At 54.1% G+C, this 230,366-nt stretch overlaps 74 protein-coding genes across 74 annotated transcripts; 36 read left to right on the top strand and 38 right to left on the bottom strand.

Annotated features, from left to right (window-relative positions):
• Positions 1–1,844: 1,844 nt before the first annotated feature.
• On the bottom strand, positions 1,845–3,350 carry PG997_004382 (uncharacterized protein; the record flags this gene model as incomplete). Its single annotated transcript, XM_066808697.1, has 3 exons — positions 1,845–2,579; positions 2,639–3,149; positions 3,340–3,350. 3 exons carry the CDS (start codon positions 3,348–3,350, stop codon positions 1,845–1,847), a joined length of 1,257 nt encoding a protein of 418 aa, XP_066672315.1.
• Positions 3,351–4,362: 1,012 nt separating this feature from the next.
• PG997_004381 (uncharacterized protein) lies at positions 4,363–5,519 on the top strand (the record flags this gene model as incomplete). Its single annotated transcript, XM_066808696.1, has 4 exons — positions 4,363–4,752; positions 4,791–4,989; positions 5,048–5,062; positions 5,179–5,519. The coding sequence occupies 4 exons, from the start codon at positions 4,363–4,365 to the stop codon at positions 5,517–5,519; spliced, it is 945 nt and encodes a 314-aa protein (XP_066672314.1).
• Positions 5,520–5,531: 12 nt separating this feature from the next.
• PG997_004380 (uncharacterized protein) lies at positions 5,532–6,614 on the bottom strand (the record flags this gene model as incomplete). Its single annotated transcript, XM_066808695.1, has 2 exons — positions 5,532–6,120; positions 6,424–6,614. 2 exons carry the CDS (start codon positions 6,612–6,614, stop codon positions 5,532–5,534), a joined length of 780 nt encoding a protein of 259 aa, XP_066672313.1.
• Positions 6,615–7,047: 433 nt separating this feature from the next.
• On the bottom strand, positions 7,048–9,183 carry PG997_004379 (uncharacterized protein; the record flags this gene model as incomplete). Its single annotated transcript, XM_066808694.1, has 1 exon — positions 7,048–9,183. One exon carries the CDS (start codon positions 9,181–9,183, stop codon positions 7,048–7,050), a length of 2,136 nt encoding a protein of 711 aa, XP_066672312.1.
• Positions 9,184–13,305: 4,122 nt separating this feature from the next.
• Positions 13,306–15,371, top strand: PG997_004378 (glutamine synthetase; the record flags this gene model as incomplete). The annotated part of the gene is made up of 6 exons (XM_066808693.1): positions 13,306–13,308; positions 13,413–13,538; positions 13,600–13,692; positions 14,264–14,842; positions 14,916–15,194; positions 15,255–15,371. 6 exons carry the CDS (start codon positions 13,306–13,308, stop codon positions 15,282–15,284), a joined length of 1,110 nt encoding a protein of 369 aa, XP_066672311.1. The 3' UTR covers positions 15,285–15,371.
• A 472-nt stretch (positions 15,372–15,843) lies between these two features.
• On the bottom strand, positions 15,844–18,869 carry PG997_004377 (uncharacterized protein; the record flags this gene model as incomplete). Its single annotated transcript, XM_066808692.1, has 5 exons — positions 15,844–17,301; positions 17,365–17,505; positions 18,272–18,393; positions 18,461–18,618; positions 18,685–18,869. The coding sequence occupies 5 exons, from the start codon at positions 18,867–18,869 to the stop codon at positions 15,844–15,846; spliced, it is 2,064 nt and encodes a 687-aa protein (XP_066672310.1).
• Positions 18,870–19,910: 1,041 nt separating this feature from the next.
• On the top strand, positions 19,911–21,069 carry PG997_004376 (uncharacterized protein; the record flags this gene model as incomplete). Its single annotated transcript, XM_066808691.1, has 3 exons — positions 19,911–20,176; positions 20,341–20,748; positions 20,772–21,069. The coding sequence occupies 3 exons, from the start codon at positions 19,911–19,913 to the stop codon at positions 21,067–21,069; spliced, it is 972 nt and encodes a 323-aa protein (XP_066672309.1).
• A 390-nt stretch (positions 21,070–21,459) lies between these two features.
• PG997_004375 (mitochondrial outer membrane protein porin) lies at positions 21,460–22,984 on the bottom strand (the record flags this gene model as incomplete). The annotated part of the gene is made up of 6 exons (XM_066808690.1): positions 21,460–21,609; positions 21,666–22,168; positions 22,403–22,433; positions 22,572–22,669; positions 22,730–22,754; positions 22,940–22,984. 6 exons carry the CDS (start codon positions 22,982–22,984, stop codon positions 21,460–21,462), a joined length of 852 nt encoding a protein of 283 aa, XP_066672308.1.
• Positions 22,985–23,895: 911 nt separating this feature from the next.
• Positions 23,896–25,879, bottom strand: PG997_004374 (ribosome biogenesis protein Kri1; the record flags this gene model as incomplete). Its single annotated transcript, XM_066808689.1, has 2 exons — positions 23,896–25,688; positions 25,741–25,879. The coding sequence occupies 2 exons, from the start codon at positions 25,877–25,879 to the stop codon at positions 23,896–23,898; spliced, it is 1,932 nt and encodes a 643-aa protein (XP_066672307.1).
• A 902-nt stretch (positions 25,880–26,781) lies between these two features.
• On the top strand, positions 26,782–27,765 carry PG997_004373 (ras family-domain-containing protein; the record flags this gene model as incomplete). Its single annotated transcript, XM_066808688.1, has 3 exons — positions 26,782–26,859; positions 26,946–27,009; positions 27,167–27,765. The coding sequence occupies 3 exons, from the start codon at positions 26,782–26,784 to the stop codon at positions 27,763–27,765; spliced, it is 741 nt and encodes a 246-aa protein (XP_066672306.1).
• Positions 27,766–28,473: 708 nt separating this feature from the next.
• On the bottom strand, positions 28,474–31,456 carry PG997_004372 (uncharacterized protein; the record flags this gene model as incomplete). Its single annotated transcript, XM_066808687.1, has 5 exons — positions 28,474–30,413; positions 30,465–30,762; positions 30,820–31,184; positions 31,241–31,350; positions 31,419–31,456. The coding sequence occupies 5 exons, from the start codon at positions 31,454–31,456 to the stop codon at positions 28,474–28,476; spliced, it is 2,751 nt and encodes a 916-aa protein (XP_066672305.1).
• Positions 31,457–32,383: 927 nt separating this feature from the next.
• Positions 32,384–33,951, top strand: PG997_004371 (uncharacterized protein; the record flags this gene model as incomplete). Its single annotated transcript, XM_066808686.1, has 2 exons — positions 32,384–32,746; positions 32,809–33,951. The coding sequence occupies 2 exons, from the start codon at positions 32,384–32,386 to the stop codon at positions 33,949–33,951; spliced, it is 1,506 nt and encodes a 501-aa protein (XP_066672304.1).
• A 284-nt stretch (positions 33,952–34,235) lies between these two features.
• Positions 34,236–35,429, top strand: PG997_004370 (uncharacterized protein; the record flags this gene model as incomplete). The annotated part of the gene is made up of 2 exons (XM_066808685.1): positions 34,236–34,507; positions 34,781–35,429. 2 exons carry the CDS (start codon positions 34,236–34,238, stop codon positions 35,427–35,429), a joined length of 921 nt encoding a protein of 306 aa, XP_066672303.1.
• A 2,174-nt stretch (positions 35,430–37,603) lies between these two features.
• PG997_004369 (uncharacterized protein) lies at positions 37,604–39,253 on the top strand (the record flags this gene model as incomplete). Its single annotated transcript, XM_066808684.1, has 3 exons — positions 37,604–37,915; positions 38,358–39,035; positions 39,116–39,253. The coding sequence occupies 3 exons, from the start codon at positions 37,604–37,606 to the stop codon at positions 39,251–39,253; spliced, it is 1,128 nt and encodes a 375-aa protein (XP_066672302.1).
• Positions 39,254–39,461: 208 nt separating this feature from the next.
• Positions 39,462–40,408, bottom strand: PG997_004368 (mitochondrial 54S ribosomal protein mL67; the record flags this gene model as incomplete). The annotated part of the gene is made up of 2 exons (XM_066808683.1): positions 39,462–40,052; positions 40,169–40,408. The coding sequence occupies 2 exons, from the start codon at positions 40,406–40,408 to the stop codon at positions 39,462–39,464; spliced, it is 831 nt and encodes a 276-aa protein (XP_066672301.1).
• Positions 40,409–41,468: 1,060 nt separating this feature from the next.
• PG997_004367 (uncharacterized protein) lies at positions 41,469–44,245 on the top strand (the record flags this gene model as incomplete). The annotated part of the gene is made up of 2 exons (XM_066808682.1): positions 41,469–43,272; positions 43,320–44,245. 2 exons carry the CDS (start codon positions 41,469–41,471, stop codon positions 44,243–44,245), a joined length of 2,730 nt encoding a protein of 909 aa, XP_066672300.1.
• A 698-nt stretch (positions 44,246–44,943) lies between these two features.
• On the top strand, positions 44,944–46,587 carry PG997_004366 (uncharacterized protein; the record flags this gene model as incomplete). Its single annotated transcript, XM_066808681.1, has 1 exon — positions 44,944–46,587. One exon carries the CDS (start codon positions 44,944–44,946, stop codon positions 46,585–46,587), a length of 1,644 nt encoding a protein of 547 aa, XP_066672299.1.
• Positions 46,588–47,029: 442 nt separating this feature from the next.
• Positions 47,030–48,217, top strand: PG997_004365 (uncharacterized protein; the record flags this gene model as incomplete). The annotated part of the gene is made up of 4 exons (XM_066808680.1): positions 47,030–47,248; positions 47,299–47,411; positions 47,468–48,081; positions 48,159–48,217. 4 exons carry the CDS (start codon positions 47,030–47,032, stop codon positions 48,215–48,217), a joined length of 1,005 nt encoding a protein of 334 aa, XP_066672298.1.
• Positions 48,218–50,569: 2,352 nt separating this feature from the next.
• Positions 50,570–51,931, top strand: PG997_004364 (uncharacterized protein; the record flags this gene model as incomplete). The annotated part of the gene is made up of 5 exons (XM_066808679.1): positions 50,570–50,719; positions 50,813–50,917; positions 50,979–51,370; positions 51,506–51,641; positions 51,716–51,931. 5 exons carry the CDS (start codon positions 50,570–50,572, stop codon positions 51,929–51,931), a joined length of 999 nt encoding a protein of 332 aa, XP_066672297.1.
• Positions 51,932–52,926: 995 nt separating this feature from the next.
• Positions 52,927–54,019, bottom strand: PG997_004363 (uncharacterized protein; the record flags this gene model as incomplete). Its single annotated transcript, XM_066808678.1, has 6 exons — positions 52,927–53,003; positions 53,079–53,175; positions 53,295–53,459; positions 53,495–53,602; positions 53,665–53,762; positions 53,968–54,019. The coding sequence occupies 6 exons, from the start codon at positions 54,017–54,019 to the stop codon at positions 52,927–52,929; spliced, it is 597 nt and encodes a 198-aa protein (XP_066672296.1).
• A 759-nt stretch (positions 54,020–54,778) lies between these two features.
• Positions 54,779–57,130, bottom strand: PG997_004362 (uncharacterized protein; the record flags this gene model as incomplete). The annotated part of the gene is made up of 7 exons (XM_066808677.1): positions 54,779–54,938; positions 55,018–55,906; positions 55,962–56,228; positions 56,280–56,422; positions 56,502–56,667; positions 56,728–56,828; positions 56,874–57,130. The coding sequence occupies 7 exons, from the start codon at positions 57,128–57,130 to the stop codon at positions 54,779–54,781; spliced, it is 1,983 nt and encodes a 660-aa protein (XP_066672295.1).
• A 1,472-nt stretch (positions 57,131–58,602) lies between these two features.
• PG997_004361 (uncharacterized protein) lies at positions 58,603–60,234 on the bottom strand (the record flags this gene model as incomplete). The annotated part of the gene is made up of 2 exons (XM_066808676.1): positions 58,603–59,154; positions 59,461–60,234. The coding sequence occupies 2 exons, from the start codon at positions 60,232–60,234 to the stop codon at positions 58,603–58,605; spliced, it is 1,326 nt and encodes a 441-aa protein (XP_066672294.1).
• A 314-nt stretch (positions 60,235–60,548) lies between these two features.
• Positions 60,549–60,790, bottom strand: PG997_004360 (uncharacterized protein; the record flags this gene model as incomplete). Its single annotated transcript, XM_066808675.1, has 2 exons — positions 60,549–60,611; positions 60,662–60,790. The coding sequence occupies 2 exons, from the start codon at positions 60,788–60,790 to the stop codon at positions 60,549–60,551; spliced, it is 192 nt and encodes a 63-aa protein (XP_066672293.1).
• Positions 60,791–61,271: 481 nt separating this feature from the next.
• PG997_004359 (uncharacterized protein) lies at positions 61,272–61,712 on the bottom strand (the record flags this gene model as incomplete). Its single annotated transcript, XM_066808674.1, has 1 exon — positions 61,272–61,712. The coding sequence occupies one exon, from the start codon at positions 61,710–61,712 to the stop codon at positions 61,272–61,274; it is 441 nt and encodes a 146-aa protein (XP_066672292.1).
• An 883-nt stretch (positions 61,713–62,595) lies between these two features.
• Positions 62,596–63,351, bottom strand: PG997_004358 (uncharacterized protein; the record flags this gene model as incomplete). Its single annotated transcript, XM_066808673.1, has 4 exons — positions 62,596–62,652; positions 62,709–62,962; positions 63,040–63,148; positions 63,220–63,351. 4 exons carry the CDS (start codon positions 63,349–63,351, stop codon positions 62,596–62,598), a joined length of 552 nt encoding a protein of 183 aa, XP_066672291.1.
• A 735-nt stretch (positions 63,352–64,086) lies between these two features.
• PG997_004357 (tRNA methylation protein) lies at positions 64,087–69,168 on the top strand (the record flags this gene model as incomplete). The annotated part of the gene is made up of 13 exons (XM_066808672.1): positions 64,087–64,202; positions 64,266–64,529; positions 64,601–65,103; positions 65,160–65,356; positions 65,425–66,065; positions 66,118–66,348; positions 66,408–66,552; positions 66,708–67,012; positions 67,157–67,569; positions 67,623–68,065; positions 68,142–68,360; positions 68,424–68,607; positions 68,672–69,168. The coding sequence occupies 13 exons, from the start codon at positions 64,087–64,089 to the stop codon at positions 69,166–69,168; spliced, it is 4,158 nt and encodes a 1,385-aa protein (XP_066672290.1).
• A 429-nt stretch (positions 69,169–69,597) lies between these two features.
• On the top strand, positions 69,598–70,639 carry PG997_004356 (uncharacterized protein; the record flags this gene model as incomplete). The annotated part of the gene is made up of 2 exons (XM_066808671.1): positions 69,598–69,923; positions 70,027–70,639. 2 exons carry the CDS (start codon positions 69,598–69,600, stop codon positions 70,637–70,639), a joined length of 939 nt encoding a protein of 312 aa, XP_066672289.1.
• An 821-nt stretch (positions 70,640–71,460) lies between these two features.
• Positions 71,461–73,441, bottom strand: PG997_004355 (Transcriptional repressor tup12; the record flags this gene model as incomplete). The annotated part of the gene is made up of 5 exons (XM_066808670.1): positions 71,461–71,691; positions 71,754–72,952; positions 73,032–73,108; positions 73,168–73,249; positions 73,318–73,441. 5 exons carry the CDS (start codon positions 73,439–73,441, stop codon positions 71,461–71,463), a joined length of 1,713 nt encoding a protein of 570 aa, XP_066672288.1.
• Positions 73,442–77,629: 4,188 nt separating this feature from the next.
• Positions 77,630–78,852, top strand: PG997_004354 (uncharacterized protein; the record flags this gene model as incomplete). Its single annotated transcript, XM_066808669.1, has 2 exons — positions 77,630–78,158; positions 78,236–78,852. The coding sequence occupies 2 exons, from the start codon at positions 77,630–77,632 to the stop codon at positions 78,850–78,852; spliced, it is 1,146 nt and encodes a 381-aa protein (XP_066672287.1).
• Positions 78,853–79,814: 962 nt separating this feature from the next.
• PG997_004353 (uncharacterized protein) lies at positions 79,815–81,199 on the bottom strand (the record flags this gene model as incomplete). Its single annotated transcript, XM_066808668.1, has 7 exons — positions 79,815–79,853; positions 79,912–80,043; positions 80,111–80,362; positions 80,431–80,568; positions 80,637–80,723; positions 80,822–80,861; positions 80,994–81,199. The coding sequence occupies 7 exons, from the start codon at positions 81,197–81,199 to the stop codon at positions 79,815–79,817; spliced, it is 894 nt and encodes a 297-aa protein (XP_066672286.1).
• A 2,332-nt stretch (positions 81,200–83,531) lies between these two features.
• PG997_004352 (uncharacterized protein) lies at positions 83,532–84,477 on the top strand (the record flags this gene model as incomplete). Its single annotated transcript, XM_066808667.1, has 3 exons — positions 83,532–83,793; positions 83,864–83,986; positions 84,050–84,477. The coding sequence occupies 3 exons, from the start codon at positions 83,532–83,534 to the stop codon at positions 84,475–84,477; spliced, it is 813 nt and encodes a 270-aa protein (XP_066672285.1).
• Positions 84,478–85,773: 1,296 nt separating this feature from the next.
• Positions 85,774–86,528, top strand: PG997_004351 (C-5 sterol desaturase desaturase; the record flags this gene model as incomplete). Its single annotated transcript, XM_066808666.1, has 2 exons — positions 85,774–85,932; positions 85,959–86,528. 2 exons carry the CDS (start codon positions 85,774–85,776, stop codon positions 86,526–86,528), a joined length of 729 nt encoding a protein of 242 aa, XP_066672284.1.
• A 1,379-nt stretch (positions 86,529–87,907) lies between these two features.
• Positions 87,908–88,294, bottom strand: PG997_004350 (uncharacterized protein; the record flags this gene model as incomplete). Its single annotated transcript, XM_066808665.1, has 1 exon — positions 87,908–88,294. The coding sequence occupies one exon, from the start codon at positions 88,292–88,294 to the stop codon at positions 87,908–87,910; it is 387 nt and encodes a 128-aa protein (XP_066672283.1).
• Positions 88,295–89,122: 828 nt separating this feature from the next.
• PG997_004349 (ribosomal protein l28e protein) lies at positions 89,123–89,855 on the top strand (the record flags this gene model as incomplete). Its single annotated transcript, XM_066808664.1, has 4 exons — positions 89,123–89,174; positions 89,271–89,365; positions 89,445–89,593; positions 89,672–89,855. The coding sequence occupies 4 exons, from the start codon at positions 89,123–89,125 to the stop codon at positions 89,853–89,855; spliced, it is 480 nt and encodes a 159-aa protein (XP_066672282.1).
• Positions 89,856–92,194: 2,339 nt separating this feature from the next.
• Positions 92,195–93,609, top strand: PG997_004348 (malate dehydrogenase; the record flags this gene model as incomplete). The annotated part of the gene is made up of 7 exons (XM_066808663.1): positions 92,195–92,207; positions 92,267–92,298; positions 92,419–92,529; positions 92,604–92,691; positions 92,756–93,221; positions 93,271–93,415; positions 93,469–93,609. 7 exons carry the CDS (start codon positions 92,195–92,197, stop codon positions 93,607–93,609), a joined length of 996 nt encoding a protein of 331 aa, XP_066672281.1.
• A 642-nt stretch (positions 93,610–94,251) lies between these two features.
• On the bottom strand, positions 94,252–95,127 carry PG997_004347 (transporter particle component; the record flags this gene model as incomplete). Its single annotated transcript, XM_066808662.1, has 2 exons — positions 94,252–94,621; positions 94,766–95,127. The coding sequence occupies 2 exons, from the start codon at positions 95,125–95,127 to the stop codon at positions 94,252–94,254; spliced, it is 732 nt and encodes a 243-aa protein (XP_066672280.1).
• Positions 95,128–96,202: 1,075 nt separating this feature from the next.
• Positions 96,203–98,411, bottom strand: PG997_004346 (uncharacterized protein; the record flags this gene model as incomplete). The annotated part of the gene is made up of 5 exons (XM_066808661.1): positions 96,203–96,949; positions 96,994–97,424; positions 97,597–97,665; positions 97,721–97,993; positions 98,264–98,411. The coding sequence occupies 5 exons, from the start codon at positions 98,409–98,411 to the stop codon at positions 96,203–96,205; spliced, it is 1,668 nt and encodes a 555-aa protein (XP_066672279.1).
• Positions 98,412–99,560: 1,149 nt separating this feature from the next.
• PG997_004345 (uncharacterized protein) lies at positions 99,561–99,968 on the top strand (the record flags this gene model as incomplete). The annotated part of the gene is made up of 2 exons (XM_066808660.1): positions 99,561–99,783; positions 99,838–99,968. 2 exons carry the CDS (start codon positions 99,561–99,563, stop codon positions 99,966–99,968), a joined length of 354 nt encoding a protein of 117 aa, XP_066672278.1.
• Positions 99,969–100,154: 186 nt separating this feature from the next.
• PG997_004344 (uncharacterized protein) lies at positions 100,155–102,970 on the bottom strand (the record flags this gene model as incomplete). Its single annotated transcript, XM_066808659.1, has 5 exons — positions 100,155–100,510; positions 100,563–100,955; positions 101,013–101,390; positions 101,447–102,392; positions 102,536–102,970. 5 exons carry the CDS (start codon positions 102,968–102,970, stop codon positions 100,155–100,157), a joined length of 2,508 nt encoding a protein of 835 aa, XP_066672277.1.
• Positions 102,971–103,703: 733 nt separating this feature from the next.
• PG997_004343 (Vacuolar amino acid transporter 1) lies at positions 103,704–106,041 on the bottom strand (the record flags this gene model as incomplete). The annotated part of the gene is made up of 6 exons (XM_066808658.1): positions 103,704–103,878; positions 103,939–104,399; positions 104,460–104,620; positions 104,673–105,085; positions 105,145–105,810; positions 105,866–106,041. The coding sequence occupies 6 exons, from the start codon at positions 106,039–106,041 to the stop codon at positions 103,704–103,706; spliced, it is 2,052 nt and encodes a 683-aa protein (XP_066672276.1).
• Positions 106,042–108,408: 2,367 nt separating this feature from the next.
• PG997_004342 (putative transitional endoplasmic reticulum ATPase) lies at positions 108,409–111,178 on the top strand (the record flags this gene model as incomplete). The annotated part of the gene is made up of 6 exons (XM_066808657.1): positions 108,409–108,449; positions 108,503–108,530; positions 108,604–108,659; positions 108,731–108,980; positions 109,040–110,531; positions 110,589–111,178. The coding sequence occupies 6 exons, from the start codon at positions 108,409–108,411 to the stop codon at positions 111,176–111,178; spliced, it is 2,457 nt and encodes an 818-aa protein (XP_066672275.1).
• Positions 111,179–112,502: 1,324 nt separating this feature from the next.
• On the bottom strand, positions 112,503–113,106 carry PG997_004341 (uncharacterized protein; the record flags this gene model as incomplete). The annotated part of the gene is made up of 2 exons (XM_066808656.1): positions 112,503–112,860; positions 112,979–113,106. The coding sequence occupies 2 exons, from the start codon at positions 113,104–113,106 to the stop codon at positions 112,503–112,505; spliced, it is 486 nt and encodes a 161-aa protein (XP_066672274.1).
• Positions 113,107–114,341: 1,235 nt separating this feature from the next.
• Positions 114,342–115,841, top strand: PG997_004340 (O-methyltransferase; the record flags this gene model as incomplete). Its single annotated transcript, XM_066808655.1, has 4 exons — positions 114,342–114,599; positions 114,667–115,200; positions 115,274–115,481; positions 115,543–115,841. The coding sequence occupies 4 exons, from the start codon at positions 114,342–114,344 to the stop codon at positions 115,839–115,841; spliced, it is 1,299 nt and encodes a 432-aa protein (XP_066672273.1).
• A 6,779-nt stretch (positions 115,842–122,620) lies between these two features.
• On the top strand, positions 122,621–125,607 carry PG997_004339 (heavy metal tolerance protein; the record flags this gene model as incomplete). Its single annotated transcript, XM_066808654.1, has 3 exons — positions 122,621–123,016; positions 123,096–125,254; positions 125,319–125,607. 3 exons carry the CDS (start codon positions 122,621–122,623, stop codon positions 125,605–125,607), a joined length of 2,844 nt encoding a protein of 947 aa, XP_066672272.1.
• A 992-nt stretch (positions 125,608–126,599) lies between these two features.
• Positions 126,600–127,989, top strand: PG997_004338 (uncharacterized protein; the record flags this gene model as incomplete). The annotated part of the gene is made up of 3 exons (XM_066808653.1): positions 126,600–126,660; positions 126,794–127,302; positions 127,975–127,989. 3 exons carry the CDS (start codon positions 126,600–126,602, stop codon positions 127,987–127,989), a joined length of 585 nt encoding a protein of 194 aa, XP_066672271.1.
• Positions 127,990–128,724: 735 nt separating this feature from the next.
• PG997_004337 (carbohydrate-binding module family 18 protein) lies at positions 128,725–130,266 on the top strand (the record flags this gene model as incomplete). Its single annotated transcript, XM_066808652.1, has 5 exons — positions 128,725–128,825; positions 128,954–129,249; positions 129,314–129,813; positions 129,855–129,922; positions 129,972–130,266. 5 exons carry the CDS (start codon positions 128,725–128,727, stop codon positions 130,264–130,266), a joined length of 1,260 nt encoding a protein of 419 aa, XP_066672270.1.
• An 845-nt stretch (positions 130,267–131,111) lies between these two features.
• On the bottom strand, positions 131,112–132,632 carry PG997_004336 (longevity assurance proteins LAG1/LAC1; the record flags this gene model as incomplete). The annotated part of the gene is given in 3 exon segments (XM_066808651.1): positions 131,112–131,585; positions 131,678–132,089; positions 132,103–132,632. The coding sequence occupies 3 exon segments, from the start codon at positions 132,630–132,632 to the stop codon at positions 131,112–131,114; spliced, it is 1,416 nt and encodes a 471-aa protein (XP_066672269.1).
• A 1,417-nt stretch (positions 132,633–134,049) lies between these two features.
• PG997_004335 (uncharacterized protein) lies at positions 134,050–136,187 on the bottom strand (the record flags this gene model as incomplete). Its single annotated transcript, XM_066808650.1, has 3 exons — positions 134,050–134,090; positions 134,140–135,445; positions 135,519–136,187. 3 exons carry the CDS (start codon positions 136,185–136,187, stop codon positions 134,050–134,052), a joined length of 2,016 nt encoding a protein of 671 aa, XP_066672268.1.
• Positions 136,188–140,536: 4,349 nt separating this feature from the next.
• Positions 140,537–141,318, bottom strand: PG997_004334 (uncharacterized protein; the record flags this gene model as incomplete). The annotated part of the gene is made up of 2 exons (XM_066808649.1): positions 140,537–141,076; positions 141,226–141,318. 2 exons carry the CDS (start codon positions 141,316–141,318, stop codon positions 140,537–140,539), a joined length of 633 nt encoding a protein of 210 aa, XP_066672267.1.
• Positions 141,319–141,822: 504 nt separating this feature from the next.
• Positions 141,823–145,333, bottom strand: PG997_004333 (uncharacterized protein; the record flags this gene model as incomplete). The annotated part of the gene is made up of 4 exons (XM_066808648.1): positions 141,823–143,096; positions 143,227–144,487; positions 144,650–145,063; positions 145,139–145,333. The coding sequence occupies 4 exons, from the start codon at positions 145,331–145,333 to the stop codon at positions 141,823–141,825; spliced, it is 3,144 nt and encodes a 1,047-aa protein (XP_066672266.1).
• Positions 145,334–145,697: 364 nt separating this feature from the next.
• PG997_004332 (ATP synthase subunit delta) lies at positions 145,698–146,496 on the bottom strand (the record flags this gene model as incomplete). The annotated part of the gene is made up of 5 exons (XM_066808647.1): positions 145,698–145,730; positions 145,783–145,961; positions 146,027–146,180; positions 146,248–146,334; positions 146,395–146,496. The coding sequence occupies 5 exons, from the start codon at positions 146,494–146,496 to the stop codon at positions 145,698–145,700; spliced, it is 555 nt and encodes a 184-aa protein (XP_066672265.1).
• A 5,374-nt stretch (positions 146,497–151,870) lies between these two features.
• On the top strand, positions 151,871–154,140 carry PG997_004331 (uncharacterized protein; the record flags this gene model as incomplete). Its single annotated transcript, XM_066808646.1, has 2 exons — positions 151,871–152,247; positions 152,298–154,140. The coding sequence occupies 2 exons, from the start codon at positions 151,871–151,873 to the stop codon at positions 154,138–154,140; spliced, it is 2,220 nt and encodes a 739-aa protein (XP_066672264.1).
• A 1,164-nt stretch (positions 154,141–155,304) lies between these two features.
• On the top strand, positions 155,305–156,275 carry PG997_004330 (putative GTP-binding protein SAR1; the record flags this gene model as incomplete). Its single annotated transcript, XM_066808645.1, has 6 exons — positions 155,305–155,323; positions 155,456–155,559; positions 155,652–155,691; positions 155,760–155,825; positions 155,884–156,183; positions 156,235–156,275. 6 exons carry the CDS (start codon positions 155,305–155,307, stop codon positions 156,273–156,275), a joined length of 570 nt encoding a protein of 189 aa, XP_066672263.1.
• Positions 156,276–157,911: 1,636 nt separating this feature from the next.
• PG997_004329 (uncharacterized protein) lies at positions 157,912–160,251 on the top strand (the record flags this gene model as incomplete). The annotated part of the gene is made up of 3 exons (XM_066808644.1): positions 157,912–157,983; positions 158,031–159,677; positions 159,805–160,251. 3 exons carry the CDS (start codon positions 157,912–157,914, stop codon positions 160,249–160,251), a joined length of 2,166 nt encoding a protein of 721 aa, XP_066672262.1.
• Positions 160,252–161,793: 1,542 nt separating this feature from the next.
• PG997_004328 (catechol 1-2-dioxygenase 1) lies at positions 161,794–162,891 on the top strand (the record flags this gene model as incomplete). The annotated part of the gene is made up of 2 exons (XM_066808643.1): positions 161,794–162,030; positions 162,115–162,891. 2 exons carry the CDS (start codon positions 161,794–161,796, stop codon positions 162,889–162,891), a joined length of 1,014 nt encoding a protein of 337 aa, XP_066672261.1.
• Positions 162,892–163,885: 994 nt separating this feature from the next.
• On the bottom strand, positions 163,886–166,693 carry PG997_004327 (Fungal specific transcription factor; the record flags this gene model as incomplete). The annotated part of the gene is made up of 6 exons (XM_066808642.1): positions 163,886–164,585; positions 164,641–165,328; positions 165,382–165,736; positions 165,790–165,998; positions 166,154–166,604; positions 166,655–166,693. 6 exons carry the CDS (start codon positions 166,691–166,693, stop codon positions 163,886–163,888), a joined length of 2,442 nt encoding a protein of 813 aa, XP_066672260.1.
• A 3,467-nt stretch (positions 166,694–170,160) lies between these two features.
• On the bottom strand, positions 170,161–170,407 carry PG997_004326 (uncharacterized protein; the record flags this gene model as incomplete). The annotated part of the gene is made up of 2 exons (XM_066808641.1): positions 170,161–170,204; positions 170,227–170,407. The coding sequence occupies 2 exons, from the start codon at positions 170,405–170,407 to the stop codon at positions 170,161–170,163; spliced, it is 225 nt and encodes a 74-aa protein (XP_066672259.1).
• Positions 170,408–170,734: 327 nt separating this feature from the next.
• Positions 170,735–172,583, top strand: PG997_004325 (uncharacterized protein; the record flags this gene model as incomplete). Its single annotated transcript, XM_066808640.1, has 3 exons — positions 170,735–171,134; positions 171,287–172,063; positions 172,084–172,583. 3 exons carry the CDS (start codon positions 170,735–170,737, stop codon positions 172,581–172,583), a joined length of 1,677 nt encoding a protein of 558 aa, XP_066672258.1.
• A 490-nt stretch (positions 172,584–173,073) lies between these two features.
• Positions 173,074–174,440, bottom strand: PG997_004324 (uncharacterized protein; the record flags this gene model as incomplete). The annotated part of the gene is made up of 3 exons (XM_066808639.1): positions 173,074–173,377; positions 173,449–174,277; positions 174,362–174,440. The coding sequence occupies 3 exons, from the start codon at positions 174,438–174,440 to the stop codon at positions 173,074–173,076; spliced, it is 1,212 nt and encodes a 403-aa protein (XP_066672257.1).
• Positions 174,441–175,319: 879 nt separating this feature from the next.
• PG997_004323 (uncharacterized protein) lies at positions 175,320–176,384 on the top strand (the record flags this gene model as incomplete). The annotated part of the gene is made up of 1 exon (XM_066808638.1): positions 175,320–176,384. One exon carries the CDS (start codon positions 175,320–175,322, stop codon positions 176,382–176,384), a length of 1,065 nt encoding a protein of 354 aa, XP_066672256.1.
• Positions 176,385–187,733: 11,349 nt separating this feature from the next.
• PG997_004322 (uncharacterized protein) lies at positions 187,734–190,271 on the top strand (the record flags this gene model as incomplete). Its single annotated transcript, XM_066808637.1, has 1 exon — positions 187,734–190,271. The coding sequence occupies one exon, from the start codon at positions 187,734–187,736 to the stop codon at positions 190,269–190,271; it is 2,538 nt and encodes an 845-aa protein (XP_066672255.1).
• Positions 190,272–191,139: 868 nt separating this feature from the next.
• On the top strand, positions 191,140–192,475 carry PG997_004321 (uncharacterized protein; the record flags this gene model as incomplete). The annotated part of the gene is made up of 5 exons (XM_066808636.1): positions 191,140–191,202; positions 191,289–191,486; positions 191,512–191,643; positions 191,685–191,771; positions 191,864–192,475. The coding sequence occupies 5 exons, from the start codon at positions 191,140–191,142 to the stop codon at positions 192,473–192,475; spliced, it is 1,092 nt and encodes a 363-aa protein (XP_066672254.1).
• A 2,552-nt stretch (positions 192,476–195,027) lies between these two features.
• PG997_004320 (NuA3 HAT complex component NTO1) lies at positions 195,028–198,771 on the top strand (the record flags this gene model as incomplete). Its single annotated transcript, XM_066808635.1, has 5 exons — positions 195,028–196,485; positions 196,563–197,252; positions 197,329–197,594; positions 197,650–198,408; positions 198,453–198,771. The coding sequence occupies 5 exons, from the start codon at positions 195,028–195,030 to the stop codon at positions 198,769–198,771; spliced, it is 3,492 nt and encodes a 1,163-aa protein (XP_066672253.1).
• A 1,558-nt stretch (positions 198,772–200,329) lies between these two features.
• PG997_004319 (uncharacterized protein) lies at positions 200,330–200,970 on the bottom strand (the record flags this gene model as incomplete). The annotated part of the gene is made up of 2 exons (XM_066808634.1): positions 200,330–200,510; positions 200,576–200,970. 2 exons carry the CDS (start codon positions 200,968–200,970, stop codon positions 200,330–200,332), a joined length of 576 nt encoding a protein of 191 aa, XP_066672252.1.
• Positions 200,971–200,981: 11 nt separating this feature from the next.
• On the bottom strand, positions 200,982–203,194 carry PG997_004318 (copper radical oxidase; the record flags this gene model as incomplete). The annotated part of the gene is made up of 5 exons (XM_066808633.1): positions 200,982–201,425; positions 201,735–202,145; positions 202,237–202,457; positions 202,525–202,878; positions 202,978–203,194. The coding sequence occupies 5 exons, from the start codon at positions 203,192–203,194 to the stop codon at positions 200,982–200,984; spliced, it is 1,647 nt and encodes a 548-aa protein (XP_066672251.1).
• A 1,415-nt stretch (positions 203,195–204,609) lies between these two features.
• On the bottom strand, positions 204,610–207,755 carry PG997_004317 (eukaryotic translation initiation factor 3 subunit A; the record flags this gene model as incomplete). Its single annotated transcript, XM_066808632.1, has 2 exons — positions 204,610–204,816; positions 204,861–207,755. 2 exons carry the CDS (start codon positions 207,753–207,755, stop codon positions 204,610–204,612), a joined length of 3,102 nt encoding a protein of 1,033 aa, XP_066672250.1.
• A 3,077-nt stretch (positions 207,756–210,832) lies between these two features.
• PG997_004316 (uncharacterized protein) lies at positions 210,833–211,178 on the top strand (the record flags this gene model as incomplete). Its single annotated transcript, XM_066808631.1, has 2 exons — positions 210,833–210,993; positions 211,058–211,178. The coding sequence occupies 2 exons, from the start codon at positions 210,833–210,835 to the stop codon at positions 211,176–211,178; spliced, it is 282 nt and encodes a 93-aa protein (XP_066672249.1).
• A 1,429-nt stretch (positions 211,179–212,607) lies between these two features.
• On the top strand, positions 212,608–213,608 carry PG997_004315 (uncharacterized protein; the record flags this gene model as incomplete). Its single annotated transcript, XM_066808630.1, has 2 exons — positions 212,608–212,906; positions 213,059–213,608. Coding segments are annotated over 2 exons (849 nt in total), but the record flags the coding sequence as incomplete, so codon positions are not given.
• A 1,531-nt stretch (positions 213,609–215,139) lies between these two features.
• Positions 215,140–216,302, bottom strand: PG997_004314 (uncharacterized protein; the record flags this gene model as incomplete). Its single annotated transcript, XM_066808629.1, has 5 exons — positions 215,140–215,229; positions 215,290–215,589; positions 215,665–215,993; positions 216,026–216,065; positions 216,123–216,302. 5 exons carry the CDS (start codon positions 216,300–216,302, stop codon positions 215,140–215,142), a joined length of 939 nt encoding a protein of 312 aa, XP_066672247.1.
• A 2,657-nt stretch (positions 216,303–218,959) lies between these two features.
• Positions 218,960–219,196, bottom strand: PG997_004313 (uncharacterized protein; the record flags this gene model as incomplete). The annotated part of the gene is made up of 1 exon (XM_066808628.1): positions 218,960–219,196. One exon carries the CDS (start codon positions 219,194–219,196, stop codon positions 218,960–218,962), a length of 237 nt encoding a protein of 78 aa, XP_066672246.1.
• A 3,029-nt stretch (positions 219,197–222,225) lies between these two features.
• Positions 222,226–222,966, bottom strand: PG997_004312 (uncharacterized protein; the record flags this gene model as incomplete). The annotated part of the gene is made up of 1 exon (XM_066808627.1): positions 222,226–222,966. One exon carries the CDS (start codon positions 222,964–222,966, stop codon positions 222,226–222,228), a length of 741 nt encoding a protein of 246 aa, XP_066672245.1.
• Positions 222,967–223,136: 170 nt separating this feature from the next.
• On the top strand, positions 223,137–223,421 carry PG997_004311 (uncharacterized protein; the record flags this gene model as incomplete). The annotated part of the gene is made up of 1 exon (XM_066808626.1): positions 223,137–223,421. The coding sequence occupies one exon, from the start codon at positions 223,137–223,139 to the stop codon at positions 223,419–223,421; it is 285 nt and encodes a 94-aa protein (XP_066672244.1).
• Positions 223,422–224,970: 1,549 nt separating this feature from the next.
• PG997_004310 (nasopharyngeal carcinoma susceptibility LZ16) lies at positions 224,971–227,460 on the bottom strand (the record flags this gene model as incomplete). The annotated part of the gene is made up of 4 exons (XM_066808625.1): positions 224,971–225,537; positions 225,599–225,822; positions 225,880–226,702; positions 226,753–227,460. The coding sequence occupies 4 exons, from the start codon at positions 227,458–227,460 to the stop codon at positions 224,971–224,973; spliced, it is 2,322 nt and encodes a 773-aa protein (XP_066672243.1).
• Positions 227,461–227,530: 70 nt separating this feature from the next.
• PG997_004309 (uncharacterized protein) lies at positions 227,531–229,654 on the bottom strand (the record flags this gene model as incomplete). Its single annotated transcript, XM_066808624.1, has 1 exon — positions 227,531–229,654. One exon carries the CDS (start codon positions 229,652–229,654, stop codon positions 227,531–227,533), a length of 2,124 nt encoding a protein of 707 aa, XP_066672242.1.
• Between the last annotated feature and the right edge of the window lie 712 nt (positions 229,655–230,366).

Below are 230,366 nucleotides of genomic sequence, written 5' to 3'. Positions count from 1 at the left end.
AGGCTGCAAGTGGGAGAAGCTTGTGGTGCGTTGGACAAAAGCGCTATCTTACCACTCACGGGCGTTGCTTGCGTTGCGTTGCTTGCTCAGGCACCAATCACTTCATCACCAAGTCCCGATCGTAGATGAAAGTGCGGGACGGGCTTCCCTGTGCCTGCGCCCTGGACCAGAAGAACAGAGGAAGCGAGTGAGGCACTGCTGATGAGTCTTGTGCAGATGCAAGGAAACGCGCCGGTTTCTAAGTGAGTGGGAAATGTGGGGGAGGAGACGGGCGGGAGATCAGCTCACTCCCAAGTGCAGTAGGTAGGGTAAGGCAGGGTAGGCAGGGTAGGCAGGGTACCTAGGTTGGCAGGGTACCTATCAATGTAAGCAAGCAGGCGGGCGAGAGAGAGACTTGAGGGGGAAAGAGAGAGAGTGTGTGTGTGAGTGAGAGAGGTACCGAAATACCAAATGCGACATGGAGCGGCGGCGTGCTTCAAGCTCCATGCTCCATGCTTCATTCTTCACGCTTCATGCTCCTTCTCAATCTCCCCCGCGGTTCAAGTGCCTTATGGATGTATGTAGGAGGTGGGCAGGCAAGCAAGTATATACTCGTATAAGGTACGTACGTGCAAGATGGGTTCAATGTTCAATTGCACTTGATATGTGTGCCTGGCTGGCATTGGATCCCACTTCCTACCAATCAATGCTGCATTGGTGATTGGATGTATATTGGTGTCTTAAGTACCAAGGGTAGTAGGCAGACAATTGTGCTTGTGTAGAGGGAGTTGTAACCCTCGTAGCCAGGGAATCGAGATATGCCGGGCATATTTGGTCACTTCGAAGCTACTGCACGCAAGTGCACCAGGGAAAAACAAGCTGCTTCAATATTGGTTAGTCCCCAAAATCGGCGAGGCCGGCTGCGGTTGGTGTTGATCTGTTATTGTTTCAACTCCCAGGGCCGGTGGTTTTAGTAGCCAGATTCGGCGTATGTTCCTCTATGGCATTACCGGCCCACTAGCGGGGTTCCAATGCTTATCGGCTGGCGTGGTCCCAGTCCCCATAACACACACGATTTGCCTCTTTGGGCTTCAGTGTCGTCTGCTGAACATAGTCCGATGCGACCGACCGGACAGACAGCACCAGCAGTGTGGGAAGAAGAAGAAGAAGAAGAAGAGAAAAACAAAAAACCTAGCGCATACGTCATTCAGACGAGGAGCCCAAGGTTACGCCACTACTTTCTGACAATACGACAGACAGTCGTATCAGTGCGGTACAACTAGCGCCTGGAATGACCTGGTCAGAAATGTACTTAGGTATGCTGCTTGCTGTTGCGTGCTCACTCACAGCTACATAAGGCTGGACATAACAGAAGACGACCTTTGGTTTCAACATTAGATTCAATTCCCCCCTGTATTCGCTCTACGGACGACTTCTACTGGAGACGATGAAAGTTCGTAGGAGAGTGGAAGACAACTTGGCGGCTTCTCAGGGGCTGGACTAGCTGATAGGTTGGCGATTGGGCATTAAAGGCACCTTTTCATTAGGCTACCTAACAGTAATGAAGCATACCAGGGGCATATCACTCCTTTGCAGACTCCCCTTTCGGCCGCGACTCCAACGCTCCCATCAAATAACCATAAATCACCAAGGCCAACTCCTAAAAGGCTTTTGTCTCCAGATGCACCACGGACGCCGACACCAAAGTTGGTGTAATGTTTCCTCCAAAATATACACGTTTGTACAGCCCAACGTAGCAAAGTACTGGGCATTCAGCTCTCCTGGTTTTGGAGCTCCTGCCTGTACCTAAAGCAGATCATGTCTTCCGTCAACGGATTGACATTTTAATACGGAAAAGCAACACTTCAAATCGAGTCATCGCCCATGACGAACGAGCGGCTGAGTCCGGCAGCTGCCCACCATTGATCCGGTATGTCTTGCCGGGAAGCTAGACCCTGCACAATGCGCTGCATGTCAGAGAGCCACTCAAGTCGTTCAGGCCCGCCGCGGGCCGGTGGCAGAGCTACCACGTCCGCATAGGATCGACTACTTAGCGCTATTGTACGCCTTGAGGGTCCAGTGCGATGTTCCTCATCCTCCCCATCGGATTCCGAATGATCAGCCACAGGTTCGCAAGGGAGCTCGGCTGTCTCATCCGGGTGGGTTACAGAGGTGTTCGCTGAACTAGCTGTTGTCTGGGAAGTGCCCACCGAAGCCGTCGTAGAGGCAAAAGACGACCCCACGCTCGGGGGCTGGGGGTCAGGAGTTAACGTTGACTGCAAAGTATCCCAAACGTTGCTGTCTTCTGGGCTGAGACTTCGATCGCGGTCGCCTAAGCCATCGACATATCGAACTGAGCGCCATGCGCGAGGCCGCGAGGAAACTCTCGGCGCATCTGATTGAGCATCACGGCGGCGCCGGCGGTATTCGTCAAGATATTCGCCGGGATCAGGCACCTGAGACCGACTTGCGCGGGTGCCGGCTCCCGAAGAATTGCTCTCTCGTAAGCGCTGAGTGAGACGCGAAGCGGAGGGAGGATAATCATGTGGTTGAACCGTGTACAGCGCAGGGGAATTCGCAGAGGAAGCATTAGCTTCTCGCTAAAGAATTTGTTAACACGACGGCCCAGATACAAATTCAGCGTTCCAGTATTACTTACGAGGCGTGATCTGTACAGGAGTGAACCTCCATTTGAAAGATTCACTACCTGCCCCCAGTTCGTGCTTGCGAGATCGGGGGTAGACTCGTTGCTCCATGTAACGTAACGTGGCTCGGGCCCATCGGCTCTCAAGAAACTCTCCTCATGCTGAATGTTTGTGTCCGGATGCGGAGGTCTCGAGCGCAGCGCTTCGCGCCGGTCACGTCTGTCGCGATGGTCTCGCACTAGACCGAGGATGTCATCATAGGCAGATGGAGAATGTCGCGAAGAACGCAGAGCATCTGTACTGGGTGACGCGGTCCCTGACGCACGACCAGTAGACTCTGGCTGGGTCAGGCTATCGTCGTTTGCCTGCAGCGCCGCGAGTAATCGAAGGCGATGCTCGCGAGTCTCGTGCAGCTGGCGGCGACGCTCCGAACGGCGGATGGGGGATCGCGCATGGGCTGGATCCGCGGAACTCTTAGTCGAAGGCTTCGACGTAATGTCGGATTCGACAGGGGCGATAAACAACCTGGGTATGTCACATTAGCAGGTGGCGCGCAATAGCTGTGGTGAAACGCCGTTGGCTTTGGACTAGAAGCGACGCGGTTTCCATGGCTGAATCGTGGTAAACACAGATCTGCTCCCGGATCAACCAAATGACGCGAGTTCTAGAAATACACAAAAGGGAGCGCAATCGAGTCGCGCGTTCGCGAACTTACGGTAGACCCATATTTGGGGGAAGTGGTGGCAGATGACGGGTTGGGTAAGTAGAAAAAGAAGATGGCTGGTGCGCGTCTGCGTATGCGTGGCAACGGGGATTGGACAAGGCCCAATGGAATGGCAAAACAAGAAGATGGATGATGGAATTGCCTGGGTCGGGAGTACCGAGGAGACGAGCCGGATGGCGCGAGTGATGCGAATTAGATGGGTCGGGGAAACAAAGAGAGGATCGAGATGAATGCGCGCGACGGGATGCGACAACAACCGAATGATGGGATTTGGGGTATATCGCGTGTGCCGAGTCAAGTTGGGAGGACAATTGACGACGATGGGGGCCCGGCCGGATGCTAACGAGGAATTGGGAAGAATGACGGGCTGGGGGGGAGGGGGCCTGTCAGCCTTTCTGGTGGATGGATGTCGGTTGTTGGAGGGACACTTAAGGACGGCTCTCGACTCAAGGCGAAAAGGCAAAAAGGTACTTCGGGACTATTGCTGTAAGGTTTCGGTAGTCAGGAGAGACAATCAAGTAAGTGCCAGGCAACAAACGCGTGTGTCTCGGTGAAAGTGAATCGAGAGAGACATCAATGAGCAGTCAGTGGCTTCCATAGGTCGACGGCATAAGGTAATATACCTCGTAACCTATCATTCCAATCCTGAGGCCCGGCGCACACTGACAAGATAGCAAGCCCGCCTGTCCTGTTGTTCGTTGGCATCGACATCCTTCAAAACATCGAATCGTTCAGTGAATTGAATGGCGGACAAGTACCTACCGGAGGTGCAATGGCCCGTGCGGCCTCGTGCTAGGCAAGGGGCAAGCCGCAAATGTAGCAGGCAAGCTCGCCAACTAACAGACGACTGGCTGAGGTTTGTCCCGGGACCCACGATGGGGTCCGACAACTCGGGAATGCGTGTGCACACGCAAGAGTGCGTACAAAGGAGTGATATCCCCATTTGAAGGGCAGGTACTCCGTGGAATCACCACTATATATGTATTTGATCCATTGTGCGAGAACGCTGCCGACATGTCTACCGCTAGCCCAATGGTTGTCCCGTCCCTACAGCCTCCACATGTCTCCAAGACCACCATTCCCGTCGCCGGCCTCTTGGTCGATGTGTATGGCCTAGACCAACTTCCCACGGCGGCCACGGCCGTATCCTGCCTTTGGCTACACCATGGGCGCTTGGGTAACAAGAACGACATGGCAACCTTCGCGGCTCTGGCCCTCTCGGCTTGGCACGCCCGCACCAACGACAACAACAGCACCGGCTCATCGTCGCCATCAAGAGGCTTGATTGCCGTCGCGTTTGACGAGCGAAACCATGGCACGAGATTGGCCCACAAAGCATCCAACGATGCGTGGCGGGATGGCAACAAGACCCATGCCCAAGACATGTTTGGCGTCGTCACCGGGGTGTCGTCGATATGGCCCACTTGATGGATGCGCTGGAGGGCTACCTCTTCGGCAACGGAGCCAGCAGCCCGGGCAGTCTCCAGGCGGCTACGCTCGGTCCCCGGAGGCAGGCCGGTCTCATCGACCAGCACCTGGCTCTCGGCGTCAGCCAAGGCGGTCACACCGTATGGCAGGCCATGTTCGCAGAGCCACGGCTCTCGGCTGGGGTTGTGGTCATCGGTTGCCCTGATTACATGGGTAAGTCCTACGTAGGGCACTCGCACTCAGACGGGTATTGACTGATTATTCGTTGTAGCGATCATGACGGACCGTGCGCGCCTAACTAGGCTACCTACCTATTCGGCGGCAGACAACGGCGCATCTTTTCTAGGGAGCGAGGACTTCCCGCACGCTCTAGTGGAAGCATGTAAAAATATGACCCGAAAGGCATCCTATTTGGGACTCGCGAGATATCAGCTTCGCCGTCTGATGTAGAAAAGGAAAGACTCGGGTCTATCTTGGACGCGCGGCTAGCCAAGAAGAAATTCCAGGTTCTCTCGGGTGGCGTTGACAAGCTGGTTCCATACGCTCTAGCCAAGCCGTTTCTTGACTTCTTCAAGTCGGCAGTCGAGACCTGGGGCAAACAGGCGAATATATCGGTTGAGGACATCGTCTACCCCGGCGTGGGCCATAAGTTCGACGATGCCATGATGAAGGACGCGGTGCACTTTATTGTAGATACAGTTTCTGGGGCCGATGCCACACAGGCTTCGACTGCAAAGATATAATCGGCTGCTATCCTAGTTCAGTTCTACAGGAAATACAGACCAAGGCTGAGTTGCGCTCGGATCCAGCACTTCTTCCCCATCATCTGCCACAATTGTCTTGACACCGCTTTGCGACCGTAGCTGAGTCGAGTAGAACAAGGCCTGAGAAACGCCCCACGGGTTCCTCTTCCGCCTCTTCTCGGCCAGGGTGCCCCCTATACCGTGGGGGTTCTCCTTCCACTCGGCGATGGCCTGCGAGACGCCCTTCATAGCCGCCTCGTTGGTTCCGTCTACCATGCCGGGCGGGTCGATCCCGACGAAGTCGACGCGGCTCAGGGGATATCCCAGGGCGCCACAGTGGCAGTCGACCAGGCGCTCCCGCTTGAAGGCGTGGCTCACGATGGTCACTTTCGCGGGCCAAGCAGTAGCGTTGCCGCCGTAGGTCTGCCAGAACAGGATCAGGGAGAACAGGACGTTGTAGTACGAGTCTAGCGCCCGGGGCTCGCACAGTATCCTGTCGGCTGCCTCCTTGGCGTCGGTAATGCCGAAATAGTCGTTCGCTGCGGCGATGTCTGCATAGCTTTGGGCTTCGGATATTTTCGTCTCTTTGCGCGTTGGTCCCCTACAATAGTTGTCAGTTTAAAAGCATCCAGTTTGAAGGCACCATGCTCTGATGGTTTGACTGGTACTCTGCTATGGTGGATGCTGTGTGTATCAGCAGAGCAATTTGGTCATCTCAGCACACTTCATGCAGGGTCCCACCCACGTCCTCTGCTTTATATCCATGACCACTACTCAAACAGGCCCATGGGAGCGCTTCCCAGCCCATATGTTCCTGCCGGGTAGGCGGCTAAGATCTTCCTCCCAGCCTAGAAACAAGAGCAAATCATTGCAAATTACCCGTACCCAATTAACTTCCACTCACCCTGAAAGCACAAGCACCGAGTCCGGATCATCCCGCAATATCAGCAACCCCGCCTTGATGTGCTCGATGAACGTGGGTGTCTCGCCGGCCTGGAACCCGGCAATCAGCCACTCGGACTCGTCGAAGCCCCGCTCCGGTCCGCCGCGCCAGATGCCGTGGCAACACACTATCACGAGATGGGTCGGCGGCATAACTTCCTCCTTCGACGTCGACGGATTCAAGGCGGTACCCACGGCTGCCAGAGAGAATGAGAGAATGACATAAAAGATTGTCGTGGTTGGGAATCCGGCAATGCGCTCTCTGGAATGGAAATTATGTGGGTAGTAAATCTAGATCATGTGATCTACATAACCTACAAGCCCAAGTATATGGGACATGTGTTTATCTCCCGAAGTCCAATAAATCACCTTGGCCTTGGGCAATTTCAAGATGTTGATCGTAGACTGGAGTACGGATGCATCGTGGTAGATCGAGTTTCTCATTTGAAGGGCAACATTGGATCGCGCAATAATCCAGCTAGCGATGACTAGATAGTTATGTACAGGCAATGTTTCCAACGAAGCCAATTTTCGTTCTTCAACAAGGGCAGATGAATGGGAGAGATTCCTAGGTCGCGCCGACTGTTCAATCTTCCTCAATATCCTCGATAGGATCCCCATCGAAATTTGCAAGTTCTCTAATACTCGTTCTCCCATCCAAGGCCTTCTTCTTTCGACGACCCTTGCGCTTACTGCTTTTTGTGATATCCGGAAGACCCGGAGGTGGCATTTGCATATATCTGGATTTGTCTGGCTGTGCATGTCTACCTACGAATGCTTGGGGTGCTGTAAATCGATGGCGCTGTTGGGTATCTCTGCTTGTTTCGGAGGCTTCAGAGGTCGCCATCGTTGCTTTGGCGGTTTCCGCGTCTGAAACCGTTGCGCTCTTTGCCGAGGCATTGCAGTCTGGTGATGGAAAACCACCACGAGTCAAATCATCGAAGTTGTTGCACGTGGTGCTCGTTTCGGATCGTTCGTTGGTTGCAGAAGGTGATGAATATACAGACCCGTGAGTAGCCATGCGGCTTGCGCCCGTGACTGCCGTAGATGCTACGTCGTCACTACTCCCCAAAGACACATCGAGAGGCACGTGTGGTGAATCTGCTCTGTGTCGAATGCTTTGGAAGTATTCGGAAGAGGCTTCACTGCTGTTTATCTCTGGGCTTTTTGATGGGCGTATTTCGCGAGCAGCTAGTCGTGCAGCTTCTTGCATCGCACATCGTTCAAACTCATCGTCATCACTGTCGAAAACAAACTTCATCCATGCCATGTTCTCGTCTATGTCGTTCCGGACCTTTGAATCTCTAGGCTTGTTCCTAACCAGGGATGCAGCTGGTGTTCTAGGGAGTTGTGCCGTAGGCGTGCCGCTGTCACGGTCATTTGTCACCGCTCTGGCTGCCATGACAGGATGAGATTTGCGAGATGGCCTTCCTTCGTCGTCTTGTATATGTCCACCGCTAGTGAGTCCTGTGCTCGCTTCATCACTTTCTGCCACCATCTCGCTGATGATTGGGATTGGAGCCGGATTCATATGTGGGCTGTTGAAGAGAGAAGAGCCACGAGTCAATGGAATCAGGTGATCAGAAGAATCCACGAGCGTTCTCCATTTCTCATTCTCGGCAATGTCCATGGCATCTGGCCTAGACGTTGGCTGTCCAACTTCGACTTCCAAGCTCTCCGAGTTCAATGACACTGAAGGTGACCAACGCAAAACCTGGAAATTGCCGGCTCGTAATGGAGCAGGTTGCTCGAGGGTCAAAGATGCGTATGCAACGCGCGTTGCATTGGATCCGGATGAGCTGTGTTCTAGATCCCACCCAAGTTCGCTTGCACTGCGGCGACTATTGTTTCTCTGTTCCATGCGATTTTCGTCCGTAGAGCGTGAGGACGGTTTCCTACAATGACGGACCCAATCGTCGCGGCAGCTTGATCTATAGCTTGATTCGGAGATCCCCGTAGAGATCTCAGTTGAATTTCCACGGTCAGAACCAGCAAGTCGTCTCCGAATGCTCAGGGGACTAGAGCCGTTGCCAATGTACGTATCTTGACTCCCAACCTGGACATTAATACGCTGGGCAGCCGGTTGCAATCTCCTATCACCATCTTTGTAGCGAAGGGGTTTCTCACGGTGAACAGGTCGCCCGCGTACACAATTCCGAGACTTTCCTATTGTACTCCGTTCTGCGTGATCGGGTTTACTCCAAATTCGTCCCGCGCGCATTTGTCCCGGGAATATGAGCTCCAGAGGTTGTTGTATACTCAAGCCTGCCCAGTCCGCTCTATCAAGAAGCTTCCGCCGCTTCTCGCTAGAAGCACGTTCCAGAGTAGTTTCTGCTTTGCGCGTTGTTGCTCGTCTCGTGCTGGGCTCGTTCCTTGTGATTTCGGGCTTCGCAACAAAAGGGTCATGGCGGTGATGCTTCTCAAATTCATTGCGAAACGGCGGTAGGCCATGAATGATACCCGAACCTACGCGCTTTGACGGAGAATGGCGCTGGTCCTCAGGCGATGAGGGCTCACCATGACCTGGAGAGCTGATATGTATTGGCGGCTGCCTGGCGATGGGCGATTTCAGGAAAGAAATAGTGACGGGGCTGCGTCTGGACCTGCCATTCAGCAATCGACTGCGTGCTTTGGCGAAATGTTCCTTTTGCCGCTTGAGCACTTCATTTTTCGCGGTTTTCCCTCGTGAGTGGCGGGCGAGGTTGCCTTCTGTCCAGTTCATGCTGCCACGGGGAGTCTCGTAGGGCCTTGTCCGCACTCCGATTAGGATCTGTGCATCGCCAGACCTATGCAGATGAATGGGTGAGGTTTGGTGCCTAGAGGTAAGGCTCGGTAGCCGGTCGAAAGTGTTGTTTGATTAAGTATAAACCATCTGGACGCATAAGAATACACTTGGAAGTAGTACACATTGAATGTCATCAGATGTATATTCAAGCTGGTTGCGATATTTTGTTAAATTCGACAGTATGCGTCTCTCCATTCCAGTATATTGATGGTGTCAACATTCAATTCGTGTTGGAGCGAGGATTAGGTACTTTGCCTAGGGTTAGGGGTTAGACGTCCTTCACTGGCAGTTTGCTTTGCAGGAAGGCGCAATCAAGGTCGCTCATTCCCTTTAATCGCACCTTCCTTTGGCAGCTTCCATCAGTCACCAACTCGATGTCGGGTTCGGCATTAAGGAAGTTACGACCCATCAATTTTTCAATGATGCGGATCTCGTCTCGACTTTCCTCTCAAGCCACACATGAGCTCTCATCTTCGACCTCCTTCTGCTAAATTTCGCTCTCCTTTTGCTCGCCATAAGTCCTCCTGAATTGCCGGAGAACGACAAGGTTCATGTTTGGAATCGTGGCATACAATAGAGGGCTGGCCTGCAACTCACCTGAGCACTCCAAACCAGAGCTGGCAATTCGTATACTGCCATGTTTGTACCGTGCTATTATGAAGCGAGGATACTCTCACATCGCTGCCTACCCCTTTCTTTCCCGAAGCGTTGATTGCTAAAGGCTGGAGGGATAAGTTGTCAGGGAAATGGACAGGATGCAACACAACATTTCTTTCATCTACCTTCGACATGCTGAAATCAGGCAACAACCCGCTCTGTGGCGTCCGATTTCGCACTCAAGCCGCTACGTGAGTCAAATTTAACACAGGCTGTGACTCTGAGGCCAGGACGGAAAGCATCATGGCGGCTAAAACCAAATCGAGACGAGTAGACAACACAATTATGAAAGAAGTCAAATTGGCCAATGGGAATTCCACGATAAGACAGGGCTTATGTGCCAGATTCGACCTCGTTTCCCGCTGTGGGTGGCCGCAGTAGCGCGATGCATGAGGCAGGTCTGGCTCCATATCTCCCTCAACATTGAAGACATGAGGCATAGGTCGGATTTTTTGCGTCGTGGTGTGGTGGCCGGGCAGGCTGGGAGATTGGACAGGAGCGCGATGCACTACGACGTAGCCGAAAGATAGTAGTCATGCCCATCACCAAACGATTTGCTAACAATCGCCCAGGTAGTGTGGAAAAAGTTGGGGTAAGCGTTGGGGGTCCCGGCGATATGGAATTTCCTACTAATGAGGAGGGATCTGTCTGTTTGGATGAAAGAATGAGGAGAAGAGCCCATAGGACCGACGCTACTGTCGCGTGCGCGGAAGGCCTTTTGACTCGTCGTCACTCCATTATGTACCTCCTCGTACATAGATGTGACATACATGCGAGCTGGGCACCAACATACAACAACCATTGAAGTTCGGGTAGCCGTCGATGTAACGAGTCTGAGCCTGTGCCTGTGCCGGTGCCGCATGTCTGGGGAAAATGCAGGGTCTCATCCCACGAGATCTTCCACCCCCACACGTCATTATTCTGGCGTACTACTGGATTGCACCGCGCTGGCCAACTGGCATCGCAGACTCTTCCTCCCAAAGCCGACAATCCCCGTTCCCATCAAACTGCCAATACTCAATATTTTTCTAATTGGGGACTATCGTCATTATCGTTAATGACTCGGATCGCGGCTTGTCACTTCTCACGCACCAAAGGACCCCCCTATCCTAGCTGCCTAGGCCCTAGAGTGCTGCCACCCGGCTTAATCCGGAAAGCTGGGGAACGTCAATACATATCGCCATGATTCTCTTTCCTAAGGGATCCTAATGATGCCAAGAAAACACAATAACTATCGTGAATTGATGAGTTAGAGCGGTGAAGTTGAAAACGCGCCAAGTTGGCGCAGCTCTTGCGTTGGACAGGCTATGTCATACGAGTCGACGCAAGGAGATCATACTGGTTGATGCAGGGCGAGTCTCACTCAAGAGAGCCGCCGGAGGAGATTAATTTGGCTTCATAACACGAAGTTGCGGTGTTGAGCGCCACCCCCGAGGGCCATCGTCGGCTTTATCGCTACTACGACTAGTGCAACACGACAAAAAGCAGTGGGCGCTGGACCATGTAACCTAGGTAGGATTACTCGGGCTAGCATAGTATACGGAAGGATCTAGAGGCTTATAGCCCTGCAACTCAACAGCGACGAGCAGGCCATCGCTCACGATGTTTTCATCTCCCCTGGGATTGAGCCCGAAGGAAATGCACATGCTGTTTACCTGCATTCATATGCCGGCCCAGGAAAGATTGTTCACGAAACACACTATGGCGCCAAACCTGGCGTAGCGGGAAATGAAACTCGAGTTCATGGGTCACCGCCGATGGTAGAGGCGCAAGGCGCTGGATACGACCGTACTTCTTCCACCTAATGGCTTTGACCGGCGGTGCCCCTCTCTCGTGTTTCCTCTAGCTTCGCTATGCAAAACGAGAACGGCCTCCCGCTCGTGGCTTGGTCGGTATGGACAACATGGGCGAATGCAAGGATAGGGGTTCCGCTTGTGGAAAACAGGGAGAGTTACGAATGAATCTAGACGTGGTAATGGGAGCCCCGGCATTGGTTGCTAGGTGGCTAGGTGCTGCTACTGTATGCTACCATGTGTACAGTGCCTTTATTTAGAAATAACGGGCTGCTTTACTTGAGAGTTTTACTCAATCTGGCTCTGAATCCAGGAGAAGCACGGAGCCATTGGGCACGAATTAGTCAACGGATGGACCTTGGCCCACGACAGATTTCTAGACCATGCCTCATCCCATCAGTCCGGCGGAAACTGGTGACTGGATCTGCACTCCCGGATCTTCTCCTACGGGATACATACAGTAAATCATACTCAGCAAAGATGCTTAGCATACCTACTGATTACATACATGCTTCTGCTCCGCATGGAGCCTGTGGGTGAGAGCAGGCCTAAGATCAAACGAGGGAGATTTGGCGTAGGCAAATTCTCCGAGCTGGGCGACGGGCCCTCCGATTGATCACATATGAGCATGGCAGCATCATCTACATGTATGCCGACGTTATGTCTTGGTGACGAACATGGGCAGTACCTATACCAGCCGATAGCCATGCAGTAGGAAGTAGCATGGCGCAGTCCTGACCGTATGTACTGTGTGTGCTTCCTTCCACCCCACCATTCCCCACCGAAAAGAAGCGATGGCCCTTGCATGTACACACACAAAGACAGCCCGGCCGAATCCAGCCCATCCCACATCAAAGCCTCGCTCGTGATTGGCCCGCTACGGTATGGGTACCCCTCCACACCTCGCGCCCGCGCTGCGACTTCCAGGACTGCCCATCTGAGCTGGAACGCAATCGACGGCCAGCACGGGGGCTTGACGTGGTTGGACATGGCGGTTTCTTTTTTGCTCCCGTTGGCTGAACAAATCTGACAGAGGGTGAAAGGGGGTGGACAAAGAGACGAAGAGGCCAAGCACAGACAAAACCGCCCATGTTCGCCGAGTGTGCCAGAGGCGATAGGAGGTAGATGTACGTAGGGGCTACCACCGTTGGCAGCATTTTGATACGAGGGAAGCTGCAAAGCAAGTCGGTACGTGTGTACGTATACATACACATACGTACTTTGCGTATATTCAATTGATAGTAGCAGTCGGAGGACCAGGTTACCTACCTTGCCGCTTGCCCAGAATCAATGCAATGACCCTAGTCCAGGACCCCGTCGTTTCTGCGTGTTCCTTATCTCTCTTGTGCCACCTATCTGGGTCCCAGTCGTAGGTGAAAGGCAGTTTCTTGTAATAGCCCCGACAACGGCCGATTCTATTTTAAAAGCCTCAGAGTCCCCCCCCGCAGTCAATCGGCAACAACTCCTGCTCTCCTCTCCTCAAATAACTTTCTCTCGCCGCCAAATCTGCATTTTCGGTTCATCGCAAGAACTTCCATTCATTCTCCCGGACTCTCTCATCAGATCCCAATTCTCAGCCGATTCCCTTGCCCCAAACAAAACCGCAAACATGGTAAGTTGACGTCGCAGACCTGCCATCAACCCCACCTCGGGCCAGTGGCCAGCCAATGGCCTGTTGCCATAACGAGATGATTTGCTAACGACTTGCTCCCACAGGCCGAGAACCAGCATGTCTCGTACACCGAGAACGTGAGCACGCGATCTCCCTTTTCACCTGCCATCGACGCAAAGCAGCCGCTTCTTGGGCCATTCATGGCACCGGCCCATCACGCCTGCTTTGCCGTCCTCTCGGCACCAACAACGTCGCCAGCATGATCAATAACTAACGTGTGTGCCTCCACAGCTCATGAAGTACATGAAGCTCGACCAGAAGGGAAACGCCATGGCGGAGTACATCTGGATCGACTCGACCGGCGGTGTCCGCTCCAAGAGCAGAGTACGTAATTTCTTTGCCTTCCTTATCTCGGCGCCAAATTGCCTTGGTTTCTGTTACTTGATACCCTCGTGTCATCCCCAAAATGCTCGGCTCAAGACTACCTGGGTCCGCTTCCACCAGCACATGTTCAAGCCTCTCTCTCGCTATCTACCCCACGCGAAAGTGGCCCAGTGTTGTGTGTGTGGCAAGCCATGTTTTGGCTTTTCGTCATGGTATATCCCTGCCTACCTAGAATGGAGGCTAGGGGTTTCCGTACGGACAACCCCCGAGCATATCCACAGCACCAAGTCTTTCCGACCTCGCATCCTTGGCGTCGGCTCTTCGCGATGCCACTCCCCGATGCCTGGCCTGTTCAGTCAGCAGGCGCTTGGTGATGTCGTCAGCCAGCAGGATGTTCCCTACATCTGTTTTAGTGGCAATGGCGTGCATTACTCGCTCCACGCTGCACATAGCGTGTGACAGGGTCGCTGGATCTGCATCGCGACAGCCTCATGCCTTGCGATATCTGATTGTTCCGGATGTTTTTCTCGCCAAGCAATGTCTCAGGCTTAGCTGACATCATGCGCTACAGACAATGACCTCTGTTCCTGAGGGCGGCTTCAAGCCCGAGGATCTCCCCACCTGGAACTTTGACGGCTCTTCCACCTCTCAGGCTCCTGGCGACAACTCCGATGTCTACCTGAAGCCCTGTGCCGTCTTCCCCGACCCTTTCCGAGGTGTTCCTAACATCCTTGTCCTCGCCGAGTGCTGGAACGCTGATGGCACCCCCAACAAGTACAACCACCGTCATGAGTGCGAGAAGCTGATGTCAACACATGCTTCTCACAAGCCCTGGTTCGGTCTTGAGCAGGAGTATACTCTTTTCGACATGGAGGACCGGCCCTACGGCTGGCCCAAGGCCGGTTTCCCTGCTCCCCAGGGTCCTTACTACTGCGGTGTTGGCGCTGGCAAGGTTGTTTGCCGTGATATCGTCGAGGCCCACTACAAGGCCTGCTTGTACACTGGTGTCAAGATCTCCGGCACCAACGCCGAGGTTATGCCTGCCCAGTGGGAGTTCCAGGTTGGCCCGTGCGAGGGTATTGAGATGGGTGACCATCTCTGGATGGCTCGCTTCCTTCTTCACCGTGTGGCCGAGGAATTCGGCGCCAAGGTTTCCTTCCAGCCCAAGCCCATCCCCCGGTGACTGGAACGGTGCCGGTCTGCACTCCAACTTCTCCACCGAGGAGATGCGTGTTGAGGGTGGCATGAAGCACATCGAGTCTGCCATCAAGAAGTTGGAGGGACGCCACAAGGAGCACATTGCCGTCTACGGTGAGGGCAACGAGATGCGCCTGACTGGCCGCCATGAGACCGGTTCCATCGATACCTTCAGCTATGGCGTCGCTAACCGCGGTGCGTCGATTCGTATTCCCCGGGAAACCGCCTCCAAAGGCTACGGTTACTTCGAGGACCGCCGACCCGCCTCCAACGCAGACCCGTACCAGATCAGTGGTATCACTATGGTAAGTCGGACATTATTCACGACCTCGCCTATTTTATCCAGCTGCTAACAACCATTGTAGGAGACGCTCTTCGGCGCTGCCAAGGAGTAAGATGTTGATACCCTTTGATTTCTCGGTGTTTACGTGTTTGCTTTGAGTAATGGGAAATGGTACATAGAACGAACGGCTTCGCATGGGCAAGCCAAATGAGAATTGACACGAACTCTGATGACAAATAGTCTCTCCCTTCTTACCAGCCTTGAATAGTGGCACTATAAAATGTGAAAGTCTCGTTGTATCCCCTTAATGGCGACAACGCTGCCCTCGGTATAATATATTCTTGAAGTATTCTCACTTAAAATTAGGAATATGAAATTTATACGACTATTTATTAGACACATATTTTTACAAGACTGAAATTCGGTTGCCGCCGATCACTGGCTGTCCAGATTTCATTGCCAAGTCATGTTCATTCGCTAGCTATTATACAAACAGAATCGCAAATCGCGTGGGAGCTTCCCCAAGAACCTAGCCTCTCTCGATACAACTAATACGATGATGTGCCGCTAGGTTCGGACGTCTCGATCGAATAAACGCTTTCCGTTCCCCTTCGTGGCTTTGGTCCATCTCCTTTGGGGACATGCCGCGCCCAACCATTCATTTCTTTCCTTCAATGGCCGTGTGTGGCAGGTTTCGCGGCCTGCTTCGTCTTCTCTTTCTCCTCTTGCTCTTGCTCTCGGGCCTCGTTCTTGTTGGCCTTGGGCGCCCACTTCTTCACTCGAGCCTCGAACTTCTTCTGGAGCGCCGCCCACTTGTTCTGGTAAGCCCGTCTCAGTGTGGCAGGTCTGTGTACTGGGCCTTCTACGTAGGCATCCGCGATACATTTGACATCCTGCGGGGCGGGCAGGCTCTGCATCACTTGGCGATCTTTAACAGCATCCCTCAGCTTTATGCCGTTTAGAGCTTGCAGTTGTCTGATGCCGTCTTCTGTAAGGACTGCATGAATCGGTTCCAAGGTCGCCTCCACCTTCCCGAAGAGGGGATCCTCGTACGAGACTGTAATCCGGCACTCGATATCAAGATCGACCGATCTGATATCCAGGATCGAAAAAAGCTCCATCAACAACCCCTCGGAATCGTATTTTCCAATCGGTCTTTCGATTCGGCCACGGAAAGCGTTGAAGTTGGTCGTGTCGCAACGGTTACGGGTGCGGGAGGAGACGGCGCCAATATCGCTGTCCAGACGATTTAGGTGAAGCCGGTCTTCGCCGGGAAAGTGGATGCCGGCTGCCGCGATGCTTTCCATCAGCTGTTCGTCCGTGACCTTCAACTTGTGCTCGTTCTGGCTTATGAGCGTCTTCCTCAAAGCTAGAGCCTTCTTAATGTTGGTGATCTTAGCTCCCAAAGCTCGACGGACATCCTCGGCGAGGCTGCCGCGTATCGCACTGACATCCCAATATGGACCAATGGTTATATCATTGGACCATCGATCACGGGGTAGATGGCCTCTCCAGAAGTGACGATCATACACAATCTGGAGGCTTGGTAGGTCCATAAGAGAATGAGTATCGGTAGTGTATGGCGACTCGCTCAGCCACTGCGAGAAAGCATTCAGCTCGTATCTTACAATCTCGACCGGCTCGGTATTGTGGTAGCGCCAAGGGTGTGTATAAACTGGCACCAGGCGTAAGGTAAGCTGCCGTAGGTCGTTGCACTGGAGCAACAGTGGCATCACACGACCGTAGCTACCATCTCTAGCCAACCATGTTTCCCTGCCAGAATAGTTGGGATCTTTATCTTCGATGGTAATCCGGCGAATGCTGCCTCTTCTTGCTGGTGTGATGGCAGCTAGAAAGGCGTGCAATACCTCCACGCCCCCGAATTGGAAGCTGTTGGTGCGGTAGAAGACAGGCTTGGCCTCTAGATCATGGTAGACCTTCCTACAGCTTCGGGCTAGCTCGTTAACAGTCAGATTCTCTATCGGACTCTGACCTGGAACGTTGGCTAGGCCGTTCCGAGCCTGTATGGCTTTACCGACCCAAAAGAACTTGTTGGAGCCTGCTGCCATTTGCCAGGGCTGGATAGGGTCGTCAACATGGGTAGCGAGCTCATAGATCATGATGCGGATCTGCATACACAGTCACAGTCAGCATTTGATTCGAAGCCGAGTGGCCACAGCGTGACGGCTCACCTCGAGGGGGAGCTTGAGGAGGGGCGACGACCCAGCATTGCGCTGTGTGACAGCCTGGTTGGGGTGAGGCGCATCGAGGGCGGCGATGGTAGGTATGGTGAGAGATGCTACAGAAAGCGCCTGATTTCCGATTTCCGACTTCTGATGATTGTATGCAAATAATCGGCGGTGAGAGGGCAGACGGCCACCAGTCGACGAGAAATCGCCGAGAAGATGTTGGGATGTTGGTGAAGAGGAAGGTGGTGGAAAAATGACTGAGGTGAAGTGGAAAGGGCGAGAAATAAATAAATAGACTAGGTAGTGGCCAAGGCCATTGAATGCAAGCACACAGAGACTTATTCTTATTTTTATATTATAAAGACAGTGTGAGCGAAGTGTGAATATTGCGTGAAGGAATGGATGTTTTATAGGTAGCGATGGAAGGCAGACAGGCAGGCAACCTCTTATCCCCCTCCCAACTGCAACAGCACTGAGCAACCGATTGTGGCCATAATAAATTCCCATGCACTATGGTTTCTGCCATATGTCTAGGCACTTGCGTAACTATCGCCAGTTATCCTACGGTAAAGATTATACGAGAAACAATATACTACTATAAAGATAGGGGCATGATTCCACAGGTGATTACTACACATGCATGTCAAGCCATTGGATTATCCCATGCTTACAAGGGAGCTATCCAGGGGAAATGGAGTAATATCATAAACATCTTTTTTATAAGGAAGGAAGTCGAGAATCAGTCTTTATAGCGCCCTATCTTGTTTCAGAAAGCACCCGACTGATCTAGAAATGCCCAGGCATACACACCCTCAGGGGCCTGGCACTGGACTGCTTGCTTACACACTCGCCCGGTGCCTTTTATCGCAGGATACAACCACCCATGACGTTGCGCTCATGACAAGTAGACATGCGACGTTTCCTGGGACATGCCACCGCTCTGAGAGAGGGTTGACGAAGCCCTGCGAGTGCAGTTGGCTCCCTGGAAGTTGAAACAACCAAGGTAGCCATCGTGGTTGTGTATGTTCTCGTCTGTAGCACGACAGGTGTTAGCATTTGCGGGCAAGTAATCTTTGGCACGCAAGAGCTGCTAGCTTACTCAAGTCCTTCACAGAGTTGACGCTGCTCTTGCCGTCGCTCGACAGGCAAGTGCACTGGATGCTGGCGTAGCCTGTCGACTTGCAGGAGCTACATCCGTTGCTGAACGCCTTGCCCGAGGCAGCCCAGCTGAGAGCGCCGTCCTTGTTCTCGAGGCACCTGCCGCCGCTCCTGTCAGTAGACCTTCTACGAGTACTGCGCTGGTTGATGTTTGATATCACTCACTTGTTGAGATCGAGTTGGCTGCAGGTAGGCATCCAGTTGTCATTGTTGCACTTGGCAGTCAGCACGTTTCCAGAGTCCGAGAGATACCAGTAGGGGCAGTTGGAGGTGAAGTTGCCACTGCTGGAGTCGGCCACCACCGACATGATGCCGAGGCACAGGGCGAGCAGGATCTGGAAAGTCTGCATCTTGATGCGATGGGCAAGGTTGCTGTTTTGAGTGATGGCGAGCACAGGGGATAGGATAGGAAGAGTTGCTCGGGTTGTTGTTCCTGGGATGTGTGCGCGAGTGACTGGAGGACGAGGTTGCTTCTGAAGTAGAATAAGTAGTCGGTGACCCGAGGTAGGATGGATTGAATACAAAGAACAACATCAATAGATAAGAACAGTGTGAGTAAATGTGAATACTACCCATGGACCGTTGTAAGAGCCCCCGCACCCCCAAATCAGATAATCGCCGAATTGACTTTTGCTTTACCAGTCTCGCACCATTCTGATGCAGAGCCAGCCAGCCTCTGAGATGTAAACACCGGGATGCTCGCCTGCCCGCCTTCAGTAACCATGGACCACCGGCCACCAAATGCCCCCCCATTCTGGGGCTATCGTCCCATGCTTTCAATATTTGAGCCTTTGCCGGTCCATACATCTGACTCAAAGAGGCTTAGAGCGGATGATCTCGCCCGTAAAAATGCCACACCAAAAAGCTTTGTCACGATCAAGGAGACCGACCGACTTTCCAACCCCGTAAGGTGCAGTGAGAGGCCTGACCTTGTTAGATTTCGTATGACGCGATTCGTATCTAGCATCGTCTTGGACCTTGATCGAAAGCAAAGGCAAACCCATTACTCTTTTCCATTCTTCCCTCTTTCTGCAGCGGTAGCTTTCGCCCGTGTGTGTGCAAGCCCCTGAAATCAACCGACCCCTGACGACGGACGTTGCAAGCGGGCATTAGTCATCTGCAAGTCCCCCACCACCGTCAAAGTCAAGCCACCCCGTTTCAAGCCACACCCAGTAGATCGGAAATTGAGACGCCCCCTGCATGGAAGCTTGAGCCAGCGACGGCACCAAGCCCAAGCCAGTTCCATGTCGTCACTGTCAAGCCGCCAAATCAAATCCCATCCTCGCCTCCAACCAAAAGTTCAGACAGACAGACAGACAGCCTTTCTCCCTTGCCATTGGTTTCCGCCAATTCCCATGACTGTTTTACCAGCAACGCACCCGGGATGAGGCATGCCACTCCGGTACATCGCAGCCCTCCCAACACCGGCACTATGCCCGGCGCCGCTCATCGTCTTCGGGGCCCGTCCCACTCCCACTCCCAATCGGCTCTTGACGCCGTCATCGTCGTCGTCGCAAGCGCGTCCCAAGCCCCGGCAGCAGAGGCAGCGCCCTTTCCACGCCACGACATGTCTCCTCGATGAGGAGATTGACCGGGCCACCAACCATTACGAAGCTCTGAAACTGCCGACCAATGCCACTCCCGCCGACATCAAGCGGTATGTGCCCCAGATTTCACTCTATTTTCTTCCCCACGACTGCCTCGCGAAACCCTGCGTCAACCCCCCCTCCTTCCTGTGTGCGACCAACCTGTCGGACTGCCTTTTACCCAAAACCCCCTTGGTTTGACCGACCAATTGACTAACACACACTCTCCCTGAAGCTCCTTCTACAGCCTCTCCAAATCCAACCACCCCGACCACAACCACAGCGACCCCGCCGCCTCGAAGCGCTTCATGCGCATCAGCGAGGCCTACACGACGCTCTCGTCGCCCGAGAAGCGCACCCGCTACGACCGCGACGTGCTGAACCTGCACCACCCCGCGCGCCGGGCCGGTTCGTACAGCAGCACCGCCACCACGAACCCCGCCGGCGGCCGCCCGGCCTCGGGGTTGAGCAAGCGCCGGAGCGCCTTCCGGGGCCCGCCGCCCAGTTTTTACCGCAGTGGGGGCTGGGGCGCACACAGCGCCAAGCGGTCCGCGGCGCATGAGAGTTCTACTGGGGGAGCCGGAGCTGGCGCCGGCGCGTCGTCCTCTTCATCACAGCAAGGCGACCACCACAACAATGGAACGTGGGCGACTGGCGGCGGTCCAGGGCAACGGCCGGGGGGATGGGCCCAGGCCAGGACCCCTTCAAGGGTTCCCAGGATGACGTATCCCACTTCGACCGCGAGGGCCATGAGCGGACCGGCCGCCGGACCGAGGAAGCGAGGACGTCAAGGCGGCGCATGCGCACTGATGGGCTCGATGCCATCGAGGCCGAGCGAGGAGCTATGGGCATGTTCTTCGTCATCGGCGGCATTTTGCTCACCAGCTTTCTGGTGCCCCTGGGCATTTACCGCGTTTTCTGGGGTTCCAAGACCAAAGACCAGAAGAGGAAGACCAAGACCTGAGGCGCGGCCGGCCTTTACCTTTATAGACAGCAGCCGCTTTCACTAGAAGCTAGAATTCCGCATAGCTCTGCTAAATGGTCAAGAACAACGTAATTACCCAATATGTAATGCAACCGTTCTAGAACAACACCCAAGGGAAACTGCACATGATTCATATTTCTCATTCACGTGTATGCAAAGCCGTTAGCAAAAATGTATCCGAATCCTCTATTTTACACACGAGACACACCCCAGCACTAGGAGATCTATCTGTCGTCTGCTCTGGTTGGTACGGAGTACAATACGGAAGAGGAAATTGGTGGCAACTAGCCCTGGTATCTCGTAACCTAAGTCAATTTACACCCCAAAACGCTCCCCCAAAAGTACATTCAATTACGTGGTTACGTAAACTTAACCCTCGAAGGTGAAGCTGACGCCAACCTTGTGGGTGGCCTGGTCAAGCTTCTGGGTATCGAAAGAGCCACCGAGACCCAGGTTGACACCAGGGCGGAGGAGGGTGTTGTAAGAGATGGCAGCGACACCACGGTCGTTGATCTTGGCCTGCTTGGGGTCAGTAGTTGTCTCCTGGCGGGGGACTTGTAAGGATAGAAGCTCACCTTGGCGAAGGAGAGGGGATCCAGGCGGTACTTGCTGGCAACCTCAAGACCGACGTTGTTTCCGGACTTGGAGTTCCAGGTAGCCTTGGCACCGGCCTCGACCTGGCCGTTGACCTTGTGGTAGTAGCTGGCAGCGAAGACGCTCAGGTTGTCAGTAGCGGTGATGGCAGCGCTGTAAGAGGGGGCAGCGTAGCCGACAGCGGCGCTGTAGCCAGTCAGGGCAGCCTTCTGGACGTCGTAGCCGGCGGAGGCACCAGCGAGGAAACCATCGTGACCAACAACGGCATCAATGTTGGCGGTGGGGCCCTTCAGCAGGTCGAAGAAGGCGCGGCCGTGGAAAGCGCTCTGCTTGAAGTGCAGGTTGAGCTTGGCGCTGCGAGAAGAGGTGGTGGGCAGGAAGCCGTGAACGAGCTCAGCCTTGACGCCCTTGGCGAGCACATCAGCGGCCTCGACCTTGGACTCGAGGGCGTTGGCAGTGTTCCAGGTCTGGGTCAGAGTAAGGCCTGGACGGCGGATCATAGTCAGCAATTGTGTTGGGTATGTATCACTGAGAAGGACGGCGAAACTGATGGGCCAGGCACGAGGTCCTGGAACCGCAATGCTTGAGACCGAGGCTGACAGTGTAGTTCCTGGCTGCTGCCGAGGTCTCTTGCGGCGCCCATTGAGTTGTTGCTTGTCTTGAGTGACATCGAGGTCTGTTGACTCTGCAGAAGATGAAGAAGATGTGGTGGAATTACCGCGAGCCTTGTCCGCCCATTTGGCCTCCATCTGTCACGACACATCGGGATTAGCTTTGATTCTTGTGATAGCTGGTGTCCCGTTGGGCAGGATCGCAAAGCCTCCTCCACAGAGCCATTGAGCCCAACACCTTGGCGGATGGGATTGTTGCAGTAGGCTGTCACTTACGTTGCCACTGGTAGCCTTCTCATGGCTGCTCTTGCCGGTCACCTTGAAAGCGACATTGTTGGGCGTGTTGCTCTTGATCTCGACGGTACCGGAAGACACTGGTCACACATGTTAGAGGCTCCGAATCGAGAGGAGGAAAGATCAAGAGGCGTCAATACGGTGGTAGAAATCCTTGTTCAGGAGCTATAGAAACATCATGTTAGCCTTGTCCAAGCCAATTGGGCAAATGGGGAGTCGTCGAATTGGGCGACCTGGTTGACCGACTCCAAATTTTTTTTGGGCGGTCGAACTGTGCTGTGGCTGGATAACAATAATAGCTCACCAGAGCAGAGCAGAGCTGCAGATGCAGATGCCGGGGCCTAACTTACATCGTTGGCCGACTTGGCGATGTCAGAGAAAGCCGGGACAGACATGATTGCGATTGGGAGGGAATTCCGGGGGTGGAATTTGAGTATGTGAATGGGGTATCAAGAAGACGGATGAGAGGTTCAGGTGGGAAAGTGGTGAGAATGGCAATGGGGACGACCAGATCTGGTTTATTGAAATTTGTTTTCTTCCCCCAGCCGAGCAGCGACGGGACATTCAGGAACCATGCACGAATAGCAGGCGGTCTTTAGAGCATGAGCTAGCTGGCTCGCACGCCTGGCAGGGACTGACAGGCACTACTGGTAGCACTGGGGGACTAGGGGACTAGGAAGTGGTTTAGCTGGGCCTAGCTCAGGCCGGCGCTAGGTCGGTCCGGGTCAGTGGTTACATATTTATTCAATACCTACCTACCTCCTACCTCTAGCCAATTCAATGCAGTACCTACCCTCAATGCTCTGCATGGCATGGCATGGCATCGCGATCATCTGTAACGACGGAAACTTCCAATGGCAATCTGTGTAAGTAGGCACGCAAGGACCCTACACTAAGTACTTAAGCAAGTACCTGCCATTATGCGCGCATGCTTTATTATGTATGTGCCTAGATATAATTGAATACGTGCCCTTCTTCATTTAATTGAATCCCATTGGCTATTCCCTGTATATATGTATGAGTCTGGGGCGTTGTATAGGCAAAGCAGGCAATTACGAGGTAGGTACTTGCCTCCCTGATGTGGACGTCGAAAGAAAGTCATCAAGCAACAGAAACACGATGCATGGCAAGGCAAGATACACGGCGCCTTCATGTGTGTGGTTTTGTGGTGTGCGGCTGAAAGCAATCGATTCGGTTCATCCCTATAGTAAATATACAAGCTACAGAACTCCTAGCGGTTGACAGACCACTGCCTAACTGTGCTAAACGCAACCCATGAGCAACATGCACCTAAGTCATCCGTCTCTTATGCTTCGGCATCGTCCACAGTAGTTCCCTTCTTCTTCTTCGACCGCTTGCGCTTTTTGGACCCGCCTTCCACGACGTTGTCAGTTGGCTGAGACGCCTCCTTAGCCCCCTCTCCATCTTGCGGACCATCGCCGAGCGAGAAAGCTGGCCCGTCGTGCTCAGCCTCAGCGCCAAAGGTTTCGCGACGCCATTGTCGAAGGCGGGCTTTCTTGCCGAGCCTCTTCTTATCCTTGGCCTTCTTATCGTCCGGTCGGAAGTGGGCGAGCTTCTTCAAGCCAACAAACTCATTAAGAGCAGCATCATCAGCCATCAAAATATCTCGCGCCGTCAAGCCATATGTTTCGGCCCAGGTTTGTCGATAAGAGAATTTGGGCATATCTGCTTGGGACTTCGAAGGACCAGCCAGGACCTCATGGTCCACATCCATCTTAGAGTCAACAAGAGCCTCGAGCTTGGCACGCTCTTGTCGCGCCTCCTTCTGGCTAGCCAACTTCTCCTTCTTGCGATCTTTCGTAGTCTTCCGGCGCTTAGAAGCTGGGCCATCCTCATTGTCGTCTCCCTCATCGGCCATTGCATCCTGGTCGACTGCCTTGCCTTCGTCCTCATTCAGGTCGATTTTCGGGAGCTCCTCTTCTTCAAAGTCGGGAACCAGGTCTTTGATGTCGATGTCATCATCCCACTTTGGTTTCTTGATCTTCTTCTTCTTAGAGTCACCCTCTTCCCCGTCGGCACCCTCTCCTTCGGCGTAGTACTGATCACCAAAGGTTCTTTGCATCTCTTCCTCCCATTTGTCGTTATCCCAGGCATCGTTCAAGAACTTGACCCAGTCTTCCTCCTGCAACGTCTTTCCGGAGAGGCCGGCGGCCTTCTTGATCTGTTTGAGCCTCTTCTCGGCCTCCTCAACCTTGAGCTTTCGTAATCTTGCCTTTTCCTCCCGGCGTTCGCGCTTCTCGGCTTCCTTCTTCTCCCGCTCCAGATCTCGTTGACGTTGTCTGGCCGTCTTCTCTTCTCGGCGGACCGACTTGGCGGCAGCGACATCTCGGGCATACGAGCGCAAGACCTCGTTACTCTTGTTGGGGTCCTCGAATCGTAGGTTGTAAGCAACTTCCCACTCGTCGGCCTTGCCATCGTCTTCCTCATCATCCGAGTCGAAAGCCTTCCAGTTGTTACCCGGTTGCATCCAAGCGCGTGCGGCCATGAAATTAGACAGGTAGAGCTCGGGGTTCTTATCGGCCTCCTCGACATCGATAGTCATTGGTTTCACCTTTGCAGCTCTGGAGTGGTGAATGCCGTTCTGGTTTACTTCGGCCTTGACCCTCTCTGCTTCGCCTGCCTTGGCCTTGAGGAAGTCGGCGTCTTCCTCATCGTCTTCCTCGGATCCGTGAAGCTGTGCCTGGATCTCATCCCGGATAGACTTCTTAAGATCGGCCTGCTCCTGGACATAGGTTTTGGGCGCTGCTTCCTCCTCCTCATCTGCACCAACGTCTCCCGCCAGGATTCGTTGCCGGTGGTAGTCTTTCAAAGTCACAGGCTTCTCCTTTGTACTGGCAGCAGCCGCGGCCTCCTCGGGGGTCTCTTCGATTGGTTTGTAGAATGTGGACTTTCCGTCGTATATCCTGGGATCCTTGTTGCGAATGGCCTGGAGAGTGGCAGAAATCTGAGCATCGAGATCTTCAGTGGCGAGAAAGCCGTCCTCGTCCTCGTCCTCGCTCGACGAAGAGTCGGATTCGTCGTCTTCGCCGTCGTTTATTGCCCCTCCATTCGTCTGCTTGGCCTTGAACTTCTCTTCCACTGCGACTTCGGTTAGCCATGGGTCAAGCTTTGTAGCATGGGGGCCTCGTACATCTCTGTCGCTCTTCGCGCTTCTTGTTATGCTCAAACCGTGCGGCATACTCTTTGTTGACCTGAAGCTTAACTCCTCCGTCGGATTCATCGTCGCTCTCGTCGAACAACTGCTTTCGGGAGGGATGGGGCGTCGCCATGTTGCCGAGCCGTCCAGTCGAAAGCCGGATGCAGTAGTGATTGCAGTTAGTCGAATGGGTGCTGGACTGCGAGCAAACAACTTTGCAGGCCAAGATTTGCGCTTTCACAAGCTTCACAAATTACTAGGCGCGTTGACTGGCTACCTGCTGTGAACTTTTTTTTTTCTGCCGTACTCTGTAGATTGGTTTCGTAGCGGGGCCCTTTTCCCCCAAGAGAAATTTTGGCGGTGAAAGACGGCCATTTATTTGTCCCGCCGATCAAGCCCATAAGCCTGGGCATGGACTTTTAGATAAGCCAATTAGGTACATCAATACCTACGTGTATGTAAGTATGTATGTACCCAAAAAGGTGAGCGAGCAACTGCATGATTTCAAGGTACCTGCCTGGATCCCCTCCCTGTACAAGCTGACGCACACCTAGGCAGCGCATAAGCGCCTAGAGTCGGGATGCGAAGAGGTACCTCGAGGGCACAGGGTCAGGTCACTTTGGCAGGGAGCATTAGGCCGGTTCGGAAAGGTTAGCAGCGCATTCATCAGCCAGCAGCCAGCAGCCAGCAGGCCACAGTCAACAGTCAGTAGTCAGCAGTCGGACGTCTGGCGCAAGGACGTCGTCATGTTACATGAAGCCAATTCCCAAACTCACCTGCCTTATCCACTCCAACTGCCTGCCTGAAAGCCTCCATGCAACCGCCGCCAGCGCTCCCCGTCTTCTCACCATCCATCTGGCCCCGGCACACACCTTGTCAACACCATCCATACTACATCTAACCCTGTGGTTGCCCACGCTATTGTTATTACGGCTGTTGCATGCAAACACTTACACCGCGATCCCTCACCGACCACGCAACATCAACCGCCAACCAAAAACCACCCGACCCGAATTGACACCGAGACAGTAAAACATGGCTGATTCGGCCGGCGCCCCGAGACCCAGCAGCAGCGTCAAGCTAGTGCTGCTGGGAGAGGCTGCAGTTGGAAAGGTTCGCCATTCATCTCGATATATACATCTACCAACGCCGACCGGGCGTCGTTTCTATTCGTCATTCGCTAACCCAACTCGTAACAGTCCTCGCTCGTCCTGCGTTTCGTCAACAATGACTTCCAAGAGAACAAGGAGCCCACAATCGGAGGTGAGATATACCTATCCTCCTTCCCCGTCTTGCATCAGAGCAGCCCCTCCATCTACCCCCTACCATGCCGATATATCTCGCAATGATGCGCAACCCTGAACCATCTCGGACCCCAAGGAAATGCAAGAAACGCTGACCGATACTTTCCGTGATGCAGCTGCCTTCTTAACACAAAAGTGCAATCTCCCGACCCGGACCATCAAGTTCGAGATCTGGGACACAGCAGGCCAGGAGCGCTTCGCCAGCTTGGCCCCCATGTACTACCGTAATGCGCAAGCGGCGCTCGTCGTCTACGACCTGACGAAGCCGACGTCCCTTATCAAGGCGAAACACTGGGTCGCCGAGCTGCAGCGCCAAGCCTCTCCCGGCATCGTCATCGCCCTCGTGGGCAACAAGCTGGATCTGACCAACGCGTCGGCGGCGGCCGGTGGCAACAGCGAAGACGAGGATGAGGAGAGCAGTGGCGCCGCGGGCGGGGACGGCGGTGACGAGTCAGGCGATGCACGCAAGATCAGCACCGAGGAGGCCAAGACGTACGCTGAGGAGGAGAGTCTGCTGTTCTTCGAGACCAGTGCCAAGACCGGCCACAACGTCTCGGAGGTGTTCACTGCTATTGCCAACGCCATCCCCGAGACCAGCCTGAAGAGCACGAGAGGACCCGGCGCATCCAACGCGGTGAGCCGGGGCGGGGACGAACAACGAGTGAACCTGACCGGACCTCGGGGAGATGCTGCCAAGGACAGCTGTGCCTGTTAGTTGTGGATGTACGAAATTGCTGTGGTTAATGGCAAGTTCTGTGCGGTATTCTATCGGTTACTGCTTGCAGCTTTCGCCAGGTCTGCAAGGATATAAAGAGTGTCTGACATTTGCATTGGGCTGTTTGTCTTCGGACGTTCTTTTTTTATGCCAACGGAGTGACGGGGGATTATGGTTCATTGGGATTGTCTCTGTGTAAGTGTCATTACAAGCAGTACATCATGTCCTATAGCCAGCAAATTTATGATGGGTTTCTCAACAATACTCGGGCGACCTCGCAGTAGTAATATGCCACTTTGATTTGGGGTCATGAGATTATATTAAGGAGTCGAGTAGCAAAACGATCTGGCCAATCCTCGCAAGGGTAAAGCGTTATGAACTCCTTTCACTCCTCCATCGCATCACGCACATTTGAGTTGTGCATAGTCAGTGACTGACATTGAATATTTGACATGAAGTGGGAGCTTTTTTGTTCTGACGCTGAGTTATATGCAATGCAAATAAAGCAACTGGTCATCCCCTTGCCCTCTCGCTTCAAGAAGTTCCTTTCCACCCCTCCCCTTCCCACCTGAAATGAGGCCAGAAAATCTGCGCTATGAGACAATATTGGTATGTATGCACATTTGGCAGGGCTCCAGTCCAATATGTACAAATCAAACACAAGCCCAAAACCCCAAGAGCTGTTTGTGTCTGTTATCTTCGTCTTAGCTAATCCCAGCGGTCGCCTTCCCTCTCTGCCTCGAGCCTTCGCATCCGCTCTTCCTCATCATCGTATACAGCCTCACTGCGGCGGCTCTTGCGGCGACGGTCGCTTCCTCGGTCATCGCCCGCGTCTCGGGTACGCTTCAAGCTCGCAAGACTGGTCAGGCCAGCCATGCGTTGAGCCTCCTTGAGCAGACGCTCTCGATCCCTCGCCTCGCGCTCCAACGTATGGGGGTCCTTTCCGGAGCTGCTGCTGGATGCTGCCGCCCCTTTCGAACCACTAGCCGAGGCTTTAGAAGGTCTACGAGAGGAAGACTCGCTCTCGCGTATATGCGATCTCGATGACTTGCTGCCAGAGGAGCCCTTGGACTCGACCGCGCCGGATTTGGAACTGACGCCCTTGATCGACATGCCGCTGCGGGGACCACTCGGTGGGTTGAAGTCCTTGTCTGTACCTTCCACGGGTGTCGGAGGCTCGGCGGATGTTTTGCGGCTCCGATGACGGTATTCTCGGTCCCGGTCTCGTTCCCGGTCCCGATCACGGTGCCTTTCTTTGCGATCCTTGTCGCCGCGGTCCCGGTCCCGGTCTCTGTCCCGCGATCGATCCCGATCGTGATCATGACGAGATCGGTGGCTGGATTTCTTATGGCGATCGTGCCGGTCATAGTCGCTATCTCTTTCCCTGTCTCTATCACGGTCTCTGTGGCTGCGGTGACTTGAGCGTTTATGATCACGTTCACGCTCACGCTCAGGCGAGACAGATCGCGACCGATCCGGTTTCTCATCCTTTGATCGACTCTTGTGGTCATCATCGTCACGTGTAGGCCGTCTACTCTTGTGTTTACGGCGTCGGTGATCCCCTTCACGTTCATCCCCAGTGGCGGATTCAGAGCGGTGACGGCGGTGTCTACGAGATTCCTTACGATCTCGACTCCGGCTACGACTTCGGGAACGTGTTCGGTCTCCTCCATAGTCTCTGCTCTTGTCTTCATTGTGATCGTGGTCTCTACCACCGCGTTCAGGATGACGGCGGTCTGAGTCCTTTTCATGCCGAGAGCTACTTCGCGATGGGGGGACCTCTTCCAGTGGGCTTTGCACAACTGAGCCATTGGGTCCTGATATTGGGCTCTGTTGGTCAGTCATGAACCCTCGCGCCCGAAGATGCAGTGCGCTGGTATTAGGCAGCCCTTGGCGCATCGCTTTTGGCCCTGTAGGTGCATTCAGTGGTACATCCGGAGCCGCTGTAGGCGGTAGTGAGCCGGTTCCTTGACTGCGTGCCCTGGGATACGGGTCCGTGGAAGAGGGGTCGCCATTCTGCATGTTGTCGTCGGTGCCTGCTTCCGTCGGTGCGACGCCTCCATTTTGCACGTCACCTTGGGAATCAACTCCTGTTAGCTCCACGGCGTGTCCTAGTTGTTCTGAATCGGGACGGACTGTCCTACCAAATTCATCGGTGTTGGATGCATTCTGTGTCTCCACTGCCGAGTTGTTGCCGGTCGTGTTGAGGCCCATGCCACCACCGTTCTCTTGGGAGATCTGCTGAGCCCACATCTCCTGGCCATAGTGTCGCGGGTTGAATCCCTGGTGGTAACCACGGCCAAAGCCTCGATTATAAAAGCCTCTGCCCCGGCCCTGGCCTCGAAACCCGTAGCCGCCGCGGCCAAAGTCATTGTACTGGTTGTGGCCAAAATTACCTGAATTGTAGCCGTTACGGAAGCCAGAGTTAAAGTTGCCAAAGTCACCATTTCCCATGCCAGCAGCATTTGGATTGAAATTATCTTGGCCGACATTCCACGATTGCTGTCCGTTCCAGTCATTGTTGCCACCATTGAAGCCATTCATGCCCATGTTCATGTTCATGCCGTTCATGCCCATGCCTTGCGTTCCAAAGCCTCCGTTCATAAACATGTTCTGCATTGCCATCGGATCCATTCCCATACCCATTCCTGATGAGTTCTTAGTATGTTGGCTTGGCAGCAAGGAGTTGGGGCGCTTACCCATCATGGGGAACGAGCCAAAGGCTGCTGGGTTCATGCCGTTCTGCATGGCCATCATCATTTGCATTTGGTTCATGTCACCGAAATTGTTCATTCCCTCGGGAGACTCGTTTGCGTCATCTTGACCGGCTTCCATATCCGCATCTCCAGGCTCGGCATCTTCATGGCTAGCTTCGATAGCCTCCTCCGTCTCCTCTGTCGGCTGTCCCTCGAAATCGGTTTGATCATGTGGTCCATCTTCAGGCGCTTGGCCATCGTCGTTGTCTTTGTCGGTAACGTCCTCCTTTACAGCAACTTCCTAAACACAAAGTTAGTCGCCTAGCGAACAACAGTATTAGAATAGGCTCAGGCTTACTTGATCGTGATCCAAGGAGCTCTCTTGCTCCGGGAGTGTAGATACATCTGCAACATCTTGACCAGATGTGTGTCTAGATGTTTCGTTTTGATGAACTACAGACTGCTCTCTGATAGGGATAGCAGCTGTCGTATCGGCAGGAGGCGCCTCCGGGAATGGCTCTGCATTAACCGAGGCCGGTGCAGGGTCGGAAGGTGGCGCGGGAGTGGGCGTGTTCGTTTTGGGGCGAGAGGCTTCGCGTTTCTTCTCTTCGGTCTTGAGAAACACCCGAATAGTAGTCCGGAGAGACTTATAGATGGTGCAATCGGTACCAGAGACAGGAGAGTGTTCGCAGACGGGGCACGAAGATGGTAGTGTGGATTGGCCTGGTTCATATCAGTTACGCTGTTTCATATGATGGATGACGATTGAAGGCACGAACATGATTCGCAAATGGCAGTCTCGCAGCAGGGAAGGCGAAAGGCGTTCACAGCAAGTTTGCTGCAGATGGCGCATCGAAGCTTGGTGGGCAACTCGTCTTGGGTGAGTGAGCTGTTCAAATTCAAAGATTAGCATCGTGGGCTTGACGCGAAGCGCAGAATGGACCAGCAACAACTTACTTGGCCAGCTCAATCTGGACTGGTGTCAGGGACGCCATGGTGAGCTGCTCGTCGATGCCGTGCAGATAGACGACCTTTTGCAGGTCTGAGAGAAAGAGTTTTGGGGGCGAGGAGCCGAAGCGAGACTCGAGATGCCTCTTGCCTTGTGTCCTCAGATCATGTCATCTCCTCAATGCGTGTCAATGTGTGCGTCACGAGGGATGTGGAACAGTCGAGAAGGGAGATGTGAATGGCATCCAGTCAATTCGCAAGACCTGAAGCGTCAACGTTGGGAGTTTGACGATGCTGAGCGTGACTAATGACAGCACCAGAGTCGAGCTTTGAAGAACGATATGCGCTGCGCAAAACTTCAAAAGCGCGCCGCTCGAAAAGTATGGGTCTGGGCCAACGCCTTTTTCTTACAGCGGTGAACTGTGCTGCTGGCTGGCTGCTGGCTGCTGGCGGTCCCCTAGAAAGAAGCAACAAGGGCCGTAGTAGCCGGAAGCCTGCCACCTAGCACCTAGTACACAAACACAGTGGGCCTAGCTATAGGTAGCACCTAGCATTCAATGCTGGAGTTCGATGGATCCACGGGCGGTCATTGTTGCTTACTTGGTGAAGGCATCTCCAGCATTCAAATTGATGTTCTTGTTGGATCGCACTTCGTGACTACGCAATATCAATCGATATCGCTTGGCTGGGGAATCACATATCGGAAGGATGCACGTGTCCGGGCATGCTGCCTGTTCGATAATGTAGAGTTCAAATACGTAAGGTGCCAGACGTTTGATGCAATTGATCTACCGAATGAGGAGCTTAGCGCCAATGCCACTTGGCAGTGCTATTCGTATCAACCACCCCAGCCTCCATCAACAACAGCTACATCATCATATATTATAAACCTGGAGAAGCTAGCACAGTCAAACGCACACCACCTCCAACTGCTTCTGTATAGAAGTGCATCTAACCGTTTGACTCGGCCTGCAATGCGTCAACGAACCACTTTCTTCCACCGCAATGAGGACGCAATCGACCCGGCGTCTTTGCAGGTCTCGGGGCGCACCCTTTCTGGCCCAAGTATCAAAGCAGTCCGCGAGGATCGCTTCACCCTCGGCCTAGACGAGCTACCGGCCGAGCTCCAGGAGCTTCTGCGTTTATCACAGGAGCTGTACATTCGATGGGCCAGCCCAGTGCCCTATCAAGCAATAGGACCCTGGAGCTCGCGTCTCTCCCCCGGGCTTCATGTATTCTACACCCCGCAGGCCGATGCAAAGGCCAATGTTGCTTCCGACCACGAACTTTGCCTGCTTCTGCGCAGACTTGGATCTGTAGAATGTTCCACGCCCCATGTACGTAACCTATCGCAATGGCCATCGTTTGTCTGTCCAATGCTCACATATTCTGTCCATAGAAATCGTTCTCGAGATTACCTAACGATCGATTCTCCCATTCAACCGCATTAGAGTATTACCAGCCAGTATATGACCTGTCCAACTTTGTCGAATACGTTGTGCAGTATGCGTGTGCACCTTCCGATGCCGAGTGTAAGACTCGCTTCGATGCGGTAAAGCAAGCGTCCTCGCTGGACTTCTCCTACGACACCATCTCCCATGTCGTGAAAGTCACGTCTCTATGGGGCCGTCAACACCAGCCGCTCTCCATTTCTGCACCCGCCTCTCATAGAGTCGAAGTTGGGTTGTTAACGCCGAACGAGCCTCCTCACCTGGAGCAGCACGAGATAGGCGTGACTGGTCTACTGACTGTCCTCGGGGAAGATTCCAAGCCAGCGCCGACGATGTTTACGTTCCCGTCCCGGCATAAGCAGGCGAACACAGGGTTCTCCTCCACGTTCTTAACCCCGACAGGGCTACACCCAACCATGCAGCTCCATATCGACTCCAACCAACCCCCTATGGAAGAAGATTCGTATTGCGCTCTGCATGCACTTCTCACGTTGCCCAGGACTATATTTGCCGACAAGTACCAACTGGAGGATACCCTATTCCTTGCCTCCAAGAACTTGACAGCTCTACAGTACATCAGTCAACCCGTAGACCTGGAAGCGCCAGATTATGTCATGGACATATGGGGGTCGAGCGTCCTGCTTGAACTAAGCACCCCAGTCACCGAGTCAAAAGAGGGCTTCACAGCGGAGATTCCCCTTCATCTTCGTTACCAGTCTCCCCAACATGGTAGTGAGAGTACGTTTGAGGTGCCTTATCCCGCCGTCTTCTGGGCTTGCGCAGCCGAAGAAGGCACTAAGTTTCCAAGTAGCCCCTTTGATCGTATAAACTTGGGATATGACGGTCTTTTCGGTCCGCGTACTCTGTTTTGGCACCTGGACCCGGTCGCGAAGTCCGGAAGCGACCAGTTGGTAATTGGAGGGAAAGTACCTGTCCTGGACCTCGATAAGTCACGGTCGATCAATACCGTGACATCCATTGTGGTAGTGGTTGGGTTTGCCTGGGTTGTGTACAGACTCCTGATGGTTTACCTGAGGACTGGCTATGGCGTAGCACAACCTGTCAAGGCGGCTGAGAAGAAGCAGCAATAATCAGCAGGCCATTGCGTTGGCTGATCTGACTTTCATAATCCTAATAACCAGGCGTGGACTGATATTCATCTCTATCTGCGGCCATTACGTACGCCATGTTGCAGCTTCAATTTTGTTTGCGTGTCTGCTTCTGCATCGGGTTCTAGCGCTATGCACTAACTCCGATGGCTGAAGTAATCCTTTCAAGGCAACAACCGCCGGCATCAATTATCAATTATCAAAAGGGTGTGGCCTCCCGCCTGCTCCTGTGTGCCAGACTGTGAAGCACCAGCGATGATTTAACAATGTTTTCTTATGTCGTGGCCGGCGTTGCGCTACTGCTTGTCTTCTACAACCCGCTACTGGAGTACTTCTCCGCGGGCGGGCCCCGACCACATGCGTATTTGCCCCGCCCTGCGATCAACGAATCCCTTCTCGCAATAGACGCGCCTCACGATGGAGTGCCTGATTGCGCACCACACTCTTACTCGATTCATATTCTATCGAAAGCCCCTTTGGTAATCTACATAGAGAACCTCCTGTCTACGGCGGAGCGGGAACTACTCCTGAATATCAGGTACGCTTGACGCTTGCTTTTCTTCAAGCGCTACTCCAGCGCCCAGCGTAGCCCCCATTTTGATCCATAGAACGAGCGCATCCCGGCCCAGTGTACATCAGGCTCCGTCCTGAGATTGGACTATCATGCCTCTAGACTCAATTAGAAGCCAGTTTCGTGAATTGATCCAACTCGGGACCCTGTTGGGCCTCTTGAGGAGCTCTTCATCACAAACACCACTGCATACTTATGCACCTAACATACATCTGTGCTGACGACAATATCTACGTATAGCGGCCCACTCTTTGAGCCCTCAACCATCACCAACAACGGGGCGGAGACCCACCACGATGCCACCATCCGCGACTCGGAGGTAGCCCTCCTTCCTCGCAGCGGCGGTGGCGCCGGCGCCGACACGGTCCGCTGCATCGAGCGCCGGGCCCTCGCGCTCCAAGGCTGGCGCGACGACCTCTGGCTTGAGCGCCTGCGCACGCAGCGTTACGGACCGTCCCAGCACTACGCCCATCACTTTGACTGGGGTTCCAGCGCGCTGGGCTGGGGGCGTGTGAGCTCCTTCATGGTGTGGGTCGACGCCGCTCGGGACCTCGAGGGCGGCGGCACCGAGTTTCCCTTTCTTCGGCGGCGTGGGCTCAAGAAGGAGTGGTGCAGCTGGGTTGAGTGCGCGACCACGGATGGTGAGTCTAAGGGGAAAGGGGAGCAGGCCAAAGCGCAGGGCGGAGGGGCGGACAACGGGGAGGACGAGGAGATGGGTCTGGTGTTCAAGCCGGCGCCGGGCAATGCCGTGTTCTGGGAGAACTTCCGTCCCGATGGGACGGGACGGGGATGGGAGGAGACTTGGCACGCCGGTCTGCCGGTCCGCAAGGGCTTCAAGGTCGGGCTGAACATATGGAGTTGGGGGCGGCTCGACTACCAGATGGCGTGATCGGGGCTATTTTGCACGTCTTCTTCAGCCTCACCTATCATCGCCGGCACTTTTACTTCGCTCCATCTAATAAGCTACAATAGATATGGTATACTCGGGTTGCTCCCGTGCACCTGTTCACCTAGGGCTTCGGGTGCCCTTCCCCGTAACCCAGCCCAGAGGTTCGATCTCTGTCCAAAATGCAGTTCCTGTAAGACATGTTCATGCACATGCCTTTCTTCCCGTTGACAGCAACGGCCCCACAGCGGTTGGACTTGTCCCACGACTGAGCCAATCTCGAGTATCCTTTTGCAATCGAGCTGAGTGGAAGGATTGCACAGATCAATATGGCGATGTCTATTTTTGAGATTGCATGACTGGACTGACTTCGGAGGTCAGCTCCGAGATGCAAAACGACAATTTTGGTCAATTTTGGACAAAAACTACGCCAACTTTGGGGAGGTATTACCTCGGTACCGTACATACATACATACATCAAATACTTCCAATTACTGTAGACAACCAAGGTCGGAGCACAACCTTGCGTCAAGCGCAAAAGTCTGGCCGCGTTGAGCGGCATATTTAGGTGCAACCCAAGACCTTGTACTTATGGGGTTCCGGTAGCGGGCAAGCGGGCAGACATGACATACGATTCAAGTTTCAAGGCCAAGAGGACCAACCGAAAAAAATCGGATGAGCAGTTGCCCCAGTCGCCTCACTCCCACATGCCGGGCGGATGTCGGTGTTGCTATTTCGGCAGCCCGTTCGCATGGGGGCCTGACAGGTGGGATCATGAACGTTTGGGTGTTGCTTGTGTTGCTTGTGTTGTTTGTGCTGTGTTGCGTTGTTTGGTAATGAGATGGATACTTATCTAGGTCACTGCTAGGTACCTGTCTACTTACTTTACAATGATGTCATTCAATTGGACCGCCCCCTTGCTATCCATTTTCGTACTTGTTGAGAGGTTCTTGCCAGGCCGCCAACCCCACCATCGTGGCAGCCAATAGAAGCTGTAGAAGCTCTTTGCGTGGGGTCGAGAATACTCCTTCTGCAAATACTGTGGTTGCACCAGCGAATAGAACCTCTAGAAGCTCTTCCAACCTCAAAGCGGCGTCGCATCGATAATTCCAGATCTGATCAAAGGAGAGCGGGGGGCTTGAACTATCCAGCTGGGCTCAGGTAGGTGTATCTGCAAATAGGATGTACAGTATCGAGTTGGTACACATCTCTCTCTATCAATGTAGCACGCCCCCCAAACCAAACTCGCATCATGATACTTCCAATGTCCAACCACATACGACATGAGCTAGTTCGCGCTGGGTGAACAGCAATCAATCGATAGCAAAGCCATAAGCAAGCAAGCGTTAAGTTTTCGTTTCACATGAGCCACTAGGTTACTGTCTGTCCTTGCTCAGCACCCATCCTGTATCCCCGCAGTATATACCAATTAGACAGCAACTTCGGACAACACCAGGTTTGGTTTTTGGGCCCCCAACCAACGCCGCGCCAAGCCCAGTCAGCCCAGTACATAGGTATCTTCGCGGTTTTCCGGCAACCTCTCTCCTCACTATCCCTGACTATATTCTATCCAATCTGCTGTCTCACACCCTCCAACACGTACTCATGACGTGGAGTCATTCGCTATCCGCATTGTGACCAAGTGCAATTGGGCGCAAAAGTGGCTCGGAAATGGTCGATTACTTGGAGTGGCCATTACACCGGGCGGGGGAGATATGGGTCGGAATACTGCACTCCCCTAAGCATTTGATGTATTCCTCTAAGCCCATCCCTGTAAGCGGACTAAAAGTTAGGTACATGGACGAAGACTCTTCAAAACATGAACAACACGACGCAGACTCTGACGGTTAGGTAGGTACAACCTAGGTAGGCAGGAGGATCTCGCCCCCTTCTCTGCATTCTACATCTGTATGCGGCTTTTCATACCAGGGAGGCCTACTTACATGTATGTATTCTTGTTACGTTTGGGGGTACTCGCTTAAGTTTGACGAGCCACGGATCAGAACAGACTTGTCTAAGTAAACAGCAACCGCATCCAGGTTGGCTGAATCCCATAAATAAAACTGCTTTCCCATCCTCCCAGTTCCCGACAGAATTGCATCTAGACTTCCAATCCTTTACTCCTTACTCCCCTCCATATACTTCAGACCAACTGAGATCACCAGACTGCCATCGACATGTCTAATAACAAGCCCATCTTCGTGCTTACGCACCCCCGTGCGTGCTCTACTGCCTTTGAGCGGGTATGTATTCCCATCTTATACCATGCCTGCCACCACGGGCCCAAAGCTGATTATGTGGAAAAGGTCTTTATGACTCGGAGGGACAGCCTAGTGTGTGCCCACGAGCCGTTTGGTGACAGCTTCTACTATGGCCCGGAGAGGCTGGGTGAGAGATACGACAAAGATGAAGAGGCTCGCGAGGCCAGCGGCTTCGCCAAAACCACATACCAGGATGTTCTGAACCGACTTGAACGGGACGGCAGCGAGGTTCGCCACTCCCTTATTTCCCGCCTCTCATTTCCCCCTCCCATCTAAGGCCCGGGATGGCGGTTTCTTGCATCTACCTGCATGCATTGCTCCTTCTCCTGATTGCAAGTGCGATCCGGGCTCTTCCTCCGAGGAATATTGGTCCATCACCATACATCGAGACCCTTTCTCTCAGCGTACTCTGCATGAAATCACCGATATTTGAACATCAACCAACCTTATGGCGGCGATTGGACAACTCAAAACACATATCGCAGCCATGATTTATTGCTTGAAAGACTACGTTGGGCGAACATTGTCACTGGTATCCCCTTCATATCGGCAATATTACATGGCCTTGATGATTTCCCATATATGGCATGGTTTGCTCTCATGCATCCCCGAAACCATTTTTGCACTTTCTCCTAGTTGTGCGGATGGCGTTACTCACCTGTTTCAACAGGGCAAGCGTGTCTTCATCAAAGACATGGCCTACTATCTGATGCCGCCGAACGGAGGCCAAGCCAGCATTGCTCCTTCGATTGCCTCTCACGGCAAGACCAACGGCGCTGCCACAAACGGCGACAGCCACACCAATGGTGCTACCACCAACGGCCACTCCGAGCCGGAAAACCCTTCGGTGCTGCCCCTGGAGATCCTGAAGCAATACCACTGGACATTCCTGATCCGCCACCCCAGACGCGGTATCCCGTCCTACTACCGCTGCACGATCCCGCCTCTGGACGAGGCCACCGGCTTCAAGAACTTCTTGCCCAGCGAGGCCGGCTACGTCGAGCTGGTGAAGCTGTTCGACTACCTGCGGTCGCAAGGCATCGTCGGCCCCCAACTGGCCGGCCAGGAGAACGAGACCAATGGCACGAACGGCACCACCAACGGCGCCAACGGACACAAGGACAGCGGCGTCAAGATCACCATGCTCGACGCCGACGACCTGCTCGACCACCCCTATGAGGTCGTCGAGGCTTTCTGCAAGGAGACCGACATCGACTACAGCCCCGACATGCTCGTCTGGGACAACCCGGAGGACCAGCAGCACGTCAAGGACGCCTTTGAGAAGTGGTTCGGTTTCCACAACGACGCCATCCACAGCACCTCCCTGGCCCCACGAACAAAAGCCCATGTAAGGAATACCTTCGGCTCCCTCACCCGGTACCAACCAGCCGTAGTGGCAGTAGCAGCTTTGCTAACAACTCCCCACAGAAAACCGTTACTGAGGAGTCAGAGAATAACGAATGGCGCGAGAAGTATGGTGAGGAGGGAATGAAGATTATCCGGGAGAGTGTGAACGAGAACATTCCTCACTACGAATACTTGAAACAGTTTGCGATGAAATTCTAAGTTGGTTCTGGCGGGAATAATGGTTTTTTATATGCATCAAACGGCGTATGGTACAGATCTGTATGTACATTATAAGTACAGAGCCTCTTGGTAGTCCTTCCTAGCAAGGACGTGGGATGAGATATACTTCGCTCTATATGCGAAGAATGACTGATGTTTCTTTCTGTTTTTACATCTGCTGCGCAACATATCCAGTCTTGCTAGCTTCTTAGACAACCACCGGTGCACGATCCGCCTGGGCAACCTCTGGCTCCTGGCTAGCCACCACATCCTGTTCGCTCAGAGACTCAACAGGCTGGAATGAACCCTCCTTAAAGGCGTAGTGAGACACATTCGGGCTCCATGACTGCGCGTAGTTCTTGTCCAACGGGTCCACCCACCAGACCTGCGTCTTGAGCAGGCTTGCCACCTCTCCGGTCTTCTCGTCCGTCCTCGACGGCCCCGCGACGGTCTCGACCCCTTCCGCTGCCGGCTGCCACATCTTGTTGCCCTTGCCCAGCCCGCTCAGGGCGGCCGCGATGTCGGCAATGGCATTGGGCTTCTGCATGCCGTTGAGCTTCTGGCCGCGCTCGTGGCGGGTCAGCATCCGGCCGCTCGCCTGATCGTGGATCATGCTGTCCTCCCAGCCCAGGTCGTGCCGCATGCGGAACTCGCGCATGATGTGGTAGACGCTGCGGCCGATGTGGCCCTGCCCCTCGGGGAACTGGATCATGGCCATGGGCCTCCAGTAGTCTTTCCGTAACTTGGAGGGCTTCAGCTTCTTGCCGTTGAAGGGGATCTGCCGTAACGCTCGGTTGGCCTGTAACAAATTGGGGGCACCCGAATTAGCTACTATATCCCCGCCTATTTCAAATCGCTGTCAACCAGACAAACGATAGCGCAGCTTCCTCATCAACCACCGATGATCAATCGTACCTTAAGCACTGGGTTGTGGGAGTAGACGGTCAATCCACTAATAAAATTGGTGAAGATCCAGATCTTCTCGCCATGGCCCGGCTCGAACTTCGTAGGGATCACATCCTTCCGCTTTTTCGTCGTCGCCGTCGTCGCCGTCGCCGTTGATGTGGACGCTTGCCGAGCGCTGGCCGCCCGGGAAATGCTGACCGACAGCCGGCCGAGCTGCTCCGTGATCGACCGCAACGGATTGATATTCATGGTTGCTGGACCTGACGTGGTGGTTGTGTCGGTGCCAAGCTTTGTCGTCGTTGGTCGTCGGTCGTCTGGCTCTCAAAAAAACGACCGTCGGAGCTCTCTCGCTCTCTCTGTGCACACGGCGTTCGGGTTGCAATTGCGAAGCTAGGGAAAAGTTTCTGATCACGTGCATTGAATTGAATTGAGCCGGAGACTGCCAGGCAAAGCCATCGATCTCTTATCGTTATCTACATGTAAGTTTGGTTCAGCGATCTTCCGACCGGCCGGAGACAACAGCGGCACCCCACCACCCCATTGGAAGCTTGATTGTCAGCTGCAGGACATAATCATTGCGTCACAAGATAGAGAAACACTGACAGTACTGAGGGCAGAATGCAAACCGGAGACGAGGCTGGGATCAATGCGACGCTGCGCCTGAAATACAAGCAATCAATATCCCGTAATACCTGATTGAGGCTGAGATGTGTGACCTGTATGGAGATGCCCGGCGCATAGCGGTTGGGCTGGGTTTCGAGTTGGGTCGCAGCCAGGTAGGCGGCAGGCGCCCCGCCAAATGCGTGCCAACTATTCCCGTAGCTTCTAGAGGGAGCTTGCAGGTGCTAGAACAGCCCAGACGGGAGGTTGCATCATCGTAGCAACCAGTTATAGCGGGAATCGTCGCCCGACTCCTGGAAGCTACAAGCAGGCTCTCAGTCAGACCACCAGCTACCAGAACCGTCAGAAACCTTGGAATCCGGCCTGGCCGCATCAAATTCCCTCCTTCTCTCCTCGCTTCTAGGCTCCACTGCCCAAGGTGAATAAATCTATGGCCAAGTCGTCTGTTTGCTGCACTCTTCCCTCCGCAATACACCATACATTGATCAGACAAGAACTCACAAACGAGTCTACGTTTGCAGCCAAGAAAGCGGTTTCAGAAATACCCACGCCTACAAACAAACATCGCAAGAAGGCACAACAAGCGCACTTCTGCCCTACTGCATCCCACCCACACTACACGCATTGTACCTGATCCTACTTCTCACCCGACTATACATTTGTCACACAACCACACCCACATCCAGTCATGACGTCCCGTATGGAATTTACGGACCGGGGCAAGAAGGCCCTGGAGGATGCCATGTCGCTGGCCGAGCAGTATGCTCACTCCCAGCTGCTCCCAGTCCATCTCGCAGTCTCGCTACTGGACCCTCCGCCGGACCTGTCCAAAGACCAGCAGAACCCGGCACCTGGCCAAAACAACAGTCTATTCCGACAAGTCATCGAGAGAGCTCATGGCGACCCCCAGGCCTTTGACCGAGCCCTCAAGAAGATGCTGGTGCGCCTGCCCAGCCAAGACCCTCCGCCAGAGAATGTCTCGATGGCACCTACCTTCCACAGCGTCCTGCGCAAAGCCCAAGACCTGCAAAAGACACAGAAAGACACATATGTCGCAGTCGACCACCTAATCAGTGCTTTGTCGGAGGATTCCTCAATATCGACCGCCTTGAAGGAGTCCAGCGTACCAAAGCCCAAGTTGATCCAGGATGCGATCCAGCAAATACGAGGCACGAAGCGGGTGGACTCAAAGACTGCCGATACCGAGGAAGAGAACGAGAACCTTGCCAAGTTTACCATCGACATGACTGCCATGGCAAGGGAGGGCAAGATCGACCCGGTCATTGGCCGAGAAGAAGAGATCCGGCGTGTTGTTCGGATCTTGTCCAGACGAACTAAGAACAACCCTGTCCTGATCGGAGAACCCGGTGTCGGTAAGACTACTGTTGTGGAGGGCCTGTCCCAACGAATAGTCAATGCCGATGTGCCTGATAACCTTGCTGCTTGTAAGCTCCTGTCACTCGATGTCGGCGCCCTTGTTGCGGGCAGCAAGTACAGGGGAGAGTTTGAGGAGAGAATGAAGGGCGTCCTGAAGGAGATTTCGGAATCCAAGGAGATGATTGTCCTCTTCGTTGACGAGATCCATTTGCTCATGGGCGCTGGTTCGTCGGGTGAGGGCGGTATGGATGCGGCAAACTTACTGAAGCCCATGTTGGCTCGTGGTCAGCTGCACTGTATCGGCGCCACCACCCTTGCAGAGTACCGAAAATACATCGAGAAGGACGCTGCCTTTGAGCGACGATTCCAACAGGTCATCGTCAAGGAACCCTCGATTCCCGAGACCATTTCTATTCTCCGAGGTTTGAAGGAGAAGTACGAAGTCCACCATGGTGTTACTATTGCCGATAGCGCCATCGTAGCCTCAGCGAACCTGGCGGCGCGCTATCTCACATCCCGCCGCCTTCCCGATTCAGCCGTCGACTTGGTCGATGAAGCTGCCGCTGCCGTCAGAGTAGCGCGCGAATCGCAGCCTGAGGTCATCGATTCGCTGGAGCGTAAGTTGCGCCAGCTGAAGATCGAAATCCACGCCCTGGGCCGAGAAAAGGACGAGGCATCGAAAACACGGTTGGCTCAGGCCAAGCAGGATGCCGAAAATGTCGAAGAGGAGCTTCGACCTCTCAGAGAGAAGTACGAGAGTGAACGAAGGCGAGGCAAGGACATCCAGGAGGCCAAAGTCAAGCTGGACCAGCTCAAGGTCAAGGCCGAAGATGCGGCGAGAATGGGTGACCACGCTCGAGCTGCCGATCTTCAGTACTACGCGATTCCTGAACAGGAGTCCGTCATTAAGAGGCTGGAGAAGGAGAAAGCGGCCGCTGATGCTGCCCTCAACACCGACGCTGAACCTGGCAGCTCCATGATCACTGATGTTGTCGGCCCGGATCAAATCAACGAGATTGTCGCGCGATGGTCGGGTATCCCTGTTACTCGACTCAAGACATCGGAGAAGGAGAAGCTCATCAAGATGGAGAAGAACCTTGGCCACATCGTGGTCGGTCAGAAGGAAGCGGTTACTGCCGTCTCGAACGCAATCCGACTGCAGCGTTCCGGCCTCAGCAACCCCAACCAGCCCCCAGCTTCTTGTTCTGCGGTCCCTCTGGTACGGGTAAGACGCTTCTGACCAAGGCACTTGCCGAGTTTCTGTTTGATGACCCGAAGGCCATGATTCGATTCGACATGTCTGAATACCAGGAGCGGCACGCGCTCAGTAGGATGATCGGTGCCCCTCCCGGTTATGTCGGCCATGACTCTGGCGGTCAGCTCACAGAGGCTCTGCGCCGCAAGCCTTTCTCCATCCTGCTCTTTGACGAGGTGGAGAAGGCCGCGAAGGAGGTGCTTACCGTTCTCCTGCAGCTTATGGACGACGGTCGCATCACCGACGGACAGGGCCGTGTGATCGATGCCAAGAACTGCATCGTGGTAATGACATCGAACCTGGGTGCCGAATATCTAGCCCGTCCGGCTGGCAAGGATGGACGGATTGATGGAACTACGCGACAACTGGTGATGAACGCGCTGCAGGGCTACTTCTTGCCCGAGTTCCTGAACCGTATTAGCTCCATCGTGATTTTCAACCGTCTCACGCGCAAGGAGATTCGCAAGATTGTCGACCTCCGCATTAGTGAGATCCAGAAGCGCCTGGCGGACAATAACAGGAACGTGTTCATCGATGTTACGGATGAAGCAAAGGATTATCTCGGCAACGCGGGCTACTCACCAGCTTATGGTGCTAGACCGCTCGCCAGACTGATTGAGAAGGAAGTGCTCAACCGCATGGCAGTGCTCATCCTGCGTGGCAGTATCAAAGACGGCGAGACGGCGAGAGTTGTCTTGATTGGCAACAAACTGCAGGTCCTGGCCAATCACACAGACAGCGAGCTGAGCAGTGATGACGATATGCTCATCGACGAGGAGGATGCGATTGAAGATGTGGCACCGGAAGATATGGATGAAGATATCTATGATTAAGGGAGAGATGGGTTGGTTGATTGATGTACGGTGACGCGGCTTTTACGAATTACGAGAGGATTTGAGACAACCGGCGTTGGCGGATTCGGGTTTGACATGCAAAAAAAGAGCTACAGGCGTTCTTGACGGCCTTGGAGACGGCCTTGGAGAGTTAGTAATATCCATACATAGCTGCCAAAAGGGCAGGTTCGACAATTGATTGTATACAAACAATGCCAGTCTGCATTCTCCGGTGAACTTGATGGTATATCCTCTGCCTGCATTGTATGTTCGTAGCACGGGCACACGTGCTGAGGCTGGGACTGGGGGTGACATGATCAGCGGGACTCATTCCCGATGGTTGGGCAATTGAGATTGGCGAAGGAACGGTGTTAGGTAATTGGCACGATCCGGGATAAGCTTAAGGTAATCTCCAAAAGCACTGCCAGCACGACATCGTCTACATGATAGTAGCAAGTAGTATATTCGTTTTTCCCCCTAATGAATATCCATGACGTAGGAGGCACAAGCTTCGAATGTAGTAATAGAAAAAAATATGTACAACTGTCTAATACATTAATTGCTGATCACCAAGCCAATGATGCTCGCAAAGGAAACCAGAACGAAATCGAGCTGTCCCGAAAAGATTCCTACCTATGTTTTCTGTTCTTCGAAAGTTGTCAAGGACTACTCATACTACATATATCAAACAGTACAGGATGGCCAAACACGAGCGTTCGCTCTCGCAAGACAATGTGCTCAAACATCCTTCCACCAAGCGGGCCAAGGAGATTGACGGGCCGGACAACCCCTGGGACGAACTCCTGGAGCGCCTGGAGAAGGGAGGGGACGGGTCAGCCACCAAATCGCGGAACGTCCTGCACTGGTTCCGGAGTAAAGACCTCCGCGCCGAAGACAACCGCGCTCTGCACGCAGCGTCGCTCAAGGCCAAAGAAGGCAGCGGCACACTGCTGACCTGTTTCCTGTTCTCGCCCCAGGACATTGAGTGGCACGGGACCAGCACGGCCCGGACTAACTTCATGCTCGAGGGCCTGCGCGTTCTGCAGGCGCAGCTTGAGGGGCTGAACATTCCGCTCATCCCGCTCGTGGCCGAGGAGAGGAAGGACAAGGGGCCCACGATCTTGGAGACACTCAAAAAGCATGATGTCTCACATCTCTACGCCAACATCGAGCTCGAGGTGGACGAGCTGCGGCGGGACCTCGACTTGTTTGACAGGCTGGAGGAGGCAAAGGAGGACGTGGATGTGCAGTTCATCCTGCATCACGACCAGACGGTGATCCTGCCGCGGACGCTGAAGACTGGCGCTGGAGGTCCGATGAAAGTATTCACCCCTTACCACAAAGCATGGCTCGCCGAGGTCGCAGGCGACCCTTCGCTGATCGATACGTTGCCCCCGCCCCAGGCGAACGACAAGTCGGTCAAGTCGTCAAAATACAAGGACCTCTTCGGCCAATCGCTGCCCGAGGCGCCCGAGTCCAGACACTTCGCATCCGACGAGGAGCGAGACCGGATCCAGAAGCTGTGGCCCGCCGGCCACGCGGCGGGCATCCAGCGCCTTGGGGAGTTCTTTAACGAGAAGATCAGCACCTACGCGACCAACCGCTCCACCCCGGCGGCCGACAACTCCAGCCGGCTGTCGGCGTACTTCTCGTCGGGCATGGTCTCGGTGCGGGAGGTGCTGAGGGCCGGGCAGAAGAAGCCGAACGGCGGCAGCGCCGACTTCTCGCAGTCCGGCTGCGACGCGGGGCTCGCGTCGTGGGTGCGCGAGCTCGTGTTCCGCGAGTTCTACCGGCACATGATGACGGTGACGCCGCACAACGGCCTGAACCTGCCGCAGAACCTGAAGTACGACTTCATCGAGTGGGAGGACGACGAGGACGGGTGGCGCAAGTGGTGCGAGGGCCGGACGGGCGTGCCCTTTGTCGACGCGGGCATGCGGCAGCTCAACAGCGAGGCCTACATGCACAACCGGCTGCGCATGAACACGGCCAGCTACCTGCGCACGAACCTGCTGCTCGACTACCGCCGGGGCGAGCGGTACTTTGCCGAGCACCTCGTCGACTGGGACCTCTGCAACAACACGCAGGGGTGGGAGCCCAGCTACACCGTCTTCAACCCCGTCGTCCAGGCCGAGAAGTGCGACCCCGAGGGCGACTACATCCGCCGCTACGTGCCCGAGCTCCGTGGCGTCGAGGGCAAGGCCGTGTTCGACCCCTACCATCGGCTAAGCGAGGAAGAGTTCGAGAAGCTGGGCTACCCCAAGCCCCACGTCGACTTTCAGGAGAGCAAGGCGAGGTGCATCGAGCGGTATAAGCAGGACATGGCGGATGCTGAACCTTAAGGAGAATCAAGGGTTATCTGTATATATATATATATATATATATAAGAGAGGAAAAACGGGTGATTTGTTTATACGGTCGCAAATCTAATGTCGAATGTTCTAGCTTGAGAACGGCAATTGAGTCAACCTAATTGGCAATACCCTGGTGCATTTGTTTTATATCTTGGGGAATGCACGGAATATCCGGCATTCGCATATAGTGAGTACCTGATCCGTGTACAACCCTGTGATGTCACCATGTCGAATGGTGTCGAACGGTTGGAGTTGTAAGTTACTTCCCCGCCCGCTTGGCTCGTATACTCCAACAACCGGTCATCGATCATGTGCCTTCCATTCATACCCGATGTACTTACACCAGAAATAAAGACGAAAGAAGTGACGATTCAGTCACAACCCAAACTATCCCACCTCATCTAAGAACATGCAAGGTTGTTGAGAAAGCATGGCGTCCCAAGCTGCACCGCTGCAACGCTTCAAGGCGGCCATGGGGAGGGTCTATGGCAGTTTCGAGAGCTTCGCGAACTGGCGTGTCCCGCCTCTGCCCGGTAACGCAGGCCACCGCGGTCGATACCTGTGGGCGGACGCGTTCGGGGTAGTCAACTTTGTGACCCTGCGCTACGCGACGGGCGAAGAGCGGTATCTGGACGCGGCCAAGCGACTGGTGCAAACCGTCCACGATACACTGGGAAGGACGCGGGACGGGTCTTCGAGGCTGCCGGGCGCGTCGGACGCCGAACCTCTGAAGGGGGTCTCCGTATCGGCAAAGTCGACGAGGCTGGCCCCGACGGAGACGGGCAATACCACCACTACTTGACTCTGTGGATGTACGCCCTGAGTTGTCTGGCAGTAGCGTCAGAGGAAGTTCGGTATAACGATCTAGCCATCCAGCTGGCACAGGCCATACACCCGCGCTTCATTGCAGAAAGAAATGGCATTGGGGGCTGTCGATGGTCTGGAAGATCTCGACCGACATGAGCCGTCCCCTTTCCCGTTCCAAGGGCCACCTGGATGATGTAACGGGGTACGTGGTCTTCGAACATTTGGATAGCGTGGCCCGTCGGTTCGGACAGGGAGACGATCAACCACTTCTGGCGGAGAAAAACCAGTACTGGAACATGATGACGCGGTCCCGGCCTCTCCAGTCTTCGACTGACATGTTGGACTTGGGTATGAGTCTCTGGGTAGCCCAGTTCCGCAGCAGGCGGGGCGATGAGCCGCTGCGAGAACTGGGCACGCATGGGATAAATACCGCCCGGGAGATCTTAGTAGAGCGGAAAGGGCCGTATTCTATCCTAACGAAGAGCGCCGGTAGACGACTGGCGTTCCGCGAGCTGGGGGCCTGCCTGGGTATCAAGTGTTACAGTAACGATGCAGATCTGGTGAACAGTGCCGATCTGCTCGTCGAGTTTTGGGGAAGCCATACCGAAGAGTCGACGCCAGATGACCTGATGGCAATTACACAGGTCATGTTGGCAGCAGCTCTCATACCCGGAGGTGAGATCGTCGACCCTATTATAGCGTTGCCACATAAAAATCGTCGAGAATGTGTGCTCAGACTGACCATGCCCCAGCTTTCGATCCGTCCTACCCTGCTGGGCGACGATTGGAAGATCTTGAGGATATTCCATGACTCTCGGCCGAGGGAGATGTCCGTTATACACGCAATTGAGTTTGAAGTTGGTTACGCGAGGCAGCATTCATTATGGGGTAACAATGGCATTGTTGAGGTCTTGACGGAGTCTTGAGGCGCCGAGGATGGCGGTTCGAAACGCAAGCCACATTGTACGAGTCAGCAGCAGCATACAGCATCATGTCCGAGAACTCGATGACCTGGACGGCGAACTTCCTCCGCGGTACCAAAAAAGCAATAGCTGACCTGTCATCGGAGAGAGCACCATGTACTCAAGACGTGAGTTAGCATCGATTCACAGACACTATGACCGCCATCTAGCTGGCCTAGGCTGGGCTGGGCTGGACTTGGCATGACATGGACTACAAGACATTGAAACGAGCGGACTTTGCCGCCGGGGGATGACGGCTTCAGCAGATAGGGCCCGAACTCTATCGGGAGCCCGTGGTATGGCCGACCCGTCATTGCGACAAGCTGCAGTATGAGCAAGAGGAGGGCCGAGGGAAAAATTCTTCCTTGACGATGCTCGTTCATTCAGGGTTCACGAACAAACGATTGCCGTGCGTGGTTTGTTTTATCAAGGAACAAATGGGTCATTGTCCGGCATGCCACGTTGAAGCTGCTCGAAAGGGGGGAACTCGTCTGCATTCGATATCAGAAGTCACTTTTCTTCGTTGCTGTCAGGCGGCACCGAAAAAGGAAATACGACCTGTCAATAGATAAGGAACAAGTTGTATCCCGAATGACCAACAAATAGACAAAAGGGAATACGATATGTCAAAAAGAGGAAATGAAGAGAAACAGAGAGACCCAGCGAATCCACTGCTCTTGCAGCTGGGAAGTAGGTACATAAGGTAAGCTTTGGAGCCATCTCGCCATCTGGCCTGGTAGGTGAGGTGATAGGATAGCGTAGGTGTACTACAAGTAGGTGTCTCTTCCGTATCGACGGGGCAAATCATCCAGTCATCAATAGCCAGGATGTTGCGCGTCAGCCAGTCAGCAGTCTATATGCACTAGAGGGGGCGGGCTAGGTGAGACTGCCGGGGTTGTAGACAACGTGATAGGATATGCAAGATCGGATTTCGATTGCCAGGAACAGAGCAGAACAGGCCCAGGCCGCCCAGGCACAGGCTGACAGGGACTGTTGGCGCAAGACAGGCCCAGGCACAGGCAGGTTGGGCAGGGGCGAGGCGGCAACCCCACCTACCAAAAAGCCCCAAGCCACCGAACCCCGCCGGGCCCAAGATCTCGACTCCATCTCGACTCCATCTTTTCCTCCGAGGCCTACTTTATCAACCGCCCTGAAGAAGAGAACAAAGATTCGTACCGTCCCCGGGTGGGACCCTCTTCGCCGAGTCGCTTTGCTTCTTTCGCAGCACTCTCCCCAACGGCCTTCTAGTTTGTGGAATCCCCTGCTCTCCATCTTGACTTGTTCCCTCAACCGCTGGCACAGGCTGCCAATCTGGCCGGAGGCCTATTAGATGCCGGCAATACCAACGAGGGATATGGAGCCAAACCCACTGGTGATAGTCCTGTCGACCTACATACCATCCCCTGCCTCGTCTGTCAACCTGTTCAACGCTGTCAACCAATCATGTCTTTGCAACCTTGCGTGAATATGCGATCGGAGTGCTCCTGTGGATGTGACGCTGCACTGTCTGTATACCCCCCCTGCTACCCAGCCGTGTGGGTTTGCAGTTTGTTTTCCTCCCAACTGACGCTCCTCCTTCGTACTCTCCCCTAGCTTCGTGATGCTCTGGGGTCTATCTACTGATTGAGCCATATGGCTGCGGGTGGCGTCCTTGTCAACCTCGACTGGGCCGGGGCCGTCTCTGCTTAGAGCTTATGCGCCAACGCCCATTGGCCGACTCGGTTCAGGAAAGTCGTGGTGATGGCGCTGTCGATCCCATGGTATTGGAGCGTGTTGGGAAGAAGAGCCGAAGCTAGCAGCCGTGCAATGTACTATCCATCGCTTGCCATATGTGTGGTAAGCCACTGATATCTTACGAATGCATCGCGCCTGGTTTACCCCAGAGGACGCTCTTTCCTCCCCCTTTCCTTCAAGGTTCCATGCCTCGGTGGGCCACCCACCTACCTCCTACGGACGCCTATACCTGGGTAGCATGTATATCACAAACGCACCCTCCCGCCGTATCCTCTTCGCCTTGCCGTGCTGGAGCCCTGTGGACCCTATGCGACTCGACCTTGCCTGCCACCCCAACACCCTGGCCTTCGGGCACATTGCATCGCCTCACGTCCAAGTAGAAAGGAAACGGTCTCCCTCCTCCTCGTGCCCGTTTCATGGCTCCTCGAAGTGCAACGTCACTTACACGCTAGCAAGTCGAAGCTATCATGGCGCCCGAAGACCGAAGTACTGAATTGTTTGCCTCGACGATATTCGGTCTGACCATCGCCACCGTCACCGTGGCTCTTCGCTGCTATGTCCGCATATTCATGTTGAAGATCTTCTCCTGGGAGGATTATCTGGCAGTCATTACCACGGTGCGTGCGAACCCCCAACCTACCTACCTCAGGTGCCTACCTACCTACACAAGGCCCTTGCTCGCTGGGACGACGGCAAGCTGACCAATCCAGATTTTATTCGGAGGCTACGGCGCCTGCGTCTTCCTGGCTATACAGTACGGCGCCGGCAAGCATCTTCAAAACGTTCCGGTCGAGGACTTGCCAGATGCTTTGATGGTACGTCCAATACATCCATGGATCTGCGCCCAAGAGATCTCCGGACTGACTGAATGAACAGATGCGTTGGCTCGGCGAATGGATCTATGTCCCAACGTCCATCTTCGTTAAGGTTACAGTTTCGATTCTGCTTCTGCGTATATGCTCCAAACCTTGGCATAAAACTGTCATCTATGTTACTATATCCGTGGTCGTTGTTTGGAACACGATATACGCCTTCCTGGCGGCCTTTCAGTGTGTCCCGGTGCAACACTTTTGGCAACGAATCAGTGACCCAGATGGAGGCCAATGTCTGAGCGAGGAGATCATCACGGGGACAACTTACGCAGCTGCCGGTATCAACTGTTTGGCCGATTGGATATTGGGGTTGCTTCCCATCGCTCTGGTATGGAACCTGGAGCTAAACCGACGGACCAAAGCCTCCATTGCTGGCATCCTCGCGCTTGGCATCATGTAAGTCCAGCAGATCCAACTCCGCCAAGACCCGCTCTGTCCTTGTCGAGGCATATGCTAACCGTCCCGCCGCTACAGCGCCTCGGTAGCGACCTGTGTCCGCATCCCCTTTGTTTGGCAACTCACCCATGACAGCGACTTCCTGTACGTCTTTGTCGATTTCACCATTTGGAGCACCATCGAACTCGCCATGGGCCTCGCGGCATCCTCCATTGCCACGCTTCGGCCACTCTTCAAGAAAGTCCTTGGGGCTCATCAGGTGGCACTTCCCGTAAGAGCCCGGGGCGGAACCGGTTCTCCGGAGCAACGCCCAATCGCTCCTCGAACCGGTTCTCCGGGATCAAGGGCTTGGTCATCCACCGTCGCGACGAGATCTCGATGGGGACGCCCATGCCCATCACGCCGACCACGGCGGCATATACTACGCGCAGGGACTCGGTGTCGTCGGCCATTGTCGACGTGGAGAGATATGCTATCGCGCCCTGGGAAAGGAGCTGCACGAACGAGGAATGGAAGATACGATCAGGCGGAAGCCCCGTCTCGGTCCGAGGAGCGTTATGAACATCTTGGCGGGGTTACTGGTGACGAGATTGCGATTCATTCGGGGCTGCCCTGGGCCAATCTTGAGGGGTTTTGTGCAAATGTAAATAACCTCGATGAACACTTGATTCCTAACCAACTCAAAACCGCCTTCCACGATTTCTTCTCTCCCTACAGCTGTTTCGTCGACACGCATCGTAAAATAAGCTGCTAATTTTGTTTATATTTTTCCTACAAACTATACCGATCTTGTTTCCCTTTCGATACAAGCCGTATATACATATACCATGAATGAGACCAAAGAGCTATCGTGATGGTTCAAGTTCCCTCCTGAAGTTAGAAATACAATATTAAGTGCACAAGACGATATCTGCGCATACGTGTGATGATCTATCCTCTTCGAAAACCTGTATCCTGGCACTGCTGAATCCATTCCCTTTCTTATAGTATCGGGGGCTGCTGGACCCACGGACTCGGAATTCCTCTTATGGCCAACACACGGCGCCCCCCACGAGGCGCCTCTTTGGGGACAAGACCCCTTTGCGTTTCCATCCTGCGCACCAGTAAGCGTGTCCATGCCGAGGTGGCCAGTATCATGTACCGCAATGGCGGGGAGGCAAGCCGGCTGGCCTGATTTTTAGGACGGACGGGCATGAACGGTGTATGCGAGCATCCACAGGGTGTCACTCGACGTGGAAAATCCAGTCCAGGATATTCGATGTGCAAGCATCACTGGCGGTCGAATCTATGTGCTGCGGATTAGGGAAAATTTGATGGCAGCGGACCTTGAAAGGAATGGCAGTAGTAAAGATGCACACACACGTAATTGGTTTGATATTCAGACCATGACTATCTATATACTCGTGATCTGTGCCAGGCGCTCACGGGATGCATGTTGGTGCCAATGTGCGTCACAAAGCAGAACTTTCCACGACCGACCCAGATCCCATCCTGACCCCTCGAAGGAATGGCACGCGGGCAAACCAGGTCTTACACCGGATACTTGGCGTGTGCGACTAGCAGGTCATGGGACGAGGGCCAGGATTGGTGTAGCTGGTAGGAACCGGCCAGTATAGCTGGAAGAGGATGCCGGCTAGAGATAGGCAGTACAATACAGTGTCAGAAGGTTGTCGACGTAGTACGTCAAGAGCAGAGGAAAGAAACTTACGGTCGGTTGCCTTGTATGCGCCCGGGAATGAGACGCCGGAGGGGGTCACCGTGCCGGTGCCGCCCGTGACGTGGAGTTGGGCACATCCGATGTAGAACTATGCGTTGCGTAGACGAGAGGCGTCAGCAAACACCTCGTTGGTTTGCCTGTGCACATCCTTCCTCGCCGCTCAGGGGAAAGAGGTTTCTTGATATGGCTAGTAAGCCAACGACATACCTGTGCTCCGCCCACCGACCCGGCGCTGTGCAGCGCAATATGCTCGACGCGCAGGAGGTAGTACCCGTCGGGCAGGCACTTGGGGATCTGGACGCTGACCTCCTTCTTGCCGGCCGAGGGCCAAGTGACCTGGCCGCCGGCGAAGCTGGGCCCGTCCTGGTAGATCTTGAACCAGACGTTGCCGGAGCCGTCAAAGCGACTCGGCCGTGGCGCCCGAGGGGGGCCTTGGCCATGTAGAACTGGAGGGGGCCCGGGTGGCCCAGGTCCGAGTCGACGCGGAAGCCGACCGTGTCGCCCGCCTTGACGGCCTTGGTGCCGGCCCCTGCGAGCCGGACCCGGCCGTGTAGCAGCGCATCTGGGCGTCGTTGACGTCCTGCACGGGGCCGTGCGAGTACTTGTTGGTCGTCTCGCGCACGAAGGACCAGTCGGCCTCGGTCTTGCCGTTGTAGATGAGGCCCGGGAAGGTGTCTGGTACAGTAAAACGAGATTAGAAGTTTCGCTGGGGATAAATATCCAAGCCAACCCGTCCAGTCCAGTTTCCCAGATCGTGAACTTCTTTTTCCCTCCTACTCTTCGTGGGCCGCCTTCGTGGTCATTCATTACACGATAACGTGCGCGAGCATCTCGTCAAGAGCGTTTAAAGGAGCACAGTGTCTTGAAGATGGATACGTACAGTGGGCGTTGGCCGCGGCGACGAGTAAGCCGAGAGCTGTGATGACCTTCATGTTGTCCAAGTGATGCGTCCACAGGCCAGTCTCTTAACGATATGCGGCAACGTTAACCTGATCGAACGATTTGAGATAAGTGATGGGTATAGTAATAAAAAACAATTTTCATGGGGTGAAGATCTTCACGCCCCGGACATCCTTATATGTACTTTTCTTTTACTCGAGAGTATGGTCTAGGCTAGATATCCCTGGTCGGCAACAGCCGCATCTACTCATGTGGGATAGGAGGGGACGCCCAAGTGGACGAAAATAGAAGAAAGTGTGTTGTTGGAAAATCCCCCCAATCAGAACCTCTATTTGATGCAAGTATGGCAACTTGGCGCCCTTCCTGGGAGGCTTGGCTCGGTAGTGGTTGCAGAACGCCGGAATCATGGCTTGGGGAACCCCAAATGAAAACTACACGTTTACGATGCTTGTTCACGGGGCAGTGTATACTCACTCTACCGCGCCATAACACCGGTGGAGAGTATTGCAGCGGTTTCTCCATGCAGGAGAGGTAGGATGCCTGTCTTGGCCAGGTGCCATCCCGCTTGGGAACGGAGCCAAGACCGAATAGCACGGAACGGGAAGGGATTGGAAAATGCACCTATCAGCACGAAACGCCCCATCCGAGAAGATATAATAGGGCATGGTGCATTTTCAGAATTGGGAGGGTCATTTGGCCTTGAAGCTTGGGAGTCTCGTTCAATCTTCTGGTGGGATTGTCTGATTATTATATAGTGTCATCCCTTCTCCTCTCGTGAAAAGCCAACTACTTTAGGCAATGGTGCAGTTGGGCAGACCGGCCTGGAACATATCCGACTGCTTGACGAACTGCGGCAAGTAGTCTTGCGTCGTGTAGTTGGAGCTGATGTAGTAGGTGACATCGCTGCTGCTATAGTCCGAGCCGAGGATGGCCAACACGTCCTTTTCGATGCTGCGACTCTTTGTTAGCGTTGCATGTCCTGCTTAGGAAGGGAGTAAACGGCCTAAAAATTATAGGACGGGTTGCTCACAAGTCGACAAACACCACATCGGCGGTTCCGGTGCAGCCTTCGGCCCCGAAGCCCGCCGCCCCCTGGAAGTAGTCAGGGATGCTATAGCTGGGGATTCGACTGTGCGTGGTATCGTCGCCGTCGGTCCCGAAATCGTCCGACGTGGTGTATCCGGGTACCAGGTCGGCTACCTGGCGCCTTGTGACGGCGCCAAAAGCGTGGTCGTGGCCGGGCTCGTCCCTGGCCATGATAGGCGCGACGATGGGGTCGACGCAGATGTCGCGCTCCACGCGCATGGATCCGACATTGCGCTTCTGGCTGGCGCCGGCCTTGTTCAGCTTGTCGAGGAGTGCAGCCGCCTTGCTGCAGGGCACTTCGGGGATGTAGAGCAGGGCGTCACGGAACGGCGATACGATGAAGAAGTCATCGTATGTGAAGGGACCTTTGTGCATATCGAACCGAATCCCGCCAGTGTTTGAGATGAGATAGCGCGGGATGTCCTTTCTCGTCTCGTTGATGACGACTTCGGCCAGTGCTTGCGACAGCAAGGGGAAGATGCTGTCGGGGCTATCAAACGGCGCGCATGTCATACAATAATCCTTGGGCGTGCAGCCATATACCTCGGCCAGGTTCAGCTGGCTGCGGTATTTCGTGATTTCGGCCGTGGTTGTCAGACCACTGTTGTAGTCGAATTCCTTGTCGTCTTGTTTGCCCACCGCATGGAACTCGAAGGTGCCACGATTCCAGTCCAGGTATCTCCGCGAGTACACGAACGGAGACGTAGAGTTGGCAGTGGCTTTGCGGGTAGGATTTGGCACGCCCCGAGGGTTGGGGGAGATGCCGGCCCAGGCACTGTTGGACTTGCTAAACCCGCTCATCGATACCCAGCCCAGAGTCTCACAGTACCGGCCTGTGAATATTGTCAGAACACACATCGGGAAAACCGAGGCAAAAGGACGGCAAACCTGACTCGAGAGCAGTGCTACTCTCATCCAGCACCGCAAAATCACGAATGTGAGTGTGCCCGCCAAAGACCTGGATAGGGGTACGTGGGTGAGCTTGGCGGATTGCGTCATGAATGATGCCGAAAGTGCCGCCCATCGACGACCTCACTGCGTTGTGACCGAGCAACAAGAACATGTCGACTGGCTCTGTGGAGTTGAGGGCCTGCTTGAACCAACCCTGGGTAACCATCTCCTTTGCTTTGGTGACCATGGTGACGTTTGTGTTTCCTGCCACCTTTAGCCTCCGGATACAGCGGCTGTGATATGAGGAGCACTAACCTGTGAAGTCGAAGAGGATGCCAAACGCCATGATCCGAAGGCCATGTTGCGTGGTGAAGTACTTGTACTGCTTGCCAATGTACTCGAATTTGTTGGTGCTGGGGTTGAGGATCTGCACGTTGGAAGTCAAGTATTTGTCACCCCTATTCGCACATTAGCATTGGCGTCCGTGATCCAACAATACCTATCAACCAATGGTTTCCAGCTGGGTTCATCGCTCACCATAGCTTGGCGATCCCATCGAAGGTCTGGTAGGCCACTTCGGCAAGGTATAGTTCATGGTTGCCGATGGTCAAGAGGTCGTAGGTGAGCCTCTCGAATATCTTCATGGAGATCTCGGCGTCCGGGGTGGTGGCGTCGGACAATCCGTTTCCGTCGTGGAGGTCGCCTGTCTAGAATTAGGTTTCGCTGGCTTCTTGCTTTTGCAAATTTGGCCAGGTTGACTAACCGGTATCGACTAAAAGCAAGTCGACGCCCATGTTACCGGCCTGGTGCTTCAGATGGTTCGTGAAGGAGACGACGTCGCCCCAGTCGGCGCCATAGTTTCCCCTCTTTCAGGTGGCCTTCCAGCCAACCGTGTGTATCGGTCTGTACCACTCGTCAGCATATCCTTCTCTTGTCCTTCCTCGCTCCAGGACCTTGGGGGCAGACCATACCGTGTGAAGAAAGTTCACTTGGCCCCATTCTAAAGCCCTGGTAGGGCCGTACGTCGCGTTGGGTGCGCCGGGCTGGATTCTCTTGACGTGGCGAACGTGCTCGACGTGGCTGGTCGGGCCGTAACAACCGCCACAAGCAAGACAGCTGGGAGCGCCGACCGCCAAGCCCAAGAGAAGACTGCCGAAGTGCCTCATACTGGTCTTACGGCGGTACGCTAGTAACACGGGTCACTTTGGTATTCACGAGGGAACCGGACGAACAAGAAGAACCGGATTGGAGGGGCCAAGCATTTGCCAGGAAAGTTTTTTATTTAAGGCAACGTAAAGAAAAGATCACCGCCCCCCTCTTCTCCCGTCCCAGCTGAGCGTCACTCCCGCCTTACCCTGTATCCTTGGTAAACACTGTATGTACACATTACGTCTAAACAGTGTTATATGCAGGCTGTTCCTGAAAGCAACCTCTCGAAGATAAGCAATGCAGCACGTGTTGGAGACGGGATTGGTCGGCGCTTTCCAGAAAGAGCAGGTCATTGCAACCCCGCAGAGGCCACTTCAGGGGGGGCCCTTGTTGGTGTTATCGCTATATCCGCTATAGCCGGAGGAACTTCATCTAACAACCTGAGGTTACCGACATATAACCTAACGCTCGTTTTGACAAGGCCTATGTCTTTGGTCCAGCGTCTCAACTTCTCCAACACTAAAAGTGCAGTTTCACATTCACGCGGAAAGAATACAGGAATGATGTCATTGTTCTCCTATTCGACAAGGAAGAAGGAGACTATGTAAGCTAGGAAAGAAAGTGTGAGTGCACATCATGTTTGTCCGAGAGGCAAATAAGGGTTATTGCGAAATGTACCCTCACCCCTATTATGGGGCAGACTGCACGAAGGTGTAAGGAAAAGGGAAAGAAAATGCAAGGCATGATTCTGATGTGTCCATATCGCCAAGTGACATGTTACGGTACGTCTACCCTTAGCCATCAACAGGCCAAGGGCCATCACTATTCCCGTGCTGGGAATATAGCAGTGAGATGTCCCACTGCTAATGTGATTGACGACCTTGTCACTTCGGCATGGAGACAGAGAAACGCCATAAAGGGAAATCAAATGAAACGCAACGCAAAGGAGGAGGGTTCATCATGTGTCGCCACCGAAGTATAACCATTCCAACCAATCTTTCCATCGTCCTCCGATTGCTCGCATGCCTTCTGTTGAGTCGAAGTTCAGGGATCCATATGTAGGCGTATGGAATGCCCCTGCTATACACGCATGTTAGTTGCTTCCGTCCAACACTCTTTGTTGTGTATGCATTTCACTTACAAATGACAAACGTCATGAATGAATGGTCGGTGGTTATCTTCGGGCCATGGTAATGACCAGAACCCTCCTCGGGGTATCTGTGGTTGTTAGCATGGCCTTGTCGTCGGGGCATAATGTCAATATTCACTCACCATGTACAGAAGAAGGAATAGGAAAATGTCGCAATGCCGAATAGAAATCGCCGAGGCAGATATCGCAGGAGTCACCGAGGTCTTGACGTCGGGACAAAATCAGGGAACCGAAACCAGAGGCTAGCGAGAACCAGAATATCGAGAGTGTCTGTTCACCTAGCGTCAGAAGTGCAGTTTCCTTTTGATTGTCAAATCACTTACCGAAGGACAAAGGCCTTTAGTCCTCAAGGCGGACTGCATAGAAGACCCCATTGGTGGTGACATACCAGCGAATCGGGATGTTGTCCAGAGTGTACCGGTTTCGCAGAATCCAGTTTCCATCAAGCTCACGACAGAAGTACATGCGAGACGGATCGTCGTCGGCAGGCTTGAAATCCTGGGGCTCCAAGGCACCCTGATCATGGCCGGACTGCAACGTCTCAGCCTGGGTCTCGGCGACAGTCTTGCCAACCCCCATGATATCAGGTAGAGCGCCAGGGGGATAAAACCAGGAACGCCAGGGGGCACCATTACCTATAAAGACTGGGCCCTGGCCGCTGACAGGAACAGCCATTCCCGGACCGCCAGCTGGCATGCCTCCAGGCATCATGGCAGGCTGGGCCAGAACGGGCTGGCCAGAAGGACCGGCCGCACCATGGGCGAAGAAGGGCGGACCTCCAGCACCGCCGATAGGCTGAACGGCATGACCTGCCTGGACAATGGTTGGCTGGGACGGGTAGCCCATGCCAGCGCCGACAGCGAAAGGGGCAGTGGAAACGCCAGGAGCGACCTATTCAATCAAGTATCAGGTTAGCATATGTTTGATCTTGAAATGGTGGGCATGAGCATGACCAAAGCGTTAGACACTGCGGCAACAAGAAAATAACCTGCAGTCATCAGATGAACAAATGAGAAGCAGGTGCGAGGTGCGTGAGAAGCAGATGGGGCTGATATGAGATGGCGAGAATGTGGGGGATGGAAGGAATCGAGTGAGCCACCGACACCAGCTCATTCGATCCCAACTTTTCATGTAACAATGTGTGGTGATGCAAGGGTGAATGCGACGATTTGAGGATGAGCAATGACTTGCATGAACCGGAACAAAGTGGTTGTGTGGATAGCCAGCAACCTGGTGCACAACCTGGGGCATGGCACCCATCTGGACATGGCAAGCACAGGTGGCAGAGTGATTGAAACCAGGCATGGCAGTACCGACCGTGACGACGCGATGACTGTTGTCGGAGCGCGGGTGGTAAACATGGGGAATTGGACCGTAGGTGGTGTCAGGGACAGGAGGCTGGAAATGCTGACCCGTGTTGGGCATGCTACCAGTACCATAGTCGGCGGCCATGTTGGCGATGATGAATGAAGAAGGGTTTCTTACAAAGGGTGAGAGATAACGAGTGTTGGTGAAGAAAGGCAGACCACTGACGCCGAAGTTGTTGTTGTGGTGGTGCAGGTTGTGGTTCTGGAGGAAGGTTGCGTTGGAGAAGGAAGGATCGCCGATGTTGGGGAGGCCTGGGAGCTTATTATAAGAAAAGGGAAAAGCCAAAGTGGGGCCATAGTGAGGGTGAATACAATTATGGCGTCCTGGAATCTGGTGAATGCTTGCCTGCTGTCCGAATGAGGGGTTGATGCCGTTGACCCGGAGGCCCTCGGGAGTGTTGGTCACCCGGTGGTTGAAACCCGGACCGGCGCTCTGGAGGCCGGAGCTGCTGCTCTCTCCGGGCTGCTGCTGGGCCGACTGGGCCGGCCATTGTCCGGCCTGCTGGCTCTCTCGGGGCTTCGGGGCCGGCTGGCGTACCGGGATCTCATCCTCGACCGTGGCCTTCATCGCCTTCTTCTCGGAGGGTTGCGATCCGGCACCCATTGCAAACGAACAAGATTGTTGAATTTGGGGGGATGAGATTTGGTGTCGAGAAGATTATGGTGTTTTCGTCTGGAGATCGTCTGCGATCAGGAACAAGGAAAGGAACGAGGACGAGACCCGACAAATTTGTTGGATGTGCAAGGTAAGATGTAGAGGCAAGGGGCAGGTGAGGGAGAGGATCAAAATACAGAAGGGGGCCCACTGTGCTTCCACTGGGTTCTTCAGCTGCAACAACGCGATAGGAAGCAATATTGGTCTGTTGGGCCCTTTGAGATGACATATCCCACTGTTACCTGCCGCCTTCTGGGGGTCATCTACGAGGCATCCACAAGCGAGTCACACACGTCTTCGCTCCACAAGCTGCATCTGCCCACGGCCTGGGCTTATGTATGATGAGGTGAAGTTGAGAAAACTTCATATAACTTACACGATGGCCAAAGGTAGGCACCCATTCCCGCTTGTCAGCATCCCACACATATTGAAAGAGTCTCTGCCGCCGGGCTGGAGGATCGTCCTCGAGAGTGATGTCCTTGACGGGCCAGCAGGGAAGACACATCGTAACCGAGTGACTTGAGGTTTCTTTTTTTTTTTATAGCTTTTCTTCTTTCTCGTCGTCGAGTTTGGTGCCGTCAGGATTGCGATTCTTGTCAACGATAATTGGTGAAGTTGAGGTTGAGAAATGCCAAGTAGCGATATGTTGGTTGTGGATTTTAGTAGGTCAAGGAAGCAACAATCAAGGTCGCAGTTGCCATGCGGTGGAACACAAGATATATTGATAGGTATGTACCTAAGCAGTGCACTTAAGGCAACAATCTCCTCGATTCAGTGATCTACCAACTTATAAGGCAAGGCAATCTGCTGAATGCAAACCATCGTCGTCAAGCCAACCCCATCCATTGCGATTAAGAGCCGTTGTTTCCATCCTTCTACGACCAAGTAGGCGTAGGAAACTTATCCTCATGGTTTCCGACAGTCAACTCGTATTCGGCAAGAAGACGAATCTATTGAAGCCATCGGTCAGCAAGCCGAGGAAGGCATCACATCCATCGCAAATAATCAGTACAACCAACCTTCTCTGTGCGGCCCAGCCCAGCCAGTAGTTCCAAGTCCCAGAGCCCGCAAATGCTCAACTCCTCGATACCTTCGTCCAAGAGGATATCGAGTGCCACGACAAGCTCAGTATCCTGTTGAATCGTGTTGCTAAAGCTGTGACGGGTGTCTTCAAGTTGTTGTTTTGTCAAGGAGTCAAGGGCCTCATCGTTCTGGAGCTCATCGTACAGGGTCACTCGTAGATACCAGTCGGGGTTGTTGGTGGAAATAAACATAACCTTAGGGTCTTGACTTGATTGCTGTCCAATGTGATCGAATGAGAATGCCGCCAATGGTGAGTCCTTGGTGTACGTCGCATTTGCCAACCAGCATCGAATGCGGTAGTCGATGAGATCTCTCTTCAGCTGGGAAGCTGTAAGCGATGCCATGGTGTTCGTTCAGCGATATTGTGAAAAGGTGAAACTGTTACTTCGGCACACTGCGAAAAACAAACGATTCAGGCCATATATAGTCCGGTAACTACCTGCCTGGAACTTGCTAGAAACAAACCCGCTGCTTGCTTGATGAAGCACATACGGATTACCTGAGGCAGGGTAACCGAGCAACCACCCACCTTGATTCCATCTTCAGGCAATGGCTATGCCGTTGCTAGCTATTTCTTGTTCCTGCTATATGTACTTGCCCCGTTGATACCTACTTCCTCAAGTATCCCCTTGTCGCTAGTAACACTGTGCCGACTCATGTTGCCAAATACTGAGGTCACATTGATAGGAGCACATTTTGGGGGCCTATTCTAGCAGGTAGTAGGTGCTACGTACTTCGCAGATTGTTATTTAAGTACACGGCTATTCTACCGGTAGTTCTTGCGTTAAGAATACCTACTCAGGCGTGCTTTCTACGCGAAGCCAGTGGACGAACTGTAAGCACGACCAGGGGTGCAACAGGGTCATCAGAAAGCAGAATCGGTTCAAATCGTAGTAAAATCGATTGCCATCCATCCACCCCGTATGCTGACTAGAACGCCTACCACTCCGCAACCCACTGCCGTGGATTGTAATCTATGCGTTTTGCCCATCTAATATACAACAACGTTCAGCCAGAGGGGAGAAATACTTAATCCATCGCTATGCGACCAACATGAAATGACACCGAGGAGGATGATCCTATACCATCGATGTCGTGCTGATTATATCGTAGGGGCAGGTCTTGGTGTACCAGCCCTTGTATCGTACATACATTATTTTAGCATTCGGGACGCCGCAGAAAATGCGGCAGATCCTAGTCTAGAAGCAGCCAATGCTAAGGATGAACCTATAGATGGCGTTCGTGCTGTTCGTCGACTCCAGCAAAGAAAACTCGTGTTGCCACCTAGGAAAGCGTTAGAATTGAGAGGGTATAGGTCTTTTGAAAGGGGGAGGACTCACAGCCCAGGCGCCAGCTACGGAACCGACGACTGCGCCCGAAATCATCATGGGTCGCAGTCCTTTTGTGCTCTTGAAGAGCATACCACTCAATGCGCCAGCTGCCACAGTGTTTGCGGAGTCGTGTTTGCCCCGGAAGTAGCCAATGCCGGAGTTGAAGCAGTTGTATGTGATGGCGACGACACCAGCCGAGTTACCCAAGAAGGGACCCCGGCGCGTGACGGCGTTGAGAACCGAGTTGAGGCGCAACTTGGGGGCTGGCCGGCTGATCGGCGCAGACCCTCCTGCAAGCCCCAAGCTCCTCCTAATGACAGTGCAGCCAGGTATGTGATACCGGTTCCGTAGCAGAGGTCGTCGCTAAAGCCGCGGGAGGGAATGGCCGTCTGGGCACCGGGCAGATCCGTCAAGGCCGAGTCCTCCAAGGTCAGGTACTCTAAGCTTTCCTTGTTAAGGCCGGCGAGGGGTGCAGTAGGGAGGGGTCGGCGAAGGCGGAGCTCTTCAGGAAGGAGTCGACGCCATCTGCTTCTGTCGGGTTGAAGGGCGGTGGCGTGAAGGTAGTTGTGGGCGCTGTGTCGGTGGATGTGGGTGAGGGTGGCTGCTGTTCGGACGAGGACTTGCGTCCGGTCAAGAGGTCCCAGATAGACATTGCGGGTGAGTAACAAAGAGAAAGGAGAAAGTACAGAATAGAGAATAGATTATGAGACTGCCAGTTAGGAGTTTGGTTGGTTGGGGTCGGCCAAGTGGGTTGTGGTTCAGGATCGTGTGATGACGATGATGTCGCATCTACTATCAGCCCGGGCACCGAGAGAGGTTTGAAGTAATTGCCCACTGACTGAACAAAAAAATTGCTAACCTTCCCTTACCTCGAGCGCCGACGCCGCGACTGGACAGACGCTTGGGTGGCTCGTGCGCTGCAGGGGGCCACCCACCACCACCGGTACGTACCTCAAGTGCTTGATTCAATGCCTCCAAAGTCCAAAGTGCCCCACTTGCCACTTTGGCAGCAGCCGATCTGATTTGATGGGCGCTTGCCCTCCAGGGCTCCAGGTCTGCCAAGACCGTTTATTGTGAGGGATACTACAAATAAATTTACTTTTATGTATACCCAATCCGAGTTTTCCTACGCCCTCACTTGAGTCGGGAACCATTGGAAATCGTGTATTCCCCTCTGCAACTGAGCGGAAACGGGCAGTCGGAATCTTGGCTCTGATTCATCCGCCCATTTGCTCAGACTACGGGGACGGACGTCTTTGGATCTACCTATCGTGCACACCCCTAGTAGGATGGGGAGGCTCATCGTAACCACCCACACATAACGAGACAAACTTATATAAGTGACTGGGGCTGATTTCATATCGACCTTCCTTCAACCACGGCCAATATGGCAGCCATTGACGAAGCAACTGCAAATTGCTTCCCGGACTTGGGGCAGCCGTCTTTCAACCCTAAGCATGCGGCTACATTCATTGAAGGGCAACCTCTTGACGTTCATGCTGCGTAGGTTCTTCACCCCCCGCTGCCCATGTAGTTTGCGCGGCTTTTGCTCATACAAAGTGGTAGGTTGGCCCGGCATGTCTTTCGCGGACTCCTCGACATCGCATCCAAGCCCAAGCAGTCTTCGGGCAATGCCTGCGCCAAACTCTGCGGCTTTGTCGAGCAGTGCTCCAAGTCCGGCTCCAGTGAACTGAACCATTTCGCCTTTGCCGAAAAGACTTCGATCGACCTGTTCGACTTCTTCGTCGAATGGAACGAGCAAGACCAGCATCGCGCCATGCGCATGGTTTTGGATGTCCTGAACATCGCCATCACAAAAACCCCGACCCCGTCCTCGGAGGCGCTATCAAATCCAGAATACTAACCGACACGGTTGAAATGATGACTTTGCAATCCACAAGGCCGGCGGTGAAGTCCGCCATGACAGCCTTGGACCATTTTCTGCAGAAGAAGCTCCTTTACCTGCCTGCTGTCCTAGACATATACCGAGATGTGCACCGGAACGATCGCAGTTTGACTGTCAACTGGGAGAGTTTCATCGCCAAGATTTTCGACTGGATGGAGTTGCAATATGTCTGGCCCATAGCTGGAAAACTCCTCGTAACTATATTCACGTGTCCATGGGATGAGGCAGGTGAACGGAGATTTCACCCGGATGCCTGGCACAGGTTCCTGCGTCAGGGGCTAGCTGCAAACGTCGAATATTTTGAGGTCGTTAAGCTATATGTGCTCATGCCAATCTTCAAATCAGACCATGACCAGGCCATGAAATATTTGGACCTCCTATTCTCCTTGCAGAATCTTACGTCAGAGGATCGCAGTGATCTCGGCCTGGACTCGATCCTCTGGCTTGCGACACTAGAGGCAGGGAAGAAAGTCGGTGCCGTCGGTGAGCCCAGTGATGGTATGAAGCCCTGATATCTTGTCCTTTACTCGAATTTTGCTTGCTGACAGCTTCAGACTCCGACTCCCAACTCGCGGCCAATGTTCTAGAAGACATCCTCTGTCACTCATCGCACGAAGCGCGTTCTTCTGCAGTATCAATTCTCATTGCGTCGCCTTCTACCTCCAGGCCGCACGCAGTATCGTCACTTGATCTGCTCCGTAAACATTTGCCAGCTTTCCATGCCGATACTGACGCAAAGTTTCGATACGATGTACTCGGCCATTCACGGAATATGATAAAGCGAATCATGGGAGCTATTGCATCTCTCCAAAAGAAAAGGAGCGGGCCATGAAGAAGACTTCCAAAAAGGGCATGTCGGCAGCTGAAATTGCTGCATTGACAAAAGAGCACGTGGATTTCGTGAATTGGTATATTGGCTTCCTCAAAGACGAACTGGTGCCTACCTCATCCTACCAACGTCACATTACGTCCTTGAAAGCAATGGAGTTCGTCTTGAACTCGGGGGTACTTCAGGGAGACCTACCAAAAGGGGACCAGACAGAGTCGGCTTTTCCTCTCCTAGATACAACGTGGCTACGAGCTGTACTGGACCTGATTATGGATCCTTTCGACGATGTTAGAGAAACGGCATCGTCCTTTGTAGCAACGCTATCGCTTATCAGCAAGGACTCGTCGGCGGATACTCCCATTCGCGGTCTTCCTCAGTCCTTCGTTTCAGAGCTTGACGAGTTCTGTCGGCAAGCCAATGCACTCGCCAGTAGGACGTCGAGAGCTGATCACTCGGATGGTGTTGCCCGGCTTTACAAACTGTCGTGCCAATGGGCCACGACAGTGGAAGATAAGCTGCTTATCCCGGCTAAGGTGGTCGATGACCTGGAAACAAGACTTTCGTCGGCCGAAAAGGACCTGGCTGCAGCGGTACTTCAGACACCGGTCCATGGAGGGTTTGCTGCATTGCGGTCAGTAGAGAAAGCTGCCCAATGTCTGAGGTCACTGCTAAAACGAATACAGGTATATCTGGGAGGCACTGTCCAAGACGAAGTACACACAGGAAGATCTTCAGGCTCTGGAAACGTTACAAACTCGCTGTTTGAAATGTTGTGACCGAGTCTGGCAGCTTGTCAGGCACGTATTGTGCGATGATTCGCCAGAAGGTCATCTTCCAGAAGAGCTCGAGGAAGTGGATGGCCTGGACACCAAAGACTTGCTCAGTTACAGTTTCCGTGCTGTCCACGAATCGAGGTTGGTCTTGCGCATTGATAGGATTGCATGTCGTGCCATCGCTAACCGAATGGTCTTAGTAACTTACTCCGGGCCATTGCCAACAATGCACCATTTCAGGGCAAACCTGGCTTGCTCGCCCCGGATAGCAAGACTTTTGATGCTATAGGCAACCTGACCTTTGACGAACTATCGAATCTGCGGCATCGGGGTGCATTTTCCACCGTAACTCACACTTTCACCAGCTGTTGCCAGCAAGTGAGGCACTACTCCGCATCTGAAAAGGGGGCGAGACTCTCCTGGATGAATGGTATAAGGTAAGCATGCTCGTCTCCTGGGCGCTTCATGTATGTACTGAATGTAAGTACTGATACGTATAGGGCGCCATCCATTGCATATATTCGCAAGCGTCTACGACAAGGAGATCAGCAGGTATACCGGCTCTCATTGTGGGCATTCTTTCAGCCAATGCAGAAAACCCTTCATTCACCGCCGTCATGGAGAAATTGCGCAGCATTGCCAAGGAACCTGCGTTGATTTCTCAGACAGATGGCTCGAATCTGCCACAGGTCCATGCACTGAATTGTATCAAGGACATCTTTAAGAGCTCCTACCTCAGCAAGCGAGCAGAGCCGTATCTAACAGAATCGTTGCAGCTGGCAGCGACCAGTCTGAGATCCGAAGTGTACGTTTTGACCGCTTTTGTTCCTGCCAATACACCCAGCTAACAAGAGCAGATGGGCCATCCGGAACTGCGGCCTCATTCTTCTGCGAAGTCTCATCGATTGCTTGTTCGGCACCAACGAGAGCAAATCCTCCATGGAAGCAGGTTGGGATGGACGCACAACGAGAATCGCGTGGCACAAGTACAAGGACCTCCCGGCAGTGATAGTGAACCTCCTCGAGTTGGGCCAACCATCCACCACAACGCCGCAGGGCGTCGTCGTTACAGCCGAGTCGGTGTTCCCCGCGCTGGACATAATTCGACGAGCTGGCCCCCGGAAGAGTTCAAGGACACCCTTTTCGGTCTCGTAGCATCCTATCTTGATAGCCGCTTTTGGCATGTTAGGGAGATCGCCGCTCGCACACTCTGCTCGTTCTTGCTTAAGCCGGACTGGATTCAACATATTCGGGATTTGCTGAGCGAGTCACACTTTTCTGCTAATCGACTGCATGGCACACTCCTTACCTTCAAGTTCCTACTCGAGCGGCTGCGGGATGTCATGCCTGAGCAACTACAACGTAAGTTCTCCCTTATGCATACTCCAACCCAGAAACTAACCGACAGTTGGTAGTACATCTCAAAGTATTGCCGGAAGTCTTGGAAGAAGTAGGACATGCGAACAACAGCCTTCATGTCTGTGCAGAGGCTCGCGCGGTTTATTTCGAAACCGTTACCATAGTTAACTCTCTGGATATTCCAGCGCAGCCTGGGGAGACCGAACTTTCAGGGCTCATCCGGCCAACTGTACTTTCAGGATTCAACAATAATTCCAGAGCAAGAATCGGCTCTGCTCTATTAGGGTCGAAACATGCGCAGTGTGTCGCCGACTTCGACATACGCCAAGTGGCAAGCGGTGCGGAGAGCCCCAAAGCGCTGAGGCTAGACGGGCTGGTGGCTGGCGACGTCAACGTCGCCTGTGACACTGGAGACGCTACTCGCATACGAGGCGCCTCTGATGGGCAATGTGGAGATTTCTGCACGCCTTGTGACACTGTGCATTTCGGCATGCATGGAGTCAGCTGAATCGGAGCTTCGTACACTTGCTCTGGGGGTCGTCACAAAACATCTGGATGTGCTACTCTCATCCCAGCAAGGGGACTTGGTGCCTTCCAAGGCGGACATATCGGCACTTTGGGCTGACTTGCAAGCCAAACCAATGAACCCGGGCCTGGCAGATGCCATTGTGGAAGGCAGCGGGCCTATACTGGCCGCTGTCGTTGTCAGTTCTGGAGAGGCTGTAGGGGAAGACACGCAGCAATGGATGAGGTCTTGGGGTGAAATGATGAGCCGTGCTGGACTTGCTGACAACGTGAGTATTCAGCAACCAAACCCTCCTCGATATGATATTGTCCTAATGCTCACTACCTCTTAGACATTCGATAATCGCATGGCCGCGGCTCTTTCACTCGGGGCCTTTTCCAGACATGTCAAGTTCGATAGCAAGCACGATGCTCACCTACCGTGGCTACTGGCTCTGTACGACGCCCTCAACGACGATGACGAGGAGATCCGCGAAGTTGCGGCCGCGGCAACGGAGCCCATTCCTGGGGAGATCGGTCGTCGCCATGGAAGGAAACCGGCGCCTGCTGGCGTGGCTCGTGGAGCACTACGGCGCTACAGACGAGTTCCGAACTCAAGTAGCCTGTCGTATGATGGGCCACTACCCCCTGTGCAGCCGACTCAGCGACACGGTGCTCGGGAAGTGGCAGCCGGCCGAGCAGCAGCTTGCTTCGGCCATGCGGTTCGACGACTCGCTCTTTGTGATCGAGGAGCAGAACCTCTACATCGACGAAGTCCGCGAGGCGAGGCGGTGGAGAGAGGCGTTCAGGGGCGTTTCATACAAGGAGGATAGCGCCGTGCTCGCGGCGTTGGTAGAGTGGGCGAGGTCGGGACTGCAGACCTTGACCCGGCTTGCGGAACGCGACGATGGCGTTCTGGGGTGGGCGTCCAAGCCAGAGGTGTATGCTATATGTGCTCGTGTCGTCATTCTGGGGGCGGCGCTTGCTGGGTCGCACCCGGCCGTAAAGGAGGAGCTGCAGAGGTTCTTCGATGTCGGACACAAGACAAGAGTGCATGGACTGCTACTGTCCATGTGCGAGCTGGATTCCGCAGCTTGATTGAGACATATGGGGAAATCTATATTAGAAATCTATAGAACTATACATCTGTCTGTCTGTCTGCAGATAGACAAGAATATATTTTAGTAGACCTGGAATTGAAGATGTCTAGTCTAGGTGATATCTAGGCTTACCTACAACAGTACGAGTAAGTATTCATTTCCCGGTCCTTGGACGTTCTCCACTTAAAACGGCCTTTAGCGACGGCTTTGCCGCATCCGAAAATCTCAGAATTCAAAGTCGGTTTACCTACCTGTTAGAATTCTATTTCGATTTGGCCAATATCCACTAACACCAGGGACGGACCTCATCTTCGATCCCGCGGACCCACCATCGTCAATCTACGACTTCCATCTATACCCTGTTTTGTGTTGTCGTCGATCGACCATGATGTGAAAAAAGCCAGGAACATCTAAACCGCACATCATCATGTCCACATCCAAACCCCAGCCGGCCGCAGAGAGCAACAGCATCTACCATGACACACTGCTGCTCATCCGGCCCCTGCAGACGCTGCTCGCCGGCTTCAACCACCGCAACAAGAACCAGCACCGCGTCGCGACGTGGTGGGCCTCCTTCAACATGCTGCGGCGCCACGTGACCAAATGGGCCGACGACCTGGACCAGCAGGCCAAGGCACGCCCCAAGAAACGGAAACGGACCACCACGACGAACCAAGGCGGTGATGGCAGCAGCGGTCCAGCGGAAGTGCGGGCGCTTTGGCTCCGGGATGTGTTGATGCCCAAGTGCTATCTGTAAGTAAACAGCAGATCGTTCGGGACGTCGTCCTCGTCCTCGTCCCCGTCCCCGTCCCGGCCATGAACAAAAAGAAACTCCAGCTGACTGGAAACACAAAAGAACATTCTCGCAACTCGCGGCAGATAACCAGTTCGCGCCGCTGGGTCTCGTGCTCACGGGGGCCCTGGCCCAGCTCTACAGCGCCTGCGTACGTTTCGTAGGGGAGGCGCCGACAGAGACCGAAGAGGTCGCCGCGAGGCCGGAAGCGGCCGCTGCTATTCCAGAAGCAACTTCTACTTCTTCTCCTGCTACCACGACGGGGAAGGGAAACAAGGCGACGAGAGACACCACGGTGCCGCCTCTCGCTTCTTCTTCTTCTTCTTCTGCCGCTGTGCCCATACGCCAGGTCCCTCCCAGGATTGATGACGACGACGTAGGCCAAGTCATCTCCCGCGACTCGGTCCACGCCGGCGACGCGCCCACTAAAGAGGAGAGGGCGGACAAAGTCAAACGGAGGAAAAAGGTTGCTGTCTTGACGATAGAGGAGGACGCGGACGATGTCGGCGGCGACGTGATGGCGGCCAGTACTGAGAAGAAGAGGCGGAAGGGGGCGGCGACAGTGCAACCAAAAGCCAAAGACGGAGAGAGACTACCGGGAGAAAAGGAAAAGAAGAAAAAGAAAAAGTCCAAGAAAGGCGACGAGTTCGATAGCCTGTTCAGCTCTCTGTTCTGAGGCTAGGGTCGGATGATTGAGAATGGGCAAGTAGGATACACTGCCTACCTAATGAATCTCTCATCACGTACAAATCCTTCCTTGTCTTATGGTACTGTGCTGCACGATGTCACTGGCGCATTTCCATTTAACGATGGGAGGACGGTTTAACTATGTGTATATTAAGAGAATTTTGGGGATACGTGCAGGGGATAAAACAGACTAAGCTAACATGTGTTTTGTGTTGTTTTGTTTTGTTTTGCAAAGAAAAGGGGTGTCTTTCTGCGGGCCGCAACCAGCGCGCAAGAGTAAACTCCTTTGGTTGGCATCGCAATGGTAGCTTCCTCTTCCATACGCCTGCCTACGAAGGACACACACTCTCTCTTTATATTGTAGTACTCCCACCTGCACAAATAAACAAGACACGAGTTGTCACAAACCCATCCGTCGCCCCCTCAAGCTCCGCCGCCCCTTCCAACAGTCAAACGCCACCTTATTGGTACCAAGTAGACCAGACAGGCCTCTCGGACGGCAGCGGGCTAGTCAGAGGCGTATGGCGCTATTTGTATCAAATCCAGTCCGGTGTACACTGAATACCCCTGTACATCGTATGGCCGTCCGTCAGTATGGTATAATCGTTGTGAATCCAATAAGCACTTGCTCAGTAAAGCTCCTCCTCTTTCACCCTCACGCCTTCCTCTGCCATATATTCTGTCACCTCTTCCCACGTCATGGCTTCATCTTTCGGTGTCGTCTGCTGTCCTGCCATCTCTTCCCGCTCCACATAGTCCTACTCAATGCCCTGCAATACCCAACCTTGGTCGTATCTCTAGGTCGTATCTCTAGGCAACCAGGGATCGGTACGACCAGATGCGAGCCCTCATGTCACCAGAGCCGGTTGCGAAGTAGCCGCCAACTGGGCTCGGCGCGACAGAGATGACCGAGTTCTTGTGTCCTTGGAGCATGAGCTGGGTGAACCCAGTACGGGGATCCCAGAACTGGACGCCTCGGTCCTTGGAGCCAGACAGTACCCAGTTGTTGTCAGGAGTAAGAGCAACAGAGAGAACAAAGTCCTGCACGATATTAGTATCACTCCACTCAGCCGTTCGGGGTGGCAGATAGGTTGGAGACTTACCCTATGACCCTCAAAGGTCTTGACACATTTACCGCCCTTGACTGGCGCGTTCGCAGGGTTCCTGGGCGCTGAGAGCTCCCACATCTTGATGGTCTTGTCCAGACTACCACTGACCAGGTCCCTTCCGTTGGGCGAGAAGGCCACGGAGTAGACACTGTCCTTGTGGCCATCAGGCCCTTCAAGGCGCTCCAGCAGGTATCCAGCGTGAATGTCCCAAACACGTACACTCTTGTCCAGAGAACCGGCCGCAACATACTTGGTATCGGGGGAAATGGCGACCGTGGTGACGCCGTCTTCAATACTGAGAGTCATCAAGGAACCACCCGTCTCGATATCCCACAGGCGTACTGTTCGATCGCCACTGCCAGACGCGATAATACGGCCATCTCGCGAGAAATCGAGCGAGTAGATATCTTGTTCATGGCCTGAGAAAGTATTCCTGATGGTCCTCTGCTGGATGTCCCAGACACGAATAAGCTTGTCCTCGGCACCGGTGGCAAGGTACTTGCCGTCAGGGCTGAAGCAGACACTTCGAATATACAGATCGCCTGAAACGTCGGCGTTCTCATCCTGCAGCACGCACACCTTCTCGCCGGTGGTGACATCGTAGATTTGCGCAGATCTGTTGCATCCGGTTGCCACGTATTTACCGTCATGGCTGAAACGAACACAGCACACGACGCTCTGGTGGTCGAGAGTGTGCACAAGGTCGACATCCAGCATGCGCGGAACCTGCTGGTTGAAGATAACGAACCAGTCGTCACGGGTCTTCTTCACATGCGCCGGGAGACGGTCAGGGTCGAGGTCCCCCAAGGCATTGTTTACGACAGGGCCTGGGTGGGGAGGCATCGGGCCGCCCCTATGATCAGGTGTCGGGTGGTTTTGGACCTGAGGAGAGGCACCAGGGCCGGGATACGGCATAGGGGTGTTGATCTGCGGGGTCGCGGGACCAGTAGGTGGTCTACCGATCGCGCGCTTGGCGCCCGGTCCGGGACTAGCGGTGCTCTGAGGAGGCTGGCCGGGGAAGCCATTGGGGGCCGGTCCCTGCTGGTAAGGCTGTGCGAAAGGGGGCTGCTGGGATGGTGGCGGCGGTGGGGGGAGGCGGGCCCTGAAGACTCGGAGGAGGCTGCATCTGATGAGGGGGTCCTGGTGGTGCTTGTTGCTCCTGGGGAGGCGGCTGAGGCGGGAGGCCAGTCTGGCTACCTCCAGTCATGACACTCGAAAAGAGGTTGTTGCTTGCCCCGATGGAGGGTGGAGGCGGGCCATGCTGAGGCGGACCGGGCATGCCTTGTTGCGGCGCGCCTCCTCGGGCCTGGTCCAGCTGGCGGCGCAGATGCACGAGCTCCTCTTCGTATCTTTCGTACGTACATTAGCGCTGAAGCGTAAGGGTCCATGCCAAGTTTGTGTTACTCACTTCTGTTTTATGGTCATGTGCTGTTGCTCAAGCTGGTAGACCTTTTCACGGACCAGCTGGGCCTCTTGAACCTGTTGCTGGACTAGATAACTCGTCAGTGCGGTGCCCATAGAGCATGGCAATGCGCCTTCATCACGGCAAGGGACTCACTCTGTTGCTCGTAACCTTCGTTGAGCCGAACCTGGGCATCAAACTCGGACCGGATCTGGTCCAGGAGCTCGTTCAGACGAGGAGCGGCATTCTGCGGAAGCCCGCGGTGGGGATACATAGACATCTTGATCGAAGGCGCTGTCGCGCAGGTCCTGTTTCAATGAAGTTCGGCGGCAAGGCGGGCGGGTCTATGGCGCGTTTTCGGTGCACGAGCATGCGTCTCCGCGGATAAGCGAGGGTGCCGTCGCGGGTCGATTTGGGCTGGCCGGTCGCCGCAAGGTGGACGAGGACAGACTTTTGTACTGTTGGTTTGTCAATGGCCGTCTTGGTGGTTTGCGACGAGATCAGCAAGGCACTCTTTTGCTTGTTTACCTTGGGGTAGAGTCCGTACTCTCGGTCGGTCGACCACTTCCGACGAATTGAACAAGAATGGATGGTGCAAAGGCCGAGGTCGGTTGCTGGATGCTAGTGCAGAGACAAGACGGAAGCAGGGCCGGGATGTCGTGACGCGACGGACAAGTGGCAGAAGGCAAGGCGGATGTGGATGCGACACGTAGAGACCCCAGAGTCCCCTCCGATGACAGTGAGATAGGCCACTGGCGATGGGAGGGCGTTGAGCGACGGAGATAAAACGGGCCGGCGTTTGGGGGGATGGGGTGGTTGGGTGAAGGGATTGGAATGGACGATGATGGAATTGAAGCCTTTTTACCGGGCGGTGATGTTTTGAGAAAAGGATCGAGAGAAAACGGGACATCAGAGAAGTGAGAAGTTTACCCAGATTTGTTCTGGGTCCGGCCAGTGCTTGCTGCAGGCCGACTAGGCTCCTTGGCTCTAGCAGCGGCCCACAGCAGGTACAGTACCCAGAGTATCAGTACCGCCCCTTCTCCAATGGGCCTAGGAGGGTTAGAAAAAGCGGGCGCTCTGGGGCTGCCTGCTGGGTTAGCTGCTGGGTAGCTGCTGGCTGGGCACTGGCTAGGGCAGCTGGGCCGAGAAGCGATTTGAAGGTTGATGATGGGACGCGAGGTCTGTGCTCGGCCGTCTAATAAGACCGTGGATCTACCTTAGGTACATAGGTTAGGTAGTGCCCTCCATCAATCCAATCCATCCCATCAATGCCGCATGTAGATACTACCAGACCTGTCTGCCTTGCCTTGGGGCCTTGGCCAGTCCAAACCCGATACTGCTGCTGGTGCTGGCCTGCGTGCGTAGGGAATCAGGCCTCAAATGGATGGGGAGTGCCAGTGCTTTAGGTAGTAGCTCGCGCGATATAGCGACACTTGGAGCACTCGAACAGCGTACCTACCTAGGCTAGACTCGGTCGGTACTGATGTACCTACAGCCCCCGAGGTGAGCTCAATATGCACAAGTGCTTTCTTATTCTCTCTATCCATCCTTCTTTCTTTTTGCCTCTTCCTCTCGGCATGGTGGGAATGGATCGAGTGAATGATCGGGGGCCAAAGTCAAACCTTCCCCCCGGAAAACTGCCCCCGACAGATACCTTCCCAGTTCCATGCAGCAAGCTGTGGCTGGTAGATACGACATACCCCCCCCATGCGCCTGCAGCGAGCGTGCATCTCGCGAGATGTAGGCACCCTTGTTTGAGCGAACCAAATGCCTGAGTACTTTATCTTCCCGTCCAGGTTGCTTGTTTTGGTCAGACCTAACCCATCCCTACAACAGTTTGCATGCTATAGGTACTCCGCGTTAGGTACTCTCTGCACGGAAGCCGTTCCTTGTGTAGAACAAGGGGGGTGGCGGGTAACGTAATGCAACCTTTTCGCGAGACATCTTGCCATCTACACCATAACTGCGCGTACACTTGGGCGTGGATTGATCCAGTTAAGAGAGAAAGGGGTTAGATTAGAGTGAGAGAATGGAGGTTTGAAATCCGCAAAGGTCTTTGGTTTCAATGGACACCAAACAACCAGTACTGAAAGGCACAAGATGATCGGTGTCTCCTACAAACATTTAGCAATTTCTCCTTCTTTGCGACTTTGACTTTGACCGACGTAGCTTCCAGCATTCGAGGAGAGAAAACTAGAAGGAGAGGGCAGACGTGATTTATTAACAACGCAACAAATCAGACTTTACCTTGCCGGTAGGTACCTAAGGTATGCAAAAATGCGCAGGGTGTCCAGTTCCAACCTACGTGTAGAGGGAAGCAAGCTCATCAACCCTTTGGGAATATATAAGTACATGTATGTAGGTATCCTGACAACTTATTAGAGCCCGCACAAGCCCGCGGCCGATCGGGAGTGGCATCTGTGCCAGCCCTGGGCTGTTTGCCTGTAGCCGGGCACATGTCTGTCTGACTGGGCTGGGCAAATGGCCTGGAATAGGAACCACGCCGATGTGGAACCCCTCCCTTGGTCTTAGGTGCTCTCGCTCTCTCGTACTAGCCCATCTACATCGGGCCATTGGAATCATTTATTCCCACATGCACCCGTCAAAAGTGGCCGGCTTACTTGTCAACTGCGAAAATGAGTGCTAGAAGATGCAGTGTACCGCATCAGTACCTAAGAAAGAAAGGAGGGATGCGGTCGGTGTCTGTCTGGTGGATCTGGCACGATAATATTATATTTGATCCTGCTCGGTGTCGGGTACTATCACATACACATGCAGGTATACTCAGGCGCGAATACAATCGAAGAATACGTGGAGGAGTGGAGTGGCAGTGCTCTTACTTGTTGTAGTAGGTGATTTGTTCACCTGTCAAGCGGGACAAGGTACACCTACGCGCTCATGCCCCAAGCCAGAAACTTAAGCCATATACGCACAGAATACGCCCACGGGATCATCAAGTAGGTACCGGAGAGAATCACTTGCAAGGCTGTCAGGCTATCATACTTGTAGCTAGCTAGCTGAAGCCACTGCTGCGTTAGTCCAGGATAGTGGCAGTGTAGTGGTAGGGCAGTTGTCTCCCACCCCACATCGTCGTAGAGCCAGACACCAGAGCCTGCTGTCGTATCACAGATCTGCAGTGTTCCATCCATTTCGTTCCCATGATGCGCCGTTTGCGAGCCGGATAGGCACGCGCTTGGTACATGCGTTGCGCGTCTGTTTTTTACCTTCTCTCCCCGGGTATTCAAGCCAGAGAGGTAGCCGGGTTGACTCTGAAGCACAGTCGTGAGAACTAACCCCGTAAAAGAATGGGCCAACCTAGCCAGCTGCCAGCCTGCCAGTTACATGTGTGCTCGGTGAGACTGCCATCAATCATGCTGCTTGGAGTTGGGTGTTTGTGCACTTGGTCATCGGTGTGCAGAGGCGCATGTGTAAATCAACGTAGTCACATACATGACATGGCATGACATGTATGCAGGTCTGTACCGACAAGCAGAGTGGATGGGGGCGTCTGCTACACCGAAATGAATGATCAGAGATCAAATTGATCAATTGATCAATAAAAGGCGGCAGGCGGCAGGCGGCAGGCGGCTTGCCTAAGCAGGTCTAGGTAAGCAGGCAGGGCAAACAAAGACAGGTCTCTCTTCAATTCGATTTCCGCCCGATTCCCCTCTTCGGGCCACTCGGCCTCAACCGGCTGCAGCTCAGATTTGGACGGACATATCGGAGATATCTGGTCCGGAGTTAAGCGGCCAGATCCTTCAGAGTTCAGGGGCACGAGGGGGTCCATTTAGTAGTCCGTGTGGTCTGACTCGTCCCAAAAGCTGTGCTGTGTTCACTGTGCGGCGTTGCCCAAGCAAAAAAAAGCAATGCAATTAAGCACAGCCCCGGAAGCCAGCCAGTGAGCCAGCCAGCCAGGAAACGTCCGAGGAAAGATAATAACATGAGGTGACATGAAGCACGCAGACGGCGGCTCTCGAGACTCTCGAGTTTCCCTTTTGCCTGACCTCTACCTCGAGCCGTGCTTCTGCAACGCTTACAGTAACGATGCAGGTTACGATGAAAAGAAAAAGAAAAAGAAAAAGAAAAGAAAAAGAAAAGAGAAGAAAAAGAACACGGTTGGATGTTCTCGGTAGGTGATGGGTCTGACCCGCCAACTGTATGTGGCCTTTGGTACCTGAAGATGAGTGTAAGTACGGAATACTCCGTTGGTAGTACGTTTTTCTTCTGCGCCGACCACCGACCAATTGATTGGAGTAGGATAGGTATGTATGCAACAAAACTCCATATTATTATCTTCCAGCCCATCCGAACGGACACTTTATCGGCCCAAGCTGCCCAGCAACGACCTGCCCCCAGTTCCCCTATTTCGTATTTCGATTTCGCACGTAGCCTTCCGCCACAACACGTCCAGTCATAGTGTTGTGTGTCCTGGCAGCCTGCTTATCCTATCAAGAAAAGGCCGCCAATCATGATCGAGCTGGGGTTGGCGCGCATCCAGACTCTGCTTCAAAAGACGCCGCAGACATGGAAGGCCATCCACGTTGCCGGCACCAATGGCAAGGGTTCGATCTGTGCCTATCTGACCGCCATGCTGCGAGCAAATAACATCTCCTGCGGCAGGTTTACCTCGCCTCACCTGATAGACCGCTGGGACTGCATCTCCATCAATGACCACCCCGTCCTGGAGGCCAAGTTTCGCCATTATGAGAATCTCGTGAAAGTAAGAAATGACCAGCTCCAAGCCGGCGCCACCGAGTTCGAGCTTCTGGCGGCCACGGCCTTCGAGATCTTCGAGGCCGAGCAGGTCCAAGTCGGCGTCATCGAGGTCGGCCTCGGCGGCCGGCTGGACGCCACCAACGTGCTGAGGAACAAGGCCGTAACCATCATATCCAAGATTGGCCTGGATCACCAAGCCATGCTCGGGAATACCCTGGAGGAGATCGCTTTGCAGAAAGCGGGTATAATGCGCGCGACCGTGCCGTGTGTGGTGGATGCCAGTAACCCCCAAATGTGCTGGACGTTTTCGAATCACACGGCAAAGAAACGGGGGCTCCTCTCATACACGCCTCGCCAGAGTCCTCGGACTTTGCGCAGCTGTTCCAAGGCACCTTCGAACCACACCAAGTACAGAACCTAACAGCAGCGCACGAGGCCTTCAAGCTTGCATATCCCCAGTATGCACAGTCCGCGGATATCCTTATGCCCGCCATCATGAACATGAAGTGGCAGGGTAGGCTGGAGTTACTGGATATCACTTCCCTGGTCAAAAGGCCGCGCGAGGTCCTTCTCGACGGGGCTCACAATCCGCAGTCTGCCAAGGTCCTCGCCGAGTATGTGGATAAGCATTATCGAGTTGACCATCCGCCTAGATCAGTGACCTGGGTTCTCGCAGCGTCCGATGGCAAAGACTTTGCTGAAGTGTCAAAGCATTTGATACGCCCCGGCGATGCCGTCGCCGCAGTCGAGTTCGGGCCAGTGGACGGCATGCCTTGGGTGAGAGCGATGAAGACGGATGCGCTTCTCGAGATGATGCCTCACGAAAGCCTTTCTTCACAGCATAACGCTCGCCAAGATGTTCTCGGCTCTATCGAATGGGCAGTAGCAACGGCTGGTGGGGGGCCGCTAGTTATTGCAGGCAGTCTATATCTCGTCTCGGATGTCTTGAGGCTGCTGAGAGATAAGAACACCTGACCTAGTCGTATCAGGAAGCTTATAGTGCTTATACGGCTGGGTGAGCATTCACTCCGCTTCAACAACCTCAACGTAACAATGCTCCTCCTTCCAGCCTGGCTGCTGCTGTGTAATGCAAACCCACCTCCTTCTGTACTCGAGTTATACTGCCGCCTCGGCTCGACCATGAGGACTTGGATCTCCACTATGAATATCCCCACGAGTCCCGGCACCATTTGCATCGGGACTTGAGATTTCGCCCGAAATACTGCCTACCTATGCGGATGCGGAAGTTGTGATGAATTGCCGCAACTCTGAAAAATCTCACCGCCCTGCTGGCTTGTTGCGTTTAAGGTAGCATAGCTGATAGCAAGCAGAAGCATGCATACTTCACACGGGAGCAGATGATTGTTGCCCCCACGCTGTTCCTCATGCGACTGCCGAGCATGTTTAGACTGCCACGTAAAGCAGGCAGGTGTTCTTGTATGACAGCAGTCTTACTATACCCCCGTGCTTAATCGGTCTTGGTTAAGAGAAGTGTCAGACACTTTCCAAGGGGTCGGTGTCGTGATCAACACCCACCGACTTGGTAAGACTTGGGGAACGTAATGGGCCCACCGTTGAAACAGTTCCAACATGCGATTTGACAGCTCAGGCTCACCCCCAGCTCAGCTTCAAAACCACAAAACATCGCCAACACTTGTTCCTCCTCATCTTCAGTGTGTGCATATCATCATCATCACAAATAGCAGGTATTGATCACACATTAATAATTCACTTCTAAACCATTGATTCTATTTGCACAATCCTCAGTAGATTTACACCATCTTCAACCATGGGGCATGTCGAAAGTATGCCCCGCCGAACAACAAAAGGAAAAGGAAAACGCGATGTTAGATGAGGCTTCTGCACCCCCTGCGAGCTACAAGAGCCACGAGATCGTAACTGCGCGGCAGCGGAAGGGTGCTGTCAACCAAAGCAGCTTAGTTGTTCTTCTTGCCGCCCCTTGGCCTATAGCGAGCCTTGATTAGCTAAGGGTTCCGTGGAGTGCTTAGATGAGGATCAAATTGCTGAACTTACGCCCTTGTGGTGAGGCTCACGCTTGTCGACTGACTGGGCGGCAGCGTCCTCCTCCTCTTGGGTAGTGTGGGCGTCCCCAGCTTCGGCTTCATCGTCGGCGTCGCGCTTGTTGTTCTTCTTGCCGCCCTTGGCCTATGAGCTCTTGTCAGCTAAGGGTCCCCTGAAGAGTCCAAGATAAGGATCAAATTGTTGAACTTACACCCTTGTGGTGAGGCTCACGCTTGTCGACTGACTGGGCGGCAGCGTCCTCCTCCTCTTGGGTAGTGTGGGCATCCTCGGCCTCAGCCTCGTCGTCGTCACGCTTGCCGTTTTTCTTACCCTTGGCGCCCTTATGGTGCGGCTCGCGCTTATCGACTGACTGGGCGGCAGCATCCTCCTCCTCTTGGGTGGTGTGCGCATCCTCAGCCTCAGCCTCGTCGTCACGCTTGTTGTTCTTCTTGCCGCCCTTGGCCTATAATGGGCTTATGTTAGCTAAGACCCCCTGAAAAGTCCAGATAAGGATCAAATGGCTAAACTTACGCCCTTGTGGTGAGGCTCACGCTTATCGACCGACTGAGCCATGGCATCTTCCTCAGCTTGGGTAGTGTGAGCATCCTCAGCCTCGGCATCGTCATCGGCAGCGTCATCACGCTTGTTGTTCTTCTTGCCGCCCTTGGCCTATAATGGGCTTCTGTTAGCTAATGGTCCCCTGAAGAGCTAGACAAGGATCAAATCGCTAAACTTACGCCCTTGTGATGGGGCTCCCTTGTCTCAAGCTCGGCAGCATGCTCATCGTCTTCGTGGTCCTCCTCTTCGACGTCACGCTTGTTGTTCTATTCGACACAATGCATCAGTATCATTCTCTGGAAATAAGTCGAATGTCTCAATTCAACTCCCAAGACACACTCGAATAAGGAATGAAGTCGCTTACCTTTTTTCCTTTGGCGCCCTTGTGGTGTCTCTTGTTGTTCCTATTTGGTTCTCGGCATTAGTATGGGTCTCTTACAGAACAAAGCAGGTGTATAGCAAAAGAGGTCTTGGACAGCTCTGCAATGAGTCGCAGCCTTGACCCCCTGAGATCCACTGAAGTGAAATTCACTCACTTCTTGCCTCCCTTGGCTCCTTTGTGATGCGGCTCGCGCGCGTCAATGTTGGCCACAGGGGCAGCCATGGCAGGGATGGCAAAGGCTACAAGAGCACCGGCGCCACGGGCAACCAGGTCTCTGTGGCCGGGCAGCTCGAAGCTGTTGACGGCCGAAGCCGCCAAGAGGCCGGAAACGGCAATCTGGACGAGAGAAAGAGTGTACATTGTGAGTGACTTGAAATGAGTTGAAAATAGTAAGGCTGATCCGGCAGCTGAAAGAATGACTAATATGAATCAAGGTAGAAGGAGAACTGAAAAAGATGGTATCAAACCGGTGGAACGAGAATGTGATGATGATGACAAGAGCCAAGAATGGAGAAACAGGTGAGCGAGTTTGAGAGATTTATACCTCTTCTGCATGGCCGCATCCAGGATTCCATGTTGGCACTAGAAAGAGCCCGGCCGGGGTTCACATCAGACGGGGGCGACGACTGGGTGATAGTGTCGGATCGTCTTGTCTCGTCGGGAGTCTCACGAAGGGGGGACAGTCACCGGCCTCGCTTGCCCTGATTTGGGCGGGTAGGCATTGTGATGCTGGCATTTCAACGGGCTAGGGGAGCCTGGTAGTAGCCGCCGCGCACGTCTCGAGGCTATTGCGGTCTGAGAACGTGTGGAGAGGCCAGCTGCGACTAGGCCAGCTGCGGGAATAGATGCAGCTGGATAGGCCCTCCTATACCAGGCCGGGTCCAATCGCGGCGCTCAGGCTGCAGCAACGGAGTGGATGCCACCCAAGCATTGCCGTCCCCTGACCAAGATGCGGCTGCGGGCGTCCAAACAGTATAGAGACGTTTCCCATATGGGAAGGACTAGGGTGTACAGCTATGGGCAGGGACAAGGGGCCGACGGGCGACAAGCTTCTGAGCCGCCACGAGTTGCCCAACGGCCGTCGGTACATAGTGCCAGCTTACCAGAATCCGCGTCCGCTGGCTAGAGCTGAGCGTTAAGGGGCGACATCTAAGATCTCATGCGGAGTCCTGTCAGTGCGAGTCGATCCCATCTAATCTTTGGCTTTTCGCTTCGTGGGGAAGTTTCGACCCTTGTCGTCTTTGGTGACATCACCCCCTGTGAAACGTTTCGCGACATGGGTGTTTGCCAAGGCCTCCTCGCTACGGTGCACCCAAAAACCTTTGTAGAAGTCTGAGATGAAACTACATATAATAAAAAAAGCAGCGGCGGCGCCGACAACACGGTTGATCGAGGCTCGGCAGATCAGGAGCCTTGGCGAACCGGTTGATTCACAGGCTCGAGTTGCTTGAAGATGAGGAACCAAGTGAGCCAAGCTGTCACTCATTCAATGTCGCAGATCCTCGACTTCCATCCCGCAGCCTGTGGGATTGGCCAGGCGCAGGGAACGGTGGTGGTCACTAAAACAATTTGGACTGGGCCCTAGAGCCAATAGGACGTGAAGAAATCGTAATGTGTGTCGAAATTTCCGTCCGGGGATTTTTGGGTATGCATATCATGTCTGCTTTAGATGCGTCTCACTGGCGGTTACATGGGAATTGAAAATCCCCCAGAAACCCCAACCTGGAGAGAAAGAAAAAAGACTGGAGAGCCAGTTGCAGCTACACCACGTGAAAAGCACCTGAGCTTTGGAGCTTCTAAGCCTCTGAGCCTCCAGCTAAGCCTCCAGTTTTAGTGGCCTAAGGCCCTAAGCAAGGGAATAAGGTATGTACCTACATACCTAGACAGTAGACTTCCGGGTAGGCATTAGCACCCAAACAATTTAGACCGGGACTCGCTCACTAGCTGTAAGCTTATCGAGCCTCATCTTGTTCAGCTTTGGCCCACTACCGTATCCCATCCGTTCTCCAAGTAGACAGTAGCACCGCAACTGGGGAGAAACAGGAAGGGTTCTCTCCCTTCCACGACTTCTGAGAGGCTCCAGGGGCTGTCCGTCCGTACCTGGCGTAGAGAACTGTTCGGATTCAGGACCAGCCGTTCGGCAACCCCTGTCGGTCTTGGCAGTATGAGACGTCGCGACAATGTTTGAAGCCAAGCGTCGATCCCCCTGGATATTCGTTTGACCTCGACAATTCCTTCCGCGCCTTTCCCCATTCTCTCGCTTTGCCCGTGTTCCATTCAGTCGGTTGCTGGCCCCTGCTCGCATTGTACCGGCTGCCGTCGATCCCTCAAGCGGCGCCATTTCATTTGTTCTGCGCCGTAATGGGTGTTGGTGATTGAGGCATCTTATTTGGTTTCATCGCAGCGTAGCGGTGGGTGCAAGCAGTGGTATTTGGTGAATGGGGACTGCGTATGCCATGGGTCGGACTCAACTCCGATGCACTCCCTCTCTCCCCCTCTCTTTCCCTCTCGGAGTCTCTTGCCCATTTCCTTTCTTTCCCTCTTCCTTTTCCTCTTCCTCTCCCTCTCCCTCTCCTTCTACACGTTCTAGACGAGCGCTCTAATCTTCAGTTTCCTTTCGTTGCACCTGGCGTGCCGTTCTTATCGTCCAATATACCTTGTTGTTCGTCCTAATCAGATTTGTTTCGTTTCAATGTCCAAGTACTATCGCTCGCTCCAACCCGTGCAGGAGGAGGAGCCATTGACCGGTGGCGACGATGATATAAGTGAAAAGCGAACCTGGACGTCAGGCACAGAGTCGTCTCTCTCCAAACGGCTGTCCAAAATAACGCCGTACTGGCAATGGATAGCCCACGTCCTCCTTTTGTCCCTGTCGTTGACGATCCTCGCCCTGTCGTTCTGTGTCAAATCCTCCAGGCACTGCCCTGTGAGTGAGCGACCACCGGAGACATATTGTAAGCTTGACCAGGACGCTCGTCATACCTAGACCAGATGTGCCGGCAGACTAACATGATGGACACTTAGCACCGGCGCTACCGGCCATCAAATATGAGATCCAACATTTCGATCTCCCGCCCGTCCCCGAGGGGCCCTTTATTGGAAAAGGCCCGGAAGTCGACAAGATGTGGGACTACATCACAGACGACGGTGAAGTTGGCTCCGTGCCCAAAGATTCCTAGGCGCCATGACTAATGTATACTCACCACTTAGTCCCCGACACCATGGTCTCCCGCGAGGAGATGATCAAGATGGGTCTGGACCCGGAAGGTGCGCTCGAGATCACCAACCCGGCGACGGGGGAGAAGGGGTACCGGGTGGCGGTCGAGGTGTTCCACCAGCTGCACTGCCTGAACCTGATGCGGCAGGCCAACCACAAGACGCACTACGCGCCCCTGGGCGGCGACACGGCGGCGCCCAAGCACGACCTGCACAACCACATCGACCACTGCATCGACGCGCTGCGGCAGTTCGTCATGTGCCAGGGCGACGTCAACGTCTTCGCCTTCCGCTTTCCCTTCAACGACGGCGATCCCTGGCCCGACTACACCACACCCCACGTATGCCGCAACTACGAGGGCATTCGGCAGTGGGCCGTCGACCACGGCGTTCCCCAAGTGCCGGGAGAGCCTGATCATTAGCGGCGAAAAATATGAGAGATATAGTTAGGAAAACTTTGTAAACAGCCGTTTGCGCTATGCTTCTGACATACAGACTTATTTCCACACTGGCTCGGTTCCCCTGGAGTGCATAGTGAGTTGCTGCATGTGGAATCAACACATAAATGATTCTTTGAGGTGATGTGCCTGCTCATGTAGTTGGGTATAGTAGCGTAATGCTCTATGATAGTTTGGGTAGACAGACTGGAGAGTACTCCCGACTATCTAAGCATCGGAACTTGGCAAGACAGCGTTGATGTCGTTGAATTTGCAAGTAGGCGTGTACTCTGTACGACTATAGACTACTGCGGGCCGAGTACCACTGGATGACTTTGGTGTAACTGCTTGTCTAAGACATGCATTTTCGGGACCCTTTTGTTGAGTTGAGGGGTTGTGTGTAGTGTAAAGCTATGGGACGTTCTGGAATATTTCCAGCCAAGTCCAGATCTACAGCCAAGTCCGATCTACCCGCCGTCTCTTTCGTGAACCATGGCCATAGTGGCGTAGGCTGTGTGCATAGTGCTGTTTCTGTGTCGGCGATCATAGGCAAGTCGATCCGAGTTGCATGCCTGTCATGTTGCTGTTTGACGGTAGATCGGAACGGAACGGAACAGAACGACATCGGGCCCCCGGCACCCAACGGCCGAGAAGATGTCACAAAGAGTCAAGGAACTCTTGTCGAATGGAGGAGTTCTGGAGCCAGCCATCCTCGCCATGCAACAGGGCAATTGTGGCCCTCCTTCTTGTTATGCCCCCAGTGACAGATCAATGCAACAGTATGTTACCCAAGTTGAGTATATGCAGTATATATCCACGTAATCTTCGAATCGCCGTCTTCGTCTCATGTATACGCGCACATGCCTGGTCTATTATGCATGCATGTTCCAGTAAGCATTCCATTTCCGTCATTACATGAGATGGAAAGTGTTGATTCGACAGCCACTTGGCCAATCAGCTAGTCCCGCCTGGTCGACTGCATATTTCGTAGCCATCGAAGACAGCCAGCACTTGAATCAACGACAGCGGCTGTCTGTCTCTGCCTAGTAATAGAAGCTCGAGACAGATCCCTTGCATGACTACCAAAAACACCAATCGTCTTAACTAACCCTGGGGTTAAATCAAACTGGCTGCGAAAAGGCGAGAAGGCGAAAAGCCACGCCGGCCCTACAGAAGTAGGCAAGCAAGTACGCAAGCACAGAGAGCAGGCGGATGTGTGAGGGTGCATGGCATAGCTAGGTCTATCCGTAAATTAACAAGACAGCTTGCACCTTTCTCGCCATGGATATCGTGGATGTGGTGTTTGATACCTTCGTAGGCGACTATGCCTGGGCTAAGCTGCTCCCAGCACGACCGGCTACCTATAAAGTCCCTTCTGCCACCAATGCTTCGGCAGCCCAGGCCTTCTCCATCGAGCCCAGCCCGGCTGCTCATATGAGCGTGTGTGCCCGAGACAACATCTGTAGGCAGGGCCGGGGCTCTGGCACAACATCATCCAGTTCCCCTTCTTCCTGCTCTTCACGGACTTCTTCGTCTACATGATACACCGCGGCCTGCACCACCAGCTCGTCTACAAGACGCTGCACAAGCCGCACCACAAGTGGATCATGCCGACCCCCTACGCCTCGCATGCTTTCCACCCGCTCGACGGCTTCGAGCAGTCCATCCCGTACCACGTGTTCCCCTTCCTGCTTCCGCTACAGAAGGTGTCGTATGTGGCCCTCTTCGTCTTGGTTAACCTCTGGACCATCCTCATCCACGACGGCGAATACGTCGCCAACAACCCCTCATTTAACGGCGCCGCCTGCCACACCTTGCACCACTACTTCAACTACAACCACGGCCAGTACACCACGCTGTGGGACCGCCTCGGCGGCAGCTACCGCAGGCCCAACGCCGAGCTCTTCCGGGAGGACCAGAAGATGAGCGGCCGGGAGTGGAACAAGCAGGTCCAGGAGATGGGGCAGATGATCGTGGAAGTGGAGGGCAAGGACGATCGGACGTACGACCCAGCAGGTGCCAAGAAGAACGCCTGAAGGCATCAATTACCGCCGTTCCAAGTGAATACCGAGGTAAATTGATTACGAAGGCTCTGTTGGTGGTGTTCGACCACCTCAGACGCAGTCTTTCTACGCAACCCGCAAGGCTCAACCCGGAGCGCGTGCGTGCGTGCGACTGCGTCAAGGCTGTCTGCAGCAGCAGGAGTAACGCCGAGACGCTGCCATGACTGGATCAGCGTAGCCGTGTGCTGTGCCCGGTAGCTCCCACACTCGTCAAGTCCCGTTGGGCGATGGGCGCCAGGAAGATTAATTCGGGCGGACACACTCATGCTTCCCTAAGGGCGGACATTAGCCTCCTGCACGTGCAACGGCTGACAAGGGACTCAACTTCCTAACATAGACCAAAGCACGCCCCGGCAGGACCAGAGAACCTGCCGACCTACCTGCACGTTCGAGTTTCTAAAGCTGGGCCAGAAAGAATATAGTATGGGCCCCAGGAGCCAATGACTAGATCTAAATACGTGTTATATACACACCACTAGCAGCAACCATCATATACTAACAGAGAATATGTGAGATTGCCCATTAGGAAGTACAGGGGATTCTGGTTACTTGGCATCCTCCTAATGGCGAAAGCGCTGCTCCCACCAACTACGCTGTAATGTACGGATCATGGAGATGTTGGTACCAGTAGAATGACATTTATTCGCTGGATCTGACGCCTAGCCGAATGAACTGGTCTGGACGCCACTCAGGGGGCGAATCAACATTATTATACGAAAAAGCAGCACTTTCGCCATCAAGGGGATACACCAATAGTTCACATTTGGATATCACGGTGAACATACCGGCAAAATATCACGGGATTCACAGTTCGCGTTTTCAAGTAAAAGTATGTCGTCTCTCTTAAGGTGACGTACCAAAGAAGCTATGCAAGGAAATCGCTTTCGCTCGATGCGAATGTAGAAGTTTGGGACCGCAATGTTAATATTGCAAATGCCCAAGTGAATCTCAGGGTAGTAGTACAAATGGTTTGGACACATCGAGCCCTCTTGCGATGCTGTAGTCGAAGTAAGCAAGCAAGAGAGCAGTGTAGACGGCTGCGGATTCGATGAGCCCAGCGCATATAGAGAACAAGCTGACGCCACCACAGCTGGATGCTTATACGCCCCAACCTTGGAATCGGCCCACGCTTTCAAGGATATTAGAACCGCGTACGAAGACGCCCGAACGCCAAACAAACAAAAGAGCATCACAAAAACAAGGCATCGAGGAAGTTCCAACTTTAGAGGGCTCGTTCCCAACACCTGCCACTTTCCCCATTCCCCGCCAGGCTTTGCTTCTTTCCTACCTACTGGCCAGTCGGCGCACTCCTTAGTTGAACCAAATCCAACTTGTCCAGGTCCAACAATCCTTTACGAGAAGCTGACAAACTTGGGGTCCTTGGGCCGCCCGTCCGCGCCGATGCCGTTGGCGCTGAAGCGCTGCTCCATGTAGACGCGGCGGGCCTCGTCGAATCGCATGCGCCGCTTCTTCATGATCTTGAGGATCTCGCCCTTGGCCGCGTCGTCAAGCCCCGCGCGCCCGTCGCCGCCCTCCACGTTGCCCGAGAGGTCGAAGGTGCTGCTCGAGAGGCCCGCCTCCATGTCGGCCGCGAAGCTCGACGGCAGCCGCGAGTACAAGAACGACCCGGGGCCGTTCGAAAGGTCGGGCAGCAGGTGCTCCCACCGGCTGCGCGTGAGGTAGAGGATGGTGCCCGTGATGAGGACGAAGAGGGTGACGGAATAGATGAGGTACGTCATCTTGAATGCCGATAGTAACAGTAGTAGTAGTAGCAGTAGTAGCAGTAGTAGTAGGTTCGCGGCCTATGTATGACCGAAATTCTCCAACTGCTGGCGGGTGTATTAAGTGTCGGTAGCTTCGATGTGGATGTCCGACCGATGGACCCGGGGATGATCGATCAGATCCACTACGAGCTGCGCTGTCAGGTGGAAGAAACGAAACGGAAAGTGAACAAATGGAAAAGGAACGTAGGTGTAGAAGAAGATATATGTGTGACAGTCAGTGCAGAAGCAACGACAAACACGGTTTCAATCAGGCCATTGATGGCTGCCAGTGTGTATGTCAGGGAACCTGATGGAGGGAAGTGAAGGAGGGAAAAGAAGTCATTTAGAAATGCTAATCAATAGTCGCGAGAGGGCGGGCGATGCGCTCGCTGCCAAATTGCTTACGACAGCCTTTGAGGCCAAGCGGGTTTGGGGCTCAATGCGTCAATGCGTTGCGCTGAACATGCGCTGTAACTCCAACTCTCAATACGGGCTGACTGGACGGGCTCCTGTCAAAGCCGTCAAGCCGTCAATCCGCTGGCCATAAGGGTACAACGCGTTTGTACTTTACGCGCAGAATTGAGCCACGCACGCCACAATCCGAGCGGGACTTATCGCCAGAACACTAACCCTGATCAGGCATGATAGGGTAACGCCACTCCCACAGTCTGCTCGAAATCCAGCCATCAGTCGGAATCCGGGTTGTGTAGCATTACAGCGACGATATTCTCGAAATCCCGGAACCGAAACAGCACGTCGAACGAATACCCGAAATCTTGCAAAATCTCAAGTCAAATCTTCACAATGGCCACCGTCAGCAACCAGATTTCGTCGGATCTGATCTGGGAGATCGTCCGTGAGTTTTCTCCCCCGTCGCGCGGCTCCCGTGTCGTGTGGTGGGAATTTCGTCGAACCCGAAGAATCTCGAAATATTAATGGTGGTTGGGAACAGGTAACAACAACGCCTACGTTGTCACCCGCAAGACCGGTGGTGGTGTCCGTTTCTCTCGCGACCCTCTCAACCTGAAGAACCTGCACACCCGCAAGGTAAGCAACTGCGACCTCCCCTCGCCCTTCTGCTGGCGATGGATGCATCGAGGAAGCTTTGGCTGACGGTGGAATGTAGTATGCTGGTTTCGTCAACGAGAAGGCCGTCGGTGTCGTCCCCAACGAGAACGGTGGTGTCAAGATCCTGAGCAAGAAGACCTCTGCCAGCCAGAAGCCCGCCTCTAACCTGACCTCCACCACATACCACGGTGGCAAGTCCGCTCGCAAGTAAGTTGGGAATGGCTTCTCGCAGTTGGTACTGTACTCGTTCACGGCCAAAAAATACTAACGCATCGCCCCCTGCAGCTCCTACAAGGCTGTTGCCAACCAGACCGCTAAGAACAGCTACCGCGCCGATCTCCGTGAGGTCGCCGTTCAGCGCGTCTCTGCCATCCGCCGCTCCCAGCGCCCCGTCAAGCCCGAGCCCGAGCAGAAGCTCCGTGGCAACAAGGCCAAGAAGGCCGCTGCCGCTACCGAGGAGTCGTCGTAAATCTTTCTTCTGTAGGAGTACGGATTGATATATAGCATGACGGACTGATGGAACATGGCTTTCTTAAAAGGGGTCAGGTTGGCGAACAAGCCGGTTGCATATTCTACTAGCAGCTACGACACCTGGCATGGGTCGGTATAGATGCAAACCCAAAATGAGAATCCTTTGACACCACGAGGCATTAATGCCGATGATACTTGTTCTAGTCGTTTTCCTGATTGTGTGATTCATTCTTGGCAAATGAAGCTATTCGCTGTGGAGAATGCCTCTTACCTCCAGAATCGAAGATAATGAAAGAAAGATAGATGAAAGAGGAGAAGAAAACTAAAAGTCAATGGCTGTTGCTATCCCATGCATCATCCATTCATCAATTGGACCAACACGGAGGTGGCATTCAAGTAAGGTTAATTGGTCGCATCGTAGTGGGTATTGCTATTTTCGGCGTGGGAGTTGTTTCGTGCCGTATCCCTGAGAAGGAGCGGCGATCTGATATGCCGTGGGGGTCTCGTAGGTCTTCTTCTGCGGCATATCCGGGAGGCAGGCTGGTAGGGGACAAAGAAACGTCACCTGGAGCATCATGGTTTCCTGTAATAGCAGCCAAGCCAGCTCCTCCTTGGGATTGTGTTGAAGCCCGGCCCCAGAGGATGTTTCTCCCGTTTGGATAATAGCCTTGGCAGTGGGCCGGTGAAACTGTTGAGCTTCACTTTGCACCATGACGCATTTCCCTGGTCGAGGAGCGAATCGTCACAAGCCTCTACGCATGCGGGAGTGCAAAAAGCAATGCCCAGATTAGCCCGTGACAAATTGTTGCGAGACCTCTTCTTATGTGTAAGCCTAGCCCGAGTTCCTATAACATCCGTCTATAATGGCCATCACTCATTGGCCAACGGTGGCCGGTTCCGAAGCTGCAGTAGCTAGCTAAGCTGGAGAACCTCGGTTTCTTTGGTTTCGCCCAGAGGAGCTCTCTCTTTCTCTCTCGTATTGATAGCGTTTGACTCGTGATTGCACTCTCCAACGCCTCGGGCACTGCCACTGAAGAGAACCATTTCCGACGGTTCGGCTAATAGTAATAATCGTATGGAATATGGATCAGATGCCGTAAATGGCCAGCAAATAGTTAGCAAATCGGTTAGTAAGTTCTGGTGCAGTCGGGTCCGGTTTTTCTGGATCACGCTGGGAAGGCAAAAAGAGCATTTCGGTATTAGTGGTTTTGTTGTGAAGCTGTTTCACGCCGCAAATAGCATTTCTGGGCGTTTTCTCAAGTCTCCATGGGGTGTAACGAGAGGTAGGAGCATGGCAAACAAATCAAACAAATGGCTGGCGGAGGATGAAGCACGTTCCGTCCGCTGGACACTGAACCCCGTCTTCTGACGCGGGAGGTTCCCGATGGCCTAGGTAGCATCCAGTCGATCCGTCTGGTCTGTTTGATGCGCCATGTCATGCTTGCCTGGCTGCCTGCTGCTTGGTGATATCGACAAGACCAACCGCCAGCGTACTGTATCAGTCAAGCGCCTATCAATGAATGGCCGCATGCATACTTACTGCCTTGGGTATTTCCCGTGCACCTTGACGGCGGGGTAGAGGCAACGCCCTTGCAAGCCTTCTTGCTTATTTCCCCCGCTTGACCCGAAACTTCTTTGGGGGCGGCAATGCCCCCCTAATGCCATCCCATGGGTTTCTCATAGGCCGGAGAGAGGGGAGGGGACGTGAGGTGTTGGGTGCTGGGTAGGTAGTTGGTAGCGTGGTAGGCCCTGAAGAGGGTAGACTGGCTTGACTGGGAAGGTGTTGGAGGAGCTTGGAGCTTCCCTTGTCCTTACCTACTTTAGGTACATACTTTAGGTAGTACCCGACTGTAGTAGCAATTCCGCACATCAATTAGTACTGAGGTGTGCCTGCTATGCCCCGACTGGTGCCCAGGCGCCCCCTTCTGGCCCCCTTCCTCCCCCAGCCCGTTTCCAGAGTGTTGGTGTTTCCTCCTCTCCATAAAAGTGCCCCGCCATTCTGACCATCCCCCCCTTCCTCACTCTCCAGTCCCTCTTTTTGTCCAGAACCGAATCCCCCCGGAGATCTGAGCAGAGGGCAAAAAAATACACAGATATAAAATTAGGTAGGTGCGTGTCTTCTGACAGGCCTGCTTCAGGAGTCCGGTATAAAGTTTGCCCAACCACCCGTCTGTCCTGGCCTCTGATTCTATTCCATCCTCATTCTCTTCAATTCCTCTTCAAGATACCCGCCAGAAAACAGTGACGTTGACCTGTCTGCACCCCGCCTTAGATCGCATCCTATTCCCCACTTCCACTCGAACCAGAACCTCGATTCAACCAACACCAACCGCAAACATGGTTAAAGCCGGTATGGATATCGACCGACAGCTCTCACATCATGCCACCGGCCTGCTAATCATTATATAGTCATTGCTGGAGCCTCGGGCGGTATTGGCCAGGTACTGCCACCCACCTCTTGCGTGCTCTGCTCTGCTCGGCCTTGCTACGACAAACAAGGCAGGCCAGGGCAGGCCAGGGCGGGACAGGACTTGAACTAAGCTGACACCTACCTCTGCTAGCCTCTTTCCCTGCTTATGAAGCTGTGCCCCCTCGTCGACGAGCTCTCTCTCTACGATGTCGTGAACACTCCCGGCGTTGCCGCCGATCTCTCTCACATTTCCTCCACAGCCGTAAGTTCAATGTTGCTACCGAAGGAGCTCACAGGTCAACCTGGACCCGTCTAACCATGTTTTTTGACGTATAGAAAATCACCGGCTACCTCCCCAAGGATGATGGTGGCAAGGCCGCCATGAAGGATGCCGACATCATCATCATCCCCGCTGGTATTCCTCGTATGTACTGCCTGCTCCTCATACTATCCAAGAAGCTTAAGCTAAACATGTTGTTCTTCTACAGGCAAGCCCGGTATGACCCGAGATGATCTGTTCAAGATCAACGCTGGAATCGTCAAGGGCTTGATCGAGATCGCTGCCGATGTTGCCCCCAAGGCCTTCATCCTCGTGATTTCCAACCCTGTCAACTCGACAGTCCCCATTGCCGCAGAGGTCCTGAAGGCCAAGGGCGTCTTCAACCCCCAGAAGCTCTTCGGTGTCACTACTCTTGACATCGTTCGTGCCGAGACTTTTGTTGCCGAGATTGCCGGCAAGAAGACTGGCTCGGAGCTGACCGTCCCCGTCATTGGTGGACACTCTGGAGAGACCATTGTGCCCCTCTTCAGCCAAATCTCCCCCAGCGGTATCAGCATCCCTGACGACAAGTACGATGCTCTTGTCAACCGTGTTCAGTTCGGAGGTGACGAGGTTGTCAAGGCCAAGGACGGTGCTGGCTCCGCTACCCTGTCCATGGCTTACGCCGGTTACCGGTAAGTAGTATGATCGACCGTGTTTTCCAGATTGCTAACACCAGAACAGCTTTGCGGAGAAGGTTCTCAAGGCCGCCAAGGGCGAGAAGGGCCTTGTCGAGCCCAGCTTTGTCTACCTTCCCGGCGTGCCCGGCGGTAAGGAGATTGCCGAGAAGACCGGCTGTGACTTCTTCTCGGTTCCCATCGAGCTTGGCGTAAGTGCATTCGCTGTCTTTTGTTGTTGCTACGCTAACAACCATGAAAACAGCCCAACGGCGCCGAGAAGGCCACCAATGTCTTGGGCAACATCACCGAGAAGGAAAAGAAGCTGTTGGATGCTTGCACTACGGGCCTGAAGGACAACATCACCAAGGGCGTCACCTTTGCCCACAACCCCCCTCAGAAGTAAATAATTCCCCCAATTACCCTTAATACGCTTTGGGCGTAACTTGTGCGCGAACTATTGATGATTTACGAATTGGCTTTGGGACACACGGAAAGCTGCCATTGAGCGGCTGAGGGTGTGTATAGAAGGAAACAAAAAACAGCAAATACAGCTCGCGCGCTATTGAGAACCAGTGACTGATTGTTCAATCCCTTGCGACAGGCTGTAAAGTGTTTCTTTTCTGATTTAGGCCTCGGTCAACTCGAGTAATGACACCATTCCCGTGAACGCACTCGTCGCCATGACCCCAATACCGAGCAAGGACAGACTGTACCGTAACCGTCGGAGTCGAAGGTGGTGGTAGTGGAGGTTAACGAAGGGAGACAGACAGGCTGCATGATCATTGGAAACCGCACATAAAATGATCGTGTTGGCGGGAAGTACATTATTTTATAGGCCTTCTTGTAGATATCATCAATATCAACGCCGTAAAACGCCCCGGACTCCTTTTGTAAATGCTTCCGTTGCCGCCGCCCGCTTAATCACCAAGCATGCATGTACCTGGATCTAACCCATGCCTCTATTTTTTAAACCATTACAAGATGCCCAAAAGCCCCTCAAGCCTTGTTCGGCAATGTCTTTATTTGGAACACTGCTCCCGGTAACTCACTCGTTTCTGCTTGCACCGTCGCATTGATTCCTAAAGCAGCCAGAGCACCCCGTACTATACCACATGGAAACCAGAGGAACTGATTTTGGCAACACATCGGGATTAGTATCCGTAGAGAGAAAATAGGGGCGCCCTTGCGGGGGAGAGGAGAGACCTACCGGCTGCGCCCGAAGGACGGCCTGGCCGCCCGTCTCGGTGCTCATGCGGGCAAGCGGCCGGAAGGCGTTGTCGGTCAGCACGTAGACGCCGCGGTGGTTGGTCTTGAGATTGTCGATCTGCTTCTTGAAGACGAGGGTCCAGAGGTCTTTGCAGAGAAACTTGATGACGTCGAGGGTATCGTTGAAGCGAGGGCGGTCGCGGGAGAAGCTGGTAAAAGCAAAGTCAGCCAAAGAAAGCAATGGATCGTCATGTCGGCTTATAGACACAACAACAGCACATATATATGTATATCAGACTCCCCTAGGGGAATCTACAAGGATCCGCTGCGTGCGTAGCAGAGGAAGGACATACCGTTCCACCAGACCCAGCCCGACTCTGTACCCCAGCGTCTCGAGCCGGTAAAAGACGGCATCGCGCTCCTCCTCCTCGTCCAGCCTCCCGCTTGTCCGGTGCCCGTCTGTGGCCGCACCGCCGCCGCCAGCAGCGCCCGTCGTCGTCGTCGTCGTGCCCGCGGCCGCTGTGGCCGCCGTCTCCGCGGCGCTCTTCTCCGAGTGCGGTATTGATTCCGAGGAGGCGGCGTCTACCTCGTTGGCGACCCGGTAGGCCATGGGCACGATCTCTATGAGCAGGAAGTCGAGGCACGAGGAGCTGAGGAAGGAGGCGGTGGGGTCCGAGGCGTTGAACGGAGGGAGCGGCTGGTCGAAATTGGACATGGTGTCGTCGTCGTCGTCGTCGTCGTGGTGTTCGTAGTACGAGTGCTGGCGATTGTGGGCGTGTAGTAGTAGAAAGGCATGCGAGACAGAGATATGCGCATCGAGGGGTGGCGCGTGGGAGAGCGCCCGGCCGGTTGTTGGATGTAAAGTCAGTCACGGCTGGGTCGGTACAGGTCTCGGTGAGCTATCTTGGTGGGATCGTGGGATCGTGGGATCAAGAGATCAAGCGTATCTATTATTTGCCTGCATGTAGGTCTATAATGATGGCATCAGAAGGTCAAGGCTGAGGAACTGAAATATTATGCCAGGCGGGCTGTACAGTTGGGATCAAATCAATCAATCCATCAATCAATTGCGCCTGCTATACCTACGGTAGTGGGGCGTCGGAGGAACAGCCAGCTTGCCTGTGCTAGGAGCACTCGGTACGGTACCTACCACCTAAGCAAGGTCCCCGGGTAGGTCATTGGCAGCTGCACAGGTCCCTCGGTCTTTAGGGAGGTAGGTAGGTAGGGACCTTCAATAGGTCCCTAGGTCCCTAGGTCCCCTACATGTAGGTCCCTCAAGTTGAAGGTACCTACCTAACCTCCAGCTTAGCTCCAGTTGTCGGATCAATTTGATTCATCGATCTGGTCTGGCCAGCTTCGACTCAAGCTCAAATAGGGGTCCCTGCTTGCCGATCGGCACTTATTATTATGATTGAAGATCAACCCTTCAATGGTCTATGCGCCTATCTACGCCAAACGTCTCTTGCAATTCGGTTGCGCATCGTCGTTGCTTCGTAACTCGCGGGTTACGGCTAGGTACATGTCGTTGCAATAACATCATATTCTTGTCCACCAGCATGGCCCGAATACCCCAGCCACACCCTTGTTCTGGACGGGAGCAAGACTTTTCGTACGTCCATTTCGGTTTCGGTCTCCCTCAAGAAGAGCGGAATAATAACGTCGCGATATAAACTCCGATGCCATTTTCCCCCTGCGAAATATACATGCTTGCCCTGTTATGCCATGCCAGAAACGCCGATTCCATGCAAAATGACTTCATCCTTTTTACTCCCTCGCTCCTCCCGACACTCTCACGAGTACGGAAACTTGGGGATGTTGGGGCCTAAACTCGGCGTCTGGCCCGCATTCTGACGTTTAGGGGCTCGCACTGGCTCGTCATCCTCGTCGTCGCTCAGCGTCAAGTCAATAACTTCCGCTGGTCTCTTCCGGCTTGCTGATGACACTGACCCATTGCCCTGTGCCGGACCTGGCGTCCCAAACAGCGACTGGTTCGGGGTTTGCGTGTTGCGTGCGCTCGGGAGGCTGAAGCTATCCAGTGGCACTACGTCGTCGTCATCGTCATCTATCACGCTGGCGTTGGCTCCGCTCGAGTATCTGGGCCTCTTGGGCTCGGGTTCGCTGCTGGCTTGCGCTCTCCATTGGCCGTCGGGTTCAATCGTGACCTGCTCTGTAGATTCCGAAGTATGATCCAGGATGTCCTTCACGTATTGATCGATGGCTAGGTTCTCAAACGTCGCAGACTTGTTACATATGGGACAAATCCATTGGGGACCTTGCTCCTGCAGCTGGAGATATGATGTGGCGTCAAAGCACTGTACGTGGTTGCACGAAGTCGACCGACAGGGCGCCCTTAGCCTGGTGTAGCTTAGTGGACACTTGAGAGAGAGGACTTGCGAGGTCGCAACCACGTCCGGGTCGTTGGCGGCCTTGGTGAGCTCTTGAATCACCGAGTCTTTGTGGATCCGTCGCCCCTGGATCTTGGTGACAAGCTCCTCGACGGGAACGGCCCGACAGAGGTATACTGCGAGGAAGAACTTCTAGAAACAACAAGGTTAGCATACTCATCCTCTCAAGTAAGAACCATTCGAAAATCCAAAGAGCGTCGCTTTCCGCACAGAATTGCCAGGCATGGCACGTGCTCGTCGCCCTTTGGATGATGGGAGTTTGAATGGCTCACTGGTGTCTGTGGATTCGTCTTCACCTTCTGAGTCAGCGCATAAGTGAACTCAATGTTGTTCACGTAGGAATGCTTGTCCAGGCGCAGTGAACTGGTGATATCAACCGGTCGTGTCGAACCTGGCTTTCCCTTTAGACCCCGCAGATTTGCCTTGATTTCTCCGCCGTTGACCTTGAGCTCCGATTGATGCGGGAACGCGACTTCCTGGATTCCTTGGTCTTCGGCAGCACAGAATACCATGACCCTTGTCGTTTTGTCGTGTGCGCACTGCAGGAGGGATGGGTGCTCGCTCGTCTTCAGCGCGAAGTGGATAGAATTGCGATGCTGGGCCATAGCTGCGTCCAATGTTAGTACTTGTGATTCTAACACCGAAGACGGATTGAAACTTCGTTGGTCCAGAGAGGTCGCTGCCAGCTTGCAGTCCGAAGCACCAGTAGCGGAACACATATCATAAGACAGGGCATACGTGTTCCCAACGGCGCAACCATTGGTTTCCAAAAGACTTACCATCGCAGGTGCGGATATTCCCAATCTGGGACTGTATCGTGTAGAATGGGCTTGGTTTGAACTGGAGCACTGATTTTTTAAAGTTAGAATGGGCACAGGAGCACAACTGCCATGTTCGACTTACTCGCTTTTGACGCGCCCTGGGCAGATGCCCCTCCAAAGCCTCGGTTCTGGCCATATCCTCCGTATTGGGCGTATCCATTGCCGTAATTCGGCACAACGTGCGACGGGATACCAGGGCTCGTACCGTAGGCGCTTCCTCTAGAAGAGCCTGTCGCGGATGCGCCATTGTTTTGGTGGGCTTGGTGAGCACCGCGCCCGCCTGAAGACATGCTTTGTATCGTGCTTCTAAGTTGTGCGTATAATGCTGGGTCTGCGTGGAGATTCTCCTGGAGAGCTGGATGGAGAGAGGCAAGGAAGTCAGCTTAGCTGGTCAACTCGGGAAAAATGGGTATACGTTGGACGTGCGACCAAGTGAAAGCAGCGTAAACGGCATGTGCAATGATGTGAAGATGGAATGGGTTCCTGATTAGGAAGAAGCCGCAACAAATGGGGATTTGTTTTGGGGTGCTGCTTTTTCTCCCTACAAGTGCTCGTTCGCGATCATGCTCAGGCGCAAAATCGCTTGGGGGGGGACGGCGGGACTGTCCTGTCGACGCCTGCCTACCTTCTATTATTCGCTTCTGTAAATCGGCCTTGATGCCACTCGTCTTGAGTCCGTTGAGCTGGCATATGGACTGTAGTTGCTTGTTCAACATGTGACCAAGCTGTGCGGACAACGATTGGATTTCTCGGGCGGAGGTTGAGGATGCCATTTTCGCTTTCGCTGCTGGTGCTACCTTGTACCTAGGCAGGCTATTATCTGGGTTGGGTGCCTCATTAGGAAGGCTCGGCGTAGGTGTATTTCCGCGGTTTCCCTCAGGTCAGGTCGGATGCTCACTTGGCCCAGGACGGTCGGCAACAGAAAGGGTTGTTGGGAGGGTTTCTGCGGCCGCCGATTTGACGATTGCACCATCCAACTCTTGTCAGGCCGGCCTTTTCAAGCAGTGTCGCACCGAGTTAGCTTGGAGGACCTCAAATGCCGGGACTCGCCGTCCAAAACTAAGGGCACTACACGTGGAAATGAATGGATACCTAGTCTAGCAGCAGGAGGCAGGCGCGATGGGTGTTGGGAACGCGATTGCCGTTGTCGATGTCGTTGTCGTCTTTAGCAGGCATGACAGCCTGGCTGGCTGGCTGGCTGGCTGGCTGGCTGGCTGGCTGGCTGGCTGACTGGCGTCACGTCGGATCGGTCGTGGTTATTACTGCTCAAGTGGGAGCTGGGCCTTGGGTTCAAAGCTGGGCAGGTTACTGGGGTTAGATACCTCTTATGTGTTACACATCAACTTGGGCCGCTTAGTTAGGTCGCCAATGTTACCTCAGAAGTAACAATCAGGTAGGAATGGGATGGCTGTATGTATCCAATGGCCTGTTCCTCCGGAACTGAACGTGGGCAGGGAGGTAATTCCGCTCTTCTTTTAGAAATCCATGTTTGCCTGGCACGCTGGCTGGCTGGCTGGCTACATGTGTGTCTGTAGGTACTTTACATAGCCTACCTACCTACTGTGCCTACACTGTAGCTGCCCTGTCTGGTTAGAGTCATGGGAACGGTTAGGCGCATTGATCTCGTTCGTCTTTTTTCTTCTTCAGCTTTTCCAAGGTTCCAAGGCCCTTTTAGGGGACTGCCGCCCTCTAATCCCAAAAGAAAACTGCCCCACCATGCATACCGCCTGCCGCTAGAGTTTTGTTCAATCGCTTAGCGCTTCTTTTTTCGCAAGTTGCGATTAGAAAGTTTTAAGTTGCCCAGGCCATTTCTTCGCCCGCCCTCCCAGAATTCCGAGCCCTGCGATTGTTTTGTCTGCTATTCGAGAAAGCGATTCTTCTTGATTTAGAATACAAATCACCCCCTCCCTCAAACCGCAGCAATGGCGAAAAGCTCCAGAGCCAGTACGATCAAGGCCAACAACCAGCGCCTCAAGCGCAATGTCTTCGGCCCCGTCGAGGCTGCCCGCCTCCAGCGCCTCTCGGCCAAGATGCGCGAGATCGCAGCCCAGCCCAAGCCTACCCCCGAGGTCGAGATGAAGCCTGTCGAGGAGACCGAAGAGGCCACCGCGACCGAGCAGGCGTCCGAGACTGCCCCTGAAGCTGGTAAGTTTTGCCCCTGGCCTTTCTGATTAGGACTCTGTGCTAACTGTTATCAAGCCACCATGGAGGTCGACTCCGCCAAGCCCTTGAGCAAGCGCAGCGAAAGGAAGCGGATCGAGAAGCGCAAGAAGCCCTCCAAGATCGTGTTTCAAAAGTACAGTGATCGCGTCAACAAGAAGAAGAGGTAGTAGACCTGTGTGTTGCAGCAAGAACGATCCTCGATTTTCACGATGGCAACGGCAACGGCAATGGAAATGGCATTCATGGGACGGAGTCATGGGAGTTTTCGGCGTTGGTACAGAAAATGTCTTCGCTATCGAAGTGGGTATCAAGCTAGGCATATAATAATACATCCGTAAATGATGTCTCAACCTTCATGGCTGAACCGCAGTAGTCGTCTGTGCAGTCGACTTTGATGAAAGTGCCTCTCCCTCCTGGGTAGTCTCTCGTGCAGATGTTGACACAGGCACTGGTGTGCTCGTGGGCGAGGTTTTGAAAGCATCTGATGTTGCTGCGCCGACCGGAGATGCCACGGAGTGAACCAAACCGGGTCCTACAGGCGCATTCGCACTCGACGAAACACTCACTACTTCGGAGTTTGCATCTTTTGTGGCCGAGTGCTCTGCCACCGGTATAATTTTCTCCGTAACAGGAGCAGGTGGTGCAGGGTGGTTGCTTGACTCAGCCTGAGCTTGCGTTTTAGTGGCTGGCTGTGTGGCAGGCGAGCTGGCTGGTCCGGTCGGTTTACTCTGAGCTACGTCTGCTGGTTTGCTCAAGCTGACTGTAGCTGTACTGCCCGGAACCGCCCCAGAAGGGGTTGCTTGGAGTTGCCCCAGTCGGCGTCACTGGTGTAACGGGTGTAACGGGTGCGGTTTCCCCTGGTTTTCCTCGAGACGCTTCTTCCGGTTTCTTTCCCCCAGAGACTGCGGGCTGTTCGGCCTCAACCTTAGGGGGTGCTGGAGCAGTTGGGTCAAGAAATCTGGCTGGAACTCCTGTGGCTGCAAGAGAACCGCTTCCTACCCAGGCGCCTACCAACTGACTCCACTTGTAGTCGCCGTGCTTCAACTTTTGAATTTGTTTATAGGCGTAACTGTTGTAGTACGGCAGCCCCGTCTCAGGGTCCCTATAACGAGCCAGGTGGTTCGTAATAACGCAGCGAGGTGCAGGTCCAGGCTCTGGGTTTTTTGTTAGATATAACCTTATTTTCAGCATGACATGCAGGGGTAACTTACTAGCTAGTTTTTGCATCTCCTTCCCAAACAGAATACGTGTCTGCACAGCCTTTTGGCTGATAGCATTTTCGTTAAAGTTCTGAAGGAGGATGCAATTCCTGGTGGCTTTGCCGTTGGGAGGGGGCGTAGGGGGCCGCGGTGGGGGTGATGCCTTCTCCTTTTGCGCATGCCCCTTTGACCTGCCGGTATGTGATGGCACAGGTTTAGAGCTGCTTGGAGTTTTCGTGGGTGGTGGTGGTGCATGTGGAGTCGGAGCTTTGAGGGCAGATGGCTTTTGGGCTGCTTGGGGTTGAGGTGGTGTCGGCGCTGAGGCTGCCGGGGGTGCTAGAGAAGGGCGGGTATCAGGCTGAGGAGCTGCTAAAGGTGATTGTCTTGGTGCTGACATTGGCGGTGCCAGTACATTTGAAGAATTGGACCCCATGGGAGAGGGTGACGAATAGCCCAGCACTGGCATAGATAGCCCACTTTGTGTGGCCCCTGGGGTGGCGCCAGGAAACTATTCGTCGGCGGCTTCATCTCAGGGGGCTTCATGACTGGCAGCTGCGAAGGCGGCGCAAACATGCTGGTGGTATATACACCCGGCTCCTGAGATTTCATATCCGGGGGTTTGATATCAGGGGCCTTGAGCTCTGCAGGCTTAGACTGCATTGGTTTCTCTGATGAGGGCCGTGCCTGATCTCGATGTTCTATCTCATCGGCTGTGACTTTAGGGTCAGGAGAGTCCGGATTCTGCAGTGGTTGTGGTTCTTGTGGATGCTGCGGTAGATCCTTCGGCCGGAAGGGTTGTTCATCTTTTGGCTGAGAGGGCAGACGCGCAATGGGAAGATCGAATATCTCTTTCTCAGCTGGCGCCGGTTTCTCTTTGGGTTCTGCTGATTCCGGACCAGTTTCCGCGACTGGTACTTGGTCGGTCTCAGTCGTCTGTACAGGTACTTCTGGTTCGGCTTTCTGGCCCGCCTCTTTGCCTTCTTCATCCTTGCTGGGTGGTTCTGCTGGGAGGTCCACGCCTGCTGTGGATGTACGTTTCTTCTTGGCTGGCTTCTCCTCGATCGTGACAATCTTGCCGACGTATTTCAGCTTGCCATCTACCCATTCCCCAACACCACTCCAGAATGTGACTACCGGACCACTAAGCTGTCGGTTGTTCAGGGCGGCAAGCTTTGCTCGACGCTCGGCCTCCCTCTGCTTTTCAGCTTCTTCCCACCTGTTCAGGCTCTTGGCGTTCCTCTTCTCCACGAGGGCAGCCTCTGCGAGACGCTCGGCCTGGGTCATGGGTGGCTTTTGAGGGCCTCCATCCTCTTGGCCTTGCGCTCCATTGCGTCGACCTGCTTGAGACGTTTCGCCTCTCGCTCCAACATCTGCTGATGCAGCTGTTCCTTGCTGAGCATGGTGGTTTCACGCTTGGACGCTCGGGTCGGCATGTCTGAGGTGGATGGCAGCCAGCTTGCACGCTCTGATTTTCTCTTGGGCCGTGGCGCTGGCGTGGTGGCTACCGAGCTCGTCGTGTCTGTATTGATCTTTACCTTCTTGCGAAACTTCAACGGTATTGCCTCCTGCGCCTTGCGCTTCCGCGCCGCCTGCTTGCTCTCACGGGCTTGTCGTGCCAACTCCTTTTCTCCTTCGTCTTCGTCGGCATTCTCGTGGGCATCGTCATCGTCGGATGACGAGTCCATTTGCACGTCGGATGCATCCTCATCGACGTCGGTAAAGCCGCCGTCCTCTCCATCTTCGGCAAACAAGAGTTCGAGTTCGTCGTCGGGTTCTTCGACGGCCAACATAGATTGCATGCGGTTTCCGGCAGTTGATCGTTTCGCTCGACTGGTGGCTAGCCACTCCACCGGCTGTTCCTCAGTCTCGGTTGCTTCGGGAGCATCTCCATCCTCGCTGCTCGAGTCCAAACTGTCTGCATCTTCATTCTGATCCAACGACATGCGCTGGTTCCCTTCTTCGGTCGCCATGAGGTTCAGCAGGTAGTTTCACTGGGTGATGCTTCATAACATGCTGGATTCGAGACAAATGTGAAAAACGCACCAAGCCGATGCACAATCCGAGGGGAAGGAGAAAGACGGCCGTACGCACGCTGTCAGCGACGATTGGTATCTAAAATGCGTACGCCACTCTTTTAGAGAGTTTCGCGCTGATTAGCGAGACGCGGTGGCCTGTAGGTACTGAAAAGTAGCCTGTCAGCCCGCTTTGCAGCCCGTTAGGGACTTTTTTCTTTTCTATTCTGTCCCTGCACGGACATATGATGTAGTGTAAAGTACAAAGTACATAGGAGGTAGCAACTTTAGCCACAGTAACCAACCGCTCCACACTGCCCACATACTCCTCTCTTGCGGGCCCATCTCGCCCTAGAGGCTGGAGCCCCAAGAATCCATTGATAAAGAGGTATACGATACATCCTATAGACCAATCATGTGGCGAGCCTGTTAACTACATGTGTACGTATGTAGATAGTCAGTCACCATATAAGCTATCACAACTCGTACACCTGAACTCGGATATGCTGAACTTTTGAAAGTCAATTCTACATATTCCTGCTTTGACTAAAGATGCCCGCTATGTTGAAAACAGATATGCTTGAAATGTCCAGCAAAACTAATGCAGATGCTAAAACGGCATAGAAACACATCATGTCCTCTCATCCTCTCATGGTCACATAACTCAAAGCCAACGTCACAACAAGACAACTCAGTGAAAAGACTCCACGTTAGCATCTGCGCCGATCAAATGCTTGGGCAGGAATGCCCAGACGGTGCCAACGATTGAAAGCACCAACGAGGTGATCATGGTGGTCCATGTCAAAACGCGCTCCCTGTTGCTCAGCTCGTGGCCAAACAGTTTGAGGTAAAAGGCCAATGGCAAGCTAGATAGGTGAAGCTGTCAGTCCCTTTCTCTCGGAGCATGAAGGCCAGTGGCAACTTACGTAACACAGATGGTGTAACAAAGCGCGCTACCCATAAAGGCCATGATGGTATCAAACGCCGGGAAAGCAATGGAAATGACCAGGAAGACGATCAACGTGAATATGCGTATGAAGATCTTCATGAACCCCCTGAACACGCTGGACCTCCCAACCAGCATAGAGTCGTCGGCCACTACTTGTGTTCGCAGGCCGGCCAACAGCTCCAATGTGGTAACAATAGGCTGTGCATTGAGCGGAATCTTGGTCAATGGAATGATGGCGATGAATATGACCAACAGTACATTGAGCGCCTGGGGGTAACCGGTGGTTCTAAGTAGATTAGATGTGATTGCGTCGCGTACGCCGTCACCGAACATGATGTACCCGACGACTGCGACTGCGGCATCAATGAGGTAGGTGAAGGTGAAAGTGATGGAAACAGCCTCCTTGTAACGATAAGGGTGGCGCATGTCACGGTAGATCTAGGGAACGTCAGTCTCGAGACCCATTGCATCCTTGTGTCCGAGGAAAAGCTGGCCTACATTTGGGAAGACACTGTGACCGCCCCAAGGCGACATGAGCAGGCCAAAAGACAGTGGCAGAGTCAACCAATTCTCTGGGAATACATAAGTCATTGCAGGTTGGATGAGAGAGCCAGGAGTGGTCGGTTTAAGCAATCCGTCCACCATTACGATAATGGCAACTGCTGTATGTTAGTGAGAAGATTCGCAAAGGGGCTCCGTGGGCAAACTCACTGCTAAAGACGCAAACAATGCCGACAAAACTCGTGAAACTGAGAACGCGGAGGGGTGCGAATTGCATGGGTGCCAGGATAATCGTACAGACGATCTTCCACTGAGTAACAGTGAGGGTCCCAGGGAATAGAAGATCCAATGAGTCAGAAAACAAAACTATCAGTGCAACACATGCGGCAAGAAGTTCGAGCGTGAACAGCACACTGGTTATGATGCGAGCCTTCCTGCCAAAGGATATATAAGCGATGTCGGAAAACGTGATGACGGTGGGATCCAGGTCCATGCATCGTGAGAGGATCCGCGCCGTCCAGCTCGTGACAGCAGCACAGAGAGCCAGGGCGATCATGCCACATAGCCATCCTGCATATTTGAGGCCGATGGGTAAGCTAAGCAGGCCTACCCCAATAAGAACACTACCAAGGAAGGTCAGACGATTTCAGGCAGCTGGGTGGCTGAGGGCAGAGAGGCTTACTTTGTGGAATTGACAACGGTCTGAGGCAAAGTGGACTGCCCAGATACGGCCAGCACAATTTTACCGTCTTCTTGCTCTACCTCCTTTACTAAGATAGCAGGGCGGCCCCCCTCCGGGACATCGGCACCAACTTCTTGTTGCTGCCGCCAAAGCTCGCCGGCCTGGGCCATAGACTGGCGGCTGACATTGGAATCGACGGTGCCATACGACCTGTACGAGGAGAAACTCCCCACAATAGGGGGTGAGGCTAGGTGAGGCTGGATCTCAAATATCGATCCCCGGCTTCGCACCGAATTCGAGGGCGAAATAACACGAGACAGTTCATTGCCAAGCCCTTTTCGTTCGCTGCTCCGGCGATGCGGGAGTAGAGGAGGGGTAGTGGCTGAAGGCCCTGTCTCTTCGTCCTCAATGGCATTCTCATAACCCGTGGTCTCGAGGTGCTGCCTAAGTAGAGACGTCTGAGGGGCCACATTCTCGACATCGCCTCTGCCGTATGTAATAGGGTCTGCTTGGACGGGCTCTTGGTCGGGGGCGAACACGAACGCGGGTCGCTGCGGGATGACTTCCGGAAAGACAGCCGCACGCTGCCAGCTTCGGGTGAAGGATCTCAAGCTGTTGACTCCGCCGATTTCGGTGATCGCAGCTAACCTGTTGGTGACGGACGACCTAGCGAAAGCGTTAGCCAGTGAGTAAGAACCAATTGCGCCACAGCATAGCATACCGTCGGCGAGCACGGTGCGGCCAATTCTCCCCTTGGGCGCGATTTTCGCCATGAAGAAGGCTCTGCTCTTCAAACTGGACGCTACTGCTCTGCCCAAGGGAGGAAGTGCTGCCAGATCTGCCGGGAGAAGCTCCGCGGTCATAGTCATCCCAGTTGGAAGGATGTCGGGTGGCCATTACTGCAGTACTCTCGCGACACAGTAGCCGCACCTTTTCAACCGATAGGACCCAGGTTCGGATAATCGACTGCTGCAGTTAGGGTAATGCCGGTGGGCAGGCCAAGGAGGTTTATAAAGGTTGAGTCAGTGGCAACAATGCATGAAGATGTAGAATTTTCCAAGGTCACACCATATGGTCCAGGGAATGAGAAAAGCCAACCAAGACGCCGACAAAGGTAAAATATATATATCAGCTCGACAGGCTTGCGATACACACGCGAGCAGAGAATGCGCCTACTTTAGTAATGGCAACAAATAATACGAAAAATCAACACAGCTACATCTGTACTCCAGTCCGATTGTATGCACATTGGGATCACCTCTGGCTAGCTCCAAGGGTGGGCAGAGGCTATGGAAAGCCGGCTCCGTCCGCGATATTTGGTGGAGACCCTGGAGAAGGGCGAGATCTCGAGGCAGGGCATTGCATCTGTTAGGGAGTGACCTTCCGCAGGGCGATCTCTCAATGCGAAACTGCTCGATTCCAAGCAATTGAGTCAGGTAACTTTTCACCTCTTTGCAAGTAACCCACGCCATGCTGCTCATCTGCTCATGACCCCCCAGTAAGTTGCTTATCACCAACCCCACCGTTTGTGGATATTTGTTGCAATGGGACTCTCCTCTGCGGGGTCTCTCGGTCCAGAGCCTGCAGGTCTGAGGGCAGAAGCCTCCAAAAGCTACGACATGTCAACAATAATAGATTTCTCTCATTGGGCACGAGAGGCGCTGTCAGATGCCTGGGAGCTTCTTTACTAATGGCATTGGATGCCGTGAGGTTTCTCAGGTTGCTAATATCTCCATCAAGATGAAGCCGGAGTTGCACCTAGCTTTAAAGGTAAAAAAAGTGAAGCCATCAATTGCGGTCCATGCGGGACAACCCTCTGATGTCATTTCAACTATGGATTCACTTCGACTGCAGGGCGGCTGCAGAAAATGGTCACGCATGCTATATCCGTCCTCCGCCCCGCCAGTAAGAACGGAGGAGCCTCTTGGACATACTACTTGTACATCTGGACCTGCCTGTGCCAGTAGGCTGTAGAAACCCAACGGACAAATGCGGAGATGATGCTGGCGAGAATCACTCTTCTGATAAGGATAAGGACATTCCTACCTATAATATGGGTCCGACTGCCATAACCAACTTCTCGCTAACACGGCCGTGATACCAAACTCAGCACACTGCACCTGGCAGAGACCAATGTTTGTTGCCCAGGTCCGAGGTGACTGGACTAAAGCAGATATCAGGCGCAAAATCCAGATTCGGTAGGGGAGCTGGGATGAGAATGGAACTATTGGTAGGTCTTGTAAAGCCGTGGGGGTTTCATGGAGCAGCAGCCAGATGCCATTTTCCTCGAATAACAGAACCTAAAGGTGTACTGCCAGTCAAGTATTAGTGAAGTTGATTGTCTAGTGTTATTGGGCAACGGTGAGAAGTGGTTTGTTGCATTGAATGGACTCCAATGATAGAAAGCGAATCAGACAGAGCTTCGTGGTGAATACAAGCCTAATCCGTAAGACATCCCATGTTGACTCGAAGCCTTTTAATAAACACGTCTCGCTTCAGATCGGGGCATACTAATAAAAAAATCTTTCTCATCCAGTTCTGATCAATTTATAAGGTTGGCATCAGTTTGCTTCATGGTCTGTCCTGTCGGCAACACACCAAAAGCTGGTTCGGTAAGTGAGTGAGTTCCGGCCGACAGATTCGGGCCCATGGATCATAGAAAGCAAAAGAACATTCGCTAACATCTCGCGGGCTCCAGCGTTGTGAAGACCGTGGCCTCAGTGGGTGCAGCTACCTAATTGTTCAGGAACCTTAGGTAAGTACATACCTAAACCGACTGGAGGTGGCGGAGAAACCCATAGATCCGACTGGAGCACCAACTGAACTGCCTACAGCAGGACCTCAGCATTACCTAACACAGGCTCCCAGGCTCCCAGACAAGGCAAGGTCCAAGCTTTATTCGCAATCGTCACCGACTGGGTACCTGGAGCACGCCTGAGCTTCCAAACGCTGGGCCATACATACTACCTACTTTACTTCACTTCACTTCACTACAACTCGAGGTGATTGTATTCAAAAACCTTGACTTGCCATTCCACCATCCTCCATCCTCCATCCTCAACCACCCATTTTCACCTTCCCCCCATCTGTCCAGAGGATCAGATTCAACCCACCCATCCCATCCCCTCCATCCTCTGCGTGTGTGGCTCGCTCGACTGCGACAGCACCACTACATCATCCGTCATCTTCCCCACGGCTTCCGAGGCCAGTCCTTCTCCGTCCGCACCTAATCAACAACGCCTTTCCTCTGACCAAACAGACATCATGGCGTCTGAACCGGAGCACAAGCACAAGGTCAACTTGGTGTGAGTAGACCACAAACGAGGATTTGAGGATCCATTTGCTGACTCGTTTGCAGTGACCCCTCTGGCGCCGAGATTAAGAAGGTACGGATAATCAATCGCCTGACCTGAGTATCTCGATACGAACTTGGAGCATCCCACTGACATGATTTTGCAGGAGAACGATGTCTCCACGGCTATTCTCAAGAAGAAGAAGAAGCCCAACCAGCTAGTGTACGTTTTATCTGGTGTTTGTTTCCATGCATATTCGGTCCCAGCTGACATATTCCCTTGCTTTTATCTAGGGTCACCGATGCCACGAACGATGACAACTCGATCATCGCCCTCTCCAATAACACCATGGAGCAGCTTCAACTGTTCCGCGGTGACACAGTCCTCGTTCGCGGAAAGAAGAGAAAGGACACCGTTCTTATCGTTTTGGCCGATGACGATCTCGATGATGGAAGTGCTCGCATCAACCGAGTCGTTCGACACAACTTGCGTGTGAAGCACGGCGACATCATCACAATTCATCCCTGCCCTGATATCAAATATGTAAGCAGTCGTGTCATACCTCCCTCGCCGCCAAACTGTTTGTTAACCGCCAAATTTAGGCTAAGCGCATTGCCGTCCTGCCCATTGCCGATACCGTTGAGGGACTGACGGGCTCGCTCTTCGACGTTTTCCTTGCACCTTACTTCCGTGAAGCCTACCGACCCGTTCGACAGGGCGACCTTTTCATCGTACGCGGTGGTATGCGGCAAGTGGAGTTCAAGGTGGTAGAAGTCGATCCTCCGGAGTATGGTATCGTCGCTCAGGACACTGTTATTCACTGTGAGGGAGAGCCCATTCAACGTGAAGAAGAGGAGAACAACCTCAACGAGGTTGGCTATGATGATATTGGTGGTTGCCGCAAGCAGATGGCCCAGATTCGTGAGATGGTTGAGCTGCCGCTGCGCCATCCCCAACTCTTCAAGTCGATCGGTATCAAGCCCCCTCGTGGTGTCCTTCTTTATGGACCCCCTGGTACTGGTAAGACGTTGATGGCTCGCGCTGTCGCTAACGAGACCGGTGCTTTCTTCTTCCTCATCAACGGTCCCGAGATCATGTCGAAGATGGCTGGTGAATCGGAATCGAACCTGCGCAAGGCTTTCGAAGAGGCTGAGAAGAACTCCCCCGCCATTATCTTCATCGACGAAATCGATTCTATCGCCCCGAAGCGAGAGAAGACAAATGGTGAGGTCGAGCGACGAGTCGTCTCTCAACTGCTCACCCTCATGGACGGTATGAAGTCTCGATCCAACGTGGTCGTCATGGCCGCAACCAACCGTCCCAACTCTATCGACCCGGCTCTCCGACGATTTGGCCGATTCGACCGTGAAGTCGATATCGGTATCCCCGACCCTACCGGCCGACTGGAGATCCTCCAAATCCACACCAAGAACATGAAGCTTGGTGATGACGTCGATCTGGAGCAGATTGCCGCCGAGACTCATGGTTATGTCGGTGCTGATATGGCGGCCCTCTGCTCTGAGGCTGCTATGCAACAGATTCGTGAGAAGATGGATCTTATTGATCTCGATGAAGACACCATTGATGCAGAGGTACTTGACTCGCTTGGTGTCACTATGGAGAACTTCCGCTTCGCTCTCGGAGTCTCCAACCCCTCGGCACTTCGCGAAGTTGCAGTTGTGGAGGTTCCCAACGTTCGCTGGGAGGATATCGGTGGCCTGGAGACCGTCAAGCAGGAGCTCCGGGAGTCCGTCATGTACCCCGTCGATCACCCCGAAAAGTTCCTCAAGTTTGGTCTCTCTCCCTCTCGAGGTGTCTTGTTCTACGGTCCTCCCGGTACGGGTAAGACAATGTTGGCCAAGGCTGTTGCCAATGAGTGTGCCGCCAACTTCATCTCTATCAAGGGTCCGGAGTTGCTCAGCATGTGGTTCGGCGAGTCTGAAAGCAACATTCGTGACATCTTTGACAAGGCTCGCGCAGCTGCCCCTTGCGTTGTCTTCCTCGATGAGTTGGACTCCATTGCCAAGGCCCGTGGTGGATCCGTTGGTGATGCTGGCGGCGCTTCCGACCGTGTTGTCAACCAGCTTCTGACTGGTAAGTCTCGCAACCTTTATATTTGCGTTTCAAAGCATTGAAACTAACCGATCGCAGAAATGGATGGTATGACCTCCAAGAAGAACGTTTTCGTCATTGCCGCAACCAACAGACCCGAGCAGCTGGACCCCGCACTTTGCCGGCCTGGTCGTCTCGATACCCTGGTTTACGTGCCTCTGCCCGATGAGGAGGGTCGTCTCAGCATCCTCTCCGCTCAGCTCCGCAAGACACCTGTTGCTGGTGATGTCGACCTCAAGTTCATTGCCTCGAAGACGCATGGCTTCTCTGGTGCCGATCTTGGTTTCATCACCCAGCGTGCTGTCAAGATTGCTATCAAGGAGGCCATCACAGCTGATATCAACCGCACCAAGGAGCGGGAGGCGGCTGGCGACGATATGGATGTTGATGAGGAGGGTGAGGATCCCGTTCCCGAACTCACCAAGCGCCATTTCGAGGAGGCCATGCAAATGGCTCGTCGGTCCGTGGGTGACGTTGAGATTCGTCGGTACGAAGCCTTCGCCCAGCAGATGAAGAACGCCGGCCCCGGTGCATTCTTCAAGTTCCCCACTGGCGGTGCTGATGGCGCGCCGGCTGCTGGCAACAATGACTTTGGCACTGGCGGCGATGACGATGGTCTGTACGACTAAATCTAGTCTCTTCCCGCACGACCACATCTGGTCAACTGTATTCTAGTTCCCTCCAGGTGCCTTCTATCCGCAGGACAGAAACGTGTAGCCCATAGCTGGTTCCTCACGGTGGCTCACTTAAGGAGGTCATGGGAGCAATACCCCGGTAGACTTTGCCCAGTACAGGGCAATAAAGCGATATGCGGACGAGGAAGCTGGCTAGCAGCACCGGTAGACGACAACGGCCTAGCCTAAGACGTTTGACCATGCATCCAGTGGCATGTCGCAAATGATGAAGACGTTTACGATAGATTTCATACCATCGATTGCCTTATCCAAATTGCATGCTGCACTAGTGTACCGATTCCTGTATTGTTTCGTAGGTGTCGGCTTATAATCATGACTGAAGTATAGGATAGAGCCATTTGATGTGATAACCCGAGGGAGGATTCGTTCTACAGATGATGCAGTGACAGGTCTAGTTTAGGTCTATTCTATCTAAGTAGTTGTTGAGTTGCATTTTCTTGCCGTATTGATATACATTGGTCGTTTTAGCTTATTATGTAGTTCTCCTGAAAAGTATAGCATTACCATCCTCTGGGAGGGAGCCAGTAGCTACCTGGGTCGTATATAGACCGAGATCACCGATCACCAGGCACGACATTGAAGAGATTGGCCTGAAGAGGGCCGATGGCAGAGTGGTGCTCTCCAGGCTATGTAATCTGGGATGGATGTTAAGTCTCCTTTGAACAGAATCCATATTGTCAATGGTTTGCACAGCCGGTGCAGTAGAGGATTGTTCTAGGTGCCCAGACCTGGTGCCAGTGGAGTGCTGGTAGCTATCCTTCTAGATACCTATGCATGCTACATCATACACCGGACATGATACACCGAATCAAGATGACAAACCGAGCATGCCCAAGGGATATTTCGAAGGTAATTTTATTTCGTTTTGCCTCTCTAAAGGACTCTGGCCGATCTCGGCACGCGGTATCATCAAACAGGTTGCGTTCTGCTGCAGCAATGAGGCCGCGGATAAAAATGACTTCTACGCCTCAACTCCAATCCATGCTTTGAACAAAACCCCCGTACCCCCAGCCAACTGGACGGTATGTGGTACGCCCTGCGGGGGTCTGAGAACACTTCCTCCCTTCCCTCTTTCCTCCTCTAGTTCGGCTCAAAAAGCCCCCTTCTTCTTAGAAGAAGGCTTAGCTTTACCCGACCCTCCTGCCCTCCATTTCTGCTGTGGAGGTTCTGCTTTCTTTGGTGCTTTCCTCTTCGGTGCTTCTTTCTTTAAGGACCCTTCCACTTTCGAAGGTTCTTCCCCATGTGAGGATTCTACTGCCTAAGTAGTATCCTCTTCGACCTCGCACACGGCCTCTAGCCGTTCCCGCGCGACGCGAAGAACGTCGTCTACGACGGTGGCGGGTATCGCGAGGTTGTTGGCGTCGCCCGCCGCGCCGTTAACGGCCTTCTTGTTGTTTCCATTCGTCGCGGTGCCGTTGACTCCCCCATTCTTGCCATCCTCGGCAGCGGCGGCCTTAGCCTGTGTGTCGTGCCGTACGTCGTCCATGACGCGGCGGATCAGCGCGGGGAACGTAGTCGCCTCCCCCGAGCGCAGCAGCGAGATCGCATGTGCCTGTATCGTCGAAGGCCAGTTGGAGGGGTGGGCGTGCAGGCTGTGGAGGAGCTCTTCCTGGATCCTGGAAGCAGGGTAAGATAGTCAGTATTGTGCCATGCACTCTACTCCTCCTTCTTTCTCTTCTTCTTCCGGTTGTTCGGTGCGTCGCGTATGTTGAGAGAGTAGATGAATCGACTTACTTCTCGACGTGTCCCTCTCTTAGCAACAGCGCGTTGATCTGGGATCGCAGGTCCGGGTCTAGTGTGGCCGGTGTGTAAGTGGCTGCCGATGCTGGCACCTTGACGGGGGTGGTTGGTGGGGGCGACATGATTTATTCAATGGGCCGACAAGAAGGGCGTCTCCGAGTCCGACTCGTTTCTCTCTGTAGAAGCCCTGCCAATCGGAGTTCCTTGTGGTCAGACGGAATGGAAGAGACCCGTGTGGTGGTAGTGGCGGTGCCTTTCGCCCGTTTGCATGTCAAGGATGAGACGAGGCGACAGAAGGCCAGCTCTTGGGGGGGCAGGCAAGAGCGTGCGCAGTGGGCGTTATGGGCGACGAATTGGACTTGGACTTAGATTACGGGAGTTTTCGTGAGCACATTGGTCATTATGGGAACCTCATGTCAACAGAAACGAAGGCGATTGACGGATTGTACGAGGGAAACCAAGTCGTCGTGGACAATGGAGAGCGATGTTGCGAGGCTGAGGGAGCTTGTTGCCTTTCCCCAGGAATTCAGGGAAGGTCGGAGGCAAGGCTGATAGGGGAGTGGATAAGCAAGTGGGGCTTTTTACCCACCAAACGTGCCTGTAGGCTCCCACATAAAGCTATGTAAAGTACTTGATAAGGTACATGGCGCCTTATCTAATCGCCGGCCTATTGATCAATTGATCTGTCTGGTGTCAATCCATCGATTTGAGGTTGATCGCTGTTGCTGTTGCTGTTGCTGTCGCTTCCCGTCTTGGTCGACGGAAGACTATTAATGTGTACCTCCAATATTGGAAGCATCTACCTAGCATGCCTATGTACTCAGTGTCCTCTTACACCGACCGGCAGGGCTGGCCAAGGTAGGATAAGGAGCTGAAAATGCGTTCGTATTCATTCATCCCTTGATGATCAGGAGATCCCTCCCTTCCTAGGTAACTAGATGTTTACTTCGTTCATCCTTGAAGTCATGTAAGGCTCTCTGCATAATCTCATGACAGATCTTGCAGTAGCACACCACTTCTGTTTGCATATTTGATCAGCTGAAATGGCCATTGCGACGCCTTGCATTCAAGCCATGCTGCTCATTGGACGAGCGATCCCAAGCGATCCCGTCGGTGTGATTCAAGCCTTGTGCCTTGCGTTGAGACCTGCCATGCAGTCGCCCCTAATGTCACGATAGCTTCCTGGCAAACCCTTGCCACTGCTGCGACCTAAGGGATATTTGGCTGCGGGAGCAAGCTCGCCGGTCGACAGAGGGCGGGCGGTGTGATGGGACGAGTATAAGTGCTGCCTGGGTGGCTTCTGCTACTGCATGTTGTACTTGCTTTTCAGGGATCATCTCACCTATCTCGCATCATCATGTCTTCTCCCTCCTCCATTGAGCGGATGGAGCAGCTGTCCGCTCTGATTTCGGAAAAGACAATAGTCCTCACCGACTTTCTGGCGTCGAAAGAACCGGATGCTCCATCGCTCAGTGTCGACGAGCTTGCCGACCTGTCGGTCTTTCCTGATGGCAACGAGCCATTTGAGGCTCGTGCGGAGCTCATCAAAGCCACGCGAGAGCTGCATGACATAGTCCTGGGCCCACGGGAGAGCTTGAGGGCGCTGGCTTGGGGGGTAAGTCTATGCTGTGCCCATATGACGCAAAGGATCCAACCAAGGCTTACCACAACACCCGCTGTAGTCTACGGACCAGTTAAGTCTGCAGGCCGTCTGGGAATTCAAGATCGCGGAAGCTGTTCCCACGAATGGTTCCATCACATTCGATGATCTATCAGCCAAGATCAAAGAATGCGCAGGGAAAACCATACTACCATTCCAGCTCCGGATCCTGCTTCGCCATGCCATGACCAATCAGGTGTTTTGCGAGCCCCAGAAAGGCACGGTAGCTCATACGCAGATATCGCGCCTGCTCGCCACCAACCCCAAGTCCAATGCCTGGGTCGGCTTCCTGACTGGCGACCTTTTCCCTGCCTTTGCCAACGTCGTGAACGTCATGAAGAGATGGCCAGGGAGCCAGGAGCCTAGTGAGACTGGTGTCAATATAGCCTACAGTCAAGACCTGCCATTCTACGACTTCCTGCAGCTCGATAAGGGGCGCGCCATGCGTTACAGCCGCGCCATCGAGTCTCATGGGTCGAGCGAAGGGACGGAGATCTCACATGGTGTTGTGGATGGTTATCCATGGGCTAACCTAGGAGATGCTACTGTAGTTGATGTGAGTGCCTGCTGGCAAGTCTTCTTCGACTGCTCTCGTTCAGCTGCTGAATAATGCCCACGACAGATGGGAGGGGAACTTGGGATATGTCTCTGTGGCCATTGCCGAGGCTTTCCCCAGGCTCAAGTTCGTTGTCCAAGACACGAAGGGCATGAGGAGTGCCGAAACTCTGGGTAGTGTGCCCCAGAGCTTGCGGAACCGGGTAGAGCTCACCATCCACGACTTCTTTGACGTGCAGCCTGTAGTAGCAGAGGCGTACCTCTTTCGCCACGTGTTCCATAGTAGGTATACCACCGAATTGGTGGGCACTGCTACAACGCTTTCCTGATCTAACTCGTATAGGTTTCACCGACAAGTACTCGATCAAGATACTCCAATCACTTGTGCCTGCCTTGAGAAAAGGGGCCAGGATTCTCATCAACGATGGGATGCTCCCGGAACCGGGAACGCTGTCCTACGTGAACGAGAGGCGTATTCGAACACTGGATATTGTTATGCTTACCGTGACAAACTCCGGGGAACGAGTGCTCGACGGCTGGAAGGACTTGTTCCGAAACGCAGATCCGAGGTACAAGTTTCTGAGAGCCTGGAAGCCTGCCAGAAGTCAGTTGTGGTTCATCGAAGCAGAATGGGATCCTTGACTCTTGCTGTTTATTACCTTAGTAAAACGCCTCCTATGTGGTAGTACATAGCTTGACAAGTACATAAAAGCCGGGGTGGCAGATGATCACACACATACACCATATCAGAGACCACCAGACGTTCGGTTGAACTGGGGGGAGGGGTGTCCATAGTCCACTCGATCAGCGCCTCGTTTGATCCATGGCTTTCCTCGGAAGTGATCCGGCTTTAACCGAAATGGTGAGGCAAGCCGCATATAGCTACAGCCAATGCATATTATTGATTTTTCGCTTATCCCCATTTCGACGCGAAAATACGAGGCCGTCATGTTGTTGATTCAATATATTGAGATTACTGAGCATCTGCTACTTCTAGCCATCATAGCCTCGTCATAAATCTGTAACCGGGAAGGCAATGGTCAGACATTCCTGGACTAACAACCAGGTGCTGAAGAGCAGCGCATCGCCGAAGCAGCGGCTGAGGAGCGAGGAATATGTGAGTGGCAACACTCTGCGTTGGCCAAGGTAAGACCTGCTTCAGGCCACCTAGCTTTGTATTAGGTATTGGCATCAGACAGGCAATCGATGAGCCGCGAAGCGTGGTTTCCCGGGATTCATCATTCAGCTCTTCGCCGTGGATCAAGAATCACAAGATGTACACAGCGTATATGATATCTTTGTCGTGATTTGAGACTGCAGAGTGGCATGACGGGGTCTGGGGCTGGCCTCCGGAAATAAAACAAGAAAAGCACCTCGCGCGCAAAAGCCGACCTTCGCTTATCGACAGCACCAACAAGGGTGTCCGAAGTGCAAGCCGGACACAAAGTGTGACATTTGGCTGGTAGCATGACATCCAATCAGCACTACCACGGAGCCGGGCTCCAAAAAACGGGTTGCGGGGAGCAAATCCGGGGGAGCCAGAATTTGTATAGCAGCTGGACGGGGCCGTATATTGTATCACTTTGCATGCACCATGTGACCAATAGCCAGAGCTCGGGATCGAGCCGAGTTTCCCAAATAGGCACGATGATTGTGACGACAACCTTGTTGTCTGGCTGGTTGCATCTTCTTCGGCCGATGGTCGATGCGAGAGATATGTTTGCTGGCCGTTTCCCGTCAAGGAATCTTACAGCATCTTGTGTTGCATTCCGCCCGGTTCCCCCCCTCCCCCCGGGCCCTCTCCGCAGCGGCCAGCCGCGGTAGACTTCCGCGGGCCGGTTGACCCCATGCTTGAGTAAAATTCATCCGACTTTTGTGATGGGTGTAGGCCGGGTCACCTGTATGGACGGATGTACAACCCCGATTGTCAGGGGGGGGGGTTCATCCCAAGGCCGAGATGGCATTTCATGTAAGTCCGGGTTGGGTTTTTGGCAGCCACTAGTTGTTGCTTTTTTTGCCATCAGGCGGAGAATTGCGGCCATCTCGTACCACCAAGTAGCATGTGCAGCAAGCCGGACATGCAAGCAACCAGACGGATTCATGTCTCGACATGCATAGGGTTCAACGGCTGGGTAGTCTGGCCGGTTACCGAGCCAGGGTGGGGACTGCAGAGTTGGCGGCTGTTGAGATATGGCTTCAGCAGCCCTCGCACATCAGAACCCAGGGTTGGCGAGCCCTGTGATCAAGCGAGTTGGGTCACATCTGATGCAACACTAGGCACTGGAGGCCGGGGCTGGGCGGGGATCTGTATCTGCGCGATGGGCCAGAACAGGCCGGCCGAACATGCGTATCATGCGATCTACAAGACCTAACGACACGATCTCGAAAGATCTGGAGAAGGAGAGCTGGCTAGACGAACTTACCTGCATCTGCAACCTGCTCGAAGCGGAAGGGGGAAAAGTAGGCAAAGAACCCTCTTGTGGCCTTTTCGTGGGGGTTCCAGGGCCTAGACGCCCACGTCCAGAAAGCCGAGCCGCATGACGTGCATCGGTGCCGTCTGTCCGTAAGAGTGAGTGTATGGCGGTTTGTCTACGTGGTGATATCCCTCGGTGTTTTCGGCGGTCGGGTTTGCTGTGCAGGATTAACTGTACCTACCTACATTCTACACTCTGTCCAACGTGAATGTAGGCAGGAGAGCGTATGTTGGGGAGGATGTGTGCACCGTGCATTCCACGTTCCAGTTCCCAATGAAATGACACCTGACAGATTCGGAGTCTACATATGTGGCCGTACATGGAACCCACATACATGTACCTACCTTCCTACATACCTTGATGTACCTAACAATCAAGGATCAATGTAAGCACACTAGAGAACACTCAATCCAGTTGATCCGAAGGATACCCGCAGGAATACTCCATCGTGTTGAGAGGAAGTAGGTAAGCAAGCATGGGGCATGACTTCGAACATTTTGAAGGAAATGAGCGAGGTGTACTTTCCCATGGAAGACACGAAAAGGGCAGGTGCCGCTTTGCATTCTGCCAGCACCCTACCATCCGCACTCGGCTCTTCGTGTTGAGCTGCATTGCATGATCAGGTGTATAGGTATGCAGCTGGTTCTATTTCACATCAATCTCAGGAGATACCAAGTTTCGTGATTCTCACCGGAAAACGACCGCCATGCCGGAGTACTCTAGCGTTGGCGGAGAACACCACAAGCCCTACCAACTAATGCAACTCGGCATATATTGGCATATGGTCTGCCTACATGTACCTAAGGTAATGAAGTGAGTGCATGTCAGCTACGATGACCATGAACTTCCTTTAGGACACCATCGATAACCACTGGCAGTGCATCATAGTTCTGTCGAATCCACCCCTGAGGTTCGATGTATCCATCTCCAGCAACACAAGCTGATCCAGCTGATATATCAATCTCTATCATGTTATCCAGTATGCACTTCACTGCCCACCTCCATGCCGCACATTAGAGCAGGTTTGATCGTAAACCACTGCTGCCAACACATCAGATATGCATTAACAACTCGTATGCATAATGTGCGGCTTGAAGACAGGTAGGTGTTCTGGTAGATATCTGGACACCAAAGCCAGAGACAGCTCATGAGTCGTGCGGCTTCTCTCCTCCAAGACAGCTGCCGCCGGGCCTCAGTCTCTTTGGGCAGCGAGGGCTTGTGCGACTCTCGTTGAGCGCCGACACGGTCAGCAAGTATGTCTCCTGGGAGTCAAAATTGGCCATCTGATACCCTAAGCTGCTCGCCGCGTCTGGGTTGGTGGCAGGCAATAGGTTTCTTCCAGTCTTGCCCAAGTAGTTGGCAGAGCCAGAGAAGCTATAGCCGCATGTCAGCTCTGGCTGCCATGTTGCACAGGGGCCCACGAGTGGCCGAGAAGCAGCATCGCATATCTGCGCCAATCTATGTACCCCATCCTGGCGCCGAGAGCTGATTCTCCGCTGCCCCATGGGGCACAAAAGCACGATGCAGTCGGATCAGCCTTGTTGCCAACCTGGTGACACAGCGGTTTTCTCTTCTGCCATTTGGACAATGCCACAACTGCCTCCTGAGTACCGGAGCATGCAGACCATCTTCACATGATCCTGCGGATCATGCATGTGTAACGCACTGAGGAGCGTTCTGCAGCTGCGTCAAATCGCCTCCCCACTCAGGCCAGACTGCTTCTTCTGGATCAACTGGGGCGGTGACGTCTGGGCCAGTGAACAGAGGGCCCGGAGAAGGGGAAAGAGACGGTCAGGCAATGTGTGACATAGATGGTGTGCTGCTCTCTGCATCAATACCCAACGCTGATGAATCGACAGAAGGATTTGCTTAGCAGCAGCTGTAGGGCATGCTAAGCAAAGTCAATTCCTGCAGAAGCATGATCTGCATACTGTATGCCACGTTGTTAAACTGGCTTGCAGACATGGAGGGAAAAAACGCAGGTTGCAAAATCACGGCTGGAGATACGACGTTATGATTCTTCGAGGGGAGGATCGGTAGCCGACTATGTCAAGTCAAACTGATGATGCTGGTCGTAAAGTAGGCAATGGGCATGGTTTTCTATTGAAGGGTGCCGATCCACTTCCAGACCGGTCTCTGCCATGCTGGCAATTTTATCATGCTTTATCTCTATGGATGGGTGTGTGTGCGTGTGTCGGTCAAGAGCTGAGTGCAGAGACGAATCAGGACATGGCCAAGCAGCGAAATCTGTATGCCTGCTGACGGTATTCGGGACGAGAATGCGTGATGTGTGTGGACAAGCGAGATGCAGAAGCGGGCAAGGAATTTGTCCAGAAGTACATGCTGGAGTCGGGCCAGGTTGGCCGGTATTCTGGCCGGTACATTTTCTACTTCCCACCACCACTACCGGCGTGAGCCCCTGCAGCCTCAACCACCAAAGTGGGTAAGCAGCTCGATGGAGCCGAAGTATATCTGGAGAAACGACCTTGGCTCAGAGGAGTCTTTGGGTCGGCCTGTCAGTCTGCCTGGCCACAAAACGTCGTCTTCGTTTTATGGCAATTTTTTTAGTATATATCTTTTTCTCTTCTTTATTCTACTCTCCGACTCGATCGAGGAGCATCGCGCTTATTCATCAAGCCGGAGTCTGACGACCCAGGCCAAGCTCAGTACTGATGCATATAAGTCTGTATAAGTATACATCATGTATACGTCCCTTACCAACCATTGATGGTTGCTACAGGTCGCAAGAGGACCGCCAGGTAGGCATCGATGGGTGAGAGCGAATAGGGAAGTCTTGTTATCGAAGCGAACTTGAGACGCCTCAAGCTCCGACCTGGATTCGCCAGGGCCGGCACATGGTGCCAACGTCTTGTCTTGCTAGATTATATGCCCTCCCTTGTAAAATCGGCCTTACAATCGGGTGTTTGGGGGTAGGCTGACATACGTAAGCCAGCATCCACCAGCAGCAACGGTTTCGCTGTTGCACGGCATCTTGCCTGTGTCACACCACGGCGGCAATAGATCGTGCACTGCAAGCAGCCATGGCAGGATGGGAAGACCCGGCCATGGCAGCAGCCGGCTCAAGATCTTTGTTGGAGCTAGGCCGTTGTTGATACTGTCCATGTTTCGATGCCGGATGTCTATATTTGGTGATCGATTGCCGTCCGCTGGGTCAAACACGCCTTCGTCAATCTCCCAGAAGCGCAGTCCCTCTGCAGTCCCTCTGCAGTGCCTCTGCAGTTCCCCCTCCCCAACCAGCAATCGCAATCGGAGTCGGGCCCAAACCCCACCATCGAACCCACCACCAACAGCAAACGTCGAGTCGAGACCGTCCAGCCCCCCCATCAAGCCCAGCAAGCCCAGCAAACCCCCCAGCAGCAGCCCACCCCGTCAACCTCGAAGTACCCTGGGTACCTTTTCCTGTACCATCCCTGCCCCAGGACTCGTGCCTCATGCATGGGCGCGCTTGCTAGCCCAGGATCGCGAAAGGCAAGGCCGCAGGCGGTGTACTGGCGGAAAGCCGTTTGGCCAGCCTGTGAAGCCTCCACGACAACCCGGATGCCATTGTTTGGTCGGCGAGTCGACTTCCAACACACCATTGGGCATCGGGCCTGCATATCCCGGCGCTTTCAAGTTGTCATTTCTCACTTCGGTTTGATGCGTGGGTTTTCTTGTCGCAGCGCCTGTCCGGATCGGTTACTGTCTATTGTGTGATGATTCCCGCTCGCTCACACCCATCACATCCATCTGACAAGACAAGGGACAGGAAGAAAAGGTCTCGCTTTCCCGGATCCCACCCACGTCGACCAAGCATCTGGAGAGCAACTAGACGCGGGGTCCTCGACAGACAGACAGACAGACAGGCAGACAGACATGCATACGTACATACATTTATTACTCCCACACCACTTGGTTCCTCGGTCTCGCACCCCTACCAACCTTGGCTACCTGTGCATCTTCGCAAATACATCGCAAACTCAGACCCAGGTCCAAGACCAAGACGGGAGTTCAAAGTCATTCATCATCATCAAGCATCAAGTCACGGCCCCGGCTGCTGCTCGGTTGGATACGAAGTGCTTTTGGGCTTAGGCGACACGCGGCTGGAAGTCGGCCGTCCCACTATTAGTAGCCCACCAGCTCTCCATCATCGCTTGTCAACTCAAACATCGATGGTCGGGACCTTTTCTAGCATAGCATTGGTCCCTCGTCGAATTTAGCCCCGAAGGCCAGAGGTTCAGAGGCTCTCCCTGTTGGGTGCTATACTCCCCGTTCTAGTTGGCTCAGGCAGGGGCGCTCCGTACTCCACTCGACCTTACATAGTTAGTTGTTGATTCTGTTGCAACCGTCCGCTTGTTTCTTTTCAAGATCCCTTCGATCTTTTACGACCTTACTTCTTGGAACCCGTTCTCTCGCCCGGATCTTTGTCGGCCACTTTGTTTGTTGATGCTAAGTCGTGGACAGACAGCCCGCAGAAGCAGGCCTTGGTTCATCTCATCTCACCATCACAGTACACCACCGAGATCCTGTCGATCCCTGCCTCGAGGTGAGCATTTGTTCCTACTCTAGTCCCGAGTCAGTCCTACCAAGGGTGTGGCTGTCGCCACTAACACCGTCTGGTGACCCTGCCCCACCAGACTCGACTCTCTGCCCGGGATTTCTCTCTCTCTCGACTGGGCCGAAAGCGAATGATTGTTGATTTTGACTCTTTCTCTAGCCTCACAAGTTCTTGCGGTCTTTGATAGATCACTGGCATTGTTTTGTTGATCCGCCATCTGGTAGTTTACCCTTGGTGACGAGTGCTCGAGGAGATGACCAGCTTGGGGTTGTCCTGCAACTGAAAAAAGTAAGTTTATACCTAGTAGTCCTGTTGTGTAACACGGCCTGTACGTTCATTCGCCCTGCTCGTGCCGAGTCTGCTAGGTTGCTGACCTGCATCAAAAGACCACCATGGAATCGCCCGTACTGGTGAACCCCAGCGAAGAGCCTATAGAGATTCTGAGGCGCGTCTTCCAGTATGCGTACCCGGCAGTCCTCCTCATCGCCTTCCTGGTCATAGGATGTACCGCCAGCATCATCAAAGCCCTGCCCAGAGAAAATGCCGACGACACGAGCACCAAGGGCCCTGGTGGCAAGCCACTCCCCATTTCGAAGCGCAAACGAGAAGAGGGAGAGGAGGAGGAAGAGTGCGAACACCATAGTTCATGGTCCAAGGGCTACTTCCAGTATGCCACCATCTTTGCGACAATGACGTTCTTTGCCATGGGGACAAACGTGGCTATAAGGGCGCTTTACCATCGCAACGCGGCTGGCGACCACGGCTGGTGGTGTGGACAAGCCAAGACGGTATGTTCACCTTCAACCGTGTGCACGAGGCTGCTGCCATCCCCGGGTTCTCACGGGTTTTGCTGACATGGCTTTGCAGGTCTTCATACTCGGCTCGGCTTTTCTCTGGCTGTACTTGTGTATAACACTCTTCGACTGGAAAGTTAGCCCTGTATCGGTGCACTTTGTGGTCTGGTGCCTCGCTCTTGTCGGTGACCTGGTTATCTTTGTCTGCGACATGGTCATTCTCATGGGAGAACATAAAGTCATGGTCAGTCTCGACCGTAGTAAATATACGTTGGAGACGGGCCCAAACGGTTGGGACGTCGTTGACCTCAGCTTGTCCGCATCGCGCGTGGTTCTGATCGCAGGGCTGGTCTCTCTGTATTGCGGACAAAACGTTCTGCAACGATACGCGGAACGGCGAAGGTTGCACGACGACTACGAATCGGGCCCAGACGAGAGCTCCCCTCTGCTAGACCACTCTACGAATGGATATGCCGCCAATCACCGCCAGTACGGCCAGACCGATTCGGCCAACACGGATGATGGCACTGCGGAAACATCAGCGCCGACTGTCGACGAAGATGCCGGGTTTTACCGTCCCGAGAAGCTACCGCATACCACCTGGGTTGAGTATCTCCGGGGCTACTCTGTGTTCTTTCCTTACATGTGGCCGACGAACCACTTCCGGATCCAGCTTATTGTGGTCATCTGCTTTATCATCTTGATCCTTCAGCGCATCGTCAATATCTTGGTTCCGATGCAAATCGGAATAGTTACCACGCAACTGTCTGGTGATAATCTGAAGCATGGCGAATCGCTGGAGATGCCGTGGAAATCACTGGGCCTCTTGATTCTGTTCAAGCTCCTGCAGGGCACCTCGGGCTTACTTGGCTCTGTTCGCTCGCTACTTTGGATCCCCGTTTCACAGCACACGTACCGAGCACTTACCACCTCGGCCTTTGAACATGTCCATTCCCTTAGCCTGGATTTTCATCTGGGCAAGAGAACTGGCGAGGTGCTATCGGCCCTCAACAAAGGCCAGTCGATCAACCAGTTCCTCGAGCAGGTCACATTCCAGGTGTTTCCTGTACTCGTTGACTTGCTGCTGGCCATCACTTACTTCTATGTGAAGTTCGACAGCGTATATATGGTGCTTGTTTGCATCATTACCTTCTACTACCTGTTCCTCACGATTCGCATGGCCCAGACAACCGCGGACCAGCGCCGCTTGATGTCCAACGCGGATAGAGAGGAAGAGGCTGTAAAGAATGACTCAATTGTCTCATACGAGACGGTCAAGTATTTCAACGCCGAGGACTTCGAATTCAAGCGCTACAAACAGGCCATCGACACCTTCCAGGCGGCCGAGGCAAGAGTCCAATGGAGCTCATCCACTATGAATGTGGTGCAGTCTCTGGTTTTCATGGCTGGAATGCTCGTTGCCATGTTGCTCGGAGCTTACCAAGTCAGCCTTGGTCAACGGCAAGTGGGCGATTTTGTGTCCTTGATGACTTACCTAAACCAGCTCCAAGGCCCTCTCAACTACTTTGGGACGTTTTACCGGACGGTTCAGCAGGCCATGATTTCGGGTGAACGTCTCCTGGAGTTATTCAAGCAACAGCCGACTGTGGTGGACCGTCCCGGTGCGGCCAAGCTCGATACTTGCGACGGTCTCGTTGAGTTCCAGAAGGTTGCATTTGCCTATGACCAACGCCGACCAGCTCTGAGGGAGCTGTCATTCAGGTGCCAGCCTGGCACGACCACGGCGCTTGTAGGGGAGTCGGGCGGAGGGAAATCGACCCTTTTCCGCTTGATGTATCGGTACTTCAACTGCGACTATGGCGCCATCAAGATCGACGGCGATGATGTCAAGGATCTTACAATCGATTCCGTGCGACGACACATAGGAGTAGTCCCACAAGACCCAATCCTGTTCAACGAAACATTGCTGTATAACCTCAGATACGCCAATCAGGAAGCCACCGAGGAGCAAATCGTTGCAGCGTGCCGAGCTGCTAGCATCCATGACAGAATCATGTCCTTCCCCGATGGCTACTATACCAAAGTTGGGGAGCGCGGGCTTCGCCTAAGCGGTGGAGAGAAGCAACGTGTAGCCATCGCACGAACTCTGCTGAAGAACCCCAAGATCATCATGCTTGATGAAGCCACCTCGGCCCTCGACACCCACACGGAGCAGGAGATCCAAGGACGGCTGTCCAAGATCGGGGAGGGCCGAACGCTTCTGATCATTGCGTACGTATTGATTCCGGGCCCTGCCGATTGGAATACTTGTCAGACTAACTCCATTTCTTTGCAGGCACCGGCTCTCCACCATTACCCACTGTGACCAGATACTCGTTATGAAGAACGGGGTGATTGCCGAGAGGGGCACGCACGAAGAGCTGATAGGCAGGAATGAGATCTACGCCTCCATGTGGAACAAGCAGGCCAAGGCCGCGAGAGCAGCTGAAGATGCGCGCAATGCTACGCTCAAGGCGCAGAAGCTCGCACGCCGGGCCTCGCAGCCCACGCGACGTGAGGAAGACTCATCGAGCTCATCCGACGAGTCGGGCCTGGTTCCTTGGCCTCGGCTTAATACCAAATAACACCGAACTTGTTTCTTTGGACGGCACAGCATACATATACTGAGTCACTAATCCTGACCTCGTCCGCCCTGTTCCTCGGGGGCTGCCCCTTTCATTGCTTGTCTAGGGTGCTTACTGAATCGGGCACGCACACGCAACACACCCGGGGGCTCCTATATTTCTCCTCTTTTCCACACACCAAAACTTGGACACTACGAAAGACGTCCTCGATAATCTCACTTGCATAGGAACGGCGTTGCTTGGTTGGGTATGGCTTTTTTTAAAATAAAAAAATCCAGAGACGGGCAGATCTCTTTGGCGGCATTATGGATCCTTCTTTCTTTCTCTTTTCTGCGGACGATACCAAACCCGTTTTTTGAGTGTTGCATCTGGCATTACTACTACTACAGGGGAGTCTTGTGAGGATGAGTGGGCGAACAGCTGCAGGCGGATCCCAGCGCGGGTCCGTCTTGTCTTTTCTTTTCTTTTTCTTTTTTTTCATCTTTCTTTCTTGCCACGACGTGTTGATGAGTCAATGATATGCACGAAGATGTTGTGTAGCATAATAGATACAAATGAGATCCTGGTCCAAGGACGGATCACTTGATTTGCAAGAGAAGCAAAACGAGGCAATGAGGCCACGGACAGCGAGCAATATTGTGAGCGCCTAATATGCAATGATAAATATACCACTTATACAATCGTATGAATAGTATAAAGAATCCGTGCATAAAACACTCTTATACACACGTACGGTAAGCGATGAATAAGAGCTTTATTAATGAACACTTCACAATGTACCTACTTACCGACTGTGCCTAGGTAGGTAGTCGTACCTAAATGTGGGAGGCATCTGCCTCCTGGGCGTGGGTTAACCCACTTGGTACTCCTCTAACTGGAAACTGCTTGTCAGCCGAGCCGCCACCCTCCCACCCACTACTAATTGGCCCTTCTGGCCCTTCCACTCAACACATCGCGGTGTAGGACTTGTGATATCGCCGAATCATCCCATCATGTCGCACGAGGAGAACAAACCATCTATATCCGTACGGAAGTACATCAAATGGGGTGTAAGTTTGCGACACGTTGCTGCCTGCCTACCATTACCCCGCCGCCCCTCCCCTCATATTCTACTGGTCTGTTGGTCGGTCTCGACTTAGACCTGCATGCATACTGATCTTACTCGCTCCCTTCCGCCGCCATATAGGATACATTCCCGGTGGAGAACACATCAACCATCGTGCTCACGTCGCCCAAGCGGCACTTCGCCGACGTCCGGCTGCGGATCCCCATCCCCACCAAGGAGGAGGCGGCGGCAGCGGCGGGGGCGCCGCCATCCGGGACCCGGGCCAGCTGGACTGGGCGTTCGCGGGCACGTCGAGCCACGATGCGGCCGCGTCGCCGCCGCACTCGGTGTTCCGGCACTGGGTCGACTCGCGCCACCGGGACGCCGAGGCCGTCGTCGACGAGGGGGACATGGTCCCCAGCCCGCAGCCCGGCGAGACGGTCGAGTCAGGCCGGATGGTCAACCCGGACACGGGGCGGATGCAGGCCTACGAGGAGTGCTGGCTAGACGAAGAGCCCGGGGCGGGCGCGGCTTCGGCGGGGTGGGTGCTGCGGCATCACGATGAGGAGCGGGCGGGCGCAGGAGGGGCCAGGGGCGTCATGGTCAAGATTGGGGGCCGGGTTCAAGGCGTCCTGAGAGTAGGGGGCGAGGTCGCGGTCGGAAGGTGGAAGTGGTTCCCGGCTCGTCGCCGTCGTCGTCGTCGTCGCCGTCGTCGTGGACGGCGATTGCCGAGATTGAAGCTTGGCAAACACGGGGTTCCCTACGGAGTTGCCCGCAGCAGGCCCGGCGTCTGGGGACAAGGTACAGGCCCAAGATGGTCGGCAATGGGTTTGCCTGGAGAGCTGGTAAGGCATTTGTACTGGGTGTGTTTACAGACGAGCCCGGGGATTCGATCGTCTGCCCGTCCTGACATTGTATATGTCTATTGGAGATGCAGAATGAGATAATGGATAAGAGCAAGAGAGTACGATGCACGTCCGACACGAAGACACGCGAAGATGTCGAGAGACCGTTTCCAGGCAACTTCCGTTTGTAGCCCCTGAGGAGTCATGGCAAACTCATGCAGGTAGCCTCTTGTTACATGGCGCGTGAAATTGCTACAGTGGCCACTTTGTTCTTGGCGTTTTCCGTGGCCCCGAGGGGCGTTATGCGGCTGTCATCCCAGGATTTTCGTCTTATAATTGTTGTTCTTCTTGGCGCGAGTCAAACCAAAGTCTGGCATGATGCACTGATGCGAGATGGTGGTTGGAATTTGGGAATGCAACCCCCCTGTCCACCGTCCACCGTCTACCGACCAACATCGAACTGACTCGAAGCGCTAGGTCAAGAAGGTGTAAGTGGCAGCGCAATTTCCCAGAACCAACAACACTACATGCACACTTCCGGGCATGCCATGCAACCGTACCTTGTACCTGCATACTTGATGTAGTCTCAATCTATTTGCCGCTCAGAGGACGGACTCAAAGGATTCGGGAATGCGGTCTACCTGCTCCTCACTGCAGGCAACATCCAACATACATCAATAGTACTGTCCGTGCTCCTTCCTGTGGCATGAACAGCCGATTGCCCAACAGAGAGAGAGAGAGAGAGAGAGAGAGGGAAGGCGCAGGAGGGAAGCGGCAAGGAAGACGTGGCATCCTGGTCAAAGTCTAAGTGAAGGCAATCACGAACGAACTCTAATATATCAAGCCAAGTACAACTACAACTACAGCTACAGCGACAACTGCAAACGCCCGCCTCGCATGCCATCCCCAATCCCGGCCCCGGGACCCGAGGACCTGGTCCCGTCCAAGGAGGGAAAGGAAGGGCATCAAATGTCAAGTTGATGGTTACATGCACCCATGCTGTCTGCCGTTTGTATAGGTATATATGAACTGGACATCTTCCTATGGAAAATTTGGGTCTCCCTCTTTCTCAACACCCAACTCAAGGCAAACATCCAGCCGTCCATTCCTTTGCTCGTCCACATAAACGCTACGCTCTCTCTTATTCTCGGATAATTTCCTCTGTCCAATTTGTTTGGCTTTCCAGTCTCGCCTGTACGAGCCAGCCAGCCAGTCACCAACATCGCCATGAAGGTATCCGGCTCTGTCTTGGCCGGCATGGTCGCCTTCGGGGCCGCCGCTGAGGCTGGTTGCGCTCAGAAGCTGCGCAATATGGTATACTTTGACCAGTAAGCCCCCCCGTCATGTTCTAATATACACCATTATTTGGTGCTCCTTCTCTCTCTCTGCCTCTCCAGGGGCCAGGAGATGGGTATATTGTCATCTGCTTGGCTACTTACACGTGATGGCTTGTTAGATACCACACGGCCATCCTACCGTCCCACGACGTGACTGCCGGCATCACGCACGTTGTCATGTCTTTCGCCAACTCGTCGCTGTTCGCCACCCCCAACATGACCGAGGAGTACAAGCCCTTCATGGACGTCTCCAAGGTCCGCGCCATGTTTGACAACGGCACTCAGGTCGGTGTCGCCCTCGGCGGCTGGGGAGACACCAACGGCTTTGGCGCTGGGGCCAAGACGGAGGCCTCTCGGAAGCAGTACGCCCGCAACATCGCGGCAATGGCTACCAAGCTCGGCTTTGACTTCATTGGTGCGTGTTTCCTCCTTCGCCGATATCTTCTTCCACAGGCGACCCAGCTTACACATGACTGCAGATATCGACTGGGAGTACCCCGGAGGCAACGGTGCCGACTACAAGCAGATTCCCAACTCGAACAAGGTGGACGAGATCACAACGTACCCGCTGCTGCTCCAGGAGATCAAGGACGCCATCAAGCCGAGGGCCCTCTCCATCGCCGTGCCCGGGAAAGCCGTGGACATGATCGCTTACACGCCAGAGCACACGTCCGCCATCTTCGCTGCCGTCGACATGGTCAACGTCATGGCCTACGACCTCATGAATCGGCGCGACAACGCCACGGCCCACCACACGGACTTGCAAGGCTCTCTCAAGGCCGTCGACGCCTACCTCGCGCTCGGCTGTCCCGCCGCCAAGCTCAACCTGGGCCTCGCCTTCTACGCCAAGTACTTCCAGACGGCCAAGGGCGTCGACTGCTCCGGCGGACCCATCGGCTGCCCCATCCTGCTTGCCGAGAACGCCACTGACGGCTCCGACCTTGGCACCAGCGGCGCCATCACTTTCGAGAAGGCCAATGTGAGCCCGCCCCGCCGCCCACCAATCTGACCACTTCCAAGGACCAATCCTGCGGCACCGGCACGGCCTTCACTTGTCAGGGTCTGGCCGACGCCGGCTGCTGCAGCCAGTACGGTTTCTGCGGCTCAACCCCTGCGCACTGTGGTGCGGGCTGCCAGGCCGGCTTCGGCACCTGCATCGGGACCCCAGATCGGCGCCTCATTCGTGTCGGCCCTCAAGGAGTCCAAGACGGATGAGGTCGCCGGTGGACAATGGTGGTGGGACGCATCCAACGAGCTGTTCTGGACTCTCGACACGGTTCCCCTGATGCAGCGCAAGTTCAAAGAGATCGTGGCGGCGCGCGGCCTTGGCGGCATTTTCGCGTGGTCGCTCGGCGAGGATAGCTACGACTGGAGCCATCTCAAGGCCATGCGGGAGGGCGTCAAGGGTCTGTCCAAGGCTTCGAGGAAATAAGTCGGTCCTCAGTCAATTGGTTGTGGTGATATAATGTTTTGCGACTGCTGGACCATTAATGATCTCCCCAGGAGTGCAAGGGTATTGTCATACCATGTGGCTTGGGTAGTTTTGCATGTGTGTATAAGTAATGTGATAGAAATGAAGAAGAGAAAAAAAAGAAGAAAACAAAAGTTCAAAAACCCGGTCAGTCCATTGAAGCAATACCATCTCCCCCTTCTCGGCTCAAAATGCCGGTACTGTTCGAGGGTGGCAATAATTCGCTTCGAGGCTTTCACCTAAGCAGACCTTCGTACCTTATTTTAATGTTTTTTTTTCATTAGATATTAACTATATATGTATATATCCTCTATGTAGATGCATGTAAGGGGGCGAATAAGGGAGCTGCAATGAAGCCCCGTTCTCCCCTTTACCCTATACACAGATAGATAGATGCTCACATGGCGGGTCGTTTTGAGAGTATTGCCATCATCCTTTCGTCTGTGCATCCGTCCTGGTTGCTTTCTTTTTCTCTCTTCCTCCTTGCAAAGCCGGGTGCTTATTGCGACAGCGGATGCCTTGCCTTTCATTTCTGCTCTCTAGACTCCAACCTGCGACAAATGTCTATTGGTAGCGAATGAACTCCGTTTTTCATGACCTCTTCAAGCTTCTTCCCCCTTCCCCATTTCCCATACGTTCCAATGAGGGGTTGAAGCATACTGAAAAAAAAGTGAACGCCACAATGCCAGAGAAAGGCTCCGTCATATATACATCTTCAACAGAAGGGTTCGGGGGCAAAGCCAACAAATCCCTTCCTATATGAAGCAAGCGATATAATAGGCAGCAGTAGTAGCAGCTACTCCTCTCTATTGAGAAGCCTTCTTCTTGTTGTTGGGCGAGGCGCCGGATCCGTTGGCCCGCGCCTTGACAGCTCCATTGGCAGCGCCGTTGCCGTCGTTGAGCAAGGGCGTGGCTTCATCCTTCTCCTTCAGGCTTGCCGGTTCCTCCTCCTCCTCGGAGTCGTCACCGTCAGAGCGGTCGTCCTTGGCGACACCGGCGAACGCAAAGCGGTACGCGATGCGGATGATGAAGAAGAGCCAGAAGAGGTTGAGGGCCTGCAGCGAAGCCAGCAGAGTGCCCGTGATGACGTTGGAGAGCAGGCACTTGAACTGCCCCGCCTCCCAGTCCATCTCGTAAGGACCCACGGTGCGGAATTCGGTGAAGAGCGAGAAGAGGATCTTGAGGTTCAGGTAGTGGCGAAGGTAGATCCACATGCCCATGAAAAGGGCAAAGTAGGGTCCCATGAAAATGCTGTCAAGGTAGTTCATAGTCTTGGAGGTCTGTAGTACAACACGTGTGAGCTTGTGTATTTTCGTGGCACCAATTCTTCCTCAGGAAGAGGAAGGTACAGGGGGGAGGGGACAGAACTTACGGCGAGGAAGAAGTCACTGATGTCGTGGGTAATGTAGACCGCGAGACCCATGTAGGTGAAATGGAAACGGTAGCTCAGGGCGATCAGAGCCAGACTGACGATGTGATGGCCGACCAACTCCTTGAAGTCCTTGCGGCGCTTCTCGAGGCCGAGGAGCAGCACGATGGCCTGCTGAGCCCAGTAGGCGGCCTGGAACAGGTAGTAGAACTTGAAAACGGCCTCGTGGGTCTTGTGGGGGAAGTTCTCGTACATGCCGCGCGTGTTGAAGTACCACACGGGCGTGCGGCTCATGACGTACATGCCGACGGGGCCCAGGACGCCAAAGTAAATGGCCGTGTACGTCTGCTCCATGAAGCGGTGCTGCTTGCCCTTGGAGCGCAGGCCGCAGTAGCGCGCGAGGGCGCAGCAGCTCCTGCATGATGAACTCGCGGGTGAAGGACAGTACGATGGCGTAGAAGGTCACAAAGGCAATGTCCCACAGCCCCTTGGCATATTGGTGTGGCGTGTCTGGCTCGGCATCGGCCTCGAGCGGCAGCTTGTAGGAGAGGAAGATGAAGCGGGCGGCAGGGTTGGATTCGGTCGGGTTGACGGCGTAGGCGACGAGGAAGGCGACGAGGAGGGCCAGAGGGCCGGCCCAGGTGTGCTTGATGGCGTAGTGCTTGCAGCGGCGCACAAGGGTGCGGGCCTTCCTGCGCTTGGAGAACTTCTTGGTGCCGGCGGCCGAGGCAGCCTTGTCGGCGTTTGCGTTGAAGAGGGCCGAGGAGGACGAGGACGAGGGCGGGGAGGGGTTGCCGGCGAGACCGGTGGCTAGGCTAGGCGCGCCAGTGTCGCCGGCGCGGATGTCCTGGCCCAGGGCGCTGGACTTTCTGCGTCGACGGGCATTGTTGTCGTTGGAGGCCGTGTAGGGCTGGTCGGCGGACGAGTTGAAGGCCGGAAAGGGTTCGGCTCCGGCCATGTTGTGCGAAGGTCCAAAAGGAGGGGGAGAGAGTGAGGGAGGGCAACGCAGACTCGAATCTGGCGCTCTCAAGGTTTCGTCCGAGAAAAGGTTGACACGGAAGGACTTAAAGTGGCAGGGCACACAAAGAGTCGGGGCACAGCCGGCGGGATGGAATGGACCCCGTTCAGATGGCGCTGAGACACAGTAAGATAAAAAAAAAGACCCAAAAAGAAAAAAGATGAGTATGAGCGGGCTTGGAAGCGTCAATCGGAACCAGTCTGTCTGCTCTGATCGGACCAGGACCCCAAAGGAAAGTATCTAGTACGGCACTTTTGTTTTGCTCAATGGTAAGGAGCGAGGGAGAGAGAAAGAAAGACAATAAATAAATGAGAAAGGATTGGGTTGATGATTTGTCCAATTGGTGTTGCTGGCCAGAAAGTAGGCAGGTACTTAATAATGGGGATTCCTGCTCTGCTTTGCTACCACCACACGCTTTATTAGCACGCGACAATTCCAATCAGGCGGTCTTGGCAGGTCCTCCTTGACAACATCCATCCTTCACAACATATGTCCATTTTCACTTCCACTTCCATTTCATCGAGACCGCAATGTTCGCTCCAGGTATTTCCTGGATTAGGTACTCGCACCTTGCTGCACATACTGCCCGCTCCAGGCGCGGCAGAGCATAAACGACAATCAAAAGCAAGTTTGAAGAGGGAATTAATAGTGCCCGTCAATCCCGCTACCCTACCAAGTATATCCACTATATGCGAAAATAGGGGGCCGGTCCCGCCAACAACGCCTTGCTTAAACCCGAACCGTGACATCCGTGCATCCCATCCAAAGTCAGCTGCGCGCCTTTACCTTTGGCATTCTGGGCAGCCCGTGGGAAAAGCTCTCTACCGATTGGTCTTCCAAATGGGTATCTTTTTAGATTCATCAGTTGCTCGGCTGGCTATCAATCCCATGACACGGCGGCAGCAGCCCATGTAGCTCAAGTAGATAATCCCTCGATCCGTATGGCCAGCCGTCGCAAACCCCTCCTGGCCCATCGCCACAACCGGCAACGTAAATATTATATAGATATGTACAATCGAGCCAAGACGTCCTGGCTCGAGGTATGAGCCTCGCTGAAAACGCCCGTATATACTGCCATGTGCCCGACTAATCGCAAACTCCTTCCTTTCCCATTTTTGTAGACCATTCGATATCGTGTGATCCGTAATCCGTAAAGGTAAATATATATATAGATATATATGTATGCAATCCGTAAAACCCCTTAAAATGCACCGCTGCAATGCTCTGAAGTGACTCTAATAACCCAAGCGCCTCGCTGAATTTGAACTCAAACACCGACATGACCTATTCACGACGCGGTGTGGTCAGGATGTCATCAACTGGGCGCCTGGGCATCCCTGACGTCGGCGACAACCCTTCACCTGCTGCCGACACCGTCTCGCGCCGTGTGGGCCTCAGCTGCAGTGTGTCGTGCCGGAGCGCCGGACTAGGCAGGGGCTTGCCCTACTTGCTGCACCACGAGCAGGCGCTGCCGCACTATTCTCTGCTGTGAGGTGTGATTGCGAAGTCGGTGTTGCTTGGGATTCATCTTCCTCGAGTAGCTGCGCGAGTGCAGCCCCTCGCCGCGGGGGCGCAGGAATCACTGTCACTGGTAGGCTCTCGGTATCAGGAGTTGGCCGCATTTTCTCCCGGATCCGCTCGGCCTGGGTCGCCGCAAAATCTTCCATACGTCCTCTTATATCCCACCGATTGACCTCATCGTAGTCCCGCTGTGGGGCCGTCGGCCGTTGTGTGTGCGGAACCACTTCAGCCGGAGGTCGGTTTGCGTTGGTCCGGGACTTCATTAGTTGCGTGAATGAGGCCCAGCCAGCCCTGCTTTCTCTTTGTCGTGTCTCCGGCACCGCGCGACTCCGTTCGGGCGAAGCCCCTCTTGACCTTGGCGTGTTTTCTACGGGTCCACCTCCTTCCTGGCCAGCCTCGGCATTCGACGCAGTGCTGCTCGTCCTTGACATGGCCCGCCCTAGACCCTCGGTTGGTGTTCGGGACGTTGTATCGGACACAGGCTGGTACCTTACGGCGTAGACCGTACTGTCAGCGCTGGCGGTGTCCGTCCTGCTGACGGGCGTAACTGCAGGGGGTGGCCGGGAGGGCCATAATGGTGGCTGCAAGAAACGGGCCGCGGATCGGGCAGCGGTCGCAGCCGGGTTTCCCGTCCTTGGGCTCTGGGTGGCCGTAGTGGTGGCATTTTTGGACCTATATCGGCTTGCAATGGAAGACATTGCTGGCCACACATTGCTCCGTTCGCTGGGTGGCGGGCTTGATCCGGTATTGCCTGTCCCACTCTCCCCGCCATCGTCATCGTCTCCCCTTTTCGCCTTTCTTCGTCGAGGCCAAGAGTATTCGGACGACGGCAAATCAATCATTTCATCCCCGTCGAAAACCTCCCGACCCAAGATTCCATCCTTCTTTTCTTCCCGTTCCAGTGCTTCGATACGCTCCACCCACTCCCATACAATCACACTTGCCGCCGCCGCTCCAACCCATCTGACGTAGTCACCCCATGCGGTGAATTCGGATTTGGATATGTCCAAGATGAAGAAAACGACGGGGACAATAACCGCAAGAATGGATAGCATGGCCATCAGGGAAATGTTCTTCATCAACGGGTGGTAGAACGCGTATCTCTTTTTCATAAGAGAGTAGTAAATCACCCACGCAGCGTATAACAGTCCCAGCGACAGCTGAAAGAGGTAGTTCAGAGCGGGCACGGCGTCGGTGAAACTGCGTGGTCTGGTGTTTCCGGGGCCAGTGTACTGGAAAGCTGTTCAGCGCCCCGAATATCACGTCCAAGGTGATGAGGGCGAAGGCAGTCCATTTAATGATGACCTTCTCCCGTTGGCGGGGGAAGAGGCGGATCAAAGTTTGAGCCTGAGCCAGCCAGAGAAAGGTGTCGGAAATGATGCGAATGATTTTGAGCTGCGTGCCCTCGGCGACCAAGCGTTGTAGTTCCTCGGCATTTGCATTCCCAATTTTGTATTGGTCCTCGGCCACACGAAAAGTATCCACCGTCGCGATCGTGAGGGACACGGCGACGCTGAGAGCCGCGACTTTCTGCAACCAGGGACGGCCTCCGATACTAATCCCGTTATTCGGGCTGGTGAAACCACGCTTCCCCAGCACGACAACTCCACCATCTAGAAAGGACCGTGGCGCAACGAGAAGCATGATAACAAGAGTATAGGCAATGACAGTGGTCGCTGCCAGCGCATAGCATTGTGGAAAGGTAGACGCGTAAAAGGGGTCCCGGAGGTCTGCGACCTGGGGATCGCTCGTGGATGTCTCGTCAGTAGTGATGCCGCCATTGGTGATGATGGCGGGATGCGCGATGGGCGCCTGGCATGCCGGTTGGAAGACGGTGTCTGAGGACAAAGTCAGGGTCTGGCCGTCTCCCAGCAACAAGATGCCGTTTGCCGGCAAAGAGAAGCTTGAGCATCCAGTGATCCTCGGTATCGAAGCAGAGCTCGTTGCCGAGGGAAAGAACTGCCGCGCCTCCATCTTGAGGCAAGAGACCTGAGCGGCCAGCCGCTACGCGACGATTATCGAGCGGCAAAGACGCTATCTCGAGGCAGCCGCCATGGAATAGAGTGTCCCTATGCGCGGGATAACTGCATTGATCGCAGTATGTGGCTTTGTTCAGATGACGTCGGAATTTTGAATCGGGGGTTTGTATCGATCGGGTTGTTGTCGCCAGCGGTAACAGTGTCGAGTAAACGGTCGTCGGTAGGTTCGTCGGTAGGTCGTCGGTAAGTCGTCGGCGTCAAGCGTATTCGTTATCGAGTGCCCGGGCCGTTCCTCTCCTTCTCGTTCGCGCCACAGCGGTGATCGGCGATTGATAAGTAGTTGATGCAGCGACCAGTTAGCCTGAGAGTGCAGTGTCCGATTGAATGCGACCGGTTGTTGGCGACTTTCGACGGTAATTCGAGGTCTCGAAGGGGATCCGGGTAATTTGCGTATCGTGGTAGGTAGTCAGAATCAGCGGGGGGGATGGCGTCTGGGCGCCCAGAGATCTTTTGGGGGGGGACAAGAAGGGTTTTAGTGAAGAGCAGTGATCGAATGAGCTTGACTTCACAAGCCCAGGTGTACAGTATCTGCGGCACGGTCTGTCTGGGAGCATGGTTAGGGCGTCCAAGTTTCCGGTCGGTTGCCCTCACCCCCCCTGCCCCCAATACCAACTCTACGCGGGCCTCGGAGCCTAGTCTCAGAACAGTGAATGCCCCAGCCAGAGCAGGGACGGCGCTGCTAAGAGTGGCGATGCAATGCAAGCATACCCCGTCCTGATCCTGCCATCTCCAACCCCAACCCCAGCCTATGGTGCAAAGAAGGAGGGCAAAACCACTTAAATATCTCCAATCGCGTAGGGGTGTGGATGGACAGGCGACCAGAGCTTAGTAGTACCTAGAAGACAGGAAAGAGGGTCCTACCAGGACGGCTTGACCCTCTAGCTGGATTGGACTCTGACTCTGACTCTGACTCTGACTCTGTATGTGTATTTGGTGCATGTCTACAGTAGACTTCTGACAGACCGTCCCGGTATTGTCGCACGCATCAGCTCATCGGATTTGGTGGTTGTGTCCCAGTACGTGCGTGTCGTCAACGAGTCTGCGGGTTTGGTGCAGCATTCTGTCAGTCTGTCTATTTCCTTCGCTCGCGACGTCTCGAAAGTGTTTGGAGCCTTTACCAAATAAGGCAGGGGGCGCTGTACCGTGCTGTAGTACATGTAAGTACGGGCTACGAGTACCTAAGTAGGCAAGGCAGGCTCATCCTGGCGCGGGCCTCTCTCCTCACTACCACTACTACCACTCGCTAGAACAAAACCTCACCACCATCACTCCATCCGTGTCAACGTGCATACCGATGCCACGATACGGTGCCGGGTTCCGGTCAGACATCAGAAATCCGGTTACAATTCATCCCTGCGTGGCTTCTTCCATCTACAACTACGCAGACAGAACTAGGCTGGCGATGCATGCTGTGTCGGACTACTTCATACACAGAGGGGAGGGCCCTGATTGCAGTTCAAGCCACTCGCTGCTCATCCAGGACGGCTCAATGGCCAATCTGGAGTAGCGCAGTGCATGTGCATTCCTCAATTGATTCTTTTGACCGGCAATGGGGATTGGGTCGAATCGCAGCGACGAGACTCTATTGGGGATACATTAGGTACATATATGTAGTCACCACTGGAAGATGACAGTTGGGCTCCAGCTGAAACCCCAATGGCCTGACAAAAGCACATCCAGTGTGCGGAAGCGGCTCCAACGAATCAATAGGCAACTTTGCCCCCTTGCCTCCCCAGCTCAGCTGGTGTCCAGGCGTTTGGCGTCTCCGTACACAATAAGCAAGACTGCTCCGCCTTTGTGCGCAACTCCAGTGTTTGCTGACAGGATAGACAGTCATTACGAACAAATCACTCGTCCCATGTATCCCATGTAGGATTGAAGCGATTGATTGCCCGCTCACACGCTGGTCATTGATGTACGTGATGCCGTATAATTCCGGCCACTTCCCGGATCCCCGCCGCACTCCTCTGGGTTAGACCTGCCCAACCCCATCTTCGGCTTCTCCTCTCTCCCCACGATGGAAGTGGTCCTCGACAGATTTGGAGAGAGACATCTCTCCCAGGAACGAATGCCGATTAAACCAGGTACACATCTTTTGTATGTTTGGACGAATGGAGCGACACACATGGCGGAAAACAGTTGATGCGCAGTAGCAGCGTAGGGCTCGTCAAGAAACAGCGGCGAAGCAAAAGCTTACTTTGCGGTTGCGCCACCTGGGGCAAGGACAGTCAGCCGTCAGCAGAAGGCTTCGAGAGGAACGACTGGTTGCACGAGCAACTTGTTCATATGCAGGTGTGCCGCTGATAGGACATCGCTTGGAAGAGGTAGGTACAGGACAGGGAGCCCGGAGGGTATGCCTCGGTCTTATACTGTGCGTCTTATACTGTGCAACGCTTACTGCACCTCAGCTAAAAAAGAAAGAAAAAAGTATGCACGTGTGTGACTGTGGCTGTTGCGATCAATCCCCGCAAAGCACGACCACGACCACGACCTCGACCTCGACCTCGAGCACAGATTGTGTCGAATGGCACTCGGACTCGTTCCGAGGCAGGCAGTCTGATTGAATTAGCAGGTGCATCAAGCAAGCGCAGTCGTCACTCGCTGTCTCCGGGCGTCCTGGCTTATTCGATGCATCAATACTGGTTCACCCCCTATACTAACCGGAAAGGGGGAAGCCTCATGGCAGCAAGAAGGCGCAACAAATCGCTCGCGTCGCAGTGCCAAACACATGCTACACTACGGTACCGTTTGACAAGACACTCCGTTGAACCGTTCTGTCGGCTATGGGCGTGTGCGTTGCCAAGAGCGCTTTGTGCGCAGTGCCGTCTGATGACACTCGGCATTGGCAAAGCTTGTTGACGGCTTGGCGGGCAAACACAATCGAAGATCCCTCTCAGCCCACGCCCCCTTCGTCCCGTCGTCCCTTGTCCGCATCCACGTCGCGTATCGTCTCAGCTTCTTCGGCCTGCGAACTGGCCGATTGTTTCGGTTGCACGAGCCCCCGAAAACCCATGATTCGGTAGAGGCGCTAGGTGCAGTCTTCAATTTGGGCGTCAATTCAATATTGAGTCAATTGGGGAGACTTGGCTTTCGCTGAAGCTTTGCGATCTGCGCCATAGCGTGACACTGCTCCGGACTCCTCAGACGGTCACACCAGCTAAGGTTGTGCCTGCGGGCGTCGGGGCGTCGCTGCTATTTAGCTTCAACGGACTCCGGGCAATTTGATCTCAAGACTCAAGCTCCCTGGTTTTCTCTACCCCTTGTCTAAATATAGCTCTCCCATCCCACTCTTTGTCAGTGCAAAGCCACCACGGACTTGGTCTCTGCCAGTGGTAATGAACACCCCTATCAGGCCTACACCCTTCTGCGGTTCACCCAGAGATCCCTGAGTAAGTAGCTAGGTCGGTGGGCAAGAACATAAACTGTCGAGCCCCTTACGCATCATTGCTACCTAGGACCTTCAAGCTGCTTGCCAGCGAGGGTGGACGTTCAGCTGAGCTGGTTTGGAGGACGTCCACGAGGAATGCGATGAAGTTATATCCAAGTTTCCGTTTCTCCCGAGTCTGAAGCCAAGCTCTGATTGCTATGTAGACTAACTTTTGCTAAATCAAAAGTTCCATCCTATACTAAGACTGCCTTATGGCATGTCACTTGGCAAAGCTCTTTCGTTTGTAACTTCAGCTTGGCTGGCTGCGTTGACTCGGTAGTTGCTACAGCATGAAGCCTGAAACCAAAAATCCATCGACGGGTAAGGGAGGATAATGCTGGTAGGTTAACAAATCCTACTGGCCCCCAACCTAGGTCAGGGGTTCGTAGAAAGGGGCGCGCGCCAGGCTGGACACGCCTGGATGATAGCCCTTATTAAGTGTCCTGGAACATGTATCACAGTGGTATTCCGGTCCACGCATCATATCACCAAGATGTTTGCCCAAATGAGCTAGAACCATGATACTGATCGCCAGGAAAGAGCCGGCCTAGCAGGCTTGCGAATTATCAAGTATGTAACTATCTCTTCCCACCTTGGCTGGTTGCACCTTGTAAGATTTTAACGCCGTTCCCCCATTTCACCATCCCCCAGCTGGGATGGTCGTGTCGGATTGATGTTAATTACAGGTACCCGAAAGCCCCGGACCTAGCCCCCTTTGCCCCTCAGGGACTACTTTCTCATTCTATCGCCCGTGCCAGAGCCACCTGATTCCAATCAGGGCAAGTCCTCCAGTGAGGTAACCATCCAAAGTGGTGAGTTTCCCCAGATGAGCCTCGTCGGATTTGAGCTCGGCCTGTTCATTGGGATAGAGTCGACAGGCAACCGGCCAAGGACGTGGTTATAATGGAGTCCCGGGACAGGAGGTGGGGGGTATAGCCCATGGACAACATCATGATCTGTTCCATTCGCTCATACTCGAGGTTCATATGAGTGATGATGGGCATTGCCTCCTCCTCTGCGGTGCCGCCGAGTCGTGGCCGCGAAAGGGGCAGCGATGTCTTGTTGCTGCCGGGGAGAGCAACAGTGATGGTAGATTGGCTGCCGTCTTCGAACAAGCCTTTCTCCTCTTCGTCACCTCCGGGATGCATAAAAGTACCTTCAATATCGCCGAAGTCCTGGCAGGACGTTGGATGCGGTGTTGCCGGTAATTGCCGGTATTCTACTAGGCCAAGGGGTACTCCTGGGCTGTAGCGGGATGAGCCAGTCGCTGCCGGTGAGGGGGATTCTTCTCGGCCCTTGCCCAGGGGTTGTAGACCCGAAGTGCCATTCTTGTGGTTCTCCGCTCGGCCGCTCGGCGGTGGGGTTGGCTGGTTCGTTGGACGGTTCCTTGGTGTTTCCTGTGCGTATGTTGATGGTCACTCGTTAGCCAGACCGGTTGGATGAGTCTAGGGAGAATGTTGATCTGTTGCATTCTCGAAAGACGTTGGGAATTTTCCACACCCGAGACCTTGCTATTGTTCACTTGCCGGTAGGTGCCCCTTTCGACAGATCGAATCCATCTTGTGGGTGCAAACCCGAACAGATCGAACGAGGCCTCTGGCAGTGAATCCCGGAACCAGTGCGGGCAGATAGGGGTCATATTTACCTGAAAGGACTGCTCCTCCTTGGAGTAATATACGATCTGATGGCAGGGCTTGCTATGAAGCCTTCCGTGTGGTGTGTGTTTGCTGCGGTGACAAAGAGCGGTTGCTACCCCGAAAGCCTTTGAAAACGAAGACGGGGGGTATTAGAACCACGAAACGTTGCACCTCTGAATTACTGCGAGCGTCTGCCTCAATGGCACCCATAACACCTACTTTGGCCTTGTTTGCTCTTTTTTGTCACATCCTATGACTTGACGCATGTTGGGACATAGGCGAACTACTATTGACAAACACAAAGCCCGAACACTCGATGAAGAGTTGACCACAGCAAAGCGAAGCTAATACCAAATGACTGGTTGAATCAATACAGTTACTACGGATGTTCATTAGGCCACTTCTAGGGAACATTAGGGTTGCATACTCTGCCTCACGCCCCTAATTAATAGCATACTCGTTTCGGTGGGCCGATAAGTGTAGGACGAGATTGTGTATGGCATGGATCACTCCTCGACTTCCTCGGCCTCCTGTGTTAGGTCGGTGTTGATGACCAGGTCATCCTTCCCTTTCAAGTGCATGACGATCGTCAGCCCCTGTATGCCTAGATCCTCATCCTGCTGCTGTGAACCCTGGTCCCGGGCCGAATCGGCGTCGACGTCATGGAACGACTCCCGCGTCGACATCTCCGCCTTCAGCTGCCGAATCTCCGACGTCAGCGCCATGTACCGGTCTTTCCACCGGCAGTCATGATTCGGGGGTGCGATAGGGGTTGGTCGATGGATCTCGGGGTTCGATCCCTTGCTGGAAAAGGAGAAAGACTCATCAGATCCGTTCTCGTAATTCGAGGCAGATTTCTGTACTCGGGGGGCTTCTTCTTCGTCTTGGAAGGACACCTGTCGCCGTCGCAACGGTGTTGCGTTGAAACCACTTGCAGTTGCCCGAGTCTCCACGGTACCTTGCCGGTGGGAACTATATCGAGTCTCAGCGAAAAGTTGATCAAGCTCTTCTTGGGCACGCAGTGTAGCTCTGCGATAATTGCTTTCGACAGATTCCGTTCTGGGGTTTGCTTTGCCTGATGGATTGTTCGAGGACACTACCGATGGGCTGAGGGCACCTGCGTTTCTCTCGTGAGGTCCACGCATGTGAGGTGATGTAGGTGACGGCGCTTCGCAAAAGATACAGCTCTCCGTATAGCCACTCTCGTGCTCATACTGAGACGATGATCTCTGCACAGGGACTGGAGCTTCCTCCTGAGAGGCGGTGTGTTTTAGCTGCGCCGCAGATGACTTGCTTGCCGTGTCTTGCTGTTGCAATCCCGATGGAAGGCCAAGCCATGTATCCGACTCGTCCTGTGTGTGCACTGTCCGTTGGGGGTCTTTCGAGGCATATCGTAGATCGAACTTGGAGCTTGATAGTCGACCTGGGGTATTCTGGGAAGGGTCGTGGCTACGTGTTGAGTTATTCGGGCGATCGACTCGCCTATACTGTTCCCTGCTGGCTCGAGATAGGCCATACTGACTTCTTGTACCCACATGCCGTAGCCTATCCTGAACATTGGCAGGTTTTTTCGACGGTGTTTTAAGCCATGGTGGAGGGCTTGCGACACGACTCTTCGGTGCGACGCCCCTTTCCTGGCCATTGAAAGCTATACGCTCATCAGATACATGGCTTTGTCGATCGCTGTCTGATCTGGCATCCAGCGCTGCGCTCAACGTCTTTCCGCGACTGGTCGATTCAATTCTGGAAGTATACTGTACCTCCTTGTGCATTGTCCGTTCTACATGCTTGGTTGTCTGCTCCATATGCTTGGTCTTGGCTTGCCACCCAGCCTGAGAGTCCGTTTTCCCCGGCTCTTTTGCTTCTCGGGTAGAAAGGGGGTCTCATCTCTCCCTTGGAACTTCCCTCACCTGACGAAGCACCTTGGCCCGCAAACGCAGTCGAGCCCATCCGCTTGATTACTCGAAATGGACTTCTCGATGATGGCGTTCCGTGAGGTACACTATTATCACCAACCGGCGACGGGCGTTCTTCGCCTACTGCACGTCGCATATGCTGGGAGCGTTGGACATGCCTAAGAGTTTGGTGGGTCTCGTGCACTTCAGACTCAGGCTCGGCTAGTTCAGAGTCAGCCTTCGAGATGTCATCGTCGAGAACTGTTTCCGCAGACGCCGAGGTGTAGCGATGCTCTTCGCTCGGCGGATGCCCATGTGGCAGAGGCTCTTCCCTGTACCGAAACGAGCCTATTTTTGTGGTTGCTTGGACCTGCGTGAGGGGCTCGAGCTGCTTCATCGCATACTGCTCTGTAGTTTCCGCGCGGTTCTCACGCACTTCCGAACCTTCGACTGTTTCTTCCACAACCGACTGCCCTATAGCCTTCCCGGCGGAATTCGACTGAGAACCACGGAGGTTATGGCCGGCCGCCAGGGCAAGATGTTCAGCGATATGGTGCGGGCCGTGGAAGCCTGGGGAGTGATGACGGTGAATGGTATCGTGTCGTGAATGCAGAGCTTCTACCGCCGAGGATGGTTGCTCAGCTAGTCTGGATTTGGAAATTGCGCCATTTGTCTGTTGAGATTGTTCCCCAACGAGGCCTCGTGGGCTTGTATACACGTCTTCGTCTTGGCTACTTCGGTATAAGGCACAGAAGACACTGTGTCTGAATGGGCGATGCCCTTCATGTGTTGCCCTGCATACAGGGTTTTCGCACCCGGCCTCTTCGTCATCACTGGCCCCAGTGCGCGTAGTATGGCGTACCGCACTTTCTGCCACATTACGGGACTGTCTGGCTTTTGCTCCATTGCCATCCGCTCCTGGCCCTGAAGCCTTCGCTTTTGCCTCTCTATCCGCAATCAGAAATGGGTTTTGTTTTACTGACCAAGTGGGATGCGATCGAAGAGTGTCGGCTCGTAGATGGGGTCGGAGAGGGTTTATTTCTGTTCCTACGGAGGCCATGCTTTGCTTGTTTGTTTCTGACGCCGGCGGACTCTGGGCTGCCTCGCTCGCATTGTGTCTAGGACGAAATCCCGAGGAGGCGGCTTGTACGGGGGTTCGATCGTGGTTTTCTGGCTGAGCCTCGTACCAAACAGTATGCCGTGACCCAGCTGATTGTTGATGCGATTGGGATTTGACTTCAGTATGTAGTACTTGAGATGTTTGTTGGCGGCGGCTCTGAGATTCAGGAGTAGTTAACGGTGGTGGCCTGTATTTTGCCCCGCCCTCTTTTATAGTTCTACTTGGATGATGCGAGAAACGCACATGGGCTTCCTCGCTGTCTTCAGAGGCTTCACATAGACAGCGCTCGCAAAAGCGATGACCGCAAGCCGAGCATACCCTCGGTGACCAGGTACGGGCAGAGCAAACGTGGCAAATCCTGCAGAATCTTCGGGGGCTGGCGTTTCTATCTCCCGAAAGAGTCAAGTCTTCCTCATCCGAAAGCCAACCAGAAGGCCGGGCGACCCCGTACTGCTCAAAGAGCTCGCGGGCAGATCTTCGGCGATTCACCGCAGTGCCCATGGCAGATTGGTCAGAGACAGGCTGGCCCGAAGTTGGATGGTTACGTATTTGTTCGATGGAGAAGCTACCTCGGAGGCCAGTGACACGAGGTCCGCAGGCGCTGCATTCCGAAAGTTCAAGCTTGCAGTTGTGCCCTCTACGGCGGTCTCGTGTGATGGCATGCGCATCCACATGCTTGTTTCGGGGGCTTTTCAGCTCAACAAAAGAATGATCATGTTGTATCACCGAAGACTGAGACACATCTAAGTGCTGAGGGGACGATTTGACATGTCGGAGGGCAGAACGTTGTCCCTAGCCAGTTGATACGTTCTCGCGGTCCCTCTCTTGCAAGACAGCATCGGACATTCGATGGTTTGGGTGTGCAATGCCTTGTAGTTGTTGAAGTCGACATCTAACGGTGCCGTCGGGGACACCTTCATCGTCCAAGAACTCCACGTATTCCGGCTGTTGCTGGTCAGGTACGGCCAGGGTCGAGGCTACAGATGGCTCAGCTAGGGACATTGTCGTCAAGTGATGACCCCAATGTCTTTGCCTGCTTTCTGTTATGCTGGGAAACCGTAGCAAGCGCCGGAGAGCATGGCGGTCATGTTGGCTTCTAAGTACTGCTGCAATATAACTGTTGATGCATTGTTGAAGGTTAGATGTACTAAGTTGACTAAGTTCAATGACTTAGCTGCAGACAATTGATGACACAGCCCGCAACGGGTGGCGGAGGAGGTTGCAGAAGGCACAGGGAAATTATCCGGAAGGAGCAATGGCTCATGCCACAGTCATGCTTAATTCTTGCAGTTACGCCCCAGGGTGAATTATAGGAAATCTTGATGTACACGAATGCTCCACTTGAATCGGCTTCACTCTATACACTCTATTTCAGGGCAGCCTGAAGACTCTCCAAAACCTGTGATGTATTAGCGAAACCAACTCGTTGGATTAGTGATTCGAGAGCTTACCTCAAGCTCAATCTTGGCCTCTGCAATATCCTGCTCACTTCCACCACCGTTTGCGACCTTCTGAGCCTCGGTGATCTGGGCACGAACGGCATCGGCACTGAAGTCCTCGAGAGGGTAACCCTCAACGGCGTTGACGCTCATGACGGAGCCGGGCTGGACGGTAGCAAAGCCACCAGAAACTAGATGGAATTGCTTTGTTTAGTTTTGACTTTGGTGTCTGGTGTCGAACATTGGATGGACATACGGAAGAATCGCTTGCTGCTGCCGCCATCCTCGACGACCTCGATCATACCGGGCTTGAGCTGCTCAATGGCGGGAACGTGGTTGGCCAGGACACCCATATCTCCAGACTCGGCGGGGATGTTGACTTGGACGACGCCCTGCGACTTGAAGATGGCCTATGTGCGGCATATATTAGCTCGGCTCGCAATTGCGACGGATGTGGGCGGCAGTGAAAGCAAGGACTGCTAATCGTGGCAATTGCATCGTGAAGCCGTCGTATATCGGGGACGGAGTTCGTACTTGATGAGGCAGAGCCAGCGTCAGCTTGATCTGTAGATATCTGTTAGCACTAGTTGGTTCCCATGGTATGAAGAGCTATGGAATGCTGGCCTTGTCGGGAGCAGCATCAGCGTATGTTCTGCGCTGGAGAGGAGCGCGGAAAGCTGCAGGGCGAGCTCTCAGAGCTGCTCGGGCAATTCGGAGGGAGTTCATTTTGACGGGTGATGTCAATTGGGAATTTCACTGTACGAAGCGGCCTCTATGCTCACGATGCCTCGTCACGCAAAATCGAGAAGGCCCAGGCTGCTTGCGGCTGTTTGTTCGGATAATCTCGGTCTCCGAAAGGCTTCATTGCCGGTCGGTACCTACAGTACCCTACAGAGAGAGAGCTTTTAGATGGAGTAAATTACATAAGCAACAGCTTCAATGGTCATGTGACTAAATCCCACGATGGAGCTGCTGCTTCTGCTTCTGCTTCTGCTGTGTCCATGCGTCTTTCTGCCTTACATATCCGGCCTCCAAAAGACCGGCCTTCCGCAGACCAAACCGAAAGCCGACGGGAGTCACACGGCAAGCAGTCCCATACGACGTACATGCCCATCTGCCACCCATCATGCCATATCTCGTCATCTGCTGGGAATGTCTAGCAAGTGGCTCGCTTCTTACATCACTGTTGCTGCGAAATCCTACAGGATGCTGAACGGCCATCTTATGTCACTCCTCAATGCTCATGACAAGCCCAGCCCGTGCCGTATTCGTCTTGATGCACATGCGCGAGTAAGCAGCCTCTTACAGGCTGTTATTCGTTGCTCCAACCCCGTACTGGCTGGCGCAGTGACAAGTGTAACGGATCTTGACCACCTCTTACGTGCCACAAGCCAACAAAACCGGCACTGTCCAAGTGCACAGGTATCTATTGCTACCTACTTGTGTACATACCCACCTGAGAACTTGACTTATTGCTGTTTTGCCCGCGTTTGCAGGTTGTGTGGGTGCGGGACGGACGTTGCTATTCTCGTAACCTTTACGCATACTCCCCTCATCAGCTAGCTGGTTCGCATTCAACGGCCAGACCAATCTGGCTTGTAGAATGGTCATACAGCAATGCGTTTTCTATAGCCCGTCTTGAGACCCAGCGACTAGCACAGTCTACCTATGGGGGAGCGGCCGAATCCGGCCTCCCGGCTGTTGAGGCTCGCTCCTTGGTAATGTTTGAGGGCTTGTGTGTCCGTTCAACTGTTCAACTAACTGTAACACGGTTGGGCATCTTGGCGTAACCTTGAATGAATGAACATGTGTTAGCCATGGCCATGGCTTTGCTCCGTTCATGTTGCAATGAAACCTTGAGTCGGGAAAAAAAACTATACAAACTAGCACATCTATTATTATCATCAGAGATTCGAAGCTTGTGCCCAAAAACCTAATGCCACCCTGCCAAGAGGCCGGCCAGAATAGTTGAAAGCTTGAAGGGTGGATGGATGGATGGCTTTGCATTCTCAGCCTCGACAATCCCACATACGTCACCGGCTACTGAGAGTAGTACTTGCCAAGGGCTACCTAATGAGCTTCACGAAGCTCGTCGAGGATAGTGCTTGCAGAAAAGAAGCCTGTTCGCGAACGCACCGTCCGAACTGTTCTTTCCCATCCGAGTCAGGATTGCGGTCTCCATTGGAGATCGACGATGGCCCGTCATTGCAACAATGTGTTCCCTTACCACGCAAACGCACATCTCATGCCACTACTGCGGTGGACTTATCTTCTACTGGCTGGCTGGCTCGGAAGTTGAAACGATTCATATCACGAGACCTGCTGGCTGCCCAGGGTGAAATAGGACCCTGATATCCTCTCTCGCGCAGTGAGGGGTCGATGGTGATACAGGTTTGGGACCCTTGACCGAACAGAACCACCGGCCGGTGGTATTTGCTACTACGCGCTGATGCCGCCCATGTGTCTTCTGGATCCATCTAGTCTGGTATTCCTGATAACGACCCAATCGAAAAGTCTTTGGCGGGGTATCACAGATCATTCCGCTTGCCCAGTCTCTTGGGAGAGATGGGGTGCGTAAGGGTGCGGGGTTGACAGCATCCATCCATCCTGAGATGGTAACCCGTGAGTGGTGGTGAGTGTGATGGTGCTGTTGTGAATACCGAATAGAATGAGCCGCCGCGATGGCCGCCAGCATGGTGATTTATTAGATTAGTTGGCGGTCAACCCGCGCTATCTTTGTGCTGAACGAGCTCGAGTGAGATGGCCAACGTCTGAATTCGACACCTGCCACACAGCATTGCCGCATACAAAGGCAGTTGGCAGCGAGAGTCGATCCAAATAGCTTCATCCTCTTTTCGGTCGCCAGTCCGAGGCTGCAATGCACATGTGCAATATGTATGGAGGTTAATTAGTTGCTTCACAATCCGGTTTCAACTGTCAGCTATGTACCCAGCTTTCGAAGACGATCCTGGCGATCCTGATGATCCCCCACCTGGCTCGCATTTTTTTGTGTTGCCTTCGCTTGCCGCGTCAACCCATTCGAGACGATTTCCGTTACTCTAGACTGCTGTGCGAGATAGATTATGACCAGATTTATGAAGTCATATGGAAGTGAGGGGGCAGATGCACCATCAGATCACTGGGTGTATGTCTGCTCCTGCGACCGAGTTGCCCAAGTAGGAATATCGCATACTTGCCTGCACCAGACAGCTTGAATGACGGACATTATCCGCAGGTATTGGACCGGTCTTTTGCTGATTGTGTCTGAAGAAGATAGCTAACTAGATGCATGCATTTGATAGACGCTGATTTCCCAGGCAACCCGAATCCCCGAATGGGGTATCCTACAAGCATGTGGTCAAGCAACGGGCGAAGAGTCCACTCGACATGGCCCAAACGAATCAACGAAGAGTAGCGTTTGAGGAATAAGATTGGAATGTCTATCATCATCATGCAGGGACTGAGAGACCTTGAAAGACCTTGAAGGAGCCGCCGAGGTTTAAAGACTTGTTGGTTCATTGTGAATCTGCTGCAGTTCCCGACCTACCTAAAGTACTTATGTAGGTAGCATACATTGTGACTTGACACCAGCATGGCAGCACCAGACAATTTCCACTACTTGGCTCCTACTGCCTCACTTGTGGGCATGAAACCTACACATTGAGTAGGTATTGCAAATCCAGCAGAAGCATACGACGGCAATATACTTTTCCTGCGAGAAGTGAAACCAGCAGCACTCGTTGTTTCCCATGCTATGCGATGCTATGCTATGCTATGCTATACACTGCAGTACCTACCTAGGTATGTTTCGGCTTGGTATTTCACCTGCCAGATACCTGGCCCCTCTCCTCTGTAGCATGTCTCACCTAGGCGATCCATCTGGAATGTAGGCAGGCAGGTAGGGTAGCTTTCGCAAGAACTGGCAACCCAAGCCAATGGGAAAAGCCCCGAAATAACCTACCTCCTGCCGAGCTAGACGGTTTGCAGATGCATGTCGCCATCGCACAAGAGCACATGCGTCAATGCAAGTGCTGCTGGGTTCGGACGCCTGCTACTGGCCCGCCAACCCCCAACAGGATGCCGGATGCATAAGGGTAGGGTAGCCCTGGAGGAGCCCTTTTGTTACTGTGCAGGTTGGCTGGTAAGGTGTTTATTTTGGTCGACCGCAATTTTGGGAATGGCACTGTTGAGACCGGTTTTAGTAGAGGAGAAGAAAAAATTCTTCTCCCCTCTAGGCTATGCCTAGGGTGTACACGGACTTCCAGAAAGAAAATCATCGAAATAGCCCCGGCTTGGGAGTAGTGAAGCGGATGGCGGATGAGCGGCTTCGGGGCCAGATCAAAGCCCTGCATCTGTTTTCAAACAAGCTGAGCCAAAGTTTAGGAGGCAGGCCAATGAAAACCCCTGAACTAGGGGGGACTCTCGACAACTGGCAACGGAAGTCCCAGCAAAAAAAAGAAGACAAAGAAAAGAGGCCCAAAGCCGTCTTCCCCAGTCAGTGATCCGATCCACCAGAGAGACATGACGGTCTCACAGTCGGAGGAAGGACTGTAGGCAAGGAACCTGCACTGTACCGCAGGAGTAGGTTACCAGTGTCAGCGCAACAGCGGAGCTGCGGCCGAGGGAGCTAGTACTTACTGGGACTTACTGTATACTCTCAGCCAAGTATATGCACACTGTAATGGCCCAGACAGGATACTTCGCATCCGGCGAACGCGCCCATCCAACCACATGTATTCCCCCCGAGTTCAGACGGTTTGCAAGTCCCAACCTTGAAGTTCCTTACCGCCTGTTCACTTTTTCCTCCCTTTCTTGGTCGCCTGCAGCAGTGCAGCCCCCCTCCACCGCCCAAAACTACCCACTCGCACACAAGCTGACAAGGGCCATTCACTGACGAGATGAGAGAGAGGAGTGATTTTTGATTTGATTACCTGTCGCGAAGAATGGGGATGTGAGAAAGCCCTTGGTCGTCTCCTCCTTCTCGAGCTAAGCCCGTCACGTTAATACCTCAGAGCGAAAAGCGAGAAGCTGGCCCTGGGTCCTGGGTCGGGCACCACGGCACGGCACCTCTCAAAAGGGCCCATTTCTCCCACGCAATCCAGCGATCGCCCACTTGGACTCTTTTATGCGCGTTGACTGAACCACTACTACCTACCTAACCACTTGTTCGTTGCTGTTGCGCCGTGCTGCACTGCTCGTTGGCCGTCAGCACCGAAAGAGGAAGAGAAAGCAGAAGAAAAAACCTGATATTCTCCTGATAGCCTCCTGCTGATATCATCTTTCCCAATTTTTTGGGCTGACGCATTCGACTCGTCAACCCGAGCTCCTACGAACCTTGTCTCATCTTGATTCCCATTGTCCCAGTCGCCAAATCCATAGCCTTAACGTCATTCGAGGATTCGAGTAAGGCCAAGAATTTGCAAAGAGACCCTGCCACTCCGGCCCCCGAGGCGCATCTGTTGCAGTCTGTCCTGTGGTCTCGCTTCCTGCAGATCTCTCTTAACCACTTTTACGCCCAGTCCAGTCCAGTCCAGTGGGAAACAAACATAGCCCACCTCCAAAGTTAGGACACCAACAGAGCCTGCCCGTGCCTTATTACCCGCCTGTCTGCATCTGCTCCCCCCATCAAGAGAGGTGTGTGCCACTTCCGGCGCGGCATTACTTGAGGGCAAATTTGGTCGTTGCCCATCAGTCAGCTTTCTCTCGTCCTGCGCGGCGAGATCGGATTTCCACCTTCAAAAACACAAACCACATTTCACCACCACCCGGACCTCGTTGAGAACACCATGACCTCGGAATTATAGCCGCGCTGTCCCTAGGGACACCATACTGGTCGCGAAGACGGCACATAGTGCAATCTTCAACAACAGCAGCAACAGCAGCAGCAACTCTAACTCTAAAAAGTCGCTTGGCGATTCTCGCTTGTTTTTCCGAGTATCAATACCTTGTCCGGCCCGTTTCGATCGCGTCGTTGAACGACTTTGCGACTCTTGTCTGCCCAGACAGCATTACTTGCTTCAGAACTGCAATCATCTGGTTTAGTAGTGGCCAACACTTCACTACTCATCATACATAGCAGATCACTATCCCCTTACCTGCGATGGCCCGAGATCGAACCCGCGACTCTGCCACGTCCATCATGATGGCGTGGTCATCCCAAGGTGCACACATGCAGCATGAAACCGAAGACGAGGTGGCGGCAGAAGTTGACGAACCTCCTGACGACTCTCGTTCAACGTCCAGGAACAGCCAATTTCGGCGAACAATCGTCAGGAAGTGCAGGGAGCCTTCACAGTCCCTTCTGACAAAGGCTCTACACCAGTCTGACGACGACGAAACCGTTCCCGCCACTCTAGGCTTTTCCTCAAGACGCCGCTCCTTGAACAGCACTGCCAGCCTCGCTTCGACAGCCGACCTCACCAGTGATACTGGCTTGACCAGCCCCGCACGCACGAATACACCCAGTCCCCCACCCCCGTCATCCGCCTGGGTCCGCTGACTGGTGATAACTTCACCTCCAAGTTAAGATCCGCTGGCCAGTCTCCCCAACCCTCGGATAAGGATGTCACCCCAAAGAAGACCACGAACCCAGCAGCACCCGATACTCAGCCGACGCGTCCTGTGGAGGATTTGGCGAAGAAGAGATGCATCTCATTCGCTTGTGGACCAAAGCCAGAACCCAAGAAGCCTGCTGTAACTGAGGCCGTGGACCCCCCTCAGCGAAAGACTTGCATCAAATTCGCATGCACTTCGAAGACTACCCATCCAGGTGTAGAAAAGCCCCAAGTCGTTATTCCTACTTTGGTTGAACCAACTCGCAGAAATAGTGGTGGATCCCCTTCAACCCTCCGAAAGTACCGATCTCCTTCTACTGGTCGCTCGTGCCGATCATTGACTCCTCGAAGGTCGTCACAGAGTCCAGTAGCTTTCCGGTCCAAGAAGTTCTTGACTGCCAACCCCGTGGACTTGAACTGCGACTCGACGAGATTCTGCGAATTTGCTAGTAACGAGCCTCGCGAAGAAGATTGGATACGCCAGAATCCGCCTACAACGGCAGCACGGTTAACTATTAATGACACCCTCCAGAAGGAGAACGTCATTCGTCGCCTGGGGAAGGAGGCCGAAGACGAAGCATTGGAGGAAGAGGAGGAACAAGAAGGAAACGCTGAAGATGAGGACGACGAGGACGAGGACGAGGACGAAAACGACGATGATGATAGTGTGGCTCTGGATGATGAAGACGATTTGGAGGAAGAGGAGGTTGATGAGGACAACGATTCGTTATCTGGTTATGGAACCGACGACGACTGTTCGGATGGGTATAACACGGATAACGAGGTTGGATTCGCCGACTCCGATGATGAAGACGAAGGTGAAGACCTGGAGCTGTGGACGCACGGCCAAGCCGCGCTATTGTCCGGGGCCACACCTGTCAACCGTCGACCCTCACTGTCTGGGAGTCGATCCGACTCTTCGTCCGACGCATCTAACTCTCAGCCACGTTCCCGAGAGAAGACACGCCGTATCAAGATTCGACCGGGCACCCCTGAGCTTCCGGACAGTACGGATTTTGTCTGTGGCACTTTAGACGAAGACCGGCCACTCGAAGATGCCTACATATCATGCATCACACAAAAGCGGCTAGAGAAGCTCTGCCTGATTCCCCAAGATATTGATCCCAGCTTTCCCACCTCGGAACCAGAGGAGGAGTTGGCCAATTCCTACAAGGCCGGCCAAGATAGCGACGATCAAGTCTGGATTCACGGGGAAATTGAGGACCTGCACCACGAAAACGGCAGAGCTGATCGTCGGAAGAAGAGAGGCGAGCAAACTTCGCCGAAGAGGTATCGTTCTCCGCCGCCGAAGCGACTTCATTCGCCTGCACCCAAAGCTCGCGGGCGGTCGCCCAGACGCGTGGCCGAGAAGCCTTCACCCAAAAGAATGGTGTCACCTCCTCCTGGCAAACAGGCCCACAAGACTCCGTGCGCCTCGCCCAAGCAAATTGGCAAGCGAGGGCGTGAATTCAACAAGACGCTCGCTTTCCGGCCTGGTCTCACTCAAACCAAGTCGCTGCCTCGTGCCCCTGCATTCTTTGCGCACAACCTGAGGGGTCAGCGACGCCGACAGGCAGCCTATACTGGTGCCAAGGGTCATGTACGAGGTGCTATTGATATTGTCAAGGGCCTTGAGCACAAGCGTCAAAGACGGCGAGAGAAGTACATGCATAAGCACTTCAACCGGGCTCGGAAGGGCCAAGTCCCGGAGAAGCGTCCTCAACCAGGCCAAGGCCTAGTACGAATGAGAGAGTTAGGACTTCATATGGCAGGCAAAGCTGGTCCTAACCCTGTCCAATATGTTCTTTCCATCTAGAAAGAGCATGCGTTGGCTGTTCTTGCCTTGATACCCTGGTGCACTTCGCTTTTTAAACAACTACGAGTTATGACGATTCCCAACCCGTATCATACCTTACATTTTACACTGTTTATTTTACATTTTCCCCACGGCGGCCTGTTTGCTTACAGGGCTAGTCTTTTTTTTTTTATGTATATAGAGATGCATCACACTTACGATTCTTTCACGACCGAGAACTTTGGGCATTCGGGAGGCGCGGTAGCATCACGGATACCATGGCATTGGGTACAGGCGCATCATCAGGGGGATAGTCAGGTGGCGATCCGGCTCATCATTTACAATTGAATATTTCCAACATTTTGATTGGACAAACAGACAAAGAAAGCTTCGTACAGTTGCCATGAGTGTCCAGTTGCGCATTTTTTGCCGGTGACGTTGGGTGTCGTGGATAGGGACTGTAGTGTAGGTACCTAGGTAGGTATTCGATCATGATATTTGTGACGATTCCTATATAACCCTACCTCCCAGACGGACGGGCCCGAAAGACCGAGAAACAGGCATTGGATGGTACGCTTTTTGTGATCAGCAGCATGCATTTGTTCTGATATGACAGATATAAGACAAATATACCTACATCGATGTACATCGGACTTGTCGTATAACTGCGCACATGTATGTACATGTAGATTAATCAAAGTTTCTACTCATAGTGGCCTTAGAAGATGGATTGGTCCGATGCAAGAAACGTTCTCCCAGGCCGTTTGCAAACAGACAATTGCCATTCATTCAGAGACTGTCCTCTTTGAAGACCGAAGACTGCGACCGACTCACATTCATACCTACTTAGCTTTCCCTACATCCTAGACTCGGCCAGACAGTACGGTACGCCAGAGTGAATTCACACCGTGAGCTTTGAGCCAATCACATCGGGCCGTACCTGCTGGCCCTTTCAGCAGCAGCAACTGGGACTGGGACTGGGACAAGCCCAAGTCAGTCTGGCCTGCATACTTGTCATCCAAATCCTTAATCCCAAAATCCACCACGAGCCCATCCACCATACTTGCTGCTCACCTTTTGTCTCACGACGCACGACGAGGAACCTTCAGCACCAGCATCGTATTGCTCTCCGCCGCTGGCTACCCGCAACCTCCCATCAGATCTCGAGTTCGCAATCCCGCCATCATGTGGATTATCAACTGGTGTACGTCTCCCCGACCAACGCCTCTAGCACGAAACCCATCGTTTTTGCCAGCCCGTCCATCCATCCAGATGTGCCCACCTCTACTCTGTATCGTGGACTCTGCAAGCTGACTGCGCTACTGGTGAACAACAGTCTACGACGTTTTGTCCTCCTTGGGCCTGCTCAACAAGCATGCCAAGCTTCTTTTCCTTGGTCTCGACAACGCCGGCAAGACCACACTGTTGCACATGTTGAAGGTATGTTGCCAGACAACCACTCGCCTTTTGCGCTGCGTGGAAGAACCCTCCCTCTACATGAAGACGACCGGTACTGACTTGATACCGGATAGAATGACCGAGTTGCCATCCTCCAGCCGACCCTCCACCCAAGTATGTCGCCGCCCATCGATCCCGATCGCTCTCTTGGGCACGTGTCCATAGGCTAACACGGTCACCAGCTTCGGAAGAACTTGCCATCGGCAACGTGCGTTTCACCACATTCGATCTTGGTGGTCATCAGCAAGGTACGCTCGACTTTGGCACATGATAAACAATCAAAATGTATGGCTAACCTCCTGACAGCCCGCCGGCTCTGGAAGGACTACTTCCCCGAAGTGAACGGCATTGTCTTCCTTGTCGATGCCAAGGACCACGAGCGCTTCCCCGAAGCCAAGGCGGAGCTGGATGCGCTTCTGTCCATGGAGGAGCTCCAGAAGGTCCCTTTCGTCGTTCTCGGAAACAAGATCGACCACCCCGATGCCATCTCTGAGGAGCAGCTGCGCCACGAGCTTGGCATGTACCAGACGACCGGCAAGGGCAGAGTGCCCCTTGAGGGCATCCGACCTATCGAGGTCTTTATGTGCAGCGTGGTTATGAGACAGGGTAAGCTGAAACACTCAGTACACATGCGACCAATATACTGACCAAGTCTAGGCTACGGCGAGGGCATCAGATGGCTGTCGCAGTACGTCTAGGGAGGGGACGAGTATCTGGCTGTAGAGCCGGAGGCGGGTTGCCGCCCAAGCCTTGGGCCAAGACAGCACTTTGGGGGCAAGCCGTCGGGAGGAGTTGTATTTAGCGCGTGCATACAGTGCTCTGTGGATGTTGCACGCCTACATGAATCAGTGAATTTGGCGTTTTATTAGGGCAGCTATCGCATCATGCACTTGTTTGGGCTTCTTAGGTCTAATGGGAGTCCAGGTAATAGAGGCACTTTGTTCAACCTAGGTCTGACCTTGCCTCTTCCAGCTACCATCGTCCTGGATCAGCTCCGAATGTGCCCTTTCTTCGGCTGGGAGATTTGTTGACTCGGGTATTGCGATGCTGGACCGTTGGCTCCATGCCATGGTACCAGCACGACTGGAAAGCGACAGTGCTTTCGTATCAACAATCTTGTTTTGCGGGGGTAGAGAAGCAGAAAGGCTGGTTTATAACCAGCTAGAATGACCATATCGACATTGCGCTCTACATATATGTCGACAAAAGAGTATGCGGCGCAGTTGAAGTAGAATTGGGTCCAATCCGAACTGTTGCGACGTTTGAATACAGTTTGGAAGTGCCAAGAGATGCGAGCCCGCGCTACTTTTTTTTTTTTTTTTTAATTATTGACAGCAATCTATTGGTATACGATATTGGGATTTCGAATCACGCATTCACACGGCGTATATAACTAACTACCTTGGTAGCATCCGTAAGTATACTATGATTGAGATCAGCTGCTCTGCAGTAACCCCCTATAGGTTGGTTGCTCATGTCCACCATGATAACTCGAGAGATTACCTCTGGTAGTATTGTAGGACGCAATATCACAAGATCGGGTGTCGGTTCCAAGCCTTCTATATCGCCATGTTTCAAGGCTTAACGCACAAGGGTGACTGTGGCCCAACTAACAGAGCCGTCGCCAGAATCCCCACGCCACGAATATACACAGGGTGATGCAAGGTGAAAGGGATTCCGCAAGGTATGAAGCCGAGGTTTTCAAGTCATCCCATTACTGTGCAAGCCGTGGTTCGGGGTTGGCAGATTGTCAGACGAAGATACGATAATGAAAAGACGATTTCTTTTCCAATTTTTATATTGAGTACGGCAGAGCAACCTCGGCAGGCCCTAGTTGCTCAACTTGCAGAGTTGCTGGGGCGGACACGGCCGTATGTGGAAAGGGTTCCGGTGGTTGTAGGGGCCTGGAGGGGGCCCGTACAGGCCCGTACAGGCCCGTACAGGCCTGTACAGGCCCCTTCTGGGCTTCTGGACCCCCCCAATTCCCCTACATATGCTACTAAGCATGATAGGAGCCCCCAGGAGCCCCCCAGGAGCCCCCCATCACTGCCCCCTGTGGACGCTTAGCGGCGCCCCAACGAACCGCAATTGCGCTTGCGCTGAAATGCGAATGCTGCGTTGCGCTGCAGACGTCATCCCTTCCCTTGTCTGACACCGGCTGATCAGCCATCCATTTCCCATGCCCACGGAGGCACTTTTTGGCACTTCCTGTAATACAACACAGCAGTACAATAACACTAGAAACGAAACATACTTCAGTCTGCAATGCCGCGTCTTTCTCCCTCGATTGCGCGGTAGGATGCACTTGGACTTTTCTCCAGCATACTAACGACAATGGCAAACGAAACACCAACTTCCATCTCTGCGCCTTCGCCCTCGTCCACGTCTACCAAGGCTAAGCCGCGCGTGAGTTTCTTCGGGAAGCCCCATCACAACTACGGCTTCCCCCAGAGACTTTCGACCATACGCAGCTGCCGGGCTACGACGTCGAGTACGTCCCGCCAGAAGATATTGCCGCCTTTGAGTCCGCCCTAGCAGCCCCAGATCCCATTAACTCGTCCGCCGATGACGGCTCGACACTGCGAAGTCCCGCTCTCCGCAGCGGAAGCAACCTCACCTTGCCTGACCCCAACACTACCACTTTGCTGCCACCGACGAGCGTCGCTGCTCAGCATCGCCATGGCAGCCAGGGTAGCCTCCTGATATCGGCACAAAACGACTGGGCCCCCGTCAACGAAAGAGTCTCGCGGCCCGGCAAGAAGCGCCGCAGAAAGGCCCTGGGCCGTAGCGTCGACGAAGCCCGCGAGGGATATCTGTACGGCCTGCTACGAATCCCGTTTTTGCTCTTCACCCTGGCCTGGATCATCGGACTCTGCCTGGCCTACATGACAACAAGGCTATATGTATGGGGCTACGAGTACTTTGTTGCATGGCGAGGAAAGAGGGAAAACCTGCGACGCAATCTGCGCGCCACCAGCAGCTACAAGGACTGGGTGCAAGCAGCCAAGGAGCTAGACAGCTATCTTGGCAACACAGCTTGGAAGGAAGAGAATGAATATGCCTACTACGACTCAAAAACGGTCCGCAGAGTATGGGAGCAGATCGCCAAGCTCAGGCGGGCTGCAGAAATACAGGAGCTCAACGGTGACGGTGCAGCTGCTACATCCAACGGAGATACGAAAGCGAGCCCGAATGGCAAGAAGCCAATCGACGAGCTCAGGGTTATGATCGAGGCATGTGTCAAGAGTAATTTTGTTGGGGTTGAAAACCCGAGGCTGTACAGCGAAACGTACTATGGAACCAAGAACCTGGTGCAGAACTTCGTCGACGAAGGTAAGTCGAGCCGCCACACTATTCCGCACCACCTCATGTTCGACACTAATACGCTCCCGCTCAGTCGAAAAGAGCACTCGCTTGTTAGTGAATACGACGCAGATTCCCCGGAGCAGAAGAGAACTCTGTTCAAGCATTTGCACGCAAACTACGGACGCACCGCGCTATGTTTGTCCGGCGGTGCCACGTTTGCCTATTATCATTTTGGTGTTGTCAAGGCTCTCCTGGAAGCCGACCTGATCCCTGAAGTGATTACCGGAACAAGCGGCGGTGCTCTCGTTGCAGCTTTGGTCGCCACCCGAACGAATGAAGAATTAAAACAGCTGCTTATACCAGCCCTCGCGTATAAGATCAAGGCATGTTCTGAGCCTCTCTCGACGTGGCTGCCGCGGTGGTGGAGGACAGGCGCAAGGTTTGACTCGGTGGACTGGGCTCGACAGTGTAGCTGGTGGGCGCATGGGTCAATGACTTTTCGTGAGGCCTACGAGCGGACTGGCCGCATCCTGAACGTGTCTTGCGTCCCTGCCGATCCACATTCGCCGACCATTCTCTGCAATTACCTGACCAGCCCGGACTGCGTCATCTGGTCCGCAGTTCTGGCCTCGGCTGCGGTTCCAGGCATTTTGAACCCCGTTGTCCTTATGATGAAGAACCAAGACGGGAGCCTGTCTCCGTACTCGTTTGGGCACAAATGGAAAGACGGCAGTCTCCGCACTGACATTCCTATCAAGGCACTGAATCTTCACTTCAACGTCAACTTTACGATAGTTAGCCAGGTCAACCCCCCACATTTCTTTGTTTTTCTTCTCGTCGAGGGGCACAGTTGGAACCCCCGTCACACACCGAAAAGGTCGTGGCTGGCGTGGGGGCTACCTGGGATCTGCTGCCGAGCAGTATATCAAGCTTGACCTCACCAAGTGGCTCAAAGTCCTCAAGCATCTGGAGTTGCTACCCCGGCCTCTAGGACAAGATTGGTCGCAGCTATGGCTTCAGCAATTCGGAGGCACGATAACAATTTGGCCAAAGTCCAAGCCCAGCGACATGTTCCGAATACTCAGCGATCCGGATGAGGATCGTCTAGCTCGGATGATTCACGAGGGACAGCAAAGTGCCTTCCCCAAACTCAAATTCGTCAGCAATAGACTGAAGGTAGAACGGGAGATCGAGAGCGGTAGAAGGGCGACGCGACTGCGCAAGGTCGGCAGTCTGGACAGTATCATCAGCCAGGACGACCTCCAGAGCCTCCTGCGCGGATCTAACACGACCGAAGATGAGAGCACGGACGACATGGACGATGGGGACGTGGAAGATGGAGAGTACCAAAACGAAAAAGAAGATTAGAATGGGCCCCAGCATAGTAGACAAAGAAGATCAAAAAGAAGGCAAAAGAAAAGAAGGCGGCAGCCCCGCTGCTGCGCGTTATGTTCTCATCATTACATTACAATGAGCGCTTTACATGGGATAGGCCGGGATAACGAAAAAATGCAGGATGTTGATGGTGCGAGGACTGGTGTACAACGCTCGGTCGCTAATGCGGTATGAGGGAAAAAAAGAACGAGCATCTGGAGGCCCGCCTTAGGATGTCTCCGGGGCAAGGGTCCGGCGGGATACGTGCATGACACCCGTCTTTCCGCCCTCGGGGAAGCGAAGCCGCCTCAGGACCTGGCATCTCAGAAGGCGGTGTCAGCTCCCTGGAGGATGCGAGGTCCTGCAGTCTCCCTCGAGAGTACATTTGAGGTATCACAAATGACAGGCACCCTGCCCAGGCCCGGGCTTGTTTTCCACCGCGATCATTGCAGATTCCTCTCCCTTGTGATCCTACAATAACCCATATCAATTACACAACGCACCCACGCTCCCTGCCGCCAATGACGCCCGTGGCGGAGACTGACAGCTTCGCTCGACCCACGAACCGGGTCAGCCAACCATGCCGTTCACTGTGTGCATGCATATGCCTGTCTACCACCCCATCCAGGACGGCTGCTGGAACTCATCGCATTCTGTAACCGGACGGGTATTCATGGCCGCTGGAACAATGCACCCTACATCTCGGTAGCCTGATGCCAGATAGAGTGCTACTATAGATGGGCAAGGTTTGCTGTGCCGCCTGGGTCGAGAACTTGCAGTCGACCCATCACTTCTGACCAGCAACCTACTTCCTTCACTTCTGGACTCCTTGTGCAGCTATTTTGAGCAAAACCCTGGGGCCACTCTGACGCCATGTTTGCCTCTTCGCAAAAGGGCGACCGCTGTGCTCATCTGCTGATATTGGTCCTACAAGACGGTTCCTGGCATACTAAGCAACATGAGGTCAGAGCTTCGCGGTGGAACCGGCCGGCTTCGGTGCCATGGTTATCGTCACCCCTTGTGTAGCTACCCATGATGACATTTCCACTCATATCGGCCAGACAGCCAAACCAAGGGTTCTTGAAACGGGATTGAGATTTGCTTGCTCGCGTTTGCGCTGCTGCAAATAGCTACGCCTTCATCCGTGGCCTGTTTTATGACTCTGCGGACGGCCCCTTGCCCGGCCAGCAGAGGATGGTGGCACTTGTCCAGACAATGAGGGTTATTGGTCACGAAGAAGGAAAGGGGTGCTTTCCTCCACCCCCTCAGGCTACTTAAATCGACTCACTTGACTCGAGTTTCTGCTCGGACTGGTTGCTTGGATTTCATCCAACCAGGAACTTTTCGGCAGCCCAAAAGGAATCACTAGACTCTAGTCAAAACCTTCCTAACGTTTCTTTCCCTTCTCACGTGAAGAGCACAGCAGTAGCTAGAAGCAGCGCCTTCGTCCCAAACCTTGCTCCGTTGCTCGTCACGCGAAAGGCTCAGGTCCAAAACCCACGCCGAAGCCCACATACCACACCGTTGCCTGCAACGATGCTCATCCCAACCAAGACGGTTGACGAGGCCAATGGTCTTGAGAAGAAGAAGTCGTCCTCGTCTTCATCGAAGCCTCAGTATGACCCGGAATTCACCGACTTGGTCATAGCTGCCACCGGTCCCAAAGCCAATCCGCGCTTGGCCCAGATCATGCCGAGTCTGCTGCGGCACTTGCATGATTTCGCCCGCGAAGTGGACCTGACCGTCGCCGAGTGGACCGCCGGCGTCGACCTGGTAAGAAAGATGGAAACCCAAAAATCCTCAATAATTTTGCCTTGTATCCGGCTGATTGCGGTGGGACTGACAAAATGTGTGTAGATCAACCAAGCCGGCCAGATGTCTGACAACAAACGCAATGAGACACAACTCCTCTGTGACATCCTCGGCCTGGAATCTCTCGTCGACGAAATCACCTCCAAGCTCCTCCAGCAGCCTGGCACCACGCTGACCCCCTCGGCTGTCCTGGGTCCGTTCTACCGGGCCGCGGCGCCCGACCTACCGTACGGCGGCAGCATCCTGCAACTACCGTCCTCCTCTTCTTCCTCTACTCCCGCTGGCACCCATGGCAATGGCAGCGCCGTCCCTGACTGGGCCCAAGAGGCGCCCGCCCGCCTGGCCCACATTAACGGTCGCGTCCTCAGCGCCGAGACGGGCGAGCCCATCCCGGGCGCCACCGTGGACGTCTGGCAGGCGGCACCCAACGGCCTGTACGAGCAGCAGGACCCGTCGCAGCCCGACATGAACCTGCGCGGCCGGTTCGCGACCCGCGACGCCGACGGCGCCTACTCGCTCTACTGCCTACGCCCGACGCCGTACCCGGTCCCTGACGACGGGCCCAGCGGCCGCCTGCTGCAGCTACTAGACCGCCACCCCTACCGCCCGGCCCATGTCCATTTCGTCGTGAGCGCCCCCGGCCGCCGTACCCTGACGACGCAGCTCTTCGATGCCGAGGACCCCTACGTCGGCAACGACAGCGTCTTCGCCACCAAGAAGGAGCTGTGCGTCCGGTTCCACGCCGTCCAGGCGACGACGGACAAGGACGAGCAGGGGCCCAAGTGGGAAGTGGCCTACGACTTTACGCTGGGTGCAATTTGATCCGATGGATCACCTTGACGAGCCGTGCGGTACCGTCCCGGCGCGAAAAGTACCAACCACTACTCGCTCAATCTAATCTGGGGGTTGGCGGCTAGTTGGCGGGGGAGAATACTATCATGATGAACGATAATGACAACGGCAATGGCATTATCTCGCCTAAGCAGGTCTTGAGCAAGGAAATAGAGGGAGAGGGCGGAGAAGGGGGAAATAGACCTTGCATTTGGTACTGGAAAAGAAAAAGAAAGTCCTTGATCCATAAAACTGCCTCTTCGAGATGATGCCATATCCCCGATCCTTAAGCGCAAAGTTAATCTTCGTATCGTGTTCGCGTCGTTCCAATCAATGTCATTAAAGATAACGGGGCACGGGTGCTACTTGGATGTTGTTTGCTACGGGCGGGCACGCCGAAGCGAGCAAGGACGCAAGGGCGCATGAAAAAAAGGATGTAGATGGCCACCTTATTTTTAGTATCACTGGTTCGTCGGCGTTTCGGCTATCTAGACCATACATTGGAAGAACGACTTCAGGAGGTTTCAGTAATGACCGTGGCTGGCCCACAGGGAGGAACCAACAACAAGGCTCACGAAGCGTGTTGCTTAAGATGATGGACTGTTTTGGATGATTATAGGGAATTGGCGGTTGAAACTCCCACCTTTGAGATCGCTGACTGCTGCTGGAGAATCTCTAGTTCTCTCATGAGGTTGCTGCTAACCCAGTACCAATGGCCATCGCTCCTGTAGATTCTCTCCTGGAATACCATGTGGCCTTGTCTCCGTCGTTTGATGGTAGGACCAGCTGATATAAGTTGGATGATTTGGAAAGTACTAATATCATCATATATATACAAGAACAGGAAAATAACCATTAATCTTTCATTCCCATATATCGCCAATTCTTTTTATACGGATCTGTGAACTATGTTGCGGCTGAGAGCGTCATTCGAGTAGCCCCTTGCTGGGCTCTGTGCATTTGGAGTGGAGTGAGCGGCAAGCCATCACCGAAAGTCCGAAGGAGGATACAGGGGTATGTTAACACTACCACTGAGCAGGCTTCCCGGGGGCGCCTGGCCAAGACCGAAGGTGCCAAAGGCCTCCGAGGGATCAACCTGTGAAGCAGGCATGTTCATCGGACCAGCCGATGCATGTGCATTCCAATTACTCGGCCAGAGACTGTCAAAATCAAATTCTGTCTCGTGAGGGCCAAGTCCTTCCATGCCATGGACGCCAGTCTGTACAAGCCCGGTATTAACGGGGGAAGCACCACTGCCTTCGGGGCTTGGCTGCTGGAGTACAGAAGGCAATATAGGGGGTAGAGACTTCGGTAGACCAGGGTTGGGCATCGACTGTTCCTGCTTGATAATGGGAGGAAGAGAAGGGAGGGATTGCTGGGAACCGGGTCTGTTGGGGTTGAAAAAACCGACCATTGGATCATAGGTATTGTTAGGTCCCGGAATGTTGATTATGGGGATCTTACGACTTGGAAGGGAGAGCCTTCTCGCCGTTGGCTGCCGAGATTTGTTGGCCCGATCGAAAGCCTCGACGATCCACGACACTCGTTCTGCCTGGGCATCGTACCGAGCACAATACTTCAGAAACGACTTGCAGCTTTGAATGGCCTCTTCCGCCTTTGGATTGTGATATAGCGAGGCAAACTCGTTACTGAAGATGATGAGGCCAGCTGCGAAGACGAAATGTCTGGAGATACATTAGCCTATGGTGCTTTCGAATCATCCGGGGCCTGGGCAGTTACATTACGAAGGGGTTGCACTGCGGTAGATACTTTGCCTCCCATGCAGTTTGAACAAGAAGAAGGGTATGCTGCGACGCCTCAACGCAGGTTTGGGCAAACTTCTCCATCCTCTGGCTAAGGCGGGAGGGTTTAGATGTTCCAGCAGTCTCCTGCTCCTGGGCCTTTTTGAGGATATACAAGAAGAATGGCCGCGTCAGCAGCATGATAGAATGGCACTGTAGGAGATTGACATGCAAAATGGCAATGCCGTGGCTTGGGTCCAGTCGATGGTCGATGGCCTGGCGCCAGTGAAGCGCCTGGTGGAGTGACTCGTTCCACCCTTCCAGTTGCTCTGCTATGTCTTGGGCGACCACTGTTGAGATTTTGCGTTTGGAATAAACCTTCTTGAGCGTGACTCCAATGACATGGCACGTCTTCACGGCCGCATCCAGTGCGGCCACGCTGATCTTCTCGGCTTCGCTGAGCATCGCCGAGGTCCCGTCAATCTTATAGGGGAAATCGAGTGATTTCTCTGAGCAGTCTTCCTCGGAAATGGCAGTTGGTCTACCAAGTGAAGCAGCAGAGAATCTATCGAGCACAAACAGAGTTCTCCATAGGTTCCGGCGTGTCCTTCTTTGCACCGGAGTGAATATCACGTCGCAATCCTCCCTATGGAGTCCGAGTGCAAACGCTGAACGTACCGCCATACCTGGAAACCCATTAATGTATTGTTAATAGTGTGAGAAATGCATCCGAACCTACCATAGTATGCATACGATGCATTTCTTTTAGAGACGGACAGCATGTATAGGGACATCAACAGCAATGCCTGTATTGACCAGAAATCCGCATCTTCGAAACCTGACACAGGATCGGCAAGGCTTTTGGCGTTCCTGAAGAAGAATTCGGCCCTGTTCACCTTCTTGTCGGATCGAAGCTTCTCAATGGTTGCTTCTTCTGGGCTACCCGGCCTAGGCCTGGCCAAGACTAATCCTATGGCGAAGACCAGGTAGAGAGAACACAGCACTGACGGCTCTACGCTGAGGGGGTCCTCATAGCACTCGTTCATCTGGGTACGAAAGAGATCTCGGTCAAAGACTTCCACCAGCCCAGTCGTCTGCTGGTCATTAGCGAGGAGTTGCGGCAAAACAATGTCGAACGATCACCCACGTTTACAAAATACGACCCCACAAGAACATCTGCGGTATGACGATCCGGCAAAACACCACTTGGTGTACTTGGTGGTGGCAGAGACATTGTTGCCTCCATAATCATATGCCGCCTAGGGTCCGTGGTGAAGTCAGACGGGCCGGATATACCCTCTACAATCATGCGTATCCATTGTAGATACGATAAGCTGGCAGAATCTCCGACATATACTATCTTCCAAGTTAGCTTCTGCTTTTTAGTATATAGGAACAATTGAGCAGTGCGAGAAGACCTTTCAGCGTTGTGGTTGTTGGGGGCCAATGGCATTCTCGTCACGGAGTGCTGTGGTGATACGAAACATTCGGAAACCAAGTAAGTTACTTACACAGCCGACCTGTGGAATCCTGAAGCATTCGGCGCGAGGGATAGACTTCAGCTTCGTCCGCAGCACCGCTAGCATTGCTCACCCGGGATCGAGAGTCGGAGTCTATCTCCCCAGGATTGGTCATGCGACGGGATGGTTGAGTGGGCGTCTTCTGGACTGATACTGGTGTTGATGCTGGTGCTGGTGCTCGAGGCCCAGAGATCGGATGTGCTGCGGGCGTCATCTCGACCGCGTCCCATGGCGTGGCATTTGGCATGCCAGCTGGAACAGCATGGCTAGCCTGGGCCTTCATGTCTCCCAAACTTGCTCTCACAGAACGTGGTGAAGCGTCGACATGACGACGCTTTGTTGGAGATCCAACTGGACTGTCGCCGGGATCCAGGTTCGAAGGTGTGTATACACATGGAAGCTGCCGCTTGGTGCAGGTGTTGCACGGCTTCTGTCCGTTGCACTAAAAGCATATATGGTCAGCGCCAGATCGGCATTTGTGACCTGAGTGACCACGGGCGATAGAGCAGGTCCGGTGGCGCCTCTCGTCATGCCCAAGCATGACTGACAGTTTTACATTTAGCCTTCCCCGCGCTGTGGACGGCTACACAACTGCGTGGGCCGAGTGAGACAGCGTGCTGCTCGAGTCCAGTTGACTGTCGGCAGTTGTTATGGCATCAGCCACGTCTTGTGTAAGGAGGAGGCACTGCACTAGCAGGCACCCTAGAATCATACACTTGCCATTGAGTTATCTTGGTTACGCTGTCTACTGTTGTCATCACTCGATCACGAGGTCGTATGTACCGTGAACGATTTGAATGGCTTGGGTCAAGGTTCCATGCGCACAGGGCGCGAGCTTTGTGGAAATGGAGCGGAAGAAGAAGAAGAAGGAGAAGGAGAGGAAGTAGTAGTAGTAGTACAAGTAGAAGACGTGATACTTACTTTCTGTTTGCGTCGTTTGCAAGAATCACAAGCACAAGCAGTTCGTTGTCTTTTGTCAGGGTCGACCTTTGGTCTTGTCATATTGCCTATGGCGACTGGCAGGTGGGACGTCACATCCGTCATCCGACAGCTAGCCCACAAGTCGACAAGCACCTTGTCTGGCAGTAGCCAAAGCGGGAACGGCGCCGGTTTACGGACTGCTCGGGAAAAGGATCTCGGAAGCGGACAGGCGGCGCATAGTCAGCCCTGTCGGAAGAGGGTGGCTCAGATGCACTTGGTGCATCCGAGAAAGAGAAGCGCGATGAGTGGTCCTACAGTCGGCTCGGTCCAGCGGGGGGTGTGCTCGTTGCTCCAAACCGATATTCAAGAAGAGGAAATCAGATTTGGCTCCGGAGGGTGCCGTAGCAGCCTGGTCGCAAATACGTGTCCAGGGCCAGGCCAGGCCAGGCCGGGCTGGGGGGGTGCCACGAGCGTGGGTCTTGATCGCAGAGGATGGACCAAGCTGGAGGGCGCCCTTGGTTCCTGAGAGCAAAGACAGCAACAGGACCAGCGTCGATAAAGGTGTAAGAAAGATGGTAATAGCCGAGGGCGTCGGATGTGGGAAGGTTTTCCAGGTCCAGAATTGTCGAGGTGTTGCAGACCTGGCAAGGTTAAGTAGAACGCAAGGGGAGGCCCGAGAAGACGTGGAGGCCCGGGGTATGTGCTTGATTCACTAGAGGCCTCGATGGCTTCTTCCCAAGTGTGACAGTGTGCCCGGCCCTGCCTGCCCGCCTGCCTGCCCGCCTATCTCCCTGCCTGCCTGCCTGCCTGCCTGCCTGCCTGCCTCGTCGAGGGGCTCGTCGAGGGGCGCGCCGGAGGGGAACTGGGGGGACGACTGGGGGGGATGGATCAGATGAAAAGGTCGAGTAGGGGCGCAGGGCCATGATTGGCTGGTTGGTTGGCTGTAGAGTAATCAAGCGAACCTACGAGGGCAGGTTGCGGCAGGTTGGCAGATGTAGCGAGAAAGTGGCGTTGTGCTGGCGTCAACTCTACCTTGGTCGATGCAAGCGGCATATATTGAGCCGGCCTGAAAAGGGACTGATGGGATGGCAGTTTGGGGGGGCATATCTGCTAGGTATGAGTGATCGTGTCATGCAGGACGGCCCGTTACGACATGGGCAAGACAGCTATACGACCTCAGTGTCGACTGGCAAGCTGGCTTCGGGCTGGGCACAGGCTGGGGTGGTATTGGTGTTTCTGCCCGATGTAGGATTGATAAACGCCGACATCCATCCATCCATCCATCCATCCATCCACCCATACTTAACCTACATGATATGAACCTTCTTGGATTGGTTATTGACCGCCTGAGCCTTTGGGGGTAGGTAGGCTACATGTACATTACATACATACATGCCTTATTAGCCCGGGATGCTGCTATGTTGATCTAGGAATCGGCCTATTCGGTGTTTTTCCTTCCTTCTATCTTGGGCTTTCTACCGGGTAGCAAACAGTGAGTGGTAGTCATCACATGGAGTTGGAAAGAACTGCCTTTACTTATCTTGGTCCTTCCATTTCTATTCCCATTGATGGATGGCATTAGTACCTACTTCTTTCCAAGATAGCTACTTCCTTCCCAACTATCGCCCAATCCGAAGCTCGGGGCGTCAAATTACCTAGGTACATGTAGGCAGGTACAGCAGAATTGATGCCTGTCAAAGTCAGGTGTCAGCTATCAATCAATGGATGTAATAAAGTGCATACATGTACATATCTGCCTTAAGTAGCATGTACCCTAACACACATACATGATGTGCCTACCTTTCCGAATCGGCAGTTGGTTCAATGTTGGGATAGATTGCTTTGAGCACCATATACCAACGAGATCCTGGCTGGCCGGGCCATATAACCAACCCAAACTCGTTTCCTGTGCTTCTTCTGTGCCTGCCGGGATCAATCCATGTTCGTATATCATATGTCAGCACACCAAGCAAGCAGGCACTCGCTAAGCTGTATCCGTGCAGCCATGCCATGCCATGTCATGTCCATGCTATGCCATGCTATTGATGTGATGGAATGAGCCCAGACAGCCATTGTCGATTGATCAGTTGATCGGTGTGGGGGAAGCCGGTGTGGGGACCCGGAAGCCGTCGGATAGTGCACCTAAAGCCCACCAGATAGACTTTGTAGCAGCCAATCATCCAACCACCCCCACGGGGCTCCTTCTGGGCAATGTTCATATCTAACATTGATCAGAAGATCTCAATCTGTACCCCGATTCATCCAGATCCCGTTCATTATTGATACGAGTCTGCCATGGCCCGCCAGGACTACCCATACTATGGCTGTGTGTATATTGGTATGACACTACCCCTTTACGATGGAAGCCCTTGAAGGGCCTGGCCAGGAAACCTCCCCCGTCACCATCTGCAGCCCGGCTGCCTGGTATGCCTTTTGTCCGGTTCGGGGGTTATTAATAACAGCACGACGCGGCGCTGTCTCAAGTTCTCCGTACATCTATTCTCGTGTCGAGGAGTCGGCTTCATCCCAACTTCAGCTACTTCTCCTCTCCAACTACGGCTGACTCGCTTATCGGATCTTGCCCGCCGCATCCAATATTGCTTTCCAACCTTTGCAACCTCTCTCCCCTTGCCTTTTGCCGGACCTACCCAGCATTCGCTCCTCGAATACTACCTCACTTGCTTATTAGCACATTTACCCAGCGCGGACAGGCAGCAATCGACCTTTCTCTCTCGCCAACCTTGGCTAGCCTGCCTGCTCCTCAACACAACTCTCGAGTTGTGCTTTCCCAAGTAGTGGTAGCGTAATACTACATAGCACAGGACGAGAACGAAACCACCGCGTGATGTCCATCTTCGCGTCGTGACCTCGGCTTTCTTCACACCGGTCTTCGTATTGTTGCTCATTCGCCCGGGCGACGGCTCTGCAACGCCAGTGGGCTGGCTGGATGTCACGAAAACTGCCTGGTTTTTGCCTTTGGCCGCGAACATCTTCCCACCTCCAGAGAAGCGTGCATCATGCACATCAGCGAAACTCTTTTTCTTCTTCTTCTTCTTCTCCCTGTGCAGCACTGCCAGTCATAAGGGCCACGCTAGTGAGCCGAAACCGAACTCTGACGCATCTGAGATGCTGCATGAATGTACCTGTCGTCTCCTCCTGCCAAACTGCGCGGAAGTAGCCCCCCCTAGTGATGCGCCTCGCGACTGCAAGCGTCTGCTTCTGGACGTTCTCCAGGCCAATATTGAGCTTACGAGAACTGCCACTGCACACGTGGTTCACGACCGTCTCGGCTCGACCCTCATCCAGGCTCAGCCCTACCGCCATCATGATTTCGTCACACTAACTCCTCATACCCCTTCACCCGGTTGAGATACCGTCAACGCAAGAGGAATTCTCTTTCCTTTTCGCCAGAACCAGGTAGATCCCGCTAGTCCGTTACATTCGCGACTGCTTGCTTATATGTGCTTTGTCGGACTGCGCGGACAACGGACACACAAACATGTTCGGTTCATTTAAGCAGATACCTGGGGGATGCGAAGGCCTGATTCTCCTTTTTCTTCTTCTCCCAACTCAGCTCGTTTCTAAGAAAAGAAATCCACTTAATCTCGCCATATCCCTGGTAATCTCGTATTGACCATCAGCCCTGCTGCAATGGGCAATGACACGGCCATAGATGCTGATACGCCGGGGCCTATTGGGTATTCGGTGGCGGCGGAAGCGCACTGTGCGCTCCAGGCTCTGGTGTCCGCATGCATGTCGGAGCTTCCACGTGAGCTCGAACAGTACATTGACAAAGTCACCTTCTCCAGCTCCTCGCCTACCGGTGACAAGCCCTGCTTCCCATGCCCTCTCAAGGAGCAGGAAGCAGGCTGCGCGCTCAAGGCGCTCGAGGGCTGCCTGGCTGGAGCCATCACTGACCTTCGATACGGCAGGCAGGGGCGGACTATTGACGTAGATCTGGCAAAAGTAACTTGTTTCTTAATGTCAGCCTATATAACCACCCTGGACGGCATGGGTAAGGCGCATCCCAAGATCAAGTATCGGCTTCCTGGTACGTCGTTCCGTTTTCCCTTCCCTTCCCTTGCTTGATGCGCTGGCCCCAGCCCAGTGCTGACCCGAAGCCACCAGATACCGATCTCAACCAGGCACAATCAAATCTATACAGGCGTTTGTCAGCCAATCTATATGAAACATGTCACGCAGGACAATACTATCACATTCATGGCTCGCTGGAGGCCAGTACAACCTTGCGCATGCTCGGCCTGCCCCCGTTCCTTACTGGCAGCCATGACTATCGCCAATGCATTGCCATGATCGAAAATGCGGTCAACCGGCTATCCATTGCGGACTTGGAGCACAAAAACCACAAGTACAGGCAAGCCGGGGCACCGGCTTTGACCAAAGACCAGTTCCGCCGCACTGCCCATGGGCAGGCTCTGGCTGGCATCGCTCCATTTACAGTACACTCGCTCGACGCCCCCTCACCACCTGTCCCCTTCCCAGACCGTGACCCGCAGCACTCTACCTCGGGTCCTATCCAGTGCCTGGCCGGCATACGCGTTCTCGAGCTCTGCCGAGTTATAGCGGGCCCGACGATCGGCCGCTCCCTCGCGGCTCACGGCGCATCCGTCCTCAAAATCACCTCAGCCAAGCTTCCCGACGTCCCCTTCTTCCAGCTCGACGTCAACACGGGGAAGCACGCCACGTCGCTGCACCTCAAGGACCCTCGCGACCGGGCCACTTTCGAGGGCCTACTGGCTACCGCCGACGTCGTCATTGACGGCTACCGGCCGGGGGTCCTCGCATCGCTGGGTTACTCCCCAGAGAGCCTGGCGGCCAAGGCGCAAGAGCGCGGCCGCGGCATCGTCTACGTGGCCGAGGACTGCTTCGGGGGCAGCGGCATCCCGGGCGCCTTGTGGTCGCACCGCCCCGGCTGGCAGCAAATCGCCGACTGCGCCACCGGCGTCGCCTGGGAGCAGGGCTGGTTCATGGGGCTCGAGGAGCCCGTGGTGCCCCCTTCCCCATCTCCGACTACGCCACGGGCATCCTGGGCACTATCGCGACCCTCGCCGCGCTGCACCGCCGTGCCGTCAGCGGCGGCTCCTGGATCGCCCGCACCTCGCTGGCCCAGTACGACCTCTACCTCCTCCACGCCCTCGGGCCCTACCCGCTCGAGGTCCAGGAACACCTCTGGGACACCCACGATCGCAACTTCTTCGAGCTGCGCCACAGCGACTCGGTCGACGAGGTCAGCGCCCGCGCGCTGCGCAGCATGAAGAGACTATACCCCGAGCTGTTCCGCGAGGACATGCTGCACAAGGCCTTTTCGCCGGGCTTCGGCGGCGAGGTGGCTTGGCCCAAGGAGCCGCTCAGGGTCGCGGGCGTCACCATTGGTCATGTGCGGCCGACGCGGCCGAATGGCTATGATGCGGCGTCGTGGGATGGGTGGGAGAGGGACGAGTCTCTGCTGGCAGGGCAGACTCTGACAAGCCTGTTATAATGGACGTACGTCAGTCAATCAATTAAGAAAAGGCGGAACGCGCACGACGGGGGACTGTCACTGATCCTGCCGGTAGAGTGTAATGACCCCCTCGGCTTTAGCCCCGATTGCCTCGATTCCCCGCATCTTTTCGTTTGCGACAAATATTCGGAGAGGGGCGGATATGTTCAGCCCTGAGGAGCATTGCGTGCGTACGAGCGGTGGTGTCTGGCGTATTATCATACTATTTTGCGGTGTTAATTGAGCATGTACCCCCGTCCGTCGGTTATGATAAGACTTGGTTTTATGACAGCGAGCCCCTTACGGACATTGTCCCCCAAAGTAAACAAAATTGAAGAACGATGAAAAGATGATATACTTTCAGGTTTTTGATTGATGAATAAAGTCCACAAGTATTGATGCAATGGTCTATCCGAAGTTGCTCCCCTTCTGCTTGCCAGGAACGCCTATATTACATAAATCGCTTTCTCCCGCTTGAAGAAGTCGTCCTTTACAGCACCAGTCGGCCAGGGTCGTTCTCCAGAACCATCTTCATCCGCGACAAGAAAGCCTGTGCCCGCTTCTGCTCCGCCGGGGGCACTGTCAGGGTAAAAGTGTTGACGCCGGTAGAGATGCCCGAGGCACCCGAGGCTTGCTGCTTGGGGGCGGTCTTGGTGCTCTTCTTGATGCCGCTGGCCAGGAAGTCGATGATGTCCATCTGGCTGGCCCTGGGCTTCGGGGCGACACCGGTGAAGGAAGAGGGGGCAGAGCCGCGACCTGAGGCAGGTAGTAGCCCCGCGAGACCTTGGGGCTGACTGTGTTCAAGCCAAGAACCTGGTTGAACAGCTCATCGGCCGAGGGCTTGTAGTTGGACGGCAGGGGCAACTCGTCGTTGGCGACATCGGCCGCACGAGCAATAAAGGTCGAGAGGGGCATGAAGGTGCCAATGGTGCTCTCGATACGCTTCTGGACCTCGATGACGGAGGCGAGCGACACGGAGAGGGAGATCTGGAGATCTTTGGGAGCTTCGGCCACGGCGTCCTTCTTGGCCGCTTTCGCCGGCGCTGCCGCCTTGGCAATCTTGATGTTGCTTAGGTCGAGATGCGAGTTGTGCTCGAAGCGCTTGGCAATCTCGGCCGGGCGGTCGCCGGTCACCTTGCCCAGGTAGGCCAGCACGTCACCCTTCAGAAGTCTGCCCTGGGGGCCGGTGGGCGTCATCTCGCTGATGGCGGACTCGCCGAGGCCGTTCTCCTTGATCAGGTGCTCGACCGAGGGGTAGAGAGGGTACTTCTGGGGTGCGGCCTTCTGGGCGGACTTTTTCGGGGAGCTGGAAGCGGCCGGCTTCTTCTCTTCCTTGGGCTGTGCCGCCTCGGGCTCCTTCTTGGCTTCCTTTGGCGCGGCGGGCTTCGAGTTGTCGGCGGGCATCTCCAGGGAGCTGATGTCGTCGCCGGCCTCAGCCAGGACACCGATGCGCGCACCGACCTGGACGCCCTTGGCGCCGTCACCCTGGGTGATCTTCATGAGGATGCCGTCGTCCTGGGCCTCGACGTCCATGGAAGCCTTGTCGGTCTCGATCTCGAGGATCACGTCGCCGGCGGAGAAGGAGTCGCCCTCCTTGAGCTTCCACGAGGCGATGTTGCCCTCGGTCATGGTGGGCGAGAGGGCGGGCATGGTGAAGTTCTGGGCGGCGAGCGAGGCAGCGGATGTCCGGAAGCCTGCGAGGACGAGAAAGTCACGTCAGCATCAATTGGCAGGCAAGCAGGCAGGCACGCAGGCAGATTGCGGAGAGTATTCCTTACCTCTGGCTGCGACATCTTGGGTGACCGTCCGACTGGCCAGCCGGGCAGAAAGGCGACAGGCGGTCGCGAGGGAGGCCATGTCTGCTTTGCGGGATGCACTCCTATGAGGGATGTGTCGGGACAAGCTGGCGACCTCAATTGAACTTTTTCGTACCAATTTGGGGATTGGAGAGGTACGAGGTACGCCAATCAATGCAATTGAATGTCGGAGCTGGAGGAGCTTGCTTACGGACTGCCAAGTCAACTCACCAAAAAATTGCCTAACCTAGAGCTTGTTGGGGACAGCGGCTCCGGCCTCTGCCGATGGCCTTCCAGCAGACGTGGAAAGAAAAGAAGAAGGGGAGAAAAAACCCACTCCGTTCATGTTCGCAAACTCCCTCGCTTTTGACCAAGGAAAAAGACAAACTGGACTGTATTGATACGAGCGATTTCTAACAGTGCTATACTCACCCACTTTCGTGTTCTACGGGTATTCGCAGTGCCTGGATATGTCACGAGTGTTTGTTGTGTGGGATGTACTTCGTAGGTTACTGTCTTTCGGCGCGGAATGGCCTTCTACATGTACCTATGCTGGTTACTTCTTACCTACCTAGTCTGCACTCGCTAACTGGACCAAAGGCATTTATTGCATTAATAGCTATACCTGCATGTGTATCCTGTACTTTTATCTATATCTTTTGTATTTGTATTTCAGATTGATGGATTTATAGAAAATATATAAAATAGGAACAATATAATCTTCTTGCATGGTCTGGCCTCTAACAATACGAATCAATGTGTTCGTTGACGCCGGAAAGTTCCGCCGGTAGCCGACACACCTGTGGAACTTTTTTGTGATGCTTGGTCCAAATCGTGAAGCTCTCTCAAGCTTTCGGGGACCAACTGCAACTCAATCCATTGCAGTCCAACACCAACCCCGGGGTATGCAATTTGCGTAGGTCCCGGTAACTGGAGCTTGATGGCAGCTCCCATCTCCAAATGTCGGGGCTTTACCCACCCGGTCCTCCTGTTAATGCGAAGCTCGCTTAAGCAGCCGATGCGACAGACCTTCTTCACAGAGAGCACGACACAACTCACACGAGCGGTGCGAAGCCCCCTGAGCAGGAGCTTCAACTCCACTACGCGGCAGCTGCTTGGCCAAGCGACCGCCAGAGGCAATGCGGCCCCGAGAGCGGCTGCCGCTGCTCCCAAAGCGCCGCCGCCGCGCATCGGCGCCGTCAGCCCGACCTCGTCGTATGCACTGCGGCTCGCCCAGAACAAGCACGGCGCGACCCTCTTCGAAGCGGCGCCGCAGCGCATATTCCTCGCCTCGAGCTACGCGGCCGGGCTCGTCTGCATCGGCGGCGCCGTCGTCAACCTCTACTACAACGTCTACAACCCGCCCCCCGGGGCTCGGCGACTGGATCCCGTACGCCTTCAGTGCCGTCGCCGTCATGCTGGGCTTCCTGGGCATGAACTTTGCGCTGATGCCCGCCCACGTCGTCCGCCTGATCAGGGTGCTTCCCTCGGCGGCCGGGAAGCCCGTCACTGCCGCCGGCGCCCGCCCCGGTCTGGTTGGTGGTGTTGCTGGAAACAGCGCCGTCTCCCACAAGGTCCAGCTCGAGGTCTTGGTGCGGCGGTTGACTCCGATCCCCGGGTTCCCCTGAAGAGGATCGTGGTGGAGCCGAACGAGATCATCATGAAGACCCGTCTTTTCCACCCCAAGAAGGCAGAGCCCACCGAGATTGAGAAAATGCGCATGGGCCGGGAGTGGGAAAAGCGCAAGAAGGAGCAGCAGCAGTACAACAGGGACCATCTCATGACCGCACCATTCCGCGACGGCGCCTGGGCGATCGGCCAGTTCTTCAACGCTATCCGCCGCGGTCTGACCGGAGAGGGCTTCGCCCCTATCGAGATCAAAGGTGGCAAGTACAAGCTGGATATCGTCAAGGGGTATGCTTTGGAGGATGGGCGAGCTCTGGACAGGATCGTCAGGATCGAATCCGATCCGAAGTATGCTCATTTGGAGGCGAGAGGTCGGTAGATAGCCGATTTAGCCATGCGAGAGGGAGCACAGTCGGTATGACACGGCCCAGTGTAGTATTGATGTACCATAACTAGACTATTGCCACAAATCAAGATATGTTAAACCATTCGACATGTATTGCGTATTACTGGTAGACTAAATGTAGTGCCGCCAGAGTCAACTGTGGCCACCAAGAAGTGTTCCTTTCCAACTGTCAGTAGTCGACGTTCTATATCAAAGACTAGTCCCAAGGTATTGATCACTTCTGTGGCCATACACAGCACGACGAAGCCGTATCTCTTCCTCGGACAAGACAAGTCCATGCAGGCAAGTAGCTGGGTGCGGCCAAGTCGTCGCGTGCTGCATACCCTATATGTCACAATAGTCATCGGAGGTGTTTTCATTTTTCCAGCTAGTGGTATCAATAGGCGCCAACAGGAACACAGCCCAAAAGATAAATCAAGTAACTCGCCATGAAAGTCATCGTCCTGGGGCTGCTCCGGACCGGAACCCAGCGTAGGCTGTTTGCAATCCCCCTTTTTGTTTTTGGAAGATGCTCCTCAGTTTGCAATTTGGACGGGAGTGGGTATAAGCTTGTTGAATCTAGCATGGAGGGACTGTTTGGACTTCTACTAATGAAGAGTTACGAAACACTGCTGACAAGCGAGTATACGCGGAAAGGGTCTAGCAGACTATCCCGCCGCCATCTCCACCGAGGAGCCCATGGCGAGCGTACGCAGAGGCTGCTGTGATCGTGTGCTTCCCTAACCCGTTGCCCCTTTTCAGTTGTGACAATGATTCTTCAATTCACAAGTAGTATCAGCAGCGTCATCAGTGTCTGGTCCAATACCATAGATTCAATATTCAATTTCCTTTTATTATTTGCGTTTTTCCTGATGTTTCTCACCTCTCGAATAATTCGATTTCATTCTCAGCTTCATACTTAGCCAAGAACGGTGTGCACTTGGCCCATCGACAGCCATTGACGTGGGACTAGGTCTAACCACTTCCCCCAACAGGGCCTGCCACTCTACCGCAAGCACAACTAGGTAGTCCGGGACGAGGCCTCGCACCGAGGCAGGAAGCTGCTCGAGTATAGGCCTGGCCAGGGCTGGGCGCCGCTATGCGAGTTCCTGGGCTTGCCGGTCCCAACAGCCGACGTTCCTTACCCGCGAGCAGACGACTGGCTGGAGCACAAACAGCAACAAAAAGACCGAGAAAAGCATAACATAGCGGCGGACTCAAGCGAGCTAGCTGTCTGAGCGGTGACGAACAAACTAGGCGAGAAAAGAAAACAAACGGTGAGCTGGCTCTTTCGGAGCTTGACGCTGAGGCTACGGGCGAGAACGATGCCAGGGCAATCGGCTAAAATCGGCGTCCATGATGTTTACTTCTGCTGCTATCTGTATGTATCTACATGCATTTACGTATATGTTGACCAGTGATCAACAGCGGAAGCAAGGGGCGATGCTCCCTAAGACACCGGGGGTCAGAATTAGCAAGTGATAGATGCCTGCTGTCACTGAAGCCACAGCCGCTCACGTTGCTAGGCGGGACAATCCAATCATCATCATCATGGGGAGGGAGTAACATAGCGGCCCCCTTGCGCAGGAGCTCACCGTGGATCCTACCCAGTAGCCAGGCTGGTATATGACAACTACACGCGTGTGACTAGTGACCGTGGGCTGTATAGCAGCCTGGGATACGTGGCTCGGGCCCCGGCGCCGATCTGGAGGTTGGCGACTCCCCAAGCGAGGTTGGAATAACAAGAAACTTGACGTTATTTCGGACCGAGGCGCGCGCGCCCCTCCTCCGTTTGCGCCATTAGATGCTCTCCAGGGATCAATGATTCCGACCGCCCGTCCCCTTTAACACGTAGCCAGCGCCCCAGCACAGATCGGTAGCTTCCCGACCCGTACCAGTACAAGGAAGGGTCCTTGAGTTGGCATATTCCCATCCGCGATCTCTCGGGATTTCGGAAAAGAGGTGGAGGGCGAGGGGTGGTTCGTACTAAACAAGATGGCTTCCGGAGAAGGGATGAACAAGATACTCACCGACCGCACGCTATGGCAATGGCAATGGCAATAGCAATGGCAATGGCAATGGCAATGGCGAGGCTGCACAAAGTGGATGTTGGCTGTATGGCTGCGATGAGGTCTTGGCCTGTTCGGCGAGTCGTGGAAGATGCAAATGGGGGGGGCTGTCATGACGGTGTCACCTACAGCTTTGCTTTGGCCAGTAAACAATAGGTGGTAGTCGCAAGTGTGTATTTTGCAAGCCCCTCCATCAGCAGCGGCGGGTTCGTCTCCCGTCTGATGTCGTTGTTTCTTTTTTCTTTTTCGTGTGTCAGCGCCGTTCAAGAACACATGCAAGGTTCGTCGTGAACATTGACCCTCTTTCTCATGGCACAGACGAATTAGCACGACAGCACTGCCAGTGTGGGCTCTGTTGGTTAAGTACTTTCCCAACGTGGAAACAAGGCTGCTCTCCCTCTCTCAGTCGGGAAGTCAACAAGTACGTCATGAGCCCACAGAATAAGTTTCCTGTCCGAGCTGGTTAGTAAGATGTCAGTATTCCATTCCACCTTGGCAACGGGCATTAGGGGAGTTTTTCCGTCACGAACGGTGATTGGCTGGCGAGGGCGACGCCCGGGCTATACAGACCCATCGAATTCCACATGGAGCAGGGAGCGTGAGTCTTGAGTCTTGACTATGCACTTCAGTCTCCTCCCCGCAACTAACTATCCTGGTTACCCTGGCCCAACCATCTATGCGCTGCAAACAGCACCCCCGCTGATGGAGCAGGTGAGGGGTTGTTGGCTGGATACCTGTGCTCTGCAAGCACGCACGCATGGTCCTTGGTAGGGGATTCCAAGGAAGTAATAATTCATGTGAGTTTCGGTTGTTCTGTTGCTGGCAGGCGGCCCCATGGCCGAGCTGAGAGCGCGATTGCGGTTTGCAGTCGGAGTGGATGAGGGAGTGAGTAAGTCCGTATTGTGGGCAAGCAGGTAGGTAGGTAGGAAAGATATGCATGTACTCCGTACATGTAGGTAGTGCTGAGCAGACCAGATACCTACTAATGGCCATTCAACGGGTCCGGCGGTCAGTCAGCCTCACCTCCAGAATTTTGCTTCTCCAGGCTTCTTCTTCCCCTTCTTGGCTTCCAACATTTGAATGGGGAGGGAACGACCTGTTTTTTTTTACCCGTGCCGGCCCTGCATTGACAAGATGCCGTATGCCTCATTTAGAAGGCGCGGTCCACTCTAACTGTCAACCACGCTAGCCAAGGTCAGGGCCAAGTTCTATCAGATCTCGATAAAAACAAGCTATGTTGGAAGAGAGTAGCTGCAATCCCGAGATTAGATCAGGCGTTCGTTGTGCGTGCATTATCGCCCTTCGACGAGCAAGCAGCACAAGCAGCGCAAGCAGCATCGGCATTGTCCCCGCCCACAGCCATCGGTGAGGGCGAGAGAGCAGAGGAGAGGAGGGTGCGGCCGGTCGTGCTGTGATACTGTACATCGTGATACAGCGAAGGATTTGGGGGAATGTTTCGCTACATACACACATATCTACATCTATATACTACGGCGCACACACGCCATCCGTTCGTGGCCTGAGGGATCAGATGTTCAAGGTCCAAGCTTGGCTATTTTGAGGTCGGTAGTCAGAAATAGACTGGGGGATTTCCCAGCCCATTCATACATACTACATACTAGATGATGCGCGCTATCAATACCTACCCAAGCGGCAGTTCGACTCCGGATACAGCAGGAGGCTGAGAGAAGGCTGAACCCTAGGCCGCCCATCGTCTCACCGCATTCGAAGGCAGGCACACATGGTGGCGCCACGCATCTGCCGTGCTGTTCGCAACGGCCCGATGCGGTGGCCTGATGAAGCATATAGCGAACCAGACCGATATCACCTTGGACTTCTGCTCTCGCCGGTGTTCTGTGAGAACAATTGGATGGCCGCGGCTTATTGCCTCATCTAGAGGAAAAAAGAAAGAAAGGGGACCAACTCGGTAAGTCGTTGTCTCGGCAAGGTAACAGCGGGATTCGTCACCACCACCAAGGACTCGGGGTGATGTCGCATGCAAGCAAATTCAACCCTGCTGCTTACCGCTCTGTATAAGCCGGGCCGGTCAGGATGGCTGTGTGTATTGATGATACTCCTCTAGCTGCCTTTCTACCAACTGATGTTTGTTTTATGCGCAATACTCCAACCCCACGCGATTGTAGCCGTCTTACATTATGTACAGTTGGGCAACCCTTCTGGGTGGCGGGGAAAGGAACCGTGAAGCGGTTTCCCAAATAGGTAAGAAATCCAATGTCTGTCATTGGCTGCTCGTCAATATGCACGAAATGGAAATGGTGGGGGAGGCTTCCCAACTCGGATTCTTTGCGTTGATTGGTATCTCCGTCGTCGGAGTTAACAGTTACTAGTTTTGTATTTTTGTTTTCACAAATTCGATGTTAGAGACAAGAGACAATACCGAAGAACATCCATCCCGTGCCGGAGAGCAGCATTGAACATAGGCAAGCCTCCCTTGCACATCCACATAGGAGACAAGAGATAGGACTGACTGACAGATGCTGCGCTTATGGCGTTCGTTGTGCACACAACAACACCGCGCGAGGCAACGCACAAAAAGATGATTCCCTGCTTGCCCAAAGGGACCAGGGATCAGGAATTCATGGTCAATATGAGGCTTGAACTCATGGCCTTCGCATTACTTAGTATTCGCAAGAGAGAGAATATTAGTACGACGCTCTAACCAACTGAGCTAATCGACCAGATGGGTTGTTGACGACCGGAATCGTTATGTGATTTCTTATCGTTGCTGTCAAACTTTTTCTCTCTTCTCTCACACACACAATCGGTGATGTGTGCTGCGATAGTATCCATCCATCCACCCATCCATCAAACTGTGGGAATGGCGTGCTAGGTTGGTTGGTTAGGTAGCGGTACATACAGAGGGCTCCGCCAAGCCTTCCATACGATAAGGTCCCTCCAGTCGCAAAAGGGTGGGTGGGGGCAGCGATTCGTTATTTTGGGATAAAAGTGATGTAGAGCAGCAGATAGGCTTGTCATCTGGCTGGTGCCAGTAGGAGTGTGGGGAGGACCCCGATCCCTCCCTGACCATTCCTGGGTCTGACCTTTGGAAAATACGGTCAGCCGCCTCAAGCGCGGCCAGATCTGATAGAAATCACGTATCTTGACGTCGAGCCATTGGACGACAAACGTGCATCCTTCGTTTGCTCTCGGCCATCTAGCCCTGCAGATGGGTTCGACTCTACTCGTGCCTACTCTTCTTCAACGGGGACACTAGAGAACCAGCGGGTAGGCGACGGCGATCCCCCTCGACACAAGACCGTCTGTCTATGCCAGTCCGCCAGTGATAAGTAAGCTATGGATTCCATCCGTCGCATGCCCGCATTTCTCGTCACTCTACTGTATGTAGGTGAGGAGGGATTGAGTTTGTACACCGGCTTCCCGATTTATGCCTTATTGTATGTACCCCATTAGGTAGACTTTTATCGACTCAAGACAGCAGGGCACTAGAAGCTGCATTGCCTTCTGCTCTGGGATAGGCAGCAGCGGCATGTCTTGTTGCTGTTTCCAGAACAATCCACTTTGTCATGTAGTGTACGTTGAAATAGCCTAACGAATAATGAGCGTGGCCGGGCAAGTCGGCGGTTGGTGGACTAAGAATGTTCGTGGCAGGGGCTAACGTGGGAGCGAGCTCCTTTGCTTGTCTCTAGTGCAGATAACGAGGCAGCTTTAGTGCATCCTCAATCTCTCCGAACAGACGACTTGGCATGTTGTTTTCCTCGATGCTGACTGAAGAAGGCGACACCCTGTGTCGCATAGTGCGTGCTCGACTGTGCCATGGACATCGCGAGGCCGGCTGGCGAGGAGGAAGCGCTTGTACGATACCAAGCGGTGTAGACACCACGAGGAAAATTTTCACCAGACGGCAACACATAGCTTCGCGTTGCTCGTGGTTGGCGCCGTGCAGTCGTCCGGGATGATGTGACAGGCTCCTCTATCGTCAAGGAGACTCGGGCTTTTGGGTGGTTGCGGTTACCGGTGGTACAGCAGCACAGCTGCAAGCATCCGGCTATCGTTTGTCACACGGTACCTAGAGGTTAGGTAGGCGCTGAAACACAACCAATTGCCAATCGAAAAGCCGGGGGTGTTTCTGCTGGGAGGCGGTAAGGGCCAGCGCCGTCCATCTTGTCGCTATCCGCAAAGCTGTCGGCCCTATCGAGGCAAGCCCGGGCTGCCCAAGGCCTCTAAGATGTGCGGCTAGTCGGCAGCCCATTACCAAAAGTTAGCAGAGCAAGGACGATTACTTCCCGGCAAGGAGTGGCTGATCACCCAGAACTGGACAGATGTCTGGATGCCCCTCAACCCCTCCTCCATGTCCTAGACGTGTGAGTGGTGTATGGTGTGTCGCTGGGCCCCGCGCCCCCTGCTCACACAGGTCACGAGGCGGTGATGAAGGCAGTACATTGTGCGAGAAATCGTGCGGTGCGACGGATCCCGGGCAAATCACATCGATTGCTTCGATAGCATGGGAACGAGCGGCATTGAGGCGCAAGGTAGCGCAAAGGGTAGCGCTCACCTTGGCTTCCTTGGAACGATGATCTAAATGTGCATGAATTGGGAAGGCTTGAAGCACGACTGGGTCGTTGGGCGAGAGGACCCTGAATTGAAATCGCTAAGTGCCGAAAGGCCGATTGACTCCTTCATCCACCATCCCATTTATCCCATCCCCCGTCACTGCTGGCTGGCGGGGAGCAAGGGAAGAAGCAAAGCGTCGGTAGGTACCGTTACATGGTCGGCATCGCATACTTAGCCTAGTGCAGCTTCCAGTTATCTGGAGTCTGGACGAGCGAGACGGCCGAGTACAGTACAATAAACGTCAGGCAACCGAACCACCAGAATGGAGCAAATTGCCAATCCCGTCGGATGAGATGTATAATGACATACCAACGATGTGTCTCTGATGTGGGCAAAAAGAGTGGCTTCGTCGAACGATGTGAAGGCCGACATCCCAATCAGCGGCGTTGGGAACCGACCATGTGGAGTTATGACATAATTGGATCGATTCCCAACGAGATGGTGGTGCTCACGTTTCAACTGGATGCTACAGTGCATCGCGGCGCAAGACCATGGTTTGATGTCCGCGAGGACTGATTGGGCAAGCCGGGCCGCAAAAGCCTCCTCGGCATTTTGGAGAAGGAAGGGGCAGGCAGAGGGTTCGAAACTCGGAAACGGGGGTTCAACCGTTCGACGTGAGGCCAAGACTGGCGACTGGCGATTGGCGACCGGTTACGGGCTACAGACAGCTACGTGTAGGTACAGAATCTGGCCATCTCTGGAAAAGAAAAGCCGCCGCCCATCGCATCGGGAAAGCAGTACACGTACATCACCTACGAGTGGGATGCACAGGCAAACTCTAAGCCAGACGAGCAAGCCGCAAAGGGCACAAGCGCCAAGTGCTGTGGGTGACAGATCGGCGAGAGTTGGGAGGGGTCTAAGCAGGTATTCGCTCAAAATTCTACGGGCACGTTTTGTGTTGAGATGAAGCTACCGGATTTCCATCGTCAGTTAAGCTCTGTAAGACGGGTAGAGTCTGTGATACATGAAAAGTTAGCATCAATTGATCCTGTGAGGGCTGCATGGCGCGTGGGATAAATGACTGTCACCGCCGGGAAAAGAAAGCTGGGACGCACGCGCACCTGCAATCGTTGGAGTCTGGATTGCAAGCGAGCCTGCGAGCCCTGTTGATTTGATTTTGGATCGTCGAGGCTCGCGAGATAAAATGCCATGCAGATGGCATTTCATTTCCTGATGGACATTTGGCCCTCCAACGTCTGGCCGAGTCTAGGCAGAAAGCGGTAAGAGGGGTGCAGGTCAATGGCAGGCTCCAGGTCTTTGGTCTCCAAAACCCATGGCCAGGATTAGCGACTTGCAGCTCATTAGCCTCTCCTGGCACCCCCATCCTGGAAACGAGGGAGGAAGGGAAAAAAGAAGAAGAAAAAAAGGGAAGCAGGAAAAGGGTTAGGGTATCCATGATTGGACCCTGATTACTTCATGTACCATCGCCCAAGAGATCCTGACCGACAAGTGCGGCGGCGAGGATGACCAGCGTCTCCCTCGACAGATCAACCCGTCTGGCCCAGGATTGGATGTCACAGTTGAAATGAAAGATTGGGATGATTGACTCGCAGGAGAACAATTCAATGGAACCAAAACCCGCCAGGAAGCCGACATGCGTAGCATCAGCATTGACATTATGAGGCTGGACGCCGTGCAGCCAATGTCCGAGTCGGCGCTTGAGTGGAGGAGCCTAAAAATGGGCAAGCAGGAAGAGAGCGTGGAAAAAAAAGGAAAAAAAAAGGAGAGAGAGAGAGCGACCAGCCAAGCAGCAATGGCCATAGAGCGCGCCCGGTCGCTGTAAACAAACAGCAGCAAAACAAATTCCCTATGATAATATATTTGAAGAAGTATATTACTTGGAGAGAAAAAACCTGTAGGTTGACACCAAGCAAGTCGGTGTGACACTCGCCAGAAAGGTGAAGGAGGGCGATGCGATGCAACCAACTGTGTAAGTAGTCAGGAGCGTGCTTGTGTTCGGCAGGAATCTGCTGCATACACTGTCATGGCTTGTATGAACAAATGAAGTCTTCGTGACCTGTTCAGCCTGTCATCAGACGGTCTAGCCGTGGTGGTTTAACTGGCTGTCACACCTTTTCAGCAGCCATGGAGATTTCGGCCCCGGTCTAGTCTTCCCAAATCATGGTTGCACAGCATGTGGTGCGGACCATTTCTCAGAGCAAGGGTCCTTGGTTTCTTTCACTCGGTTAACTAGAGTAGTTGGGTTGCTGTGGGCATGACTAATTGTGATGCTGGCTAAGGGACAACCCGCCTTGTTGATTGATACGAAAAATGATGAAGTGTTGATGATATTTGGCAGGTCGTAGTCAAGATGCGCTCACGATGTCCACTGCAGGACGACGAGAAGGAAGAGAAAACACCCGAGTTCACTTGATAGCAGGTCATCGTCGTCGCCGTCCCCACCACCAGTCCCTCCCTTCTGTCTCTCTCTCTAAGGTCTTGTCTGGTCTTGCAGTGCATTCAGGTAGGTTAAGGCGCATTTGCATCATTTATCAATGTATGCCTGACTAGCCCACTTGGGCCAGATAACATGCAGGTTTTTGCATAGCACCTGCATGCGGAGGGTAGATGTACTTGGAGCCAGGTATCTCCTCCAGTGGTGTATTTTATTTGAAGACAGGAGGCATCTGCGGCTGATAGCAGCAAGATAGGCGCCGATTATTGGCCCGTCCAGTCAACTGGCCGACCGATTGGCTGACTGGAAAGACTGGACCATCTGATGCTTTGCCGCCAATCTCTCGTTAATACTACCACGACAAGTGCCAGTACGAGGTTTTATGGAGGCTCTTTTAAGATGGTAGGAGACCGTGCCCACACAGGCGGGAGGGAGTGAGAGAGCGAGAGAGAGAGAGAGAGAGAAGAAGTAAAAAGTCTTGGATCGCGATTGTCCGCCTCATTCTGTGAACACATCAACAACTGCTCACCTTCCAGAGGCATATCTCCATAGGTAGCGGGGTAGAACCGTTGAGAGGTCCCCTAGAGCTAGAACAAGGACGCCCTCATCGGCCTCCTTGGACGGCCTCCTCTGCAGGAGACAGGAAAACGGTGTTGAAGGCTTGCTTGGTCGATATCAGGAATAAAATCAAAAACACTGCAAGAGAAAGAACTACAGGACCGTGCTAGCTTTGTACCGGTACCGACTCGAACAGACTGGGGGTATCACTCGTAAGGTCTGGTAGTGCCCCATGCCACCCCTCACCCTCGCTGCAAAGTGGATGTACCCACCTCTTACTTACCAGCATCTTACCATCTTTCTTCCTCGCTCATGCTCCAGTCCCCCTCCCTCCTAGAGACTCCTGCTGCTAGAGAAAACCCACCGACCGACTAAGAGCAACTGGGCCGGGGATCTGAGGAACGCCGGCACCTGCAACTCTGTCGTGGAATCCGGCTCTGGGCTCTTTTTATTATCATAATCCTCCCCAACCGCCGCAGCCTCCTCTGGCAACACTTATCGTCTCCCCGACCTGCCCTTTTGCCTGGTTGAAGCGACTACGGATAAAGCCAGAATAAGCCTGGTTTTTTTCTTCTTTCTTTTCCTACGCACGAAGAAAGCACGAACGATCTTTTCGAGGAGCCGTCGTCTACAGGCAAGCAAGGATATTAGAAGAGTCGCTCCTTATCTCTCGAATTCTTCGGCCTCCGTTCTCGTTTTGCCCGAAACCCCTTCTACCCAGCGAGCGACTTGAACGATTGCGACGACGTGTCGACATACTCCCGAAGACGACTTCATAGAAAGAACCACGGTCCCAAGAAACCCATTCACTTGGTTCACGATACTGGTACGTACACCACCAAATGCTGCCCTCCTCCGATCCGTCGAGTCCTTGTGATGTGATATGCCTTACTTTATCTTCACTATACATACACATACACACACACACATTCTCCCTCTTCACTTCCTGTCTGGCCTCGACCCGCCGCTGCATTGTTGTTTTTTGGAGGGTTCCTGTGACTGTGACACTGCTTCTTCAAACTGCTCCAGACTTGCTGTTGCCTCACCCTCCGCCTTGGTTGTCCTACCCTCCACAGCTGCGCTTCTTCTCCATCTTCCAACCGCCCCTCCCTTCCACTTGGCCGGCCGCCCGGAGTATGATACTCTAAGAGTGAAGTGCATGCAAAGTGTGAGAGCGAGAGCGAGGCCATGTGACGCAGCCTTCAACTGTTGTCGAAGACCACTCCCCATGATGCATCGACGTCGGTCCAGACTGCGAAACGGATCTATCTATAAAACCGTATAGCATACCTCTGAGGCACCAGTAGACCTCGATGCGAGTCATGGGTGCCACACTTCCTTGCTCTATAGACAGGCTTCGAGATCAACCGGCGTCTACACTCTCCACATTCTTCAGCGCTGGCAGCAGGCTATCACAATTTCACCCCACGTTTGGCACTTTCTAGTCATTCACGTTGAAGACCATGAGTTTCATGCCCTCAAGCTAACTGGTATTGTCTCCCCAGGACGGCATTTGGCTAGAGGCCCTGGCAAAATCCGCAAGCCGACAGATAGGAGATTTGATTCCAAAGTTCCTTTTCTATATCCTTTGGACGAACCCAGGTTCCTAACTACCCTCGGAACCACCACGCACCCGGCCAACCTACGCCTCGATTATCAAACCAATCGGTGTCGCAAAACTTCCTCTTATAACCGTATCCTCCATGTCTTCGTAACCTCTCGACAAACATGGACTCAGAAGACGGGGAGTTCTTCGTCAAGCAGTTGGCCAGCTTTGTGCGTACGCACGAGAAGGCGCTGGCCAACGCGCTGCAACTTCGGAGGCAGAACAACACTCCCAGGCATGGCGCCTCTCAGAGCATCTCGGCGCTGCCGCCTGCGCCAAAATCACCAACGCCCTTACCTGAACGGCCTTCGACTTCTGCAGCCACGTCGAACAGTCTTGCCGCTGCCCTGTCGCTTGGCTCGTTGAATTTCACGTCACATAGTATGAAGCCGGCAAAGTTGGCTTTGACGCCACACCACCTATTCTACCTGTTATCTCGCTTCGAGGAGATGGGTATTAACGTTGGCCCCATGAAAGTACGGCTCGAAAACCTACACGACACCTCCACGTCGGCCAACTATGTCTCGTTCCTCAGCGCGGACCAGCGAACCCACAGCCGTAGCTCCGATGTGGTCTCCATTAGGTCTGTGTCGAGTGTACGAAGCGTCATGTCGGGCATGTCGGCTCTCTGGGCCAGTTTCGGTATTGGTGCTAGTATATCGGCGGCTCGAAACGAGAAGCAGAAGGCGGCTCTCATGGCCGACCTGAAATACCTGTATTCGGCCTTCACTAAGATTCCATGTCTTAGGCTGGCTCCTGATTGGCGGGCGAGACTAATTCGTGGCTATGAAGAGTTCCCCTTTGATTCTGCAGTGCCGTTATACGTCTTCAAGAACCTGCAATCTTTGGAGATAAGCGGGATCGACTTCAGGCAGTTCTTTGGGTGGGACCGCGTTGCTGAGCAGATTCGATCTCTGACACTAAAACGAGCAAGTATCGATGACCCGGCTGATATCCTGATCGACATTGTTCTGGATGATATGGACAAAAGGCGGCGGCGTAGCTCGAAAGCGCAGGCTTCACCAACCCACCCTCACTCCTCGAGCCCTCGACGGAGCCCAACAATACCCCATGCTGAAGTGTACAAAACCGGGTCGATTCCTAGCTCACCAGATGCACGAAGTTCTCTGGGCGATCTTCCAGTCGGATCTTTAGGCACGGATGTTACGTCACCCCAAGGTAGCCGTCGTGCTTCTGTTGCAAACATTGGTACAGATGATCTCAAGTCACCGACCAAAACATCTGGAAGACCCCGTAGCCATTCTCCCCACAGGCCGGCTACTTCCCGCCACCAGTCCACGGCCAACAGAGGCTCCTACAAAGTGAGACGCTCTGGATCTGGCAGCTCGCATTCAAGCCTGTCAGATTCGTGGCATAACCCCAGGCACAGCGCATCTAACCTCCTTACGACGGGCACCCTCCCTGCTACAAAGTGGCGGTTCTTGAAGCACTTGAGCTTGGCAGACAACTCATTGACGACAATTCCAGCAACCGGCTTTGCTCCTTTGGCAAACACTCTGAACTCATTGGACCTATCGTCCAATCTCTTCACTCAGGTACCCGATTGCGTGGCTACACTGACCGCTCTGCGGGCTCTGAACCTATCGCATTGCATGATCGACTCGTTGCACTCTCTGACGCGAAACCCACTCCCCGCAATCACAGCGTTGAACCTCAGGGCCAACCGACTTGCTTCTCTAGCTGGTATCGAGAAGCTGTTCCCATTGGAACGCCTGGATCTTAGAGACAACCGGTTGACAGAACCGCAGGAGTTGGCCCGCCTTACAGGCATACCCGACATTCGAGAGATTTGGGTAGAAGGAAACCCGTTCACCCGCACACATAAAGACTATCGCATAACCATATTCAACCTGTTCCGCAAGACCCCAGGTTATACCGAGGACATCATCATTGACGCATCAGGTCCATCGTACTCGGAAAAACGGTATTTGGTCGAGCGAGTTGCAATCCCCGAGGCTGTCCCGGTTGTGAAGCCGCCCGTCCCCGAGGTTCCAGCTGTCGATGTCAGCAAACCTACCATCATCTACGCTGCATCCAAGGACCATACAATCCTTCGTAAGGAGAGGCCCACTCCAAAGGCGGTTGCCAGCGAGGTCAATACGAATTCGACGCGTCGTAGGCGAACACCGAAGCGCCGTATAGTAGACCTCGCAACTAGTGACGGCGCTGTCTCATCCGTGAACCCGCCTGCGGTGCAAGATGTAGGCGCGGACGCTGCAATCACATCAGCTACTTCAGAAAGCAATTATCGCATCTCACATAAGCCTGAAAGTCAAAGATCGAATACAGTGCGCACAGAGCCGGCACCAGCGGTCATGAATCCTCCCGAGGTACCTCGCATCAATACTGCGATTTTCTCGGGACAATCTACATCATTGTCCAGTCAGGAGTCACCGGGCTCCTGGAAAGACGTCCAAGACTGGAATGTCAGTGGCGAAATCTACCGGCAAAAGATTGAAGCACTGAGAGACAAGGTTGGCAATGGCTATCTGAGCGTCTTGAATGAAGAGAGCTGGGAGTCAACAAAGCCACCTACTTTCGTAGGCGACTTCTCTGGTACGCCTGCAGTCCGTCCGGGACCAAACACGCCCCGGACTGTAAGCTCTCAGGCAATTCACAGTGGCCGTACTCTTGGCTGAGTAACGACTCACCATATTCACATATACCCCCTTCACCGCTCGACAGAACCGAGATCCCGGTCTGGCGCGGTTCGTACATCCACTCTCTCGTATACTGGGAGAGTTGTTTTGGATGCATACCTATACACCCCCGCAGCATTGTGTTATTCTAGTTGTTCGTGTTTCGATGTTAACGGAGCATAGCGTCATGGCGTTCTTGGAAGGATCGTTGGACCCATGATGATTTTTGGGGGGGTTCTGCGGTTGTCTTGCATGTTCTGATCTTTCCGGCTACGATACTCCCCGCTTTCGTATGGATTTCCGCGTTTGGTGATTGCACAGGTTCTTGCATTTGTTTCGGATGAGATAGTGCAAGGAGTAGAGCACCGTTTGCTGTACAAGAAGAGCCTTGCCCAGGTTAGAGAGGGACAGCAAACTTACTTGCCGGCGTGTTGAGTGCATGGCTTCAGGAAAGGCATCTGGGCATTATTGAGCAGTTTCCAGGCTCATTGGCGGCGTGATGGCTGATCAAAATAAACCGTGTCTTTTCCCTCTCCCAACCAGATTCTGCTTGACCATATGACTTATCGTAGACAAACCGTTTGTGCCGTGATGAGAAGAGGTTGCCGGGTGAGGTCCAATCAACGCATCTTTGACTCGTCTTTGGTAGTATCTACACTTCGCAGCTTCTCATGGTCAGTCCGTGAAAATAGGGTGGTTGGCCGGCAACGGAGATTAGTAGCGTAGCCATTGCATGCGTGCATGGGGGTTGTCGTAATCTACATGTGGGAGCGGGGGTTGGCCGTTGGTAACTACTATGCTTGCCCGCCGACACATCCAACAATTATTGCTTCGTTCTCTGCCAGGCTCAACACGACGAAGCGCAATCATGCCTCCTCGCACCAGGGAAGAATTGCTGTCCTCGGCGGTCGTAGACCCCGCTCTTGCCACTGTAAGCATACCGTAAACCCCTCCCCGCGAAGGGACAGTGAAGATTGGTCTCTGAGGCTTGAGCGCATTTGCCCGTCTGTATTGTAGGAGCTTGAGAAGCACCCGATCCGTGATCCGCAGCCGTCGGACCCTTACTATGGGCGAAACGACCACGCCGCCCACCGCGAACACCGCGCCACCAAGCTGCGCGAGCTGCACCATCTGCGCTACCTTCCGGGGCCCATCCCGGACCAGGTCGAGGAGGAAGACCGCAAGATCCCCGTACGCGACAGCGCCGACATCACCGTCCGGATCTATCGGCCTGCGAAAGCGGCGACGACTGCGCGGGGGCAGACCCCTCGTCGTCATGTACCACGAGGGCGGGTGGGCAATGGGCGACCTGTCCGACGAGGAGGTAAACTGTAGACTGTTCTGCCGAGACCTCGGGGCCGTGTGCGTCAATGTAGACTACAGGCATGAAACAAACTTACATGGCCCATATAGAAGGCGAGTACTTACAATACCTTTAGACTCGCGCCCGAGTACCCATTTCCGACCTGGATTGACGATTCTTGGGACGCCTTGCAATGGGTATGCTTGTCCAATCTACCTAATTACCAACTGCCACACACTGAACGCGTATTACCAATGCTAAACACTGTGTGTTTGATACCTACTCTTAGGCCGCCAAAAATGCTGCATCCATCGGAGCCGATCCCGCGGCTGGTTTCGTGGTTGGCGAAGGCTCGGCGGGCGGCAACATCGCCGCCGTCCTCGCGCACGTGGCCCGCGATGAGGGCCTGTCGCCGCCCCTGACGGGCCAGTACCTCTGCGTACCGGCGATTACCTGCTTCCGGCGGCCTGAGTTGATCCCCGAGCGCTACCGGGACGAGTACCTCAGCCACCCGGGCGTGACGCGCAGCGGCGACGAGGGCACCGACCCCGTCCTCAAGGACCTCGAGCAGGCCGAGGTGGGCCTGCGGATGCTGCTGAAGGTCGACACCGAGAGCCCCTCTTTGTGCCGTTCCTATTTGGCGAAAAAATCCGCTCGGGGCCATCGGGATTTGCCGGCGGCGTACCTGCAGGTCTGCGGTCTCGACCCTCTGCGCGACGAGGGCTTGATCTACGAGCGCGTCCTCCGCGAGGAGGCCGGCGTCCGCACCCGGCTCGATCTCTACCCTGGCCTCGGCCATTACTTCTGGACCAACTTCCCTCGGCTCGAGGCCAGTCGCCGGTTCGTCGAAGATACGGTGCAGGGCGTGAAGTGGCTCCTCGAGCAGCAGCAAAAGGCTTGAGCTCTGCTGCTGCCTGCAGGGTGGTGGGTTGTCATGTAGATGGGTATCTGCATGTTCTGCTACTGGGGATCTGGGCTGGGGGCCATGAACTGTTGTTCATGATGTCCGGGGCGGCCTTGCAGGAGGCCTCAGCGGGGGTGGGCCAGGCTGGATGATCTTGTGGTGTTGTTACTCCTCTTGCTTGCTTTCCTACTACGTGTAAGTGGAGAATTGGAGGGTCTGGAAGGGGAAGGTCGACGGGATCGTGGACATGTCAAATAGCCCACATGGATATACGTGTACTTGAGACCTTGGCCTGGGTGTTAGCCCCGACGTTGGGCTCTTCTCTACTGTGTGGGTGACGCCACCGGCTGGTGGCATCGTGCCATCGACACGTATACTGTGTTTTCTGATCGAGACCGGCGCCTAGTGGATACCCCAAGTCGGGTAGTCATCCACCATCGGTACTGAAGGGCCACCCAACTGTTGGAAGAGGATGCGCAAGCGTGCCCAAGTAGTGGAATGATTCGTTTCTAATAGAAAATGCCAGAAAGTGATTGCTCTCCAGGTACCGTAAACCAAGCCATGCCATGCCATGCCATGCCATGCCGTAAGATAGAAAAGACCATCGGCTGAGTCGGTCACGGCATATAGGAGAAGCAATCGTGCTGGTTCAAGTGAGGGTTATCTAGGGGCTCGACGACCCGCACATTGCCAGCAGCAGCTGTAGCGGCCTAGAGGTAGCGGTGTTTGTCTTGTGTACGAGGAGGGTCAGGGGGGTAATAAGAGCAGTGTTGCCCTGTCCTGATAGAGCGGCGGAAGCGAAATGGCCATTCCCATGTCTACACAAACGAGTGCCCGAGTCTCAATTGATTGTAACACCGTCGTGATATGCTGGCCGTTTCGTGGGGCTGGATACCTACATGTAAAAACTTACTGATGGAAAGGTTTTTTCAAGAGATAGACGGAGCACGTCATCTTGTCGCATTCCTCGGGTTGTCTCGACATTGCAGCCGAGAGGCTGCCATCCAAGCTGGCCGCAAACGTGAAGGGTTTAGACCCGGTCCCGTTTCTCAATGCTATTTGATCTATTCGACCCGGCCCGTTCTATATCTGTCGTATGCAGGACAGAGCCGCCGGGGGGAAACGGGGATGTTCTGCGGTGCTACTTGGGGGCCCGCTATCTCCACCCAGGCCACCTCGAACAAGTTTATCGCACAGATGTTAGTATATAGCAAACTCCAAGGTTTCTATTGTATTTCACTTGCAATCCTATATCATTGATGAACCCGCCTCATATCCAATGGACAAGGACCCAAAAAGGGCATCGGGGGCAACCAAGATGCATTGCGCAAACCTGTCGTATCGTCCGACGTAACCCCCAACCAAGAGTGAATCAATGCAACAAAGTTGAAAGCGGTCGGGGGCATCACCGGAGATCGGAGAGTCGGGGGGTGAAGTACGTAGGTATGATACATGGCACGGCAGATACGTAAGCGAGGGATCTAGTAGTAGGGCTGGATCCGGGGTCCAACACATCCATATCCAATGGGAAACCGAGGTGGGAGTATGGCTTCGATTGGCTCGGGATCTAAAATGGGCAGCATCATAGAGCCATTGATGGACATTGACAGGCCCAAAGTGCCTCGGCGGCCATTGACGACCCGGCCGTGGTCGGAAAAGGACGGCGCAAGCGACATGAGAATCGGCGCACGCTGGCGATCCGACCGACGGGCTCTGTGCCAATGCGCCACCCGCAGCGGACGTGCTGTTCCTCTGGACGGTCGCGGCCCCTTTGCGACGACGGCATCGTGTTGTCCGTTCGGGTCTATTGTTGGATGGAGCAAGCAAGGCATGGGGCATGGGCCTATGGGAAAAATCTGGGGTCTGGCTGCCTAAGGAATGCGACTAAGACCACTTCGGAACCCACGTATGTAGCCGCCCAGCCTATTCCCACCTGCCACTACTTGGTACCGCTACCACCACCACCCACGCTTCCGCCGCGATAGCTCGCCAGATCAGGGCAGAAATACTACAAGCAAGCCAACAGGTGTCTGCTGATGCGACCGATTGCCCGTAGCGACGCACCCCCCGAAACGCGAGCCCGTGTTGGGTAGCCTAGGTCACGGTGAGTCGGTCTTTCCCCTCGAGCAGCATCAATTGCCGGCCGCCCCGCAACCAGCTTGAAACCAGCGAGCGCAGAAGAGCAGAAGAGCGCGAGGATGACTAATCCCACCAAGATAGGGCGGAACAGATAAGTGGAGAGTCCCACTTGTTTCCCGATTTGGCTGTGGCGCCGACAGCATGCTCAACTTCATCGCGTACCTGGCGGATTCTTCTACTCTGATTCACCTCAACGTCGGCACTCGTGGTGCACTTGGTCTGTCCAGAAACGCGCCTGCTCACCACCAAGACCCCTCGGCCGTACTTTCCGCACCATCCATGTTCTTTTTCAGATGCCTTGTCCGCCCTCTCGTCGCACGCCGAGCAGCTTCCCCCTTGATGCGACGCGCTGAACAGAGCCATCTGTCATCATCCAATTCCATCATTTTTCTTGCCAACAATCCATCAAAATGGCCCCTAGTCCTCGGACCCCGCGCCAGGCTGCTCTGAAAGCTCCTCGCGGAGGCCGTCCTAAGTCGTCGCGTGCTTCGACTGACTCGCGACGACGCGAGCGGGACGCGAGTACCGCTGCCGCAACCGAACCCCCTCCCAAGCGACGCCGCTATGTCCCAGGTGGCCCCGGCGGCGGCGGTCGCTTCGTCAACAAGGAAAAGAACGACGAATCTGTAGGCCGACCCGCCCCAGCTACTGCGACCAACCCCCGATCCCGAGCACGCCAGGCCATGAATAACGCCGCAGCCTCGCCCTCCGTCTATCCCCGCCGCGAGCGCAGCACAAGAACAAGGACCGCCACCCGAACCGAACCTGACGACGAAATGCAGATCAGCTCAGCTGCGGCAGTAGCTGCCGCCGTTGTCCAGAGTGAAGGCTACAAGCCCAGAGAAGAGCGAGGCTGGGAAGAGTTCCACCCCAACCTAGATATCGAGGCTACATTCATGGTATTCCATGCCGATGATGTAGACGGCACGGCAAAACCCGTACCAGAGACCGCCGTCTTGGCTGCATCCGCAGCGAGCCACAACGAGGCTGGCAGTCCTGTAAAGGATGGCAATGAGGCTGCTGCAAGCGCCTCAGCAGCTCTGGGCAGCGGCACGTTACCATCTGCCAGCACCGTGCCCGGTACACCATCCAGGCGACGGTCCGTTCGGCCAAGGGATTCCTACTTTCCCTATCGGTCGGACTTCGGCGTGACGCCCAAGACGCCCAAGGTTCTACCCATCTATAATCAAACACCCAAGGAGCGCCTGGATCTGAAACTACCATCTTACCGCAAAACGAATCGCATCCTACTTTTTGAGAGCAAGAAGTTTGGGCAGGCGAGATATGTCGACAAGGCCATGATGAATGTTGGCTACCAGGAGAGCGACAACTATATACGGCCAGATCGGCGACTAATCAAGGCCACTGACGCCAATGTGGAGGACGAAGCCGACCAGTCTTTGCTGCCGAGGCCAGATGGAGACTCTTCTACACACGGACACGCACTCGGCCGTGTTGAGTACGATATGGACGAGCAAGATGACATGTGGTTGGAAGCGTACAACGCGCAGCGAAAGGCAGTGGGGTGGAACCCCATTACCCGCGAAGTCTTCGAGATCACAATCACCAAGATCGAGAAGGAGTGGCATGCACTAGAGAAGCGGATCCCCAAACCTAACCCCAAACCACCGCAGACTCACCGGCCTCGCTCTAGCTCAGCTGCGGCCGTTAATGGCGAGCCGCAGACGGGCGAAGAGCAAGATAGTAAATGTGCGATTTGCGACGATGGAGATTGCGAGAACACAAACGCCATCGTGTTCTGCGATGGCTGCGACCTGGCGGTTCACCAAGAGTGCTACGGAGTACCCTTTATCCCCGAGGGCCAATGGCTCTGTCGCAAATGCCAGCTTATTGGGCGCGGTGTTCCGGTCAGTTCATTCACTCATTCATGATCGTCCATGTACACAATCGCCGAGGTGCCGTTATGCTAACACTCGCTTTCCAGACATGCATATTCTGCCCAAACTCGGATGGAGCCTTCAAGCAGACGAATTCTTCCAAATGGGCGCATCTTCTCTGTGCCATGTGGATTCCCGAGGTTACTCTTGGTAACCACACCTTTATGGAGCCTGTAATGGACGTCGACAAGGTGCCCAAGAGCCGCTGGAAACTCACCTGTTACATCTGCAACCAGCAGATGGGCGCCTGCATCCAGTGTGGTAATAAGGCATGCTACCAGGCGTTCCATGTGACTTGTGCACGTCGAGCAAAGCTGTTCCTACGGATGAAGAACAGCTCTGGTGCTCTGGATGTGCTTGATGGCAGCACGAACCTCAAGGCTCTTTGCGACAAGCACTGCCCTTCGGAGTATGCCAAAGAAAATGATGTCTCACGCGCGACAAAACGGGCCAAGAAGTTTTACAAGAGAGCCATGAAAGACCGTATCTGGGCTAACAGCCAGGCATCTGCCATGGCAATTGCCGCCACGCACCGGCAAGCCCTGACGGAGCATCCGGCTGATGAGTCCCAGATCACTGGTGCCAAGCTATCAGCAGTCCTGGGGGACCAGAAGAAAGGCCAGGCTGGGAAGTTCATCTGGAAGCTACCTTCCGGCGCACCAGTGATCCCGCAGGCTGTCTTTGATATCGTCGAGTCGTCGTTACAGAGATTCAACTTTCTTAAGCGAAGAGAGTTTGTCGGCGATGCTTGTCGGTATTGGACCCTCAAGCGCGAGATGCGCCGCGGGGGCAGCATTGCTCAAACGCCTTCAGCTGCAGATGGAGACGTTCTCGTCGATGGAGCTCACGCGACGTAACTTTGCCGCCATGGGCCCTTCGGGCAAGGCTCGCCTATCGAGGCGTATCGAATTCGCCGAGACACTCATTGCGGATCTCGAGCAGCTTCAGGCCATGTCCCAGCAAGTTGTCGAGCGTGAGCGGTTCAAGCTTGAAGCAGCCGAGCTCGAGCAGGACTTTGTCGATACCTGCTACTTCCCCATCCATAAGGCATTGCCACCAATCGTAGAGAAAGCATTCACGTGAGTTGCCCTGTATTTGTCATTCTAAATGAATAAATGCTAAGTTGCTGTTCAGACTCGACAAGAATCTCTTCCGCGAGGGTTTGCTCAAGCTCCAAAATCGAGTGGAGGAGCGGCACTACACCACGACGCTCGCGTTTGCCCATGACCTCTGCGAGGTTATCAATGTGGGCATTAATACCGAGCCGGAGCAGGAGCCACAAGCTCCGGTTGTCATGGACTCGGTCGTTGCGCCGCAGACCAAGTCGGATTTCTCGGACCACCGAGACCGCAAAAAGCTGGGGAAACGCATTCTGAAGCTTGTGCAACCACAGCTCGAGGCAGCATTGCGCCTAGAGACGGAAATCACAAACAAACCGGTCGAGAACCTCAAGCAAGAACTTGAGGGTATGATAGAGGCTAGCCTGGAGTTACGGCAGAACTTGGCCTCGGCAACTACGGAGGGTGAAGCTAGCCAAGATGTTATCATGGTAGATGCCTCCAACGAAATCACAGTCGGGGAGCCGTCCAGCGAAGGGACGGCTGAGGACTCGCAAGCGGATGTCGACATGGGCGAGGCTGAAGGCGAGAGAAACCCCGAGGATGGGAACATCGAGGTCAACACTTCTGGCCTCGAAGAATCAGAAGACACCAAAGCAGACGTTACTGCTTCCGGGCCTTCTGCCACAGATGAGGACGAGAACGACGAAGTCGTGTCAGAGAAAGAGGCGGCGCCTCACACAGATGGTGTGAAGGCATTAGATACCCCGCCATCGACTAATGGATATGTGGCAGAGCCTCATCCGGTTCAATCTGGACCGCCGACTCCGCCGCAGTCGAATGGAAGCTTGGGCAGAGACCATGCCAACATCCTCGCAGACGGCGGTGTGCCGTGGTACCTCAAGGGTTCGAGCCCGAGGGCACCTCGGCGTTGCAGGAGCAATGGCCCGGCAAAGAGGCCATCCGGGGCCTGAGCGAGGAGTTGACCGAAATGGACGAGGACGAGCTGAAGGGACTCGGGGTGGACTTCAGCATGGACGACGGTATCGACACGCCTAGTGCTAATGACGTGAGCAATACCGCCGCCACTACCGCTGAAGCTGCTGCTGCTGCCACCGAAAACAGCGGCCTACTTGGCTCGGCCAAGAAACCCGCCAAGGCGAAGAGGCGTAAGACGACTACCTACCGGCGGAGATAAATAGCACCTCGCAGCCGGGTCTTCAATGTACTTATTAGTGGCTTGGAAGCTGGGTTTCCTTGGTTATTTTCTACTTTCCCTTCTCCTTCTTCCATTACAGTTCTCGGGGAGAACAATTGTTGTACGATGTGGCTACGTGTCGTCTACCCCCCGAAACGCGATCGTCTTTGTCAATTCTGTGTTTATTCTCCCTCTTGGCCGCTTGCTCTTTTTCCCTCCTAAATAGCCTTGGGTTGTGGTCCTTGATTTCGGCGTTCTGGCCGGGGAAAGAGCGAAGGAAGGGATCTGGGGTTTCGTGCAGAGCAAAGCCGAGATGGCATTGAGGGTCCCTACTACCATTTGTTTCTGCGTTTGCCGAGTCGACGATGGAGAGAGGAAGATGGACAGAAAGAGAGTACGGCGTTTTGGCTGGGCGTTCATCATACATACATGAGATAGTGCCGATGCGCTTTAGTCAGGCTTGACTTGACAGTGGCCAGTCTGTCTTGGAGCCTCAATAATCTATGTTTATTGCACATACATCATCCTCGCCATTTGTTTTGCCCCTGGATGAATGCATTGTGACGACGGTAGACCGAGTCTACACACCGCCGCCTCCTATCGATCCCTTTGATTACGACGTACGGCTGGCAGCGTATATTAGGTGTTTATTTCAACAGGGTATCAACTAGGGTAGATCTGATTGATGCACGCGAAGGCTGCCGCGCCCAGTGCCACCACCGCCGGTGGTGCGGCTCACTATTCCACACCAAGGACTATTGATTAGTTGGGTAGGCACTTAAGCTACATATATAAAATATATACAAAAAGGGAAAGGGCAGGCAAACGCTGCTGGGCCTGCACGAAAAACCAGAAGAGAGAAAAGAAAAGGAGAAGAGCGTGCCCCCACGCCGGATTGAACGACGGACCTTTGCATATCTCGTTGGTAGCTCCTTCCCCGGAAACCCCAAGTTTTCAAGTGGGTCCGGGATCGTAACCGCCTATTACAAGTGCAACGCTCTACCACTGAGCTATAAGGGCTTGTTGAATTACTAATCACGGCCGAAACGTGATTTGTGCGATGACTGATTCGCCTCGTATTAATTACTATGTAGGCAGTTACTACTACGACCCATTTATTCCGGGAAGGAGCGACGACCAAGTACATTAGTAGTTAGTTGCCTGTGGACCGAAATTATAACAATTGTATCAACCAAATTTTGGGCTAAATCTCTTCAATGTTTTGCGTTTTCGCGCAAGTTGAAGTGCAAATCATAACTCCCGTTTTGTATTGTGATTTTCGAGTAGCTAGCGCATCAGGCCAGAAAAGAAAAGACCTGTCAAACATTAAGAGCAATCAACCAGAAACCCCTTTTGCAGTAATCACATCTCCCTGAGCACCGCCCTCCTTTTCATTCTCCCAAAGCCGTAACACGCATCCGTACCCCAGAAAATAACAACAGAGATTGACCGTAAAACATAAGCAGCAACCTTCCCACCATGACTTGAGTGTGTCCCCTCTCTTTGTCCCTCTTTCCCGTTCTTGCCTCCTCTTCTTCGTGCTTGTGGTTCTGGTTCTCTAGGAGAAGACACCGTACTTCTTGCACTTGTCCGAGACCGAGTTCTTGTTGATGTCGAGGCAGTCCTTCATCTGCTGGACGCACTTGGTCTTGGCACCGTCGTAGCTGTCGACGAAGCTGACCGCGGCGGCAACGGGAGCCGAAGACCCGGTGCGGCGGTGGTAGGGTCGAGCGGGCTGGCTGGTGGAGGTACCAACAAAAGTGCCGGCGGGGAGTAGCCCATGCCGAACGACTTACCCCCGTACTTGCCCTTGGTGCGGCAGCCCTCGGCATAAACGGACACGCATTGGTCGTACTGGGTGCGGCAGGCCTGCGAGCACGCGTCGGCCACCTTGGGCGCTGCGAAGGACACGCACTTCTTGGTGTCCTCGTCAGTGTACAGCTTGAAGATCCTGCCAACTCTGTGCTCCGCCTCAACGTTGTTGCACGTCAGCGCCGGCAGGTTGATACCACCCAGCGGGGTGCTGACGTCGTAGCCGTACTTCGCGTTCTTGGGCTGCTGGCAGATGCCCGTGGGCGTTGCGATGGGGCAGGTGCCGGTGGTCGTCTTGGCGGGCGCTGCCGACGTCAGGGTGGTGGTGACAGGCTTGGCCGATGTCACGACAGCAACCTTGCTCGTAGCGGTGCACGGGACTACCATGGTCGTCGTGGTCAGCTCGAGCTTGCTGGTGGGCTTGACCGGGGCCACGCCTTGGTGCATCTGTCCTTGTTGCCGGCCGGCGACGCCTTGCAGTAGTCCTGGATTTTGCCGCACCACTGGGCGAAGCCGTTGCAGTTCAAGGCGTCGGGGATGCCGGCTTTCAGGTAGCAGCTGGCGACGTTCACCGCGCAGTGTGACCAAGCATCCATGCACCCCTTGCCGTCTTTGAATTCGGGCAGGGTGTAGCACCACTTGCCGCAGCCGAATTCGCACTTGGGGGCGAGACCACGATCGACGTGCACACGCCTACGCTGGCTGTAGCAGTGCTGGTCTTGAGTGTAGTCAACGGCGTGGGCGTAATGGTATTGGTCGCGGGGATGGTCGATACTGGCGAGGATGGGGAGGGTATCTTGACAATCGTCGTCGAAGTTGACACGAGGTTCGTGGATGAGATGCTAACAATGGGAGTAGACGACGATGACGTGCTTACGATGTAGGTCGACGTAGAGGTAGAAGGAATGTTCACCACGAAGCTGGAAGTCGTAGACGATGACACGGCCAAGGTAGACGAGATGCTGATGGTTTCGGTGGATGTGGAAGGAGCGCTGGCCGCATAGCTGGAGGGAACGCTAGGCGAGGATGCTGGTAGCGTTTCCGGGGTGCTGACGATCGGGGTAGACGATGGTGCAGTAACCGCTCCGCTGGAAGCAATCGAAGACGTTGACTCGGCCACAGTGGGTGCAGTGGGTGCGCAGCCCCCATACCCATAACCGTTCTGACAGACCGGGGTCGAAGAGGCTTCTGGCAACGGCGATGAGGAAGATTCCGGCAGGGGCGAAGAGGTGCTGGCGATCGGAGTAGACGGGGTAGACGATGGTACGCTGACCGCTTCGCTGGAGGCAATCGTAGACGTTGACTCGGCTGCGGTAGGTGCGGTTGGTGCGCAACCTCCATACCCATACATGCCCTTGCAGACAGAGGTCGAAGGAGCCGCGGACGTTTCTGGCAGGGGCGAAGAGGTGCTGATGACCGGAGTAGACGAGGGTGCCTCGATTGCTTCGCTGGAAGCAATCGTGGTCGTTGTTGACTCGGGTACGGGGGTGCAGTTGGTGCACAAGCCCCAGGTCCATGTCCATATCCATATCCAGCTTCGCAAACAGGGGCCGAAGATGATTCTGGCAGCGGCGAAGAGGTGCTGATGACCGGAGTAGACGAGGGCACCTCTATGGCTTCGCTGGAAGCAATCGTGGACGTGATGCTGCTGACAGGAACGGTCGAAGGCATGGGCGAGACGCTGTAAGTGCTCGGGGGAGCTACAGGCGGCTTGTATCCGCACGGCTGAGTGCACCCCAAAGGTTGGGCCCAGTAGACGTTCTGGCGATTACGGCCGCCGCACATTTCGCCGGAAGCACCGTTGCAGGGCATGTTGCACTCGCTGGAACCGGCTGGGGAGACTCCCTTGCCGAGGACGACGCCGCAGTAGCATTCTAGTATAGGCAGTTAGTTGGCGTCTCCTTGCTCTCCTCCACATCACACTTTGGATTTGGCACGTACCACCCGCATACTCGGTTGCGGCGTAGGGGAAGCCGCCAGCCAAACAGCTCTGCAGACACGCCTTGGTGGTCAGGTTGCTGTACGACAGGCTGTCCTGGCGGAAGAAGACAGGCCGGCCGTTGCTGTCGTCAGTGTAGCAGCCCATGGGCGTGTACGCATCCGTCGTCTGTGCAGTGATATCCGGGAATGTTTCGTCCTTGTAAAGAGCGATGCTGGTGTCACCACCACAGGTCTCGGCACTGTTGCCGGAGCATTGCTTGTTGCACAGGCCGCTGTCAACTTTCTTGGTGTTGATGGTGTTGCCGCAGTAGCAGGTACCGACATAGAGCAGGCCAGCATATTCAAATCCGTTTCCTGTCAGTCAAGAGGGCCGTGTGGGTTAGTATGCATCCGGTTGAGCATCGGGGGAACAGGTCGGATCGGGTTAGAGCCAACAAGCACTCGCAAGCTCACCTTTGCACCTCGCAGTACAGGCTTCGGTGGTCATGTTGCCGGAGTCCATGTCCATACGCTCCATCAGGGCGCCTGGCTGGGCATTGTCGTAGCATCCGAGAGAAGTAAAGGGCTGGTACGTGTCGGCGCACGAGGGCAAGTTGGAATACCAAGCGTGGACGCCGCGGGTAACGAGTGTAAGGGCGGTAAACGCCAGGGCAGACTTGTAGGAAGACATGGCCTTCTTCTACGGGAGGAACGAGGGTAACGAATGTAGCGTAGAAGAAACCAGGACTGCTGTAAAGAATGACTGAAAGAGTGGTGATGCTGGGTGTGGATTCGACATGTTGGAGCGGGGGAAGCAGATGAGGCCATATATATAGGCCACGTAAATTCAAGGTGACAGACATATCGCCCATGGCCGGAGGGGATAGTGACACCCAGCCCAAGCCTCTGTGCATCGCTCGTCATCAGGGGGCTACGGCAAGTCAATTGTCTGCAGGCGTCTGTGGCAGCCGCCCGAGCAATCAAAGCCTAGCTCTCACAGAGAGATGATCACGGGCGTACTGCAGGGTGGGCAGGCTGCCTCCTAGGCGTAGCGTAGCGATGCCATGTTGGAATGACAGACAGCCCGAGGCGTTGGGTCTGGGACTTGCACGGCAGGCAGTGGCAGTAGTGGAAATGGAAATGGAAATCGTTGAAAGGGGAAAGACCCGTCCAACCCAGCCAACCTTATTTTCAACATCATCGCCACCACCAACATCGAAAGCGATAATAGACAGTTCACCTGTTCCCACACTAGCCACGATGCTAGCACATACTACAGAAGTTTCCCCCGGACGGCGTCTCTATCCCCTTTCCCCCTCACCTTTTGGCCTACATGTGTGGTACGGACACATGCGAGCAAGACGGTAGAGCAGTGCACTCGTTGTAATTATGCACGGGCCTTACTTACGGCTCGGCCCAGGACCGAGAAAAGAAGGCTATCCCGTGTTTACCAAACTCGTCGAGTATATCATGCAAAAGTGACCGAGTACGACTGGGTGTGCGTCTTTTCCCTACGTGCTGCCTGCCCACCCGATCAAGTTTTGTTTCATAGTCAAAGAAGATGGCCGCTTTACTGAGTACAAATACAAGTCAGCGTGGCGTGGATCAAAGGGGGAAATAGGGCAACGAAACCAAGCTCTGGATAGCAGTAGCAGCAGCGTGGCTGAGAAACCAACTCTACTCCCCTGACTAAGGGGACACAGACATACCTCACATTGATAATAAGAAAGAGATCGTTGGCGCCTCGTTCTCGTCACAACTAAATCAGTCAGACAACACGGACACGGTACTAGAGCATGCAAATTTGAGTAAAATGATGAACCGAGAGGGAACCCCCATTGCGGGAAGGCTCCCATGTATTTGTTATGATGCGGGGATCACTTGGCAGAACCTGGCAAAGCTGACAGACGCACCGCCCATCGTCAATCTATTCCGACTTACGCCCCCTTGTCCATCAACATCCAGTAGACTGTGGCGACCGGGCAAGGCAACAAAAGCATTTCGGAGACGTCGTCGTTCTCATTATCAACTTTTAGAAATACACAAAGTGCAACCAGGACCAGACCCCAAACTCCGAAGTGATGATATCCTTCATTCCCCTAAAGTCTACTGCTTATCCCGGAGGTGGCGGGGCACGTATTTGCCAGGGGCCGCAGACGCACGAAGCGGCTCAGCCGGCGGCGTTGTGGCCGGCTCCTCAGCACGGCGAGGAGCAGGGCCAGCGCCCGAAGCAACACGGCTGGGAGGAGCGCTGTCTCTGCTGGGAGCGCCGCCAGATGCGGCCTTGGCAGCCTCACGCTCGCGCCATGATGGCTTTCCACCCGCAAGGTTGAGGCGGGGTGGGCCGGCCGAAGGACGGTCGCCAGTCGGTCGGTCGTTGGATTCGGGACGCTCCATGGGGGAGCCGTGCGGACAGGCAGATCACCAGCAGCCCGTCCTGCGGCCTCCCTCTCGCGCCACTTGCCTGCTCCAGGAAGGTTGAGCGCCGGGCGACGGCTGTCTGAGTCGGTCCGCTCCATAGAAACAGGCTCGCGTCTGGGAATGGAAGCAGAGGCCTTCTCGGCATTGCGTCGGGCCATAGCCTCTTCTTCTCGGCGAGCCTGAAGGGCCGCCTTCTCGAGAGCCTCTTGGCGATCCTTCTCGCGCTGCTCCTTGAGCTTTGCCATCTCCGCACGCTTGGCTTCGGCGCGCTTCTCTGCCAGTTCCTTCTCCTCGGCAGCACGCTCCTCGGCCTCCCGAAGCTCGCGCTCCTTCTCCTCGCGCTCCCGCTTCTCGCGGAGCTTTCTCTCGCGATACTCCTTCTTACGAGCGGCAATCTGTCTCTCGAGTTCTCTCTCGGCGTCACGTTGGCGCTTCTCAAACTCGTCTCGGCGACGCTCCTTCATAGACTTCACATAAGTCTCGTACTGAGGCACCAGACGCTCGAGTCGGTGCTTGAGCTCGACGCTCTCCTTATGCTTGGCCTTCGACTCGGCAAGGGTATCAGTCTTCATTTTCTCGTAAGCAGCAACATCGTGGTCTCGTTGCTTGGAGTAGTCTTCGGGGAGTTTCTTGGACTCCTCCTTGCGGAAGGCTCGCTCAAGATGATCGATACGCTTGCCGGTGATGCGGAGCTTCTCATTGACATCGTTCTTCTCGCGTTCCAATTGAGCCAGCTTCATGGCCCGCAGGCGGTTGGTGTCAAGATCGTCAAGGTTCTCAATATCAATGTCAATGGCATTGGGTCCGATCTTGAGGTCGGCAATCTGCTTCTTGAGTTCTTCCTTGCGGACGCGTTCACGTTCGTCACGGAGACGCTTTTCCTCACGCTCCTTCTGTTCCTGAGCAAGACGTCGCTCCTCGGCCTCGGCCAGAGCCTGCTCCTGGAGTCTCTTCTGGCGAGCCTTCTCCTTCTCCCTCTTGGCATGGAGCTCTGAAGCCTCCTCCTTACGCTTCTGAATGATGTTCTTGCGGAGCAAGATTGCGTGGTGTTCTTCATCAGCGCCAGCCTTGGCTCGGGCAAGAGCAGCCTCGTGGGCCTTCATACGAGCCTCGTTGTAGGTGGGATCGATGTAGAAGCAAGTAGTGTGAAGGCACTTGGCCAGGCGGACGAGCTGGGAGCGGACAATCTCAGAGGGGGTGTTTTGCAGACGCTGGACAGTGCCAGTCTCGCTCTCAGCAGAGCCACCGGCAGAGCCAGCGTGGGAAGCCTTCGAAGAGGAGAACACATCGGTGTCGAAGCTGAGTACACCGGTAGCGTGATCCATGCGGATGGACAAGTCGCCCTTCTTGTTTCCATTCATGATGAACTTCTCAATAGTGCCACGGCTGATTTGGTAAGGGTCAGGGAACTCGGCAAGGCTCTCGACAAAGCTGAGGTCTACAGTCTCGTACACCTGAGACAGCTGCTGGAACAGACGTGTGAGAATGACCTGCTGCAGAGGCAGAATGTACTTCTCCATCTCCGCATCGGCACCAATCTTGGCGAGAATAGGGGAGATCTTCTGGCAAATGGAGAGAGGATGGAAGTCGACCTCGAGGATGTTGTAAAGGTCGCGAATCTCGGGGCGTGCTCTCTTCAGGAGGGACTTGGACAAGGCATCCCGGAAAAGGACAGCACGAGTAGGGGCCGAGGACATGCCCAGCAGGTGTGTCAGACGCGAGTTCTTGTTCTTTCGGGCCTCGTCGAAATCAACCATGGCGCCCCGCGATCGCGAGGTGCTGATGACGGGAATGGAGAGAGCAGACAGGAGCACGAAAGAAGCAGCCTTCTGGAGATCGGCATCAGTGGCAGAAGGGTTCTCGGACTTCTTGCTCTGCCCGGTAGCTACCAGCATGGCAGACTGGCGGAGAAGGTTGTAGTATCTAGACCAAGCAGCAGCATGGAAAAGGTAGTTTTCGCCGACGAGGAAAATGCGAGTGAGCTTCTCATAGTAGTTGGCCATCATGATGTTCTTGGCAGGCCTCTTGCTAAGGTTAAGCAGCGTGTGGATGTCCTCGACACTTCGGAAAGCCTCTTGCCAGAGCTCAAGCTCAACAGCAACGTTGAGCTGCTGGAAACGAGTCTCGAGATGGCGCTGCAGAGTGTCCGGGTCGTTCAGGTTGATGGCATGCATCTGCGACGAGTACTTGGCCGCCGTCTGGACATGGTTTCGCAAGAGCTCGCAAAGTCGGCGGAACTCGGTCTTTCGTGCGTGCTTGAGGCAGAAGTCGAAAGCCTGCATGGCAGTGCTCTGATACAGGATCTCGAGCCGGGCATTGTTACGCAGGATGTCTAGAACTGTCCGGTACGCCTCCCACAAAAACTTGAGCCAAGGTGTGATGATGGCACGGTCAGTGCGGTCCTTTGATTGTTCGCTGGATACGGTGGCAAGCAGGATGGATTCGGGGGTCTCGGTCGCTTCGAGATCGTCGATGTTGGCGGATGTTTCTGTGAGTTCATCGGCCTTCTGCTGAGCCACAGTGACCTTCTCGACAGCCAGCTCGATGAACTTCTTGAGGATAAGTTCGATGGTGGCGACATTAGTGTTCTGGGCGATGTTCTTGTACGAGTAAAGGGCATCCTTGGCAACCTTGCCCTTCTTCTGGTCGACAGAGAGCTCGACCAGGAGCATCATAACGGGCTCAAGGGAGGCGATGGGGACATTTCGAGAGCGCTTGGAGGTGACATGGTCGTGGAGAAGCGTCAGGGCAGCCGGGGCTTGGCCGACGCCCATGAGCTCCTGTGCTCTTTTGAGAACATTCTCAGGCTTTTGATGCGGGGGAGGCGGCATCGTGGCGATGATTTGCTGTTGTTGCCAACAGATGCCCGTCGACAAGATGTCTGATTGTATGAGGGGCTTGTGGTGTGAAGAGAATTTGTGACAACACAATAATCTTGTGGGTAGGTTTGGGAAAGCGCGGGTGCGGGGCTGCCTGGGCTGGGCTCGTTTTTTTTCTCGCCTAAGCCCGGAGATGTCCCGGCTGAGCAGCCAGGCTAGAAAAAAGCCCAGAGAGGGAGAATCACGTGAACTTCACCTAGAAAACACCAAACACCCGACCTCAGCACCACCGACAGACAGCGCCAAAACCCGTTCGACGCCAACAGACGATGGTTCTGGACACTACAAGCGAGTGATTACTGCTGATGGCAATGTTGTTCAATGCACTGATCGAAATTGCCGCAATGGCCAGGTAGGTAGGTAGGTACCTCTTACAATGTACCAACCTGAAGTCAAAATTCACAGCACCCGGGTAATGATGAAATGATACAAAATGGCAAAGGCTTTGGGCTGCGCAGAGGCACTGACCAGGGTCTGGGACAAGCGCCCATAGTAATCGAAAGGGGGCTCTCTGGGTATGTAATCACATCAGCCAACATATTGGCGAAAATCAGAATACCTACCTTTTTTTGGCATTGGAAGCAGCAGATACTGTCGCAGCACGCTCGCTTGCAATACGCATCGCAGGGCACTCCCAGGAAGCAGGAAACAGAGGGCGGCGGTGTCCTTTCTACTCGAGGTTGAAATGAGCTTATTGATGGGTCGGTTTCCTGCTGCTGGTCCTGGTCCTGAAGCAAAGTGCTTAGACGCGAGCGCGAGGGACACCCACCCTTATGATATACGCGCGCATCGTTGAATAGGCAACCGAGCCAGTCTACTTATCCATACCCAAGCATTAATTCAATCCGGTTGAATGAATTGTGTTGAAACGAGGACTTGCACAATCGGAAACGGGTATTTGGATAGCAGCTGGTAAAAGTTCTGCCTACTCGACCAAGTATCTCCGTGTCGGATATGTGGGGTATCTCTGTGATAGGAAAGTACTTACTATCTATTCCACCGCCTACTGTCCATGCTATGTATGTATGTATTTGATGCATGTTCATCTCATTTGAGAGGGGCATCGTGGTCTGCATGTCCCAACAATTGCGAGGTTGATACCTCACCACGGAAAAACAGGCCGTTGGCCATCATTGTCGTCGAACAAGCAAGCTCATACCTAACCGATCAGTTGATACCTGCGCGCATATTGCATTGACACATGTACGTACATAGGTATTCTGACCAACAGGGAAAGTACCTGTCTGTTGATCCTCGAGTTGATACACCTGCAGAACAGAACAAAACCGCCGGCCCCACTGAAACGATGCCGACTGTGCTGCTTGCTTCTCGAACATGACACGGGTGTTGTGTCTTGACTGGATACTTGTGCTCACCGAGGCGCTGAACGGCTTGGCCTGAGCAATGCGGGGGGATCACCTCGATTTGAGACAGCGCAGGCTCACGATGGGGGCACCGCCGACTTATATATAACTACATTAGGTATACCTATGCATTGTGTCTGTATTGGCCCAAGAGAGGCCCCTATTCGGAAGATGGCTATGCATTTCCAATGCGGTCTGTGAATGAATGGCCTATGCGCGCTATGGTTTAATGTTATTCTGGGTTCGACGGGGGGTGAGATCAGACGGGTGACGGGAGACCAAAGCGAGATGGAATTAGAAAAGAAAGAGGGAGAAAAAAACAGACAACCTGGATTGGTGGCAGAATCTAGTTGACCTAGGCCATTTGAAGATTATGTCGCAGGTAGATTAATACGACTGTACATGACGGTCGATCAATAGCAACGCGTGCTAGGGGAACAGATGCGATGGCCGTTGCAAAGTAGCTCGGCCTGTTCGCCGTCTCAAGCACTACTATTGCCTGCCAGAATGGAGACCAGGGCGACGGGCAATTTCCCAGAGCTGCAGGCCCCCCGTAGGCCCCCGTACACCGTAGCACTCTAGCCCTATCCATTTATCAGTCCGCATTGCGACCATTGAGGCCTGGCAGGCATGGGCAAAGGACCAGCTCGACCAGCAAACCAATCGCCCCTGGGTGCCAGGATCAAATTTCCAGAACTGCCCAGTCTTTATTAGCCCCCTCCCCGGCCTGGGTACAGCCCGTACAGTACATGTACTGACCCAGTCTACCCAGTCTACATAATCCAGTCTACCCAGTCTGGCTGCCCCCCCCCGTCTGCCCGTTTGGCCTTAGCTTCTGCAATGCGCCCGTCCAGTCAACCTCTCTTTTTCTCTTCCCCCGTACCTGCTCGTAGGTAGGGCACTCGTACCTCTTTTCCTTCCCTCACATTGTCACTTGTCGCAGCTTCGACAATCAGCGCGCTCCCTTCTATTGTCGTCGTCTCAGAGCATCGTGCCTCTCGTGGCCTTGTCCGGCGAATTCATCTATCCACGACCCGAGTCGTCTAATTCTGTAAGTTTCCTTTTTCCCCTTTTTTTTTCCCTCACCCCCTTGCGAAAATGGCAACCCAGAGACAGAGAGGGAGGGAGAGACAGAGAGAGTCCAGTCGGAGTTTCGGTATGCTGCCTGGACGACACAAACAGCACACGGTATGCCTCGCTTGGTGTCGTTACGGCCCCGAAGGGGGATTGCACAAGACAGGACAGGAGTGTGTCTGGGAAGCGACAAGACACAGACGGACGACCTGTACAGCTCAGCATCATCGCCAACCCGCCCATGGCCTCTCTCTGTTTCCAAATCAAACCCCTGCCAAACAAAAATCAAATACAGCCGAAAAATAAAACCAGCCAACACCATCAACAATGGCGACTAACCGACAATTGCATGCAGCTTCTTCTTCACCTGCTTCGTCCCCGAAGCAACCTCCTTGCCGCCGTCAACAAGCCGCTCGTTCTCCCTCATCGACTAGTAGAGCTGGTCCGAGCTCCGATCCGACGCCGACACCAGCGCCAGTAGCAGCTCCTGCACCTCCTCTTTCCCATCAACTTAATCCCCAATACCCTTTGCGGCCTGACCCTCGACCCCAATACCGGAGCGACTCCAATTCCTCGACCACTTCCACTACCATGCCTCAGTACACCTCCCGGGACGTCGGCGATCCTTCGCAAATCAAGAAGAACAAGCAATCAATGGCCGACCTCAAGCTGCGACGCCTGACGGAGCTTAACAGCCGTCTGCGAGAAGACCTCGAGCGAGAAAGAATCCCTGTTTCGCAGGCTTCCAAAAGGTAATTCGCGACAAGCACACCGCTGCCCCCGTGTTGATTCAGCAAACTAACTGATCGATGATAGTATCATCGCGTACTGCAACAGCACGCGTGACTACATGGTGCCTTCGGTATGGGGGGCCGTCCCCAGGGGCGAGGACCCCTATGCGCCACAGCAGAGTGGAGGATGCTGCTCGGTCATGTAGAGCCATGACTGGATTCGGACCCCGTCGGAGGGGACGGAGATCACAGGGGCGACTCAGTCATCCTAGTCTTACGCCGCGACGAACAGCAACACAAAGAGCAGGCAGGCTACTATTGCATTTTGATGAGCAGGGAGTGGGTGTGGACTGCTCGACCACCTACGCCAGAACCCGTCCTCGACAGGCCAAGCCAAGCGCGGCCACGATCGAAGCAGGCGGGATAATACCACCAAGAGCAACAGCCGCGGATACCCCCAGGAGTTGAGGAGTGAGAGTTGAAATGCCTATGGAGATTCAGGGGAAGCTGGCACCATTTACGATAATCAACCAAGTTTCCTTTTGCTACGATGTATGTATTTCAGAGGGTTGGATGGGCCAAAAAGCGCCCGCCCATTGCAAACCGCAACGGAGGCAGGCCATTCGGGAAGCTCTTGAGCATGTATTACTTTTAGTTCCGGCCTGTACTCTCTTTCTTTTCGACTATTCTTGAATCAATGAGCAAAAACAAACTCGTGAACAGCCCAGCCCTTGTTGGTCTGCAATATATATACCTGGAGCGCTCCCTCGCCCGCTATGTGACTGCTGCACCTCGTTCCACATGTCAGATGGAGTGGCATCGTCCATACTGCGCAGCATTCACTAGCTCGGCCGGCAAGGTCGGTTCTCACGGAGATGCTATCTTTGATTGATCAGGCTAAACGAGAGTGGGGGAATATGATGAGTAGGCGCATTGGTCTTGGATTGATCCTCCACTGCACACACACTATTGGACAGCAGGAGGCCTGGCAAGTGCTCACCAACTGTCTAGCTTGGTACGGGTTGACAGGGCCGCAACAGTCCTCTGGCCTCACCTCTCGTGACACCAAACTCGAGATGAACGGCTGTCACGGGATCGCGAAGCCGGCCGACCCGCCGGTGGAGACTGCGCGGACGTAATTCATACCGAGGCCATGGTAAGCATGGTCCTTGTGAAGTAGGTACCTAGAGTCCTAGATACCACACACCACCATGACCTACGGCCAACAATGACAATGACAACGACATTGACGGCTTAGGTCACCTGATGCAGTTAGCACGTAGTATCTACATTATGAGGTATTGCACCGATTTAGCAACGATAGATAAAACTCTCCCCATCAAAGCCCAAAGGGATGGATGCATGGGGCACGTTTCCTGGCGAGAGAATGTCTGCGTTGTAGAGTTCCGGAATTTGCAGCGTTCCCACTGGCGGCCGTCCTTGGTGCTGTCAGGCTGTGTGTGTCACGCCAATTCGGTAGCACCCGTAGAAATTTAGGCGTTGAATGACGCAGGTCGTTGCACATCTCTCTTTCCCACCTACCATTCCGATTCCGAGACAGTGGACGGCGCCATCAACCCCCTTGGAAAGAACCAGGTTATCCAATTTGCGACGCGCAAGCTGCATGCAGGAAAAATGGCCGAAATAACGAACTCTTCCTCCTCGGCGGCTCCCGCGTCGGACCCCGCTCCGTCTGCGCCTGCGTCTGCGCCTGTGTCTGTGTCTGGCAGCAGCGGCCATCTTCCCAACCCCGTGCTTCCCCGGGTGACAATCCGCTTCTGTACGCAATGCAAGTGGATGTTGAGAGCGGCCTACGTAAGTTCCATCCCTTCACTGCCTCTGCTGCCGTCATCACCGACGGCTAGACAAGCTGCTCTCCCCCATTGGGCACGGCTACGTATCCCGAACCCCTTCGTCCCTCCCGCGCCCTCCCCGTCGTCCGCCCCTACTGATATAACCCCCCCACCTACACACGTCCACCTGACCGTGCTTAAACTTTCCGCGAACCTCTTGGCCCGCCGCCCCTCTGACATCTGCTTCATGACGGACGGCGAGAAAAATAAAATTAAAAATTAAAACACCCGAGAACTGACACCTCGTTCCCCTCACCCGCCAACCAGTATGCCCAGGAGCTCCTCTCGACCTTCTCCACGGGTCTGGGCGAGGTGGGCCTGCAGCCCTCGACGGGCGGGACCTTCATCGTCGAGATCCTAGCGGCCGTCGTGACCCCCACGGGTGGCAACGGCGATGATAACAAAAACGCACAACCGCTACAAGAACCCGCGCCTGCCGCCGCCGCTGCGACTGGTGTTCCCACCACCACCACGCAGCATCGTGTGCTCTGGGACCGCACGGTGGACGGCGGCTTCCCCGAGACCAAGGAATTGAAGCGCCGCGTGCGAGACGTGATCGAGCCCAACCGAGACCTGGGCCACGTCGATCGTGACCACGCGAGAAAGGCGAAGCGTGCTGCTGCTGCTGCTGACGCTTCTGCCCCTGCAGCACCACAAGAATCGATGTTGACGTCGTCGTCTTCTTCGTCAACCCCGACTGTCGTCCGAGATACTCCGCGCCAGGGGCAGTCGCATCCGCGCATGCCGGTGACAGAGGATGGGGCGAAGGACACGGGCGGAGCAGTATGCGAAGACTGCCAGTAGAGGTAGATATATCTATCAAAAGAAATATGGAGAAGATGAAAGAACAGGCACTGTGGTGTAGTAGAAGGGATAACCAATTACGCTTACTCTGGATCTCTTCTTTGCCCAAGCCATCCTTGCTGGGCCTGAAGCTCTCAGGATGGGTGGTGAAAGAAAAAGAAGAAGAAAATTCAGCAGCGGCCCATTTCCGCATTGTGTGAGGACCATCTGGCGGTGCAAAGCATACTGCATCACACCCTCAAGGATCACGCTCATAAGAAAACTGCTAACGACTCGAGCCCAGAGGAATAAATCGAGTGGTGCAGTGACAGTAGCTATGCAAAGTTGCGTTGAGTTACTACCTTTCACGCTGCCGAGATAGGAGGCAGAACAACCACCCCTTCAGGGATAGTTCACCAAGTAGACATCGCATAATACCACCTACAATAGTCGTTGCCCAGACTGTAAGACACTAGCGTAGTATATGATCATGTCTGGCCGCTTTGGTTTGCAGACCGATCAACAAAACTGCTCCGGCATGGAGCATGCTCAGCCCAAGTCTCATGATGCGTGAACTCACCCCAGAAATATGACCCCTTTTCTATGGACACAGGAGTTCATTCACTTTCACACCCCCAGTAATAGCTGCTGATAGATCGTGGGTGAGTGGCTGCTGGAGACATCTACGGTCACTAAGCGCTCGGTAAAGAATGCGCCTAATTGTGTGAACGAGGCGACAGACAAAAAGTTGCCTGGCCAAGCCCATGGCGTCGTAATGCCTTGAAGTTTGTCCATTACCTCCTAGTGCTGATACACTTCGCACAGGGGGATACTGGCGAAACCTTCATGACCAACCAGCATTTTTGTGCGACTACGGGGCGAGATTTTCTCTTTGGGAGATCCAATGGGACAACCAAAATTCGCCCGTTTTCTGTTACGTTGCACTGAAAACAGGTTTATTATGTAGAGGTGAATACCATTCGAGTCTAGTTGTAAGAAATACTGCTTGCTGCGCTCGTACAGTCACGTTGGCAAATGTAAGCAGAAAGAGATGAGCATAAGGATGCACAGAAATTTGGCCGGGGTGGAAATAAAACAGTCGGGGCTGTCCTGCAACGCTTTCATGTACACATGCGGTGGCGAACACTGAGACGCTCGTGACGTTTCCATGATACGAAAAGCCTGGTTTTATTTGTTTTCGCGTAGTAGCAACATTCATCATCAACTCGACCGTCCATCCCATTCATCAGAGGTGCCGTCCTGGGCGTCAGGGAGGCCGCGGGGGAAGGAAGACTCCTCGTTGTCGTCGTAAGAGGTGTGATTCGTGGCATTATACTCGGACAGATTGTATGGAAGAAACGACTCGGGTTCGGATTTATTCGGAGCCAGATTAGGCCAGGTACCAGAAAAGGCCCCTTCTTCATCGATTCGGTGTGTTTGAGGGTAGCTTGTGGGAAGCAATGCGGGTGTGATCGATCATCGACGGCCGAACCTAGATAGAGGAGGAAGTTCGTATAAATTCTTTTCACATTCAGGGCTTGGATTTGATGCGGGGAGTCGCGAAACTGCTACCTCCTAGGCCGCCAACGTACTTTTGTTTCTTCTCTGCTGGTTTGAGAATCTATTGTGCAATATTGATTAGTCGCAATCCAGAAGAAAGACATGATTTGGGTAAACAAACCTGGAAGGAACACAGCAAGCTCTCGTCGACACTCATCATGGCACCGGCATTGTCAAACTCGCCGCAGTAGTTCGGTGCGCTGAACAAAGTGACCAGCTGGCGCTTGGAAAAGAACTCGTAACCATCCTCAACAACTTGGTGAGCTCGGCAAATCAGATCCATATCGTGCTTCTGCAGGAAACGGGAGACGACATCGGGACCGAAAGTGAACGATACACCACGATCATTTTCGCTCCAGCCAGTGATGTCCTTGTCGGGGTCAGACCACAGCAGATCACACAGAAGACCACAGTCAGGAATCTAGAGTTTCACATTAGTACAATTCAGGCAGACTGCGCGTGGAAGTCGGGAGGCACAAGATGGAGGTTGACTTACATCGGTGGGACGCATGACGCGGCGAATCTGCTCCATGGAGTTCAGATCCGGGCTCAGGCCTCCGTGCATTGTGAAGATCTTCTCGTCAATGATGGCGGCGATAGGCAGGCAGTTGAAGCAGTCGGTGAACGTCTTCCATAACTTAATGTTGTAGCGGCGTTTGCACTCATCGTAGAAGCCGTAGATACGGTTGATGGAGGCACACTCGTGGTTGCCACGAAGAATGAAGAAGTTTTCCGGGTACTTGATCTTGTACGCCAGCAACAAGCAGATGGTTTCCAGAGACTGCTTGCCTCGATCCACGTAGTCGCCGAGAAAGAGATAGTTGGCTTCCGGGGGAAGCCGCCATACTCAAACAGACGTAGCAGGTCATAGTATTGACCGTGGATATCGCCGCAAATCTAGAACATCGTGAGCAACCAGCCTGCCACTCAACCTCGCTTGACCTCACAACATACCTTAATTGGAGCCTCGAGCTCTAACAAGATCGGCTGGCTGATGAAGATCTCCCTAGCCTTCGTGCACAGATAGCGGATCTCCGTCTCCAAAAGTTGAACCTGCTTGCCAGGTCGGCTTCCGCGAACCTCCAGAAGGCGGTCGATAATGGAGTCCAGGTCGACGTCGTGTTGGTCCGCCATCGTAAATCCTTCACCTGCCAGGGATATGGCCAAGAACGCCTTGTCGTTGGTAGGGAGTCAGGGCAGCAGAGAAAAGGAAGGGGTCGGTGTCGGGAAAGGTTACTACAGAGCCCGAATTAAGGACGATGCACTTCTCTGGGCTAAATGAAGGTGACGGTTTTATTAGTTTGGCATTCAATGGAGAAAAAGGTCCAGAAACAAAAGAGTGAGAGCGAGTGGTGCATCTGATCCTCTGTGATCGATCATGTCGATACAAAACTGGAAGAGGAAGTAGCGTGGTGGGGAAGAGGGGATGACGCTGGGAGGTGGATTACGAAGGCGGCTACTGCAATGGGCGAAAAAGTGCAACCTTGGTACCAGCATGTATTGGACTTGGATGGCAACTCACAGGATGAAGTGATCACAGCCTGTGGCAGACCTCGCAGCGAGTGCCCGCGGTTGGAAATTGGTATACTTTGCGCAGAAACGCCGATTTCACAACTTCGGTCGGAAGTGATGAGAACAAAGAGCGTCAAAAAAGCGTTGCGCGATGTTGACAGTCAGTTTTCGTCGCCTCGATTTTTTTTGGCGCTAGGGGCCTTTTCTTCTGCCAATTCTAAGGATGGGCAATCGTCGAAGAGGAAATCGCCAAATCGATTCAGGCGTGGGGTAAAGCAGCTAAACCGTGGGTAGCGACGGTAAATCGCTAGTCGCCGTCGTCAAGTCGGTCACAAGACAAGGGATGGTGTCTTGTAGAGCCGGGGAGTGGGAGGTAGATGGTGCTGTGCGTGGACAGACACCTGATTCGCCTGGTGCTGGTGAGTGATGAATGTCGTAAAGATGAAGAGCAAGATTTTTGTTGGGACGGGCGCGTTGCCGGGGAAAAAAAGAATAAAACGGAAAAATGACTGTTGCTGTCTTGATGGAATGGGATTCCAGAAAGCAGGCGTCAGGAGTGCGAATGTGTGAGTGAGTGAAAAGTGCGGTTCGTGTATCGCCTGCCAACAGGTTGTTGGAAAAAACAATGGGCAGTCTTCTTCTAGTCAAGGGCGGTCGGGTGGGAATTTGGTCCCCAGAGGATGCCGCGTCGCCAACAAGGCAAGAACGTCTCTTTTTCAAAACAATCGAGGAGGGTCGTCGTTTGCGCACAAAGGCAGGCTCACCGCGTCGAGAAGAGGGGGTTCTTCTCCAGTCAAGTCTTTCTGAAGTCGCCGCAGAGATACACAGAGGACAGCAAAAGTGTCGTCGGTCGCCAGAGTCGGAAGAATGCTCTCGCCTGTTGTGAGGTTTGTCGCGGGGTCCAACTTTTCACTTTTTGGAGAGAAGGAGAAAAGAGGATTTAGGAGGACCAGACTTTCGGGCTCAAGTCAAGTCAGGATTTGATCCAAACGTCAGAAAATTGTTCGGGCCTTTGCTTTGCTGAGTGGACTTTTTGGGGGAGAGACGGGGGACCGGGGGCCCGTTGGGTGGTGGCCTAGGAGCCTAGGCAGACAAAACAGCCAGCCAGTAGAGAGAGAGAGAGGCAGAGAGGCAGGCAGGCAGGCAGAGAGAGGGCGAGGGACTGAGGCAGAGAGCACTGGGAAAAGAGGAAAAGAGGGAGGAGGGTTTCGCTTATCTTGGTAGGTACAACAAGCAACCTACCTCGCTGATGTCGTCTCTTGATTGATTAGCATTGAACCAGTCCATCCAATTCCTTGAACAGCGCCGCTTGTTCTTTCGAGGCTTTTCAGGTCATCATTCTAGGTCGGTACTGTTGCTTTGCTTTCTGTTCTATTCCAATGTGCATGCACGAAATATCCCCATGTCGGATGGAGCTTCAAAAGTGTGTGTGTGTGTGTCTATCTATCTACATAGTCACAGCGGCATCCATCACCACATAATCATGGACAATAGGTGGTGTGCAGTTTATACCTACAGACATACATACATAACCCACCTACATGTACCTACCTCCAGCTACGCGTACAGTACATGCACGTCTCTGGACCTGCTCTGGCCTCGACCTCGCTCGATTCATTGTTGTTCGTCCCTTTTTCTCTCTCTGCCGACGCCTCGCCCCTTCCACTAAAAGACCGTAAACCGAGAAGCTACCTAGCCAGGGCGCGCGGCGTGCAGCGAAAACCAGGGGGCAGACTTTCAGTTGCAGGTTTCATCGTCCTCATTGGGCAGGCAGAGGCAGTGCAAATGGCTCGAGAGGACTATTTTAGCCCAACACTCCACTTCCACAATCACCACCACCACCAACACCACCTCGACCACCACCTCCCACTTGGCCGGCCTGCCTACCTGGCGGCCCTGGCCAGCCTGCAGACCTCTCACCACCTCCTCCTTGGCCTAGACAACCAACCGAAACAAGCAGCAAGTCAGTCTACCAGTCTACCAGTCTACCAGTCCTGCCTCCCAGGATATGAATGCCTTCATTATTGCATGCGTATATCCTCCAACTCCGCACCTACCTCTTTTCCTCTCTGCCTCTCTGCCTCTCTATCTGAAGGAAGATAGCCCCGACGGGAGCCATATCTCTGGAAAACCTCTCACTTAGTGCGCCGGCCCCAACCCTGTCTGTCGATCGCCAGGCTCGGTTCCGTCCCGTCTGCATCTCTACTCTTTCATACCTACCTTTGACCCTACTACATACGTAGAACGATAGACGGACTGGTGATTACGATTGCCTTGTATCATGCAACGGTCCCTCGTTCTCCTCGATCTTTGTTACCTATCATAATATGCGCAGACACCCAGGCCGACATGTAGACAGACAGACAGACACAAAGACCTAGCATGCAGGCCCCTTGTTGGTTCTGGTTCTTGTTCTGGTTCTGGTTCTGGTTCTTGTTCTGGTCCTGGTTCTTGTTCTTGTTCTGGTCCTGGTTCTGGTCCTGGTTCTCCGTCTCCCCTCCCATCCCATCCCCCATCCTCATGCAGGCGAGCGTATTCTCTGCCCAGCCGGCTCACTCAAGGTTGTTCGTTCGGTGGTCTAACAAACAGCGCGACGCGCCATCACGGCCCTGCAAAGCCCTCCAACACTCATTGTTCCCACTTCATCCCATCTCTTCCGAGCCTCCACAGCTAGGATAGGAGGTTGCCGTTCTTTTTTATCCTTTTTTCATTTCTTTGCTTCGAAGAAAAGAAGGTTTCCAGGGAGCCAGGCGAAATTGCAATGAAACTCCAGGTCCAGGGTCTCTGATCGGGTTCACAATTCTTGCTGCCCGATTGATTTGACAGGAATTGCCATAACCAAACATCGGTAAGTAGGTGCCGACGCTCGGGGCTGCTTCGTTTTTTTCTCTCTCGCAATCCTCTTCAGCATCAGAGCAAGAGAAGACTTTCTCGTGGTCTGCCTTTGGAGTCTGCCGAAGGTGGTCCGAATTAGGCAAAGATGCAAAGCAGCTATTTCAAATTGGAACTCTCCCACCACCGCCTCGCCCCCCTTTATTGGGGGCAAGAAAAAAAAAGAAGAAGGAAACAGTAGGTACATGTCAAGTAAAAGCTATGCCGCCTCGAGTCCGAGGTCGACATTTGATCTGTTTGATACTATCCGCGGCTCCACTTGGTGTTTGCTGGTGGACTTGACTCGCCCTCGTGATAGGAATCAGCTACACTACACATTGATCTATGTACCTGCCGCGATCACTCTGGTGAGCGCCCGTTTCGTCTCGGAAACTTTGACAGCGGGCCAGCGGGCGGGGATTTCGATTCGTTTGCGCATGATGGATGACTACATAACCGACTCCCTCGGAACATGTCAGGCATATGTGTTTCTTGTGTAAGAAGGGCGAACCTTTCGCCCGCTCCTTGGTGGCATCATGCAGTGCAGCACCTACTTTACAGTACAGTACAGTACAGTACAGCACAGCACAGCACAGGCTACAGCCAGCCCCTCATCCGGGGCAAGTAGCCGACTGCAGACGACTGCAGACTCGCATCCCCAACACTTTCGAGGTCCTGCTGCCCATCCGTTGCTCGATGGCCATAGAGGGCAACTCTCGAACAGCGAATGAATGGTGCATCGCCCCGGCTGGAAGACCACCCTTCGCTCTGACTCGATAGCAAGACCCCGAAGTAGTGTCGCGGCCGTTTGGCGAGGTAGCGCCCGCCCCTCAGGTGACTGACACGGATTACATTAGGCCAGGACTTGCCGGTGTGCGCCCGGCTGAATCAGTCACCAACGGAGGACAAACGCTGCTGCAAACGGACGAGTACGTACAAAGTGTCTCAGGATCCAAAAATAGTCGGCCATTCAGTCTGTCGCCCGGGGTATGTATGTACAATACGGTCTTGTTATCAGTCACTTGTCTGCCGAGCCGCCAACAAACAACCGGGTCCAGGGTCCGTTGTCACATCTTGGTCAATAGATCTGGCCGCTCTACTTCTGTTTCAACGACACGCGTGCACGAGACATGGCCAGCTCGATGCTGGCCAACGAAAACAACGGGAACGGCCAGCAGCTACAGCCTACAGCCTACCGCCTACCGGGCCATTTCTCCTAGCCCGCACCCTGCTGAGCTGACAGTCACACCAACCCGGTCATTCCTGACGATCACGAAAACTAGCATCAGCACAGCTATGCAAGCCAGTACGCAAGTCCCGGCAACGGCGCATAAACGGCTATAGCCACGCACGTACGTACCTGCTTTGCTTGCCAGCTTCCAATGCTTCAATGTTCCCTGGTCATGATACAGCAACTTCGTGATGCCTGGCCACTTACATCTGCAGGTGGGTATTAGAGCGTGCCTCCCCTCCTTTGCTTCTGCTTACTTCTTTCTTGCATGGATCTCTTCGACGCCTGCATCATAATGAGGCTTGTTTGCCATCCCAAATCTACATCGAGTCACATGACCACTGACATGCTGCGAGAGGTTGCAGCTGAATCCCCTGCCCGACAAGCACCCTAGTCCATCGTGACCCAGGCCGATTGGCCCGGAGAGTCCAAAGACAGCTCATTCATGGCCGCTAGGGACCTCATTGGTTGCTCGATCCATCATGACCAGGCTTGCTTATCTCCGGCATCTCTAGAGCAATCGCTCACTCCCCCGACAACATGATATGCAGTGATAGCCAAAGCTTGGGACGCTGTATCATGTCACAGTAGCACGCTCGCGTCACGGGAAAGAGTATGCGAAGGCGATGGATGCGGCTGTCTTTCTGTCCACTCTCAGACAAGCGTTTGCATCCGGCCAGAAGTACGACGATCCTGCTCAGAGGGCAACTATATCGCCATGCATGAAGTATATATGACGCAGACAGACCTTTGTTCGCATCATATGGGAACGTTCACGCAGCTGGTGCATGGTTCTTGGAGCGCTGGGGTTCCCAACAGCCAATAAACGTGAATCAAGCCAAGAGTAAACTGTCTATGCCCAATGAAACAATCTCGGCTACTTCGATCAACGGCTAGGTGGTTGCATGGTCTAGACCATGTGGCACATCCAGTCCGCCAGGCTAACGACGCGCGACATGGGAACATGGTCCTCCTACATAGCATAGACGGGGTGTAAGGATGTGGGAAACATTGGACGATGCCAAGGTTTGCGGTATAGACATCAAGATCTGTCCAATTACAACCGGTCAAAGCTGCCCGGACTATTGGCATAACAAAGCCACCAATCGTATATCATACATGCATTACCTCAGTATGCGCAATATATGCAGGGAAGACCCCCGGAGCATGGCCGGGAAGGAGGAGGCCCATCCAACTTGAGTCCCTCTCCGCACTCACCGGCTCGAGAGCTGTTCTCCCTCATCCCTTGCTCAACTCAGCAAGAGGGAAATACACCGGGAGACTACATCTCAAGAGCATGACGTGCTTAACTCCACAAACTTTACAGCCCATATAGTGACATTTCGACTCCTGGCACGAGTGAGCAAGCTCTGGGATGAAAGGATCGGGCCTGTCTAGAGAAGATGGATAGGAAACGAGTTACTATGAGATGGGGTTATCGAATCATGCATGTCCCCTTCTCCCACCCCAGCGGCCCCTTCTCACCAGCCTCACCGTCTTGACAACCGTCGGAAGCGGCGGCGACGATTCCCTCTTGAGAGCACCATCAGTATTACCGTTGTCTTCATGACCGTCCCTTTCGCCCCTTCCCTTGATAGCCACATCGGCCTCTCCTTCATGGCTCACGTCTCTCTGATTCTTGCCACCACTCTTCCTGTAGATGCCGATGGCCCTAGACCCACCGCATAGTTGGGACCCGTCACCGCCGCACGACATGCCACACCGGCCTTCGTCGAGCTTGGCCGTGCTCTCCCTCAGGACCTTTCTGCACCAGCACTCGCGTCCGTACTCGACGCCCGCGAGCCCGTGCCCCTTGCCCTCACAAAAGGCGACGCACTTCTCCACCGTGAGCGTGTCGTTGCCGAACATGGCGTCGGGCAGCACGCGGCCCTGGCTCTCGTCGTGGCAGCCCTGGTACTCGAACACGGCGCCGTCCTTGTTGCCTGCCACCTTCTGCGGCGCCGTCGCCGCGACGATCGTGTTGTTCCGGAACACGCTCAGCTGGCCCGGCCCGCCGCAGACCTGGTCCTTGTTGCCCGCGCACCGCATGCGGCACGTATCCGGGCTGCCCAGGACCGAGGGCGGCGCCAGCGACGTCCCGCAGTAGCACTCTCTGCCGTACTCAAGGCCGGCGAGCGGTAAGCGGGCCCCCGCGCAGAAGGCTAGGCACTTCTCGATGGTCATGTCGTCTGCCGATGTCGTGAGCCGGTTGAGGGCTCGGGCCGGCACCTCGTTGGCGCAGCCTAGGGTACGTCGCGCCCTCGGGAGCTGCTACTCCTGCTGCCGATGATGCTACCGGGGATGTGGTAAGTGAAGTTAATGATGGTGGCGGTCTCGCAGAAGTGGTGGTAGTGATGGCGGCGGCGGCGTTGCTGACAGGAGGGCTTGCTGATGTAGAAGTACCAGGCGACGTTACGGCGGAGGAGGTCGTTGCTGGACTCACAGCCGCGGTGGAAGTAGTCAGCGATGAAGTTGGCTTCGAAGCTGCCAATGACGTTGTGCTCGAGGCTTTGGCGGCCGGTGTGGTTGGGGAGGGCCCCTTCTGGACTGTCTCTGCGGACTTGGACAGCGACGGGGAAACGGTAAGAGGCGCACCCGTCGATGATCTCACCGCGTCCGCATCCACGCAGTACCAGTAGCCTTTCCAGAGCTGCGTGGATCAATATTCGCCCTTGGGGCCCAAGACCTATCAACCCTTGACGTCAATAATCACTTCCATGAATAGACTGGATGCCCCGGGGCGGGTTAAAGGCAATTCCTAGAGTAAACGCTACCTCGAGGACAGGAACAAATCAACAACAGAATAGGAAAGAGTATATTCCAAGGCTTGCTTACTGGGTTATTCCCATATAGTACGTCGCGGCCCTCGAGTGAGCAGGTCAACATCCACGAGCATGTATTACCTTCGGCGGCCTTTACTGTAGGCAGCCGAATTTATCAAGTCAGCCAGCCTGCTACTACAACGCGGGTCTGCCTAGAAGGGCGGAGACGGAGACGGGGGGTTGGGGTTGGGGTTGAACTCGGAGATAGAAGAGAGGGGCTGTGAGAGAGAGGACGTACTCCATCTATTGCAGTTGGTCGCAACCCCAGCCTGGACGGGGGAGGGAGGCGTGCCAAGGTTCTCAAATGCGTGGCATTTCGCTAGGTCGAACATGGACGAGTCTGACATGTTGATTCAACTGCTGCACCTGATGATAATAAGGGGCTCGCACGGATATTCGAGAGGATAGTACTGCAGTGATGTACTATGTATGCACCACTGTTGCATTCTGGCGGGGATCGCCACTACAACATGTAGCTTATCATGGCTGCTCTTACACAAAGAACAACACCACAAGCCGAGATACCTCGGATCTAGATGGCCCAGAACAAGGGACGCCTGCTGCCGGTGACAAAGGCGCCATTCAGGGGGCGGCCCGGGAAGATACCGGGGTTTCGGATCTAGACCCTCTGCCGACTTGGTGGCCGTTGGTTCAGACATGATATGTTGCCCCCAACGCCCACCTGTAGTCTCAAGAAACGGACAAAGCTCTTATGTTCCCCGCGGAGAGGATAGCTGACCTGTACGCTTGCGGCCGAGAATACAGTCTCCGAGGCTGAGGCCGTCTTTGACCGGCGGCGGCGTCAAAGAGCTAGCTAGGGCCATTGTTAGGTACAGGTAGCTGGCAAAGAATTCACCGAGAGGACTACGACACGGAACAAGTTTGCTGGCAGCCAGAAATGGGATATGATAGAGACACCGTATATACTGTATTGGGTAGTATCTGTTGCCCCCATCCACCGCCCCCGTGTCCATGTGACCACCGTCGTCCACATCCAGCCCAGGGCGCTCTACAGTGGTAGGTAGAGCTTGACCCGAAAGAATTGCTGTGAGAAAGTGGCCTGCTGACTCGACGTCCCCTGATCCAACTAAGACCGACCGACAAAGGCCAAGTTGCCCAAGCCATAAAAACTCCATCCATGACTCACTGGTTTATAGTGCGTGAACTCCGCTATTTTCAGGTCGTTGATCCATTCCATAAACATAACAAAAACGTACCTTGCGCCACAAGGATTTTGGGGTATGACTCGCTAAAACTCGCTAGGCGGCCTCCCACTGGCCAGATATCGTACAGAGAAGATTGGCGAGAATTGATACAGGTGAAGGGGGTTGGAAAAAGGATTTGAATTGGCTTCCGAGATACCAATTCAGGGGTGTCCACCGTCCATTGTAGTGCCATTGACACCGTTGATACCATTGACAAGAGGCTTCTCTGACGGTAATCGGTCGCGTACGCCATTGAGCTGGGCCGTCGGGGAGACGGCCGAGGGCGACATGGCCCCGTTGATTTCAGCTGTGTCATTCGAGGTCATACTCCGGGGCGTCAAATGGGCCCCGTTCGTCACCGACAGCTTCTGCTGCTCGGTGAGGAGGTGGCTAAGGCCCTGTTCAACGCACAAACGGGGGTAGTCTGGCTCGTCTGGCCCGACTGCGACCAAGCCCCCTCGCCTCGGAACACGGGGCTCCGGAAACGGCGAGCTGCTGGGTTTGTAATGGCCTGGTTTATCTTCGGCCACGAACTGGCCGTTGATGTAATACTTTTGCCGGGGAGCAAATCCTTCCCGGCTGTTGGCATCGGGATCGTTCTTCCATTTCGTTGGTGCCGACCATATCATCAACTGGGATTCGTGCTCCGGTAGTTCTCGGTAGCATATCGAGAGCCGAACATCGCGCAGATGTGGGAAGTTGGGCAAGATGAACAAGAAGTCGGATTCCTAGAGATTGGGTCAGCACTGGCCACAGTAGTATCGCCGCCGCCGCGGGATGCCTGCTCACCTTGACAAAGAACATGTCCGTCTCGAAGAAGAGCTTGGAAGCTTCACCGCGAAGTTGCTCAAGCTTTCTGTAGCCAACCTTGCTCGGGTCGCCGCCGTAGTAGTCGGGGAGCTGTTCGCCAAGATGATACAGCTTGCCCTCAGTCAGGGCGTATCGGTCTTGCTCCAATCGCCAAATGACCTTCTTGGCGATTGGGGAAACTGGTATCCGCTCCCATGCCGTGTCTGGGGCTCGTTAGTATCCGTCTCCCCAAGGTCTTATGCCAGGGAGGGCGAACTTACATCGTGAAAGACCGAGATCCTTCTCCCCAAGCAGTAGCGCAACTTGCGTGTTCAGAAGCCATTGGTCGCGCCCACCAGGCTTCCCAGTGGCGCCCGGAACAATGGTGTCATACCGAACGCCTTGAGCAGTCGTGAACAGCTCGGCATATTCCTTGCGTCTTGGGTCCGGACATCCATCTAACCACCGTAGAAGCGGCGGTAGCTTGGCCAAGCGAATTCGTTCCTGCTCTTGGACGATACGCAGCTGCTCTGCCTCGCGGGCCGCTCGCTTGCGTTCTCGTTCCTTGCGTTCCTCCTCCTCGCGCAGCTTCCTAGCTTCCTCGGCCGCCTCCTTCTCGCGACGAACCCGCTCCTCTTCCTCGAGCCTTTGCCGCTCTTCTTCCTCCTTGCGCTTCCGCTCCTCCTCTCGTTGCAATCGTTCCTCTTCTTCTCGTTTCTTCCGTTCTGTCTCTAACCGAAGCTTTTCCTCTGCCTCCTTCCGTCGGCGCTCTTCTTCTTTGCGCTCTGTCTCTTCACGCAAACGTTTCCCCTCTTCTTCACGGCGTTTCCGCTCGGCCTCCTCTTGTTGTCGCTTAGCCTTCTCCTTCTCCTCGGCCTCCCGCTTACGCTTCTCCTTCTCTTCCGCTTCTCGCTTGCGTCTCTCGGCCTCTTCGCGTAGCTTGGCTTCTTCGCGCTGCTTAGCCTCTTCGCGCTGTTTGGTCTCCTCGCGTTGTTTGGCTTCTTCCTTTTCCGGGCCTCTTCGGCCGCGGCTTCCTTCTCTGCTTGACGCTTCTTGGTCTCCGTCTTTTCGCGTTCGGCTTGAGGTTCCCGGTTTACACTGATGCTGGCGGGAGGCGTATCGCGCATTTCTATATCCATATCTTCTGAGAATACGGTTATACTGGCCTTCTCTTCGGAGCTAGGATAGTCCATCTCTTTGCGTTCGCGATTAATCTTCTTGGGCCTTGGCAGATCTTTGCGATCATCATGAGACTGAGACTTTTGGCGCTTAATCGAGTCCCGAGACAGATCACGCTTACGCTGGCGGTCATCGGGAGATGAGCCCTGTCGAGGTCGTTTCTCTTTCCCCTCAACATCTAACCTTCTCCTCTTCACTGGGCCATCGCCTTCTTCCTTCTCTCCGGTTCCATGTCTGGGTGGCGTCACGCTGGTTCGGTGTCTCTTAGAAGGACCATCGCCAACCGAAAGCCTGTCCTTGGAGTCATCGCGCTTGAGTGCTTTTGTTCTATCGTGGTATTTCTCGGAAAGGCGATCGGCCCGTGGCTTCTCCGCGCCGTCGTCCTGCTTCCCGTCACCCCTGTCAGACGCATCTCGAGCTGATACATTGGATACTATGCTCGAGCGGCGTTGTTTATCCTGCTGGCGCCCCTTTAGATCCCTACCCGATATCAGCTTTCGTCGAGGTTTAGCGGTTTCGCCTTCAGACGACCCTGCGACTTCTGATTCGGTACGTTTCGGTTTTGCGACTTGGGCTTTGGAAGCCACGGCTGGCGATGCTTCTCTGTCTGATATCGATATGGCAGGAACCTTGTCGTCTTTCTTAGGACGACCTGGCCCGCGCTTTGGCGAAGTGTCGTCCATGTTACTGATAGATTGCCGCCGTTTCTCTTTGGGACTGCTCGTGGCCTTGGCGGATGGCAGCTTCTTCTTGCTATCTGGGTCTCTGGGGGGGGCTTGATGGGCGCCGCTTTTGAGGGCGAACACTGCTGTCTTGGTTGGAATCGGGACGCGCAGCCCGCTTGTTGTCATGATCCTGTTCTCGACGGGATGGTGATTTAGCTTTTGAGACCCTATGCGATTTCTTGTAATCGTCGTAGGCGTCCTTCAGCATGTGTTCTTCCTCCTTCCACATCGGGCCCTCACGACGTCTAGCAATCTCATGATACGTCTCTCCCTTGAAGCGACGTGTCGGGTCGAATAAAGATTGGTTCAACAGAAGCTGTATAACCTTTGTGTTCTCACCTCCGATGGCAGCAAGCATCGGGGTACTGTGTTCGGTCGGAAGTGTTTTCACCGGCGCCGGATCCGGGTTGGCGCCACCCAGGGCAAGCAAGAGCTCCATAACAAAGTTGTGCCCACCACGTGCGGCCGCAACCAGGGCTTCGGCATCGTCGCAACTTTCTTTGACTTGTAGAATGCGCGTAACGGTCTCAGAATCACCACGAGCTGCCGCCTGGCGCAGCGTCTTGTCGTCGAGACTCATGTACAGTAGATGGTTGCTGGTCTTGGTAGAGCGGACAGTGCCGCCGCGACGGGAAGCAGCCGCAGCAGCACCACTTGCAGACGCTGCAGGGGATCGGCGTGGGCTATCTGCTCCATGGGATGAGGTATCTTGATCTTGAAGTTGATGATCCTCGGAAGTTCGTCTCAGTTCACCCATCTTTGTCCTTGCATCCATTAAAGCTGCCCGAATTTCGTCAGCGTTATCCACGTCATCGGGGATTTTCTCCAACGGCTCTTGTCCCTCAGCATTTGGCCTTCGCGGGTTGACACCGGCTGCAAGAAGCAGTTTCACCACTGCAAGATGGCCGTTTTCGACAGCATCGAGCAGCGGTGTGTCCTTGTCATCATTGCGACAGTCAAGATTGCACCCAGCCTCGATCAAGAGCTTGACAACATCCTCATGTCCGTTCAGGCAGGCAACTTGAAGAGGGGTGTTTCCGGCGTGGTCGCTAAAGTTGAGATCCTCTGGCCGTTCCTGTAAACGCATCTTCGCGACGTCGTACTCGCCTTTGGCACAAGCCTTAGCGAAAAGCGTCTGGCCATGAGCGTCCAGGTGCTTCTTATGGACGCCATGCATCTTGGCGGGTGATGCGGTCGAGTCACCCGTCAAGGGCGTGGCAATGCTCTTGAGTCGTGATGACCTGGGATGCGGGCTTCCACTGGCAGAGGAGTCGTCCGACTGATAATCAGTGGACATGAGAGGGGCGGGTCGCCGTTTTTTCAAGACTCCGTTGGAAGACTGAGCGGGAAGCTGAGTAGATGTGCTCCGGCGGTGAAGGCGCGAATGAGGTGAGTTGGACCTAGCACGCGAGGTGTGCTTCTCTTGCAAGGCACGCGCCGATGGAGGTTTGGTTCCCTGGTCTGAAATACGCGGTCGTCGAGCTTTATGCGAACCATCCTCATCGTCAGACTCAGCTTTGGGAGCCTTACGCTTCAGCTGCCTGTCAACCGACTTGGCCTTGTCCTTGATGAGCCTAGGGGACCGAGGTCGCGTATGTTCAGACTCTGAGCCCGAAGATCGCCGGCGCCGTTGAGTATTATGTTGTCGGTCAGGATGCGGTGGGGGAGAAGCGGGCACAGAGCTTAGACCACTGGACGCAGCATCCTTGGTTCGGTGTTGGCCGTCCTTGTCAAGTGGCCGTTTCTTCTTGAGTGGAGGCTTCTCGTCACCCACGTCGTCGCCTCGCACGCGAACTTTGCCTTCCTTGCTATCCTTTCCATCTTTGCCATCCTTGACTGCCTTCTTCGGAGACAGAGGGGTATCATCGATTTCGCCTTCGCTCTTTTCTTCGTGCTTGATCGTGATTACCTTGCGAGGGGGCTTGGTAGGCGAGAGTCCATGCAAGACGATGGTCTCGGCGTCCGAGGTGCCATCCTCCTCCTGGGGGTTCGGGTCCGGGTCCTTGGTGGGCGATTTGGAAGTTATCGTCGCAGTCGTTGCCGTGGCCGTCGGCGGTGCGGCTGGTGGCGGCTTCAAGGTATCGGGCCGCTTGGGAGAAGTAGCGACTGGCTTCGCGCTGGACTCCACAGCCTGGTGTTTCGGCTCATCCATATCACGTTTAATTCAGAAGCCACTCTACAGTGCAGTGAACCATCATGGCCACGCTTCGGCAATTGAAGAAGGGACTCAAAATCGTATTGAGAGCCTCAATGCGCACAGGGTTGGCTGTCCAGGTCGATTGGTAGCGGTCCTTCGGCTGGAGATTGGCAGGTTGTGGTTTCAGAGACACACCAGACACCACACACGCACACGCACACGCACACACGATGGGGTTGAGCGAAAAGGGCTGGGATGGAGGGTGGCGCCAGATTGAAACGAGACACGGAAGAAATGCACAAACACCTGGGACAGTATTGAATGCAGGCCGCGATACAGAAAAGTCGAATTTATAAAGTCGAAGAGAATTGGTCGAGGGAGGGAATGGAATGGCGGGCGGCGGGTAATACTGTGTCTTGGAAAGTCGAAAGTGAACAACAGGAGAGTGAGTGGTAGGCGATGGGCAGCCTTGAAGAGACTTTACTCCTGGTCGGTTTGGTTTTGGTTTTGAAGAAGGTAGGCCGGTCGGCAGGTTAGAGGTAGGCAGGTAGGCAGATAGGCAGGTAGGCAGGCAGGCCAGAGGCAGGCCTGCCCATCCGCCCTCCGCCCATCGCCCATCGCCCATCGCCCATCCTGGCACTGGGTAACTGACTGGACTGGGACTGGGACTGGGAGGAGATACATGGGGAGTAGGGGAGTAACCACCTAACTAGTCTACTTGGCTAGG

This window comes from Apiospora hydei (genome assembly GCF_038363865.1).
Source record: "Apiospora hydei strain CBS 114990 chromosome Unknown utg000004l_segment0_segment0, whole genome shotgun sequence".
In the NCBI taxonomy this organism is placed as follows: Eukaryota; Fungi; Ascomycota; class Sordariomycetes; order Amphisphaeriales; family Apiosporaceae; genus Apiospora; species Apiospora hydei.
The sequence above is the reverse complement of the archived record's forward strand: the minus strand, read 5'-3'. Positions and strand labels throughout refer to the sequence as shown.